General features: G+C 40.2%; 3 protein-coding genes and 1 pseudogene across 6 annotated transcripts; 1 reads left to right on the top strand and 3 right to left on the bottom strand.

Moving 5' to 3' along the window:
- Positions 1–43,089: 43,089 nt before the first annotated feature.
- Positions 43,090–44,464, bottom strand: LOC118836466 (annotated as a pseudogene).
- A 5,521-nt stretch (positions 44,465–49,985) lies between these two features.
- On the top strand, positions 49,986–52,772 carry GUCA2B (guanylate cyclase activator 2B). Its single transcript, XM_036746834.1, has 3 exons — positions 49,986–50,143; positions 51,559–51,745; positions 52,584–52,772. Exons 1-3 carry the CDS (start codon positions 50,063–50,065, stop codon positions 52,643–52,645), a joined length of 330 nt encoding a protein of 109 aa, XP_036602729.1. The 5' UTR covers positions 49,986–50,062; the 3' UTR covers positions 52,646–52,772.
- A 16,626-nt stretch (positions 52,773–69,398) lies between these two features.
- Positions 69,399–74,375, bottom strand: GUCA2A (guanylate cyclase activator 2A). The gene is made up of 3 exons (XM_036743166.1): positions 74,304–74,375; positions 70,642–70,822; positions 69,399–69,463 (listed from the first exon to the last, which is right to left on the bottom strand). Exons 1-3 carry the CDS (start codon positions 74,373–74,375, stop codon positions 69,399–69,401), a joined length of 318 nt encoding a protein of 105 aa, XP_036599061.1.
- A 23,074-nt stretch (positions 74,376–97,449) lies between these two features.
- On the bottom strand, positions 97,450–255,895 carry FOXJ3 (forkhead box J3). Of its 4 annotated transcripts, none has more exons than XM_036744997.1 (13): positions 255,601–255,895; positions 224,163–224,223; positions 199,314–199,638; positions 167,559–167,633; positions 146,940–147,023; positions 135,661–135,762; positions 126,408–126,536; positions 124,863–125,037; positions 121,105–121,521; positions 108,663–108,764; positions 108,075–108,266; positions 102,340–102,447; positions 97,450–100,300 (listed from the first exon to the last, which is right to left on the bottom strand). In XM_036744997.1, exons 2-13 carry the CDS (start codon positions 224,204–224,206, stop codon positions 100,185–100,187), a joined length of 1,869 nt encoding a protein of 622 aa, XP_036600892.1. In that variant the 5' UTR covers positions 224,207–224,223; positions 255,601–255,895; the 3' UTR covers positions 97,450–100,184. The 4 variants fall into 4 exon arrangements, with proteins under 4 accessions (XP_036600892.1, XP_036600893.1, XP_036600894.1 ...); XM_036744998.1 differs by having other exon boundaries at positions 199,314–199,750; positions 255,601–255,781; XM_036744999.1 differs by lacking the exon at positions 135,661–135,762 and having other exon boundaries at positions 255,601–255,845.
- Positions 255,896–288,358: the final 32,463 nt, after the last annotated feature.

Genomic DNA, 288,358 nt, shown 5'->3' with positions numbered 1-288,358 from the left:
ATGGAAGATATGGTCAAGGTCAAATCAAAAGCTTCTCCTCCCCACCTTCCAAGTGGTTTCTTCTCAACGGGCTTCTCTAGAAATCTATGCTTGCTCCAATTTTTGAAAATTAATCCCCTCCCATCATGCTTTTTAGTTTATAGTTGATCCTTAGGATGTGGCCAAGTTCCCTCAGGCTATCTGAACACAGTTCTCATGTAGTTTCATTCTATCAAATTAGTCTAAGGTCTATAGGTGATAGGTTGACTAAGAACTCTTGTTCTACAAGTATCAAAGCTAAAATGAATTAGTTTTAACCTCAGCCTTACTTAAATAGTTCAAGGACCTCTGATTTTGCTGGGATTCCTTCCACCAATGTTGATCTCAACCCCTAGGAGAAGCATTTGTGGCCTTTTTGGGCTAGATGATATCTAAGGTCAAAATCTATAATCATTTATGTTTTGGAAGATGGCCTTCAAGAACAGCTGTGGCCAAAAACTCCAACACCCTGAAGTCAGCACATTGATGAGCCTGTCTGAACTTATCTAGATTGGTCCTCTGATGACAGACATCAGCAGTGCCATTTTTGAGGGCTTTTCAGCTTCATGAGATTCCATTTACTCTTCTCTGGCAGTCACTCACTTCTAGGCTGTAATGAAGCATTTTAAAAGGCTTATAAAGAAGGGGGTCTCCTACTTTTGTGGGGATCTAAGGATTGTGAGATGTCTTAAAAGGCGAGGAGGGCTTTGGGGTGGCTCCCAAGCGATGGATCTGCCCTTTTGTTTTGGAAGCATGAGCCCCGGCACTGCCAGGATGTGGACAGAACTTGGAGCCATGACTAGAAGTTGCAAAGTAACAAATTTAGGATTATGGTTCCCCAGTTGGAAGGGACCTCAAAGGCCACCTAGTCCAACTTTGTCACTTTAACAGAGCCTAGGATGATAGATCAAGAGGGCATCTCCCAGGCTATCTGTTCCAATGCTTTCATTTTTACAGACGAGGAAACTGAGGAACAAGGATATTAAAGTGACCCACCCAAGGTCACCCAGGCAGTAAGCTTCAGAGATGGGATTGGAACCCAGTTCATTTGAATCCAGAAGCAGGGCTCTTTCTACTACACCACATTGCTTCCTTTGACTTGAGATAAGGAAAAACTTGCCAATGATCAGAGCTGTCCCAAACTGGAATCGTGGGATGAGATGCTTCAGAAAGTAGGGAGTTCCTCTTCAGTGGAAGTCTTCAAGCAAAAGCTGATTAATGACTTGTTGAGTGTTTTGTAGAAGGGAACCCTTAACATATCTGAGTTGAACCCAATGGCCTCTTAGATCGCTTCTCATTCTGAGATTCTAAGATTTTAAATGCCTTCAGCCCTGAACCGAGAATTCCATCAGCTTCTGAGTGATAATGAAAAGCCTCCAGATGTCACGTGATCAAGTCAACAAACATTTCTTAAGAACTTACTATGTGCCAAGCACTGTGCTAAGCTCTAGAAATACAATATAAGCAAAAGGAAAGACAGTCCCTGCCCTCAAGGAAGTTACATTCTAATGGGAGAAGAAGCTGTAACTAGGTTGGGGACCGGGAGATAGGTAACCTGCATGGGTCAAGATAGAAAGATGGACGACCGTAGATCGCAGCCTGGTGAGAAATGAAGATGTGACTAGCCTGGGCACCCTCTCTAAATGGAAATACTAGAAGAAGCCAAACAATCAGAGGGAGGGGTTGTGGGGGCTGAGGGTACTCCTGAAGAGTGAGCTCCAGGGCTGAAATGATCTTCCAAGATGAAGAGTTTTCTGGGGCATGATAGCATAGTCCAGGGGACCACTTGGTAAGATGCCTCAGTTGCAATTGGAGATTCAGAGCAGGGAGCAGATGAGAGAGAATTCACACATCCCCTCACTCCTACTCCTACCCCATCCCAAACAACTTGATATCCAAAAGAAGCCACCCACCAGACTTGCGCGCTGCCTCTTTAGCTGTACAAATCTTTTAAAAGTCATTAAAATTCACCATGCTTCAGTCTCTCCATCTGTAAGGTGAAGGTAATGTTTATTCCACATGCCTTACATAGGTGTTATGAAGCTTAAGCAATTAATGTTCGCCATGTACTTTGTATCCTGCTGATAAAAGTGACATGAGATCTAATGCTTCATGAGCATCTTTGAATCATGAAAAAAGATTTCCCTGTGACACAGAAACACCAGTAAAAGAGAACGGACCCTGAATTTGGAGGCAGAGGACTTGGGTTCAAATCTCAGTTCTGCCATCAACTTCTATGTTTCTTGAGCCATGTGATTTCACCTTCTGCTTTGGGCCTCAGTTTCCATACCAGTAAAATGAGTTTTGAGGAGATGACTGCTAAGGTAAGTTTAAATAATTGCTCCTATGAATACACAGATTTTTTTTCTTTTGCCTAAATACACAATGAATACTTATACAGGGATGTGCCAGACCCATCATGGGAGAGCTGATTGTTAAATTTTCGGTGTGAGCATTTACACCTTGGAAATCAGCAAATGAGGGGCAGCTAGGTGGCATAGCGGATAGGGCAATGGCCCTGGAGTCAAGGGTCCCCATCTGGCGTGCTCCTCCTAATACCTATCACCTCACTAGTATGAATTCACTTTTACCAAAAACAACAACAAAAGAGAACAAAGTATTTGCCAAGAAGGCATAGCAAGAACAGAAATTACAAAAATATTCCCCAAATAGGAGCGCACTCTCATTGTGCATACTCAAGATCCCTGGGGAAGAGTGGACTTAAAAGAGCAAAGATCGCCATCTTAAAGGCACCCATCGAGGGCACTCCTTTAGCTGAGAGATGCCTGGTAACTCTTGGCCCAGGGAATCCTTTTCTCCAACAGGGCATTCCTATGACGTTTGCTTCAGGGCATAGCATCAAGGCAGACACAAGATGTTCATGGATACATGGTGTTGGGGGGGGGGGGCAGGAGGAGAGATAGATTGCTGATCCCCCTCCCCCATCTGGCAGCTCTTCCTCCCTTGGAATCCACCAAGCAAGAACTAGACACAGGGGTGGGAAACCTTCAGCCTCCAGGCCACATGAGGCCTTCTAGATCCTCGGATGCGGCCCTTTGACTGAGTCCAAATTTCACGGAACGAATCCTTTTGTTAAGGGGATTTGTCCTGTGAAGTTTGGATTCAGTCAAAGGGCTGCACTTGGGAACCTAGAGGGCCACTTGTGGTCTCGAGGCCGCAGGTTCCCCACCCCTGTAAGATCATCTGCTAAAACCTTTCCTGTATATACAGATTCAGGCCAGCTAAGCCTTTCCCATCTCATCAGACCTCAGCCAACCTTTTTGCTCCTTTACAGTACCAGCCCCTTAGTGGCTCAGGCCTGGAAGGAGGCTCATTAAGCCTCTGTGTATTGGCCTGAAGCCAGGAAGGGAATATCACACATGCTTCACATAACCCACTGGGATGGGTAAATCCATGCATGCTCTAGGGGCTCAGCCCTCATTGACCAGTTCCTGCATTACAGCAGGAACATTCACAACAGTGAGATGGCTGATCTAATGGAACGTTGAAATCTTGCCAAAGGGTTCTTAAAAGACATAGTTTTGTCTGTCGGCTTCCCCTTGTCCTCATGATTATTTTATTCCCTTTAAAGAAATCTAATGGTTTAATCAGCATAACTTCACCTAGAAACCATGTTGTTCCCCTCCCTCCTCCCCCAGTTGGATGTTCATGTGTTCGTGTTCAATGACTCCAACTTAATCTAATTGGATGGATTGAAGAGGGGGGGAGGGAGCAGTCAATCTCAGTTCTCCCAGTAGGATACCTTTGCAGAGCACTCTTTGTTGCTATTATCAAGGCCTTGAAAAAGTGCTAATAACAAAGCAACTCAGATAAATGTGAAGGCAAAGAGACCATGGCATGGCTTCTGGGCCTTCTGTGCTTTCTAAGAACTGTGAAGCTCTCCAAAACAGTCATGATGTTTAGGGCTTTACCCATCATCTTACAGGGTCCTTTCCCCTTCTTTGTTCGAAGGCAGCTAGGTGGCACGATGGATAGAGTGCTGAGCCTGGAGTCAGGAAGATCTGAGTTCAAATCCAGCCTCAGACATTTACTAGCTGTGTGACCCTGGGCAAGTGGTTTAACCTCTGTTTGCCTCAGTTTCCTTAACTGTAAAAATGGAGATCATAATAGCACCTCCCTTCTAGAGTTGTTGTGAGGATTAAATGAGATATTTGTAAAACACTTAGTACAATGGCTGGCACATAGTAGACACTTAACAATTGCTTGTTTTTAGTGCAGGTATTAAAGTGGATAGTGTACCAGGCCTGGAGTCAGGAAGACCTCTCGAGTACAAACTTGGCCTCAGATACCTACTAGCTCTGTGACTCTGGACAAGTCACTAATCCTATTTGCCTCAGTTTCTTCACCTGTAAAATGAGCTGGAGAAGGAAATGGCAAACCACTCCAGTATCTTTGCCAAGAAAACCCCAAATGGGATCACAAAGAATCAGACACAACTGAATAACAAAATTACTGGTTTCCTTTCTTCTTTTGTTAATGATGACACTAAACTCTTCTGAACAATAAAATGTAGGAAGGATCACGCGAGTGGACCTTAAAGCGAGAGATGAGATTCCTTTTGGTAAGGGGCAGAGCCATGTGTCTAGAAGGGAAAAAAAATATCCCAAACCACAATCATAGAAAAATGAACTCTGAGAAAAGAGAATTCAGAAGTCAACTCTGAAGGCTTAAGCATAAGGTGCTGCTATGGCTCCAAAGGTGCCCACCATCCAAATGGTGATATATGATACAATAGAAGGAGACTCAACCTAGAGTCATGGGACCTGAGTTCAAATCTCTATTCTGCCACTTACTATCTGTATGACTTGAGGCAAGTCAAAAATTCTCTGGGCTTCCATTTCCTAACCTTGATCTTGCCATGACCCACAAGTGCTCTTCCGTGCTTATGAACCCTAAAATTCTTTCATCTGATCATCAGCTTTAATCTTTCCATCCTTCCCTATGTTTTTTGAACCCTAGTTGGGTTCTTTGTCCTTACCAGGTCTTCCAGTGCCTCTAACCCTAAGTGCTTTCCCGGGCCACCAGCCCTGCCCTGACTACACTCTCTTCCGTTTCCAATCTCAGCCTCTAAGTGAGCCAGTTCAACTCTAAACTATCTTCTCCGCCTCCCAAAATGCCCCTCTCCCTCTTTTCTACTTGTCTATTATTGTCGAGGGCACCACCATCGTCCCAGTCACTCTAGGCCACTCAATTGAGTGTTGTGATGGTGGCTTTGACCCAGCTTTTGTTTCAGAATCTGATTGAGGCCTCTAGCCCTTCAGGCCTGTTTCCATCTTCCTTGTTACTAACCCCTGTTTGTGTACATACAGCTATGCCCACAAATCAGGAACTTCCCGGCTGTAGTCTCCTCCCACACACCCTAATACAGCCATCCTCCCTTTCCAAATTGAAAGACCATCCAGCAGTTACAAGGGACCCACTCATCCATAGCTGCTGTCAGAGCTGGAATGTGAGAGTAGGTGGGGCACGGATTCCATGGTTTTTCCCTTGAATTCCCACCAGACTCTCAGTTGCATGCCTTCTGGCCCAGGGATGCATCCATGCCTAGCTTGTCAATGAAATCAAGTAGCTCAGTTCTGTCTGCATGGGAAACCATGGGTCTGACCCAGCATTTGGCACAACTAAGGGAGAAACAGTCTGGTTTAATGGTTAGAAGGCCATCCTTGGAGCCAAGAAGCCCCGCCTCTGACATATACTACTTATATGAGCATGGATAAGCCAGTTTAACTGGCCAGTGCCCCAGTCAGCACTCAAAGACTGTTAGTTACAGAGCAGATGCAGACCTGCTTTGGTGAAGAAAATGTCCTATAATAATTGAAATCACAGGTCTTGATAAACAAACAAACAAAGGAATGAACGAACAAACAAAAAACCAAATAAATAAATGGTGTATAGGGTTTGCTAGGGCTCAATCATCAGACCCGGAGAGATGAATGTTCAAACATTGGCAGAGTTAGTCAGTCCAAGATGAAGCATCCCTCCCTGCTAGATCCCCCCTTCACTTCCCTTACATGCCCACATACAACTGTCAACAATACAGTTAATTCAGAACATCAGAGTGAACAGTAAGGTCAAATCCATGTCTAATATGGTCCAGGACAAGACATTTGCTGTTCTCGGGGATAAATCTGAAGAATATGGACCAGTCCTGAGCCATTCCCTGTTCCAAAGAGCATCAAGTTGTGAATTGATTTCAACCTGGAGAGAAGCCTCTAGCAGAGGAAAAAGCTTTCTCCTCAGCTTTCTTCCATTCAAATTTTTTGGTTGGTTTTTTTTTATCAATAACTTGGATCAAGGGAGAGGTGTCAGGCTTATCAAATCTGCAGGTGACACAGATTGAGAAGGACAGCTAATATACTGGATGACAGAACTGGGATCCAAAAATTGAGATCTAAAAAGATTTTGACAAGCGAGAATGATAAGCCTAATGAAAGATGAAGAAATAGAATAGGAATAAATAGAAAGCATGACTGCAACATGGAGCAGCTCTGGGCTTAGAGTCAAGATAGGAAGACCAGGACTCAAATCCCGTTTCTAATACTTATTTGCTACCCTGGATGTATTTTTTTAACCTCTGTGTACATCAGGTTACTCCCTAAGACTTATGTAAACTAAGTCATTGGTGGTTGATCTGAGTTGGTGGAGGGAGTTCCCACACTAGGAGAACCAACCTGGTCATTAATCCATTGGAAAGAAGGTAAAGGCTAGCATTTGGGTTAAAGAGCTGAACACCACAAGTGGGGAATGAGGCAGGTGTGGCTAGACAGCAGTTCACATGAAAAATACCTGGTATTTTCAGTGAAATGTAAGTTTGAGCCCAAAATGGCAATGCAATCTTGTGTTGTCTGTGATAGAAGGGGAGTATCCTGGAGCTCCTAACAAGAGAAGCAGTGCCAGTCATATTCTGGTTATTGTCTTTCCTTGGCTGATATATTAGGTGTTCAGTTTGGGCTAAAGGAGCATACTTATTGTTGATCCCCCTGCACTATATTCCTTTGCACAAGCTGCCCTCTATTCCTAGAATACACCATATCCTCACTGCCACCTCTTAGAATCCTTAACTTCCTTCAAGGCTGATTTCAAGTGCTGCTTCCTATATGAAGCCTTTCCTGGTCTCCCTAAAATAGCCCCCCTCAAAAACCCCAAATCTTTGTAGTTTCTTTGTATATGTAGTAGCCCCTGTGGGGCTACTTCTCAACTTCCACTTAATTGTTGGGCCAGGGTCCCAGAGCATAGCTGACTACTTCTCCCCAGTCACAGTTAAGAAATATCTGAAGCAGGATTTGGACTCAGGTCTTCCTGACTCCAGGGCAGCTAGGTGGTGCAATGGTTAGAGTGCTGGGCCTGGAGTCAGCAAGACTCATCTCCCTGAGTTCAAATCTGGCCTCAGACACTTACTTAGCTGTGTGACCCTGGGCAAGTCACTTAACCCTTTTTGCCTCAGTTTATTCATATTTCAAATGAGCTGGAGAAGGAAATGGCAAACTATACCAGTATCTTTGCCAAGAAAACCCCAAATGGGGCTATGAACAATCAGACACAATTGAAACAAATAACAACTTCCCGACTCCAAATTCAGTTCTCTATCCACTGTGCCACCTAGCTGCCTCAGTAAGATGTAAGAGCCCCAATCCAGTATGCACCTCATTTTCAATCAGAATTAGCTATTAGAAAGAGTATTTACTAAGCAGGTAGAACAATATTATAGAAACATTTCCCCAAACTGTGGGCACATTCTTTCCTTGTATAAATAAGTTCCCTGGGTTTAGTGAGCTCAAACTTAGAGGGCTCATGTGGCCAAAAGGTAAATTCACAAATTCTAAGTAACTGACAATCCTTTTTTACCATTTGTGGAGTCTGCATGAAACTTTCTTTAGGTAAAGTCCCTTGCTAAACTTAGAGCTAAGGGCTCCAAAGGTTTGGTGTCCTGGTAGAGTCCTGAATCTGCCTTTTCTGAGTGTGTCTGATTTGTCTTTGATGGGTCTTTTGCCTCCCAAAGCAGATGCTTCCATCAGCCTCTGCTATTCCAGAAATATCACTGCCAGCTCTGGTTGCCAATGGGACCTCTGATGGATCTCTGAAACTCACACAGTTGCTTGGAGTTGGGGAAATGGGAAAGGAGAAAGAGAAACTTTCTCCCTATTCCCAAGCACTTGGCTGGGACTTCTCCCCCACTAGGCTGGCCTTCACAAAAGTTGTCAGATTCAGCCAATTCAATCCTTCACTAAATGCTCTATGCTAGGCACTGTTCTACAAGGACGGGAAGGAAACTAGTCTCTGCTCTCAAGAAGCTTCCATTCTACCAAGAACAGAAGGCACTTCAGTGGCCATCTATATTACAGCACTGAGATTCCAGTCTCTGACAGTGACAAATAATCTTAATGCTGTCATATTGAACAGTCTAAGGAATGCAAGAGTGGCCTTTACAATCTTTTGCCCAAAACTTCTTTCCTCTGGGCTCGTGTCTTCTTGCCCCGCCCCCAAATCTCTGGCCTTTGCCCAACTCAGCCTCCAACTGTACTAGAGGGAAGGAGAATGATAGGTCAGCTTAATGGATTTCTTTCTTTTTAATTTTATCATTTACTTAGACATCAACAAACATGAACATCTCAACCCAAAAAGAAGCTAAAAAGAGAATTATTATATGAAATCATGAGCTTCTGTCACATAGAGTTTTTTAAAGTGTATATTAAATTTAACACAGCAGTAACAAAACTGCCCTGATTGTCTGCATCCTCTTCTGCTCTCTGTGTTTTCGTTTTTATTCTCTCTTCTTCTTTTCATTGTTTTTTGGTGTTACTACTACTAATTACCACTACTATCCACCAATCCCCACCACACCCTGTCCAATAAAAAAAAACTCTCCATTATAACAAATAACTACAGCCATGCACAGCTAACTAACACATTAGCCACGTCTGAAAAGGTAGATTTTATTCTGGACCTCTAGTCCACCACTTCTTGCAAGAGGCAGGAAGTTTGCTTTATCATCAGGTTTCTGGAGTTATGATCAGTCATGGCATTAATCAGAGGTTCTAACGTCTTCCAAAACTGTTTTCCTTTCATTATAGTGGTAAGTAGTTCTCCTGATTCTGACCATTCAACTCCGCCATCAATTCTTAGAAATTTTCTCAAGTTTCTCTGAATCCTTCATATTTGGTCTTTCTTGTGGCATGGTTAATGTACCATTATAGGCATATACCACCATCTGGTTTTGTGGTGTTTTTAAAGTTTCTTTTTTTTAATTTTTAATTTCAGTTCCAAATTTTCTCCCTCCTTCCACTCCTTCCCCCACCCACTGAGAAAGCAAGAAGTATGATCACCATTATGAATACATATGAAGTCATGTAAAACATATTTCCATTTTGGTCACGTCGGAAAAAAAAACAAGAAAAATTAAAAAGTAAAAAAGAATATGCTTCAATCTGCACTCAGAGCTTATCAGTTCTCCTTCTGAAAGTGGATAGCATTTTTTGTCATGAGTCCTTTGGTATTATCTTGGACCATTGTTTTGATCAGAGTAGCTAAGTCTTTTGACATTGATCATCATTACAATATTACTGTTACACAACATTGTGTTGTGAACAATGTTCTCCTGGCTCTGCTCACTTCACTTTCCATCAGTTCATACAAGTCTTCTCAGGATTTTTCTGAAACCACCCCCTTTATCACTTCTAACAGCACAATAGGATTCCATTACATTCACATACCACAATTTGTTCAGCCATTCCGCAATTGAGGGGCATCCCCTCAATTTTCAATTCTTTGCCACCACAAAAAGAGCTGCTAGAAATTTTTTGTACATTTGGATCCTTTTCCCTTTTCTTTGGGATCTTTGTAATATATGCCTAATAGCATATGTGCCGCTATTTGTGCTCCTGGTGGTAGAATTATGGAGTCAATGGTTACATGCAGTTTAGTGACTTTAGGGATATAATTCCAAACTGTTTTCCAGAATGGTTAGACAAATTCACAGCTCCAGCAATGCATCCATGTGCCTCTCCTCTAATAGCTCCCCCACTAATATTTGCCATTTTCCTTTTCTATCATCTTTGCCAATTTGCTGAGTGTATAGTGAAACTTCAGGGTTAATTTAATTTTCATTTCTCCAATTATTAGTGATTTGGAGTATTTTTTATATTGTTGGTTGTAGCTTGCATTTCTTCCCTTAAGAACTACCTATTCATAGCCTTTGGTCACTTATCTATTGGGGAAAAACTCTTATTCTTATCTTTTTTCAAGTTTTAAGCCTTAAAACAATGGTAGTTAAAACTGCATATTTGAACACCAATATTCCATGTGTGTGTGTGTGTGTGTGTGTGTGTGTGTGTGTGTGTACACACATATATGTAAAATCCATTCCCTGTATAACTGCACAAAGACTTTTGGGACAACACATGTATCTTGGATATCAGATCTTCATCAGACAAAGTTGCTGAAAAGGATCCCCACCCCCACACACAATTAACTTTCCTTTTAATTCTAACTCCACCCACTCCCCCAAGTCATGATGGTAATATTTCTTCTCTAATTTGTTTTGTTTTGTTTTGGAGAGGGGAAGGCAGGGCAATTGGGGTTAAGTGACTTGCCCAAGGTCAATAAGTGTGTCAAGTGTCTGAGGCTGGATTTGAACTCAGGTCCTCCTGACTCCAGGGCTGGTGCTCTACTCACTGTGCAACCTAGCTGCCCCTCTTCTCTAATTTGTTTACATTTACATTATATCCATTTGGAGTTTATTGTGGTATAGGGTGCAAGACATCGCTATAAATCTAATTTCTGCCAAACTTCTTTCTAGGTTTCTGAATGGTTTTTGTCAAATAGAGAATTTTTACCCCAGTAGTTAGTTGGTGTTCTTGAGGTTTATAGACCACTGTGCTACTCTGTACTGTTGCCTCTAGATCTTGTTTTCCTCATCTGTTATCAGGCTCATTTCTTCAGGGAGATGACACACTCACAGTGAACGCCAACATACCCTCGCATACTCACAAGTGGAGAGGAAATAATTACAGTGAATTCTGCTTACAATTTAGCTTCAGGATTTGGAAAGGATAATCCTGAAATAAAGAGATGGGAGGATTTCTTTCACAGACTCCTGAATGGTTCCTTAGCTCCTATTTGGAATCGAACGGTTTAAGTCTGATTGGCTTTCTGGAGGAGCTAGACATAAAGCTATCCCCCCAGACAGAGTCATCAAGTGCCCCAGTGATCCCCAACTACAAGCTTGAACATATAAATGGAAGTTTGGGCCTGGCCACGAATCCTGAAAATGCTAGTGTAGGGTATCTGTATCCTCTCCCAAATTAATGAGAATGTGCCCTGTTCAGTGAGTCAGGCCCTTCCCCACCCAAGACTAACCAGGGAGGGTTTGTCATGCTCTTAGTGCCCTGTTGCCCTGGAGAAGGCAGAGGACACCACCACTGGGCATATTCAGATCTAGGGACAGACCACTGGTCACACAAAGAGGCAGTGCAATGTAGCCTATGCACTCAATTCCATTCAACAAACATTATCAGGTGCTGTATTCAAGTCCTGGTGCTAAGTAACCAAGGTATAAGGACACATACAGTCCCTGCCCTTAAGGAGCTTACTTTTTAATGGGGTGGGGGGAGATGATTACACATATACAGATAAGGAAATGCAAAATATACACAAATAAACACAACTCAATTTGAGGGGATGAAGAGTCATCAACTTAATTTGAGGGAACAAAGAGTAAACGCTGAGGAAATCAGAAAGGTCTTTTGTAACAAGCAGCACTTGAGCCAAGTCTTGAAGAGAGCTAGAGGTACCAAAGGGTGGAGAAGAGGAGGGAGAGTATCCCAGTCATGGTGGACAGCCTGTGCAAAGGCATGGAGGTAGGAAATGGAACGTCTAAACAGGGAACTGGTTGTTGTCCTTTGTTCTTGAAGAGGACCAAATTGACATCACTATTTTGGGGTCAGGGTACAGTGTGTCAGACTGTGGCTGATAAGACCAATATGAGTCCAGAAAGTTCTACCACAGGTCAGGCACAAATAGTGCATATGCACATTTGGAGTGGAGGTATCTATACATCTGGTCTCACGCATCTCATGCACGGGGCGGGGGGGGGGGGGGGGGGGGGGGGAGGGGGGAGGGTAATACTTTAACTGCCTGGAAATACTGGCATTCAAAGTCAAGTCAACAAGCATTTATCAAGCTTTTGCTATTTGTCAGGCACTGGGGATACAAAGGCTTAGAGATACAAAGAAAAGCAAAAACATGGTCTTTGTTGTCATGATGGAAATTAAGGTAAACTGAAGCACAAAGTTCTAAGCACATTCCACTTAGTGGTAAGGCTAGCAGTTATCAACAAAAAAAAAGGTCTTTCAGCTCCTCAGTTAAGCCAAAAGACCTTGAATGAAGGCAAACAGATCATTTTTACAGACAAAAGGAGCAGCATCCAAAAACTGTTAGGCAGCATCATAGATGGGCGCCTCATAGATGTGGGAGACAATATGATCGGCTGGAAATTTGAAATGCAGGGCTAGTCACCACCCCTCCTTCTATTTTGTTGTCCACCCACAAGGTTAGTTAGTGGTACATGGATATCAAACCAGACTATCTTGAATGACCTAGGGCAGCTAGGTGACACAGCAGATAAGTCAGGAAGACCCATCTTTCTTAGTACAAATCTGGCCTCAGACACTTACTACCCGTGTGACCCTGGGCAAGTCACTTAACTCTGTTTCAGTTTCCTCATCTGCAAAATGACCTGGAGAAGGACATGGCAAACCACTCCAGTATCTCTGCCAAGAAAACCCCAAATGGGGTCAGAAAGAGTTGGACACGACTGAAACAACAACATAACAACATAACAACAAGAAAATCTTGAAGGATAGCCAGTGGGGCAGAGATAACAGACCAGACTCCCTGCATCCACCTTCATCCTTCAAGGATAATGGATTTTCTTGCCACAAGAACAGAACAGTGATTAGCAGGAAAACAGCATTTACACTTAACTCAGAGACAATGAAATGTGACAGGGTAATTACACAAAATGTCTGTAGTGATAGAAAACGAAATCGATTACAGGATAAAATCAATCTGATTTTTCCAATTTTCATTGCCCTCAAGGAGCTCCCATTCTGAGGGAGGAGACAACACCCCAGACAACACAAAGGGTCACTTGGAGGTAAATCTCAGAGGCAAGGCACTAGCGATGGTGGGGTGGGGATTGGGAAGTCTCTTGCAGGAGGTGGGAGTCTAGCCCTTCGCAATTTAACTTTAGCTTAACAGTGGAATTTGTGTTTTATCCTAAAATAGTAATATTAGTAAGCCATTGATGTCAGTTTGATAGCTATGGGTGCTAGATTAAAGAGGCAAGAGACTAGATGCAAGGACACCAAATCATAGGCTATTGCAGTAATCCAGGGAAGAGATGAAGAGAAGCTGGATGAGTATGGTGGCTATGCAAGTAGAGAGAAGGCAATGAATGATCAAAGGATATATAGAGGTATATGAAAAAATGCTCCAAGTCACTAACAGTGAATTAAAGCAACTCTGAGTTTTTACCTTCCACCCATCAATTGGCAAAGTTAACTAAAAAAAAAGAAAATTACAAATGTTGGAGGAGCTATGGCAAAATAGGTACTTTGAGGCACTATTGGTGGAGCTATGAATTGGTCCAGCCATTCTGGAAAGCAATTCAAAACTATGTCTTAAAAGTTACTAAACTGTGCATACCCTTTTGACCAGTGATACCATTACTAGGTTTATATCCCCAAAGAAATTGAAGAAAGAAGAAAAGATCCTCTCTATGTGTATAAAAATGTTAATAACAGCTCATGTGGTGGCAAAGGACCAGAAATTGAGAGGGTACTCATTAGCCGAGGTTATTACGGTGTGTGAATGTGATGGGATGTGATGGAATACTGTTGTGTTATAAGAAATAATGAGCAGGTTGGTTTCAGAAAAACCTGGAAAGATTTGTATAAACTAATGCTCAGTGAAGTGAGAACATTGTTCACAATAACAGCAACATTGTTCGATGACCAAGTTTGATAGACTTAGTTTTTCTCAGCAATACAATGGACACATTTCCATATTTTGGCCAATGTGGGAATCTGTTGCATTTGACTTTACTTATTTGTTACAAGGCCTTTTTTCCAGGGAAGATTAAAGAGAGAGAAAAAAACATTTGACCATTAATAATTTAGATTAAAAACATACAAAGGAAGAAGATAATGAATATAAGAGACGTCGTGGAGGTAGAATCAAGGAGACTTGGAAACTGATTGGATTTGGGTGAAGAGGGAAAGTAAAGGACCCCAGGTTGTTATCCTGGGTAATGGGGAGCATAGTGATGTTCTCATTGGAAATGGGAAAATTAAGATGAGAGGTGAATTTGGGAATAATGAATTCAGTTTTTGAATTCATTTGAATTCAGAGTTTGAAATATCTGTGAAGCATGATGGAGGAAATGTCCAATGAGCAGGTGTGGAGTTCAAATCAGAGATGAGTGCTGGGTATATGGATTCGGGACTCATCTGCATATGCATTAACTTCTTAATCTGAAGCATTTTAAGTACTTGTTATGTGCAAAGCAGTGGGGGATACAAATAGAAAAGTAAGCCAGCCCCTGCTCCAAGGGACTCACATTCTAATAGAGGCAAACATCACATATGGGAGGTTTCAGCTGTGAGTCAGAAGGAAAGGTCCCATGGTTCTTAGGGTACTGTTGCAAAGCATATGGTAATGCCGCTTCTTTAACATCATTTCCTCTGATAAAGTCATGCCAGTTTCCAATGTCGAACCATTTGACAGCACCAAGGACTTTGGAGGTGAGAAATTTCTTTTCTATCTTCGGTAGCTATGGTCAAAGCACTGCCAGAAATTGGCTAGGCTGTCTCTCCATGGGGATTGTCTCGGAGGCACTGTTATTCCCAAGCTCTTGTGTTCAAGGTCCTGGGCTATCTCCATCAGATTCTGAGAGGTGGTGGTGGTGGTTTGATCTGCCTGGCACACGCTGCCTTCCATTTTTCCCTCCAAGTCTCTTACTTTGGCAAGGCTGACTTGTTTGTCTAAAGATGATACTGAAAACCATGGGAGTTGGTGAGACCACCAAGAGAGAGAAGAGGGAAGGGCCCAGCCCTGAGCCCTAGGGATCACCTATCCTGGGGGGTGGGATGTGGATGATGAGCCAACAAAGACAACTAAGAAGCGGCAGGCAGGTAGAATGGAATCAAGGGAAAGCAGTGTGACAAAAACTTAAGAGAGGAGATACTATTTGGAAGAAAATGTGGTCAACAGTATCAAACACTGTAGCGGGGACTGGGGAAAGGTCATTTAACATATCACTAAGGAAATCAGTAGAGACCTTGGAGAAAGCAGTTTCAGAGGAGTGGTGGTTTCAGTAGCCAGGTCCCTTCTAAGGTTTCTGGGATTTTAAAATCGTATTTTTTTTCTTTTAGGCAGTCAGGTTAAGTGACTTGGCAAGGGACACCCAGTTAGTAAGTTTCTGAGGCTAGACTTGAACTCAAGTCCACTTGACTCAAGGGCTGGCACTCTATTCACTGTGCCACCCAGCTGCTGCACTTTGAAATCTTCTTAGCCTAGTCACCCAGGAACATGAGGTCAGAATCATTGTCAGCCAGCTCTGGATTCTGTCTTTCATGAGGATACCAGGAGTCAATTTGGGGTTGAGGGATGAAAGAGAGGAAGCATTGCCTGGTTGGAGGACTGGTCTTAGAGTCAAGAAGTACTGAACTCATGTCCTGTCTCTGACATATATTAGCTGTGTGACCAAAAGCAGATCATATAACTTCTCAATACCCTGGGTAGCTTTCTAAGACTCTAAATTACAGACACTTATTTTGCATCCCATGAGGAATCCCGTGATATGGTGGAAGCTCCCTGCAAGAATGAAATCAAGGTCTGGACTTATAATAAAATGGTCTTGGAAACATAGAATCATGGAATACTGGAAGTAGGTGGGGCCTCAGAGACCATGAGCCCGATTTTACGGAAGGGAAAAATGAGTCCTGAGGAGAGAGAAACAAGTGACTTGCTCAAAGTCCACTGCCAAGCTATTGCTCATCATTCCTATTCACCTGCAGCTTCCTTTAACTCCCCTACTTTGGAGTTGTGTAGCTAAAACACTTAGAAGCCAAAGTCCCAGATCTTGAAATTTCTTCTGTACAGCTTCACAATATTACATTGGCCCAAAGTCTTCACGTCCAAATCTGAACTCATCACCTTTCAAAACTTCTTTATTCCTGTTTTGGGTACCACCATTTTCACCTCCTAGGCCCCAGATTTTGCCTTCTCCTTCTCCCTCACCTCCTACATCCAATTAGTAAGTACTGTCAATTCTATCTCCAAAATATCCCTCACAGAAAAGATGTGGCTCCTTTTTTCCTTTACAGAGGCGAGAGACTATGGGTGTGAAACACTGCATATACTGTCAGACTTGGCTCGTGTCTTATTTAGTTTTGATGAAATCTTATGTTTTTTTATTATTTGTTCTTTGTTACACAGGATGGCTTTCTGGGGAGGAGAGCAAGGAGGGACATATTTGGAAATAGGAGTGAGTAAAAAAAAAAAAAACCCAGAAGATGGTGGCTGAAAAGCAGGGACTTGTGTGAGCTCCCCACCAGGTCCCTCCAAAAATCTATAAAAAATGGCTCTGAAAAAATTCTAGAACTGCAGAAACCACAAAATAGCAGAGGGAAGCAGGGATCTATCCCAGGACAGCCTGGACAGTTGCTGGATGAGGTCTATCGGCACGGAGCAGAGGGGAGTGGAGCTCAGCGTGGGGGGGGGGCAGGACCAACCAGACCAGCAGCAGGCTGGAATAGGCCCTAGCACCCTGAATCAGTGAACTGTGGCAGTTACTCTTAACCCACAAACACCAAAGACAACAGGGAAGGTTAGTGGGAAAAGCTGCGGGGGACAGAGTTTCCTCGGTTCAGCCACTGCCCCAGGGGCAGCGGGGGATGTGCAGCTACAGAACTGCCTACTTCCAGCCCCAGGCCCACCTGGTGGGAGGAATTAAGTGGCAGATCAGAGCAGGAGTGCAGAGCCTGCTTAAGATTTGCGTCAGGTCCGGGTTGGTGGTTCTTGAGGAAGGAAGAGTGCCGGTGTGGCAGAGCTGGCTGTATAGAAATAGCTCTGAAATCAACAGTGAATCCCCTCAAGCTTGGAACAAAGTACTCTTTGCTCTACAAGCAGTCATACCCCACCAAAAACTCAAGGATCAAGTAAGTTGGCTGGGAACATGGCCAGGCAGCAAAAACATACTCAGATTCAGTCTCAGACTTTAGAATCTTACTTTGGTGACAAAGAAGACCAAAACATACAGCCAGAAGAAGTCAGCAAAGTCAAACAGCCTACAACAAAAGCCTCCAAGAAAAACATGAACTGGTCTCAGGCCATGGAAGAGCTCAAAAAGGATTTGGAAAAGCAAGTTAGGAAGTAGAGGAAAAATTGAGAAGAGAAATGAGAAGGATGCGAGAAAACCATGAAAAACAAGTCAATGACTTGCTAAAGGAGACCCCCCAAAATACTGAAAAAAATACTGAAGAAAACAACACCTTAAAAAATAGACGAACACAAATGGCAAAAGAGCTCCAAAAAGCCAATGAGGAGAAGAATGCCTTGAAAGGCAGAATTAGCCAAATGGAAAAGGAGGTCCAAAAGACCACTGAAGAAAATACTACCTTAAAAATGAGATTGGAACAAGTGGAAGCTAGTGACTTTATGAGAAATCAAGATATTATAAAACAGAACCAAAGGAATGAAAAAGTGGAAGACAATGTGAAATATCTCATTGGAAAAACCACTGACCTGGAAAATAGATCCAGGAGAGATAATTTAAAAATTATTGGACTACCTGAAAGCCATGATCAAAAAAAGAGCCTAGATATCATCTTTCAAGAAATTATCAAGGAGAACTGCCCTGATATCCTAGAGCCAGAGGGTAAAATAGAAATTGAAGGAATCCACAGATCGCCTCCTCAAATAGATCCCAAAAAGAAAACTCCTAGGAACATTGTCGCCAAATTCTGGAGCTCCCAGGTCAAGGAGAAAATACTGCAAGCAGTCAGAAAGAAACAATTTGAGTATTGTGGAAAAACAACCAGGATAACAATGGATTTGGCAGCTTCCACATTAAGGGAATGAAGGGCTTGGAATACAATATTCCGGAGGTCAACGGAGCTAGGATTAAAACCTAGAATCACCTACCCAGCAAAACCGAGTATCATGCTCCAAGGCAAAATGTGGACTTTCAATAAAATAGAGGACTTTCAAGCTTTCTCAGTGAAAAGACCAGAGCTGAATAGAAAATTTGACTTTCAAACACAAGAATCAAGAGAAGCATGAAAAGGTAAACAAGAAAGAGAAATCATAAGGGACTTACTAAAGTTGAACTGTTTTGTTTACATTCCTACATGGAAAGATGATCTGTATGATTCATGAGACCTCATTATCATAGTAGCTGAAAGGAATATGCATGTATATACATATGTGTGTATACATATATATACATACGTGCGTGTCTATGTATGTATATATGTAGGTGTGTATATATACATGTGTGTATGTGTGTATACACACACACACAGAGGGCACAGGGTGAGTTGAATATGAATGGATGATATCTAAAAAAATAAAATCAAATTAAGGGATAAGAGAGGAATATATTGAGAGAGGGAGAAAGGGAGAGATAGAATGGGGTAAATTATCTCACATAAAAGTGGCAAGAAAAAGCAGTTTTGTAGGAAGAGAAGAGAAGGCAGGTGAGGGGGAATGAGTGAATCTTGCTCTCATCAGATTTGACCTGAGGAGAGAATACCATACACAATCAACTGTGTATCTTACCCCACAGGAAAGAAGGAGGAAGAAGATAAAAAAGGGGGGAGATAGAAGGGAGGGCAGATGGGGGGAGGAGGTAATCAAAAACAAACACTTTTGAAAAGGGACAGGGTCAAAGGAGAGAATTCAATAAAGGGGGATAGGTTAGGAAGGAGCAAAACATAGTTAATCTTTCACAACACGAGTATACTGGAAGGGTTTTACATAATGATACGCATGTGGCCTATGCTGAATTGCTTGCTTTCTTAGGGAGGGTGGGCAGGGAGGGAAGAGGCGAGAGAATTTGGAACTCAAAGTTTTAAAAACAGATGTTCAAAAACAACAACAAAGAAAAAAGTTTGTGCATGTAACTAGGAAATAAGATACACCAGAAATGGGGCGTAGAAATTTATCTTGCCCTACAAGAGAAGAAGGGAAAGGGGGATGGAAGGGGAGTGGGGTGACAGATGGGAGGGCTTGACTGGGGAATGATGCAACCAGAATATACGCCATCTTGGAGTGGGCGGGAGGGTAGAAAGGGGGAGAAAATTTGTAATTCAAACTCTTGTGAAAATCAATGCTGAAAACTAAATATATTAAACAAATTTTAAAAAAAAACCCCAAAGAATAGTAATAAAAAGCAATGGCCAAAGTTGTCCTTGAAGAGCAGAGGTGGGACTTGGGGTATGACACACTGTATATACTGTCACACTTGGCTGATCAGTTTTGCAAACTACATTTTTTTTCTTTATTCTTTATTCTCTGATACAAAGGATGGCTAGTTGAAGAGTGGGGGTAGGGATGGTAAGGGATATATTTAAAAATCAATTTGATGAGAAAATAGAAGATTTCAACACATTTAAAATTTTCTCATCTAGGGGGCAGAGCCAAGATGGAGGCTGAAAAGCAGGGACTAGTGTGAGCTCCCCGCCGAGTCCTTCCAAAAACCTATAAAAAATGGCTCTGAACCAATTCTAGAACTGCAGAACCCACAAAATAGCAGAGGGAAGCAGGGCTCCAGCCCAGGACATCCTGGATGGTCTCTGGGTGAGGTCTATCCCACACGGAGCTGGGAGCAGAGCAGAGCCCAGCGTGGGGAGCGCGGACCAACTAGACCAGGAGCCGGGCACAGCATGCCCTAGCGCCCTGAATCAGTGAGTTGCAGCAGTTACCAGACTTCTCAACCCACAAACACCAAAGACAACAGAGAAGGTTAGTGGGAAAAACTGCGGGAGTGGAAGGAGTTTGTGTTTGGCTACTGCCTCAGGGGCAGCAGAGAAGCAGCAGCTACAGAACTACGGCTGCAGTTGCTTCCGGCCCCAGGCCCACCTGGTGGGAGGAATTAAGTGGTGGATCAGAGCAGGAGTGCAGAGCCTGCTAAAGATCTAAGTCCAGTCCGGGTTGGGGGTTCTTGGGGAAGGAGGAGAGCTGGTGTGGCAGAGCTGGCGCATCGCGCCCCCCCCAAGCATGGAACATAGAACTCTTTACTCTACAAGCAGTCGTACCCTGCTGAAAAACTCAAGGGTCAAGATAATTGGTTGGGAATATGGCCAGGCAGTGAAAACACACCCAGATTCAGTCTCAGACTTTGGAATCTTACTTTGGTGACAAAGAAGACCAAAACATACAGCCAGAAGAAGTCAACAAAGTCAAACAGCCTACAACAAAAGCCTCCAAGAAAAACATGAACTGGTCTCAGGCCATGGAAGAGCTCAAAAAGGATTTGGAAAAGCAAGTTAGAGAAGTAGAGGAAAAATTGGGAAGAGAAATGAGAAGGATGCGAGAAAACCATGAAAAACAAGTCAATGACTTGCTAAAGGAGACCCAAAAAAATACGGAAAAATACACTGAAGAAAACAACACCTTAAAAAAATAGACTAACTCAAGTGGCAAAAGAGCTCCAAAAAGCCAATGAGGAGAGGAATGCCTTGAAAGGCAGAATTACCCGAATGGAGAAGGAGGTCCAACGGACCACTGAAGAAAATACTACCTTAAAAATTGGATTGGAGCAAGTGGAAGCTAGTGACTTTATGAGAAATCAAGATATTATAAAACAGAACCAAAGGAATGAAAAAATGGAAGACAATGTGAAATATCTCATTGGAAAAACCACTGACCTGGAAAATAGATCCAGGAGAGATAATTTAAAAATTGTTTGACTGCCTGAAAGCCATGATCAGAAAAAGAGCCTAGACACCATCTTTCAAGAAATTATCAAGGAGAACTGCCCTGATATTCTAGAGCCACAGGGCAAAATAGAAATTGAAGGAATCCACCAATCGCCTCCTCAGATAGATCCCAGAAAGAAATCTCCTGGGAATATTGTCATCAAATTCCAGAGCTCCCAGGTCAAGGAGAAAATACTGCAAGAAGCCAGAAAGAAACAATTTGAGTATTGTGGAAACATAATCAGAATAACCCAAGATCTAGCAGCTTCTACATTAAGAGATCGAAGGGCTTGGAATACGACATTCCAGAGGTCAATGGAGCTAGGATTAAAACCAAGAATCACCTACCCAGTAACACTGAGTATCATGCTCCAAGGCAAAATATTGACTTTCAATAAAATAGAGGACTTTCAAGCTTTCTCAGTGAAAAGACCAGAGCTGAATAGAAAATTTGACTTTCATACACAAGAATCAAGAGAAGCATGAGAAGGTAATCAAGAAAAAGAACAAGAAAAAGAAATTGCAAGGGAGTTACTAAAGTTGAACTGTTTTGTTTACATTCCTACATGGAAAGATGACATGTATGATTCATGAGACCTCAGTATTGGGGTGGCTGAAGGGAATATGCATATATATATATATATGTTTCTGTATATATATGTATATGTGAGTGTGTATGTATGTATATATGTATGTGTATATATATAGAGAGAGAGAGCAGGCACAGGGGGCGTTGAAGATGAAGGGAAGATATCTAAAAGAAATAAAATTAAGGGATGAGAGAGGAATATATTGGGAGAGGGAGATAGGGAGAGATAGAAGGAGGTGAATTATCTTGCATAAAAGTGGCAAGAAGAGGCGGTTCTGTAGGAAGGGAAGGGAGGTCAGGTGAGGGGGAGTGAGTGAATCTTGCTCTGGACCAGTTTGACCTGGGGAGGGAATACCATACATACTCAATTGGGTAACTTACCCCTCGGGGAAAAAAGGAGGAAGAAGAAGATACAAAGAGGGGGGGGATGATGGAAGGGAGGGCAGATGGGGGTGGAGGTGGTCAAGAACAGGCACTTTCCAGGGGGGACAGGGCCAGGGGAGAAAATTCAATGAAGGGGGATGGGTTGGGAAGGAGCAAGACATAGTTGGTCTTTCACAGCATGAGTGTTGTGGAGGGGTTGTGCATGATGATGTGCATGTGGCCTATGTTGAGTTCTTGACTTCTTGGGGAGGGTGGGTGGGAAGGGAGGAGGGGAGAGAATTTGGAACTCAGAGTTTTGAAAACAGATGTTCAAAAACAAAAAAGAAAAGGTTTTTGCATGCAACTAGAAAATAAGATACACAGGCAATGGGGCATAGAAGTTTATCTTGCCCTACAAGAAATGAAGGGAAAAGGGGATGGGAGGGGAGTGGGGTGACAGAAGGGAGGGCTGACTGGGGAACAGGACAACCAGAATATACGCCATCTTGGAGTGAGGGGGGTAGAAATGGGGAGAAGATTTGTAATTCAAACTCTTGTGAAAGTCAATGCTCAGAACTAAATATATTAAATAAAAAAAATTTTAAAAAAATTTTCTCATCTATCATGGTTACCTTTCCAGTCTGCTTTTCCATTCAAGTGCTGTACATTCTAGTCCAACCAGAACTGAGATCGGCATTCAATCTCCCAGCTCCCTGTTCATGCACAGGTTGTCCCGCAGGCATCTGCTTCTGAATCTCTCTTAAGCGTTCTTCAGTCTTCGATTTAACTCATCCATTCCAGTATTGTATTCCTCAATAGAATGTATGCTCTTTGAGGGCAGGATTGGCTTCACTTTTGTCTTTGTGCCACCAGGTCTTCACACGCAGTAGATACCTGATAAATGAGTTGAATTGACTTCCGAACAGGTTTTGGACTTGCTGCAAATTGCAGGAGTGACCACAGCTGGGCAAACACCAGTAGCCCTGACTTCCATGGGTCCCTTTCATAAGATTGGATGGGAAAACCTCTCCTTCCCCTCCCTCTGCTTCTGCGGATTTTTCTTCCCACTTGAGAGAGAGAGAGAGGAATTCCCCTGTTTGTCTAGATGCTGCTGAGCCCACTTGGGCCTGGGATGCCCCCCTGAGCTCCTCCTCTTGCCCCAGTCCTGGAAGAAGCAGGGTCTTCAGCTGGGCTGGGAAGCGAAATGCCCTCTGGTTACCTCCTCCTGGAGGAAGCTGAGGGATTGAAGAGCTCAGAGGGTCAGCCCAGGCCTATGTGATGCAAATGAATGTGACCTCAGTCTGCTTCTGTCTGGCCCCAGCAGGCCTGGCTCTTCCAGGCCTCACCTGGGAGAATAGAAACTACAAAGCAGACTAAGAACAGACTGAGGCTAGTTAGAGACCAGGGTTACCCCTGGGGAGGACAGGAAGCTGCAGGCAAGGAAAAGACCAGGAGAGAGGGCCTGAAGCCTAGAGACAGCCCACAGCTGAGCTGCATTTACAACCAAAGAGTACTAACTGTGAGACTTCTTGAAGCTGGAACTTGAAGGTTATTTGTACCCTAGCAACCCAGGGACTTGGAGCGTGTGTGTGTGTGTGTGTGTGTGTGTGTGTGTGTGTGTGTGTGTGTAAGAGAGAGAGACAGACACACAGACTGAGTCAGAGAGACGGAGGGGGAGGGAGAGAGAGAGACAGAGAAAGAGAGGGACTCCATTGATCACCCTACCCCATTTAAACTTAATTATCTTTGTTATGTAAGAACACTTCTTTACTGATTCAATAAATCATACCTTGGTGTGAAGGCCTATCTGCCTCCTTGAATCTATCAAAGGCAATATTAGATAAGGGACTTGGTCATGACCTGAGGAACTTAGATGAAATGAAACGCTATCTGAAAGATTCTAAGGGTCTGGCAGCAAAGAGGAAAAAATTGAGACCTCCAAAACTGAGCTGGAAAGAGCTGACAGCCCAGGGGCAACCAGTAGAAAGAGAAAGAAAGTAGGCCTGAGCTGTGGCAGAGAAAGGAGAAAGATCAAGGAAACCATCAACCTTACAGGCATTTCAGGGCAAAAGACCCAGGCTGACTCTACCAGTTGCATCCATCTACTTAAAGAGACTGAAAAAAGTTCCAAGAAAATGTCTCTTTCCTCCATCCCCACCCCCACCTCCTGGTGCCTATCAATAGACACAATAAGAAAATTGCCGTTTTACCTAATGCTTCCAGTAACCTGAATTTTGTCTCAACCACAAAGAGGATGGGGGTTAGATATAATTAGGGAGAAATATTAATTAAGGCAAAGATCCAAATGTTAACATTTTTCCTACTTTGGGGGGAGGAGGGGGCAGACCCACTATGATTGTCTTCCAAACTTTTGTCTAAAAAAACTTCCCAAAGCAGTGGAAGAGGGAACTACTAGGATCTGAGAGGGCATTATATTGCCTCTAGGCTTCAAACGAGCTAATTATTTTCACAGGAAGCTATGTGTACACGCTTTGGAAACAGGAGGGCACGAAGAAATCTCTTTCCATTCTGCCATGGGCTAGGAGATAAAATAGAGAGATCCAAGTCTGGAGCAGCTGCTGGGAGCAGTAGAAAGAGGAGGAGGATGACTAATTAAGCCCTTGGGATTGAGGGTGGGGATAGGGGTCAGGGTGGAGATGTCACCCCTGGGTCACTTCTGAATCTTCAGATCTGTCCCATCCTCCTGTTCTTAGAGGCAGTGCTCCTGGAGGGAAGCCTTAAATAATAAAGGGAGAGGACTACTTACCTGTTGTTGTTGTGTCATTTCAGTCGTGTCCAACTCTCCACAACCCCATTTGGGGTTTTCTTGGCAAAGATACTGGAGCGGTTTGCCATTTCCTTCTCTGGCTCATTTTACAGACGAGGAAACTGAGGCAGACACTGCTTACCTACGTCCTTTCTAAGCTGCTATCTCTCACCAAGAGTTCCCTTCACAAGCTGGCCCCTCACACTTTTCCCCACTCCCATCACACTGGCTTCTATGCTATCCCTCACACGAGACCTTCAATCTCCCAGTTCACTGCCTTTCCACTGACTGACTGTCTCCCACACCTGCGTATTCTCCCTCCTCATCTCCACCACTGGCTTCCCCTGAGTCCCTTCAAGGCTCGGATCAAATCCTACCTCCTGCAAGAAGCCTTCCCCTGTCTCTCCCTGTTTTCTATTACTCGTGCCTTCTTGTTGAGATTACCTTCCATTTCCACTGTATGTATCTTGTCTATACATAGTTGCTTGCATATTGTCCCCTCAGTTAAACTGCAAGCCCCTTGAGGGCAGGGACTGTTTTTGCCTTTCTTTGCATCTCCAGCTCATAGCACAGTGCCTGGCGCATATTAGATGCTTAATAAGTGCTTGTTGACTGACTGGCTGTTCTCCTCCTCCTCCCCTTGATTCACTTCTAAAGACACCTCTACCACTCTCTTCTCCAGCTCCTCCTCTTCGCCTCCCCATGATGTCAGCTATCTAATGGCTTCAGTACTGGAAGGGCCGATGCATGAAAGGAGAATGAGGCTCATTGAATCTGCATGGCCTCAGGAGGCAGGACTAGGGGCATTGAGCAGAAGAACCACATCTACAGCATTGCATTCTGGGCATCATATTTGAGGAAGGACCTCGATTAGCTGGAGAGTATCTAGAAGAGGCAACCAGGGTAGACAAAGGATCAAAGGCCTAGACTTGGAAGGAACCATCAGAGGCCATCAAGCCAACCCCTCCATTTTACGGATGACAAAACTAAGGCCCAGAGAAGTTAAGCGATTTGCCCAAGTTTGTACCAACAGTTAAGTGACATAAGTGAGATTTGAACCAAGGTCCTCTAATTCCAAATCCACTATTCTTTGGGGGTTCAGTCTTCAAATTATCTTATTCTTGCTTCTCCATTAGAATATAAGCTCTTCCAGGGCAAAGGCTGTTTTGTTTTCATAACCCCATCATTTAGCACAGCGCCTGGCACATTGCAGGTGCTTAATAAATGTCTGTTTACCATGTATTGAGTATTTGATCATTCACAGAGTGCTGTAATTGGTTCTAGGAGAGATGCCAATGAGATCAGACAGGTACCACCCCTCTCAGGATAACAATATTAATAATCCTCTAATGGTAGGAAACTCTGAGTCCATGGAAGATACTAGGGCAGGTAATGGGGTGGGGCTTGTGTCTGAGGATGGGAGATCTTGTGGTACTCTTCATTTCATTACACCATTTCCACCCATTTCATCTGCCCATGGGCTTGTGGATGGTGAGGAAGTTAATTGGCAGGTCTAGTCCTGCCTGCACTCTTCCCTATTGGTCACCAGGGGGCAGACATGGTTCACTAAATCACCGTCTTCCCTTACTGGCCTCTCTCGAACTGTCTTCTAAAACACAAATTTTTGTTTTTGTTTTTGTTTTTCAGTTTGAGGGCCAATGAGAAATCTTTTGGATTCTAGTTTCCATAAGTATAAACCGAATATATTTTCTTCTGGGGCATGGACTCTTCTCAATGAATACAGTCAAATCAGTCACTTTCCACAGTGATCTTAATCAATAACAAAGCATTTATATAACTTGAAGAACTAAAGTTTTCACCGCATCATAGCAGCTGCCCAATTGACCCAATCAGCTTCATAAGTACTAGCCCTGCAATCTAAAAATGTAAGCTAGAGTCCCCATGACCTTTACTGGCTCTATGTCTGCAAGACCTCTAGGGAGGCTTTACCATGCCCACCTCCATCTCAAATATCCTCCCTTCTTCTTGCCTGTTGCACTGTCACCCTGAGAGCCTTCTGTTCTGGGGCCCTCCTCTCCCCTGTGGTGACTCTCTCCCTGAGACAGTCAAGAAGGGCACCATCTATGTTTCTCCTCACATACACCAGGACCCTCTCCAAAATCTTCCTCCTTCTCTTGGCCAGTCACATGGCCTTTCACCCTCCTTTCCAGCATCCCTTTCTGTGTTGCCTTCCCTTATTAAAAATGTAAGCTCTTGGACAACAGGAACTCTCTTGCTTGCTTGTACTGGCATCCTGAGGTCTTGGCCCACAGTAAGTGCTTAATAAATGCTCTAACTAGCTGTCTATCTTCTTTCTCTCTCTCTCTCTCTCTCTCTCTCTCTCTCTCTCTCTCTCTCTCTATATATATATATATATATATATATATATATATATATATATATATATATATATATACATACATACATATGTATGGATACCTCTCTTTAAATATATCATCTATCTACCTCTCTATCTTTCTGTCTATCTCACTGTCTCTCCCTCTGACTATATCATCTCTCTAGCTCTCAATCATCTATCTGTCTGTCTGCTAATCTATCTATCATCTCTATCTGTCTGCCTGTTATCTCTATCATTTCTCTCTGTTTATATGGATATCTGCCTATCTATCTTTCATGGGGTTTTGTGTGCCTCCCAAAAACTTCTGCAAATCATAGAATCTTTTCATCTCAGAACTGGAAGGAATCTTAAAATACCTCTAGTACTTGAGAAGAATCTTCTTAATTGCTGGTGTCAAACTCAAATAGATATGGGGATCCCTGCAGGCCACTTACGTACTGTTTTTAAATGTAGTATTATCTATGTTTTATTGTATATTCATTTATTTTGTTACATATTTCCCAATCACAATTTAATCTGGTTTGGGCCAAGTCAGGAGTGTTGTGGGGCTGCATGCTGCCCACAGGTTTGACACCCCTGCCCTATTCATTATCAATCATTGGTCAGTCAGCTTTCAACTAAAGACATCCAGTGATGGGGACTGTACTACCCTCCAGTACAGCCCTATTCCAGTTTGCAATAGCTCTGATAGTTTAGAAGATTTTTCCCTTACAGAATTGAAATCTTTGTGACTTCAATTCATTGCTGCTACTCATCTGCCCTATGGAAGCGAACGGAGGAGTTGAATCTCTATTCTCCAAAAGAACAATTCGAATACTTCAAGTCAGCTACTGGATCCCCATTCCTAGACTCCTCTTCTCCAGGCTAAACCTTCCCAATTTCTCCAATTGATCCTTAAAAGTCATAAACTAGAATCACTTCCCCATCCTAGTCACCCTTTTGTTGATGTGCTTTCTAAAATGCAGACCCAGTTCTCCAGATTAAATCCACCCATGATAAAGGACAGAGGAACTGTCATCTCCCTTGTTCTGAACATTGTGGCTATATCGAGGCCACCTGAGATCGAATTAGCTTTGGGGACTGCCTATTACACTGTTTTCAAGTTACCTGGTATCCCCAGCCGCAGGAAACCCCCCTTTAGGAATGTGAGCCAGAGGCAAGCTCAGTTGTGTCCAGAATTCAGACAAGCTGTATAGACATCCCTAGATCAAGGATTGGTTATTCAGATTCCAATTGAATTCAGTTCATCATTGGTTACTCTGCTACTGATGCTGAGTCTGTAACTTTGATGCCGTGAGTTTGAACTGGATCAATGAATAAGCATTATTTAAGCACCTACTATATGCCAACAACTAGCTAGTGTTGATGACATGAAGATGAAAAATGAAACTACTTTTGTTCTCAAAGAGCTCCTAGTCTATCACATGTTGGCTAGGAGGTAGGGGTGGGATTAAATTATGGACACCAGTGCTCCTGGGAGACATTTAGGGCTGGTTCAGTTGCTTAATTAAGTATCCTTGATTTACGTTGTTATCCTGTTTTAATGAAATAATTTTTATTGATGATTTCATGTGCCAAATCTGGAAGAGATTACACTGGATGGGGGCTTGAGCTAGAGGTGTGAATCCCTGTTAAGTCAGAATGGTGCCCTGAATCTAGGAAGTAGCAAGGGGTCCTGGAGTCATGGTGGGGGAAGGTCTCTGTAGGTGGGCTTGTGCTACAAAAATAATTATGAAGTATTCCCCTACATCCATCAAATTAGTAAACATAATTTAAAGCAAGACTCAAAGTAGTTGTGCCTTTGGGGAAACAGAAAAATTGAGGAAGTAGGAATTGGTAATAATTGTTTTGGAAAGAAACCTGAAAATATATGAGATGTAAAGTCCCCTTTCTGACCCAGTGACCCTGCTACTAGGACTATATCATAAGGATGTTATTAGCAATGTCAGGGCCCCCACCCCAAGACCACTTTTCTCTTTGGTCTTCTCTTTTCTTATTATTAGGTGACAACTTGTGTTCTAGAGCTAAGGCCCAGCACGCAAGCTGTGCCCTGAGCTTGGCATAACAACAATCCTTTTCGCTCACTCTCTGGATGAACTGACTGCCTTTGAGCTTGGACAAGCAGCAGCAGGAACCAAAATCCAGTCATGAAGCCCTGCTGTGAATAGACTTTTTGTTACCAGGCAAACTTGTCTCATTGTTGCTATTATACCTCATAAACCTCAGGTTCTTTGTCTAGCTACAACTATATGTTTCAAAGCTTAGCCTCACTTCTTGGGTCTCCTTGGTCCTAGAGCAGACCTTTGCATGTGTATAGAGTTTCACTCCTCCAATGGAATAAAGATGGTTTTTTTTGTCTATGACCTCTGTGAGCTCTTAGGCTATTTCATTTTATTTTTCAGAGTTAACAGTTGGTATATAGCTTTCAGGAGCTCTTTGGTATTTTCGGAGTTAACAGTTGATTATAACCTCTTTGGTCATTTTTTTAGGGTTGACAGCAAGGAATAAAAAGAATCTTCTACACACAAATATTCACAGCTATTCTATTTATAATAGCAAAATGCTAGAAATAACCCATATGCCCAATGGCTCAATAACCTGTAATATATCCATGTAATGGAGCATTACTATGTCATGAGAAATGACAACTATGAAGAATACTAAGAAATATGGAAAAACTTAAATGAAGTGAGGCAGAGCAAAGAAAGCAGAATCAACTGTAGCAAAATTAAACGAATAATACCTATAGTTACAAAGTCTGGTGAAGTAAATAGAAGAGAGAACAAAGGTGACACAGGAGGAAACAAGATATTGTTATTATAATCAATTCATAGCAGTTAAAATGCATACTTCTAATTTAATTTTTCTTCAATTAACAAGCATTTATTTTCATTCCCTCTCACCTGCTGCCCCCAATTAAAAAGAAAAACCTAACCTTTCATCAAATAATTAAATGAACTCCTCAGCCATATCCAAACATGTATGTCTTACTCTGTAGCGTGAGTCCATCACCGCTCTGTCAGGAGGCAGATGGCATGCTTCATTTCTAGGCCTCCCTCTGGAATAGTGGTTAGGCACAGTGTTGATCAGAGTTCCTGAGTCTTACGAAGTTGTCTGTCTTTTTAGAGATGCTGTTATTATTCCATAAATTATCCTGCCGGTTCTGCTTACCTCACTCTGTATCAGTCCATACAAATCTTCCCAGGTTTCTCTGGAGTCATCCCTTTCATCATTCCTTATGACACAATAGTATTGTATTATATTGATATCTCATAATTTGTTCAGCCATTCCCCAATTGATGAGCATCCCCTTAACTACCAGTTCTTTCCACCACAACAGAGCCATGAATATTTTTGTGCCTTTAGTCCTTTTCCTCTTTCTTTGATCTTTTTAGGGTATGAGCCTACTAGGGATATCATTAGGTCAGAGGGTATGTCCATTTCAGTAACTTTTTTAAAAAAATAATATTTTGGAGTTTATAGAAACAAGAGCAAAGATATGGGGTGGAGTGTGTGCCAGGCATGGAGAACGGCCTGTGCAAATTCTCTGAGGCAAGATGTGTCAGAGGGATATTGGGGAACAACTAGGAAGTCAGCATGACTGCAACCTAATAATAATAGTAGTAGTGATAACAGCTACAATAATAATAACGGGCAACATTTTGGTAGCATTTAAAAGCTTACAAAAGCATACGCTGTATCACAACAACTCTATGAAGTAATTTATTAATTATTAATATGAATTATTATCAATAATTTTATTTAATATTAATACAAATTATTTATTAATTTACTTAATGTTAATTATTAATATGAATTATTAATTTTATTTATTTAATGATAGTTAAATAATTGTTAATTATTAATGTCCCCACTTAACAGGTGAAGAAATTGAGAGGTGAAGCGACTAGTGGCCGCATTAGTAAGAATGAGTCAGGACCTCAAATCCAGGTCTCTCCTGGTTCCAAGTCTAGCACACAGTCCATAACAATAAGCTACGTGAAGAAAGAACAAGCCTGTGAAATCAGACTGGTTCAGAGTATTGTACTCTAGGGAGCCCTGGGCCATCCATCGCCAACCGTCTTGACTTAGGTCTTGCCATTAGACTCTGACGACTCTGGGGTGGGCGGGGGAAGAGTTCGGCTGATGACTGCACAGCTTGGCCTCCTCGCTCAAATCCAATTCATTCGCAAGTCAAGACATGGCCCTCCTGATGTCATTGGTCCTTTTGGAGAAGGAAGGATCAACAGCAACAACATTCCTGGGGAGCCCCTGAAGGTTTTTAAAGACAATGACACGGTCATACCTGGTACCTTAAGAAGATGACTTTGACAGCTGTGTGGAGGGTGAATGAAAGAGGAGTGAAGAGAGACCTGGGGCTGTTTAGCAGGTGTTGACGCAGTAGAACATAAGCCCCTTGAAATCAGCAACTATTTCTCTTTTGTGTCTTAAGTAGACGTTTAATACCTGCTTGTTGGATGAAATTGAACCTCACCAGGCCATTCTCTCTCAGACAGCTCCATTGACCACTCTGTTCTGCCTCTGCACGTGATCCAAGGAGATCATAATTATAAGGCACTTAGCACAGTACCTAGCACATAGTAGGTGCTATATAAATGCTAGCTATCATTATCAATGTTACCATTTTTCCCTGTGAATTCTCCATAGCAAAGCATGGTGCTGCAGAAAATATCCCTGCTTTAAACCCCAGCCCTAAATGCACTGCTCCTGTGGAACATTTTATACCATTTTATATCATTTTTAATTTCAACCAGACCCAGAGCCTGAATTAATGAGTAACTGGAAGAAGATCCAGGACCTGGGCTTCTTTGTTCTCTCTAAAAGTTTGCTCAGGAAATACCCTTACCACTGTCAACAAGGCCAGATTAGACTGACCTAAGGACATTCTTACCCCTGTTAGGCATTAAAGGATGAGACCCTAACCCCAAGAGAGACTACCTTGCTTAATATTCTACGAGTATATACTATGTTATGGAATGTTAATGAGACACAGAGACGTTGGGCTGTAGTTTTAACTGACCTTTGTCAACATTCTTTACAATCCTATTCCATTAAGGGAAATTCTTGTCTTGCGGTTAAACAAACATGGGGATCATCAAATTGAGTAACATGCTGAATTGTGATTGTTCTAAAAAATATAAAACCTGTTCATGTTTCTGTACAAGTCAGTCAGACTCTGTCTGGCTCAATCCATGATCATGTCTGTCTGCTATGTTTAAAGGGAATGAATGGATAAATAATCAATATGAATTTTTCTAGCACCTAGTTCTGTTGTTTCCTTCAATCAAATTTTCAGGTTTTATACTCCCTACCTGTGCAGCCTTGGACAAATGACTCTGCTGTCTGTGTGTCAACTTCCTCATTTGTAAAACGAAGGGATCATCAACCAGGCAATCAATGTTTTCTTCTGGCCATAAATCTATGGTGATGACGAAGAAAAGACTTGTGATAAAGTCAACCTTCAGAACTCAGCACCAGCTCCTGGAAGGAGCCCAGTCCCCTATTGTGGTGCAGCTGTGGTCACCAGAAGCTCTTTGAAGGGTTGGATCCCAGGGTGAGAGCAGAACCCCTGGTACCAGTCAGACCACTCAAATTGAGAGCAGCCTGGCACCCTGAGCCTGGCTGATCACATTGGCATTTTTTCCTGTTACTTTTACTTCAGGATACAGTATGCCTTCAAACAGTAAAACCTGCCCCAGGGGGCCCGACCCACATTCTATACCTAGAGAATTTCATGGCAGTCCAGCTGCAGGTAGAAAGAATTGAACCTATTTGGAAATGTCAGCTTTATAGCTCAAAGGAAACATCTTAAAACTCTCACTCCCATAAATGAGTGGGGTCCTCCTGAGCAAGATTAGGGTACTGCTCCCCTTCAGGATTCTAGGGGTATCCCTGAGGGCCAGTGGAGAGTGAGTTTTTCTAATCACCCAAGGTTCCCATTCTGCTGTGTTCTCCCCAATGTTAACTGCCAATGATTAGTGTCCCAGGATCACTGGACCAATTAACGTCCATTAGCTTTTACAAAGGGATGTTTACCAAGAAGATAGATCAAAACTGTAAGTGCAAAGCATTTCTCCCAAAATGTAGGGGCACATCCTCCGACAGCCTCAAGATGTGGGTTGTGACCCTGGAGTCCTGACCCACAATTTAAGAAGCGGGGAAGGGGTCTCCAATGGAAAAAGTTTAAGAAGCCTTGCAGTCCTATACCATCTCATTTTCTAGAAAAAGTGGACTCAACTTTAAAGCAATTGAGAAAAAGCATCCACCCCAGCAAGTTCATTTTGGAATGTGGCACAGCCAGAGGATGAGTTCATGCAATTCCTCAGTTCATTTTTATGGTTGCTCACCAAACTCAGCGGTCTACAAAATATGGTGAGAATTCCAGTTCCTGGACCTCTGGTGGCTTGCTCTCCCAATCTTCAAAAGTTCATAAGGTTGCCACCTATTCTGATGTTCCTTTACTAAGAGAACTAATGAACAGGGACAAAAGCAGGAACGGGGCCATACATACCCTTCTGGACCCAAAAGAGGCTCAAGATTCTCATTCAATCATAGCCTGGAGGAAAGTGGGACAAATCGCCCAGTCAGCAAGTATTCCTTAAGCACACCACTCTCCTGCTGAATAAATTCCCCTATCTCTCTGCTACCTCTCAGGTCAAACTTTTTTATCTGGCATTTAAAACCTGTCACAACTTGTCTCCAACTAACCTTTCCAGTCTGATTACACATCACTCCTGTTCACACACTCAAAGGTCCAGCCAAACTGCCTTTCTGCTGTTCCTCACACCCAGTGCTCCATCTCCTGCCTCCGTGACTTTGCAAAGGTCATTCCCCAGGTCTGGAATTCGCTCCCTCTTCACTTCCAACTTTTAGAATTCTTGTTTTCCGCCCCCCCCAAACTCAGTTCAAGCACCTCTTTAAACATCAGACTTTCCTTGGTACTCCCCAACTACTAGTGTCTTTCCACCCCAAAATTATTTTGCATTTTTTGTGTTTTGTATAAACTTACATAGGTACATGTTGTCTTCTCTGATAGAATGTAACCTCCTTGAAGAGAAAGACTGTTTCTCGTCTTTATATCACCAGCACCTGACACACAGTAAGCACTTAATAAATGCCTCTTGATTGAGTTATTGGCCTTGGAACTCAAAACCATCTGTCTTTACCAATGGAGATAGACCTAGGAGGCAGCAGTGGCTTAAGTAGTACCATTGATAGCAGCGTTCTTGGAGAAACAGAGGCCATTTTTACCCCAAGAAGTGTTAGGTGGCTCCTCTGGGGCCATCCAGAAAGACCATTCCTGTGTCCTTCACCTCACCAACAGCTCCAAGGAAGATACATGGTGGGAGCTGAGGGGTGAGTAAGAAACAATTTCTTAACCCTTAGAGCTGACCAACCAAATGTTCAATGTGCTGCCTCTGGTTGGAGACAGTAAGTTCTCCCTCCCTAGAGGTTTTCAAGAAGAGGAAAGATGACCAACTGTCAGAATTGTGGTAGGAGAGATCCCTGGTCAGGTATGAGGGGTACAAGATGGCTTGTGTGGTCCAGTCCAATGCTGAGATTCCATAATATAAGGGAGTGCAGGAAGGCAGCAGCAATATACAGTCAGTCACTCTAAAGAGAGGGTGCCTTCAGCCAGCACATACAACCTGGGAGAAGCACCACTAGCCTTTAGAAACTATTCTTATCCCAAGGTCCTGGAGCACAGATTCCCTAGATTTCCCCAGCATCCCCATTCCTTAATCTTCTTCCTCCCCTAGGCTTCCCACTCCCCAAATTTCCCTAATCCAGTAGTGTTGACATTCCCCAAACCTCCCCAGAGTCCTCTGGGCCTCCCAAACCAGCCTTCTCTCTCCACACTCCCCAGGCTCCCAATGCTCTCTGCTCTTCAAGCATTTCCAACTTTCCCATTCTCTTCTCCAATAACTGTATATATAATTATTATCATGGGGTGAGTGTAATGTTGTCTCAGGGTACCAATACATGCAGGTGGGAATCTTTTCTGGAGACAGGGTATACCTTACCTTCCTATCCTCTAGCAATTTATAGAATTAAATTATATAGAATTAAGAATATTTCTTAATCTGGGGTCTGTGAACTTTTTTTAAGTTTCAGTAGAATTGATTTCCTTCATAATCCTATGTATTTTTATCCATTTAAAAACATTATTCCTATAAAGAGAACATAGGCTTCATCAAAGGAATCCAAGATACAAAAAGTAAGGAAGCCCTGTTATAGATCAGCTGCTTCCAAATGCTACCCTGGGCTAGGAGAGGAGAACCTGCATCCTCGAGGTCACATGTGTTCCTCTAGGTCCTCAAGTGTGGCCCTTTGATGGAATCCAAACTTCACAGAACAAATCCCTTAGGTTCCCCACCCCTGGGCCATGGCACCTCCCTCCTGGGCCCTTGTGGCGGGGAGTGGGGGGGGGACGACAAAGCCCACATTTTCTGGGGAACAGTTGGGCCTGGGGCAGAACTGAAGGCCTGGCTGCCACAGCTTGCCTTCTCTACCAAATGAATTTGCTTCTGCTGCAGTTCTGGCTGGTTCTGGCTCTGCTCTCCATGTCCTGCCCTTACCCCCTACCCAAGGGCCTAACTCCTCCAGATGTTATCAAAATGACAGTGAATGGATGGATGCCAACAGGATCCTTGGACCCCTACTGCCTGGGGGGGAGGGGCTGGCCTGGACCCCCTGCCAGATATCCCTGAAGTGATGCCCTGAGCAGGGTTCAACTGTGGACCCAAGAAAGAACCACAATCAACCAGCTGGGAGGGAAGGGAAGAGGGCAGGAGGGGTAGAGCCATTAGGAAGAGAGGAGAGCAAAGGCTTGGTGCTGATCGCATACTAAGGCTGACTGTGTATTGACAAACAGTCTGCTATATGGTTCAGCTCATCTTAATGGCTAATTTGGAGGGGGTCCTAGTTAATTGAATAATGTTGGTTATAGCCTAGACAGCAAAGTTCAGAGAAAGTGAAAAAGAATTCAGTCCCAGCCTCTCAGGCTGACAGCTTGGTCTTGGTCTTGAGGGAAAGAGCCCTGAATTTGGAGTCAAGAGGCCCCAGTTCAAGTCCACAGCCCTGCTGCATGACTTGCTATGCAGCCTTGGAGAAGCACTTTCCCTTCTCTGAACCTGCTTCTTTCCCTGTGAAACCAGAGGATGGGAGCTGGCGGTCTCCAAGGGTCCTCCCAGCTCAGAGTCCACGCAGATTCTATCTGCTTGATTGAAAACACATGGTTGTTCGTGGGGGGCCACCCTCCTCTGATCCCTCAATCAACAAGCATTACTGGATGCCTGTGGGGTGCTAGATGCTGGGGATGGAAGACACAAGTGAAGCAGATCCTGCCCAACGGGAGCTTATTTACATTCGCCTAGGGGAAACAAGATGTTCATGGATGAGCAGCCGGTGAAAGAAAGAGTAAAGAGAAAACAATTGGGTGGGGAGAATTAAGTGAACCAAGCCAGGGATGGAATGTGGGGGGTGGGGCAGGAGGAGCAGGAGGAGGAAGGAGGCTAGAAGAAGACCGTAGAAAGTAAAGCTTGAGCAGGACTTTGAAGGTGAAGAGGAGTCGTGAGAAGGCCAAAGTAAGGAGGGAACACACTCCTTGTTGGTGTATGTGACATGAGTATGGGGTACAGATCCTGCAAAAGTCCTAACCAACTGGAATAGCCTAAAGCGGGCATTTAGTGGAGCGAGAGGGAAGAAGAACAAGCATTTATAAAGCCCCTACTGTATACCAACTGGGCACTATGCTGAGCACTTTACAAAATAGTATTTTCTTTGATCTTCACACCAACCCTGGGAGATAGGGGCTATTATCATTATTCCCATTTTGCAAGGGAGGCAATTGAGGCAAATAGAAATCAAGTGATTTACATGCATTTATAATCTATCCTTCTGACTAATGATACTGGGGCACTAATGGCTGTTAACATTGGGGAAAACACACTGGAATGGGGGCTCAAGGGTCGCACAGCTGGAAAGTATTTGAGGCCAAATTTAAACTCAGATCTCCCTGACTCCAGGCCCAGGGCTCTATCCACTCTCCTTTAAGAGAGAAGGTATCTGCTGTCCGATGACCAGCCCAGCTAATAGCAGAGAGTCCCTCATCACCAAGTTGTCCACAGTGAAATTACTTTTTCAGCCCAAGCAACCCTGGAGCACCATCCCCAAGTTGATATCTTTACCGCCAACAAATGTTTTTGTGCAGGCCCTCCCTGTGATAGGAATAGAGAGGGGACTATTGGTACTAGTGACAGGAGCTCCCCAAACAGATCCTTGATGGATTGAAGAAATGCTTGCTTTGGGGGTAATATGGGCCTCAGCTTTCTCATCTGTCAAGTAAAGAGGCCTCCACTCATCCCTAAGGTCCCTCTTTCAGGTCTGATATTTTGTGAATGAGTCTATTATTTTAGTGGCTAAACATCTGGATGATGATGATACTAGAATGCACCTACCTACCCGTGCCCTGCCCTCTTCTCTTTCTGTCCTCTTCCTACCTGTCAAGGCCCAGTCCAAATTCTACCTCTTCTGGGGAAGCCTTCCCTGACTACCCTGGCCCTTGCCCCAGCTCTCACTGACTTACTTCCCCTCAACTCATAAAGTAATTTATTACCCTTCCCATTCATTTGATGTGTCCCCTCCCAGATAGTGAGCACTTGGGGAAAGGGACCAGCTCTTAATCATGAAGTGGGAGTTCTTCACATCTAGCCCAATCTAGACTCTAGCATGCTACATCGACACCCTCCCAAACATCTTCATGCTGTATCACCACATATGCCCTCCTCCCATACCACCACCATTTCCTATCTTTAGTTCTGGAGAAAGTAACCAAGTCAATTCTATCATCCCCAGAAAGACTTGCCAGAAAGAATTGCCCAAAGGCTTCATTCACTATCCTTGTAATTCCCTAGATCAAAACACTCTTCCCTGGGCACCACTCCCCAATATTTCTTGTGTTCCTCTATTAGACTCTAAGCTCCTTCAGGGCAAGGATAATCATGCTTTTTGTACTTATATACCTAGTGCTTAGCACAGTTTCTAATTATTTAATAAATACTTAAATGAATTTTCATTCATCAGCTGGTTGCTTGTACAGTGTCTTTTGCCTAAGAGGTGCTCATTTAAAAGCTGATTCACCAATTAATTGTTTTTTTTTTTAATGTAAACTTTGAAACATGCAGGTACTTAAAGTAATAAGGATCCTTGTCTTAACCTTTAATTTCACTAATGAATAAGGTTCCTAGAGGTGAGGCTAGCTACTTCTCCCCTTCAGAGTTCTTAGGGTACCCCTGTGGGATTAGGGTATCTTTCTATGCCTTTGGCTTGAGCCCCCATACCAATGTGTTTTCCCAAATGTTAACTGCCAGTGATTCATGCCCCAGTATCATTTAACCCATTAACATCAGTTAACCTTCAAGGGGATGTTGGCTGAGAAAATATAGCAAAAATAGGGCTGGTCAGAATACTGGAGGGAATACTGGTACTCCCTCTTTCCTGGTACATCTGGAAAGGTTTAAACCTCAGAATGGGGAGGTAGTGAACAGACTTCCCTTTACTAGAGGTCTTCGAGCAAAAATTGAATTGGGCATTGGTATTTGTGTCTCCAGTACCTAGCACAGTGCTTGGTATTTAGTAAGTGCTTAATAGACGCTTGTTGAAGGAACACTAATATGCTGTAGAGACATGAATTTGTCTTGTCATTCTGGAAAACAATTTGGAACTCTGACTCCCCCTCCCCCCCAAAAAAAACTAAACTGTGCGTGCCCTTTGACCTATAAATGCATTTCTATGTCACCACTAGGCCCATATCCCAAAGAGATCAAAGAAAGAAGAAAAGAACCCATATGCACAAAAATATTCATAGAAATGCTCTTTTCATAGTAGCCCAAAATTGGAAACTAAGAGGCTGTCCTATAATTAGGGAATGGTTAAACAAATTATGGTATGAGAATCTAATGAAATATTAGTGCCATAAGAAACCATGAAATGGACAGGCTTAGGAGAAGCTGACAAGAATTCTATGAACTGATGCAGATCAAAGTAAGCAGAGGCAGGAGAACAATTCATACAATTGCCACAATATTATAGAGAAAAACAACTTTGAAAGACTTGAGAACTCTGGTCAGTGTAATGATAGACTTTAAGATTAGAAGACTGAGAATGAAACAGACCAGTCGCTTCTTACCAGAGAGGTGATGAACTTGGAAAGCAAAGAAAGACATAAATTTGGGGGCATGGCCAATTTCAGAATTTGTTTTTCCTGGATCATGCAAGTTTATGATGAGAATCTTGTTTTTCAGAACATTTCTTTTAATGGTGATTTTTAATAGAGGTGGGATAGATTATAAGAGCATGTAAAAATAAATAAATTTAGGTCTTTAAAAAAGCTACAACAATATATAAAAATGACCGAGGGGGTGACCTCTCTTGGTCATCAGGCTGAAAAAATGGGGAAAAATGCTTGTATGATTGATTGTTGCAGTGGGAGTTCTTTGTCAGCTGCAGCTTGGACTAGGTGACTGTTGTGGTCACTTCATATCTGAAATTCACATACCACACACACACAGATACATCCTGCCATTTTTCAAGGGAAGAAACTGAGGCCAAAGAGAGGAAGAGGCCTGCCTAAGAACTTAAAGGTAGCATGACTGGACTGAAAAGAATCCAGGCTTTCTTACACTATACATAACTACCAGGAAAACAGCCAGTTTGCTAGTGGAGGCACAGCCACCATCTAAGAAGTTATATTCCCAGGTTCTGAAGTCAGTGGTAACTATATCCAAGAAGGTAAGGTTAGTGTGGCCTCAGGGAAGGACAGGTGGGAAGCCCCAAACTGGAGAGAGGGGAATTGGTAAGGTCTAGCCTGGGTGCATACACTGACACTGACTCCCAGTCACACAACAGTGACATCATCAAAAGCATTATCCTATGTAAAATTAGAGGTGTGTACAGAGAGATTAGGTTTTAAAAAGGTTAGGGCTGGGGAGCGTTCCATCATGGGTAAATAACAGAGTTACTTCCCTCAATAAAAGTCAGATATATGATGGACTGAGAAGATATGATAGGGCCCAGCTCCAGCTGAGGACAAGTTTAGTTTGACAGATAGTGGGGCAGTTCCCAGGAGAGATACAGAAAGAGATTAGAAGACAGGTTTGCATGATGAACTGGGGCCATGCTGGGGCTCCCTGTTGGGGAAGTCACATTGCAGCCCAGGTGAAGGAAGGACACGTGGCTGGGGAGACACATGATTGGAGAGATGCTGTCATCTCCCAGTACACAGACCCAGGGGACCGAAGTCTACACTGTGTTGATCTTGCTGAAACTGGCAAGAATCAAAATGAGGAAGCAAGGGCAAAGCTGGGGGAGTAGGTAGTTTCTGTCCACCCCACCACCGCCCCAGGCCTTAATCTCCCTAACCCAATGGGAGATTCCTTTTGGGGGCATAGTCATGAACGGACTAGAGGACAGGGACGTTGGGCTCTAACTCTGCCCCCAGTTCAGTATGCCCTTTGGAAAACCAGTTTATATTCTCCAGCCACAGTTCCCCCATCTGTAAGATTGGGAGGTTGTCAGGAGAGCAGTTTATACAACAGCAACAACATTGTAAAGAAAGAAAACTACTTGGAAAGATTTTAGAAGAGGAAAAGTGGAAATAAGTCTGCATCACCCCCCCCACTGCACCCCCCCCCCAAGAAAAAGAGAGAATGGAAGGAATCACAAACAAGCAGGATAGCTCTGAAAGCTACATGTTGAACCTAACGTACACTCGAAGAGAAAAGCAAGGTCTGCATAATAGATGAGCGGTTTCATATACAATCCTCTCCTATTTAAATTGTATGCAGAAATGCCTATTTCATTTGGTGTTTATTAAGTCAAGAATGGTTTGGTTTGTTTTTTTTTTAAACAAAACCATTGTATTTCTACTAGTAGGTACAGATGATTTTGTAATATGGATGGATATTATGAATGGCAAATAATACAAATATACTTTATTGGGGGGAACGTTTACATAAGTAAGGGGACACTTTGGAAACAGTTTTGCTTCACCATGTTTCTGAACAAAACAATTCCACTTTAAGCACAAATATCCTCCTCTTCAATGTATATTTGGAGATAGGAAGATAGCACTTGGTTAAAAAAAAATAACCTCCTGTTAAGGCCTGGTCACCTAAGTGTAAATAATGAAGAATGAAGTCAATATATAGTTCTGATAGTAGCTATAGCAAATCTGGGGTATCTCTGTGTTTTGAGAGCTATGGAACACATACAGACTCCTGGACGAGGCCATCTCCAGTTGTCCTGATCCATATCTGGCCACTGGACCCAGATGGCTCTGGAGGAGAAAGTGAGGCTGGTGACCTTGCACAGCCCTGCCTCACTGTAATCCTATTAACTTTCGTGTCACGGCATCATCTTCCTGATGTCACGGTCCTCTTCAAAAACGAAGGACAAACAACAACCCCTTATGGAAGAGCTGCTGCTCACTCAAGTTCTTGGTAGGCAGGACTGAAGAAAAATGTCAAATAAGTTTTACAAACCATTTAGAGTGACTCACCATAGCTCCCTTTAAGTACATTAAGAAACAGGTAACAATAGAAAGACACTGCTTGGAAGTCATTCTCTCTTTGGTGCAAATCTTTTTAGTTTTTATCTGTGATTTATGCACTTGTCTGGTTCGAAACCTTTACAATACAAACTCTAGTAACCTGCTACAAAGCATTATGTCATAGTATGCCTATTATTTCTTAGGTATCTGCATTTTTCAAGTTTTAATATTTATTCTTCGACATCCAGACTGTGTCAGCAGTTCTTGAATATAAAAATATATAAATGCGGTTTAACTATATTCTAAAAATACAGATGCCTATGACAACCATGTTACTGGGGGAAGGGAGTTTTCAGAAAAGGGAGAAAGCAAACAAATTCACTTGGAGGGAATGTGGTTCAAGTCTTTGGATTAAAAAATAAAAAACTGGTGCAGCTAGGTGGCACAGTGAGTAGAGCACTAGCCCTGGAGTCAGGAGGACATGAGTTCAAATGTGACCTCAGACACTTGATATACTTACTAGCTGTGTGACCTTGAGCAAGTCATTTAACCCCAATTGCCCTGCCTTCCCCCTTCAAAAAAAATAAAAATAAAAAATAACACAAAAATCCCAAATATTACCCAGAGAAGCTGGTCATCATGGAATTTCCAGAAAACCCCCCTTTTCCATCAAAGGGTCCTTAAAAAACCCATTCCAAACATTTAAAAATTTATAGAGACCAGAATGCCATTAAGCGGCAATCAGCATTCAGAAGAGGAAGGATATCTGTAGATCTATCTTGAAGTATAGGATCTTCAGCTATTGGTTGACTAGTAAAAACCACGGGTGTACCAGAAGTGCTATTAAGGGTAAGGGTGGGAGAGTATTGAAAACATTACCTGCCTATTTGTGAGAGGGCTTTCATGTCTAGGAAATTTCCTAAACAGTACATAAATTCCAGGACATATCTCTTTCTTTTTTCAATGTTAAAAATAACTGAATTAAAAAAAAATCCTACAAGTAGATACAGTCACAAAAGGAAGTTATATGGCAAGGACCCTACACACACACACACACACACACATGCACGCACGCACACATGCACACACACACAAAAAACATCAAGACAATGCTACTGGTTCAATAGTATTCGACGAGGCTAGAAAACCTATTAACCTTGAAAGCCCTAGAAAAATACCACACTTGTTTATAAACCACCTATTTTTAAGACTTTGAACCTAACCTCTCCTCTCCTCTCCTCTCTTCTCCTCCCTCCTCCCTCCTCCTCCTCCTCCTCCCTCTTCTTCCTCCTCCTCCTCCTCCTCTTCCTCCTCCTCCTCCTCCTCCTCCTCCTCCTCCTTCTTCTTCTTCTTCTTCTTCTCCTTCTTCTTCTTCTTCTTCATCTTCTTGTTATATTTAGAGAATTTCCACATCCAGCCTTAAGCATTTTGCACTTCTTTGCCAATCTGGTAGCTGACTATTCTTGTTCCAGTCGATTATGGTGCAGGTGACTGGAAGCGGCTGGCGCAAGGCCTTGAATGTGGTGTCTAACATGGTCTGATAGTTCTCACTAATCTGATACTCATTTTTGACATGTTTTATGATTTTAATAAATTCCTTGGCCATTTGTACACCATCAGTAACAGTTATTGAATCCTGTACATCTTTGTGACTAACCGTCTGAACACTGTCATCTTTACAGCAATAGACCTGAATCTTTAGCTCTCCAACCATCTGAGCCATAGGTGGTGTTACAGTGAACTTCCACTCTGATCTCTAACGATGACTTCAGACATTTTTACGCTAAAATTGGTGGCTCTCGATACAGGTAATAACAATCTTCTGCCCATCTATAATTTTAGCATAAACTGTACAGAAGCTGTCGAAATATTTATCTTTCACATAGGCCCTTAGCACACTGTCACAGATTTTCTCCATGATTTCAGAGCTCCACCCATGTCCTCAGGTTGGGGGTCACTCGCTTCTTTCTGCAAGTGATCAAACTCAAAGGAAACTTTATTTCTTGGCTCTAAAAATCTGCCACTACCCAGGTAACCATGTTCTGTAATTAAGACCGGATCAGCATATCCTTCTATGTTCACTGGAGTGAACTGATCCACGTTATACTGGGCAAATGCATGAACTGCCCCTTCCTTGAGAAGTTTGTCATTGTTAAGTAGTAATCAAGCATCATTAAACACTTCATTAAATCCTTGATGAACTTGGAAGCTATCCGTACTTTGCCTCATCCAACACCAATCCTTAAGGTCGGCCATCTTGGGCTGCTCTAAAAATGTTTGTTTGTTTTTTGTTTTTAATGAAAAAAATAGAAGGGTTGGATTCAATGATCCTTATGGTGTTTTCCAGGTCTGACATTCTACAAAAGAATCTTTAACTCAAGTATATAGCCAGTTTCCAAAGGGAGCTGACAGTCCAGAGGAGATCTTAGGTTTGGGCAGTAATGTTTCAGAAAAAAAGTTAAAACTATGAGCAAAAGATGAAAATCTGTGGAGAAGCAAATTTGGGCTCAATATAAGGAAATACGCTCTACTAATCAGAGCACTCAAAAAAAGAAACAGGCTTCCTCAGGAGCCTGTCGTCCCAACACTTCTACAGATGTCGGATGCTCAATTCCAAGGATTTTGTAGCGAGGATTCCTCCTTCTGTATTGGCTGGGCGAAATGATTGCTGAATTGCCTTCCAATTAATTCAGAGATTCTGGGATCGTAGCAATCCAGACATCTGTTAGAGCTCTCACTCTCTCTGTCAAGAGCCTAGCAGCCGGTGAAGTCTTGATTTACCTTTGACGTTCATTTCATTCTTCAAAAGCTTAAGTGAGAAAGCCAACTTCTATTCCAGGTGACCAGGTTCTCTGGGTCTGGAGTCAGAAGACCTGTGATTCAAAGCTCACCTCTGACACCACCTGTGTGACCTTGGGCACAAGTCACCTCATGTTCTTGGGCCTCAGTTTCCTCAATTGTAAAATGGGTGGGAGGGAGGAAGAGGTTGGTCTAGATGACTTCTGAGTCTCTTCCAGGTTTAGACTGATGATCGATCTGAGATCTTGTGACATATATATGCACATGTATGTTACATGTATGTACATGCACATGGGCACATGTGTGTACATACACACATTTATACATTGTACATGTTATCTATCTATCCATCCATCCATCCGTCTGTCCATCCATCCATCTGTCTATCTAATTTATTTAATAGGAGCCCCAGACTTTGGGAGACTGAATTTCAAAGAGTTTAGAGAAAAGTTAGGTAGGATCTCTCTGTCTCAAATTCTGCAGGGGACAGTGTTAGCAGTCAAAGAAGCAGAGGAGCTGAACTGTGAAAACAGGAAAGCATTCTGCCACTGAGGGTCCTAACAAGGGTATCAGCCTCTCTGTCACTCTGAGTCTGCCCTAAAAAGAGAAAGAGAGCCCAGGCTTTGGGGCTGGTGTTCCTAAAAACGGTCCTTAGGCTACAGCTAAAAAGATGGTTGTGTTGGAAGAAAGAAAGAGGCAAAGGGCTGATATGTCAAGCTGGAATCCCTTTGGAGAGGATGATTTCTCTCAGCTAACAGGAGAGGAACTATTCAGCAGAGAATTTCCTTCTAAGATCAAGCAAGCGCCTCTGAAGGCTTATTTTGCTTCACAATAGATAAGCACTCTAGGTGTGTAGCAGGGTCAAGGACTATACAATTGGGGACCACGCAATCTGTTGGTAGTGGATGGAACTCATTCAGTTGGAGGCCAATGTTCAATGGCAGACTCCATAGTAAAAACACAGCTTAGGTCTGTGATGATTTAGACATTCAGTCTTTTGAAAGGAAGCATATTAGCACATTAATAGCACATTGGGACATTAGTGAGGCATACCAGGTAACCTGTGGCCCACATTTCAGGTAGGGTTTCTTTGGTCATCTAGCCAGGCAGGGTTCATGATCTTTGGGTCAATAGAAGAATGGAAATGAAGAGCAAGATACAACTAGACCAAGAGAAGTGGGCTGGAGAGTCATTCTCCTAGAGCAGTGGTCTCTAAACTTTTTTAATTGTGAACCCCATTAATTTTTTTGAATACTCTTTTAAATGCACATGTATGCATATTTTAACTGATTTATAAATTATTGAATGTATATAGACAAAAGAGAAAATTTTAAAGCATGAGATGAAATGGTATTTGACCTTCACAATAACTGGTGAGGTAGGTACTATGATTATTTTACAGATAAGGGAACTGAGGCTGTGAGAGGTTAAGTATTAAGTAAGTAATTTACACTGTAATGACCAATAATATAGATAGAAGTCCATTTGGCAGCTGAGTGAAGGATGGGTCACGGGGAGAGACTTGAGGCAGAGAGACTCATTAGGAGCCTGCTGCCACAGTTCATGTGAGAAGTGATGGGCATCTGAATAAGGGTGATGGCTGGTAATTGGAGAGAAGATATGTGGGGTGAGGGGAAGTAAGGAATGGGGAATGACACCTGAGGAATGAAGGATAGTGGCACTCTTGACCAAAAATATGGAAGATCAGGAAGGGGGAGGATTTGGCAGGAAAGGAAGCATAATGAGTTCTGCAGTGAAAATAGAAACCCATCTATGCCTACTCATTATGCTCGACTCACTCTCCCACTGCAAACAAAAAAGGGAGAGAGGGCTAGGAATACGGAGCCTGACAAGAGACATGTGCCACCACCAGAGGGGATCTGGGAGAGACAAGATCTGGGTAGTTTAGGGAGAATGTTGCCTGCACAGCTGCTGGTGAGAATGCCCAGTTAGCAGTTAGCTTAGTGGGGTCTCTGTGTCCAGAAGAAAAAAGGGAGGGATTAGAAGCTCATACAGCCATAAAAGGCTAGTGGCTGCAGTGGCAGGGAATGGTGTGAGGACAATAATGGCTGAAGGGAGGGTTGGGATATGCTGGAAACAAGATGCCCAATTGGCCTTTGTGGAGAAGGTAGAATGCTATCCATATTACCACTCTCTAGTTGCTTACGGCTTAGCATCCTGCTGTGGACCCTTGGGGTATGAAGTTCCCACTCTGGAGCCAAATGCCTTTAAGGGATGGCCATACTGTTCCTACTTGGGGCCATGTTTGGATGCCAAAGTTTTGGTCCAGTGTTACAGGCAATACCAGGGCAACTTGCATCCTACCAACATCATACCACTAGTCCTAGATGAAGAGTTGCCTAGCACCCCTATCCACAAACATGTCTCATGGAGAGTTCTTGGGTGGGAGAGTAAGAAGTTTTTGAAGGACATGACCATTCCAGGGAAAGAGACTATAAGACTAAGAGAAAATAAGGTAAAGTATACCCCACTGGGAAGAACCCTGAAAGGCCAATGAAATAGCAGGAAATGTTGGGATAGCCTTTCATGGAAAGGACAAACAGGGAGATTTATTAAAAGAGACTATAGAGAGCGCTGGTCACAACTGAATGTCATGTGACCCTAGAAGATCAGGAAGGGCCTGGTCATGGTGCTTTGGTGGGTGAAGAAGTATGACTTAGTGGATAGGTCACCAGATTGAGAGTCAGGAAGACCTAGATTCCAGTCTTGCTTCCAACAATTAGTAGTTATTCAACCCCTCACCCTAGGTGATTCACTGAAACTCTGTGCCTAATTTTCTACATCTGTATGATGAAGAGGCTGAACTTGATAGTTTATGATCCCATGATCCTTCCTTCCAACATAATCATCTCCACAGCTACAGCATAAGAGCTTATGCAAGGAACACCAGCCCAAAGGTCTGGGCTCTCCTTGCCTACAAGCAGCCTCAAAATTCCATTTGCATCCACATCAGTCTTTTCAAACAGCTCTCTTTGTCTTCCCTGTCAGAACAATCAAGGTTTGTGGTATCAGAATTCCATTCTGGAGAACTTCTCATGCCTCTTGGCCTGGCTTCCAAGTCCAAGAGTCAAGCAAGTTGAGCTGGGAAGGGAGCAGCTGCTGCCAATCACCCGAAGGAGGGAACCAGTCTTTCTTTTTTAATATCAATAGGGGCAGTTGGGTGGCACAGTGAATAGAGCTCTAGGCCTGGTGCCAGGAAGACTTTTCTTCCTGAGTTAAAATCTATGTGACTCTGAACAAGTCACTTAACTCAGTTTACCTCAATTCTTCATCTATAAAAATGAGCTAGAGAAGGAAATGGGAAACTCCTCTGGTATCTCTGCCAAGAAAATCCAAATGGGGTCACACAGAGTTGGACATGACTGAAATGACCAACCAATAAACAACTACCAATGTTGTAGTATGACTATGAGTCATGGAACATAGGAAGGTGCATGGTGGGTGGGAACAAGCTGAAGCTTATAACAAATAAGGAACTATGAGGAAGAATTGGAGGAAAGGATATCATCAGGGAAGTAGCCAAGGTTAACAAGAAACAGGACAGTTCCATGAGGAGAACAAGGGATTACCAGTGGCCAACCTATGTGGTGTGCTGATGGCCCACAGGATGGGTGGGCATGCCTATATAGCCAGTCTTATCAATGGAAGGAACATCCACAGTGATTACATGGATCACAGATCCATGTAAATATCTGAGTCATCAATGAATCTGATAAATATGCCTTCTCTGTCTTTATCCTAGTCACTGATTATTTTTTTAAAAATCAATGTTTATATAGGATTTACAAGGTTGTGAATGTTTTCCATTAATTCTCTCCTTTGATCCTCACAGTAAGCCTAGGAGGTAGGCACTGTGGTATTGTCCCCATTTTACAGATGAGAAAACCAAGGTTTAGAGGAGTGGAGTCACTTTCCAATTGCACCACAGCTTATAAAAATGAAGAGGTCTTCCTGATTCAGTTCCATTACCAGTCCGCCTACTAGACCGTATAGCCAACACAGAACCAAGGATCCCTTCACCTAAGACCTTCCTCCCAGTGGACATAAGTGACTACTCTTTGGGTCTGGTCATTTGCCCAGTTCTAAATTCACTTACCTGGGCCATCTAGCACACATCTCCCAATCAACTCTGGGAATAGGCAAATCTTGTGCCAATTTTCAAAAAAGGAGAAGCAGCTTAGTTCTATTAAGTTAAGGCCAAATTCTAGACTGCATCATTAAAAGAATAATGATGAGCAATCACTACAAGCCAGTATGGGTTCATCAAGAAAAAATTAGCACAGATTAACCTCATTTCCTTTTCAGGCAACATGGTCTAGCTGAGAAAGAAAGGGACAGATTCAAGAGCCAAAATTGGAGGGATTACCTGGCTGCCACATTGCTTTAAAACTAAAAAGAATGACTGAAGACATTAAGAGATTTAAGGGAGTGAGGAAATGGGTTTTAAAGAGCTCAGGATAGATGGCCTCAATCTTGAAATAATTTGCTGGAAGTAAAAGGGATACATGGGTCTGGAGACAAGAAAAAAGAGAAGTTTCAGAATATACCCTATTGGGCATGAGGGTCCATAAGAGATAAATGAAAGGATAGCCATGTCATAGAAATGGTCTAGTTGAATTCAACTACCATAATCAACAAGGTTTTGTTATCTTCTCTAGCAATATTTGGCCATCTAGGAATAGGAGCAGAGAAGGTAGGTGGTGGGGATAACCCAAGCTAGAGTATTAGGATGGTGATAATTCTAGAAGGTCAAGGGGGCAAGCATGGGGGTTATTAAATCATTAAAAATGGCTAACTATAGAATCAAGGCCAAGTAGAATTGGATACTATACTGGATGCTAGAAATCAAAATGAGTTTGTAAAGAACAAGTTTGGGCTATCCACCTCCAGAGAGAGAACTGATGAACTCCAAGTGCAAATTGAAGTATAATTTTCTAACTCTTTTTTTTTTGCAATATGGCTAATATGGAAATATGTTATGTATGACTTCACATGTGTATATTGCTTGCCTGGGTCAGGGAGGGGATGGGAGAGGGGGAGAGGGAGAGAGAGAGAGAATTTGGAACTTAAAATTTAAAAAGAAAAGAATGCTAAAAATAAATAATAAATTTTAATTTAAAAAATTTAATGAGATTAATATAAAAAGAAAGAACAAGTTTGGGAGAAATCTGAAAGTGACTACATTTGGTTTATAAAATAGATCCCTATAATCATTTAGGTGAGAAATGCCAAGACAAGGCATCTATAGACCCAGTGGGGACAATTCACATTAAGGTTGGTGGGGGGCAGTATTACAGGAAGCAAGGTAGAAAGTGAAGGCACTGAAACTAACCCTTGTCTTCATCCTGCTCCCCCTTGGGAACCCAGGTCTGTGTCTGGCCCAGAGCCAGCCTGGATGAACCCTGCCTCCCACCCCCTGGCACCGCCCCCCACAAGGACACTTAGTTCCCTCTCTGACAGGAGGGTTAATAAGTGACCAAGAAGCCATCACCAAGACTTAAAAGGCACTGGAGAGAGGTCAGGGTGGAAGCCGGGGAGCTGAGAGAAAGGAGGAAGACCAGAGGAAAGGACCATGAAGCTCCTGGCACTCCCCGTGGCTGTTGCTGCCATGGTCTTGATGCTGGCACAGAACACCCAGTCAGTCCTCATCAAGGTGAGAGATTTTGGTGCCTGGCTCCAGCCCTGCTCCCATCCTCAGGCTCTTTGGGGAGCGGGGGGGGGGGAGGTGGATAACCATCATGTATCATCCCTACTGAGAGAAGAGAGCAGGGTTCCGAGCAGGGAGGAGAGAAGAGGGGAAGGGAGTTTTCCATGGAAAGGAAGGATCCTGGACAGTGGCGTAGAGGATGGAAAGAGGTAAGAAGAGAACCTTGGAGACACAAGAGTGGTCAGACTCCCCTTGTACCTGTACCCTGGGGAAGGCCAGAGCTCACCTGTGCTCCAGCACAGTCCGTCCCAGTGTGTGAGCTGACCCGCCTGGTGGTGTGGGGAGCTCCAGCACACTTGGCCTTCTGCCCTAAGTCCATTCGCAGGACAGGCTTGGGCTCTTCTTTTTCTGATAAACAAGGAGGGGAGGAGCCGGAGGGGAGGGGCCAACACAACCCGGATCTGGCCACACTAAATGTCCTTCCTCCGAGGTCCGGTGACTCCAAGGCTTTGCTGCTTAGGAGACTCATGCCGATAGATTCCCCCACCCCAATGTCCTCACACATTCATCTTGGGCCTCCTCCCTGATTCTTCTGAGGCAGTTAGGTGGCACAGTGGTGCCTGACTTGGAGTCAGGAGGTCCTGTGTTCAAATCCTCCCTCAGACTCTGTGACCCTAAGAGTCACGTTGTCTCAGTCTGTTTCCTCATCTATAAAGTTGGAGCAATAATCATAGGTTATAACAAGGTTTGGCAAACCTTGACGTCCTCATTATTTTCCAGGTCAGGTGCCCATGGGGAAGAGGGGAGGAAGGATGGGTTTGGAGGCAATGGTATTGGAAGGGAGGGAGTATTTCCCAGGAAGGTCTGTCCCTCCCTAGATGCTGAGTGTGGGGGGCTAGATCCCTCATTCAAGAGTAAGAATCCTCTAACCCCCTAAAAGATCCCTGGGGGAGGGGGGCGGGACATGAGCCATAGGATTTTAGATTTAGGGCTGAAAGGCAAGTAAGAGGCTGAATCTAATCCCTCTCATTTGGTGTACGAGGAAGCTGAGTCCAAGGGTTGTTACATGACTTTCCCAGGGTTACATGGCTACTATGTGGAGTTTGAACCAAGCTCTTCCTGAATCCAAGCTCAGTGCCCTAACCAGCACACCACCCCATCCTTCCTGGGGAAAGAGGACAGGCTCTCCCCATCCCTGAATCTGCTGGCCTGATCTCGTCCTGAACTGCCCTGAACTTCCCAGGGTTCCAGGTGTCCTGGTTCTTCCTTCTAAGAGCATGCTGAGAATGTGTCCCTTGGCTAGGAACATCTATAGTGCCCAGGCTTCCATTCCCTGCTTCCCAATCCTGCCCCCAGAGCACCCCATTGGGCAGAGGTCTGGAAACTGGAGGGGATCTGACCCTTCCTTTCTCTGTCCTCAGTATGAGGGCCTCCAGGTGAAGCTGGAGTCTGTGAAGAAGCTGGATGAACTGTTGGAGCAGCCTGGCGATCCTAGTCCCCAAATGAGAATGGAAGATCCCCTCTCTCTGTGCAGCAACCCACAATTGCCCTCGGATCTCCAACCTGTCTGTAAGACTCCCAATGCTGCCGACACCTTCAAAGCCCTGAGTATGTGCCCTCCCCACCCCACGTACACCAAAATGCTTCCCCTGGGCGGCTGAGCCTGGCAAATGAGCCCCCTTCACCCCATTTATTTCTACTCATCTCATTATTTACCCCTCTGCATAATGATAAAGGACTGTTCAAATACTGTCTCCTACCTGTGTGGCCTTGGGCAAGTCATAGCACTTCTCTTGCCTCAGTTTCCCCATCCGTATGATCTCTTAGTATCCTGTGCCTCTCCACCCCTACTCTTCTGTTGTCCTCAACTCCCTGCTTAGCTCTCCCCACATTTCCTCTTTAATTGTCTCCTCTTACCACCCCAAACTCACTGTTATCCCCCTCCTGTCCTCTCACCTCTTCATGCTTCCTCACTCTTCTCCGTCTCTCCTCATCTTCCAGGACCTCACCTCACCTCTCCATAGCTCACTCCTCCTTATCTCCCTCCTCCACACACCCCCAACTCAGAGCTCCTCATCATCTTCAGCTTACTCCTTCTCCTGCCTTGAGGGAGCATTGTGTGGTGTATAGAATGTTGGGCTTGGAATTAAGGAAGACCTGAGTTCAAATCTCATACCTGCACCTTACTAGCAATGTGACCTTAAGCAAGTCACTTAACTTATAAAATCTTAGCTCCCTCATCCGTAAAATAATAGTTTTCAAGACTCCTTTTGGCTCAATCTGTTACTCTCACCTTCATTTCAACCCTTCTCATCACCCTTCTAGGCTTCATTTCATCCCAATCTCTTTGCTCCTTTTAGCAAAAGCCTATGTCAGCCAGCTTTCCCTGCCCAGGTCCAGCCAGACTTCGGTGCCCTTGACCTTCAACTTTGTGTTCCCTCTCCAGGAAGCATCGCCCAAGACGACTGTGAACTCTGTGTAAATGTGGCATGCACGGGCTGCTACTGAGACAGCATCGAGGACCCAACCCGCCCCAGTTCTGCCTTATCCCCATCTTGACCTCCCTCCCTGTCCCTGTTGTGCCGAAAAAAAGCGAGCGAGACCTGGATATAAATTTGGATGTGGATTTATTCAAGCGCACAACTGTTCCGAGTAATTACTCAAATCGAACAGCCCCGAGTTAGGGTTAGAGTACTTAAAGGGAAAGAACACAATTTGATTTCCATGGAGAAGGGAACACAAACAGTGGGGTCCGTGGAGATGGGAGTAAAAATAGTGGGGTGAGCTGGGGCAAGATGGAGAAACTGGAGGGGAGCAGGGCATAACACCCCCACCCCCACACACATAAAGGTGCAAAAGTATAGAGATGGAAACCTCCCTGATGCTGAGCCAGCCCCTGGGCCCACTTCAAGGGGAAAGGGAAGAGCCTTGGATTCCTTCCATCTCTGTTATATCTGATGAGGGAGAGGCCTCTCTCCAGAAGTGATGCCTGAGGGCCCTAACAATGGCTGTCTGGCCTGGGAGTAGTGCTAGCTGAGCCAAGCTGTGGAGGGGTGCTAAACTGCCATCCAACCCCCAACAACCACCAGGAGTCCTCATTCCACTCTGGAGGCAACGCCTGGAGAGAGACACGGGTGGCAAGGTTCAAGCCCAGGCTCCATGTGGGCCAGCACAGTCCCCCTCTCCCCCCATTCCCATACCACCATAGCCCGGAGGAAGGAATATCCTTATGGTGATAGAAGGGCCTTCATCTCCATCACCACCATCACCATGGCCAGAAGCAGCAGCCTTATGTCATTCGGAGCTGGACCTTGAACAAAGACATTTAAGCAGTCACAACTCCTGCCCTTGATGAGTTCTTCCCGTCCAATCTGAGGCAGACTTCCTGTTGTGTGCCAACCTTCTGGGGCCACACTAGCCAGTGAATAAAGAATTTATAAATACGCTGAGAAAAGAGGAAGTCTTTTCCATTGCTGGGGGATTAGGGAGCAGGGAGACCATGGAGCTCTGTGGAAGCCGAAGGCCCAAGAGCATCTCTTGGTTTGATGAAGGAAGCACTAAACCTTCACTAGTCGATTAGGATTAGAGGGGTTAGAACAGAGGGAGCATTTCCTGTTCTCTTCCAATTAGTCCAAGAAGCCATAATGGACTGCCCATTACACTAATGACTAATGACTTTGCTAATGGCTAAGAAGTTTTCCCTTTATACTAAGCCAAAATCTGCCTTTCTGAAACTCCTAAGCACGGCTCTCGGGGGGGGCCTGGAAGAGCTAGCTGATGATGGGAAGAATAATTTATGGGCTGGAGGAGAGGACGTTTCATTCATTCATATATATGTATTTCTTCCTTCATTTGCTCAACAAGTACCTAAAAACTATCCACCCGTGGGGCTGTATAATTTCCACCTGCCCCTGTATGTGGCAGGCAAGTTTGCAAAATAAGTGAAGGTGGTCCTCAACAATGCCCCCATCTCACTTTTCATTCCCCCACCCTTACCCCTGACAGCCTGGATCCCCCACCCCTACCAGTACAATACCTCTGCACTATCCCATAACTCCACTTTGGGTGGCTAGTCCTGAGTGCCACACTTCTCCTTCCTTTCTCCCAGCACCTCCTCCCATGGCCTTAATTTTAACATTGGCATTCAATGCCTTCATCCAAAATTTCCTTGAGGAGAGGGACTCTCACATCATATCATCTGGGGGGCGCGGATATGCTCCTGCATAAAGGCTACCCTTCACTAGGCACAGGGTCCCTAGTAAAGGCTGACACAAGACTAGGAGCAGGCAGGTTGCTGGAAAAGGGGAATAAGTATAACTGCTGTGGTTCAGTTGTGTCCAGCTCTACATGACCCCCATGGACTTTGTCCATGGGGTTTTCTTGGCCAAGATACTGGAGTAGTTTGCCATTTCCCAACCTACCTCATTTTACAAATAAGGAAACTGAGGCAAGCGGGGTTAAGTGACTTGCCCAGGGTCACACAGCTAGTAAGTGTCTAAGGCCAGATTTGAGTGGTTCTCCTGACTCCAGGCTCTAGCCGCTGTGCCACTTAGCCGCCCATAATAATAACACAAGGTGGCATTTACATGGCACTTTAAGGTTTGTAAAGCACTTTCCATACGTTATCTCATTCGATCCTAATAACAACCCAGTCAGGTGAGTGCTGTAATCATCCCCATTGGACTCAGTGTTTCTCAACTGCAGCTGACCTTTCCCCTAAAACCCGCCCCTCCTCCTAACTTCCTAATTTCTACTAACAGCACCGCTGCCCTTCTCAGACTCACTATAGAATCTTGGAGCCAGAAGGGTCCTCACATGGCATCTAACTCAACCTGCACCTGGGCAGGAATCATCTTTGCAACATTCCCAACAAGTGGTCAACCAGTCTTCTCTTAAAGACCTATAGTGATGATTGCCTCACTACCTTCTGGGACAGTCGATTTCACTTTGAGATAGTTATCATAACACAAAGTCTAAATCTACCGCTTTGAAACGTCTGCTATTGCTCTTAGCTCTTCCTTCTAGGGAAAAATAAAGCACGGAATCCCTCTTCCATAAGACAGCTTCAAATCCTTAAATACAGTTGCCATCATGTCTGCTCTAAGCCTTCTCTTGTCTCCCTTTTAAATATTTTTATGTATCTTTCTTGTCACCTTCGTTTCCAAAAATATTCCTCCCTCTCCCCTACCCAGCAACTCATTCCTCTCCTAGCTTATGCTCTGGCGCAAATATGCTAACTCCCACTTGCACTGACCAATTGGGCACCAGAGTATGGCTACCAAATCCCCTCAGGGATCAAGAGTGAGCACTGAAGTGTTGTGTTTTTGTAATTGTGTCGCCCACAAGCCCCCACTAATGTACTTGCCCTCATGACTACCGGTTAATATCAATTAGTCAGCCAGATTTAATTAGCTTTTAGAAAGATGCATTTACTAAGATGATATTGTAAGAAAATGTGATACAAAACGTTCCTCAACAGTCTGTGATACACTTTTCCATACATACATGCAGAGTCCAAGGAAAGTGAGCTTACACTTAGTGACCACATATGATAAAGGGTCACTCAGAGCTCTTGACGTTTTTTGTGAGAGTCCTCAACATCTTCCACTCAAGCACAGAGCCCTTTTTCTGCTTGGTTCTTTGCAGAGCTTTGGATCTGTGTTCAGCCTATCCTTGGCTCCCAATGAAGATATTGCTATCAGCTATTCCAAGAATCCGCCCTAACTCCTGGCTTGGCAAATGTGATTGCTGTTAGGATGCCTAAGGGAAGATGGAAAGCCCCACATTCTCTAGACTCCTTAAAGCTCCCAAGGTCCTCCTCTGACCTTGTGGGAAAGCCAAAGCTGAGCTACTCTCTCCTCTACCTCCCTGCCCCTAAAGTGGTTCCTTCTCAGGGATTTGGCTGGAATATTCTCCTCCTGTACCCCCAACTCATTCCAACTAGTTTACACAGTCCCAAGAGGACGTGACCAAGACCTTTGGCCAATCCAAACAGACCTCCTGAGAGCCCTAGCCTTGTTCATACCTAATGAACAGCCTAGATGTGTTCTTGACTGACAACTCTATCAGGACCAAGTGGGGTTGGGTATTTTAACCCTCTTCTTCTACTTGTGATTTTTTAAAAGAAGAAGAGAAAAGTAGTTCAGAAAAACTAGCCAATATACCAACCAAGTCTAACAGCATATACAGTATTCCATACCCATAGTTCGCCACCTCTGAAAAGAGGAGTATTTTCTTACCTCTTCTGCAATGAAGCAAGGTGGTTCCATTATCTCAACTCTTCACTCGGATGAAGCCCAGCCATTATATTTACACAACATTTTAGGTAATTATATTGTTGCCTGTACTTCGTTGTTGTCATTGTGTATATTTTGTGTTTCTGGTTGTACTTATGTCAGGCTGTATTAGTTCATACAAATCTTCCCATTGTGTTTTGTTGTTCTTCACATTCTTTGTTGCTTAGGCACATAAGTCCTAAGTTTAGCCACATACCAAGTAGCATATTTTCACATTCTATGATTTTGTGTGGCAAGATTGGGGAAAGTTGGGGCAGCTAGGTGGCGCAGTGAGTAGAGCACTGGACCTGGAGTCAGGAGGACCTGAGTTCAAATTTGACCTCAGATACTTGACACATGTACTAGCTGTGTGACCTTGGGCAAGTCACTTAACCTCAATTGCCCTGCCCTCCCCCCAAAAAAAGATTGGGGAAAGTAGGTGCCTAATGATAGCACTTCCCTCCTCCCTGCTCTCTTCACCAAAAAAGAAAAAGAAAAGAAGAAGAAAAGAACATTAAAGAATTATTTAAAAATACACAGAAGAGATAGACAATACTTCGATAAAGAGGAGACCAGCAGAGCAGTGTGTGTACTAATGTGTTAAATTGGACACTTGCCTTTAAAAAAATCGACTGTACATGATGAAGACTCATGGTTACATGCACAGTTCTCTTTCTTCTATTCTTCTTTGTATTTGGACATGTTCGGATTTGTCAGGTTCATAATTTTTAAAAATGGAAAATGACTAATAGGGAGTTAATATCCAAGATGAGCGATGAGTCAGGAAGAGAGTGCCAAGATTGTCTTGAGAGATTCAAGTCATCGGACCCAGATGGGCTGAATAAACCAGCAGATGTGTTTACTAAACTACCGTCAACGATCTTTGAGAGAACGTGGGCGTGAAGAGCACAAGATCAGAGAAGGGTAAATGGTGTCACTGTTTTCAAAGAAGGGAAAAGACCAGAGGTCATAGTCTGCCAGTCAGTGAGTTTCACATCGATTCCAGGGAAAAGTCCAGAAGGGACAATTAAAGAGATGGCTGGTGAACATCTACAAAGGGAAGCAATGATTACAAAGAGGCAGTTTCACTTCCTCAAGAACAGGTCATACCAGACTGACCACATTCCTTTTTCTGACAGATCACTAAACTAGTAGATAAAGGAAATCCTGTGGATAAAGTCTGCTTAACATTCTAGCAAAGCCATTGATAGAGTATCTCATAGTCGAGACAACTAGGTGGCGCAGTGGATAGAGCGCTAGACCTGGAATAGGAAAGATTTAATTCAAATCCAGCTTCTGATATTTACTAGCTGTGTGACCTAGGCAAGTCATATAATCTGTGCCTCAGTTTCTCCCTTATAAAATGTCAATAATAGTAGTATCTATCTCTCAGGTCACTGGGTTAAATGGGGTAATATTTATAAAGTACTTTGCAAACCTTAAGGTGCTATGGGAATGCTAGCTATTATACTATTCTTCTGGAGAAGCTGGAAAACCCCAAATGGGGTCACAAATGGTTGGAAATGACTGAACCACAGCAACAATCTCATATGAGGCAGTGATGTAATAATGCACTGGACAAAGTGAGCTAATGGAATCATGGCCTTCATTAAGAGAGGCATGGCTTCCAGGAATGAGGAGATGAAGATCCCCATGCATCCTGCCCTAGTCAGACACATTTTGAACATTGTCTGCAAATCTGAGCCAGGCAGTTTAAGAAGGATATTGATAAACTGGAGAGCAGTCCAAGGGAGGGGAACCAAGAAGGTGCAGGACCAAGGGTCCATCTCATCGGAGGATGGTTTGAAGGAAGCAGGCATGTTTAACTTATAGCAGAAAAGACTGGGTGTGTGAGGAAACATGGTAGCTGTCTTCAAATACTTGAAGGGCTATAAGTAGAGGAGGGAATTAGACTTGTTCTGTTTGGCTCCAGAGGTCAGAACAAGGTGCAATGGAAAGATGGGACAACATGTGATATAGCAAAAAGAATATTGGCTTTGGAGTCAGAAGTCCTGGATTCAAATTCTGCCTTTGACACTACCTGCATGACATAAGCCACTTAATCTCTCAGGGCCTTAGTTTTCTGATAGGAAAATGAAGGGATTGGATTTGATGCCTTTTAGCTTTAGGGCAGACTGAAATCAGTAACTGCTTTCCTCAGAAGCATGACACATTTCATACAAATGAAGTAGCATTCCCATAAAGGGTCCCTCTCTTCAGTATGTGTTGGACTAGATGACTATGGGGAATTCTGCGATTCAGTAAAACCTCCCTATGATTGGCTGGCCCTGAGATGGCAAGAGGGGAGAGACGTGGCTCGATAGCAGCATATCTGAAAAGAATCTTGGGGTTACAGTGGAGTACAAGCTCAGCATGAGTCAGCCATGCAATCTGGCAGCCAAGAGAGCTAGTGTAATCTTGGACTGGCTTAGGTGAGCTGGGAGATAAAGAGTCTCTCCGTACTCTGCTCCAGTCAGGGCCCAGCAGAAATGTTACACTCAGTCCTGGGCCCCAATTCTACTAAGGGCAATGATAAGCTGGAGAGGACCCAGAGAAGGGTGACCAGGGTGGTAAAGGCCTCAAAGTCATGCCTTATGAGGGTCAAGTGAAGAAAGTGCTGCCCTTTATCACTATCGTTATTAGCTAACACGAGAACAAGTCGGTACTTTAAGGTTTATAAAGCATTTTATGTATAGTATCTCCTTTGGTCCTCATAGTAACTCTGCAAGGTAGAGGTTATTATTTTCTTAAATTTTTTTTTTGAGCTGAGGACACTGAGGCTGAAAGAGGTTGACTTGCCTGAGGTCACCCAGCTAAGGAAGTGCCTGAGGCTAGATTTGAACTCAAGTCTTCCTGATAGCAGGGGCAGCTAGGTGGCACAGTGGATAGAGCAACAGGCCTATGTTGTGTGACCCTGAGGAAGTCACCTAATCATGTTTGCCTCAGTTTCCTCATCTGTAAAATGAGCTGGAGAAGGAAATGGCAAACCACTCCAGCATCTTTACCAAGAAAACCCCAAATGGGGTCATGAAGAGTCAGACACAACTGAAAATGACTGAACAGCAAGAGGGAGACAGCCAGATCCTTTCCCTTTTTTAGACAGCTAATTGCTGCCATGGATAGAGCTCTAGGCCTAGAGTCAGGAAGACCTGAGTTCAAATCCAGACATTTACTAGTTGTATGACCCCTGGGCAAGTCCCTTCACCCTATTTGCCTCAGTTTCCTCATCTGTAAAATGAGCTGGAGAAGGAAATGGCAAACTGCTCCAGTTTCTTTGCCAAGAAAACCCCAAACAGGGTCACAAAGGGTTGGATACAACCGTGACTGAACAACAACTTCCCAACCACAAGACCAGCACTCTATTTATTAAGCTAGTCAGCTGCCAGCAAAGAAAAGATTAGGGGTAGGGGGGAAGGAAGGGAGAAGAGGGAAGAAGCAAAGATAAGATGTGATGTCTGTCTTCAAGTGTCCCACTGTGTATGGGTAGAAGTTGTCAAGCAATTTTCAGTTTGATATAAGAAAAAAACTTCTTATACCAGCTAGGTGACACAGTGGCCAGAGAGCTGGACCTGGAATCAAGAAGACCCGAGAACAAATCCAGCCTTGAATACATGCTAGCTGTATGACCTTGGCCAAGTCACTTCACCTCTGCCTCAGTTTCCTCATCTGTAAAAATGGAGATAATAATAACACCTACCTCCCTGGGTTATTATGAGAATCAAATGAGATAGTATTTATATGGAGCTTTGCCAACTTTGAAGCACTACAGACATGCTAGCTTTTATTATTAGTAAAAATAGATCACGCTGCCTCGAGAGGTGGAGGTCCTCCCCCCATGAGAAGGCTTCATCCAGAGGCTGGGCGACGTTTTTTGCGGGCGTGAAGACAGAGGGGATTTCTGATCAGGTGTGGGTGAGGCCAGATGGTTCTTGTGGTTCCTTCTGGCTCTGACATTCCATGATGCTGCAAAGCATATGTAACAACATCTATTACAGAGAATGGAGGAGAAGTTCCGCAAACAACTTGACAAGATCCACCAACCGAACCAATGATGACATTTGTTGACTTGGATGAAGTAGCCACAAGATATGTCACAGCGAAATGAAACAAAAGAGGCCCGAGGTTAGAGACTACTCAGAGGCCTCACGCCTAGAGAGCACGAATACTTTCCCAGAGAAGAGTGGTGAAAGGTACTAAAAATGATCGCCAAATGATATTGCAAAGAAAAAAAAAGCAGAATTGACTCTATTTACATGCAAGAAATGGCCTATTTCTAATGTGGTCATCATATCAGGACCAGCAGTTCATGTACAATCAGACCATCACTATTTAGCTCAAAAGGCAAAATCAATGGCAAAGTAGGGGGAAAAAGGATAAAATTGAATTATGTAGGAAAACAGCTTAAGGACTCTGAACAATACAATGATAAACCAGAAGCCCAGAGAACTGAAGATGAAAAGTATCTGCCAGAATGGTGATGAGGTCAAAGAGACAGAACAAGACACATATCTTTTGGATGTGCCTCATATGTGGATTCATTTTGCTGAACTCTACATATTGGTCATGAGGTTTTTATTTTTCATTTTTAATTGTTCAATTATAGATAGCATTTGAAAAAAATTATAAAGGTTTAAAAAATGAATGAATGAAAAAGGATAAAGCCAAGAAGACACTGAAGGTGGTAACAACAGCATCAACCTGACCTATTCAAACAAGATTCTGACTGAAAAATGGGAAATAGAACAAAGGTAAATATTGACCACAATGATTTTGCTTGATTATTGCCACAGAACATTAGCCAGTGTGAAGCATTCACCACAACAAAGATGCCCAAAATGAAATTTTATAAATAAAAGAACCTCTAATAATAATTGTTTGTTTCCTCAAGTTTAAAAGAGTCCAGAAAACCTCCTCAGGCAACAAACACTTGTTCTCCTTGCCAAGAAAAGAGGCATCTTTAGCCAAGAATAACTCTCATTTTATAGGATAAATTCATTTGTAAAAGACTAAGGACAAGATGCTTTCAATGATCCCAAGTTGCTCTCTGTCTTTTTTTTTTTTGGTGGGGAGGATGCAATCAGGGTTGAGTGACTTGCCCAGGATCACACAGCTGGTAAACGTCTGAGGCTGGATTTGAATTCAGGTCTTCCTGACTTCACAGCCAGTGCTCTATCCATTGCACATTCCAGCTGCTCCTCTATCTTTTTACTACCTATATTATCCCAGCAAAAAGGCAACATGTCATAGTGGCCTCAGAGTTAGGGTGCCCCAAGTTCAAGTCCCTGGCTGTGTGACCTTCTCAGTGATCCAGGAAACTCTCCCAGCTATAGGATGTAAAGCAGGTGCTGATCAGCACTAGAGGAGCAGAAGTTCATCATGGAAAGACATTCCCCAAATTGATGAAATCCCAGTACCCATCCAAAAAAAAAAGAAAAAAGAAAAAGTTTTCCCCCATTCTCATCTTCCTTTCAGTTCCATATTTAAATGCCGTTGAGATGACTTTATTTAAATGGGTCTCTTACCAAACTTTGTTTAAACTGACTTTTTCCTCTATTGATTCTTGCTGTTTTATAGAGCAATGGAGCTCATAATCTTCCTTCTCTGTAAAATTGTACAGTTGTGTTTACATCCTCTATCTATGTCGCCTTTGGCTGCCACCTAGCCCTGCTTGGCAAGGAGATCCAGTGCTTGCTAATGGAGGAGGCTTCCTCCCTACTTGGTCTCCCTGCTCTCATGACTGATTTGCATCACTTCAACTTCTATGTAAAATTGCTATAATTGGTGTCAAAGTCCTTTTCTCTATCCATTTCCCATTTTCAGGTGTCAATAAGATATTTAAATAGGTCAAGTTGGAATTGTTTTAATTGCATTTTATTTTCATTCATTGTTGTTTTATTGTTCAGTATGCCACTGGCTTCCAGTTAATGGAATATCGGTCTCTGAAGAAACGAAATTAAGGATCTCCCAAAGAGTACTGTCGGTGTTCATGGAAGCCATGAGCAAGCTCCAACAATGTGTTGTTTAGTCGTTTTCAGCCACGTCTGAATTTTCGTGACTCCATTTTGGGTTTTCTTGGAAAAGATACTAGAGTAGTTTGCCATTTCCTTCTCCAGCTCATTTGACAGATGAGGAAACTAAGGCAACCAGGATTAAATGACTTACCCAGGGTCACATAGCTAGTAAATGTCTGAGACTGGATTTGGACTCAGGTCTACCTGATGCCAGGCCTGATACTCTATTCACTGTTCCACCTAGCTTTCCAGTGTACAGCACAGGTCAACACAAAGTCTATGAGGGAAAGAAATTTCTAATAAAGTAGGAGAGATTCTATGACAAGTAACACAAAGTAATTTCAAAAGGGAAAGAAAGTTCTAATATAATAGGAGAGATCAGAAAGGGCCTCCTGGAGGATGTAGCACCTGAGCTCTTGCTTTGAAGGAATCTGAGATTCTGTGAAGTGTCTTGAGGAATGGAAGGCTAGCTCCCAGTATGGGAAGGATGGTGCCAGTAGGGGAGTGATAGGAAATGAGACAGGCCAGGTAGGTGGGAGTCTTAAAACGCCCTTAGGCTGAGGATTTGGTATTTTAACCTGGGGGAAGGGGGTGTGAATTTCAATATGTATATATGTATGTATATCTTTTATGCCAATATAATTGGTTATCTTTGTAATCCTCTGTGTTTTATGTATTAGTAATTCCAAGAAGAGATACCAAGACTTTCCCAGAGTGCCCAAAGGGCTATACCACAGAAAAGGGTTAAGAACCCCTGGGCCAGAGGCACAGTAGAGCTGAATAGAGTATTAGAGGATTGTCTTTGCTCTGGTGTTTGGTTTTCTTCCCTTGAGACATGGGACAGGAGGACAATTTCCTAACACTGCTTCCACCTTTCTTTCTCTCTGTCCAGGAGGGAGCAGCCCCTCGGCTCTCTGATACTTCTCTTTCCCTCAGATGGAGGAGAGATTTGTTAGTCTTCTCATTCCCCTCATTTCCCTAGTATTGAGCAGAAGATTGGAGATTTGGCCCTGGCCTCCTTGTGTCCTTCCCCTCTATCTCTCTATCTCTCTGTCTCTGTCTCTCTATTTCTCTGTCTCTGTGTCTCTACAGTCTCTGTCTCTGTATCTGTCACTTACTGTCTCTGTCTCTATTTCTGTCTCTCTCTGTGTCTCTACAATTTCTCTTTCTGTCTCTTACTTGTCTCTGTCTCCCTATCTGTCTCTCTGATTATCTACATCTCTTTCTGTCTCTTTGTCCCTGTATCTGTCTCTCTGACTATCTCTGTCTCTGTCTCTCTCTTCCTGTCTATCTCTCTCTCTCTCTCTCCAGCTAGTAGCTAGGAAATTTCTGTAACCTTGCATCCTGGTATGTGTGCCCCATTGGGTTTAGGAGAGGTAATGCATCATAATTCTCTTTATAGTAATAATTGCATGCCTTATAAATTTAGGAATATTAATAAAGATTCTATTTTCATTACAATATGAGTCATTTTCTTAGTACATCCATTGTACCATTTTTTTTTGCTTAATACATACATTGCACTAATCACACATTCCTTGCTAAGTTGAGTTCCCCTATAGTTTCTATATTGATTGCGACTCTTCCTCAAACAAAATGAGGTCATTATTTTGTAGGGTTCTGCTTTGCTAACTTGCTTTAGCAAGAAATTGAATGATCTCAAGTGGTCCTGGCCCTCAGCAGATTTAGGGACACAGCAGACACAATCGCTGGGGGCAGTTAGGGATTTTGGCTCTATCAGCAGCCTACTTGACCCTTTACACTTCAGTGCAGTGACCTTCACAGAAGATGGGGCCCAAGGGGCATCACCCAGGAGAAGGGCCCTGTAACAAGAGTAAGGAATAATGGGTCCTGAGCTATTATCCCGAGAACCTCAAAGATACAGAGGAAAGCCTCTGTCCATTGTGTAGATCCCTTACAGAGAAGGTAAGGAAGAGCATGAACAAGAATTACGCAGGAGGAGAAGATGTGGGTGAGTTGTGAAAGAAATGATCCTCTCTAATATGAATAATTAATTATTGAATTAGGACCAGGATTTTTTTCCCTTCCTATTCCCTCATTCAGAAACCAGAAACCTGTAGGTTGTTCAGTCTCTGAAGGACATTGCTGGTGCATGAGATTGCACAAATCTTCGGGTACAAGCTTTTCGATTCTGGGTGGGAGACCCCACACAACTAGAGAATCTTCCACAGAATTTAATCTAAGGTGAATTCTGGCCCATTGTGTTCTACTCAGACTTGGGGGCTGGGAGGGCAGGGGGTGGGGTTAAATCCTTTGTCTAGATTGGCTGGGGCTAGGGCTGGTCTGACTTCTGATAGTCTCTCTTTGTCCAAGAGTGGCTTAATCAAAGTCACATCCCCCAGCACCCTATTAGAATAGGTCTACTTCTCATTATAATATTCATTCTCATTAATTGTTAACCAATCAGAGTTCGTTGCCACCTGTTGGGAACACCCACTCTTCCAAGGGCATGTAAGTATCAAGAAGCCGCTGTGATCTGTCTTTGGTTTAGGAGAGACAGCCAAATGACTCTTTTATTAATTATCACCTAGCAATAATTAATTAATGATTAATTACCCAGAAATTATGTCTTTTAAACTTTTTATACATCACAGTTGTGATCCACACTGATGAAGGCGTGAGAAATGATGGGAGCAGTTTTGTTTCCACAGAGTTGAAAGTACCTCCCCCTCCCTGCTTTAGATCAGAGACCAGGCTTCTGATTGGGGTAAAGGTTAGAGGCGGGTACACAAGCTGAAATGAGCCATTTGAGGAGGGCATGACGTAGGCAGTCGGGGGTTGCATCTGGCCAATCAAGAGCCAGGCGGGAGATTCAAATTAGGAGCCAATAAAAGGACTGGCATTTTTCTGAGTCCCTTGTACTTTCTCCTGTACTCTGTTCAGGGGACGTACCCATTTATTCAGGAGGAATACCTGTAAGATATGATTAAAACCTTCTTGGCCTTCCCAAGTATTGTTTATTCCCAGACAATGTAAGTATGTTTCTGACAAAGGGAATACCCATGATGAGATCAGGGATCCGCTAAAATAATTACGTAATAAGCAGACAACCTAGTACAATGGAGAGAGGACTGGAGATTCAGAGGTGGAAGGGAACTTATAGGCCATCTAATCCAACCCCTTCATTTTACAGACTAAGAAACTGAGGCACAAAGAGGGTACATAGGTTAAGTGCCAACATAGAGATTTGAATACAGGTCTTTCCAAGTATGAACCTAGACACTCTGAATCCAAGTCTTCAGTGCCAGACTTAGATTTCAGAGACCTGGATTTGAATCTCTGTGCTTTGCCATTGAAAGGTATGTGACCTTGGGTAAAGCGTTCACCCCACCAAGCTTCAGTTTAGTCACCTGTGAAGTGGAGATGATAATGTTTGTACTATCCACCTCCCCGGACCATTTTGAGGGTCAAATGCTTTAAAGCACCACATAGACGTCTGCCAACATTTTTTCTTGTTCTTGTGTGACCATAAGTCATTTTCCTTCTTTGAACCTCAGTTTATTCACACTTCACAGTGATACTTTATAAATAGGTAACTAGTATTATTATCTCACTTTTCTCATCTTTTTTGATTGGTCTCAAGAGACAAGTCAATAGGCTATTTTCTTTTTTATTGGATTTTTGCGGGCTATTGCATAGCTGGATAAAATAACTGCTTTTTTGTAAATTTTGTAATTGAATAAAAGCAATAGGATGTCAGCTCACACGCTGTAGGCAGACAGCTTTGGTAGCAGCCAGGACAACCAAGGTGACATGTCTCTCATCCTGTCCACCCACTTGGATTTGTCTCTATATATTGAAGGCTTTTCCTTCCATGCAGACTGGAGATTATGTGTGTTTGGTATGATGACATCTATTTAAAATGTCATTCTTAAGTTTTTATTAAACAATGTTTTGTCCAGATGATGGAGGGCAACATTGATTCTATGATAAAGGTCGAGGCTCCAGGACAGTTAACTGACTTTAGGATCTCTTGAGGTTTGTACTTCCAGCATGATGCCTTGTTGTCCTTTATACCATGACAGACAGTGAAGTTCTGGTATAGAATTCTAGCCGCCAGGTTATGTCTTGAAGAGTTCTTGTGGTTCAATTGTGTCTGACTTTTTGTGACCCCATTTGGGGTTTTCTTGGCAAAGATACTAGAGTGGTTTGCTATTTTCTTCTCCAGCTCATTTTAGAGCTAAGTGATGCCCCCAGGGTCATACAGCTAGTAAGTATCTAAGACCAGATTTGAACTTGGGAAGATGAGTCTTCATGACTCCAGGCCCTGTACTCTATCCCACTGTGCCACCTAGATACCCCTAGCAGGGTATTTGGTGGATGTTTTACAGCCTTTGGTGACCTATTGCATGGTTGCCATCCTCTCCTTACACAAACTGCTTTAATGAGAGCAAAGATGCTGAATTGTTACTGTGAGGATGGAACTGAAGAGCTGTGAAAAGGAGTTCTGTTCACTCCCTGGCAATGCCTGAGTGACTAAGGATGTTGATTTCAGTGACAGATGACCTGGGTTTAGAGCCCAGCTCTGCCAGCTTCTCTATCTGTGGACCCGTCAATTCTACAAAGGGTATGTGGGGGTAAAGCTGTCTTCTCATATTTCTTCTTTGGGATCATGCTTGTTCTTTGCAACCCTGAAAGGGAAATGGGAAACAAGCATTTCTAAGTGCTTTGCAAATATTCTCCCATTTGATCCTCCCAACAACTCTGGGAGGTAGGTGCCATGATTGTCTCCATTTTGCAGATAAAGAAACTGCAGCAGGCAGAGTATAATACCAACTTTCCCACAATCATGCCACTAGGATGTGTCTGCAGCTGGATTTGAACTCAAGTCTTGCTGACTCTAGGTGTAACACTATCCACTGCACTACCAGCATCCTCATACCTGCCAAACTCCTTTTCACTTATTTTTTGATGGTTGTTCTTTCCCTTGGCATCATTGTAGTCACTGTGGCTATTTTGTGTTTTCTTGGTTCTGCTGTCGTCACTCTGCATCAGTTCATATAAGTCTTTCCAGGAACAAGCATTTCTCGGGTAGCTATTATGTGACACAAGCCATGCTTGTAGGTGACATCTAAGGTCTCTTTCCCTCTAAATCTGTGAACTCAGGAAATTAAATGAGCAAAAAATATCTGGGAAAGTAAGTGGAGCTGTTAAAGACCTGAAGAAAACCTTGGGCTCAGGACTTACCAATCATCTCTGCCCTGTAAATTCTGAGAACCAGAGGTGTTCCTTAGCCAGGAAACAGGAAGACCATGTTGGTGGCCAAAGGAAATGAAGGCTGCAAGGCAGCAAAGGGGGGGGAATCTAATGGTGCAAGCCCTGGAGGCCAGGAGCCATTAGTGAGACAAGGTTCTCATGAAAGCCTCAGCGATCGCCTAGTTCAGATCCCACTCTGCCACTAACTAGCTATGTGAGTCTGGGCCAATTCCTCACCTTCTCTGGCCTCAGTTTCCTTATCTGGCAAATGACAGGGATTGGATTGAGCTTCTAAAGGCCCTTCCCACTCTTGCATTCTATGGATCAAAGAATTTCTTTCACAGGGCTCCAGGAAACCAAACTGGACAAAAGGAAATGGACCAAGGTCAAGGCTATGTCTTTCTTAGAGTCCTCCAAAAAGGCAAAGATAGGGATTGCCAAGACATCCTGAAACCCAAGCTTGAATCTTAGAGGCCAGAGAATGAAGCACCTGCTTTCTGAAGGAGGGCATCTGGGGAACAGGCAACTGCAAGAGAGGAGACTGCAGGGGACAGAGGGACTTGGGGGCTCACAGCAAGAAGCAGGCTCTGGAAGGGACAGAGGCCCAGCAGACAGAGGCCCAGCAGTGACCACCTGAGGCTCACTGCTCCCTGGGTGTCTCTGTTTAGGCTCCACACTGATTCAGACAACCAGTTTTATGTTCAGGGGTTTGATTGAAGTGGTTGGGCCACTCTGTGGCGTTTATCTTAGGCCTGTAGCAAGCAATGCTCTCTAAACATTATAGCCATGGGTATCATTTGTCAAAAGGAAAAAGATTTTCTCCCCTACTGGTCAGTGTAGAGGAGACACATGCTTGTATGTGAACATGGCATGGGCAACTGGCCCTTCTCTGGGACCCAATGAGAGCCACAGGGACCTGTACAGCCAGAGCTAGGAAATCCAGTGAGGGAAGTCAGGGCTGTCTGCAGCCATCACCTCTTCTGCCTGGGTGCGCCCTGGGTGTTAAGAGTTGGAACCAGGGTGAGGAGCTCCAGGGATTATGTTTCCTCCTGGCAGTGGAACTCTTCCTGCTCCACATCATGGTCTCCACTCCCCCAAAGCAACAGGACCACCTCAGCTTCCCCAACAATGCACAAGCCCACCTTTCTCTACCTCTGTAGCCCTTCCCCAAACTCTCCCAGGAGACTGGGAGGTTAAGTGTCATTGACAACATGGCGGGGGACTGAGCTCTTTGGGCAATCAGCCTTCCCTCAGCGAAACTGCACCAGGCTGGGTTACATCCAAAGGGCAGTGCCCTAATGCGTTTGCCCCAGGCACTAGAAATGCTCATTTCAGCTCCACTGGGAGTTTCTCCACAACACAAAACACTGAGGCCATATTAATGTAGAAGCTGGGTTTATTAACAAAGCAGATGAGTCAAGGTTCCAATCTGAGGCTCCAGGGTCTGGCCGTTTCTCCTACCCACTCCCCGTCCCACCCCCAACCCTGCCCTCTGCCTCAGCAGTGACACCTAAAGGTGGTGGTGAAGAGAATCTTGCCCTGGGCTGTGGGGAGGGGTCTCAGACTGTAGCAAGCACTTTCCGGCACCCAGGCTGGATGGCAGCTTAAGTTGAAGGTCACTGGCGGGGACGCGTGAGCCCGCCTCGCCACGACTCCTGAGGCGAACTGCGGACAAGGGTCAGACCTGGGGACCCAGAGAAGAACAGGAGGGGCAGAAGCAGCGCTGAAGGGGTGGGGAACGCAGCCGCAGCATCTCGGCTAACAGCCCGCACAGGCGGCGAAGGCACAGATCTCACAAGTGTGCGAGTCCACCGCTATGGCTCCTAAACGAATAAGGCAGAAACGGGACTTTGGTGGCCCCTCACAGCATCTTTTCCTGCCCCGTCCCCGTCGCCTCGCCCCCAAACACTTAACTCCCCCTTGCCCCCACAGCTACCCAGCCAAGAGGTCTGGCACCCATCTGCAGTCCAGCTCCAGCCAGGTGCTGGCTTGGATGGATTAAATGGGGGGAGAGGCACCTGAGCTTCCACTTAAAGCCTCTCCTTGCAAACCTGGCATCACAAGGCAGAACCCCTGAAAATATTATTAATAGGAGCAGAGTCACCCCTGAAACCTGACGAAGGAGAACTGAACTAGTCCCAAGGCCCACTGGTGAGAGGAGAAACATGCAAAAAGAGACCTTTAACACCAGGCCAATAACCGCCGGACCCTAGTTCCAAGTCTCACGAATCAAAGAAGTAACATCCCTAAAAGATGGCCAATCAAAACTGAGCTAGCCCCAAATCGGCCCCGCCCCCATGTATTGGCAACCAAAAATGGGCTCCTTAGCACTTAGTCAACAAGTGGCCTTGACTAGTTTGGCTTTTTCCCCTGAACTGAATGCTGTTTGTATGTTGGACTGGAGTAAGCTTGTCGGCCCCTTCACCTTGCTTCCCTTGCTTAAGCTGATGGAAAGAACCTGTGCTTTCCCGGCCAACCCCTTCACCTTGCTTAAGCAGATTGAAAGAACCTGTGCTTTCCCCTGCGTACCTCACACCCCCCCCCCGCAGAAGCTGGATGGTTAAAAGCAGCTCCCGTTGGAGCCAGAGGCTGCTACAGCTACAGTCACAGCTGAAGCAGGAGCTGCCAGTAGCAGAGCTGACCTACGGGAGGAAGCTGAACAAAGACTTCAGGCCAGTGGGTAATCTTTTTACCATAGAGGGGGAAACATGATTTTGCTTTATGCAATCATGCTTCTCTGTAGCCTCCTGGTTACTCTTTCAAGGCGTACTTATTGGGCCTGGAAGCTTTTGATCAATATATCAAAATGGGGTTGCTGGTTCATGGGTTGGTTACTGTGGAGCCTAAATATATGTTTTGATTCTTCTGCCTTCTACTTTGAGAGTTTCTTATATCCGGCGGTTCCGAACCTTTCAGACATGTTTATGATCCTCTTTGAGATTATAAACTCTGCCCTCCTAATACACCCCACCAAGCTGAGAAAAGGCAACTTGCTACTTACCGATCCTCTGGAAAGCCTGTGCAGCATCAGATCGGGTGCACATGGATTCCAAGTCCTTGGGAAAATCCGGGTGGTCGCACAAGTAGACCCCATAGCCCTGGGCCTTCTGGGTCTTCATCCCGCTCTCCTGCAGGTCCTTGAGTTTCTTCACAGACTCCAGGGGGTAGAAGAAGTCCCCGTCCTGAAGGGAAGCCCCAGAAGCATCCTCCAGCCCTGTTCTCCCAGCTGATTCTCTCCCCCGCCGCCCCCATCCCTATCCCTTCCCCGACTTGCTTCACCAGTCCATGACAGGCTCAGGGGCCTCACCCCAGGCAAGCCGCCAGCATCTGAAGGGAAGAAGGAAGCTACAGAACCTGAGCTTCTCCTCCCTGCCTGAAAGGCACCTCAGCTAGATCAAAGAATTTAGAATTGGTGGCGACCTTAGCCCCTCTCATCACAGATGTGAAAACTGAGCCCAAAGAAATTAAGTGACTTGAAAGTCACCCAGGTAGAAAGTAACATCGTAGTGGGGCAGCTAGGAGGCGCAGTGAGTAGAGCACCGGCCCTGGAGTCATGCGGACCTGAGTTCAAATTCGGTCTCAGACACTTGCCTCATGTACTAGCTGTGTGACCTTGGGCAAGTTACTTAACCCCAATTGCCCTGCCTCCCCCCCAAAAAGGAAAGAAAGTAGCATCGTCAGGATTTTCACGTAGCTCCTGGAATTCCAAATTCAGGGCTCTTTTCACTATGCTAGGCAGTTTCCTGGTGCAGGGGGAAGAACGCTCCCTGTATTCAGGCTCTCAGTACCAGGCTTAGACACCTGGGGCCTTCTTCAGTTGTCCTGATTGATATCTGGCCACTGGACCCAGATGGCTCCGGAGGAGAAAGTGAGGCTGGTGACCTTGCGCAGCCCTCCCTCACTTAAATCCAATTCACTTGCATGTCATGGCATCACCTGCCTGATGTCATGGTTCTCTGCCAGAATGAAGGACAAGTATTGGCAACCAGGCTTAGATGTTCCTGGTAATCTCAGGCAAGTCACTTCACTTATCTGGGCCTCATTTTCCCCATTTGTAAAATGAAGGGGTTGGACCAGATGACCTCCACGGTCATGTCTAAATTCCATGATTGAGTCAAAGCCCCATTCCGTATAACCTCCTTTGTAGTCTCTTTGGACACTTTCAGTGACAAAGCCCTCACTACCTCAGGAAGCGGCCCATTTTATCAATTTAATCTGTTAGAGTTCTGTCAGAGAGAGTAAATAAGGAGATAGCCTCTTACACCCAGGGTGAGGGGGAGGGGTCCACTTCCCACCTAACAGAGCTCAGCTCACAGCTGTGCAAACAGGTGCCCTGCCTGGCCCCAGCTTCAGTCCAGGGTCCTGCTGTTGTTTGTGAAGTAATAAAAAAAACCACCAGGAAGCAGTAATAGTGGAGTGAGACCACTGTCACTGTCAAACCCTACAGGCTGGTCCTGTCCTCGCTTCCCCTCTGCCCCCTCCACGTATATCCCCACACCCACCAACAATGGCAGGGTTCTGCTCCTAAACTTTCTTCTCTTCCAACTCACCCAGCCCAAGAACTTCCAACTTCTTTCGAGCCCCTAGGTCATGTTCACTAAATGAATTAATCCAGGCTGAGGTATTAATGGATAGAAGGTTCTCCCAGTCATAGGTTTACATGTTAAAAGGGGTCCAGGTCCCAAAGGTATAACCAGCCCCCTCCCCCAAAAAGGAAGACTAAAAATATGATGATGACATGATAATTAGTTTACAATTTAGTTGTATAAAATGTCAGACCTAATGCAATTTCTTCTATTGCCTGGCACATTAAGAGGTTGTATCACACAGTTGATGTGGGCCAGGGGCAGGACTTTACCTGAACCTCGGCTCTCTCTTCCCTCTTTTCCCCCTCTCCCTCCCCTTTCCCTCCTCCTTCCTTCCTCCAGTCCTCTAGATTCCAAGACCACATTGCCTCTCATAGTATATATTATATGTAATCCCATATATTTTACATAATTATAAATGTATTTAAATTATATAATTTAATATATATTAATTATACACAATATATTAGTAATATATAGTAATTTATATAATTTAAATTATATATGTATTGTCAAGATATCTGATATACGGCTATATAAATATCAGCTCTCATTATGTATTATTACTCACATCTTTTTTGAAGCATCTTAAAGTTTAAGGGAAAGAGATGTTGGGTCAGAGGAAGAGACCACCTAGACAGAATCAAAGGGCTAGCATGGATGTGCAAAGGTCCCCAGGTCTCCACTCCTCGCCACAATGCAGCCTACCAGTTGATTGTCCTGATTTTTCTGATCTGCAAAGGATGGGGTTCCCCAGCCTCTCTGGGGGCACTGTGGGAAAGTTCTCCCTTGTATCTATCTCCTGTCTCTCCTGCTTCATGCAGCTGTAGCTCTACCTCCTGCTCTGTTCCTGCCCCAGGACAGAACAGCTTCTCTCCAGGGATCTTTTCTCTCCCCTCTCCTTGCTGCCCTTCCTCCCCTTCCTCAATCAAAGTGGATGGTAAGGGGCAGCTAGGCAGCACAGTGAATAGAGCACCGGTCAGTCCTGGAGTCAGGAGGACCTAGGTTCAAATCCATCCTCAGACACACTTACTAGCTGTGTCACCTTGGGCAAGTCACTTAACCCCTATTACGTTGCCTTCCCCCCCACACACAAAAACAAAACAAAACAAAAACCAAAGTGGATGGTAAGCTCCAAGAGAGCAAAGCCTGTGCCCATCTCTTCTTCCATTTCTGGGGCTGAGCCCAGACTCCAGTCTTATCTCCAGGACTGAGTGTGGGGCACTGAACAGTTACTTGATTGAAATTTAATTGACTGGAATTACATGGAGGAAGCAATTGGCCAAAGGGGAAGTGGAATGAGAAGAGAAATAGATTCAGGCCATGACCCTGACTCTCCCAGATCAGGAAAGGGGTCTCTGGGAGAACAAATGACCCCCTCTAACCTGGGGGCTGAGATGACAAAGGTTTGGGAGACCTGGGCTAGAGATAAGTAGTGATTGCCTAATAGGATTCATACAAGGATTGGCTAAGGATTGGCTTAGAGAAGATGAGATGTGGTCAAGCAGCAGCCCGGGGTGCTAAGAGCATTGACTTGTGGTCATAGGCCTGGAGTCAAATCCTCCACCTGTGGGATCTTGGGCCTGTGTTTCCTCCCCTGTATCATGAGGGTATCTGACCAGATGGCTCCTGAGGTCCTTTCCAGCTCTAAATCTATGATCCCATCAGGACATAATAGCTGTCTTTGCTAGCTGAAGGGCTGTCGTGTGGTAGAGGCCCTGGGCTTATTGAATCACTGAATCTCAGAGCTCAGAGGGACCTCAGAGGTCATCTGGTTTTATCCATACGAAAAAGAAACACTTCTACAGCATTCATAAGAAGAGAGAGAACTGAACCAGACAAGGGCAGGACAGGGATTGTACAGAGACAGGTATCACCTCACCATAACAAATACCAGGACGTAGTGAGTTCCCCATTCCTGGAGGTATGTATGTAGTTATGTTGTAGAGGAGTCCCCTTCAGATGTCAGTTGGGCCAGATTCTGCCCTGACTACCCCTCCCCCAGGGTCCTTCCAGTTCAGAGATTTTAGGATTCTAGGACAGTGAAGAAGGTTGGGGCTGGGGAGAAGGGACTCACCTGGACTGTGACACTGCCAACCAGAGTGGCCAGACCACAGAGGCACAGAGCAGAGAGGAGGAGGATGTTCATGGTGGCTGAGGACTCTGCTGCTTCTGCTGTAGAGCCCAGCTAGCTAGCACCTTTCTAAAGGGTGCTGGGGTTACTGAGTAATCCTATGGTCTACGTCACTCACTTATCTATCACGACTGGACCTTATCTGATAAGAGTTGACTGAGATAAAGTGAATGGCTGATAGGAGACAGGAAGACCTAGGCCCCAGCACCAAACCCAAGTACCCTCTTTCTCCAGAAGCCTCCAGAATCTGCTCCTAACAAGACTGGGAAGTCATCTTCCCACAGATTGACGGTCTCCAAACTCTTTTAATTGTATACCCCCTCAACAAATAAATAAATAAGCATGTGCCTCCAACATGTATATATTTGTTTATTTTAAGTATATGATGTATACTAATGATTATATACATTGTAAGACATATATGTAGAAAATAGAAATTTAGTAGGACAAAACGAAATATTTGCTCCAGGGGGTGATAGGTTGCCCTGGAGTTTACTGAGGAAAAGAGCAACATTGTTAGACTTGTGCTTTATTTTGATAGCTGTATAGAGGAGATCTTGGAGAGGGTAGAGACTGGAGGCAGAGAGACCAATTGAGGCTATTGAAATAGTCCAGGACAGAGATAATAAAGACTTGCGCTAATATCTGTCACCTCTCCACTTCCAGACCACTCATTCCTCACATGGTTTTCCACTTTCATCTTTTTGCTCAAGGTATCCTTCACCTGGAATAAATTCCCTTGTTCTTTTTTGTTGAAACCGTATCTGCCAATCAGCTTAAATGCCACCTCCCCCATGAAGCCTTTCCTGAACTCCCAGGCCACAATGGATCTCTCTTGTCTCTGAACTTCTACAGCATTTTATTCATTGCTTGTCTTTGTGCACTCTGCCTTATGGTATAATTAATAAGCAGCGCTGAACTCCCCCAATCCTCACACACTAGTGGGTTAAGTCCCCAAAGTGAAACTGCTGTATTGGGCTCTATAGGTAACGTGAGAGTCTGGACTGACCCCACTGATGTGTTTCCCATTAAAAGTCATGACAGTAGACACAATTGGATTTCAGCAAAGGCATTCACTCAGGTGGCATAGTAGTCACAAAACATTCCCCTATAAACTTGAGGCACACTCACCCACACAGAAGGTATTCATGAGAAGAGTGGCCTCAAACGTAGAATGGGATGGTAGTGAGGTATACTTATGGGACACCCATGTAGCAAAGGCAAGTCACAATCCTTGGTAGCCTGGGGACTAGAAGTCCTCTCTCTTTCTTTAGAGTCTTCCTGTAGCTGCCCTTTGGTAGAGGGTCTCTGGTGGGAAGGTTGCTCAGCTGGGTTCCTCAGTTCTGCTCCTCTCTGCAGTTCACCTTTTGATTGCCAGGGTGGGCTTCTGGAAACTTCTTCCCTTGGGTAACTGTGTCTGTATCTGTGTCTACAATGTGCATGTCTCTATTCCCCACTGGATTCAGTGGCTCCTGTTGGCTCCCCTTTTAAAGCTACATGGCCTTTGGGGATCAGGGGCATATAAGAGAAATTCTCTCCTCTTTACACATGCCCTGGAATGCATGAGATTCCCTCCAGGCCTCTGTAGAGCTACAAAGCAGAGCTGTCCCAGAGAGCAACAGGTGGGAAAGATGGGGAGGGGAGGAGAAAGGCAGGCTTAGCCTCCCAGAGGTTGGGGTGAATTGACCTGGTGATTGAGTAGGTAATACAGGGGTTTCAGGAAAATGAGAAGCCTTACTGATAAGGGATCTTCAAAGCCACAGCCAAAGAGCACCTGTTTCCTCCTCCCACCCCACCTCCTCCTCCTAGCCAGGTCCTCAGCCTCCCTCTCCTCCATCCCTCTCACCCTCATCCTCAGATCACACCAGATTCATAGACCTTCCCTCCTTCCCCTACCTCACTGCTACCCTGACCTCTTCAATCCTAGTGATGGTGAGGTACAGCTGTCGCTGGGGACAGGAGAGAAAGCAGTCGGTGTGTAGCAATTTGCCCAGGGAGATTGTGGGGAAGATAGAAAGGCCCTTTCCCTAGTTTGTACTAAATGTCAGTATTTTCAATTTCTGTTAGTCAGTCAACAGAGATTTATTAAGAGCTTACTCTCTGCCAGGCGCTGTGTAAGCACTGAGGGTAAAAAAAGGCAAAAGAAAGTCCCTGCCCTTGAGGAGCTCACACTCTAATATGGAAAGAAGCAAATAATTGGGTTGTTGCTGCTCAGTCTTGTCTGACTCTTTTTGATGCCATTGGGGGTTTTCTTGGCAGAGATACTGGAGTGGTTTGCCATTTCCTTCTCTAGCTCATTTTACAGATGAGGAAACGGTGGCAAACAGGGCTAAGTGGCTTGGCCAAGGTCACACAGCCAGCAAGTGTCTGAGATTGGATTTGAACTCAGACCTTCCTGACCCGTGTTCTATCCCCTGTACTACCTAGCTGTCTAAATTCACTAAGTACATACAAGCTATGTAGAGAGCAATGGAAAGCTATCTGAGAGGAGAAGGGACTAGCAACTGAGGGAAGCAGGAACAGCCTCCTACCAAAGGTGGGATTTCAGCTGTCTTAAAGGAAGACAGGGAAACTAATAAAAATAACAATAGTAATAATAAAAGCTAATCCATACCCATAGTGCTTTACGTTTCATAATGTTTTCATAAACCTCACTTGAACCTCTCAATAACCCTGTTATAAATAAGCAAGCTGAGGCTTAGAGAAGTTTCAGGTGACTTGCCCAGGGTCACACAGCCAGTATGTGAGTGGGCAGAGAATTCCAGCCATGGAGAGCACAGCAGATGCAAAGATGCAGAGAGTTTGTGTTTGAGGAACAGCAAGAAGACTGGGTCAGACTGGCTCATAGGTATGCAGAGGAAAGTGAAGTGTGAAAATACTGGCATGAGAGGAAGGGGCCAGGTCATGAAGGGCTTTGAATGCCAAAGAAGACTTTATCTTTGATCCTTGGAGTAGTAGGATGGCTTTGGAGTTCATTGAGCAAAAGGACGACATGATCAGATCTTTCCTTTAGAAAAATCTCCTGATGCCAGCTGAGAAGAAGAAAGTTTCCAGACCAGAGTCTTAATGGACACCCACAATTTGGCCATGAGACATCTCTAATGATGCAGTAAAGGACACTGAAAAGGAACATTGGACAGGTGGGCAAAGCATCAGAAGGCAGGTGGTTCTCCCTGTCTGCAGTTAGCATAGCTACTCCTCTAATTCTTCCAGGGCCCTCTAAATTTAGCTATGCCTGGGATGAAGCCCCAGTAGCCATGGCTTGATTACTGACTCTGGCTAAAAGGTTTCCTTACAACCCCCAAGAACTCTAATGCCAGGATTGTTCTTGTGACCTGGGATCTTTGGCCTCTCCTTGAGAAGAGACTCCAGAACCTCATTCACAGCTGATCAGTCTGGAAACAAATCCAGACTCTGAAGAATCTGAACTAGGAGAAGGAAAGGAGTCAAGGAGTCTTGCAATACCCATTAGAGACACCAGCCTCTGCTTCTTTGAAGCTGAAGACAAAACAGTGCTTTGGATAAGGATGAAACCTTCTACAGTGAACTCACCCATCAAGAGAGGTTTGGATCTGAGATGGGAAGGAGGCAGAGATTAACCAACCGTGTTCCCTTCTTGAATGAACTTAAAAGGCAAACTCAACCAACCGGAGATGCACACACACAGATTTTTGGATTTGCAACTAGTACAACTAATTTTCAAATGAATTTGTATTTATCTATCCCAATAGCATCTACGTGTATTTGTAAAGCAAGAGGACATAGAAGTGTTGGATGGTATTTCCTCATTCTACAGAAGGTATGCTTGCACTGAATTTCTTGCATTTATTTCTTGCACTGAATGGTGATACATGTAGGCTGATGAATTTGATTTCCACTCTTGGCAACATTCTGGACCACATTCTGGACCACATTATTAAGGGGATGGTTTATGGATCCTTAGAAACAAAAGTGGCAATCATTCAAATTCATCATGGACTTCTCAAAAACCAAGCTATGCCAGGTTAACCTCATGTCCTTGATGGACAAGGTTGCCAAACAGGTAAATCGAGGAAATACAGCTGATGTAGTATACTGGGATTTGAGCAAGGCATATGAGAAAACCTCTCATAATATTCTTGTGAACTAGGTGGAAAGATTAAATTGTCCGGACAAGTGTATTTGGAGCTGGTTGAATGATCAACCCAAAGGGAGATGATCGATGCTAACCTGAAAATGCTCTACAGCTCTAGAGAACTGTCCTTGGTCCTGTTCTGTACATTTTTATTTCTGCTTAGGGTTCCACCTGATAGGTAACCCTACAAGCTCAGATTCAAATTGTAAAGGATTCTTAATTGTAATTTACCTATCTGGCTCACTCGCTCCCACCCAGTTAGGAAATTGTGAATTTGTGAAGTTAATTTAGGCCCACATATTCGGTTCTTCATTATGCTAACAGACCTAGGCAAAGAACAACTTTGAAACAATAAAACATTTAATTGGACAGAATTGAAATGTAAAGCAACAGAAAAGAATCTCAGTCCTGTTTCCAAACAAGATTTCCTTTCCCTGCCCCGCCCCCAGTGGTTTAGGATAAGAAATCCTCCAAAACACTTGAAGCTTTCCTCTTTCTCTGCAAGGCGGTTGAAGTACTCCATGTGGATAGCATTGGTGCTATCAAAACTTCTCCTGGCAGTCAGAACCTACAAAATGCTCCTTGTAGCTTGCTGTTCCTTGGGGCTTGTGCAGCCCTTCACTTGAATTGTTCCTGGCTGCAATTTTCATTTGCCAGCTTTCCGTAGCCAGGATCTCCTTTCTTTGCTCTTGTCAAGGCCAAACTCACTGTTTTGAATCTCACAAAGCTGCTGCTACTCTTGCTACTACTCATTCTTAGAAACCTCCCTTACTCCACATAGGTAAGGACCTCGATTTTCTCTGTCTCATTCCTCAATGTTCCCACTGTTGGTTTTCAAACAAGCTTGGTTTAATGGAAAGAGTGCTGAATTGGGAGTCAGAAAAAGATGGGTTCAAATCCTGCCTCAGACACATACTAGTGATGAAACCCAAGGCAAATCACGTAACCTCTCCAAGTCTCGGTTTCCTCACCTGAAAAGGGAGATAGCAATGTGTGATCTCACAAGGTTTATTCTGAAAATCAGTGGAACGATGTGCATAAATTGTTTTACAAAGCATGGGGTGTGTGTGTGTGTGTGTGTGTGTGTGTGTGTGTGTGTGTGTGTGTGTAGGGGGCTGAGCCTGTGGGCTGATGATCTTTCCAGCAGGATGGGGTGAGGGAGATGACATTTGGAAAGCTGCCTCTTTTCATCTGTGGGAAAGAGGAAGTGGCCCCTCAGGCTTGGGTCCCCACCCTGCACAGTGACGTCTGCTTGGCTCCTGAGTGCACCCTGGGAATGGGAATCAATTCCCTTTCCCTCACCCCTCTCCTTCTACCTAGGGCATCCCCCCTCCACCACCTCCCAGGATGGGACTGGAGCCAAGATTGGAAAGTTTGATATCAGGACCAAGACGGGGTCATTTTGTTTTGTTTTTTCTCTCTATAGAGGAATCAGATGCCTTCTTTTGTGCTCTTTCTCTGCCATCTCCATTCTCCCTATGGGGATAGCACACGAGCAAATGTTCTAACCCAGCAAAAACTCTAAAAATTGATAATGCTGGGACCAGGCCAGAGTGGGGAGTGTTGCAGCCTCTTTTCAGCCCTGGGTGGCTGCTCTTCCTCAGGCTCAGGAAAGCCCTTTGCAAATTTGCTGCGCAGCAAAATTTACCCACCTCCTAATCTGTGCTGTCCTGATCTAGCCCCCTACACCCAGTTACTCCCTCTTCTGGCATTGTGGTCCAAGGGGAAAAAGTTCTGGAATTGGAGGATTTGTGTATAAACTCTGTCTCTGCTGTTTCCTAGCTAGATGACCTCAGGCAAAGCCTTAACCTCCCAGAGTCTCAGTTTCATCATCTGTAAAAAGAGAATGTTGGATTAAATGGCCTCTGTGGTCCTTTTCCACTCTAGTGTTATGATCATATGATCCCTCTTCCCCAACTCTCTCTCTCTCTCTCTCTCTCTCTCTCTCTCTCTCTCTCTCTCTCTCTCTCTCTCTCTCTCTCTCTCTCTCTCTCTCTCTCTCTCTCTCTCTCTCTCTCTCTTTCTCTTCTTTCCTTGCTTTCCAACTCTCTGGGGCCTTTTCCCCTCTTGTTCTTGTTCCTTCTTTCCTCCTCTCTCCTTTTCCTCTCAGTTTGTTTCTTCTTTCTCTTTTTTTCTCTATCCCTCCTTTTCTATTCTTCTATGATATAATAGCCAGAGAGCTAGACTGAGTCAGGAAGACCTGAGTTTGAGTCCTACCCATTTCAGATTCTTGCTTGCTTTGTGACCCTGGGTGAATCACTGAATCTCTCTGAGCTTGCTTCCTACCCTCATCTGTAAAATGAAGATGATAAGAACACTGAACTCATGGGATTATGAAGGATGCACAAGATAACATGTGTAAAAATAAATAAATATGAATACAAAAATGTGTGTAAAATAAAATAAATATAAATAAATTATCTCTTCTTTCTGTACAATATCATGGAATATGTCCCTCCCCCACTTCTTACTTCTCTGAGACTACAGAAGGCTCCTCGCTAGCCTTTAGTATCTCCTTCCTTTCTGTACACTCTGCCTGATTAATTTTTTTTTAAAAATTTAGTAGATTTTATTGATATCTTTTATTTTTCTATTTCCTGTATTTCTCCTTTCACAGAGCCATTGCTTATAATGAAGTTTGTTATTTAGGAAGAGGAATAAAAGCCACAATTCGGGGGGAGGACCAATCAATACACCCCTGTAAGAGATCTATGAAGCCAAGAATCAGATAAGTCCAATCCACCTTTGCCCCGCAACCCCAAGAATCTCCTCCCACCCTCAGCTCACAGCAGCGGCTCAGGGAAGCTGGGTTGATGGAATACAGATCCTTTAGTGGCTGGATTTGTTTCCAAACTGACCAGCTGTGGATAAGGTTCTGGAGTCTCTTCTCAAGGAGAGGCCAAAGATCCCAGGTCACAAGAACAATCCTGGCACTAGATTCTTGGGGGTTGTAAGGAAACCTTTTAGCCAGAGTCAGTACCCAAGGCATAGCTACTGGGGCTTCATCTCAGGCATAGCTAAATTTAGAGGGCCCTGGAAGAATTAGAGGAGTAGCTATGCTAACTGCGGACAGGGAGGACCACCTGCCTTCTGATTCTCTGACCACCTGTCCAATGTTCCTTTTCAGTGTCCTTTTCTGCATCATTAGAGATGTCTCATGGCCAAATTGTGGGTGTCCATTAAGACTCTGGCCAGGACCCTTTCTTTTCTCTCTGCTCTCACCCATGGAGATCTCATCAGCTCCAACAGATTCAATTTGGAGCTTTTTGCAGATCTATGCATCCAGCCCTAACCTCTCTCCTGAGCTCTAAGCCTACATCACCAACTACCTGATGCATAGCCCCAACTGGATGGTCCATAGACATCTCAGACTCAACATCTTTCCCCTCAAAATCTCTTCTCTTCCGTTTCCTTCATTCACTATATCCAATCAACTGCCAAATCTTGTAGAATCTCCCTCCCTTACAATATCTATTTTCTCCATTCACAACAACATCCTTCTTCATTCACACAACAACCACCCTAGTTCAGGCCCTCATCACCTCTCACCTGGCCTATTGAGATAGCCGTCACATTAAAGATGCATTACTCTGTGGTTTACCATGGCTTCCTAAAACCCAAGGGTACTTCTCATCTTTGTGTTGTCTCTCCTTATGAGAATGTGAGCTCCTTGAGAGAAGAGACTGCTGGATTCTGAAGATCACTTGGCAAGATAAAGACACTGAGATCCTTTTGTGAACTGAACTGCCAAGCATTCAAACACTACAGAGCGTGCAGCTTCAATTGTCTGTCCACATTGTTCTAATGCCAAAACTAAGTTTGACTGTTTTATAGAGAATTCACACAAGGCGAGCACTCACACTGAGATCAGAAGAAGTGATACAATGACACTTTCAAGGTCTCTCTGAAGAACTTTTGAATCAATTGTGAGACCTGGGAGATACTGGCACAGAACTGCCCTGTGCCCTCATCAGTGAAGGCACTGTGCTCTATGAGCAAAGCAGAATTACAGTAGCTTAAAAGAAACATGAGATGCACCAATTTAGAGATATCTCCACTCCAAATGTTGACATGGACTATTTGTGGCTGACCTGTGGCAGAGACTTTTGAACTTATATTGGTCTGATCAGCCACAATCGGACACGCTGTCTCCAATAGAATGACATCATTTTGGTCCTCTTCAAGAGAAAAGGACAATAACCAACCAACCAAGTAGGTGGTTAATAATACTTTTTCATTGACTCATTCATCCATCAATCAACCAATCAATCTTTCACAACCCTTCTATGGTCACAACCCTTGGCACTATCCATCTGGAGTATTTCACCAGCCTTCTAATTAGACTCCCTGATTCCAGCCTCTCTCCTCTCCAATCCATTTTCCTCAAAATAATCTTAAGCACAAGTCTGACCATGCCACTCCCCTGCTCAAGGAACTTCAATGACTCTCTCCTGATTCTAGGACAAAATGCAAGCTACTCAGTTTTACAGTTGAAGCCTTTCATAACCAGGGTCTGACCTGCCTTAGTAGACTTACTTCCCCATACTCTGCTGGAATTTCCCACCTCCATGCCTTTGCACAGGCTATCCTCTATATCCGGAATGCCCTCCCTCAGTGCCCTCCTCAATCCACCTTTTAGGATCTCCAGCTACATTTTAAGGCAATTTTCTTTGGCCATTCTTTCCTTATACCCAAAGAAGCTTCTGCTCTCTTTTTTCAAGTTATCATACGTGTACTTCTCTGTGCACATGCTTTCTCCTACTGGGAATATAAGGTCTTTGAAGGCAGGGATAGTTTCCTTTTTATCTTTATATTCCTACTCCCTAGCATAGTACCTGGCACATAGTAGGTGCTTAATAAATGTTTGTTGGATTGAAAGCTGTTTTTAGCACCAGAGGTCTCAGGTCTCACCAAATTTAGACTTGTAAGCAACTCCAGTGACTATTTAATCCAATCCATACAAGCAACGTGAAGCAGACTTCAGGGGGAAGAAACTCCCAGGGCCTGGGTACCTGAGGAAATGTGCCTGGGGGCCAAAGCTGGGACAGGTTAACGTGTTATGGTTTCTTTGTTTACCAGAGCCATCCCTACATTAAACTATGGGCTGGGTCCAGGGGAAGGGGGAGAAAATGGGCAAGATCATGATTGCCATCTGCTCTCCTTATCTCTCAATGCCACCCCTCTCCCAGAGCCAGCACTAAAGACTAGGAGTGCAGAAAGCCTCACCCTCCTCCCTCAGAATAAAATCATCTCTCAGCTGCCAATGCCTGAAATTATCTCCCTTCCCTACTCCACCCCTTAGATGTTCACTCCATTGGGCTGAATAACACCATCCTTCATAATTTCTCTTCAATGATATAAATCCCTTTGGGAAGGGGGATGGGTTCAACATCCCATTTTTTCCCCTTTAACACTGAGAATGAATTTGCCAAGCACTTTCCTCTCCCAAGAGAGAGAGCTCAGGGGCAACAGAAGCACTTGGAACTTGGGGATAGGACCAGGACTGAGAAGGAAGAGGGGAAAGACAAAAGGTGGACATTGAAGACAAACTTCTTATGTATATTTGCATGCACACACATGCACATACAGACACACACACAGTACCTATGGTCATGTGGAGAGAGAATGAAAGGTAGAGTTCAGGGAGCATTGACCTGGGAGGCTGGAGCAGCAGGTTCCAGGTCCAGAAATAACTAGAATACCAGGCAGTGAGCATCACATGGATGACTAGGATGGTCATGAAGGCTCCCCAGAAGAGGTAGGATTCAAGGCAGACCTCCAAAGGATGGCAAAGAGGGTATTCATGGCTGGGGACCTCAGGGACCAGGTTTCAAAAACAGGAAACTGAAAGGCAGGATCAGGGTTGGTGAGGGGCCCAGATGAGCTGGAGTTGAAGGCGGCTTTGGCATGAGAATAGCGGGAAAGAAGGCTGGTGAGGGCACTCACGGGGATAGTCAGATGGTGAGGAATCAAGAAAGCCCTTCAGATGATTGTTCAAAAGCACTTTTCAAAGAATTCTTACACTGTTTGTTCTGATGACAACACCCTCATTGCACAGGAAACACCTTATCAGAGCTGGGCTCTAATCCCAGTTCTGCCACTGGCTTCCTATGTGTGCCTGGGTATTGTGCTCTTTGGGTATCAGTTCTGTCTTCTAAGAATTGATGGTCTCTGATGTCCATGCCTGATCTGATTTTTCAAGTTCTAAGTTCCCAGGCCTGATGTTCTGTGTTCACTAAATTAGACCCTCAAGGTTGGAAAGGGTCCCACAGGCTATCTAGGCCAACCTATACCTGACCCAGAACCCACCTCTATCACATTCCCCATGTGTGACCTTTGAGCCTCTGCATGAAGACCTTCAATGAGAGGGAACCTGCTGTCTCCCAAGGCTGTTCATCCCACTTTTGAAAAGCTGTGGTTGTTAGGAAGGTTTTCCTGATATCAAACCTAAAGGCAAGGCAACAAACATTTATTAAGTGCATACTATGTAACAGGCTCTGTGCTAAGCCTGGAAATACAAATACAAGCAAGAGAGAAAGACAGTTCCTGCCCACAAGGGGGTAGGAAGGTAGCCATGTGGGGACATGGTGGCAAAGTAGAAACCGAGTCAGAGGTCAAATGGAAGGAGAATGAAGCGTAGATTGCTTTAAAATGGAGATACTGGGAGGATTCACCCAATTAGAAGCAGTGGCCAGAGGGGTGGAGTGGCCTTTCAGGATGAGAAGTCCAGGGTTGGAGAGTGCTATGGCATGACAGAGGAAGCCCAGAGAAGGAGGAGTGGAGCCTAGAGAAGGAATGAAGGCCTAAACTTATCTCTTGTCAACTTTCAGCCATTGCTTTTGGTCTTGTTTTCTGGGACAGAGCAAAACAATCTAATGTCTCTTCCTTGTGTACCCTCTCCCTGATATTATCTCTCTTTAGATGGTCAGTCTAGGTGGATGCCACTCCAAATCTGAGAAACAGACATTCTTCTTTTTTAAATAGCATTTTAGTATTTTTCCCAACTGCACATCAAGACAATTTTTACAAAATTTTGAGTTCCAAATTTTTCTCCCTTCCTCCCTCTCCACTCTTCCAAAAATGGTAGGCAATTTGACATAGGTTATACATGTGCTATTATGTAAAACATATTTTCATATTAGTCACAGTTGTGAAAGAAGAAACAGATGAAAATTTTAAAAAAAACCATGAAAAAGAATAAAGTGAAAACATATATACTTTGATCTGCATTCAGAGTCCGTCAGTTGTTTGTCTGGATGTGGATAGCATCTTCCTTCGAGTCCTTTGTGCTTGTCTTAGATCGCTGTGTTGCTGAGAAGAGTTGAAACATTCATAGTCGATCATCACACAATGTTGCTGATACTGTGTACAATGTTTTCCTCGTTCTGCTCATTTCACTTTGCATCAGTTTGTATAAATCCAGGTTTTTCTGAAATCCGCCTATTCATCATTTCTTATTGCACAATAGTATTCTATTACATTCATATACCTCAGCTTGTTCAGCTATTCCACAATTGATAGGCATCCCCTCATTTTCCAATATTTTGCCACCACAAAAAGAGCTGCTATAAATATTTTTGCACATATATGTCCTTTTCCCTTTTTTATGATCTCTTTGGGATACAGACCTAGTAGTGGTATTGATGGATCAAAGGGTATACACAGTTTGGTTGCCCCTTGGCATACTTCCAAATTGCACTTCTTCATATGCCTAAAGATAACTTTGGCTTCTTCATCTGAAAACTGTTTGTTCATTCCCTTTCACCACTTATCAATTGGAGGATGGCTTGTATTCTTATAAATTTGACTTAGTTCTCTTTATTTTTGAGAAATGAGGCCTTTATCAGAGACACTTGCTGTAAAGATTATTTCCCAACCTCCTGCTTTCCCTCTAATCTTGACTGCATTGGTTTTGTTTGTGCAAAAGCTTTTTAATTTAATATAATCAAAATTATCTATTTTATATTTTGTAATTGCTCTCTATCTCTTGTTGGTAACTCACTTAACTTCTCCTTTAAGAATATGGATATGCACCAGTTGGTGCATATATGTTTAATATTGATATTGCTTCATTATCTATGGTACCTTTTAGCAAGATGTAGTTTTCCTCCTTGTCTCTTTTAATTAGGTCTATTTTTGCTTTTACTTTGAGATCAAGATTGCTACCCTTGCTTTTTTTTTTTAAACTTCAGCTGAAGCATAATAGATTCTGCTCCAGTCCCTTAACTTCACTCTGTCTGTGTGTCTCTCTGCTTCAAGTGTATTTCCTGTAAACAACATACTGTGGGATTCTGGTTTTTGATCCACTCTGCTATCCATTTCCATTTTATGGGAGAGTTCATCCCATTCACATTCACAGTTATGATCACTAACTGTGTATTCTCCTCCATTCTATTTTTCCTCCTGTTTGTTTGCTCTCTCTTTTCACCCTTTCCCTCTTCACCAGTGTTTTGCTTGTCTAACATCTCCCCCAATCTACCCTCCCTTCTCTCAGTTTGCCCCTCCCTTTACTTAATTTCTTCCCTTCCTACTTCCCTGTAGGGCAAAATAATTTCTATATTCAACTGATTGTGTGTATTATTCCATCTTTGAGCCAATACTGATGAGAGTAAGGTTCAAGAGATGCCCATCACCCACCCTCCCATCTTCTCAACTGCAACAGGTCTTCTGCACCTCTTCATGTGAAATAATTTACCACATTCTACCTCTCCCTTCCTTCTGCACCCAGTGTTCTCCTCTTTCTCATCCCTTAATTTTTTTTGTCATTCCCTCAAATTTACCTTATATTCATATCATCTATCAATGTATATTCCTTCTATCACTGAATTAGACCCTCAAGGTTGGAAAGGGTCCCACAGCCTATCTAGGCCAACCTATACCTGACCCAGAACCCAACTCTATCGCATTCCCCATGTGTGACCTATTCCTTCTATCCCCCCAAAGTGATACATTTTTAAAGTTACAAGTATTATCTTCCCATGTAGAGATGTAAACAGTTTAGCTCTATTGAATCCCTTATGTTTTCTTTTCCCTTTTTACCTGCTTATGCTTCTCTTGGGCCTTGATATTGGAGATCAAAGTTTTGGTTTAATTTTGGTCTTCTCTTTATGAAAGCTTAAAATCCTTCCATTTCATTGAATGACCATTTTCCCCTTTGATGTATTATGCTTAATTCTTCAGAGAAAGTGATTCTTGGTTGTAGCCCTAGCTCCTTTGCCTTCCAGAATATCATGTTCCATAACCTCCAATCTTTTGCAGCTGCTAAGTCCTGGTTGTGGCTCCCTGATATTTGAATTGTTTCTTTCTGGCCCCTTGCAGTACTTTTTCCTTGACCTGATAGTTTTGAAATTTGTCTACAATGTACCTTGGAGTTTTAATTCTGGGATCTCTTTTCTGAGGTGAACGGTGGATTCTTTCAATGCCTATTTTGCCCTCTGGCTCCAGGATATCAGAGCAGTTTTCCTAGATAATTTCTTGAAAGATGCTGTCCAGATCCTCCTCTTGATTATGGTTTTCAGGTAGTCCAGTGATTCTGGCATTCTCTCTTCTGGATCTAGTTTTCAGGTCAGTTGTTTTTCCCATGAGGTATTTTATATTTTCTTCTATTTTTTCACTCTTTTGAATTTGTTTGATTGATTCTTGATGTCTCATAGAGTCATTAGCTTCCACTTGCCCAATTCTAACTTTTAAGGCATTGTTTTCCTCAGTTAGCTTTTATACTTTCTTTTCTATTTGGCCAATTGTACTTTTTAAGCAGATGTTTTCTTTTTCCAAGCTGTTGACTCTTTCTTGCATAATTTTCCTTCATTACTCTCATTTCTTTTCCCAACTTTTCTTCTAACTCTCTTATAGGATTTTTAATCTCCTTTTTGAGCTCTTCCATAAGTTCTTTCTAGGCTGAAGACCACTTTTCATTTTTCTTTGGGGTTTTGCCTGTAGGTGTTTTGCCATTGTTGTCCTCTTTTGAGTTTGGGTCTTGATCTTCCCTGTCACCATAATAACTTTCTATGGTCAGATTCTTTCTTTTATTGATGTTGTTTTTTGCTCATCTTTTTTAACTTTTTCATTTTTTTAAATTTGAGCTCTGCTCCCAGGGTGGAAGGGGCGCTGTCTCAAGCTTCTTGTGCCAGAGGCTGCAGGCCCCGGCTACTTACCTGGTGCTGCACTGATGTTGCCCTGAGGCCCACAGGTGAATCTTGTGCCTGGTGCTGCACTGAGGGGATGAGGAGGGGGATGGCTGGAGCATCTGGAGGCCATATGAGTCTTACACCTTATCTGATGCTGAGCCAGGGTCCTAGTGGTGGTGCCTGGCACATGCTCAGGCAAGTGGGGTGTTTCTGCATTTTCCCAGGGCTATACTGTGGGGCAGGGCTTGTGTTGGTGTTTACCTGTTTGCCACCTGTTTGTCTCAGGCTAAACTGAAGCAATGAAGGGTCTGGCCACTGGAGGTTGCCTATTTGCCCAAGGCTACGCTGAAGTGTGTGGTGGTTCTCAGAGCTGGAGTCTGCCCATTCCCCTGGCTATGTTAAGGCACATGGGGGTCCTGGTGTTGGCATTTGCCTGCTCCACGGTACTGGAGCTCAGGATCTCCTGCTGGTTTGCCGAGATGGGGCTTGCTGCTGACTTGCTGAGAGCTTCCCATTCTGGACTGTGCTCCCCTTATACTCAAGTGAGATAGTTCTTTCCTGCTGATCTTACAAGTTTCTTGGGCTCAAAGATTGTTTCATCCCATCTTTTTGCTGGTTCTGCTATTCCAGGATTTGTTTTGGGGTGCTTTTGTGGTTGAACATTCTTCATTAATTTTTGCCCTTTGCAGTTAGGCCAAGCCCTTGGAGCAGTTAGTTTTCTTCCAGTAGGCTCTGCAATATTTTGGGGCTTGATGCAACCAGCATGATGTCATCCCCAAAGAGGAGCCTCTGAAGGACCTCACCATCCATAGAGAATCCCTCTTCAATTTAGACCCTGTTCTGGATCTCATATTTACTGGGGGAAAGAATTCTCACGATCTGTCCATCCCCACAGGCTATCATTCTTTATCTCTCCTATTTATGGCTATTAGAAGGTTGCTTACAATAGATGTCTCCATTTCCTTTCTTCTTAACCCTTTGCAGTCTGGCATTTGACCTCATCATTCCCCTGAAACTGCTATCTTCAAAGTTACCAGTGCTCTCTTAATTGCCAAATCAGTCATCCTTCTCGACCTCTCTGCAGCCCTGGACACTGCTGATGTCCCTCTTCTCCTTGATACCTTCTTCTCTCCATGACACTCCTCTATCCTGGTTCTCTTCTTGTCTGACCTCTCCTTCTCTGTCTCTTTCACTGGATTATCATCCACCTCATGCTCACTAATAGCGGGAATCCCCAAGTCTCTGTCCCAAGCCTTCTCTTCTTCTTCTATGATATTTCATTTGATCTCATCAGCTCCCTATTTGCCTAGACAGCCCTAACCTCTCTTCTGACCTCTAGACTTACATTTCCTACTGCCTTTTAGACACCTTGAACTTGATGTTCCATAGATATTTTAAACTCAACACATCCAAAATTGGACTCGTCTTCCCCCCAAACCCTCTCTTCTTCCTAACCTCCATTACTCTCAAGGGTACCATCATCCTCCCAATCCCCCAGGCTTGCAACCTAGATTATCATGCTCAACTCCTCACTCTCTCTCACCCCTTCATACCAATCAGCTGTCAAGTTTTGTCATTTCTACCTTTGTAAATCTCTAGTATATGCCCCTTTTCTCTTCTTTTGACACTGTCACTACTTAGGTGCTCACTCTTGGATTGTTACTGTAGTCTGCTAGTTGGTTTCTCTGCCTCAAGTCTCCCCCCTCTCCAAACCATACACCACTCAATTGTCAAAGTAACCTTCCTAAAATGTAAATCTCACCATATTATGCTTCCCCACCCCACCCCATACACACCCATTAAATAAACTCTAGTGGCTCTCTATGGCCTTCTGGATCAAATATAAAATCTCTGGCTTTTAAAGCCCTTCATGATAACCTGGCCCCTTCTGGCCTTTCCAGTCTTCTTATACCTTACTCCCCTCCACTTGTCTGTGATTTGGTGACACTGGTCTCCTTGTTGTCCCTGTTCGTGACACTCTATCTCCTCACTTGGGTGTATTTTCACTAGCTCTCCCCCAAGCCTGGAACAATCTCCTTCCTCATCCTGATGAGCCTCCTAGCTTCCCGGGCTTCAAGTGTCAGCTACCTTCTTCAAGAAGCCTTTCCCTTCCTCCTTAATCTTAGTGCCACACTTTGAGATTAGCCCCAATTTACCCTGTATACATCTTGGTTGCACATAGTTTTTTACATTCTCTTTTTATATTCTCATTCTAGTCCCCTGAGGGCTTTTTGTCTTTCTTTATATCCCCAGCACTTAGTGCATAATAGGTACTTAATAAAACGAGTTGACTTATCTCCACTGTCTTTTTTTTGGTGAACTTCACCTTGGGTGAACATCCACTTCCCTGTTTCATGCTTTGCCTGATACAATTTATGATTATAAGGTGATCAAATGAAAGTTATCTTTGTTGTGTTATCTTTCAAGGGCTATAAAGTAATTTTGATACATGGGACACTCCTCCATTGAAAGAGAACCTTGAATGTGACACTTTGCTCCTAACACATTACGTTTGTTTTTTTTTTTTAAATAATCAAGACATAAGCACAGTGGGCTTTCTCTACATATTTTTAATCAGTTGTGTGATTGTAAAGATGTAGTCTGCTGTGGAATCCCTTGAAAAATCCTGCCTGTTCCCTACTAATACCTTTATCAAGGATGCTCCTGATGACTGTACAGAACATTTTCATAAAAAATTTTATATAGATGGGAAAGTAGGCCTATAGGCCAATAGTTTTTAATGTTTTCTCAGTTGGCTCTTTTTTGGTATTAATGAAGTCTGAGATTTTTTTTTCTCAAACCTTTGGTACATTCCCTTCCCTCAAATAAGCTTGTGAATTAATACCTCAATGGTCTCAGATTGGCCATTTCCTCCTAGAAACTTCATTTTAAAATTTAAAAAAAGGGGAGGGACCTCAGGTTAGGCATGTTCACTTCTTCATTTCTTCTTGGGATCCAGACTTCTTTAGCTTACCTCTGTGTGGGCACTCCCTTCTTTCCCCTTATACTTCCTCTACCTCAAGCCCCTTTCCTTTTGTATGTTATCTTCCCCATTTAGACTGCAAACTCTTTGAAGGAAGAGACATTTTTCTTCTTTTATTTGTATCCCAAGTACTTAGAACCTTTTCTGGCCTGTAGTTAAGTGCTTAATCAATTCAATTACATATCTTTGCAAGGCAAAGGACTACGTGTCAAGTGTCTCAGGCCAATTTGAACTCAGGTCCTTCTGACTCCAGGGCTGCTGCTCTATCCACTGTGCCACCTAGTTGCCCCTTAATCAATTACTTCTTGACTTGACTTGGATGACTTGGGAGATTTTGAGTCAGGAAGACCTGAATTCAAATACAACCTCAGACACTTACCAGCTGTGTGACCCTAGGCAAGTCACTTAACCTCTCTTGCTTGAGTTCCTCATTTCTAAAATGGGAACATTGGGTTGGATGGCTTTTATGGTCCCTTCAAGCGTTAAATCTATGAGCTTACTACTCTTCTCTGTGTGTGATCCAGCTTCTATGTTCTCTTTAGTGGCATTTCTAGCTCCCCTTTAGTCACATCTGGAACTGTGATGTCAGAGTCCAAGTGTGATGGCTTCACTGTCCTTGATGATAGATTGTTATAAAAAAAATCTTTGCAGATCTTTTCGATATTTCTTCCACTTGCTATCCTCCTATTTTCATTTTTCAATACCTTCATGCCTGGTTTTCTTAACTGAGTCTTTCATCAAGTTTTCTTTAGGTTGTTTTTTTTCTTCTACTGCTTGTTTTATGAGGTATTACTGCTTAAAATCTTCCATCATACTTCTCTGAAATTGTTTATGTTTTATATCAGCATGGTCTTTGGCTGCCATCTCTCTCTACTTGGCAGGTTGTTTACTGATGAAGGAAATTTTTAGCCTATTTCAGTCTCCATGTTATGTCATTTGATCTATTTGGGATATATATATATACACACACACACACACACACACATACATATATACACACACATATACATATATATGTATATGTAAAATTATAATTTGTGTCCAGTACCATTTGTCTAGTGATCATATTTCACTATCCATAACTTTAAATAAATCATTTCAGTTCCATAACACATCTTTTTGTCTTTGTAATATTTTTGTCTAGCTTTTTAATAATTCAGATCATTTAAGACTATACAGAAACAGCTGGTGCAAGGCTAATAACACATTATCTTCCTGTCTGTTAAAATGTAATTTATTTCACTTTTATTATGCTATTCAGCTAAGTGGTGCAGTAGATAGAATGCCAGGCCTGGGGTCAGAAAGACCTGAGTTCAAATCTAGCATCAGACACTAGCTGTGTGATCTTGAGCAAGTGACTCCTCTGACTCAGTTTCCTCATCTGTAAAATGTGTTCCTGTGAGGATCAGAAGAGATAATTGTGAAGTGCTTAGCACAGTGCCTGGCACATAGTGCTATATTATTATTATCATTATTATTCGTATTAGGCATGTGTTGTGCCTACCAATTCATTTTTCAGAGTATTCATGGTGTAGAATTTAGAGGTTTCTGTGTAATCTACAAGTCTTTGACCTCTCTCATTCCTTCTTCTTGACCTAACGTTTCTGATATATTTCTCATCATCCTTACTTGTTCCCATCTTTCCACTGAAATCTGTAAGTATCAAAGTATGTTAGTTTGATTATGGAGGTTGAGTTTTTCTCGGTATTTCTCTGTCTCTGCAATGGATTTTAATGTGTAAGCTACAATTGTTTTCATGATAAAAAAACAAATACTTTTGAGTCCCACAATTCAAGGTGACCAACTGTTCAGTGAAATGCTGTTTCTAATCGCCTTTGGGAATGTGATAAAAACCAACACTGCCAACTTTTCTTTGCCTTTCCTGGGAGCTATCCTTCTGTTTAGGGACAACTCCCTTCTTGTGGCTTTATTTATAGTGAAAATGAACGAGATAATTCAGCTCTTCCTTGTCAGTCACATTTCAAGTATCAACAGGCACGTTAAAGTTTACTGACGGTCTAAAAACAATTAGAAACTGGCCGGAGGCAGAGAGCCCAGTTGATGTTATTACGATTCTTTAGATGAGAAGTAATGAGAACCTGAATTAGGGTGGTGGTGTTAGGACTGAAGATGAGAGGACCAATGCAAGAGACATCGTGGAGGGAGAAATGACAAAGTTAATCAATTAATTGGATGTGGGGAGGTGAAGAAGAGGCAAAGATGAGGCCAAGGTTTCCAACCTGGGTGACTAGATGATGGTGCCCTCAAAAGAAATAGGGAAGTCAGGAGGGAATGCAGGCTGAGTGGTTCATTTTGCATCTATTCTCCCTTTATATAGGTAATGCTGTTTTACTTGTTAGAATCTAAAGTCCTTGGGGGCAAGCATTGCTGCTCACTAGGCTTCCATCTTCAGTACCTAGGACAGTGGTAGCATCCAAAGCTAGGCAATGAACCTGTGATGTCACTAATATAGGGAAATTTCAGGTGAGGAAACTCCCTCTACCAGCTGAGGTTGTCCCCTCCTCTGCAACAGGAGAGTTGACTGGAGCATTGAAAGGTTAAATGATTTTCCCAACAGCCAGTATGTGTCAGAGGCAGGACTAAGCCCCAGATCTTCTTAGATGAAACCAGCTTTTTATCCACTATACCAGAAATGTCAAATTCCCGAACAGCAACCACATGAAAATCTAATTAGGAAATGTTTAACAAAATCAATACAAATGCAATAATACAGATAACGATAAATGTGTGGTTTTCCAAGTCAATTTGTGGTCCAGGGATTCATTTCTATTTGAGTTTGTCACCACAGCGGCCCTATTACATACAGTGGATGCTTTTTAAATGCTTGTTGGTTGGTTGGGAACAAACAATTCAATTTTAGATATGTTGAGTTTGAGGAGCTCCTGAGATATCTATCTGGATGAAGATGTACTGACAGCAGTTGGAAATGTGGGTTTGTGGTGGGCAGACAAGAAGGTGGAAGTAGAGTTTGGGGAAGATGTATATTTGGGAGACATCTGCACAGAGATATTAATGCCACGGGAAAGGATAAGGTGGTCAAAGGAATGTAGTAATAGATGATCTGAGGATAAAGCCTAGGAGGACAGAGTTGGGAGGAGAATAAGAGCCAGCAAGAGATGAAGAAGGGTCAGAGGAAAGAGGAGAAGCAGGAAGGGGGAAATGTGGAGCCTTAATACAAGCCACTTCCACATCTTTAAAAAAAAGCCCAAACAACTTAAAGTCTGTTCCCACATTTTCTGAGACTTGCTTGAGATCAAGAGCAGGGACTTACTTAGACCCCAGGAGTCTCTGAGGCACCTGTCAATTTTTTATATGGAAGATTCTTCATTCACCAGCCCTAAGATGAATTAGATTTGGTGTCTAAAGATCAGGGTTTCAGTTCCAGCTCTGACTTCTCCTCTCTGCACCTGAGTTTCTTCACCTATAAAATGACTGCATTGGGTCAAATGATCTCTAAGACCTTTCCCATGTCTAAAGGGAAGACAAAACATGTGCAAGCTCTAGACGGATTCATGGACTTTAAAAGGTTTGCGGCCTTTCCTGGATTGTTGGGTCTCTGTTGGGTTCTCAAGTCCTCCTGGAAAATGTGGAGAAGGGCTCAGTGTGACGCCATCAAAGAAAGAATGACCTTGAGATAGAAATCCTGCTTCTACTCAAAATCCCAGGGGTAGAGGGGCCCCTACAGGGATTTTGTCTAATACATTTTATCTCCTCTAACACAGCAGAATGCTCTGTACATTTATGAAATACATATTGAATGAAGAGGGGGTAGACTCAGAATCAGAGAATGTCAGAGCTAGAAGGGACTCCATTTACAGATGGGGAAATGGGGAGGCCAGGAGAAGTCAAAGATCTTGCTCAAGGTCACACGGTCAATAAACAGAATTAGGATTTGAAATCTAGTCCTTTCACTCCAACTTTAGGGGTCTTTTCATGACATTATATCCTGGGAGTTCTTGGAGGTTTCTGGGAGACTGGCCCATTCACTCCATTCACAGATCCTTGGGGGCTAAGACGCAAGGTTAACAAGGAAACCAGTCTGATCCACCGCCCTAAGCTCTACAGGAGGAAGGCATATAGCTGTTTGTTTGATGCCCTCTGCTGACCAGGAGGGGCCACCACAGGCTCTTACACGTGACCAGAACCTGTCCACATTTTGCTAAGTTCCAACAAATACTTCTGGGGCCCCTTTCCTTTAGCGGCTAATTTAGTAGACTCCCAAACTCCACTAGGGCAAGGTCGCATCCAAACTTTACAACTAGCTAGAACAGCGGCTTCAGCTACTCAGCACACAGTATAATATGGATGAGCTCAAAAAGTTATTGTCCCATGATGCCTCTCTGCTCCATAAATCCTTTCTAGTTCTCCTAAAGCCTACCCAGGCTAAGAGGGGAACCATAGAAAGAAACCAATGCCAGCTGTTATAAAATCTGTCATGACTTCAGCAGCTTTTCTCCCTTTGCCCATATTCAAGGCCGCCTCCTCCATGAAGCCCTCCCTGACCCCCACTCCACCTCTCCCCCTTTCTCACATTATTACATGTTATGTATGTACACGTTTTAGTTCTTGATAGAACTTAAGGAGAGGAACTGTTCACCTTCACTTCCCCTATAGTGCCAAGCATAGGACCCTGTATTTAGACATTTAGTAAATAGTTGAACAGACAAACGAATTCACTGCTCTTTTTAGAAATGGCACTGCATTGGCAGTCCAGTCAGAAGGCATGAATTCTTGTCTCGATTTTGCCGGTAAGGAATTTCATTTGTGATCTTGGGAAAGTCGTATCACTTTAGTTTTCCCATCTCTAAAATGAGGGAATTGGATTAGTTGAAGGCTAACACACTCCTTCCAGTACTATGTCATGTGATCCCTTCCCATTTTCCAGTACAAAGACCTACTCTTGTTTCTAAGCCACAGGCATGTAGGAAGTCTACATGAACAAGAAGTCATCCCTGAGACTTCTCTGGAGCCATTCTTGCTATGTGTAAGTCTGTAAAAATGATGATTACTGAAAAATCAGTAAATTCTGAGACCTAAGTAAACTGTTTTAGAGAAGAGCCACTTTACTCACCTGGAATACTTTACCTAAAACCTGTGCACCCTCTAAGAGCCACTGCTTCCCTCTCTGACCACTTACTGCTTTGTTGGTGCTTAATCAAACACTGTCTTTTTACATTTCTCATATTTTATTATGACTTGAGTCTCCATGGATGAAAGAGGTAACCTTGGGGAACACAAATTCTGGAAGGTCCTATCAAATCGGAATGGCTTGGAATGTAGGTTGTGTGTCTTACAGTCTGAGAACCAGTCAAGGAAAGTTTGGAAGAGCCCACTGCAACAGGGTTATTAGACACAAGTTAACAATTTTTTTTTTTTGGTCAGAGCAGTTCATTAAATAGAATGGAATGCCCATAATAATTAAATCAGTTTTTCTACTCATGGGTCCATGTCCTATATTCCTGACTGGACTCGAGCTCTGTGAGGAGGGTGGATCTCTTATGGTCTTATTCCCCTTTGTATCACTAATGCCCAGCAAAGGTGCACATTGGGCTCTCCAGAAGTGTTTGTTGATCTGAGTTTTATCCTCGGTGAATGGCAAAGCTCTAAGAAGGGCCTCTTCTTTTCTTTCTGAAAAGGCCCAGCTAAGGTAGGCCTTCAAGAAGAAAATTCTCACTCTGAACAACAGAACATGGGACACTGACAAACACTTAGAAAACATTCAGATTATAAGGTACTGGCATGTTTTAATAGACTGTTTACGTGTTTCTGTATCTATTCTGAAGACATGTTTTTAGATCTGTTCCCTCAATTACAGCAAACTTATAAAAATCAATTTAAAAAAAATGGAGTTAACATAATATCTTTATTTTAAGTGCCATTCATGCATATCAGGTCTGGCAGCAACAATCCTAATGACACTTGGAATATGTTCTACAGCACTAAACTGTTACAAAGAATCCGTGCCGTTCATCATAGAGGCAAAGTAGTAAACCGTGCAATAACAAAACGGTAGAAACATTAAAACACTGACTGTAGAACAGCAGTACAGATAAAAGGTTGTGATGCACAAAAAGCCAATGCATTTTCATCACATATATACAATATAGATATGTACACATCACCCTCTGAATGAACAATATCAAAATACTCTATTCCATTGGAAATAATCCCCAGGTCGATTCCCTCCCACCCTAGAAGGACATGAGAGACAAATATTTACAGGAAAGCACATTGACACATTGACATTCAAAAAACCAGGCCACAAATGCCAGTTGCACTGTTCTCCTGGACAGGCTGCCCCACTGTGAGTTTTGCACATTTATTAATGTTTCTAAAGTGTATGGTCAATTTAAGCACAAGGCATAACTTCTGAATTTGTAATTGTCAAATGCAGCAACCACCCAGAGCATATTGGGATAAAGACCCAGGTCCAGGCACAAAGGGATGGTTTTCTATTGAAAAAACTTATCCGTGTTTCTGAACCACAAGATGGCAGAAAGGGAGTTAAAAGATAGTACTGAGACTTCACCTCAGGATCCATTCTTGCTAATTCTACATTCACATAAAAATATTGATAGTTGTGAATCAGCAGATTATTACCAAATTGGAAATTAACCTCGCACAATTTGCAAAATTTCAGTCAGTGGTTAGCTAGAGTACACATTTCTAACTAAATCCCTCTGTGTAAAACTGCATTCAAATATCTAAAATGCTTTTAAAGTGCATATTGCCACTTAATAATCTAAACAGACTGGAAGTTGCTACCAACAGTTAAATGTTTAACCTGGCCTTGAACAAACGATCTAAACCTATCTTCTATGGGCTATTACTATCCAATATTTTTACCTCTGCACTTTCTAAGAAGGGATCTCTACGATCTTTGCCACTAGGGAAGAGGATCTAGGTAACTGGGTTACATTAAGATGCTCCCTCCTCTCCGTCACTAGCTCAATGAGCAGTCTCCCTGTGCTTCATTTAAGATAATGTTCCACTGTCTCTGCATTGAAAAGAACAAAGATATGCGTTTTTTTTTTTCTAGTTAAGAAATTCTGCTGCCCACTACAGAATGACCATTCCTCTCGACTGCAATGGTTAGGGGGAAACTCCATTGTGAACAGATCTTCTATAGAACAGTTGGTAGACAGGAATTCATTCATTCCTTGATTGTAAAGAGAGGAATTCTGGCAAACTCCTTTCCCCACTGAAAATTTTAAATGTTTCAATTTTCAAAATTGGTTTCCTCTAGTTTTATTATAAAACTAAGAAAATAAGTATACTTTTATGAACTATGAAATAAAAAAAAAACTTGAAAATGTCCAATTCCAAGGAATTGTCTAATGGTCTGCTAACTTCAAATTTGTCACATGAGAGGAACTCTATGATTTTCCCAAAGTTTCAGTGTGATTTTAAGAGAAACTGACAGAGTTTAACTTCTTCAACTTTCTAAGTTCTAGAAGGAATTTAGTTACCCAAATGAACTCTGAACTGACTACTAACAGATCTTTTGCTACCTATCAAGTTTCATACACCCACAGCAGAGAAATGGTGACTATTCCCAGAACATCCAGAATGAGTAACTACACAGAAGACAATTTAGGTTCTTTTGGTTCATCCACAATTACTCAGGACTATAACCATGTTTTACTTTAACTTTTCTATTTCTCCATAATGAGCCCAACTGGAGCTGAACTTTCACAGAAGGTAGTAGTAATAAATATTAAAATAAAACTTTATCATAATAAATACATTAGGAAGTGAAAGTATAAGCATTAACTGCTTTAAAGCATCAGGCTGTGCTCAATTTCTACCTGGTCAAATGAATTTTATAGTCATTACAGAGGATTTTAAAAATGAACATAAAGGCCATTGACAATGTATGCTAAGAAAATGACAAAATTTCAAAAACTTAAATGACTTTGGTCTGTTTTTTCTTCAGCTACTTATGAAAAACTTGCCACTTTGGGTTTGTAAAACAACCTTTCAAACCATGGGTTCTGAATTCCTTTGCTTGCTGGGCAGAAGTCAAATGCACATGTACTATTTGGCCTACAGAATGGTGAAGGGGGGACTAAAGGAAACTGGGCTTAGAAAAGTTAATTTCTTATTAATTACCTACACAAAAGAAAACCTTACAGAAAGAGCCTAATAAGGTAGAAAAACTCACAGTAACTTTTCTTAAGACATTCTAACCCAATTAAGAAAAAGTTTAATTTTCTTACTTTTATACATATATTTACACATATGTATCTATAAACTGCTTGCAGCAAAAGAGGCTCTGTCTAGAAATCAGTCTGGCACTTGTGGTCAACATCAAACCAACACAAGCTAAAAGCTGTCCAAATCACATGACAGTAATGAGCTACGGCAGCTGGCAGGGAGACGGACATGGAGTACTTGTTTGGGTCAAATAAAAGCCATAAGTTATCCTGCTAAATATTTTTGATTGTCTTCAAAGTAAATTTAGATAGCATCTTTATAGTGATTATAATCTTCACCTTGTCATTAAGTGAATTCAGATTCACCTTTTTATTTTAAACTGTATGGAAAACAAGGTCAGAGTTCTTATGCCCTCCAAAGCCCTACACAATGGAATCCCAATCAAAGTCATCCTGAATGTCATCTGGAGGCAGAGGGCGGCGCATCTGGAAGGCTGAAGAAGGCATCATATGCTGCTGGCTCATTGCTCCATGATGTCCTGTAAAAAAATGGAAAATTTAGGCCATTTTTTTTCACAGAGATCAGGAATAATGCAATAAACACATCATTCTACTTTCAGAGAGCACAGGGCATCAGTCAGTGAGCTGAATTCTGGTGGTATAGGAAAGACTTGGGCAAATGAATCTGAAATGTGAGCAGGGCAGGGCTTTGCTAGATTACCAGAAAAGGGGATGCATGTACAGAGAAAGTCAGTGGTGTGCTAGGAAACCTCTGACTCCTTCCCCAAAAGACTGTTACTCCTACTAAGCCCTTCCCTCATGACTCTGAAATTCTGTGGCTAGAATCTTAAATCTGTTACTTAGTATTTGTATGGCCTTGAGGAAGTCACTTAAATCTCTTTGGGCTTTGGCTTTCTGATCTGTAAGAGAACTGGACTCCAGCAGACAGTTTCTAAGGTCTCCTCCAATGCTAAATCCTATGATTCTATGATCTTGGTGAATCCTTCCCACTCTGTCCCTCATACAAAAGCCCACTGTAGCTATAAACCAGGGGCGCGCGCGCGTGTGTGTGTGTGTACACAAAGCCCTTGCTCTTCATTATCATGGACAGATATAAACTTTATATATATATATATAACTTTAAAAAATTAAAGTTCCTCTACCCCAGGCCTGCCAAACTGGCATAATTTCTCTATACCTTATAGACTCCAACCACAATGACTCCAGGCACAGTGAGAAACACATAAGACTGAGGCAAAATTAAGAGGCCAGAAAGCCTTCATTTAAACCATCTCTTACCCACTCTATTTTATTGATGAGACTGTGATTTGACATAGTCAAAGCCTTGCTAACACCCAAAAACCCCCCTCAATTTCCTCTCTCTTTCTCCAAGCCTCTTCTGTTAAGACATTATTAATCTGCAACAACTTGTTGCTCAGAGAGAACGATGTAACTATCTAAGAAGAAGAAGAAGCTCCCTTCAAGGAAATTATCTTTTGTCTTTTACTCAGACTGTAGTTCCCTATCCTGCTGGTGATATTCTAAACCAGGGGTGGGGAACCTGTGGCCTCGAGGCCACATGTGGCCCCGAGGCCACATGTGGCCCTCTAAGTCCTTGAGTGAGGCCCTTTGAATCCAAACTTCACAGAGCAAAGCCCCCTAAGAAAAGGATTTGTTCTATAAAACTTGAACTCAGTCAAAAAGTCAAAAGACTGTACCCAAGGACCTGGAGGGCCACATGTGGCCTCAAGGCCACAGGTTCCCCACCCCTGTTCTAAACTTTTAACATTCTATGATATAAGTAACAATGAGGAGGAAGTGCCTCCCCAACCACTTGCACCTCTATGGCTCAAACTGTACTACTGGAATCAAAGAATTTCAAGACATGGAAGGTACCTTAGGGGCACTTAATCCAACCTGCTAGTAGGCAGAAACGATCCCCTCCACCTATCTCTACCAAGTGGCCACCCAAGCTCTACATGAACACCCCTAGAGATGGGACGCTCTCTGCCTCCAGACACAGCCCATCCTGCTTTTGGATAGCTCACTGTTAGTTTCTTCCTCCTATCAAGTGTAAACTTGCATCTCTGAAGCCAAGCAAAACCAGATCAATGTTCTCACAAGCCAGCCAATCAGATGATCAAAGACAGCGATCGATTCTCCCCTAAGACACCTCCTCTAATCTCTGGTTACTTTAACCAAACAGCCTTTGGCGAGATTTAAAGAGCTTTTCTCACCATCCTAGTCACCATCAGCACAGCTACCACCAACTCCACCTCTCTCTCGCCATCCCCACACACACATGACGCATGTCAGTGTCTTTCCAAAAACACAGTGCCAAGAACTGAACGATTATTTGGCCACATTTCTCCAGGTATTATGACTTGGAGAATTTCCAAGTGCTAGATGGCAAAATCAAGTCGAGACCCTGAGACTCCTTATCTTCTCCCAGGATTCCTAAGTGTACAGACTCTAGCGTGTAGTAAAGGGGATTCAGTAACATGCTCTGAACATAGATTATGTACATCATACCTACCACACACCTGCCCACCCCAAGAGGGAAGCTAAACTGAATTACCTGCAATTGTTGATCCTGGAGTGCTAAGTGATTGTGGGATGTGAGGATAACCAGGGGGAGGCATCACTGAAGGAGGGAGGTTTTGCCTGGAGTCTATGTACAAGTTTCCTATGGATAATAAAGAGGAAACAGGAAAACATAAATATAAATGTAAAGTTTAAAAACAACACTAAAATATCACAATGACTTTAGTCAGTATATAACAGTACAGATCAATACTACTTACATTTATTTAAGGTTTCCTTCACTTCAATCAAATAACCAATTAAGCATTTATTAAGAGCACTTATTACAGAGATTATGTTTGGTCCTGGGAATATAAAGTCCTTGCCATCAAGGAGCTTACATTGTATTTGGAAAGACACATGTAGATAAATAAAATATACAAAATAATGGGGAGAAGGCACTAGCAGTTAGTCAGATTGGAAAGACTTCATGTAGAAGCAGCCCTTAAGCTGAGTCATGAAAGAAACTAGAAATTCTCAGAGGAAGACGTGAGGAAATACAATCTAAGTATGAGGGATAGCCAGTGAAAAGGTACAAAAAAGGTTGGAATGGCTGGATTATAGCGTGTGTGAAGGGAAGTAATGAGTAATAAGGCTGGAAAGGTAAGTATGGGGTCAATAAAAAGCTTTTAATGTCTAAGAGAAGAGTTTGTATTTTATCATAGAGGTGATAAGGAGCTACTGGGGTTTATTAGTAGGTTAGTGACATAGTCAAGTCTGCGCTTCAGGAAAAATTAATTTGGCAGATGTATGAAGGCCTGACTGGAATGAGAAGAGACTTGAAGCTGAAATGAGGGAATCTGGCAAATTAGTGGATATGAGGCATGAGGAATAGTGAGGAGTGATGGATGATACAGCTTCAGAACCTGGGAAACTGAAAGGACAGTGGTGGTCTTACAGGAAAAGGGATGTTTGGCAGTGGGGCAAGCTTAGGAAGAGAGATGAGTTCTGTTTTGATCATATTGAGATGTGTATGGGAATTCCAGTAGGAAATGTCTAACAGGCAGCTGGTGATCTGGGAGTGGAGTTTAGGAAAGAAACTAAAGAGATAGATAGATAGATAGATAGATAGATAGACAGACAGATAGACAGATAAACAGAGACAGACAGATAGATTTGGGAGTCATCTACATGGAGATAGTAACTGAACCTATAGGAGCTGAGCGGTCACAAGTGAGAGTGCTGAAAGAAAAGAGGGCCTAGAACAAGTCTTAGGGTGCACTCATAATTAGGGAACATGGCATGAATGATGATCTAACAAATGAGACCCAAAAAAAGTAGTCAGGTAGGGAAAACAAGAGAAAGTTGTGTTAGAAATACCCTGAGAAGAAAAAGCATCTATGAAAAAAAGTAGTTAAGTTTCAAAGGCTGCAGATAGGTCAAGAAGGAGAAGTGAGGACAGGCCATTTGAATGCAGCAATGAAGAGATCACTGGTAACCATGGAAACAGCACATTCATTTGAGTAATGAGGCTGAAAGCCAGAATGTGAAAGGTTAAGGGGAGAAAAGGACATAGATAAGAATGGCCAACTTTTTCCCAGGAGTTTGGCTGAGAAAGGGAGGAGAGATGGTTTGAGGGGAAAAATAGGGTCTAGTTTGTTTTGTTTTTTAAAAAGCATGGGAGCAACCTGTAGTTTTTGTAGGTATTAGGGATGAAACTGTAGCCAGAATGGACTTTGTTTTCTTTGAATGACTCAGCTTGCCTCGTTGAGCTTCCCTGGATGCTAGGGCTTGCTCTTCCGGGGCAGGAGGCCCAGCGACCATGCCAGGGATCGGAGAGCTTCCTGTGTGATGAGTCGTGGGGCTGGCTGAGGGGAGGTGTGTTAACGTGGTCTACGTTAGGGGGAGGGGCCAAGTCAAGAACCAATCGGCCCTGGTCGTTCAGGCGGCGCTTGATGATGTCAAAAACTCTATAAGAGGGGAGAGGACAGCTTGAAGATCCTCCTTTCCTTTTCCGGTTGGAGCCAGAGATGCCTACAGCTGAAGCTGAGCTGCCGGTAGCAGAGCTGACTGGAGGCTAGTGCGTAATCTTCTTACCATAGAGGGGAAGCATGTATACGATTTTGCCTTATACCATCTCGCTTCTCTGTGGCCTCCTGGTTACCCTTGTAAGGCGGACTTATTGGGAGAAGCTTTTGATGAAAATATCAAAATGGGGACGCTGGTTTGTGGGCTTGTTATTGTGGAGTGTAAATACATGCTTTAGTTCTCCTGCCTTCTGCCTAGAGAATTCCTTATATCCTGCGGTTCCGGACCTTTTAGGCACATATGGGATTCTCTTTGAAATCATAAATTCTGCCTTCCTGATATAGAAACTAGTAGATGGGGAGAGACTGACAATTAGGAGGAGGGAGATGGCTGTCAGGGTTGACTTCTCAGAACACAGGAGGGGATTGCAACAAGAGTATAGGTAGAATCACTGGTCTCATTGAGAAGGGTCATTTCATCATCAAAGAACAAGAAAAGTAGATGATGTCAAAAGTCATAAGATGCAAAAAAAAATGAGAAGAGAGAGGTCACTTAAATTGCAGGAAAGCTTAAAAAATAAAAATTTTAAAAAGATGCAGAATGGGCTTGTATTATCAGTAGAAGGAAGACCAAGCTACAAGTCAGAACTGGTTTGTAACCCTGCCTATGACCTCAGGAAAGTCAATACACCTTTCATTACTTCAGTTTCCTTACCTATGAGTGTGGCATAGTAGAAACAGCCACTGATAAAGAATTATCACCATTTTATAGGAAAGTTTCACTGATATAAATCAACTGCCATAATGAAGAAACCAAAACAGCAAAGAAACTTAGTCAACAAATACTTGTGGAAGTCAACACTATATAAATAACTTTAATAACACAAAAGTCTGGTGTGCTCCCTCAATCATATCTTCTACATTAGGAAATTCTCACACTATTTCCTAGCTGGGTGACCCTGGGCCAGTCACGTCACCTAGGCAACTAAGTACATTCTAGGCAACTCTCTCAGATTAGCTTCAGAACAGGTGCTGATCTGCACAGAGAGCTCCTCATTAGATGTTTCTCCCTATACTTCCTATTCTTTGGTGTCAAGAGTCTTGGCAGGATTCAAGGGGTAAAATGGGAGCAGAGTCCAAAGTGGAGAGAATTTCGGTAAGATAAGAGGGCAAAACATGTAGGCACAGAAGGTATCTAATTGAAACAGGAAGAAATGAGGCACCTAGGGTGGCACAGTGCATAAAGCACTGGATTTAAGGGTCACGAAGATCTAGGTTCAAATTCAATTGTAGACACATAAATAGCTATGTCACCCTGGGCAAGTCACTTAACTTCTCTCAGCCTATTTCCTCATCTGGAAAATAAGCATAGTATTAGGCTCCTCTCAGGGTTATCATGAGAATAAATTAAGATATTTGTAAAGTGTTTTACAAACCTTAAAGTGCTATATAAAGTGCTATTATTATCATTAACTTAAAATAGGAGGAGGAGAGATAAATCACCTTTAGAAATTAACACTAATACCTAGGAATCACACAGTGCCTTAAGTTTTACAGTGCCTGATTCCATTTTGGAGAACCTACAGTTGAAGTGTTAACCGGTGATGTGACAGTGGTAAATACCATCTTGTACACTGTTGCACTCAGACTGCTTGTGAAGGAGAGATGGTCTTGTTTTCCTTCTAACAGTGATAAAGAAATCACAGAATGCTTGAGCTGACGAAAACCTTACAGATCCTGTACTGTAACCCCTATTTTATGGAGAAATAAGGAACTGAGGCTATGCAAGATGAAGTGGCTTATCCATAATGTCAAGAAATAGCAGGGCCAAGACTTATTACCAAGTTTCCAGCCTCCTGCTCCATCCAATGCTCTTTCTACTATGTCACGTTGCAGCACAAGATTGAGAAGCTGCAGGTGACAGGTGGCACAGGAAACTAAGCAGAGATATGTGGAGATGTGGAGGCACACACAGAACTGGCAGATATAAAGGCAAGGGTGACTTGGCAGGACTTTGGGGAAGACCCAAAGATAACGAGAAGAGAAGTGGGCCAAAAATGACTCAAATGGATTCATCAGGAAGGATAATGATGAAAAAAGTAAAACTACCATGGCATGACAGTCAAGGGAGTTCCCACTTTAAGGACCTCACAAAATGAACCACTGAATCCAGAGAAATGAAGTCTAAGAAAAGGCTACCAAGTTAACATGTGGTCACACTTTTGCTGGGCTGGTTTAAAAATACCTTCATCGTAGTTTCACAAATCCCTTCACCTGTTCTCTCCCCAGGAATTGTCAATCACAACTTCTAATCCTCTTTCCCCTGTGCCCATCCAACTTCTCCCATGTAATGCCAGGAGTTACCAAAGGGCTCCCATTCTCAACATCCCTTCAGCCAAAGTATGAACAGGCAACGGATCGAGAAGGCAAACTTTTTTATGCAAAGCTGAAAGCAGTTTCTTTAAGGAAAGTGAGATGGCATGCAAGACAGGATGAGGGAATGTGTTTTTCATTCTTTTTAAAGACAAAGACATAAAAAAAAAAAGCTGACCAGTAGGAAAGAGAGAACAAAGAGGATAAAATGGAAAGGAGGCTTGTATTTCTCCTTTTTAAGAATCTAGGGGAAGAACTGCAAAACATTCAGTAGTAAGAAAGAGCAGCCAGTTTCAAGGGAAAAAAAGATCATGAGAAATAAAGAGCTTAATAAAGGCTATGAGTTGGATTTTCAATGAGGCAAGAGTACTCTGAATGGAAGAGGCACAATTTCAGGGTACTGTATACTATACTGGAAGCAGACTCATGAAAACTTTTTCAAGAAAGAGATATGTTAACAAATTAGAGGTTCCTAGAAGAAAGAATAAGAAAAGTGAAATAGAACAAAATAGTGGTCAAAAGCTCATTACAAAAGTTAGATTACTTATTTTCACTAACAGGGACAAGTGAGCAAGTTAGAAATGACCATAGTGTTAGGAAATGCAAGAAATTAAGATTCAGAAGGAAAGAACATACAAGTTCAAACTTCTACAATGTTGCAAATGGTGAAGTACAAAAAGCAGAAAAGAAAATGAGGCTATCAGGAAGAACTAAATTTTAAAGGAAAAAAAACCAGATTAACACTTAGATTTTGCTAATTAGGTTCAGAAAAATATATTTTAGTGTCAGGAGCAAAATAGTTTTAGTCAGTTTTAGATTTTTATTGCCCCTCACTTCCAAGTAAATGACTGTAATATTTTTCCCTCCCTTCTTATATATCACAGGTTCACAGACTTGGAGGTAAGAAGGGACCTTCGAGTTCAATGAGTCCAACAGCTGAACAACCCAGGTCCTGTTCATGTAAGACGTTAAATCTAGCTTTCTTTCCACTGCCCCATATCAAAATATGATTGCTACTTTTATTCTAAGTTAATAATTCCAAACAAATTAAAGTGAAAAAAATTTCACAATTTTAAGTTAATACCAAAATATAAAAAATAACTAGTATATCACATCCTGTTGGTACTTAAATACTTGCTGATAGTTTTTAACTAATATAAAAATAATAAAATGTGAAGGGAAAAAAGTTAAAAGATAAAAAGCAATTATAAAAGTCTTTTTACAAAAAGGTTTATGATCAACTAAGATGAAGACATATTCTGTATTTAATGATTTGAACAGAGGGTTTAAATGATTCAAAATTTGAACATTAGCTCTTAGACACTAAATTTTCAATATAAAAAGAGGAAAAAATAAAAGACAAGGAAATTGCTACACAGAAATTCCATACCTGTTCCAATGTGTTGGGAAGGTTTTGTTGGGTGCATGGCATTGTGACAAACACTTTGCTGAACATTACTCTGTGAATGGATAAGACCAGTTTGGGTAAAGAACTGATTAAGAGAAGAGCAGAGATCTGCAAACTGGACCTGATCTAAAGACCAGTTCTTGAGATCAGCCTGTCTCATACTCTCCATCAAACCTGTGGGAGGAAAATTAAAAGAAATATTTAACACAGCCTTGCAGACAATGGGGAAATCTAAGAAACGGCTAAGAGCTTTTTCAGCCTAGAAACTTCTTACTGGCCTTTCCTAGGGCTGCTGCAATGGATTCTTGAAGCAATTCTAAGAATAAAATATAGTATTTGTACTATTCCTCAGATTTTCAAAAGTCTGTCCTTGATCCATCTGATCTGGCCCAATTTTTTGCAGGCTGTGAGCCCATACCAATTTTACATGGCCCTTGCTAAGTGTCCATTTTCAAGCACAGAAGAATGTCACATGCTACTGGATGTGTATTTCTAGTAGCTAAAGAAAATGAAATATACCAAAAATGTCAGAACAATATGTCTTTATGTTAAAATATAGCCACAACTAACCTTGGAACTGTGAAAGATCCACGTCTGACCAATTAACACTGCTGGCGATTCGACAGCTTTCTTTCAGCATATCCAGTGTTGCATACCAATCAGTAGAAACACCTGAAAGAGTAATTCATAATTCTGTAAATCTGAGATAAAATGTTTAAAACTCAGAATTGGCAAAGACAAGATGCAATACTGCTATGTGCAGTCAGTGGTTTTGGAAGCCCTGGGATCCCAGTGATCCTCAGGTACTGTCAGCTTCTTACATTATTTAACCAGCATCTCTTAAATTAAGGTCCCAACTGTGCCTCTTTGGATTTCCTTCCCAACCGAGGGGCTTCAGGGCCTTTTCTTAAGCTATTTTTCAGGTCCTGTCTTCTTAACATAATTTCCCATAAGTAAATTCTCGGTTTTCAGAGTCCTTTTACAAATTACCAGTTACTTCTCATAGCAGCTTGCTTAGTCCTATCTTATAGATGGGATAAGTAGGGCTGAAGGAGGCTGTGCTACCAGAGCTAAAATAAAGACTCTTAAATTCTTAAAAGTTTATTATCTTTCAGCATTTATTCAACAAACACCTGAATGTCAGTTGTGTGCAAAGCACTGCAGTAGATACAATATGAATAAAGTACAGTTCTTGCCTGTGGGTGCTTGGAATCTAGAAACTTCTTGGCCCATGCTTGCCTTCACATATAGAATATTGATACAAGTTGTAAGTTGTTTGCAAATGTATTTTGATTGTCCTAATCACCACAGGGCCTGCCTGAATATAGTGGTGAGTACAACCTATAAATAACATTCTATTTTATTTCTAACAAAAATTGGGTAAAAAGAGAATGTATTTAAATTTCACCAGTGAGGATGAAAGTTAAGTGGCTGAAAAAAGTTACTGACTGAAACATCTCTCTCTAGGAGGCTGTAAATTGCTTTTACTAAACAAACCAAAGGTTGTTAATCTGGGGTTCACGAGCTTGTTTTTAAAATGTTTTAGTTGTATTTACACTTGCATTTACCATTAACTGTGTTAACAGTTAACAGCCTCTCTTGCTGCTTGGAGCACTAAACACTGTGCATTTTCACTGACTCTCCCATGCCTGGAGTACTATGCCTCCTCATCTTGTCTTCAAGTTTCCTTCAAGCCTCAGTCAAAATCGCACCTTCCCCAAGAAACCTTTCCAAGTCTCCCTTAATGCTTGTGACTCCCTCTGAGATGATCTCCAACATATCCTGTACATAAATCTGTTTGCACATAATTGTTAGAGGGTTCCTTAGGAACAGAAAGCTTTTTTTGCCTCTCTTTGTCTCCCATCACTTAATGTAGTGTCTGACACATATTAAGGTGCTTAATAAATGCCTGTTAATCTGGCTGTATTTCCAATATTATGTATTTTATGTTATGCATTTAAAAATATTATTCTGAAAAGAGGGTCCACAGGCATCACCAAACAGCCAAAGGGATCCAGGACACAACAAAGGTTACTCTAGACATATTTAAGGCTCTCTCTGGAATACTCTAAGAAAAGGACAGGGCAGGAACTGCAACACAAAATTACCTTTTTTATAAAATCTAACTAGAGTGGATAAAAGCAATACTTTTTCAAATTAGAATAATTTTGTATTATTTTTTATACATTATGTATTATACTGTATATAATATACATTATATATTTATTTTACATTTATATTTTAATCATTTTATCATAATTTAAATCATTTTTTCTCATGTGAATTGTTTTTGTTATTGCTTTACAATTTAAAAAATTAATTATGAGAAGTTAGTTTTAAGAGATGTTAAAACTCAAGTTTTAAATAGTGATGTAGTAGGAAAAGCATGGACTTGGAAGCTCAAGTCCAGCCCTGCCACTTAGCAGCTCTGTGGCCCTGGCTAAGTCCCTTCCCCTCTCTGGGCTTGTCAAATGAGGGGAGTGGACTAGATGATCCATAAAGTCTTCTTTATGTCTAAACATTCTGAGATTCTAGGAAAAACGTCATCATGAAATAAACATCATAATTTCAAACCACTTCGCATTGGAGACAATATAACTTCATAGGTATCAAAATTCAGAAACTTAGCAACAGGGTCACCTGGGCCTATGCACCATTTGAGACCTATTTTTTGTCAGCAGTCTTTCAGGTATGATGCTTTATCACTGAAAGTCTTACCTATGGTCATCTAACAATAATCCCAACAAAACACCAACATTTGAAAATTCACAGACTTTTTATAAACAAAAATTATATTGTTGGAAGAAAAATCAGTGTATACAAACACTGCTTTTGGTTTACCCTACTGGCAAAAAATGTTCACAAATTTCTAGGTTGTTCTATTGGAATAATAGTCACTGCTATTTCTGTAGTACTTTAAGGTTTATAATCTTGTGAGGTAGCTAGGGATACTTCACTTCTTAATGACAGCACAAATATATACATCAATTACCTTTGGTCAACAAAGTTTGTCTGTAATTGCTGCAAAATTATTCTGAAAAATAGATTAAATCACTATTTTAAAATGTAGGGTTAAAAATGTGATCCACATCTCTCTGACCTATAAAGAATATGTATTAATGTTCTATTGAATGACAAATATGGAACCCTTTGTAGGAAAAAAATTATTAAATACAATCTGTCTAGCCATTTAAATCCAAACTACCTTGGCTGCTAATCTCACAGCAAAATTGGAAAAGTGCAAGAAATTCTAGAACAGGTACTTGTGACTGTATCATTTCATTCAGACAAAAAGTCTGTGGTTTTGGCATTTTGTATTGTTTTTAATTTTCTAGAGGTCAAATTAAAACTGAAAGTGGATTTATACGAAACAGGAGAAAAGGTTTTATTTCTTAAAAGGGGAAAACAACCTTTTGTTTATAAAATGACATTTATATCACACATTAAGGAAACATTTTACATAAATTATCTCTTTCGAGCCCAAGAACACTACTATGACAAAAGGCAGTATATCTCCATTTTGCAGAAAAGAAAACTAAGGCTCAGAGAAGTTTCTGACTCCAGTTTCAGCCCTTATCCAAAGAAGCACAATGCTTCTCATTTTCTGAAGCAAAGGTCATTATCACAGAAAAATGAAGGCTTAAAAACCTAGGAAGTGATCAAAGCCATGACTTACTGCAGCTCTAGAGGAGTAACAATAAAACACAGTACTCATCATCACCTGGCAGACAGGTGGGGGACTTGCATATAAACATACATTTTCTGACATGGGCAATGTATAAACTTGTTTTGCTTGACCACGCTGATCAATTACAAGGATTTTCCCCCTTCGATAGGGAAGTAGGAGGAGATGAGAGGGACTATCAATAATGATGCCCCAAAAATGCAAACCAAGAAAATGTCAATGAAGCACTGTTAAAAAATGCACAGAAGAGAAGAAAACAAGGTTCAGAAAGAGACATAAACACAGGCTGCTTTAATCGATTAATAGTAGCAGCTAGTGCTTTAAAATGTGCAAATTATTTACAAATATTAATTCATTTGGTCCCCACAAGAATCCTGAGGGCCAGTGCTATTATTATAATGCTCATTTTATAAATGAGAAAACTGAGGCAGAGACTGGTAGTGATATGCCATGGTCGCACAGTTAGTTAAATGTGTGAGGTCACACTTGAAGCCAGGTCTTACTGACTCTAGACCCAGCGCTCCAGTACACCACCGCTCTCTCAGCTGCCTTTATCTAGCTGCCTAACTTTGAAACTGTTAAATTTTTATAAAATTCAAGCTGTATATAATCGAGATCCATTCTTCATATACAATCCTTTTTTTCCTGTTTCTGTGGTATGAAAATGTTCATGTTTGTTGATGTTTTTTAAATTCAAAATAAAAAAAAAAGGAAGGCTACTTTTCCTAAAGATTAAGACCATATGAGGAAAAACATGAATAAACTTCAATGGACAACTTCCTTACTGTTACTATGCTAGTAAAGCCTGGCATATTTCTGTTTAATAAGAGGAATGAAAGGTAGTATCCTCTGGTGACTTGCTACCCTCACCCACAAAAGTCAGGTATGCCATGAGAAAGCCAGGAAGAGCTTTTGGCAAAGAGAAAAAATCTAAGATCTAGGGCATGAAGGGACCCTAGAGGTTGCCTAGTCCAACCTTTTTATTTTATAGGTGAGGAAACTGAACATGAGAGAGGTCAAATGATTTACTCAAAGTCACACTGGTAGTAAGTGGAAGAGGAGGATTTGAACTCAAGTCCTGTGACTCCAAGTTCAGCACTCTTTCCATTGTAAACTTTTGCCTAATAAACCTCAGGTTTCTGGCAGCAGAAAAAATGAAGGGTTGGGAATACAGAAGGGTCACCTCTACACCTTCATACCTACCCCATCTCTGCAACCCCAGCCAACCTGACCCTGAGCATGGGTGCACCTTATCCAAAATATCGTTAGTCTTCCTGTGGTCACTGTGGCATTCTAACTTTCCTGTAGCTCAGTGCCAAAAGCCCTGTACATGTTTCCATGTGATATTACCTAAGGTAATAGCTCAGTTATCAGTTAAGGCCTTCTAAGAAATTAGCTAAGAATAAGAGAGGCCCATAACATAGAGGTAGAGTGAGAAACATGCCAGGAGAGAAGGGGGAGAGGGGTGCTAATGGAGAGAGCAGGTCAGCAAAGATCAACTATTCACAATTTTGCCTAGGACTGTGCCACTGAAAACCACATCTGACATACAAGGCACACAGGAAAATAACAGAAATATGTAAGACCCAAAGTTATTTTACAACGGATGTGGTCAAAGGATAGGAACAAACATTTCTCAAAGATCTGCATATGAAGACTTCTCCAAATCATTAACAAAAGAAATACAAATCAAAACAAGTCAGAGGTCCTGTCCAGCAAACTGGTAAAGAGGTCAAAAGATAAGAACCATCCATGCTGGAGGTGTTGTGGAAAGATCAGGCACACTAATGGAAAGCAATTTGAAATTATGTTAAGAAAACAAAAGGACAGTGCCTGGAACTGTGATGTCCTTAAAGTGGAGAGGGAAAACATTCTCCAACACTTTTGAGATTACCTAGGGTACTGAGCAGGCCAGTCACTTACCCAGAGTCACAGTGTGTATGAGAGGCAGCTTAAATTCAGGTCTTCCTGGCCCTGAGGTCATCTCTCTAACCACTACTCCACAATGCCTCTCTAACAGAGTGACTAAAATGCCTACACCCTTTAACCCAGAGATCCTGTTGTTGTTGTTGATTATATGCCTCAAGAAGGTCAATGTTAAAAAGAAAAGTCCCACCAACACCAAAATATTCATAGCAACACTTTGGGGGGCAGGAGGTACGAGGGGGGGGGGCATGCACAGTGTAGCAGAGATATGGAAACAAAGCAGAGGCCCAAACATTGGGAAAGGGCAAAGTAAACTGGGGTACAAGAATGCAATGAAACAGTTATGTCCGGTGAGATATAAGGAGCAAAAGTGAAGTCAGCCAATATACAGAAAAACAATACACATAATGACCATAACAATTTAAATGGAAATAATAACAACAGATCCAAACTAAATGCTGGGAAATGATAATGACCAAGCTAAACCTCAAAGAAGAGGTGTAAGAATGTGCCTCCCTCAATTCTTTGCAGAGATGAGGGACTGTGAGTGTTGAACAGAATGCTGGACAATTTTGTGGAACATTTTTCCCTTCTTCTCTGGGAAGGAAAGGAATATGTTGGAAAATGTAGGTGATACAAAAACAAAAGACAGGTTTCCTGACAACAGAGTAGCCTGAATGAGAGCTAGGCCACCCACCACCCACCACCCACAAGCCTACTCCAGCAAAACCTTGCCTTATTGAGCAGACAAATAATGATCAATAAATCCAATGAGAAACTACAATAAGTGACATAATCCACCTCCGAACAGCACCAGAGGTCCATAAGAAACTTGAGGACAAAAGGAAAGGGATCCTGGCCCCTCAAACAAAAGCAAGCACCAGCAAGAGCAGAGAAAGGCCTGCAGCAAATGCAGAGGGCTGTCCTGAGAGAGGCCCAAGGTCTCCAGTAACAATCTCACCTATCTTGGGTGAGTCCTGGGCAACAGCACTCACTGCAGAACAGCCAGGGACTCTAAGATACAACATGCTATCTTGAAATCTAGCACTATGCACCTCAAACATTCAGGGGCGGCCAATAAGTTGAGGCCAGCACAAGTATCTAGAGAACTAAAAGCCATGCCAAGCAGGATCTACCATTCCACCCAAAAGGGCAGCAGGGAGCAGAGGCTGGCCCTGGCAGAAAGCTACAATTCAAAAACTAAAGTTAACAGATGAATAAATCAAAGAAAACACCAGCTTCAAAAATTACTGTGAATCTAATTCCTTAACTCTTCAATCACGGCCCAGAAACCTCCATCTCGAATAATCACTTTGGCAATGGAATTCACAACTTAGATGTAAGTTTTGACCCAGGCAGCCTCCTTCTGACTGGATCACTCCTCACAGAACCTCCACTTAAGAAGAGAGCCAGCCATCTCTTCACTTCCCAGTAGGCTGTACACCTCCAGATTTCTCCATTATGTCCCTGAGCTGATTACCTTCTTTACCTTCTCCCCTTTCAGCTTATTTTTATATGTTGCCTTCCCCATTAGAATGTAAGTTCCTTAAGGGGAGGGGCCAACTTTCTTTTTGGTTGTAGTTTCTGGCACTTTATAAATGCTTGTTGACTAACAACTGCAAGCAGGCTCAAAAAAAAAAAAAAAGACCATCAGGCATTCATATACCTAATATAAATGAAGCATAGCTTAAAATAATTGACATGAATAAGAAATTTGGAAAGTGGTAAACCTTACATAAGAAATGGAATCCAAAAATGTAACAAAACATAAGAAATCTGCTTTCAGAAACAATTGACTTAGAAAAGAGGTGGAGAGAGAATTCAAGAATCATTGGACTCCTTGAAAATCATGAGGGGGAAGGACAGAGCCAAGATGGTGGAGAAAAGGCAGGGACTTGCCTGAGCTCTCCCCAAAATCCCTCCAAAAATCTTTAAATAATGCCTCCAAACAAATTCTAGAGCAGCAGAACCCACAAAAGGATAGGGTGAAATAATTTTCTGGCTCAAGACAACTTAAAAAGTTGGCAAGAAAAGTCTGTTGCACAAGGGTAAAAGGTGAGCTCAGTCTGAGCCAGAGCAGGCCGCACATCAGCAAACCAGCAATGGACTCTTAGCCCATAGTCGGGGGAAGGGGGGAGGGCGGCGCCAAGCGGGAAGTCAGAGAGCTGGTCAGAAGGTCCCTTTGCTGGCATTGGGGACAAGACTCTGTTGCTTTGCTCATACTTGGATCTGGGTAATAGTCTTGGGTCTCAGTCCCACAGCAAGAAGGCACACTAATACTGGAGCTCGCAGCTGAAGAACAGGGACCTTGGTCACAGTTCCAGCACAAAAAAAGAGTGTTTGTGGTCACTCACAGACCAGAGCACAGGCCAAGAGAGTAGTAAACACACCTCTCTCTAGATCGTACCACTTTGGAAGAACCGAAAACTTACATGTCCCCAGAATTATCTCTGAAAACAGTTGCACAAAAAATCTGAAGTTTGGGACTGTGCCCCACTCTACTCTGGAAGCAGAGCCTCACTTTAGCACAGAGTTAAAAAGAAATAGGCTGCGAAAATGAGCAAATAGCAGAATAAGATCTTGATTACAGAAAGTTACTATGGTAACAGGAAAGATCAAAACACACACTCAGAAGAAGACAACAAAGTCAAAACTGCAATACCCAAAGCCTCAAAGAAAAATATGAATTGGTCTCAAGCCATGGAAGAGCTCAAAAAGGATTTTAAAAACCAAGTAAGAGAGGTAGAGGAAAAATTAGGAAGAGAAATGAGAGTGATGCAAGAAAACCATGAAAAAAGAGTCATCGGCTTGGTAAACCCAATGAAGAACAAAACACCTTAAAAAGAGGAGCTGGCTAAATGGAAAAAAGATGTAAAAAAATCACTTAACCAGATAATTTTTTAAAAATTAGAACTGGGCAAGTGGAAGCTAATTATTCCATGAGACTTCAAGAAGCAATGAAACAAAACCAAAAGAATGAAAAAATAAAAGTGTGAAATATATCATTGGAAAAATAACTGACGTGGAAAACAGATCCAGGAAAGATAATTTAAGAATTACTGATCTACCTGAAAGCCATGATCAAAAAAGAGCGTAGACATCCTCTTTCAAGAAATAATCATGGAAAACTGCCCTGATATTCTAGAACCAGAAGGTAAAATAGAAATTGACAGAATCCACTCCTGTTACTGTTATTGGTTGTTCTCCTGGTTTCCATTTTATTCTACCAGTTCATATAAGTCTTCCTAGTTTTTTTCTGAGGCCAGCCCTTTATCACCTCCTGAAAGAGAAAATGAAAACTCCCAGGAGTTAGCCAAATTCCAAAGCTCCCAAGTAAAGGAGAAAATATTGCAAGCAACCAGAAAGAAACAACTCAAATATCATGGATTCACAGTCGGAATAACGCAAGATTTAGTAGTTTCTACATTAGAGGATTGGAAGGCTTGGAGTATGACATTCCATAGGGCAAAAGAGCTAGGATTACAACCAACAATCACCTACCCAGCAAAATTGAGTATAATCCTCCAGGGGAAAATGATACCTTTAACTCTTAAAAACTTTCTCATTATTAAGGCACTTAGAAAGAGTATGCACAGACAAAGGGCACGAGTATGAATTGAACATGATGGGACGATTATCTAAAAAAATAAAATTAATGGGTGAGAAAGAGGAATGCACTGGGAGAAGGAAAATGAGAGAGTTAGAATGGGGTAAACTATCTGACAGTGTAAAGAGCCTTTACACTGGAGGGGAAGATGGTGGAGGTTGGCAGGGCAAGGGTGTATGTGAGTTTTACTCTCATTAGAAGTGGTTTAAAGTGAGAATAACATACACACTCAGTTGGGTATAGAAATCTTATTCCTACAGGAAAGTAGGAGAGGAAGGGCATGGAAGTTGTGGTTGGGAGGAATGACAGAAAGAAGGGCAGAGTCGGGGAGGTGAAAGTCAGAAACAAAACATTTTTGAGAATGGGCAGGGAGAAATGCAGAAAGAGGAAGATAAATGGGGGGAAAAAGTGAAACCACTGCAACAAATGCATAGTTAAGCAAAATAAATTCTGGCCTAGGTCATATCCAAGAAGTCTATTTCTCATTCTCCATGCTAAGTTCATCACCTCTCTGGTGGGTAGCATGCTTCATCACTGGTCCTCTGAAACTGTGGTTGGCCACTGCACTGATCAGAATTCTTATGACTTTCAAAGTTGTCTTTATAATGCTGTTGTTATTGTATTGGTTGTTCTCCTGGTTTTCATTTTATTCTATCGATTCATATAAGTCTTCCCAGTTTTTTCTGAGACCAGTCCTTTATCAATTCTTACCACACAGTAGTATTCATTTACATTCACATACCATAATTTCTTCAGCTACTCCCCAACTGATAGGCACTCCCCTATTTTCCAATTCTTTGCCATCACAAAACAGCTGTTACATTATTTTTTTTGAAACCATAAAGGTCTTCTTCCTCTTTCTTTGACTTCTTTGGGTCAAAGGGCATGCACAGTTTACTAACTTTTAGCTTTCTAGACTGGCTGTATGATTTGACAGCTCTAAAAACTGTGCATAATTATGCTTATTTTTCCATAACTCCTCCAAGGTTTGTTATTTTCCTTATCAGCTTTGCCAATCTGATGAACATGAGGAGGAACCTCAGAGCTGCTTTAATTTGCATTTCTTTAATGATTAGTCACTAGGAACTTTTTTCAACTGATATTTTGGATTTCTTCCCTTAAGAATTGCCTGTATATATTCTATGTCCCTTTGGTAAAGGGTTCTTATTCATATATATTTGAATCAGTTTCTTATGTATTTTGGAAATAAAACCAAAATCAGACAAAACTTGCTGCAATGATTTCCCTCCCGGTTACCTGTTTCCCTTTCTGCACTGGTGTGTGTGTGTGTGTGTGTACATTTTTAAAAAATTTACATAATCAAAACTGTTCATTTTATCTTCTGTGATGCTCGCTATACCTTGTTTGGTCATGAACTTGTCCTCTATCCACAGATGTAAAAGACATTTTTTCCCCTTGCTCCTCTAATTTGGTTATAAGATTACCCTATATGTCTAAGACATATTTGGAGCTTATGTTGGTATATGATGTGAGATGTTGGGTGTCTACCTAGTTTTTAGACCTGGCAGATTTTACTAAAAACCAGAGGCAATACTGGAATAAGATATTCCAAAAGGAAAAAGATAGAGGCTTACAATCAAGAATAACTTATCCTGCAAAGCTGAGCATTGTCCTAAAGGGGGAAAAATGAATCTTTTATAAGAGAAACCTAGAAAGATAAATTTATCTGAGCAATTAGAAGGAGTTTCATAATGGTGTAATGCTCATTAATTGGAGAAGAAATGTGTCCCTTCAAAATCTGAATGTCTTCAAAGGGTACTGAAGAAGTAAGTAAGAAACAGAGAGGCTGGGGTTGGACTGATCCTGTTCTAAGGATTTGAAGAAACAAAAAAAAAAAAAAAAGGAGGTAGAATTTGCTAATTCTCATAAGTAGGGTGAGAAGAAAATATGAACATGTAGGAAGGGTTGGAATGAGTGGGCATCAAATGAACCTCACTCATAGGAAATGAACAAAAGAGTTTTGTACATGCAACCCTCCCTCCAACAGTTTACTGTAGAAATACGTTAAATTTAACTGGGAAATAATGGGGGAGGGTGAACAAGAAGAACAGTGATGCCAGTGAGGAGTTAGTCTCAAGCAAAACAAAACCTCACAACCTTTCTGATCCTCAAGAAGGAGACTAAAAGGGAGAAAAGAACAAGAATTTAAAGGGGTGCCTCTTAGACAAACTGGAGAACAGCTGAACAAATTGTGGTTTAAGAATGTAACAGAATATTATTGTGTCATCAGAAATGATGAATGAGGTGATTTCAGAGAATCCTTAACCCTGAAGCCCCCTCCTCTGATTGGTGAGTACCTCCCTGAAAATTCCATTTGACGAAGTGCTCAGCCAAGCAATTCTCACTTATCTCCTGTATCTACCCTGACTCTCCAAACTTTTCTACTTTGCCTCTATGTATGGCCAGCCCCCAACCTCTCTGCAGCTCCCTTTTATGTGGTATCTTCCATCACTGGAATACCAGCTTCTTGAGAAGAGGGACTATCTTTCCTTTTGCTTGTATTTGTATTCCTGGCACATAGAAAGCACTTAATGAATAAATGCTTTCATCTATCTTGATGAAGAGTAAAGTGAACAGTAGTAGAAAAACTCATACAAGGATAACAACACTGTAAAGAAAAAATTTTGAAAGACTTAAGGACACTGATCAAAGCTCTAATTGTAATCATCATCATCATCATCATCTAGAATTTACAAGAACACTTTAAGGTTTGCAAAGTTCTTTATAAATATTACTTCAATTGAATAACCATGTCTACTGAGAATCTATGATAACACATTACCCTCCTCTTAACAGAGAAGTGATGGATACAAGGTGTAGAGATACATTTGTTTCACTTGATTCTACTTGTTACAAGTGCCACTCCCTTTATTTCTCTTGGCAAACTGGGGGTGGTAGAAAGAAGAGGAATAGTGATGACAAAAAAAAAAGGAAATCATAACATTTTTAAAAAATGCACAGAAGATAACAGAAAGAAGTTTAAGAAAGAAGCACACAAAAGCAGGAAAGCTTGGAGTGTAATGTATAAATTTATTACATATTTTTTCAAATCTAGCAAGGTTTTAAATGGAGACTGACAGTTTCATATAGAACCTTCTTTGTGTTCTACATGAATAGGAACATTCTTTATTAGTGTTTAAGTTTAGAGTAAAAACATAAAATTTAAAAACAAAAGATAACTACAATCATTTTAAGGAGAAGAGTGGGAAATGGAAAAAGCAATCAATGTTTGCGCATTGTAAGATTGCCAATATCTGGTTTAAAAGAAGGATCTCAAAGATCCAGCATATCACTGGATCAAAGGCTATTTTCTTTGTGGCTCTATATACCTTCCAAATGCACACAGGAGGAAATGTATCAAGAGTATCAGGACAATCCAAAAGCTTTGACACAAAAAACCTGCAATGGTTACTGAATACCCAATCTAAATATAAATCAAAATGGATTTTTAAATAGAGGCTCCATTCTGAATGCACTAAACTGTAGAATTATGAAGAGTAAAAGAAAAAAGGAGGGAAGGGGGCTAAATAGATGACCTCTAAGGTCCTTTCTAGTTGTAAAGCTATAATGCTACGATCCTTCCCAAGAACAAAGTTTTGGTTATAAATGTCACATGATTTCCATTACATGTGTGGTTACCCATCCTTTCATGGCTTTAAATACCTCAGAACCAACCCACTCACCCCCATCCTCAAATATGCAGAACTATGAATAGCTAGGAATTGCTTCTGATATATAATTAACTAAACACAAGTTAGAAGATGAGAACTTACCAGAATTACAGGATACCTGCTGTGGGGGTGGATGTGTCTGATGTGCTAACGACTGATGCTGATGATTCGGATGATGCTGTATGTGTTGATGTGGAGACGGATGCTGGGGGTGTGGAGACTGCAGCTGGCTGTGTTGTTGTGGGTGTGGTGCTGGATGCTGAGGACGTTGTGGATGCTGTGATAAACCATGCGGTCGATGGGGAGGATGTGGAGATGGTTGTGTGTGCATCTGGGGGTGAGACAAAGAAACTTGTGCCACGGAATTATTGGCAGTAGTGGCAAGACTACTGCTGTGGCTGTTCGATAAGCTGCTTTGGCCACTATGTTGATGAGAGCTCACGGTATTGCTGGGAGAGTGCTGATAGGAACATGAAGTGTGGGGTGGCTGGGATGATTCAGAAGGGATGCTCATCAAACCTAAAAATAGTAAACAGAAAGAAATATTTTTTGGTCATGTTTTTGTAAAGAATATTTCTTTAAAATTTACCCAACAGAAACACATTCTCTCATTCTCTCTCTGCTCCCCCCCCCCGCCCCCCGGATCATATATCTCTGGACATGGGCTTAACCATCTCTTTTCAGGAAGACTTTCTGGAGGCATAGAAAAACTCAGCTTTAGCAGCAATGGGCAAGAAGAGCAGTAGATGCAATTCTTCCCCATAACCAACAGGGAGGAATCAAGATTTCTGAAACACTGGAATTAGTACATTTATGTGTCATGTAGCTTCATCTCATTGCACAAGGTTTAGGGACATGTACTACAAACCTCATTTTCCATGCTTTAAATAAAATTTTAGGTTTAAGAAGTACTGAGATTATCCTGGGTCAGTTCATCTTGACCAGGAGTTCCATGAGGACATATGACTATTAATGTATGTGTATGTGTTTGGGGTAGGGAAAGGAAGAACTGGAGTTCACTGTGTCTCCTAGATCAGCCTCTGAGTTAAAATTTACTCTTGGAGAGACACTTTTCTTCTTTTTTTAAAGTATTTTTCCAATTGCACAGTAAAAACAATTTTTTAACATTTGTTTTTATAAAAATTTTGAGTTCCAAATTTTCTCCCTCCTTCTCCTCCCCCCTCCTTAAGAGGAGAAAGACTTTTCGAATGAGGAATAATATCTAAGGAACATTCTGCCACATTCTGGGAGTCAGTCAGCTATTATGTTGCATTAATCTTTGGGGGTGGGGGGTATAGGGGGCAATCAGAGTTAAGTGCCCTGCCCAGGTTTGAATTCAGGTCCTCCTGACTCCAGGGCTGGTACTCTATCCACTACGCCACCTACTTGCCCCTCGCATTAATCTTTAACACACTGAAGACCAAGCATTTGTTAGTCTGTGCTTATTTATCTACTCAAAATATGCATTCTAACTTCCCAACTTCTTATCTTCTCTCTTTGCAAAAAAGCATGTTCTTGGCTTTTTTCACTTTCCCATCTGTAGTCAGTTCCCTGAAATAAATACCTTTTAAAATAAGCTACTCTTCTTTCTTCCTAAGCTTCAAATTCACTGAGAAACAGGCACCATGCAAAGGTACTAGAGGCCGGCTTCATTCATAAGCCAAGGCAAGAATGTTCCTTCAGCGGACATTAGAGGATGATTAAAAACACCTAGTGTTCACGTTATTTTTCATCTGCCAACCCGGCTTCCATTACTTACTTTGCCACATTCTCTTTTTGAGCAAGATGCTTCAGGGTTTTAATATTCTTGTTTCTCCATTTTTTTCTTACCTCTTTCATGATAACACACATATTGTGCTCATGTGCTCCCTCTCAAATTTTCATGTTACTAGTTAAGCTAGAAGCCAACTTCTGCTTACCAACTTAACCACCTATTCTGGCAAAATCCATGTCATTCCATGAAGCCCCTCCTCAATCACAACATCCGTAAGACCAAGTAAAAGTACAAGCAAAGCCACATCAACTCTTATGCTTTGTCTCATTATGCCGCTGACGTGCACGCAACTGTCTAAAGTACCTGGTGTCAGGAGAAACATATTTGGTTTACAGAAAGAACGACCATTTTAAAAATCATCATCACCCCAACATCTGGCTCTGTATAACAAGGCTATTTCCACATCCCGGCAGATGGCCCATGGCAACATTATTTTACGGATCTAGATACAAGGTATTCATTTAAATGGAAAAAGATTGTGCAATGGCCCAGGTTTCTTCTGGAGTCAAGATACTTGGTGAAGATACTGTTGCCATGATTTGTAGTATTTGTCATAATATTTGCCAGTATATGAATGCAATATAAAATATTAAAACCGGTGGTTTTGGCAAAAGACTGCATTGGTACTCGATAAAAGTCAGAACTGATTCTTGAAATCAGAGAGTTGACATTAAAAGTGAACATCAAAGTGACTCATAAAGGAGGGGAAAGAGACAGGTGATCACAATTCAAGAGCTAGATGGCCTCACTTTACAGATGAAGAAACAGAGGCCCAGGGAGGTTCAGTGAAATCATTTGTTGGTGATAAAATCAGAGTGTCAGAACTAGAAGAGACCTCAGAGATCTAGTCTAACTTCCTTACTGTGTAAGTAAGGAAGCTCAAGGACAGAGAGGAGAAAAAGGACTGACCCTAGGTCACATAGCTCCTTAAGAGGCAGGGTCTAACTTCGAATGCCAGTCATATGATTTCTGATCCAGTACTCTTTTCATTACACCACACCGAAATCATTGTACATCCTTCAGTTATTGGCACTGCTGTTATTTTAAGAGCAATTTACTTAAATTACCTAAGGAATCTACATATTTTAAACCAGGGCTGTCCAAAATGCAGCCGCATGCCCACAGTGCAATTTATGAGGCCTGCCTACAAGCAAAGAAATTTATATAAATGCTTTAGTAAACAAAGCTCTCACTAATATGGCAAAATCAAAATATACTGTCTATTATTTCAATAAAAACCTAAGGTTGGACAGTGCTGTTTTAAACCACCTACTACCCAAAGGAACACCAAATATAATACAGCAGCTCAAAAAGGCATCTTTTCCTATACGCATACAAGCTAATTTAAACTTATGCCTTGAACTTGAATTTTAACCCCTGAAATCAGCCACTGAAGCAATGCAACTTCATTTATCAACATATTATCAGCTCTCAATCTTTGCCACTGACATGAGTGTAGAAAATTGTAAATAATGCAAGGAGCTAAGCTGAAGTATAAAGGGATACTCTGCAAAGTAACTTCATCAGGGTTATAGAATAGTATTAATTATCTCATTTGATTTTATACCATTCTGCAAAAGCTATACTGGATCTGCACATGATTCACAATGCTAGACACAATTCAACTGACATGACAGAGATCATACTGCATGTGTACAATCTTCAAGGAAAAGGTGCTGATGATAAAGCAAGGATTAGAACTCCATATGATACTTCTTTTAAAGCAAAGCTATGTTATGACCAGAAGCTGGCTTACTTCTATTGCACATTGAGCTACAATAATACTATACTTACTGGAATCAATGGTGATGCAGGCAGAGCCCTGAGCTGGATACTATCAGATTCTTAGGAGCCCTAGCATGCAAATCTCTCTCTCTCTCTCTCTCTCTCTCTCTCTCTCTCTCTCTCTCTCTCTCTCTCTCTCTCTCTCTCACACACACACACACACACACACACACACACACACACACAAGAAGAATGTCCCAATACACCCTGTTCCTTAACTACAGACAAACAACAACTTTGATGAATGGGAAAAGATACCAAATATCCTGGGAAAAGATTTCTTAAAATGCAAAAAACTCACCTTGTTGGCTAAGTGACTGCTCAAAAACTGATTTATAAAGGCTTCGAAATGAGGCACTAAGATCTTCAAAATTATATTCTGAGAAAAGTAGTTGTTTGTCTCGTTCTGGGATGCTGTACTGTGGCTGCTGCTGAGGAGTTAGTGATTGAGAGACTGGTTCTGGATGGTTTGTCACCTAATGTTAAAAGAAAATACTACTGATTCTAGGCTCTACATTTGAGTTTATTCATTAAAAAAAAAAAACTACAAACAGTGGTTCACATGCTAAGAGAATATAATCCAAAGTGGGAAAAAAACACCCTCCCTGAGTTGGCTGTCATATGATATCCTTATCATTGGAACCATCCTCCTTATTTCTGGCTTGGGCACCAAACATGAGGCACAAGCTGGATGTCATTAATCACCACTAACCCCAGAATCAGCACACATTCAATAATAGCAAGTATCTCCCACTCCCACATGCCAAAAGGGATTAGAACCCTGATGTATTGCTTTTTAAACATGACTGGGTCCTGTCCTATTAATTACAGCAGCCAATTATACCAAAGTCCTTTCTTCTATTCAATAATGGCATTGTCTCTTATTTTTTCCACTGCTGTTACCCTACCTTTGCTAAAATTAAGAAATATTTTTATATGAGGTAGGATTTGCAGTGTCAGATTTCTATCTTAATATCTAATTTATGGCTTCATTCAATCCAACTGCCCAAGCACTTACAGGATGTATGACACTACTCTATGGGGAGGGTGAAAACTATAAAATACTGCTTCTTGGTGAGCAGGAATGAAAACTGTTGCACTACTGGACAACTTGGAAATTTTGTGACACTGATTTCTAGTGCAACCACTGCCTTAAATCACAATGAACCTTTATTTGTCTCCCTCTCAACTTCTGGGAGACAGAAGGAAATACTAAGAAGAAAAAGAAGGGAGTAAAAACAAGGTAACTAGGTACAAACTCAAAGAGAAATAAAAGGAAATAAAAGGAAAATGGAAGGGATCAATGCCTTAAATCCTTAAAATTTAAAATAATGATCCTCTATCACAAAGCAATAAAGAATACTAGTTTTCAAAAAAAAGAATTACCTATTTTTATTTAAAGAGTCTGAATTAAGAAATGCAAACTGCCAGATGCTTAAATGCAGTTTAACATTATAGAGTATCAAAAATCAATAGAAAAAATATTTAGGTTAAAAGTTACAGTTCTGATTTATTACGAGGCCCATTACTTTTAAAGCTGCTGAAACTGAAACTAAGAACAAGAGGGCTCAGTCAGGACTTGAAAATGATCTATATTCAGGGCAATACGCTCTGAGTTACTTGAGCACAACCATTTTAAAAATCAAGTTACAAATAACCTTCTAAGTATGCATTGGGATCACCATCTAGGTAGGAAGTCGTTTCCCAAAGCCTATTTATAACCTGCTAATTGTGTATCTCTATGTTTAAAGCTGCCCCTCTTCACATTTAGTCTGCATCTTCCACTGAGTTTAGTTCTAAGCTCTAATTGTGAATTCAAATATAAAGAGCATTTTAATAAGCTTACTGGTGTATAGCTGTGCACACTTCCAACACTGTTCAAATTAACAGATGCCAAACTCTGGTCCGAGAGACTGTTGTTAAGGCTACTGCGTGGACTGTCACTGCCATCCTGATCAGGATTATATAATGTTACCTAGAATGCAAAAGAAACAAATATTTGAACAAAGATCGGTTAAAATTGCATGTACTACTTTATATACACCAAGGTACTCTAAGACAGAGTATCTACATGCACAACTACCAAAATCAATGTAATTATTTAATAAGGTTAGCTTTCAAAAATAGGTCTGGGTTACAAAGAATTTTTTTTTTTTAACAAATGCTATTTATAGCTTACTCTGCTAAAGAATAGGTTTTGGCTCTGATGCAAACAACAGGCACCAGAGGAGTTAAACTAGACAAATGCAAGCTAACAAACAAGTCCTCTCTTGCTGCATTGCATATACTACTATTGAAGGGGAAAGAACACCAGGCCCAGAGTCAGGAAGACCTGAATTCAAACTTGGCCTCATCACACTTACTAGCTGTGTGACCTGGGCAAGTCACTTAACCCTGTTTGCCTCAGTTTCTTCATGTGCAAAACAAGCTGGAAAAGGAAATGGCAAATCACTCCAGTACCTTTGCCAAGTAAACCACTAATGGGGTCACAAAACGTTGGACACAACTGAATAACAACCCAACAATAACAACTTTCCAAGATGGCCCAACAAAACGAGGCCAACCTTATATCACCAAGAAAGTACTTCAAATAAGCTTTCCTGTTAGGTCCTTTCCCTAATTCTAAGTCTTCCACCTATAATTTTATACCTGCCAATCAACTTTCCAGTGTTTCCCAAATAAATGACAGCAATGTCCTAATGTACAAGATTTATTAGATGAGTTAGTCAATATTTACTGAGCATCTACTGGCATTCCTGTTGGCATTCAGAGAGGAACAGGATACATAATTCTGGGAACACAAGTACAATTTGTTGGGAAAATATGATCTTCATTCTCCATTAATACAGCAACATTCTGGTTTACACACCAAGTTTCCTTGAGTAGGTTAGGAATAGTTGGTTGGTCAGGGAAAAATCACACCTGACCCCAGAGCTTCTGGAACAGTCAAGCTAACTATCTGTTCTGGAGCACAGAGAGTTCCCCCAGATAAACTGAAGACTAATCTCGACAGACTGGAATGGCAGGCTAAAACTAACAAGATATAACTTATCAGGAATAAATGAAAAGTCCTCTACTTTGGTTCAAGATAACAAATACATGAGCCTACTACGTAACAAACTCTTTTAATAGCACTGCTAATGAAAAAGTCTTAGAAGTTTTAATTAACTACTCAAGGATTCAGCAATGTGAAGATGATGCCAAAAAAGTTAATGTAACCCAAAGATGTGCTAAGAGGATACATAGTAAGAGAAGGATATATAGTATCCAGAACAAAACTGCTAGTCTCTTTATTCTTTCTGTTAGCACTGGGCAGATCACATTGAAAAACTGAGTCCTGGGGCAACTAGGTGGCACAATGGATAGAGCACTAACCCTGAAGTCAGGAGGACCTGAGATCAAATCTGGACTCAAGACACTTATTAACTGTGTGACCCTAGGCAAGTCACTTAACCCTGACTGCCTAAAAACAACAAAAAACAGAATCAATGACAAACTAGAGAATAGTGAGAGGACTTAAAATGATGCCATATAAGGATTAGCTGGTAGCAAAAGGAAATATTTATATATAGAAAAGGAAGGACCTGATCACTGTAGTCAAATATCTGACAGACTGTCTTCTGCAAATGAACTAAATTTAGTATATGTGGCTAAAGGAGACAGAATTAAGATGAAAGAGCAGACATTATAGCAAAACAAATTTTAGCTTACAAATTCTAACAAACAGAACAGTCTTGAAATGGAATGCACCACCTTAATAAAAGAGTGAATTCCCTATTACTGGTACTCTTCAAATAGAGGATGGAAAGGTGACAGGTTAAACTCAATGACCTGTAAATCTTCTTTCAATTCCAAAGATTCCATGATTCACTTTAAAACTATATGAAATGGGTTAAAAAAAATGTAGAAAAAATAAATCAATGAACTGAATCAATAAGCAATAATAAGAAATCAAATTCAAAAGTCCAGTGTTCAGTAAACTCAACAACAAACACTACTTGGGAAAGGACCCCCCTATTTTAAAAGAACTGTTGGAAAAACTGGAAAGACGTCTGGAAGAAAATAGGTTTTAACCAACATTTTATACTATATCACAAAAATATCCAAAGGGATCATTTGTGAGCTAAACATTAAAAAAAAAACCAATCCACTTTTTAACCAATACATCTAAGATAAAGGAAATGAACAAATGGGTAAAAATTTATCAGTATTTATCTTTTACCACAGTCACATTCCTATCCAAGATGTATGTAGGTAATTAACAAAAACATTTGAGACTAAGAGTCATTCTCCAAAATTGTCTTCAAAAGAAGAATCACCAACTATTAGCAACCATACATGAAAGATAGCTCTGATCACTAATTATAAAAAGAAACCACAATTTTTAAAACTCAGGCTTTATTTCATACCTAGAAAATTGGATATGATAAAAAAAACAAAGAATCATTGTTGGCAAGGTTAAAGGGATAAAGTACACTAATACACTAGTGGTGGAATAAGAATTATTCCAACTATTCTGGAAAACAATTTGGAATTACGTGAGGAAATATCACTAAATTGTTGATACCCTTTGACGCAGAGATCACACCACTGGACATATATTCCTCAAAAAGGTTAAAGAAAGTTTCCACAAAAACCAATACATTTATCGTATCCCTTTTTGGTAGCAAAAAATTGGAAACAAAATGGGTGCTCCCAGATGGGAGAACAGCTCAACAAATTGAGATGTACAAATAAAACAGAATAAATTTTACTCCATAACAAATGACAAATATGAGGAATTTATATAAACACAGCCAGAAATGGAAAAACATGAAAGGAACATGGTAGAGATTTGGAGCCAGATGACCTAGGTTCAAATCCTGCCTCTGGTGCTTTTCATCTGTAACTACGTAATGAGGAGAACATAAAAGAGACACATTTTACAATCATGGGATTAGGATATTAGGTATCTGATATCAGGGAAGTCATTAAACCTCCCTGAGTCTGTTTCCTCATCTATAAAATGAGGGGTTTGAACTTACTGCCTTCTAAGGTCCCTTTCTAGATCTATAAGATTATACATATTAATTATGATAAGATAAACAAGAACACTAAGATGAAACTGAACACTCTGTGATGTAATGAATGATCTTGGCCCCAAAGGAGGTGAGGAGATGTATCCTCCTTTCATTATGGGAAAGTGAGGGTTCACAGGTAAAGAATGAAACTATCTATCAGATGTAGTTGTTAACACTGTTTTTCTTTGTTACTGGGGGGTTGAAGTGAGAGGAAGAACGTCTAGAAATGACTGGTAATGTTTTTTAAAAGGCATCAAAAAAACTTTTACAAAGGACTATAAAATTCAGTCACATTATCCATTGTTATAAGCCAAAAAAGTAACAATGACTCCAGGAGCAGAGGGCACAGCAAGTTAAGGGTAGGAAAACCCCACTGTTGTTCTTACTAAATAAGGTCCCTTCCCCATACTTAGTTGAGACTTTGGAGTGAAAACGTGAAAGCCAAAGAATCACTAATAATATGAAATTTTTGATGTAGGAAAACAGTAGTTTATATAAAAATCATGAACAGTTCAAGACAAGTACTTTATGTCAGCAGATAAGCTCACCAGGACTGCCAATGCAGAACTGCATCTTGAAGGGAAGGACGGCAAGGAGACAGTGAAATTATTTCTTTTTAAAACAAGGATGGAGGTGACCTACCTGACTGGAATGATATCATGCCCCAATCCTAACAAAATACCCACAAGAGAGAGTTTGCATAGGGAACTAGGTCTTATGTATATACTTGCCTAAAGGTTGAAGCCCTATCACCTCAGATTCCACTGAAGCTGGGAGCCCTTTTAAGTGCTAGAAAGTTTATAGTGCTGGTACCTAAAAAAAATACACAAGGAAGAAAACTACAAGAAAAAATTAGGAAGCAAATAAAGTAAACTTTCAAAAGATAGCTGGTCTAGATTCTGTGCAGAGCAGAAACAGAACTGAAGTACAGAATGAAGTATGTTTTCAGATACGACCAATGCTTCGATTATTCTGTGTGACTATATTTCTACATTACGAGAGAGCTTCTAATGGGGCAAAGTAGAGGAATGGGTTAATTGGTAATGATAGAGAGGCAAAAAAAAAAAAAGTACATCAATAAAACATGGGCAAAAAAATAAAACTAAAAGATGCTCAAAATGGGATATAAATAGGAATGTTACTATACTGTTAAATTTAACATATACTTTTAAAAATAAACTGTAACAGGTTACAGTTTCATATTTGTTTTTGTTCTTTTCTATGCAGAAATGTTTGTTTGTTGATGATTGTTAAGTTCCAATTTAAAAAAATTAAATGATAAACACTTCTTGTAAGCACGGGGACAAATTTTATGATCCAGAGTTTCTCTGAATAACTACAATGCCATAACACAGCATGCAATTAATACATTACAAATATGTTATCTCAATTTTGCTAGCCACTCAACTCACCACAATTTTTCTACATCTATCCATATTCTCTACTTACTTATGCTCTCTTTTCCAATATCACAGAACACTGTACTAATCACAATACCATGCACGACATAAAATAAACAGAAGGCTAATTCCTGCCTTCAAGGATGATATATCCTTGAGAATGGGTTTGAGAGTGGAGAAAACATATTCATGAAATAATATGGGAAATATTACAGAGTACCACCACTGTTTCTCATTCCATTTGTGGAGATACACAGGTGCTTCCTAAACAGAACAGCAAGAAGACCAGTTTGACTGAATCATACTGTATGGTAAAGAGAAGAATGTATATTAAGGCTGAAAGGGTTAGATGGGGCCATGTTGTGAAGGAATTTAAATTCCAAACAGAGCAGTTTCTATTTGACATTAGAACTTAAAGGAAGACACTGGAGTTTATTGCCTAGGGTAGTGAAACTGTCACATCCATGCTTTAGAAAAAATCATTTTAGTGACTATGTGAAAAGTAGACTGAAGAGGCAAAAAGACAAATTAGGATGTGACTGCAATAGCCCACATGAGAGGTGATGGGAGCCTAAAACAAGATGACTATGTGAACAGAAAGGAAGTGAATGAGATACTGTAGCAGTACAGATGTCATTACTTCACAAATGACAGAATATCAGGTGAAGCAGAAAAGAGAATAGCCCCTAGTTGCAAATCTGTTTGAGTGAAAAGATCGTGGTGCCCTTTAACAGAAATAAGGAAGTTTAGAGGAGAGGTTAATTTTAGGGGAAATATTTAATGAGATCTATTTTACACTTGAATTTAAATTGGACTTTTGGTATCAAGTCTGCAATGTCCAACAGAAGAGACTAGGGTTCAAAAATAGATTTAGAAGTCTTGCATCAAGGTGGTCTTTAATGAGACAGACAAAAAGACAGAAGTCTCATCACAAAATCTGGCTTACCAAAAGCTGAGTGGAAAGTTGGTTGTGGGGAAGTGCTTCCACTTCACATAATGTGGAGAGAACTTTTTAAAGAAGTTTGACATACAAAAGAAAGAGAAAGATGGAATGATATTCAAACAGTGTGGAGCAACTAAAGGTGGAATAGTGTGGAACAGCAGAAAGCTTTTTATGCATTTGAGAAAGTTGAGAATATTTGCAAGAAATTTGGCAGGAGAAAAGAAAAGGCGGAAGATGCATAAAAAAGGGATGATTGCTGAAAAAAGGTCCCCAGGGAGGTAAAGCAGAATGGGATCAAGGGCATTCGTAGTTTTAGGAAGGAGTAGAGATGGCTTTTCCTCTGACAGAAGAAAAGGAGAACAGGAATGACACTGCTGAGATGTTCTGAGAAAGTCTGAGAGGCAGGGGTACGGTTAGGAGCTTAAGGAAACAAGAAACACTTTGGAATTGTCACTAGGTAGACAAAGGCACAAACATAAAAACAGTCTCAAACCAAGAGGCCACAGAAAAAATAAACTCTTTGGGAGATTGTTATTGAGGGGATTACTATTTAGATATGTGTTTAACTAGATGACCTTTGAGGTCCTTTCTAAACAAGGTTCTTAGTTTGCAGTCCACTAAAATAAATGGAATGCATTTTGTGGATTCTGAATCAAATTTGACAATTTTGTGCTTTGTCAACACACAAGTTACAAGACTTGATATCAACATATCAAAGGATTAAAATAAATTGAGTTGTCAGTAAGCATTTAGTTTATTGAGGTACAAACCACAGTGGTAGTTTGTGACTGCTTTCAAGACCAGCAAAGGAATCAACAATTTGGTCTCTAAATCTCTCTGCTTGCTATCAAAGGGAAATTTAAAGAAAATGACAGCAAAACTTCTATCACAAGATCCAGAAACTTTCCAAAAATCTCTTCAAAGAAGAGATTTAACTTTATTACCCTGATGATTTCACTAATATTCTGGCTAGATACAAGATGAGGAGTTATGAAGTTTGCAGATAAGGCCCTGATATTATACAATATCATATTAAATAAAATTACTCTGTTGCTGTGCCTATTGACATATACTTCAACAGCGGTTGAGATACGAACAATGTTGCCGTTTCTTTTTTTTTTTTTTAAATATAGCCTTTAGTCAAGAATGTGACCCCCTACTATGGCATTATTTCTAGGCAAAATTTAGGTCTGATTGTCATTATTAGGAGAGAAAGCATGGAATTGGGCAAAGAATGTTAAGAGTTGGGGTAAGCAAAGATAGGTTCAAATATTAGCCCTGCAACTTACTAGCTATGTGACTTTGGGCAAATCACTCTATTTCTCTGGGCCTTTCTATTACCACATCTGTAAAATGTAGATATTCACTGTACTACCTAATTTATAGGGTTGTTGTGAGGAACAAATAAAATAGTGTAAAACTCTCTATAAACAGTAAAGTGTTATACAAACCTAAGCTGATATTATCTATATATCATTTCTATATATAGCACCTTACCATTGGTATGGAACTATAAAAGTAAGTATATATGTATATAATCCTTGTTTGAATGAATTTACTGCTAGAGATTAAAAGCTGCTCTCTGAGACCTCAAACCAGCATATACTTCACACAAATTTGCACAGCTCTACTGCTGCTGATAGTAGTTGCCAGTGCATACAGAAAATTCTGTTTTTCTCTCACAGAAATCGTAGATGTTTTAAACACTGTATTAAATACATACTGACTCAAATGGGGGCTCTCTAACATCTGGCAAAAACTGAACTGTACTAAAAAGCTGGTTTCCCCACAGTCATTATATTCACAAAGGTTCTCTTCAATATGAATTCTGAGTATCCTAAGTGATGGCCTATTGCCAATGGCTATCCTATTCTCAACCTCATCCCAAGAAACATTAAATCAACTTAAAAGCCACCTTCTGCATGAAGTCTTCCTTCCCCAAGTTACTCTGTATCTGTTTTACATGTGTTCAATATATACCTAGCCATGTTCATATCCCCAGCAGCACTCCTTGAGTACAAGGACTGTTTCTCTTGGTCTTTCTATCCTCAATGCCTAACAGAGTTCCTGAACACAGCAAATGCATAACAACTGCTTGCTAATTAACTGACCAAATGAATTAAGAACTTACCCATTTTTCCCCTGCCACAGTAGTGCTGATATTCAATTTGTGACCATAGTAACTGAAAGGCCCACCAAGAATACAAGCCAGTATACCCAAGCTGGCTAAAGAGAACTCCTCTACTCCAGGCATGTGTAATTCAAATGCCAGGCAAAGCAAAAGGCAGCACTCATGAATCTGTTCTGGATTTTAAATCAGGGCTTTGAGTACAAGCAAAGGGATCCTGAATACAGGACACATGGAAACCTGCATTTTAGAGTATATCTAAGAGTCTTCTATTGAAACTTCTGGCCTTGTATCACAATGAAAGTATAATAGGCCACTGGGTAGCCACTAGTGGACACCCAGTATCATCACCATGTGGCTATGTATATACATGTTATGTGGGTACACACAAATATGGGAAGAGATCAGAGCTCCTTCTAAGATGCTGCTTAAAGTAGTAATAATAGCTATTTACATATTATGTTAGGTGAATAGATACTATCATCCACATTTAGGAGGTTAGAAAACTGAGGCTTACGGACAAAAGATTTGTCAACAGGTCAAAGGGCTAGGTTATGGAGCTGAATTTGACCAAGGTTTTCTAACTCCAAATCCAGCACTCTTCACAACTCCAGACCTTTAATATTTTTGTTACACAAAATATTACTTGAAATAAGTAGATCAATTTGTCTTAACTCTTCTTTTCTTTTTTTTTTTTGCCATAGAAAGATATGGTAAAAACCTGTTATACAAATATCAATATCTTAGAAATCTCTGTTATGCCTTCCAAATAATTACAAATAAGGAAAGAGAAAAGCAGAAAAAGGTTTAAATGGGGACCAGCCTCATTCCTAGGAATTAGCCAGGCATTTCTCCCTTCCCTCCCATTACCCTTACTAAATAGTCTTCTTCTCCATAGTATCCAAAGGGAAGCAAACTATAAGACCACAAAAATATCAGTTATGGGATTATCTTTCCCCCCCAAAAGGAACCCTCAAGGAAAAAAAAGAACCAATTAGCAGAGGATAAATAATACCAGAAATTTCAATAAATCACTATATATTAACATGGATTATGAGAATCCTTTTCTATGAAGCCCTCTTCTATAATTCAAGAATTTTATTTCATCAGTGAGGGTACGTCCTCCACTAACATTTCATCAATTTCTCTTATAACTTAGTAAGAGACTTCCAGAATTGCTGTGGCCAGAAAATTCATCAATTTATGATCAACCTTAGTGACAAATTTCTCCATTATTAGCTGGTTGGTCTTCAGTTGATAGGCATTCTATTAATCACTGAGACCATTCTTAATTACGTATTTCTATCTTGCAAGAACAACAAAATTGGTACTCTGCTGGCAAAACTTTCAAGAACCCACAGTTACTTCTACTCATCAGGGCAGTTCTTCTATAGAGGGACTAGTTCACAAACTAAACAGTTCTTAATATCCCTATTGTAGTGCCAGGTTTAAGAGACACAAGTTTGCGCTACTGTCAAATTTAGTCATACAGAACATTTTAAAAGTATGATAAAGGGAAGCTAAATGAATTATGCAATAATATATTGACATAAAAAAAAAGAAATTACTTTGTTAGTCACAGTGTTGATTGCGAGAGTTGGAGAGGCACTTCCCGAAATAATACACTCCATTCCCAAAGAATCTGAATCTATGCTATATGGAGTTGAGGCCTAAAATGCAAAAACAAAACAAATAATTAGCAGCTTATAACCTGAAACAAAGTTAATACAAATTTAGAGGATTTCACTAAGTCCTCCAGTTCCCAATGCTGTACATTCTTTCTATCACTGGTAAGAAAGAGCTTAAGTATCCAATGGAGCCTAATTCATTGAGAGCTACCTTAACATTCTTTAGCTTAAGCTATCACCCACCATCTATGAACCTGAAAATAGATTGTGGTTCGCGCTGATATTAAAAGCAGACAACTTTTATGTACTTTACATATCATCTTGAGTGCTGCACAAGCACACACACGCACGCACGCGCGCGTGCGTGTGTGTGTGTTTGTGTGTGGTTTTCTTCCCATGGGCCTCAAAACAACGACATTCTGGTTGTACTACAGAAAGACATATCAGAAAACTTGGGTTTTCTACCAGCTGGGGTAGCATTTGTTCTGTTAAATTTGGTTCAATATAGCAAACATCTATTAAGCGGCTTTACTATGTAGAGGGCTGTTGTTTGGATGAAATACACTTGTTTCTGAAAACCTACAATATAAAAAGGTGTTGTGCAAATGCAACTACTTTAAGATCAAAGGATTTCAGAATTGTAAAGAACCCTAGAGGTAAGAAAGGTCAAACTATTGATTTTATAGAAGAGGAAACTCAGGACCAGAGGGATTAAGTAACTTGCCTAAGGCCACAGTTTCCAAGCAACAAGGTAAAAGTCAAGCTTGGATCTTTTAATTTCAAATCTAATCCTCTTTAAGAACCAAATCAAAAGGAAAATGGGATAGCTTATTTTAAAGTGTCTTCATACAAACAAACATAAAGGAGCAGTGGAATTATACTAATATATAAAGGGGCATTAGTATTATTAAGAGAGCAGCTATGTGGTACAGTGGATAGAGCGCTGGGCTTGGAATCAGGGGGACCCATTTTCATGAGTTCAAATCTAACCTTACTCTTATTAGCTGTGTGACCCTAGAGAAGTCATTTAACCTGTTTGCCTCAGTTTCCTCAACTATAAAATGAGATGGAAAAGGAAATGGCAAACCACTCTAATATCTTTGTCAAGAAAACTCCAAATGGGGTCATAAAGAGTTGGACATGACTGAAACAAATGAATAACAACAGTATTATTTAGAGATGATTTTATTTTGTAAAGCTTTGTGGTGGCTCTTACAAAGGTGACAGAGTAAGTGAAATATAAATTAGGGTAGTGTAAGTTATCCAACTTCCAAATATAGATGCCAGGTAGATTTTTCAGCTACCAAAGAAAGAAAAATAAAGAGGAAAAAGAAAAGCACCATATTGATATAGGCCCCTTGTTTCCAATTCTGTGTTAACGCTCAGATTAGATACATGCAACAAGAATCTGGAAGGCTCTTCCAAAAGGAGGTCCAAAGAGAAAGAAAGCTAAGCTTACTTGGTACATTGGGTCATATACACAAACTTTGCCTTTCCACTAAAATCCTCTTCCAGGGCCTCTCAGTGGCATGGAAGCAACCTGGGTTTTTTAAGATTATGCTAGCAGACTACCACCTCTGGCAGTTCCTATTAAGGAATCAGAAAGAATGCCCTTGGGAAGACTAGTGATATTCCTATTGTCTGAGTACCAGTCTTGCTATGTTTGCGGAGGGTGATCACCACAACATTAGTCAATAGTGAAAATCAGAGCAACTTCATGAAATGCCATCCACTAAGACAAGGAAGGCCTATGATCCTCATTGGAACAGAGAATCCATATATCAACAAGATCATTAATCTTCTGGAACTGAAGTATTACAATTCCAAAACAGAAAACACCATATATCAACAAGATCATTAATCTTCTGGAACTGAAGTATTACAATTCCAAAACAGAAAACACCTTTCCAGTATAGGATAAAATGATGAGGAAAATACAGGGTGCCATGCCACCTGGAGTAACAAAGGTTTGACTGACCTTGGTATAAAAATAAACACAGCAGCAGACCTTCACATAGGGCTTTATGGTTTACCAAGTGTTTTAAATGTTATTTCTCATTTGACTGTATATACAGTAGGTACTTAATAAGCATTTATCGAGTTGGTAAATCTCAGAATGATTAAATCCTTTGGTCACCATATAAGCAGACTAACTTCTATCAGTATAAAAAATGAGAAGTTTCCTCATTATGGAGGAACAAGGAAGTGAGAGAAGGTCAGAATAGAATGGGGTATTTTCCACAGTCAGGATATCGGGTGCTGGGGAAGAGAAGAAATAAGAGGAAGGCTAGCTATAAAGATAAAATTCTGCTTTGGTTTATGATTTTGTGTAAGACTTTGATGACAATAGGACGCTATGATAATCACCTAAATATACCTTAATTTTCCCTAACTCGACCTAATTTCTCAATCTAGGCTAGCCTACTCCAGTTTATCCATGTAATTCATACCTAACTTGGGGAGAGAAGGAAATAAAAATCTAAATTCTTTAGCCTCACATTCAAAGCTATCTATAATCTGGTTCCAAACTACTTTTCCAGACTTCTAATACTATTCCCCTTCCTGTGGCCTAATGCTCCATACCCATAGAACTCCTCACATATTCTTCCAAACTGGTCTACTCATTATCCCTGAAATATAGACATTATTACATTTAGATTTACATTATTTACATTATAATTTACATTATTACATTATTACAACATATAGACAATATTACATTTCACACAAACAGAGAGCACTAAGGCTTTACAAAGCATCTATACTGTTCCTTGCTCTTAGACTGTCCTTCCTTCTTGTCTCCTCTCCTTGGTAATCTTCACCAGCTGAAATCCTATCAGAAGGTGAAAGCATCTCAGGGAGTTCCAGGGGTCTCCAGATCACATTTTGAGAATCACTGAACTAGCTGTTATCATCCCATCCTGACTCTGAGATGCCTACTTAACATCAAGTCTGAGAGGTCCAAATGGTGATACAAGACTGAAACTTAGGAGAGGTTAGGGATAGATACATGTATCTGAGAATTATCTGCATAGATATGATACTTGAACCCATGAAAGTTAATGAAATCACCAAATGAGATAGTACAAAGGAGAAGAAAGATGAATACCAAAGACAGTGCCTTCGGGAACACCCCCTTGGTTGGTAGGCTTAACATATAAGAAGATCCAAAAAATGAGACAGGTGACTATGGAACCAAGGGAGAGCAGTGTCACAAATACCTAGAAAAGAGCTTCTAGGAGGAGAAGGTGACTGACAGTGACAAAAGCTGAAGAGAGGTTAAGAAGGATAAAGATTGAGAAAAGGATATATCTGGCAATTAAGACATCATTGGTAACTTTGGAAAGGGAGAAGGCAGTTTCTGTTGAAAGATAAGATCATTAGCCAGACTATGGAGGATTTAGAAGAGACTGAAAGGAAAGGAAATGGAGACCCCCAAGTGTAAATGGCTTTCTTCAGAGGTTTAGCCAAGGAGAGGAAAAGTGCAAGATAACAGCTAGAGGAGATGATTCACCAGCGGTCAAGATACTGAAAAAAGGAGAGTGTAGCCAGTACAGGGATGAATGTCTAGGAAAGAACTGAGGGATAGAGGTCATAGTAAGAACAAAGAAAAGGGTTAAAGGTGGTAAGCCACAGGAAAAGATGAAATGATAAAAGGGGAACATATGGGTGCAAGATCAAAGGTATGACCTTTGTGTGTAGCTGAGGTGGAGTGGAGGTGTAGATCATGAAATCTGAGCAGATTAAATAAATTCAATGTATTAAGTGCTTGCTAATGTAGTTATGGGAGCATCAATGTATTTTGAAATTCCCTATTATGAGGCAGGAATTTGGGTTGGAAAGAAAGACTAGGAGCCAGGTAATTAACTCCTTCATTGAGGAAGGAAGGAGAAAACAGAGGATGTCAATAGATAACAGCCTCCAGGATCTGAGTTGAATGATGAATTTGGACATCTTAAATCTAAAAGGAGGAAAGGATGCTGAGTGTTGTTGGTACAGGAAGAGATTAGAACTGGCAATGGGGAACACCATGGTCAATGAGTAAAGGAACATAAGTAGAAGTACAACCACTATTGCAAAGAGTGGCCAGGGATGCAGTAGCATGTGGAAGGAGTCAGGTCTCAGTGAATACCAGAAGATGGACAAAGAAAGGAAACATTTCACTATAAAAGAAAGGTTGTGAATTATGGAGGAGACATTCCAGAGAGCATAGTGGAAGGGGTGAGGAGACATGGAATTGGGGGTTGGGGGGAGAGATGAATTGCAATTCTTACAACTGATCCTTTTATAGACTGATCTCTGGTCTCTACCCTCCTACACCACCACCCCTCACTCCCTACTACATCATGGCCACCTGCCTCTTAATATGCTTCAGTTTGTCAATATCTTCCCTACAACGTGACCTCCAATCTGATCAGACAATATTTAAACCAAAGCTATGTGAAAATATCCAACAACTTCACATGTAGTTGAGAAACTCAGTTTGCTAGATGTGATATCAATGTCAGGGCCTTAGAGGACCAGAAAGTAGGAAAAAAAATGGCAGTCAAGCCTCAAACTTACTCCACTATGTAAAGAGACACAGGGAGAAGAGAGGGTATTCTAAGGGTCCAGAGCAGAGTCTATGCATAACTCCATAGATGTGACAGGGAATCCCCAGCTTTATACTGTGAGAATTCAGCACTAAAAGTATGGAACTACTCTCCCAAAATACAATAATCTGTAATTTCAATCTTTCAAGCTGCTATCAAGAGACTTTTCATCAAGGAGGGAAGTTATTCCTTGATCCACAGAATTACAAAATCATCTAATAAGGTGACTGGTTAAGGACTTTGTGCATCCCTGGCTATGGGCAGTAACACCCCCTACAATTACAATAAGCTCTAAGGCAGAGATCAAATTAATTTTAAAAGCAAGGACCTTATTTTCTCCTTTCTTATCAGGATAATATAGAGCCTCTATACACAGTAAGTATATACTTAGTGCTACTAATAAAATGACTTACTGGTATTGTCCATAGTGACAGTGTGAATATCTAGTGGAACCACAACACAAAATAATTTCCTTTGATGCTTTAAACTAGCCATTATAATCCTTTTTGTTCAATCACTCAACAGACATTTATTAAGCACCTACTATTACCAGGCACTACGGCAGGGTATCAATATACCACTCCAGCTGTCCATCAGTTTGGTTTTCATTCTCTGACAGTTCCACATCCTTTGTCATTGATAACATACTTCACAGTCTTACATCTATCATGCATCTTTTCCATTGTCCCTCAAGATGTTTGTAATTTGACGTCTTCTGAAATGGCTACATTCTGTGGTTCAAAGGCTTTTTCATCATCACTTACATTAAAGGTAGGTTTTGCATTCTGCAATCACTGAAAGCACTACACAATTTCTAAAATTCTGCCCAATCTCTTCAGTCTATCAAATTATCAGCATAACTCATTACTTTAACAACAACAACAACAAACTTGTAGAACATCACATTCAGCCTCATATAATCTCAGTAATACCTGTTTTTCATAGACTTTTTCTTTCCAATGTACACGATTAGTCCTATCTCTTTTTATCACTATGGATTTCAATGAGGAGATTTCATGGTGTTTTGGGATCTGATGCAATTAAAATGTCACCCGCAAACAGGAACATTTGGAGAAGTTGGATTTCCATAAGAATTCTTATTTCTTTCAGACCTTTTGCAGGACATTTTCCACAATACTGGGGAAAGTCACAAATCTGGCCACGGCAAAGTGCTAGGTAAAAAATATTCAGGAAGATAGAATACAAAAACCTCAGTCTGGCATTTAAATGACCAAATATGGTTCTCATCTACTTTTCTAGTTTTACTTCACCTTATTCTCCTTCACTCCCTCTCCAAAGTGGCCCCCACACTTCCATGCCTGGGATGTACTTCCTTGTTACTCCACCTGACAGGATTTGTGACTTCTTTCCAAAGACAGCACAGGTACCAACCTATACAACATTCTTCCTGATTCCCCCATTTATTTGCATATAATCCCCCCCATATACTTTGTATTTACTTCTGTACATGTCACATACCTCACTTACCTCCCCCACAACATGTAGAATTAAGTTCTTTGAAGGCAGAAATGGTTCTACTTTTACCTTTTTATCCAGACTGCCTTGGGAAACAGCAGGCATTTAATGTTTGTTAATTGAAATAGTAATCACAGCAAGATCTTAAACTTTGTTCAGTAAATAGTCTTCCAATTGTAAAGATGTGGTTCACTGCTGAAAATCATCTGCAAAAGTCTGTATATTCCTTTTTCTTTTTTTTATTGAGGAGGTCTTTAATGCCACGAATGTATAGACTCTTTTCATAAAATTTTTATAAAGCTGAGAAAGTAAGGGATATGGACCTTCCACCATCACAAATGGTAAACATACCATTTGTAATTTTTGTTCTTTCCGATTTTCTTCTCCAATTTTGAGCTATACTGAGAACAAATTACTGAGTTAAAATTTTGCTATCTCCAGTGTGGATTTCTTGTATGTATTCTTGGTCAGGTATAGCCATTCTCTGTAACTTCATCTTAAGTGCTATTACCACCTCTTCATAAAGTACCTTAAGTTCAGAGATGGTAAGAGTTCAAACCTGGTGAATGGTTCCACTATCACTGCCAACGAGTAAAGAGAGATCCCTGTAAAAATATCAACAGATGCGCAGGTTCTCTCTGGAGAACAACATAAAAGGAATTGGTTTCATTATCCTCTCGAAAGTAACAAGGGACAATTTCAGGGGACCTGGTGGATCAATTAATCAGTAGGCACATATTAGCATGTACTAGGTGCCAAGCATACAAAAAGGCAAAAGGAGGTCACAATCTAGCAGGGGAGATAACATACATGTCGGAGGGTATAGGTTATGAAGGGCTTTGAATGCCAAATAAAGGATTTTTGACTATGCCTAGCAAGGTTCATGATGGACGTAAAAGTAAAGAGATGAACATTATGAAGATAATCGCATCTCACAAAACAAAATCAGTTGAGGAAGATAAAGAAGTAGAAAATTTCTATGAGGACTTGATGAAAGTCTCTGAATTCAGTCCACATATCTTTTAAAATTCAATAACTTCAACAAGAAGTAGGGGAAAATGTCAAAAATTACTGATATCCACACCCCTGTGTTCCCTCTTTAGACTACACATTATATACTGGAATAGTACTTTGGAGTCTTTGATCTAATCTAAATGAGAAACCCTTCAGTTTTTCTTTAACAATCAATTCCAAAACAATGTTTTACAAGAAATCTTTTTATACCACTCTTATCAAAGGTCAAACCAAATTATGAACAGAGGTGCTTCATCAGCTTGAAATAAGTCTTAGACCAAAAGTTGTGACTACTGTTCTGAGTAATGAATCAAAATTATTAACTACACTTTGTAACAATGGGACTACTATAAATTGTTACTACAAACTGTGAGTAGACATGGCTTTGGTGAGAAATTTTGACGGAGATCTGTTCCTTTGTTTTTTCAAAGGAGAGATCTTTACAATTTAATTAATAAATTTGCCTCTGGAAGATCTGAAACTAAAACACAGCATAAGGATTATTTTAACACTACTTTGAAAAATAAAATCTAGGATCAAGGAATGAAAAGTGTTGTGAATATGTTCTTCAAAAAGAGAGTCAGAAGATGTTAGATATGAAAAACAACAAATGAAATTTTTGCAGAATGAAAACTGACTACACCTTAATAGTAACTGGTTATAAAGGTAATATTTATGTAAGGATTAGCTATCAGAGTAAAAAATGGATACTCATTGGATGGCTGGCACAAACTAGAAAAGTCAAAAAAAAAGATAGATTGGAAGATTTTCTGAGCAAAGGCATCAGTTCCAATTAGAACAGTTTAAACCAACTATTGATTTTGATAGATGAAAAATAGATAAAACTGAAAGCAATAACTTTATTATGACTTTTTTTAGAAAAGTTCAACCAATACAAAACAACTTGACACAACAAAAACCTTAGAAGATCACTGAAACCACTGCAGCCAACAAATGTTTAATCTCTTTGTTAAGCAGACACATGGTACCCAGAAGTGACAGATTCAGAGTATTAGCTTGTTTGCAAAATACAACAAAGGAAAAAAGATGAAAAATTATGAGCATTTTTTAAAAAATGCACACATATATACAAAACTGAGGAGAAAATGAGGTTTTAGAAAGTTTGACCTGAGAGCCAAGTATATGTAGATTGATTATAGAGCACTTGTGGATAAAACCAGAAGGCAGACAAATAAATGCAATGTGTTACATTACTTATGACTTTAATACTTAAAGTACCAATGATTCTATCAATGAAGGCACTCCCTCCACCGACAAAAATCACAACTGCTCTTTAACAAACAGGCTTTTCATAAGCTACTTTGGGTGAAAAGAATTTTATCACCTAGGTCAACTTTTTGATGGTGATAAAGTATTTATTACATTTTTTAAATCAATTTTTTTCTGGGGGAGAAAGAAAGCTAAAAGTATAGCTACCAAATATAGTCTTTCCTCAACAGACAGAAAGGGGGAAACCTCTGAAAAGTGTGGAAAGTAAAATTTTGCATACTGATTCCTGTTTTCTTACTGATTTCCATTGGAAATCAGTAATATTCCCACAAGGAAAACATGTACATGGTATCATACAAAGAGAAACTGTGCTACAAACATAATAAGCAGAGAACTCATGATCAAAGAGGTATAAAGTTTTCAATCAGTATCAGCCAGAATTGGAAAAAAAGAAAAGGTCTAAGAACTACAAAGAGAAAAAGGGTGAAAGAAAGGTACAAAAAACAATGACCCACAAGAGGGACATTACTTCCAAGAAGCACAGTGATGCTTTGGGTCCTGAATTGATTTGAGTTTTCCCCTGACCACGACCCAATTTAAAATTTGCAAAATCTAATCCATTTGCATTCAAATAATAATACTAGCATTTATGTAGCACTTTCAGATTTGCAAAGCACTTAACAAATATTGTGTCATTTTATTCTCACGACAATTCCATGAGATAGGCACCATTATCCTCATTTTAAAGAACAAGAAACTGAGGCAGACAAAGGTGAAGTTACTTGCCCAGGGTTACACAGCCACTAAGTATCTGAGGCTGAATTTGAACTTAAGTCTTCCTGATTCCAGATCCAATATTTTATCCATTGAACCACCTAGCTTCATCAGTAATAAATTACAAATATCATGAAAAAACAAATGCTATTTCACGGTTTTTAATTAATTCAAAATTTCACACATTGACTTTTAAAAAATAATAATGCGTAATTGTAATATTCAGAGCTAATGCATTTCTGGGACAATTTGGTCAAAATCTGTTGTCTCAGCTACTAAATTCTAAATCTAGAGCACATATACATCTTTACCATGCCATGCCTGAGTATAATCAACCAATCAGATGGTACTATGTAAGCTACCTGGTTGTCAGAGCAGAAGTGCAAATGATAATACAAGATAATTGGATATAGGTAGGAAGGAGATAGATTTTAACTTCTTACATCTCTAAAACTATGGTAAAACCAGAAATTACTGGGTTTGTTGCCTCAAAGCTGTTATACTTCAGGGCTCTGATTCACAGAATCAAAGAATGACACAATCAGAAAAAGCCCTTAATCCAGTTTCCCCCTATTACAAAGAAACCCAACACCGGAGATGTGAAAGTATCATCCCCAAGGTAATGCACAGGAGTAAACAGCAGAGCCAAGGTTTGAACCCTGGCCTTCTGGTTCTAAGCCTGCTACGTCTTCACCTGGTGAGGCGCCATTTCATCTCCTACCCATCTTAGTTTAGGTCCTGATGCTATAGGTAAGAGCGTTTTTCGATTAGGAACAGACAACAGCTATCCATCTGTCAAACAGCTTCCCCTGGCCTGATTCTTGCAAGGACTTTCCAAGGAGATTAAAAAATAAGGAAGGGTTTGCCTTCTTCCTCATAGGAGCTACTTATTATACTATACTATACAGTACAGGACCTACTAGACTCTGCTTCCCAACCACAACTCCAGCAGTCCATTCACTGCACCACCTAGCTGGAGAAACCAAAGCCTAAATTTTAAGTTAAGAGACTTGACCAGTGTTATGATGATACTGACATGGATAAGAATTAGGCTCAGCAAAGGGACTAACAGGCAGTGTTGGCACTAAGGTATTAAAAGTTTAATATATTAAGGAAAAACAAGCTGTAAGTAATAGAGGTTCATGGTATCATTTATGTCCTCTCTCTGCATTCTCTGTAATATATAATTATTTATGTTTGTCAAATTCATCATTTTCAGAAAGACAAAGGGGAAAAATACTATTTTCAAATCTTAAGGAGCTTACCATAAATGACAATTTCCAAGTGAAAAGAAGTACTCTGTTAGTAGACTAGCCTCGGACCAAGAATAGTGTTGCAGAATAGAATACCTTCATTCCTGACACTTTCCTTCTCCAAATCAGAGACCTCAGTATACTTATTTTGGGGGAATTTAATGAATTTCTGGTTGGGATAATGGAAGCATATGGAAGGTAAGGAATGCTGAAGAGTAAAAGAAAACAGCTATAAAAACCTTAAATGTAGCTTGCTTCTCCTAACATATCAACAAATGAAAAGTTCTATAAAAGCATACAACTAGGAATTTTGTTATACAATGTGATAGTAACATGATTAGGGGCTAGAGAAAGGATTTCTTGGGAAATCTGAACTGTTTACTATAGAGAATTTGCAGTAACCAGATAAACAAAAGGAAGTAACTTTATTATACAAAATCTGTTGTCTTAAATTGTGAAGCAATAAAAAGTAAAAATATTCATTATACCAGGAGTCAGAAGTTCTAGGGGCTAGTCTCACCCCTCCCTGACTAACTGTGGTGACTAAGACAAACTACTTATCAACTTCTGTTTCAGTTGCTTAATATGCAAAATAGGGATAATCTCGGCCTAACTTCCTAATGTGGTGATTGCGAGGATCAAATGAAATGATGGTTATGAAGTAATTTGGAAAGTATAAACTGCTACACAAAAGGAAAAAGAACAATACTTAGGATAGGAGAATTCAATGTTAGAAGGAACCTCAGGGTCTAAACCCCTCAATTTTACAGATTGTATGATACTATTTTGCCTTCTGTAAATTCACATTTATGAAAGCTAAAAAATTATGTTTTAACCTACATGAAAATATGCATAGTAAGCCTAAGACAAAGAGCTTTACCCGTTCTACAGATCTTGCCCTCTTCTTTGGCCGTGAAGGCAGTGTGTCTTCCTTGGGATTGTTGTCTATCGCCCAATAAGAACCCTAGAAGACAAGAAAAAATATATAAGATTAACATTTCATTAAAGCAAAGATATGTTAAGACTAGAAGACTAGACTTTTATAATAAGTACAAAAATTGCACTAAAATTAAGTTTTTCCCTTATCTATCTTAAAAAAGTACATTTGTCTTTCCAACAAGTTTCTCATATTTTATTTTCACTGATCAAGGAATAATTAAGCAACACAGCCAGATAAATCTGGATACAAGTTTCATATATTGTCTTTTTTTGCCATTAGCAAACAGAGAACCTTCTATAAATCTTTCCTCCTATTAATCACCAGACCACAGAAAGAGGCTGCACTCAAGCAAAAAAACCTGTTACCCATTGGGTCCTGACCCAAACATGCCCTAGACTCAGGAAGACCATTAGAACCTAGGAAGAGATATAATAAAGTCTTTGCCAAACCTATCTGTACTCCCTGAACTTTGACTATCACAGGCTCAATGCCTCTTGCTCCCCTAATCTTTCTATCTTATAGCACCAGTGCTCTGCATATGACCTGCCATCCTAATTATTTCCCATGTTCTCATCCCTGTTCAGTTCAGTCTGACACCTCCTTGGTTCCTAGTGCACTCTGGGCAATTGCCCAGAGAAACTACCCTTTAGGAACTCTACCATTAAAGTCCTCTTTCTGACTTAATCTCTTCCACTTCCATAAGTGAAACCTAACTATCTCCTGAGGACAACATAGCCTTCAACAACTTCTCCAATCTTAACCCCAACCCAACTGACAAGGTCACTGCTACTCCAATGCTGGTTCCTAACCTCTTGTCCTTCTACCTCTTCCTCTGCCTCATTCCTAAATCTGTTCTTGGTCCACATTGCAACCTCAGTCCCTCCACCTCTCTCTGCTCTCCTAGTTCATCATGTCTGTTTTAGCCTCAATTACTTCCCTACACAATCTTTACCCAAATAATGACCAATTCAACTATTTACTTATTCCCTTCTCATCAACCTTTGAAGCCTTTACTCCATTATCACTCACAGTTCGCCAAAACCCCAAGAATTGGTTACACTTATCATTCACTTTTTCTGTTCCTACTGCCCAGATGCTGAATTATAATGAATAAAATCACACAAATGAGACAGCTTCCCCCATCATAGTCACATTCCTGTCAGTGGTTGCTAGACATAGGAACAAACAGTGTCTTCCTTAAAATCATAAATCCATTGGTCTGCAAATGAACTTTGGCTCCTGGAAAAATTCTAAAACAGATCGGTGCAAAGATCATTCTTTGCTGAAACTGTTTTCTCCAAAGTTAACATTGCCCTTTTCTCCCCTTGGACTTAAAAAGCTCTGTTATTCTGAATTAGTTTTCCAAAGTCAAGTCAACAAAACAAGCACCTACTATGAACTAGGCACTATGCTAACTGCTGGGGATATAAAGAAAGGAAAAAGACAGTCCTTGTTCTCAAGGAGCCCACGGTCTAATGGAGGATAGAACATGTAAACAATTATGTACGAACAAGATATAGGCAGGATAAACAAGAGATAATTGACAGAAGGAAGGCACTAGAATTAAGGCAAATAAGGAAATCTTCTTGTATAAAGTGGGATTTTAGCTGAGGCCTGAAGGAAGCCAGAGAAGCCAGGAAGTAGAGATGGGGAGGGAGAGAATTCCAGGCATGTGGAACAGCCAATGAAAACACTTGGAGTGAGGAGATGGAGTATCCTGTGTGAGGAACATCAAAGAGGCCGGTGTCAACGGATCTCAAAGCGAAATGGGAGAAAGAGAGGGGAACAAGCAAAGTACAAGACTGACAAGGTAGGAGGAGAACAAGTTATGAAAGACTTTGAATAAGTAACAGAAGATTTTATATTCAATTTTGGATAGGGATCCACTGGAATTTATTGAGTAGGGGGATGATGACACGGTAAGACCTGGGCTCTAGGGAGATTCACTATTCTACTTTCACTGGGAGCTATTTCAAATGTTATGTGTCTCTCCCTTAAACTTCACCCAAAACATCGAGGTCGTTTGCCAAGAGCTCTCTTCTCCCCTCCTCATGTTAAATTACTTAGACATCTTACCTGAACATCTCTTTCATTCCTCTCTCTGATAAAGAGATGGCCCTTCTTTTTGCCAAGGCAAACCCCTCTATCTTTGATCCTATCTTCTCCAGCAGATACAACTATCATCACATTCACTCTGTCAATCTCACTCTACACATTGGTTCTTTCCCTGTTGACACGTTCATATCTCCCATAACCTTAAATAAACCCTCACTTGATGCCATCATCACCCTAACTATCTTCTTACACCTCTCCTTCTCTTTGTGGCTAAAGTCCTTAAGAAAACCATCTATAATTAGTTCCTCCACTTTCTTTCCTCTCATTATCTTCTAAACCTTGTGGCCTCTGACCTCATCGATCAATGGACACTGCCCTCTCCACACATAGCAATGATCTCAATTTCCAAACTAGGGACATTTTTTCCCAATCTTCATCCTTCTTGACTTCTTTGCCGTCTTTGACACAGCTGATCACTCTCTCCTCCTAGGTATACTTTCTTTAGGTTTCTATAACATTGTTCTCTCTTGGTTCTCCTCTTACCTATCTGATCATTCCTTAGTTTTCTTTGCTGGTTCTTTATTCATATCATGCTTGCTTTCTGCAAGATATCCTAAAGCTTTGTCCTGGGCCCTCTTCTCTTTTAAATCTAGATCTCATTTTGTGATCTCATAAGCTGCTATGGATTCGATTATTTCCCTCTCCTCCCCCTCCCCACTGCTGAGCTACAATCCATTCATCTCCAACTGCTTCTTGGCCATCTCGAACTAGACGTCTTAGAGGCATTTCAAACTCAATGTGCCCAAAATTATAGACTAATTTCCCTAATGAATATTGATGCAAAAATTTTAAATAAAATATTAGCAAAAAGATTGCAGCAACTTATCACGAGAATAATACACTAAGACCAGGTAGGATTTATTCCAAGAATGCAAGGCTGGTTCAATATTATGCAAACTATTGGCATAATTGATCATATCAACAACAAAACTAGCAGAAACCATATGATTATCTCAATAGATGCAGAAAAAGCTTTTGTCAAAATACAACACCCATTCCTATTAAAAAGACTAGAAAGCATAGGAATAAACAGAGTCTTCCTTAAAATCATAAACACCATCTACCTAAAACCATCAGCAAGCATTATATATATTTAAATAAATATATTTAATTTTACTTGTCTAATTGTGGGCTCTCCATAGTGGGTGTAACCCAGTGTGCTAAGGAACTTCCTTTACTTCTCTGATCTTTCATGGATACCAATGAAATACATATACCACCAACTGCTTTCCCTTACTCTCACTGTGTAACCAACCCATGTTTGTTTTGTTTTTTTCCTAGTGAAACATCACTGTGATGACAGACTGTCTGCACAGTTTTTCAATTATAATAGGGTTTAGCCTGCTCCCACTAACCATGACCCTTTATGGGACTCTCAGCTTTAATTCTTTTGGAGACTGTAGTGGTATTTCTACACACAGTCATATTTACTGCCCATAGATAGGCCTTTCTTTCAAGAAGAACTTGGGAGTCATTAAATTTAAGCATTAGGTAATAAATTTCATGGGCAGCCAGGTAGCAGTGGATAGAGCATTGACAGGTCCCCAGACCCAATATAGCCACTACCTCTAGCTAGTCACTGCCTCTAGCTAGTCCCTGCCCCCAGCTAGCCACTGCCCCCAGATCCAATTCATATATTTGAACAGGTGTGTTCTTGTACTCAACCACAATCACATCATCCATTTAGCCCAAGACAGGACTACAATACCTATCTATCCATCTTGACCAGGCAGGACCACAACAGCTAGCCAATCAGATAGCAGCACAACCAGGATGTTTGACCACCAAACCATATAAGGGACCCTTCCCCTATTATGTAATCGCTTAACAAACCCTTCCTGCCTTTTTAATATTCATAATTTCTGTTGTGCAATCAGCATCAATACACTATAAATTTGCCTGTATTGTTTTAGTAAGCTGCTGGTTCCTCTTGGAACCTAGTCTGCTTCTGAGGGGCGTCAATCTTCAATAAATGCCAATACTTGGATTAGAGATGGTTTGACTCTGAATTTTTTTTTTTTGAGACAACCGCACAACACACTATGAAACCACAACAAGGAGATCTTTGGACACTGAAGCCAGGTTGGAACAGGGGCACACTGCATGTGAGCACATCTCTCCAGCACCCAGAGAGGGGTTGTGTACTAGGACAATAGAAGATCTCAGACCTATATGGGTACTTCGAAACCTACACCAGGATACTGTGACAGGAAGAGATACCAAATGGCAGCTTTGTCATCTACTACCCAGTTCCAGGTCACAAATCTAGGGCAGAATGAGAAAGGCAGCTTGTTTAGAGTAGGGAGGCTCTAGGTAGCTCCGAACGAGCAAGTTCTGAAGCTAGTAGCAGCAGCATTGGTATGGCTCAGATCTGATGCATAAAAGCAGAGTCTCACATCCAACAACAAGCACATCCTGCAAAGGAATAATCAGGGCAAGACCTGACAAAAGAGGAGTCTACAATTTTGCTGTTCTGAGCCAACAAAGCTTTCCTACTGGCTGACAGGCACAGAATCCAGCAGCATTCTTCACTTGCTCAAACAAAAACCCATGTCAGGAACTTGCTGAGATCAGACCAGGGAGGTACTTAGCAATCAGAATTTGCCCTGGCTCAGACCACTACGGGAACACAAAGTTTGCAGATCCCCAGCCAGTCCCTGAGATCTTGTAATAACACAACACTTAATACCCCAGGAAAGTAGCGACAGGACCAGCCCAAACATTCTCTCCAGAAGTGGCTGCTAACATCAAGTCTAAAGTCTCCAGGAAGTAGACTGGAAGAATGGGCAAACCAAAAAAGAATCCAACCATAATGACCTATTATAGTAGGAGGGATGCTCAGAATATTAACACAGAAGAGAATGACTCTAAAATATCTACAAGCTTTCCCTCAGAGGAAAATACATTTTGTTGACAAACTCAATTAGAATTCCTGGAAGAGATGAAGTATTTTTAAAAAAGAATTTAAAATGTGTTTTTTAAATAAACAGAATGAAAGCACTTGAGGAAAAACTGTAAAAGAAATGAAAGCTATGGGAGAAAAAATTATAAAAGGCATTAATAGCTTAGCACAATTAGTACAAAACCCTGCCCAAGAAAAAAACTCCCTGAAAATTAGAATGGGAAAAAGAAAAGCCAATGACTCTATGGGACAACAAGGAATATTAAAACAAAATCAAAAGGGGGAAAAATAGCAGAAAATGCAAGGGATCAACTGCTCCAGGGATGAGGAGTATCACACTTCACTGCATGAAAAATATGGAGATTCTTTAATTTAGAATACTTATATATTTTAGTATCCTTTTTTTTTTTTGGTCAGAGAAGGGAAGCAATACAGCATCAAGAAGAAACCAAAGAATTATTTTTAGAAAGAGGAGCTGGAAAGTCAGAAAAGTCTGTACTGGCAGTTGGCCATAATTTTTAAAAAAGGGCTCCAAATATTTCTCTGTCTGCTTCTTGATTTTTCAGATGTATGTGAACATGTAATGTAAGCAAACTAGTTTAGTACAAACATGGGTGATGACCATTAACAGTTCTTTTTTTCTTCCTTCTTCCACTTAGGAGAAGCTTCCACTAAGACCTGTAAATTTGTCACAATTCTAATTTCTTTGAATTTTAAAATAGTGGATTTGACTTGTATAGTCCAACAACGTTTGATGATTTTTCAAAAATGGAATGCAAAATTAATTCTAATTTTCCAAATAAACAAAATGCGTGACTCCTACTTTTCGAAGAAAATTATCATTTTCTTATAATCATTTTTCAAAAGCAGAAAAACTTGAGACAAATCTTCATTTTCTATGATAATAAAAAGCAGTAGCAATGTGATGACATGTAATCAAAAATATATTAGAACTTGAGTATTTGATGCTTACAATGAATTGTGAATTTATCCGACATCTATAATTTCATAGCATTTTAAACTAAATAATGAAGTCACCTGACAAAGAATTTTTTAGACAGAACCAATAAGTCACTTGATTTCCACATCTAGTTAGTTCTCTTCATTCAACAACTTGGTTTTTAATTTTTGGAATGGTCAGAGGACTACTGCTAAGATTTAGAAAAGATCTTCCCTTTCAGTACCTGTCAGGCTCTAAGTTATAGGAGAAAAAAACCAGATAATTTCGACAAATGACTTAGAGTAAGCAAAACAGTTATTGGTGTCAATGAAGACATGAAAATGAGATGTAATAGTATCAATGACTGGCCCTTGAACAAGCCCCAATATGAATTAAGCTGATTATTAATATGTTTTCACTCAACAGAAAATAGCCTCTGTCAATATTAGCTCTCTGTCCTCATTGATCCAGACTTGTTTAGAAAAACCCACAAAATTAAGCACAGAAATGTCTCCTATACTGCTCTGATTTGAGGTGTTCATCTAGGCCAGTGAACAATGCAGGGGAAGTACAGAAAATTGCATGATCAAAAACAACCGTAAGTAGAGCACTGGCCCTGGAGTCAGGAAGACCTGAATTCAAATCCAACCCCAGACACTTGACACATTTCCTACCTGTGTGACCTTGGGCAAGTCACTTAACCCCAACTGCCCTGCCTTCCTCCCTCCCAAAAAAGAAACAATATCTGTTTCAATTGTGTAAGTGGCAAATAAATGATTTTTTTTTTTTGGAGCAGCAGTTCAACTTCAGTAAGTCAAGCAAAAAAGATGATTACAAGTTTAAATTAGTCTTTGGGTTAGCCTGACAAAGGTATAAGTATATCCTCCATACTGATAATCTCCCAAATTTAGTGACTGTCAATCAGAAAAGAAACATTCAAAAATTGACCATCCTTGAGTACACATCATGAAATAAATAATAGTATGAGCAGTCATAGTGACAAGGCAGTCAAACGGCAGCTCTTAATTTCTAACTACCTTTTGTTCATACAGAATAGCTCCTTGTACTTGTTGACTCCTCCATCAAATACATTTACATTTACCAGTGATAGAATATACCCACCAACCCAAGAACAGGCTCTAGCTTAGGATTCACCACTTGGCCACTACTGGACCAAAAATAAAGAGACAATATAATATTCATTAAACACCTACTATGTGCCAGGCACTATGCTAAGCAACTGGGATACAAGTAAGAAAAAGAGTCTCTGTGCTCAAGGAATTTACAATCTAACAGGAGAAAATATACTCACATGAAGCTGAAAAGGGTTGGGGACAGAAAGGAGGGGAGGGCATTCAAATCGGGGGCTTCAAAAATCTTTTATTTAATGCAATTTTATTGCCTTATGATTGGTAAAGGATGCATTTAATATTTTTTTTTATTTTCTGCACTTGTTCTTCAGGTTTTTATGCCCTAATGCATGATCAATATTTGTGAAGGTACAATGTACAGCTGAGAAATAGGTTTATTTTCTATTCTGATTCAAAATTCTCTAGAGGTCTATCACATCTCATGTTTCTACAATTCTACTCAGGTCCTTTGTTTCTTTTTGATTTTTTGATTTATCTAGGACCAAGAGAGATAAATTAAAATCTCCCACTATTAAAGTTTTATTTTCTCTTTCTACCTGCAACTCATTTAACTTTTCCTTTAAAAAGTTAAATGCTATGTCATTTGGTGCACACATGTTTAGTATTGATGTAAATTCATTGTTTATGGTACCATTTAGCAAAATGTATTTTCCCTGTTTATGATTTTTAATTAGACCTATTTTTGCCTTTTTTTTTTTTTGGTCTGAGATCATGATAACTTATCCCTTTTTTTTTTTTTAATTTTTTTTAACTCTGTGTATATCTTTTTGTTTCAAAGGTATTTCTTAGTTTCTAATCCATTCTACTATCCTCTTGTTTTATGGGTAGGGTCAACCCATTCCCATTCACAGTTATGACTGCTAATTGTATATTTCCTTTTAAACTATTATACTTTTCCTTTTTCTCCCCCCCAGAGATTCTAAGAGTTTGAGATTGGGAGGGAAAGCATTCCAGGCATAGGGACGATCCAGTACAAAGGCACAGAAATAAGGAGGTAGGACTATCACTTGTGACATTAAATCTTGCCTACTGGTATCAAATTCAAATAGAAACATTATCTGTATTGTAATGTATTTTTATTTATTTTGTTAAACATTTTCCAATTACTTTTAATCTAGCTCAGGCCTCAACTGATAGCTCTAGTCTTGCCTATTGATGAAAACAAAATCTCAGAAAGACTGAGGCACACATCCCTATACTCAAGAACAAGTCTTGGGGAAATAGTAAGAACATATATGTGCAAGCACTAGTAAAATAAAGAGACTGAAAAGATCATTTTCACTGTCAAACACTGATTCGTTCATTCAACAAGTATCTGCTGAGCATCTCCTAATGGACAAGACAATGTGCCTGGATTTTAAAGGCTCTAGAGATAAAAAGAAACAAGAAATTTGGCCTCTATCCTCAAATACAGCATAGACACACAAAGTCAGCAACAAAACTTAAGGGCCAGAAGAGTATCACAGACAATAAGAATTCATGTAATAACTCTTAGTAAAGTGCTAAGCAGCAACAACCAATTCTCTTCCCATAATAATGTATAGAGAGAAAACCCAACAGCTCAAATAAACATAATTGAGAAGTATTCTGATGCTAGTAGAGGACAGAAAATATTCCAACATCAAGCAGAAACGATTTTTTAATTATTCTCACCACTGCTATTCTCTGGAAGTACAGTTAACAGAGTAGATGGTAGTAAGAAAACTGCAATGCTAGTGACAAATTAGGCAGTCATTTGCCTATAGGCATCAGTAAATATCTTGATAGTGAATATAAACAGGCCTAATTTGATGCAGCAATTGCCTAAATTACCACATAACACATCTACTACTATTAACTCAAACTTATATACCTGTAAGATTAAGTATTTTCCCCATAAGAACTCTGTTAAGTAGATTTTACAAATATACAAATGCCATTCCCATTTTACAGATGCAGAAACAAGTAAATAGCTTGTACATGGGCACACACACCTTGTATTTGCATCTCCTAGTGATTCCCCTTACATTATTATTCTCTCCATCCTCAAATTATCTTGTACTTACTTGTTTATTTACGTTCTATTACCCCAGTAATAGAACAGTAACAGAAGGCAGGTGCTTGTTTGTTTGTCTGTTTGTTTGAGGGGGATGTAAGCAGTCGTGTATCCCCAGTGCTTTTCACATTGTAGGCATCTGATAAATGCCAGTTGAAATTAGTATTTGAACCTAGGTCTCCTTGACTGCAGGTCTAGTTCTCTTTCTACTATACCATATTGTTTGTCATTAAAGGAGTTACCTCCCATGGACACTAATGAGTAGGGTACTGCAGTATTATGAATGTAAGTACAGCAGTACGGTATAGAAGCTAAAACTGGGAAGAAATGGCAACTGAATAACAAATTATGATATACCTAGAGGGCCTAACTTAGAAGGTGAGCCTACAACAACCAAGTCATATGGGATACCAACCACTCCAACAAGAGTTATATAGCTAGAGGCAATTTCTTGCCTAAAGGCTTTATTAAGTGGAACTGTCAATGTATAATCTGGGTCACTCTATACTCCAATATTTCACCTCCCTCAAGCACGCTCACCTCCCTTCAAAACTCAATCATCACTAATATAATTGCAACCACTGTATACTGAGCAACGTATTAGGTGTGTGGCAAGAGTATTTCTGGTTCAGGTCTCTTGATGTCACTGTGATGACAGACTGCGATGGAAAGGAAATTCTGGCTCAGAGTTCTTGCCATCACTATTTTGAGCTTCCAGACACCATTCTCCTCTTGAAGGTCACAACATCTGTAAAATCAAGGCTGGGAAAGAAGCCATAACTCCTGCTTTGACCAACTGTTACTTGTTCTCAGACATGTATACTCTTATCTTTCCATTCTGAACAAATAAAATTCCACTTTTCTATACTCTTTATATATCCACATTCTATATAAGACTGCTGAAGCTCATACCCTAACGTCTATTGAGGCAAATGCACGTAAATAAAATATGCAGATAACAATCTCTGCATGTTAATTATTGGCAACAGTACCTAATTAGTGGACCCACAAATAATTTTTATCACAGGGGTCATATACAAATTACTCACTCAATGCATAAAATCATAAAATTTTTGGCTGGAAGGGACCTTACAGATTTAGTATAATTCTCTCATTTTACAGATGAGAAAACCAAGGTCCAGAGAAAGTAAATGACCTTGTCAGAGATCACACTGGTCACCAAGTAGCAAAACAATTATTTTCCTCCAAGTCCTTTTTACTCAAAATCCATTGTTCTTTCCACTGGCCACAGTTGCCTCTATCTGAAGTTTTAACTTCAGAATATTATCTTCAACTTTAAATATAAACAACAGAAAACAGAAACAAGTTGCTATGATTATCACAAAATAAGAATTTATATAAAGGCATCAGAGTGCATATCGGAAGATGGGGGTGGGGGGGTGGATCATGGGGATGGCAGAAACATCAGAAGGCATGGATTTCAGTCCTGGTCTCATTAGTTGTGCATCCCTTAATAAATCATTTAACGATTCTGAACCTCAAGCTCATCTCCTGTAAAATGGCATTAATAATGCTTGTCTTCTACCCCTTATAGGGTTGTTGTGAGTAAAGTGCTCTATAAGCTATAAATTAGCCTATAAAGACAAGATATCCTTATTGTTCTGCTTTCATTTTGGCCAGGCCTGGAAATTCACTGACATGAGGAGCTCTCAGTAAAGAAAAGGAAACTCACTTTTGTTCTCAGAGGCTATGCCAGTGGAGAGCTCACAAGGATGATTTTTCCAAGCTAGAAATGCTTTGTATTATGGGCCTGATGAAGGACTGTATCTTTTTCGTGGTGGCCACCTACCCATGATCAAAAGGAATTATCACAAATGAATTTGGTTTCAATATGATTTTGTCTTCATTTAAAGCAAATCTCAAAGAATCTTGTTTGACTTTTAAAGACCTTCACAAAGTGGTCCCTTTCTTCCTTTCCAGTCTTGTAATTTAGTTCACTCCACTCTCAACACACTCTATAACCTAGTGACTTCCTTTGGCCTCCCTGCAGTAGAGTTAGCAAAAGACACTCCATCTCCCTACATTGCATTTTCACTGGCTATCTCCAGTGCCTGAAATTCTCTTCCCCCCTCATTTCTTCTGGCTTCCTTCAAAATCTCACCTAAAATCCTACCTTCCTCAAGAAGTCTTTCCTGGTACTCCTTAATCTTTAATCTTTATACCTTCTTCTGAAATTATCTTTAATTTATCCAGGATATCTTGTTAAGACAGAGCTGTTTGCAGAGTATCTTTCCCCCTAAGATTTTGAGTTCCTTGAAGAGCAGAGACTGTTTCAGACTTTCTTAGTATTCCCAGCACTTAGCAGTGTCTTAGAGATACCAGACATTTAACAATAATTATTGATTTTAACCATCAAATTTAGAAAGAGGTTACAGGGGGAAGCTAGGTGGCGCAGTGAGTAGAGCACTGGCCCTGGAGTCAGGAGTTCAAATCCAGCCTCAGACACTTGACACACTTACTAGCTATGTGACCCTGGGCAAGTCACTTAACCCCAATTGCCTTGCCTTCCCCCCTCCAAAAAACAAAACAAAACAAAAAAGAAGGAGGGTACAGTCAGTATATATGGAGGGAGTAATTACACTGATGAAACATTTATGTAAAATAAAACTAAGGAAAATGAAGATAAAGAATGGTATTCAAAATTATTAAATGCAATGAAATCATAGATTCTTACTGAAGTAAACCAAAAAATAAGACTAAGGGAAAAAGAGGAATATGAATTACACCCAAAATTAAGGATAAAAACTAATTTAGAAAAAAAGATCTGCAGTATTCTGCTACATAAATTTATCCCGCCCCCCCAACTTAACATTTTTCTGTTTTAAGGAAATTAATGACATTATCATTTTTGGTATATAAAGATACAAGTACCACAGGAACAAATGATTGAATTTACAATAAGACTAAGGTGACCATTAAACAATTGAACGCTATAGCTTGGCCATTCCAAATGATTTTTAAAACATTGAAAATACCATCAAGAAATGGATATTTTAAATTTTCACAGTTTAATACTTCCTTGTGTTAAAAAGTATTTTATATAGCCTATGCCAATCAAGTTTCACCAATAGAATGAGCCTTTGGGAATTAGGCTAGCAACCTGAGCAATATTTACAAAAACTAGCAGACAATCATTGCATACTCAAGATTTAAATGGGTAGATACAGACATTTACAATACTACAACTCTTTTGCCTAATAAGTTCCAAGTCACTGAAATGAGAACTACTAAGACCAAAGACTAATACAGAATGTATACAAGAAATGATAAATGGTATACACATGATGCTAAAGATTAAGACAGATGCTCTGTAACATGAGAGAAATGAGCAATATTGCAAAAATTACTGCCATAATAAAATGGTAGAAGAGAGTAGATTGAAGACTTTCCAAGTGTGAAACTAACAGGAATGAACAACTGGTACAAGATAGCTGTGAAACAGTTTGAACAAAGAACTGAGGGCTACACCTAGGTGTTTGCCAAAAAAGATGTTGCATTCCCCCAAAACTGAGAAAGCTTAGCTAGCTCGAAAAGAAACAAATTACAACAAGGATCTAAACTAAACTGTATCAAGTTGTACTACTTAAGTTGAATATTGTACCTAGAAACTGGCTTCCTATACAGACAACGAATGAAAATTACTGGGGACATATAATATTTGGATAGGGTTTCACTTTATGACAACAATGGTCATGCACCTGTAATTCGGTGACACTAGACTGACTCACAACATCTGATCTTGAACAAATGAAACCAGACTAAGCTGGTTTTGCTATCTTTAGTTTGTTCTATCAGCTGAGTTCAATGATTTTGGTTTGATTGTCCTCCTCTGTGGTTTAAAGAATGGATATTACTTCAAAGAAACATGCAAAAGTTGAAGCTCTTAAAGAACAAACTTCAATGACTGTTAGAGATAGCAGGGTTGGGGAAATTCAAGGATCATCTAATCTCACAATGAAGTAAGATCAGTCATACCAATGAACAAAATAAAGTGCAGTCGAAAACAAATAAAAACACAGGGACTGGCAAACTATTGCTCAAGAAACAAAGACCTTCAGAAGGGAATAGCAAAGATTATAATTCATTCCACTACAGTGTAGCATAGGCTTCTTTAAGGAGGAAGAACAGCAAGATGACAAGTTTAAAAAAAAAAAAAACAAGCCCAGCAATTACCTGTCATGAAGAGGGGGAAAAACACTTGTTATGGGCAAGACAATATAAAAAGTAGTTCAAGTACTGATGACTGAGAAAGGGTAATATTAATTGATGAAATTCATTATTTCATTCAAATCTACATACCAAAGCTGTTGTCAGATTTAGACTACAGTCTCGCCTAGACCTGGGAAATTTTACCAGACTGTAAAACATCCTCCTCTCAAAAAAAGAAATTATAGAAATTTTTGGGCCTGGAAATCTTCTTCCCATTGAAAGAAGGATGATCTCTGATAATTATATTAATGTGCTGAAAAGAACTGTTCCAAAACTAGAAAAATTCCTAAATGGAAATTTACAACAGTCCTTCACCATGCCACATGTCATGAAAGATTAAGAAATTTATCCAATATTTAGAGAGAAATATGATCCAGTGGTCTGGAAATGTGCTTAAAGCCCAATGAAAATAATGAATTATAATCAAGGCTATACTGGAAAGTCATATTATTCACCAAAAATATGCTTAATATCCAAGGTGCTAAAAAGTATAATTTCATGATGAAGAATTAAAGAATGTGTCAAAAACTCATGAACTCATGTCAAAAAAATGCTAACCATGTAAAACAAGTGACTGCCACAAAAGCAATACACGACATGTTTCAAAATTTTTTTAAGATGTAAAAAGTTGTAAGATTTACTGTAGGAGTAAAAAAACTTAGTAATTTTGCCATTTCACAAGTAATTTGCACAGTAGGTAGAATGTACCTCTCCAAACTTCCTCACACTCATCATGACTACAGGGAAAGACTATAGAATAGGACTGTGATATATGGCTGCTTCTTTGGGATTACAGGCTTTAAAAAAGAAAAAAAATGGTTAAATTCCCTTTGTTTGGTGGAGGAGGCAAAAGTAATCAGAAGCAGGTAAGGGGAACCTTCAATTTGATAACTGCAAAAATTACTGTCATAATAAAAAGGTAGGCCAGAGTAGATTTGAAGGATTTTCAGGTATGGAAAAAAGGGGAATAAGTAATTGCTAAAGGGTAAACTGTACTTGGCTTTGTCATAACTAAAAGTGCCTTTCACAAGGTCAAGTCAACAACAGTCATTTATTAAACATTTAACTATGTGCCACACACTGTGCTAAGCACTGAGAATACAAAAAAAAAGGGCAAAAAACTGTCCCTTACATCAAGGAGATCACAATCTAAGCTACAAGCAACTTGGTGTGCACTCAAGTTATATACACAACAAATTAGAGGTAATCTCAGAAGAAAGGCACTAGTATTAAAGTAGACCTTAAAATCCAAAAATATGGGATTGTACTTGAAACTTGAAGGTAGGTATTTTAACTAATGTTTACTGAAAAGGTTGACCAGCTCAACTAATTAGAATATGGTATTAATGAAAAAAAGATCATGAGATTGACCCCATACAGGCCAATAGTTTCCTTTTGTCCCTAACAACCTGGCTACACTACTTTGGGCCTTCTCTAATTTCTCCAACAGTCCCCAAGAAGCTAACTATTGGGAAAACCTCCTCACCCTGCAAGATCCCATCAGCCTTGGGGCTGAGTCCCCTGATTGGACAGTGGAGCCATGAATTCGACAACCACCATCTAAGGAGGGAGCTCAGCTCAGGACTTCTCCTCAGTTCTCACCTGGCTGCACTGTTTTGTGATTTCTCTCACTTTTCTACCATGCCCCAATATTAGATACCTTCCCTGGCTACCTCCCCACCCCAAACCCACCTCCTTTTAGCTTCCTTTTGTGCACAGTCTTCCCCCATTAGATTGCAAGCTTCTTCAGGGTACAGACTGTTTGTATTTTGTTTGTTTTTTGGAATCGCCAGCACTCAGTGCCTGCACATAAAAGGCACTTAATAAATGTTCATTGACTGACTGACTGAGGTGCACAGCTCCCGACACTAGCCTAACACCACATCAATGCATACTTACTGATCACAAGTGAGACTAGGCAAGACACTGTATTCACCAGTAACAGAAAAACAAGTCAATTGATGGTCAATCAGTAGTATCACTCCTGTAAATAAAGGCCAGCACATTATAACTGGGTTTCAAATACAATATTCTAAAATTCTGTATAAACTAATCTGCATTTGCTTATCAAGTTAGGCTGAGTTTAACTTTCAAAGAACTTTCACTGGTCTCTTATTACCTCTAGAATAATATATAAACTCAGCTTGGCATTTAAAGCCTTTCAAAGTCTGGCTCTAGTCTACATTTCTGGCCTTATTTCACATCACTTCACTTCATACACTCTTATGTTCCAGACAAATCAGCCTACTTGCTACTCCTAGAACTTAGCATTCAATCTCCTTTTCCTTCATGATTTCTCCCACACCTGGAATGAACGTTTTCCTGACCACCCACACCCCAGAACCCCTAGACTCCTTCAAGACTAAACTCAGATGCCACCTCCTATAAGAAAGCCTTTCTCTAATCCTGCTATTTGTCAGCGCTCTCCCCCTCCTCTAAATAGTACGTGTAAATTTATCTGTCTAAATGTTATATGGTGGGGAAGAGATGAGAAGGCCAAAATGGCAGAGTGGCAGGAAATAGTATGGTAAGCTCTCCAACCACAAACTCCTCCAAAAAGATCTAGAAAATGCAACAGAAAAAAAATGTACCAGACTGAATCCTGATGGGAAAACTAAAACAGGTCAATGAGTCCTTTGTCTGGTCCAGGCTGGTATAGGAAGACAGACAGGGAGGTCCTTGGGCACTGCAGACAAGTGTCTACCAAAGGCACACCATACAGGGAGTACTCAAAAGCCCAGAAAAAGGCCATTCAAAGGGCAAGAGGAGGTTCCCAGACTCATAGTGGGGTACCACCAGACCTATACCAAGGTACTGTGATAGGTGAAGGTGTGAACTAACAGCTTTGTCATCCACTACCCAATTCTAAGTCACAGATCCTGGGTGGAGTAAGGAAATCTATGCCCAATGGTGGCAGTGGTGACATTCTTGGGTAGAAAGATCCTGTTCAGCATACAAAGAAAAGAGGAAATTCGCAAGCAAGCAGTAGCTGTCTGGCTCAACCATCAAGCTCAAAGTAGGGCCTTACTTTCAGCATCTAGCCTAGCTTGCAGAGGAATAGCCAAGGCAGGAATCCCAAACCAAATGCAGAAGCTTAAAATTCATTCACTTTGAATCAACAGAGCTTCCTCCAGCTGGCTGAGAGGGGCAGAGTCCAGCAGCAATACACCATTTCTCAGACCTCAATCCAGGTAAGGAACTTGCAGAGATCAAACCAGAGGGGCAGCAATTAGACTTTGCTCTGGCTCAGACCACTGTGGAAAACACTGAAAGCTTGTAGGTCCCTCAGATTGTCCCTCAGATCCTGAAATACCACAAAAGTCTTGTTCTAATCCCACCATCCACAAGGCATCTTTCCAAGTCCCCTGCACTGCTAGTGCCACCCAATTTACACTGATCATCTTACATGCATATACATACAGTTGTTTGCATGGTATTTCCCCCATTAGAATGTGAGGTCCTCAAGGACAAGGACCAAGTTTTTGCCTTTCTTGGTGTCCTCAATGCTTAGGACAGTAACTGGCACATAATAAGCACTAAATAAATGCTTATTGCTGCTGCTGCTATCATCAAGACTTAGTTGTTTTCCTTGACAATAACCTCAAGGTAGTAGAACTACAGAATTTTGAAGCTAGAATAGTGACATACATTAGGACAGGGAGGTGATTAGGGCAGCTAAGGGCAAAGTCATTTTCTCAGCATCCCTAAAGGTAACAGAACCATAGATGCTGATCTAGAAAGATTTAGAGAATGTCCTCATTTTATAGATAAGGAGAGTACTGTTCAGTTCAGACAGGCAGTCAACCAAGAAAAACATATCATGTTTTTAAAAAGTCAGGGTATCCCATATGGAACTGTTTGCTTTCCCAAATTATTTCCTTAATCCTGAACTGCCAGCTACACTTCATATCTCTGTATCGATAGTTTTAAGGTCTAACTTCCTTGACCCTAATTCTTAAGAGCCACTTTAAACATGAAGAATTAATGCAATAAAAAGGAAAAGGTTACGTGTATGATGCTGGTTTTACTACAAACTAATGGAATCCATTTTGGAGAATAATTTCACAATGGACAACAAAAGTTACAAAATTAAATATGCCCTGTGAGCAAATAATCCCAATACTGGGAAAATACCCCAACGATGAAATTAAAAAGAAAAAAGTATGATTAATACAAAGATATTTATAGTTACATTATAATAATCAGCAAAATAAATAAACAACCTAAATGTGGAGAATGGCTAAACTAGGAAATGCTATATACCCACCATTAAAAACAACAGGTACAATATAAAGAAATAAACTCTTGTGAAAATCAATACTGAAAACTAAAAATATTAAGTAAAATTTAAAAAAACTAAAAAAATATATAAAGAAATATGAAGAAGGAGGAGGAAACTAACAGAGACTAGTAGTCTTAGAGTTATACTGGGATATCACTATTTATACATATGGTGTACTTAAGAGCAAGGAAGGAGGCAGCAAGAGAAAAAAATCAAACTCCTAGTTAGAGAAGAAAAGAAATGGAGAAATCAGAACATAGATTAGGAACTTTCAGAATTTTTTTTAAAGGCAATAAACTGAAAGAAAGGAACAACAGAGATGAAAGCTAAAGAGAAAAAGGAAAAGGAGTAGAGGGCCACAAATACTAATTTTGGAGACTAGGCAAGAAAGAAGAGACAACAATATAGCAACACTACATAATGAAGAGGTATGGGGAATTTTGACAAAGGGAGCCTTAGGTCTTTAACAACCTTAAAACCTGGGCAAAAAAGTCTTTTACAATATCAGGGGTGTTAAAAGAAATTGAACCAACAAACGACACCTAGCTACATGAGATGGTTTCAAATGTCACTAACAGACTTCAAATCCCTAATGGACTCTTGGTTCCCTAAAGTTAGATGCAAGTTCCTTGATGGCAAAGTATGGTTTCATGTTGTAATTGTATCCCCAGCATCAGTACAAGTGATTTGCACCTACTAGCACTTTAACAATGTTTGACCTTTCCATGCATAGGCTGCATTACTCCTTCCACCTCTCCCATCTGTAACTGTTCTAAGGCACAGCCACTAGAAACAGGTTGTACAGTAAGGGCCTCACCACTACTGGGCCAATTACCATGCAGTAATGGAGAACAGTCAAACTGCCCAACAGTACACTTGCATACCCCTCAGAGTCATCCTGTGAATTGAGATGAGACCAGTGAGAACCAGCAGTAGTGACTGAGTGAGTTTAGAGATGGATCTTGGTCTTGGCTTTGCCACTAACTTAGTTATAAGACTTCAGACAGGCAATTTCCCTTTGCTGGGTCTCACTGGTTTCATCTGTACAATGTGACTGGACTAGACCTCAAGCAGATAAAGAAGGCAGTCCTTGCCTTCATGAGGCCTACATTTATTTCATCAGAGGAGATAACATGTATAAATGTAAGGGTTACGCAAACTATATACAAGTCAATACAAGGCAATTTTGTGAAGAAGACCAACGGGGCAGGGCAGGAGTGGTGCACAGTGTCAGTGCAAAGGTGTTTGAGGATGAGAAACGGAGAGCCCTGTGTGAGAAACAGAGAGTCGAAGGATGCTTAGCTGACAACAGAATGCAGGAATAGCAACAAAGCTGGACGCGGTTGAGGCAGATGGGGAAAGGCTTTAAAATGTCCAAAAAAAAAAGTTTATATTTGATCCTACAGTCATTACGGAATGTTTGGAATAGCGACATAGTTTAGACTTGTCTGCACTTCAGTAAAATCCCTTTAACAGACTTGCAGAAGACAAATTAGAGAGAGGTAAGGCAGGGGATTCAACTGGTAGGTTTTTCTCCCTCCCCCCAGACAATCAAGGTTAAGTGACTTGCCCAGGGTCACACAGCTAGTAAGTGTCAGGTGTCTGAGGCTGAACTTGAACTCAGGTCCTCCTGACTCTAGGGCTGGTGATTATCTACTATGCCATCTAGCTGCCCCAGCTAGTAGGTTTTTCAAATAATCTAGGCAAGAGATAATGAGAGTTACTAAACCAACATTCTCTACAAGACATTAGTGCTACCTCCCCTTAAACCTAATGAGTACCAACTAGTGTAGGGAAGTCTTCATCTGATACATAACACACGGAAATCAGGAACACTAAAATTCAATCGGCTGTTCAGACTAACCTGGGAATCTACTATTTGTAAATGTCCACCAAAAAACAAACATCAGGATCCTGTGTTTTAAAGAGAACAGATAACTTCAGATTTCAAGTTCAAAAATCATAGTTTCATATTACAGTTTAAAGAAAATTTTCTTTTACCCAAAATAAAACTCAAAACAATTTAGGGTAGAGAAAGAATGGTAAGAGTCAAAAAGAGGGAACAGAACTATACGGAATACAGATACAGTAGAAGCTGTTTATGCTGTGAATTTTAGCCTTCTGTTTCCTAATAAGGAATTTTTGGTGTTTCACATAGAAAAAAATATAACCAAATTCTATTTTATAAGGACATTAACAAAACAGATTATCTCTCAGGTCAAGAACACAAGACAAAAAAACCAACAGTAGTACAATGGCCAGTCACTATACTGAATCACTCCTCTTCTGCAACATGCCACTACTTATACCCTTCAGAAAGGAGTCTTCCTTCAGCCTCTTAGGGTTTTCTCTTAAACACAAAAGGAAGACGGTCTGTGAGGTACAGCTCTGACTTTTGGTAATTCAGCTCAATAGTCCTACCAATGACATAAGCTAGTCCCCCATTGTCTTAGAGCTCTAATATTTAATTGTGCTATTTTTATCAATTTCACATTTAATTTTTAATTTTCAAATTTGCATTTGAACAACTTTCTAAGTGACCATTAAGAATTTCTAATTCTTTTTTTAAATAACTGCCAATTTATAATTTTGGACCATTCTTCTAATTGGGAAGTCAGTATTACAAATACAGGCACATACCGTATCTTTATAGATTTTAGATGTTAGATTTTTATCAGCTATATTTACCACAAATATTCCTTTCCCAAACTCTTCCTTTAATTTTGCTTTTTTATCCCATGGGTATTTTTGCAAGGTTGTTGACATTTAAATTACATAATCTTATCTCTTCAATGACTTCCTTAACCTTTCTGTTATGACGTGTGTATCACTTGTACTGGGTAGGCATTAAAAACATAACTTAAGGACTCAACCTACTTAAATTAATAATAATTAATAACCTACCTTTCCAGGGTCATCCTTGGATCGAGGCACTTTAAGAAAACACTTGTTCAGAGACAGGTTGTGTCTTATGGAATTCTGAAATTGAAAGGGAAAGAGGGATCAATCAAAGGGTTAAATGAACTTTTCTTTTTAAAAAATCCTTAAAGTAGACAAATTTCAACATAAAACATTAATATGTGATTAAAGATTATCTCTAAAAACGAAAACATAAGTATCATTATGATTAGCAACTATGAATGACTTATTCTCTGCAATACGATTCAAGACACCTCCAAAGGACACATGATGGAAAATATCCACTTCCAGAGAAAGAATTAATGGGAGTCTGAATGCAGATCAAAGTATAATAATTTTCACTTTATTTTTTCATGGTTTTGTTCTCTGTGTTTTCTTTCAAAACATGACTAAATGGAAATATGTTTTGGCATGACTGCACATGTATAACCTATATCAAATTGATTACTGTCTCTTAAAAATTTTTACATGCAACTGGGAAAAAATATTATTTTTTAAAAAATGAAAGCATAAAATTTAAATCAAGCACTCAACTTTGTTGCCTCTATTAACACAAAATTCCTAAGGATAGTCCCAGGGACAAAGATGATTTGAATACTTCTCCTTTACCCAAAGAATAATCCAACTATGAATTGCTAAAACCTCAATAACAAATATAATCCCCTCCTTTCTATCACTGGGAAAGTCTTCATTACCAAAAGAGGTGATAAAATTTAGTTTCCCCCAACAAAGACTAAAGAGGACACACTGCACCATGACTGCCGAAGAAACAGGATTTGCCAAGTTACAGTAACATGCTTAACTGAGACCAAAACAACACAATCCCAATGTAATCTATGAAAAAATTAACTGGTCAGTTCAAATTATTCAACAGGTTATTTTTAAAAATATTTTAAGTGCCTACTATATGCAAAGCACTGTGCTAGGAAAGAAGGAAACAGATAGATATGATGCAGACCCTGACGAGGAGTTTACACTCTAACGAGAAACATGACATTTACACAAATAATTTATTTACAAGTAAAAGAAGAAAGCAGAAATATAAGCAAATTGGTATCTGAGTGGGAGTCAGGAAAAGAGTAAGACTTTAAAGACAAATGAAGAGCCCATTCTAGGTATGAGGAACAGTACAAGAAAAGATAAGAGAATGGGGATGAAAAAGATAAAAATGGAGACAAAAAATTGCCATACATCTGGGCTGCAATGAAGAGTAACAAAAGAATAAAGAATATGGCTTGAAATAAAGACATAAAAGGAGACTGGACTGAGGTTGTGGAAGGCCTAAGATACCAAGACAAGTTATAACTTATTACATATGTGATGGGGAATCAAACAGGGTTTATGAACAAGAGATGTCTTAATCACAGCAATATATAAAGATTATTACTAGGGCAAAAGATAAAGGCAAGATAGTAATTATTATTAATTTTTTTAAAGTAAGTTATTAAAATAGCCAAGAAGAGAAGAACCCAAACTAGGTAGTTGCATCGAGAATTACTGAGGCAGACTCAACAGAGTATGTGAGAAAAAAAAAGAATTAAAGAGGTTCTTTGGCTTTCAATTCCTCTCTATTTTCTCCCATTTCAAATGGTCTCATCCCTCCTCTGTACCTTCTTTTTAACAAGTACATAAGGAAACTAGAGAAGAGAGGGAGGGAATTAGCATTTGTATAGCTCCTACTACATGCTAGACATTGTGCTACATACTTTATAATTATTACCTCATTTGATCCTCATAACAAACGTGGTGCTCTTATTATCCCTGTTTGACAGTTGAGGAAACTGAGGCAAACAGAGGTTAAATAGCTTGTCTAGAGTCACAGAGCTAGTAAGTGGCTGAGGCTATACCTGAACTCAGGTCTTCCTGATTGCAGGCACTACCCTACCCACCATGCCAGCTACCTGCCTTCTGGAGACTGACCAGTGCAATGTGGTGTACCCCATCATCTGGACACTATAATAAAATACCCATGAGCTCAACATCATTCACATTACCTCAAACTACCCTGAGATTTGGGTAAAGAACCTTCTTCCCTGAGGAGGTTTGTCCCTCCCCATCCAATACTTCCCTCTCCACTACTCACCCTGCCAACCTTCTAATAAGCCTTTTTTGGAACAGGTAAATCAACCTGACTTATATTCTGTGACTTCTACTCTGCATAAAATACATTGAGTAACAGAAAGAGGAAGAAGAGTTAGCAATGGTAGGCAACTTTTTCAAGGAGTTTGGCTGAGAAAGGGAGGAAAAGATGTAGGATGGAGGATGACAATTTGAGGGAAGATATGGTTTGGTGACTTTTTTTTCCTAAAGTTGGGGGAAATTTGGACATATTTGAAGGTATCAGAAAAGGAACGAGTTGATAAGGGAAAGCTGAAAATTAAAAAAAGAAAGATGGTTAAGGATGTAATTTGATGGGAGAAGACAGGAAGAGATGAGCAAGTAAACATATAGAGAAGATGAATGTCAAGGAGAAGAAAGAGCCTTTTAAAAAGAGAGCTTTTATCATATACTGAGGGAAACAAGGAGAAAGTAGAAAATGATGCCAAAGAGTTTTGAGATGAAGAGAATGGGAGAAAGGGAATTTCATATCAAATGACCTAAATCTTCTCAGTAAAATAAAAGGTAAAGTTCCCAGCTGAGAAGAGAAGAGAAAGTATGGAACAGCTTCTATGGGAAATAAGATAGGGAATCAATTAGAGGGAAATAAAAGTATTGCCCTGCTGCAGTGCAAGCCCACCTGAGGTTGAATAACACGTAATAATGTACCCAAGTTAATATGGTCATGGGGTTTCCTCCAGCTTAATTCAGATGGTGGGGACAATCCAGGGCTGAGTTTTGATAAGAGAAGAGTGGCAGCAAGACAAAGAGACAAGGGATTCAAGAAGAGAGGAAAGTGTAGAACTGAAACAGCTAACTATTTTGGTTAAGGTTAGAGAGGGAGGAAAATGAAATCAGAGACGGGGTAATGGCTGAAGAAGGGAAAAGTAACAAGCTTTTATTAAGTACCTAACATGTTCCAGGCATTGTGCTACATGCTTTGCAGATATTTCCTTTGATCAGAGACAAAATACTTAGAAGTGGAGGAAACAGATCTCAATGAGGGTAAAGAAGAGGAATGAGAGTTGAAGCACAGGGAGAGAAAGAATGATAAAAGGATATGGTCAGATAGGGGAATATCTGAGTTCCTAATTAGGTAAGTGAACACTTGTGGGTAATGGCAAGATCTAGTGCGCAATCATCCCTATGTATGAATGAGGTGAAGTGAAGAATAGATTATATAAAATGTAAGGATGCTGCAGAAATGAGAGGTTAGCAAGCTTGAGGGAGCATCAGCATGGATATTAGACTCCATAGTAAAATAAAAGAGGAAAATGATGAGCTAGAAACTGAACTCCACGAGAAAAGAAAGAGAATGACCTGGGAGTTGATATACTATACCTATTATAATTTTATTTGAAAGGAAAATGTTAATTGTGTGAATGTCAAAAGAGGAAAAGCTACTGAAAATCTTACTGAGGTAAAGGTCTGGGAAAGACAATGAGGATCAAGGAGTATTTCAACAAGCAAAAGCTGGAGGGCAGTAAGTTAGTAATGGAAAATGAAAGCTGATGATGTAGTCTTTAGACTGTAGCTAGGTCTTAGTGACAGCTAACAAATGGAAAGAATGCAACAGAAAAAGGAAGGTCCTATTTAGCATGTACCTAACAGAAATTCGTGGATTCATATACATAAACTTTTTGTTCTTTGTATGCTAAAATGTTTGTTTTTGATGACTCTAAGTTTATGAGAAAAGACTTAAAAACCAGTAACAACAGTGATTACATGACCAACTACTGATTAGGGATGTTATAGATGTTCCTGCTACAGTACCAGTCATATTAAATGACCTCTAAGATCCCACAATTACACATTTAATCACAACTATTCCTCTAACAGTGCCATGTGGGATCATGTTCATGGTGTAGTATTTTTAACTTGCTTCCCCTACTGTAATCAGAGCTGATTGAGAATTCTTAGAACAGTTCTTTAAAAGATGACCAGGAACTCTAAAATACAAGACAAACTTATTGAAAAAATGTTCAGAAGTTTATGATCAATATAAATTTCAATATCATTAAAACTCACTATATAGTCATACTTAACAAATAAAACAAGAGAATCAAGGAAAAAACTCACTTCACAAGCTCATTTATTTAAGAGTACAAGTGGCAACTTGTTGGGTTTTTGACTGGACCAATGTCCTTTCCTCAGTACTTACACTTCTTGACCTAACTGAAGCTTTTGACATTGTCCATCTCCTAGACTCTGTCCTGCAGTGGAGCAGACAGTGAGAAGTCTAGAGATGTGCCTTAGGAAAAATATTTTTACTTCTATGTAGAGGGATGGAAAAGAAAGTGAATGAAAGAAGGAAAATTAGTTCAGTTATGAGGCCTGTATGGTAGGGGCTCTGTGAATAGAGAGAAGGGGAGAGATGTAAGAGACATTGTTTAGGCAGAATTAAAAAGACTTACCAAATGATTGGATATGAGATGTAAGGAAGAGATAAGAATGACTCCAAGGTTAGTTATAACCCTAAGGGACTAGAGAATGGGTATCCTCCTAAAAAAAGGGAAGTTCAGAGGAAATGAGGCTATATAGGAGAAGATGCTGTTTTATTTAGGGCATGCTGAATTTTAGGTATGTGACATGTAGCTGGAACTGATAAACAGGAACAAGATTAGATCTGAGTATATGGATCTGGGAATTATTTGTGAAGAGAAAAATAAAATTCTGGGAACAAATGATCTCACCAAAAAAGAATGCAGGAAGAAAAGGATAAAGGGTCTAAATCAGAGCCTGAAGAGATAACCATATTTAGGGGGTGGGACAAGATGGGACAGGATGATAATTCACCAAAATAGATCAGCTAGTTGAACCTGGAGTGAGGAAACTCTGAATTCAAATACAGCCTCAGACACTTACTAGCTGTGTTACCCGAGGTAAGTCACTTTAATTCCCATACGCCTCAATTTCCTCAACTATAAAAAGGAAATAATAATAATAACCAACCTTCCAGGGTTGTTATGAAGATCAACTGAGATCATATTTGTAAGGTTTTTAACACAATGCCTGGAATATAACAGGCACTTAACAAATTGCTTTTAATCTCCTCTATTCTTCTCTTCAAAAAGACTGAGAAAGAACAATCAGGAGGAGAACCAATAGAGAATATGTAGCATCACATAAGCCAAAGGAGGAAAATCTATCTAGTATCTCTCAAGGAGTTAATCATCTGGCTCAAAGTTATTCTCTACATAACTCTGCTCTCAGACTTGTTGTCTTTTCAAATAATTAAGTACTTGCTATTGTTGTCCAGTCATTTTAGTGACCCCCATTTTGGGTTTTCTTTGCAAAGGTACTGGAGTGCTTTGCCTTTTCCTTCTCCAGCCCATTTTACAGATGAGGACACTGAGGTAAACAGGGTTAAATGACTTGCCCAGGGTCACACAGATAGTAACTATCTGAGACTAGATGTGAACTCAGGTCTTTCTAACTCCAGGCCAGTGTTCTACCTACTGTGCCACCTAGCTAACGTTTATACAGAGTTTCAGAGTTTGAAAAACATTTTACATACATCATCTTATTTGATCCTTACAGCAAGCTTGTGAGAGATAGGTACTATTACTATTTAGTATTTACATTCATTCTATGCTAGGAGGGCAGGGACCTACTGTACAGTCTACGAGCTCCAGAGTGAAATGGGTTTTTTGAGTTTTGATTGAAGGGGCCACCTCTTGATTAACTTCTTAAAGAGGCCTCTTCATTGAATGGTTGCTACCTCACTCAAAGTGAGAACCTGAAAAGACCTTAACCTAAAAGGACCAGGGTCTCCCAATGCATCCTGGGCCATCTCCAACCATCCTGGTGAATATCAGGCCACTGGACCCAGATGGCTCTGGAAGAGAAAGTGAGGCTGGTGACCCTGAACAGCACCTCCCTCACTCAAATCAAAGTCAACTGCAAGTCACGTCATCATTTCCCTGATGTCATGGTCCTCTCTGAGAACAAAAGACAAACACAACAACAAGGTACTATTCTTATTCCCCTTTTCCAGATGAGGAAACTGAAGCTCTGGGTGATTAAGGGACTTGCCCAAGACCACACAGCAAATCCATTCAGAGGTTACTAGATAACATAGATCTTTCTGACTCTAAGTTCAGCATTCTTTCCACTACACCATACTACCTTGAACATCCTGGCCTGGTTCATTAAAGCTCCTGAACTCCCATGGCTTTCCTCTTTAGCCTAATTCAGTGATCCACAAGGACAGAGCCTGTGTCTCACCATTACCCACAACTGGGTTACATTCAGGATTCAGGATTCTGAATCACTGTTCTCTACTCCTCAATCTCCACCAAAAGCAACCCTTCTATTTCTGCTTTTGAGTCTATCTCCTCTTCTTGTTTATAACTTTACCCCCTTGATCATCTTTTTCCTTCTGTCCTTTGCTATCTCCTTCCTGCTTATATGCTTGTTTGGTCCCTTCTTCCCTACAGACTAACATGCCAACATCTCCTGCCATAATGAAAAACTTCCATGACCTTGCCATTCCCTTAAGTTATCCTATATCTCTCTTTTATGTAGCCAAACTCCTAGAAAAGTCAGTCTTGTTCTCCATTTTGCTCACTTCCCACTCAATTCTCAACCCCTTTCAATCTGACTTCCAACTCTACCACACCAGAATCTACTCTCTCCCGCCAAAGTTACCAATGATTTCAAACTACTAAATCCAATGTCCTTTTCTCAGCACTTATACTTCTTGACCTAATTGAAGCTTAACATTATCCATCAACCCTTCCTCCTGGAGACTTTGTCCTGCGTTCATTTCTATGACACTATACTCACTTGCCTGTCTGATTAGTCCTTCACTAGATCACATGTATTCCTCTCCAACTGAGAGCCTATCTCCCTAAGGTTCTGTCCTGGGACCATTTCTCTATTTATATCCTCTCTCTTGATGACATCATCAGCTTCCATGGACTTAATTATCATCTCTATGCAGGTGACTTCCAAATCTAAATATCCAAAGCTAATCTCCAGCCTGAAATCACCTACTTCCTGCTAGACATCATCACCTAGACGTAATGCTGGTATTACCAACAACTGTCCAAAATGGAACTCTTTATGATCCTTTCCCCCAAACCTGGCTCACCTCCAAACTTTACTACTTCTCTTAATAGCACTTCTCTTTTTCATTCATCCTTCTAGTCATCCAAATTAGTAACTTTAGGATCGTTCTTAATTCTCTCTCTCTCTCTCTCTCTCTCTCACTCTTCCCTTTCTCGTTCCTCCTTCCTCTCTCCTGTCTCCCTCCCTCCTTTTCTCTTTCTTATCTCCTTCTCTCCCTCTCTTATCTCCTTGTCTCTCATTCCCTCTCTCCACCATATCCAAACAGCTGTTAGGTTGTATTGATTCTACCTCCAAAATATTTCTTGCATCTACTTCTTTATCTTCACTCAGTCACCATTCTAGTTTGGCCTCCACATCTCTTACCTGGACTACTGCAATAGCTTCCTAATTGGTATCCCTGCTTCCAGTCTCTCCCCTCTCCATCCACACAGCTGCCAAAACAATCTTCCTAAAGCACAGGTCCGACCATGTCTCTCTCCTCTGCTCAAAAATCTTCAGTGGCTCCCTATTGCCTCTAGAATAAAATACAAACTCCTCAGCTTGACATTTAAAGCCTTGTACAATCTGGTTTCAACTTACCTTTCAAGATTGTTATTTTACTCCCCTCTGCATAGTCTATATTCCATTCAAACTGGCTTACCAACTGTTCCCAGAACTAAGAATTCTGTAACTGTCATCCTACATCAAAAATACTATTCCTCCTCATCTCTGCCTCTGAGCATCATTCACTTATTTCAGGGTTCAACATCTAGCTCCTATGGATCTTTGCAGATCTATAGGAAACTTTTTTGGTCTTGGTAGTTAGTATTCTCATCTTCCTGAAATTATTTTATATTTATTTATCTGTATACATGTTCTATCTCCCTATATAATGCAGACTCTTTCAGGGCAGTGGCTTTTAAAGACTTTCATATGTCTAGGTTTTTGTTTGGTTTGGTTCAGGGGTTGGGGAGGCAAGGGAATGGAAGGGAGGCAAGGGAATGGAAGGGGGGCGGAGGGGGCTGGGCACTGCAATATAAGGATGTCCAGACTTCTCAGTTCATCCATGTCAACGGCTCTCAGTAGAGAAATCTTCCAATAATGGGCACCAGCAACTCATCTATAGTAATTGGTCTCTCTCACAGTCCTATTGTGTTCAACACTAGGAAGCTAAGTGACTTGCTCATGGTCAAAGAGCTCGCAGGTGTCAAGAGGCTGGGCTTGAATTCAGGTCTTCCTGATTTAAATACTAGCTCTTTATCCACTACACTTGGCTGTCCCCTTTGTTTTGCATATAACAGATGTTTAATAAATGTTTGCTGCATTTACTTGATTGAAGTAGTCAGCGGTATCAAAGTTTCAGAAAGATCTCCCTATTAACTGGTTCCCTCCCTACTGCTTGGAAACATGACCAAGTCTTCTCTATCCTAAAACACAAAAAACAAACCAAAAATCAGGCAAACAAATAAATTTGCCAAAACCTTCATTCAATCTTGTAATCCCCAAAGGTATTGTCCTATATCTCTCCTCTCATTATCAGCCAAACTGTGGAAGAAAGACATTTATCTACTTTAGGGGCCACCACTTCCTTTCCTCTCACTACTCGACACTTTGTAATCTACCTTCTGACTTCATCAATCAGGTGAAACTCCAAAGTTACCAATGCTGTCTAAAGTGCCAAATATGATTGTCTTTTCTCAGTCCTAACACTTCTTGATCTAACTGCTACATTTGACACTGTTACATTTGACCCACTCTCCCTTAATACTGTCTCCTCTTGGGGTCACCATCCTCTTCTAGTTTGCCTCCTACCTATCTTACCTACTCCTTCACTACCTCCTTTGCTGGCTCAGCACCCACACCACGATTCTAATTGTGGGTGTGTCCTAAAGTCTGGTCCTGGGTCTTGCTCTCTTCTTCATTCTCTGCTTGGTAACTACATTGGTTCCAATGGGTTTGACTGACATATCTATGAAGACAACTCCCAGATTCCTATATCTGATCCCAGGTCTCTCCCTTGAGCTTCAATCTCAGATCACCAAATGCTTACTGGACGTTTGAGATGAATGTCCAGGAGACATCTTAAACTCAGCATGCTTTTAAAAACTGTGGCCAGAATGGCCTTTGTTTTCTTTGAGTGACTCAACTTACCTCATTGAGCCTCAAGGGGTGCTGGGGCTTGCTCTTCCAGGGGCAGGAAGCCCAGCAACCATGCCAGGAAGCAGAGAACTTCCTGTGTGATGAGTCATGGGGCTGGCTGAGGGGAGGTGTTAACTCCAGAGCCACGCCCTATTGGGTGTTAACCTGGTCTACTCTAGGGAGAGGGGCCAACTCAAGAACCAATTGGCCCTGGACATTCAGGCGGCGCTTGAGGATATTGAAAACTCTGTAAGAGGGGAGAGGACAGCTTGAAGACCCCTTTTTCCTTTTCCGGTTGGAGCCAGAGACGCCTACAGCCGAAGCTGAGCTGCCCGTAGCAGAGCTGATCCATGTGGAGCGAGGAGTGCCGAACAAGGACTGGAGGCCAGTGGGTAATCTTACCGTAGAGGGGAAGCATGTACACGATTTTGCCTTATACCATCTCGCTTCTCTGTGGTCTCCTGGTTACTCTTGTGAGGTGGACTTATTGGGCCTGGAAGCTTTTGATCAAAATATCAAAATGGGGATGCTGGTTTGTGGGCCTGTTACTGTGGAGTGTAAATACATGCTTTAGTTCTCCTGCTTTCTGCCTAGGAAATTCCTTGTATCCTGCGGTTCCGAACCTTTCAGGCACATATGAGATTCTCTTTGAAATCATAAATTCTGCCTTCCTAATACAAAAACTTAACTCTTTATCCTTCCCCCAAACCCTCTCCTCTTCCAAATGTCCTTATTTCTATCAAAGGCACCGCCATCTTTCCACTATCTCAGATTTATAATCTCCACATTATCCCAGATTCCTCATTCTCACTCTCTCCACAGAGCCTATCATTTGCAAATCTTACTGTTTCTACTTTCACAACCTCTTTCATCAGCCTTTCTTCTCCACTCAAAGAGCTCCCACCTCAGATTAGGCCCTCATCATCTCTTCCCTAGATGACTCCAACAGCTTCCAATTGGTCTGCCTGCCTGAAGTCTCCTATTACTCCAGTCCTTACACACTGTTGCCAAAGTAATTTCCTTAAAAATCTAACCATGTCATTTCCCTATTCAATCTGGTGGTTTCCTATTGCCTCTAGGATCAAATATAAACTCCTCTCTTTAGCTTTTCTTTGGATATTACTCCCCCCTCTCACACTCTGCAATCCAACCAAACCAGCTTTCTCTCTCTATTGTTCACATATGATCCTCCCTATGTTGGGCCCCCATGTTTCTGTATCTGTCATCCTCCATGCCTGTAAAGCACTTCCCCCTTATCTACAAATCACTTCTCTCACTTCTGTTAAGACGCAGCTCAGATAGCATCTTCTGCACGAAGACTGTTCTGATTTGTCTGCTAGTATGTTCCCTCCAATTTTAACAACTTTGTGTTTATTAATTATATATTGACTCTGTATAATTTGTATGTGTACTTATTGTCTCCCCTGCTGGAATAGACACTTACTATGAATAAGGGCTGCTGCATTCTTTTCACTTGCGGACCCACTTGTGGACTGAGCCTGGCATGTAGCGCTCAGTAAAACATGTGCTGATTGACTAATTGATGGGACCCAGTGATAGAAAAGAGGAGGCACCAAACATAGACAGCTCAGAGACTCCGGCAATGGGAAGGAAGAAGGGAAGCTTTAGGACAATGGACAAGTAATGGGTTTTTGTAAGGATGAGAGGTTCGTTTAGAAGCAGTGGTGCCAGACTAGTATATATGACGGAAGATGAGAAAGATTTAAAAGAGGATAAGAAATCATGTAGAACAGGGCTATCAAACATGAATCCTATAACACTACCTAGTGTCTGCCCAAAACAGATCAATAAAATATAAGTGGAAAAGATTTAACAAAATAAAAAAAATATATAATAAAGCATAGAGAACAATACATTTTAAAATTCAAGTCACTATGTGGCCTGCATGGATCCTTATATACAGATTAGCAGACTTATTTCCATTCGAGTTTGACACCAGTGATAGAGAAAAGTGCTTAAGTGAAAAATGGGGGTGGTCTCCATTTTCTAAGTAAAGTAGGAGGCTGGGTAAATACAGGAGTCTAGAAGGAGGAGAGTCTGGAATGCCACACTGAGGAATGAGTCGCTCAAGGAAGAATAAAAAACTGTCATACAGCAATGACAGCCAAACTGAGATGAAAAAGAGTAGTGGACCCAGTAATAACAAGCACCATTGAAGTAGGAATGGAGAAAGAAGGACCTAATCTGCTTTGGGAATACAGGAAGGGATAGAATTGACGGCACAAATAGAAGTGGCCTGAACAAGGAGAAAATAAACACCATTTCCTCCTCAGATACTCCAAATTAAGACAGTTAAATATGGAGAGGTTTTGATAGGGGAAGCTGATGATGGAGCCCACAACAGATGACCATGATTAGTTTGTTAGCCAATTTTTTGGCCTTTCTGATAAAGGAGGTGGAAGAGTTAAAAGCAGGGTTTCTGACAATACTAATGGTGACCATAAGGGGAAAAAAGTTCATGACCAAACAAAGATAGAGAGGTTCCCAAGAGTAAAAGTGGTAATTGACTACATTGCATAAACAAAACCAATTCAACTAAAATTAGAAGTAAAGCAGGAAACAGGTTGAGGGTGGGAATCTTTGCAGTAAATTTCTCTGATGAAAGTTTCACTTTCTAACATATGCAGGAAACTAAGACAAATTTGTAAGAATAAGATCCACTCTCCAATTGGTAAATGATCAAAGGATATGAATAGGCAGTTTTCAGAGAAAGAAATTAAAGTGATTGTATGAGGTAGTGAGAGAATAAAGTATGAAGACTTCACAGGGAACATGTATATGTGTATTTATATCTAAAATGTTTGAGAATCAATATTTAGAGAAAAGGGAAATGGGACAAATTTGAGTCTGTGGGAATCTGATTATCTAGCTTTTAGGAATGTCTTTCTCCCCCCCTTTAGATTTATAGATGTCACGTTAGCTGTGAATGGAATACAAGATTGTGAAAGCTTCCCTATGAATAACTCAGGCAAGGTAATATTCAAATAGAGATAGCACAAATTTAGTTAGGATGTGAAGAACCTCACCAGGCCTAAGTTTCATTTTCCTGTAAATCACATGATTTCGGGGAAACCAGATGATATTCCCCTCTCCCCCTCCCCTAGCCTACTTATAAACTGCCATCTTAGCATTAAAGTTTCCCTATAAGGTAATTCTGTAGTTTCTGTGTTTGTATTGGGTAAAAACTTATTCCTGGTTAGATTGTGAGGTCATTTGTCCCCGCAAATGGAGACGGGGGTCCAGCCTCTGGGGTGAGATTTCTTAGAATTGTTTCTACAAGGGTATATATCTCCCTGCTTGTCTTCTCCCTCTAGCCTCTCTTCACTGCTATCTCCGCCCTGGGAGTGAGAGATGCCCAATTCTCGGGACACTTGATCAAATAAAGCTTTTGTTTTTTTTTTTTCTGGCCTTGAGAAACCAAGACACCTCTGTTTTTTTTTTACTTGAGTCAGTGGTCTTTTGACCCACACGTGATGAATAGCCATAAGTAAAAAGGCTTTAAATCACTAATAATTAGAGAAATGCAAATTAAACTACTGCATACCCATAAGATTAGCTAAGGTGACAAAAAAGGAAAAGTACATGCTAGGGGATATGGGAAAACAGGTAAACTGACGCACTGTTCATAAGACTATGAACTAGTCAATCATTCTAGAAAGCAATCTGGAACTCCTCCCAAGTGCATAACCCTGTGATAGATACCGATACTAGGTCAATTCCACAAAGAGATCAAAGAAAGAGGAAAAGGACCCACATGTGCAAAAATATTTATGGCAACTCTTTTTGTAGCAACAAAGAACCCAAACTAGGAACTGCCAATCAATTGGACAATGGCTGAACAAGTTATGATATATGCATGTGATGGGATACTTTTGTGCTATAATAAGATGATGGAGATGTTACAGAAAACTTAGGGAGACTTGCAAGAACTGGTACAAAATGAAGCGAGGAGGATAATTTATACACTTAACTGCAATATTATGATAATCAACTGTGAAAGACAGTAACTGATTCAATGACCCACCACAACTCCAAAGGATTCACGATAAAACATACCATCCACTTTTTGATGGACTCAGAGTGAATACTGTAAGTATATTTTCTATTCTTTTTCTTGCCCTTTTTCATGGAGCTGACAGTGTGGAAATTTGTTTTACATGACTATATATATTTGTAATGGATTTTGTTTTTCTTGCCTTCTCAATGGATAGGGGAAGGTTGGGGCGGGGGGAGAATTGGGAACTGAAAATAAAATAATTTTTTTAAATGGCCACCCTAAGTCATGTAGTAAAGCTCTTATTCAATTCTAGGTTAAAGACTATCATCTGAGGCTCTCAAGAATGCAATTACTTGTTAGTCTGAGTTACTTTATGAACTTAAAAATAATAAAACAACGTCCCTTCAAAGAGGCCAGCAAGTGAAAAATGTTGGAAGGGACGTAGGAAAATAGGGACACTAATGCACTACTGATGGAGCTGTAAACTGATCCAAACGTTCTACTGAATAATTTGGAAAAGGTCTATAAAACTGTGCCATACCCTTTGACCCAGCAACATCACTACTAGATCTGTATCCCAAAGAGCTCAAAGAAAAAGGAAAAGTAACCACAAAAACATTTATGGTTGAACAAGTTATAATAGATGAATGTGATGGAATACTATAGTGCTGTAAGAAATGATGAGCAATCCACAGTTTAAGAAACGCTGAAGGGGTCACAAGCAGAAAAAGTTTAAGAAGCCCTGAAGATGCTCTCAGAAAAACCTGGAAAGACTTAAATGAACTGACGCAAAGTGAGATGAGTAGAATTAGGAGAACATTATATACATTAACAACAATACTGTATGATGACCAACTGTGAATGACTTAACTATTCTCAGTAATAACAGTGATTCAAGACAATTCCAAAGGACTTATGATGAGAAATGCTATCCACCTCCAGTGAAAGAACTGATGGAGGCTAAATGCAGACTGAAACATACTTTTTAACTTTATTTTTCTTGGGGTTTTTTTGTCTGCATTTTCTTTTGCAACCTAACTAATATGAAAATGTTTTGCACAACTGCATGCAAATAATTTATATCAAATTGCTTGCATTCTCCAGGGGGGAAGGAAGGAAGAGAGGGAGAGAATCTGGAACTCATTTTTTTTAATGCTACAATTTTTTTTAAATAAAATAAAAAATTAAATGTTAAAAAAAAGAGTATTGCACAAGTTGGCCTTTCCATTCACTTAAACATTATCTTTCTCCCATGCCCTATTCTGATCCGACAGGTTCAATTCTAAAAACACTTACTGAACAAGGTCTTCTGATAGGTTTTACTATAGCTTATTCTTAAGTACCTGGTATGCCAAAAACACATACAACTTGCTGCTGACAAGGCTCCATTCTTGGCTCCAAGTAGCTCCCAACCACCATAATTTTTCAACCTATGACTAACCTGAGAATCGGTCTCTCTAAATTTGGCTAGGCTGACCCTCAGGTGACATATATGCAATCCGTAACCAGGCATTTTTTTTTTCCCAGCTTAGGACCTGTAAGGGCTCATGCTCTAACAAAGCCCTCCAAAAATACTACACTATAAGAAGGCATCAAAAAGGGAATAACTTAACTCCTTTTAAAATATAACATGCAGAACTATACACAATAATCCAGATGTGGTTTAACCAAGGCACAATAATGCAAGACTATCACCTACACATCCCCCATTTTTAATAATATATTTAAACATTATTGTGGTCTAAAAGTGAATCAGCTTTCTTGGCCATCTAATCATATTACTTACCTACACTGACCATTCAGGCTATTAAAATCCTCAGGTCCTTTATACATAACCTGCTGCTAGCCATGTCACTTCTACCCTGCACTTAAATATGGATTTTTAAAAATGTAAGTCTATTATATGAACTGATGCTGAGTGAAGTGAGCAGAACCAGGAGAGCATCGTACACAGTAACAGCTACAATGTGTGATGACTGATTTTGATAGACTTAGTTCTCCTCAGCGATGCAAGGACCTAAAACAATTCCAAAGGACTCATGATGGAAATTGCAATCCACATCCAGAGAAAGAAAGAACTATGGAGTCTGCATGCAGAGTGAAGCAGACTATTTTCTTTTTTTGTTGTTTGTTTTTTTCTTTCTCATGGTCTCTCTCATTTGTTATAATTCTTCTATACAACATGACTAATGTGAAAATGTTTAATAGGAATGCATGTGTAGAGCCTATATCAGATTGCAGGCCATCTTGGGGAGGGAGGGGAGAGGAAGGGGAAGAAAATTTAAAACTTATGGAAGTGAATGTTGAAAACTAAAAGAAAGTAATAAAAAATAAAATAAAAATATAAAAATAAAAATGTAAGTTTAGGACTTTACACTTGAACCCTAAGAAAGAAGTATGGGACAGAGCAAAGCATTTTCACCAGGTTTCAAATCACATCTCTCGTATTTACTACCTATGTGACCTTGGGCTAGTCTCTTAAGCTCCAAAGACTTCTACTTTCTCATCTGTAAAACCAAGGGGTTGGAGCAGGTGACCTCTGAGGTCCCTTCTAGCATGAGTTCCTAAAGTAGGAGATACACCCCCCTGGGGCGGGGGGGTGCTTGAACAGTTGGTACCACTCCCCGCCCCCCCCCCCCCCCCCCCGTGGTGGTGGTAGTAGCCTCAGGTACAACTGGAGGTGGGTGTTGAATAAAAATAAGGGTGAACCAAACCTAACCCTAGAGGGGCACTGAGTAATTTTTTAAAAAGGGAATGGTCGGCCAAATAACTTTGGGAACCTCTAGAACTATGAGCCTATTAAATTTGAGCTTGTTAATTTCAGCCCACCCCTGCTGCCACCAGAAACCTGTCTGGATCCAAACTCATTATCATTTAACAGATTCTCTCTCTATTACACCTTTCCACTACTAATATGCATGACACAGTCAAAACAAAATATTAATTAAGCATTTATACTATATGCCAAGCACTGTGCAAGCCACCTAAGTACACCTTCACTGAAGTCACTGACAAAAATCTGAACACAACAGGACCACAGAGTCCTGAAGTTAGTTTTTCTACTACCAAAACAATTTACTATTCAAAATTCTTGTGTCCAAGTCCCTTAATCACTTCTAAAGGCATTCTGTCACCCACACCCCTCTCTATCCTATTTTCAAGGAAATTTGTCAAATGCCTCACTGGAATTCAGATATATTGTGTCAACAGCATTCTACTAACCCTGTGTAATAAAAGGAAATTAGTTTAGTGTGCTATTACTGTTTCTTATTCAACTTAGGCTGGTCTTTACTCATCATCACTTCCATTTAAGTACTCACATTTCATATATTTAATACAAAGTTCTAGATTTAACAGGAAAGCTCACTAAAGTTTTAAAGCATCTACCTTCTTGCTTGTCTTTGGTAAGATTTTCCTACTTCTATCCCCAGAACACCTCTCCAATTCATTAGAATTCCTTAAAGATCACCAACAATGTCTATAATCCTATCTGCAATATTTCAAAACCCGTTAATACAATTTATTTGTGCCAAAAGATATGAATTCATTGAAGGCACCTAGGAACTTTCCAACCATCTCTGCATTTATCTTGGGTTTTAGCTACAAACTATTTTAACTATATCCTTCCCAGGCTGAAGGTCCAACTCCTTCATAAGGAGAAAAGCAAAATAATACATCCATCCTATAGTACCTACTACCTATAATTGTAACTGCTGTCTCAACTACTCTCCAAAGATTCTATGCCTCCTTTGGTCTTTCTCTTGTTGGAATATAATTTTAAAAGTTTTTTTGTTCTATAGCATGAATCACAAGGTCAGAGGATAGTAAGATTTTCAGACATGGTTTTTTTAAATGATATTTTACTTTTCTCCCAATTGCATGTAAAAACAATTAACATTTGTTTTTTAAAATTTTGAATTCCAGATTCTCTCTCTCCTTCATTCCCTTCTTTTTCCCCTCCCCTCCCTGAGAGGGTAAGCAGTATGATACAGGTTATAAATATGCAATCATGCAAAGCCTATTTCTATATTTGTCATGATATGAAAGAACAGACAAAAAAAACCCCAAAAGTGAAAAATATTATGCTTCAATCTGCATTCAGATCCCATCAGTTCTTTCTCCGGAGGTGAACAGAATTTTTCATTGTGAGTCAAGACACCATTCTTAAAGGCCTTCACACTTTTGTATTATTTCCTACCTAACTGCAAGTATCTTCTAAATATCCTTTTTAAAATCTGAGGCATTAATAAGATTCCCATGAATCCACTCATTAAAAGTGTGCCTTTGAATGCACCCTCCACGTCCTTCTTTACCTTCCTTACTGAAATCAACTTTGAAATTTCACCTCTAAAGTTCAAGTTACAAGGCATTACAAACTGTTAGAAGATATGGTCATCCTATTCCAAAATTCTAGTCATTTCTACTTTTCTACTTCAACAATGTTTCTAAATGTTCAGAATGAAGTCTGGAATAATAGTTCCTTTGCCAATTCCTCAACCTTTTAAAAGATGAAATTATTTGGAAAGCAAGTCAATAATTTTGCTTTCAACATCTTTAATACGAACTTATAATACAGTAACTTGAGGTAGCTAGATGGCACAATGAACTGAGTGCTAAACTTGGGAGTCAAGACGACCAAAACTTGGGAATCAATTGTTGACCCTATTTTGGCCCAATTACTTACGGGAGTAATAATAGCACCTACTTCACAGTGTCATTTTGAAAATCAAATATGATAACACATATAAAGCACTTTGCAAACCCTAAAGCACTATATGATGCTTATTAATATTATTGAGTTTTTTTGTTGTTCAATCATGTTCAGTCATTTTCAGTTGTGTCTGACTCTTTGTGACCCCATTTGGGGTTTTCTTGCCAAAGATACTGGAGTAGTTTGCCATTTCCTTCAGATTACATTTTACAAAGTAAGCTGATGCAAACAAGGTTAAGTGACTTGCCCAGTAAGTATCTGAGGCCAAATTTAAACCCAGAAAGATGAGTCCTCCTGACTCTAGGCCCAGGACTCTGATTCATTGCACCACCTAACCTGTAATATATTCCCACCACAAGAGTACTTATTTCTTTCCCCATTACTCTTAACTTTCTCTACTTCGTTTTCCTGAGGTTTGTGAATTTCTAGTTACACAAATATCTTTTGACCCAAAACAATTACTTTACAACAATCTATTTTCTTTGTATTGGTTGTGAGACATAGGAGCCTATGTGCACCAGTTCTACTGTTCTTTCCAGTCACTGCTCTACCTCTGAACTACATCTGATCAGCAATATGTTCCAGACTATCAGAGCCACTGACTCTGATGAAGTCTAGTATGGTGGAGGAAACTGGGGGTGGGGAAAGGGGAAAGAAGAAGGGGAAGAGCTCTCATAGCTTCCACCAGGTAGGTTATCAGACTCTACATTTTAGGGAAGGACCTCAGCCAGCCAACCTTCATCCCCTCCTGAAACTGCTTCTCCTTTGCCAGACTTTCAATACAATGCCCCCCACACCCCAGCTTTTCAGCTTTTTCTGTACTGTCTTGCTCCTTTAGAAGGTAAACTCTTTGACAGCAAGGATTATCTTTGTTTTTGCTTATATTTTTGTATGCCCAGTACTTAGCACAGCACCCAGCATATAGTAAGCATTAAATAGTGCTTAATGTTTATAAACTGCCTGCCTGACTTTTCTCCCTCATCTACAATTTTAATTTTTGAGTCCTCTCACATCTGCCAATCTTCCTGCCTTTTGTCAAATGTTCTCCTTCCACAGCAAATAACATCAACTTAATACATATTCTCTGACATCATCTAGCTATTAACTTCCCATATTCTACTTTCTCTTCTAAGGTACTTACCTTCAATCCTAGCAAAAATGAAATTGCTATCTATACTCCCTGTATCCTCCAGTTCCAGAGATAATTCCAGCTTCCTTCTGGAAGCACGATTTGTTCCCACACAGATTAACAGTAGTGAATTATCTGGGGGGCACTGCTATTCCCAGGGGTAAGGATCCTAGGCTGTTTCCATCAACCTGAGACGAAGGGATGGCAATCTTTTGACCAGCCTGGCACATGCAGCTTCTTATCTTTACCTCAAACAAAGTTGTTGAATGATGGTACCTAAGTCAAGTTCTGGAAGTGGCAGTGAGGAGTGAAGCATATGTCAACTCCTTACCCTGGTGTGTCAAGTAGCACGAAAGAAAACTCTATTACTGAAGAGTATGGCTGAGGATACAGCACCTTCTACAGGGAGCCAGGCTGACATGAGCAAAAGTTTCCATGTTCCCAAAGGATTTGCTATTAACCCTTTTTCTTCTCACCACCTTGGAGGGAATGATTCCCAAATCTGCACCTGAAAGTAAGACCTCTCTTCTAAGCTCCAAAACTGCATCTCCAAATATACTTGGACAGATGTGGGTGGAGTGGGTAGAGGAGGAGAGTAGGATGATGTGCAAGGAGCAAGGAAGTAGAAAGACAGAAGGTTGTGGTTAGGGAGTGAAATTTTAAAGTTCTAAACCTTGAAGGTATAAATTTGGTAGATGACAGAGATCTAAGACATGTCCGTCCCGGCATACAGTTGAAGCGGAGTGAAAGATTAAAGGAATTCAGAAGACTAAGTACTAAGTGGCTAAGTTGTTAAGTTGTCAATATGAATGTTTAAGTCCCAAAGGATGATGGTAAGGGAATGGATCAATAAAAACACTGTGATCCAGGTCATAGGTGTCAAATATGTTGCCTGCAGTCCAAAACACTATCAAGCACAGCACAAAACAGATTAAAATGTAACTGGGAAATATTTAACAAAATAAATAAAAAGTGGATAACATTACATTTTAAAATTAAGTCAATATGTAACCTGCATGGATTCTTATGTATGGTTTAGTTGCCCCCATTTCTAATTAATACCACTGATTCAAGTAATAAAGTTTCTAATTGAGTTTGACAGGTTAAAAGTCACTGGGGGAATTGTAACATTCATGTAGAAGTCAAAAGGTAACAGCAACAAGGATATGAAAAGGATAGCATAAACATACTGCACAGACCTCAAAAGAAGAAACATTTGAAGACAGAAGAATGATCTGGAAAAGGCAGAATGGTGACTAAGAAAAATGTTCACCTTACTCCTATGGATTAGGGAGAATGGCAGTAATAGGCTCTAGTAGAGAAAATTGTAAGTGATGTAGTGCTTCATTTAAAGGAAGGAGAAGGAATAGTGTTGAAAAGTTCTATAATATAGACAAATTGGTTGAAAATATAGTGTGATCCCAAATGACACAAAGGAATGATAAATCAGGTAGGAATGAGCACAGTTAAGAAAAACAACAATCATAACCAAGATGAGGGCTCAGAAAAAGGTAGTATGGGCATACTGTTCATATCTACCCTGTGAGACTGTATAATTGGGATTAGGGAATCCACACTAGAAGAAGTTGATTAATATAGCATGTTCCTTTGGCAAAAATTTAACCAACAGTTCCTTCCTGATATTATAATATAGGATGTGAAATGTTGTTCCGAGGTATTTTAGAGTACTTTGTAGCTGCCTAATGGAAGGAGAAGAAGAGGAAGAGGATGAAGAAGTTATCTTTGCCATTTGGAGAGAAAGGCTAGAGATGAAGGGCAAACGAATTAACCCAAAGGGAAGATTAGGTCATTATCAGCAAGGCTACAGACTCCAAAATCCAAGATGTTGTGATATTAGCAGTGGATCAGTTGCCAATTAAAAGTTTAAAGCCAAGCCAATCTAGTAAATTTTAGAGAGCTGAGCTTCAGGGAATACAACAATTTAATTAATGCTTAATTTGAACTCAAGCTGCTACCCAAAAGCTTATATCTTATTATTCCAGAAGCATCTGTGTTCCACTCTGGCTGACAATGACATCTTACATGACTGCACACTGCTCTTGCACATACACAATTACCTCCTAATTTAGTCACTCTGGCTCAGTATAGTCTCCACAAGGTATTACTTCCAAATGTGTGGATGCTGCCTCCTATTCATGGTGTTTCTATGTGGGAGAGCTGAGCAAGTGACTGATCTAATGTGGGGTCTCCATGAGAAATAATAACTACCATTTGATACTTCAATCGAATTAAAATATAATCTATGTGAGTATACTCTCTACTGGTATAAATTGCACTCCATCCATGCCTTCTCATACTAAGATAATCTTGTCTCTTTTTCAGAAAAATCCTACAAAGCAGATGTAATGAATGCACTGGAAACCATCCACAGGTTTCTTGAAACTTTGTGGAAACTACTGAAGCACTCAGTTGTCCAGCTGTTATTCCCTGATTTCACTACAAGACTGTCCTACACCTTTCACTGATGAGATGTCTTTTACAATTCTTCCTTTGAACAAGTCATTACTTGTAAAACAATGAGTATTTATACCCATGAAATGTCTTTCCATTATCTTTTAAAGAATCTACAACTTCTGGTTCTTATGAGATCATGGTATTTCATGATTTACAAGCATATAGAAAATACAGTAAAGGATCGGTATTAAATACAATTAGTAATAACCCCCCTGCCAAATCCTTAATTGCTCCAAAGCAAACAGAAACAACTTTTAGCATTATCTGAGAAGCACAACAGGAAAAAATCCTAAGCTCCCTCAACTCCTCCCTTACAGTATTTCTTGGATCTTTTAGTAGCTTAAAGTTAAATTCTACACCCTCCAAGAGAAACTTTCAGAAAAGGCCTACTTAAAAATAAAACCATTAACAAACATCTTATTTTTAATTTCCATGTAGTCTTCTTACATAGACCCTTTTACCCCTGCAATGTTTGTAGAATATATGAGAGCATTCAAAATTTATCTTCTAATAAGTTTAAGTACCACACACATCCTGAACCCCAAAGTATTTAAAAACTAATTTTCTGTTTATGACACAACATTACGGTCTTGACAGAGGATGGGAAATCCTTAGCCTTTTTTTTCCTTCATTTATTTAAAAGATGGAATGGACCTCAGTAACCATTTAGTTCAACCAAAACCTGAAAAAGAATACTTCCAATGCGAGGAAACAAACTACCTCCTCAGGCAACTGAACAACTCATACTATTACAATGTTTACTTTCATTAAGAATAATTACTTCCTTGGGTCTAGCAGCTTGCTCATCTGTAAAAAAAATACAGGGGTTGGACTAGATAAGCCTCCATAGCCTAACTCTAGGATCATGAATGAATAAATGTGCAATTACTAGGCACCATATAGAAAACACTATATTAATCACAGGAGATACAAAGAGAAAGGCTCTTAAGGAGCTCACATTCTAATAGGAGAGACACACAAAAGATTTTTGCTACAAGTCAAATGGAAAAGCCCCATGATCATTAGGGTGCGGAGCAAAGCTGAGGTAAATGCATCATATCCAATGTCATTTCCACTGAAAAACCACAGCAGTTTCTGATCTTGAGCCACATAATTTTGAAATTATGAAATGAAAACTTTCTTTTCAGCACTTGGGGCTACTGCACCCTCAGAAGCAGTTGCCAGGCACATCTCCACCAAAGCTGCTTCCTGGGATGATGGCTGTGAGAGCCAGGTTGGAAACATGACTGGTGGTGTGAAGATTGCTACTATTCTTACCTGCCAACTGGTGGCAGTTGCTTGAGCAGTTGGTGTTAGTGATAAGAGCAGAGTAGGCTTTTTTTTTTTTTTTGCACAGTAACAACGCCCCTCAATGACAGCTTCAGGTACTGGAATGGAGGCAGGACCAAAAGCCTAGGAGGCACTGCTACACCCAAGGCTCTTGGGCTCCGGATGCAAAGCTATCTCCCATCAAGGTCTGAAGGGAAATAATGGCTGAGGTGGTGGCAATGGTCTGACCTGCTTGGCACATGCCACCTCTTCTATCTCCTTCAGAGTGCCTTGCTGTTTTAGATAGGCTGGCTTATCTGCCTCCCTACAACTTCTGTCTAACTCTGTTATAATCTGTGCTTCAAATACTTTAGGAAGGCTACCATTTTCCCCTTACACCTCTCTAAGAAAAATTTGCCCTGGCATGATATCAAAGTTCTTCATAATTATGGTCTCCTCTCCTCCCAACATTTTTCAGCACCCAAACTGCTGAACATTGAAGGAAGAAGTCACACAATAGTGTTGCAAAGGCCCACCACAAATTCCTATTATTCAATCTCAACTGAATCCTCATTGTTGTGCAGCAAAACTTAAGTCTTTCTTAACTGGTTCTAGGCTCACCTATTCCTCTCAGCACCTGTTCCAAATCATTTCTCTCTTCAAGCCCCAACCCTTTCCACACAAACTTTTCTCTCAGATCTCCCCCCACCTACTACTTTCCTGAGAAAAAAGGTCAAACATCACAAACATCTCTTCTCACAGACTACTACCTTCAACATCTCCTACTTTACTATTTCTGATGAAAAGGTGACTTTTCTAATTGCCAAGGTCAACCCTTGATCCACCACATATCCTTGAGCCTTCTTCTGTCTCTCTGTGTCTATATTTTCACTCACCTATAAGCATGCCTAATCAATCTATTAACTACTGGGAGGCAGCACAGATAGGGCTAGATGGGCAGACTTCCAATCAAGATCTGGGTTTGAATATCTCCTCAAAGACATAGTAGCTGTGTGATCCTGGTCAATTCATTTAACCTCTTTCAGCATCTATTTCCTCCTCTATAAAGGGGAGATAAATGTAACAACTACCTCACAGGACTATGAGACAGAACATATGAGATTATATATAGATGTAGATAAAATCATATACCTCTATGTCTATATCTACTATCTAGATCTATAGCTATATCTCTATCTCATCTTACAAACCTGAAAGTTCTAGATATAAATGTGAGTTAATCTCCTTCCATGGTCAAATTCCTAGAAGGAATTGTCTACACTCAGCGCTTCCACTATCCTATCACCTACTCATGTCTCAATCTTTTAAAATCTAGTTTCAAATCCTACCACTCAACTGCAACTGCTTTCTCCAAAGTTACCAACAATCCCTTAACTAGAAATATGAAGGCAGTTTCTTGGTCTTCACCCAGGCTCATAATCTTGTTATCATCCTCAGTTCCTCAATGTTTCTCATCCCATATAGCCAATCTGTTAACAAGCTCTGTCATTTCTCCCTTCACAATATCTCCCTCTTTTCACTCACACAACTATTACCTTGGTGACACTTCTAGCCTTAACCACATAAACAGCCTTCTGGTTGGTCATTTTGCATCAAGTCTCTCACAAATCTACCTGAAGCAGAACTCTGACCATGCCACCCTACCCTCCCACTCAATGAACTCTAGTTAATGGCTTCCTTATTACTTCTAAGTTCAAATATAAAATTCTCTATTTGGACTTTAAAGCCATTTACAACTTGTTCCCCCCCAACCTTTCCTCTCTTCTTACACCTTCCTCCCCTGCACGGACATATTCTAAAAGTCAGCAAAATGGGCCTCTTTCTGCTCCTCAAACACTGTTTCCTCCATTTTCCATTTCCTGACTCCATGCCTTCACACTTCCTATCCCTCATGCCTGGAATGTTCTCTCTTCCTTACCTTATTCTCTCAGCTTCCAAGGTTTCCTTCAAGATTCAATTCAAATCCCACCCTTTCCAACAGGCTTTTCCTTGTCCCCTGCTAGTACTTTCCTTCCAATATGATCTATTTATCCTATATGTATCTTCTCTGTGCATATTTGTTTGTATGTTGTCTCCCCCACTAGAATATGAGCTCCTTAAAGGCAGGAACAATGGTTTGTTTTGTTTTTTTTTTAAATTTTTGTATCCCCAGCATTTAGCACAGTGTCTAAAGCATAGCAGGCACTTAATATTTATTAGCTGACTGATGTTAATTCTCTGTTCAAAATCTATTAATGACTCTACATTGTCAGAGGATAAAATACGAATGTCTTGGCCTAACATTTAAGGCTTTCTACAGCCTGGCTATAACCTACCACATCTGTCTGATTTCTTATTACTTCCTTTCATGAATTCCATTGCCCCAGTCAAACTAATCTACTCCTCTTCCCTAACATCAACATGCTACCCCTGTCAGTTTTTTTCATAAACTATCCCCTATACTTGGGATATTGGTATCCTCCCCACCCTCTTTTCTCATCCTCACATAAAAGAATCCTTGTTTTCCTTCAAGGCTCAGCTTAAGTGCCTCATTTGCCATGAAGGCTATCTTTATCCTATCAGCTGTAAGTGCTCCCTACTGCCTTAATCTTCCTTGCACTACATTTATATACAAATTACATTCCTCAGTAGAAGGTAAACTCCTAAGAGGAAGGACTGTCATTTGTGACTTTATCCCCAAACCCTAGCTCAATGCCCACATAGGAGGCACTTAATGTTTGTTAAATTTAATTCCATAATGCCAGTACTTCTTCTTGCACCAAAGTCTTTCCTAAGGAATATTTTTATATACATAGGAACAGAACTCAGAGTAACCACTGCAAATGAGACAAAAAATGCCACACACACAAAAAAAGCCAAATGAAATGGAAAGGCATTTATAAAGCAATCGATACATACAAACCACTTGGCTAAGCACTAGGAATACAACCTGAAATGCAAAACACTACCAAGAAGCTCAAATTCTAATGGGTGAGACATGTAAGGAGGAAAAACAACCTACATAAACAACCCTACATAAAGATATCGAGACAAGAGAAGGACTATCATCTATATGGAATGGCAAGAAAGCCATTTAGGCTTGAGTCTAGGGTACATCAGGAGGAATAATGTATAATCAAACTAAAAAGACAAGTTAGGTCTAAATTGTGAAGCACTTGAAACGCTAAACAGAAATGTTTATTTTATCTAAAAGAAACAAGAAGTCATTGAAGCTTTTTGAGCAGAGTGATATAACCACACTATGCTTATGTTTTATGAATATGAATTTAGCAGCTACACAGAGATGAAAGGAGAGAAGAGTAGATTTAGGGAAATAAATTAGGAAGAAAAATGGTGTTCTGAGATATGCAGGGAAAACAAGGAAGAAGGGTGCCATTGCTAAATATCTAATGCTACTCTTCTCTTCCTCTAAGTTCCTGGGTGGCTTTTTATCTATTATGGTACTTCATCTGTGACTAACAGAACCTCAGAGATAAAAGCTCAGATGTCACTTAAATCCAATATTTACTGGCAAAAGAATCCCTTCTCTATCTTACTCAACAAAACCTCATCCAGCCATTTGCTTGAAGACCTTCAGGGAAAGAATCCATACCACCACCTGAGGCAACCCAGTCATGCTTTTGGATAGTTCCGATCATCAGGAAGGTTTTCCTTTTATCAAACCTAAATCTACTTTGCAATCTCCATTCATTTGTTCCTAATTCCTCCACTGGAGCTAAGCAAAGCAATTCTAACTCCTCTTCTATATAATAGCCCTTCAAACATATGAACACAAGTATTGTATTCTTTCCTTAGGACTTAGACTAAATATCCTCCATTATTTCAATCAATACTCATGACATGAACTCAAGGCCCTTTACCATGCTGGCTGCCCTCCTATCGACATTCCCTTGCTTCTCAATTGTCTTTCTAAAATGTGATAACAAGAATTGTACACAAAACTCCTAGTGACAGACACTCTGCTTTTCTTAGGGCACTCTAGAATTGCATCAATTTTGCTGGATGCCATCACATACTGCTGGCTCACACAGAGCTTTTGAAATCTGCTAAAACTCCTAGATCTTTTTCAAACTCTAATTTAGTGATGCTTCCTCGACTTGGAAGATGGTTTCTAAGCCAAACATAAGATTTTACACTTAATCCTATTAAATTTCAGTTCATTATACTTGGTCCACTGTTCTAGTTTGTTAAGATCTTTTTTGAATCTTGACTCTTTTCACCTAGTGTGTTAGTGAGTAATCCCTCTGAGATTTGTGTCATTTGAAAGCTTGATAAACATGCCATCTATAACTTTATCTAAATTGTTGATAAAAATGTTAAATATTCAAGCACAAATCCCTGGCCTATTCCACTGAAGACCTCTTCCAAAAATGATACAGAACCACTAACAATTATTTTGCAGGACTACCTGGTGATTCAATGAGTGAATCCACCAAACTATAATATCATCCAAACCATATATCTCCATCTTTTTTCACAAGAATAGCAAGCAAGACTCTGGGACGCACTTTGCTAGAGTCTAGGAAAACTATCTCTAAAATTTCTCTAACATCTAGAAACTTATTTTAAAAAAGGAAATGAAGTTCATCTGACATGATATGCATATGAAGTATCCATTACTGCCTCTTTGTGATCACACCTTCCTTCTCCTAGATATTCATTAACTATGCCTTTAACAAAATATGCTAGAGTCTTGTCAGGAATAAATGTCTAACTCAGTGGATAGTCTTTGAATTGAAGAGGAATAGGTATGCAAAATAGCTTGCTTAATAAATATTTATTGAAGAATACTATTATGCTGTAAGGAATGATGAAAGGCATAGTTTCAGAGAAACACAGGAAGAATATATGAACTGATGGAAAGCAAAATAAGTAGAAGCAGGAAAATACTTGTAATATAGTATCAACACTAAAAATGAACAATTTTAAAAGGCTTAATACATCTGATTATACAATAATCAACCATGAATTCCGGAGAACTGTGAAGCATGCTACCCCACCTTCTGACAGAGCGGTAATGGACTAAATATGCAGAATGAGACATTTTCTTCCAATGGGAGAATAAGGAGAGTACACGCTTGTTCACTGAAAAAATAATAATAAATAACTATTAAAATTAACTACTTGGTGACAGAACATAAACTACTTGGTGACAGAATATTAAGTTAAAAACCTTCTTCTCTAGCATCTAACAGAATTACTCCCAATGGCTTCCTTTATAGAGGGTAGAAACTGGACTCAGCTCATTCCATTATGCCTCTGCTGCTCTGCCTGCTTTCAACTCCATGGAACAAGAACCTCCTGGATTCCCCTCCTTTTGTGTACTGTGTCACCCTTCAGATTCTAAGTTCCTTGAGGGACTGTATTTCTTTTTATTAAATGTATCCCCAGCACTTACCATAGTGCCTGGCACACAAGAGGTACTTATAAATATTTACTAGATTGTATTGGATAATCTGGTTATTTTTTCAGAGACATTGATTATTTCATGGGCAGAAAATAGATACACTATCTCATATAAGGTCTGTTATAAAAAATATCCAATTCAGTAACATTCATAAAGAATTTACTATGTCTAAAAAAAAAAACCTAGCATATACAAGGCACTGTGCTAGCTACTGGTAACATTAAGAAAAATGAAGCACTACCTCCCAAGAGGGAGGTAGAAAGAGACAGCAAAGTACTATAAAGTTAACATAGGTGTTTTTTTGGAATGTGAATTTCTTTCAGAACTCTTTATGTAAAGCAGAGTTTCAGTAATGCAAATTTACATAAAGCAAGAACTACCTGTACCACAAAAGATAAGAGAGGACAGTTTCCGATTTGTGGAGGTGGTGGTACATTGCACAAGATTAAGTAAGATAAAGACTACTCAGAAAAGGGTCACCAAAAACAGAAGTTAAGACAATGCTTCTCAAAGGGTGTGATGTGGGAGACAAATGTACTACAAAACTGGATATTATATTACTGCAGATAAGTTCATGCCCTCCTCAAAAATACTACAGGACTTCAAACACACATACTGATAATCCCTCAAACACACTAACCTCCACAGTTCCTTAAATTACACATTTCCAATGACCTACTCCACCAATTTGTCTCAACCACACAAAGATAGGCATATCCTGGATCTTGGCTTGATCCAGAATGTACCACTTTCATGTTCATGAACTCTAAAATTCCCTTATCTAATCATAACCTATTGTCATCCCACCTCTCCCTGCCTTGCTATGCCAAACACTTTTCTTTGTCCCCACCATGACCTCCAATCCCTCAACTCCTCGCCCTTCCACTGGTCAGACTCCCTCCCTTTCCCATCCTGATTTCTTGGTAACTTAATGAATGAAAAATTGTTTCATATAAATCTGACTTAACTAGCATATGTAATATGTTAAGTACAATATTCATATTCAAGTAAAACTTGTCTATACTAACCTCAAAACTTGTAGATATTAAACTCACAGAGAACTCAACAAAAATGGCTGGTCTTATTGAAGGGAAACCATATATGTATAAATCTCTTAATCATTCTATGTTGCTACAAACATCAAAACAAAGAGTTGCTGTGCTATAAGCAAAGAACTTCTGAGAATCACCAAGTTAAGAAATCACTGGTCAGAACACACTAGATAAAGAACCAGAAACAAAAAAAATTAAACGACATTATGTTTTATGTTATGAAAAATATAAATTAGTCTTGTGTTATAAGAATTGCTGGAAAACCAGAATGCCATCTGGCAGAAATTAGTTTTAAGCTAACACCTTACAAAATATGCCACAGTAAGTTCAAAATGGATATATGACCTAAATATTAAAGACTATACCATTAGAAAAAACTAGAAGATAACCAGATCAGGTATAAAGTTCAAAGAGATGGCGTAACCAAACAAATGACAGAGGCAATTATATTAGATAAAATGAATTTTAATTACATAAAATTAGAAAGCTTATACACAAACAAAATGAAGGCAACTAGGAGAAGGGAAGCTACTGAGTGGGAAAAAAGGTCTTATATCAAAATATCTCTGAGAAAGTGCTGCTATTCAAGATATATAAGAAATTAACATAAATATTTAAGAAAAAGAAGCAATCCCCAAGAGATAAGTAGTAAAAGAATATAATAAGCAGCTCTCAAAAGAACTGCAAAGTATTAAAAAACTACATGGAAGATTGTTCCAAATCACTAATGGTAAAAGAAATGCAATCAAAACAATCCTGAGATTTTGCCTCACACCCAGTAAACTGGCAAAGATGACTGAAGATAGGAATAATTAATGCTGACAGGATTACAGAAAGACAAGCACACTAATCAACTGTTGGTGGAGCTGTGAATTAATCCAACCAATCTTTAAAGAAATTAGGAATTACAATAATATAGTGGTCCATGCCCTTTGACCCAAAGATTCCATTGATGGACACACATTCTATGGATATATAAGATAGAAAAATCCCACATACACCAAAGTATTAATAGCAGCAATTTGGGGTTTTTAAGGTGTTTTTTTTTTTGGTGACAGCTAAGTAGTAGAAACAAAGTAGATGCCTATGGATGGGAAAATGGCTAAACAAACTGTGGAACGAAATAGGATATTACTGAACTATATGAAAAAATATGAAAAATACAAAGAAACATGAGATACGAATTGTTGGAAAGTGAGGTAAACAGAGCCAGAAAAAAACAATATGACAACAATGTAAATGGAAAGAAAAACATGAAAACATGATCACATGAATACCATGTGATCGTAATGACTGACTAGGCTTGACCCTAGAAAAGGGCTGAGAAAATGTATCTCCCTCCCTTCTTTGTCGAGCTGTGGAACATTTTATTTACTGTCAAATGAAGTCGTGCCACTTGTTTTTGTTGAAATGCTTTTCCCCCTGTCTTCTTTTATTCTTTCTTACAAGGACTGGATTCCTAGGTGGGGGAAGGGAGGCATATATTTGGAAATAAAAGGGATGTAAAAACAAAAGTTATCGATAAAGACTTTAAAAACAAAAAGAACTAATTGGTAATCTTTGAGATTTGCAAGGAGTTGAAAATTGTGTATGGGGAGATGTGTAAGAAGTGGAGGCAGCAAGTAAAAATAACTTTCTAAGAATTTATCCATGAAAGGATAGAAAACAGCTTGAGGGGATGAGGCAAGAGCAAGTGAAGGTCCTTCTTGATGGTATTTTCAAAAAATGGATAGGAGAGATCTGGTCACATTTGTAAGCAGAAGTAAAGAAGCCAGGAGACAGATTTTAAGATTTTAATTAAAGATTAAATCAAAGTGAGATTTAATTTTAAAGATTAAAGTAAGAGAGAAGGTATGATTTATGTGGAAGCTCCTAATAAAGTCAAAAGAGACTAGGTTCATGGGCATAAGAGACGGTTAACTAATGAAAGAACCAATTTTTTACTTTTCCTCAGAAACTATCTCTGCAAACAAAATTTCACTTCAATTATGGTCTATGCAGGGCTGGTAATAACATTAGAATTAAATACAATGAGTTTTTTACCTATACAACCTTAATGTAAATTCACCTGTAATGTTTCTTAGGTGGCTACTGTAAGTGGATACTACAGGTATCTCGGCTATTACTCAGGCTATGCTGTATTTATCCTGAAAGAACTATTTTTGTATTTTGTTATAAACTGTTAGCCACTCAAATACCAAGACAGTTTACTCTATTCTTTTGTATCTTTAAAATGACCTCATGAACAAAATATATTCTAATTTATTCTAGTAAAAAAAAAAATTGAACTGGAACTTTAGAAAATCAATGTCACATTTTATTATTCATTATAAAAGAAGAGCAAAAATGTTAAAAGATAAATGATCTTACCTTCCAACCACTGCCAGCTTCTCTATAATATGGGAAGTTATCACAAATCCACTGATAAATCTCACTGAGAGTCATTTTCTTTTTGGGTGAGCTATTAATGGCAAATGTAATGAGGCTGGCATAACTATATGGTGGTTTCCCGTCTTTGTGCTGCTGAACTTCCTCCTGGTCCAATGTTGTATTTGGGTCCAGAAGTGCATTCTTCTTTGAAATACCTGTTCCATGTACATTTTGTGTAGCATCAGATTTTTGGATGGCTGCCCTCATGGTGAGCTGTGGTAACCAGTCCATAGATGTGAGGCTGCTCTCCAGTTCAGATGTCATCCTGAAGGCAAATAGACTCCTTAGTCAATATCAAGGAAAGAACCCCTGCTTCTCAAAAAATCCAATATTCACAAATCTAGGAGTTCCAAAGTGAGGGAAAGCCTGAGTTAAATCTGGAGGAAAAAGATTGAGTATGTTAATGACCAAACCAAATATTTAAGGGCTCAACATTTCCAATCTTTTTTTTTCTCTTAATTTTTTCCTCTCCAAAATACAAGAACAAATATTCTTTTGAAATGTGATAGTACAATACATAAGGTGATTTTACAATGCCAGATTGGTGGCCTTTGCCTTTAAATAGGATGGTCACTACAGTCCCTCAATCTGAAAAGCCTCTTCAACATTCACTTTATATCAAGTCCCTCAAATTCTTTTAAAAGCCTGTATACCACACATTTGCCCTGTGGCACTGCTTTTCAAATACTTTTGGTGATGATAACTAACAGAACTTTGGTGATGACAGACTAACAAAAATTACAAGTCACAATGGAGGTAAGAGACAGAGCAAGGTAAAGACAGAAAGAAGAAAGAGTAGTAGTGAGGAAGACATACAAGAAATTATAAGAATGGGAAGTAGACCCTGTAGGAGGGAGGGAGAGCAAGCAGTTTGGACAAGAAAAGCAAGGAAGCCAGCTAGCCTTGGCATTGGGCAGAAAGGAATTATGCAGATAGTAAAACACTTGTACATAAGACAAGGGAAAAAAAGAGACAGTAATTCCTTCCTCTCCTCACTCCCACAAAAGGAAAGAGAGAGGGGGGAAAACAAGCCACAGAAGAACTGAACTGAGAGAGGGTAGCAGAAACCAAGTCATGAACAGATAGCAAGAAAAACAGGATTTAAAGGCTGGGATACACCAAGCCACAATTGGTCAAATTTTCAGTCATCTGGGCTCTGTAATATAGTTCACTAGTTTTCAAATTCATATATTTGCGTCACGGAAGGAGGATGAAGAAAGATAATAAAAATCTGCTCAGTTAACACTGATGTATAAAAGGCTGAAAGATTCTCTAGGAAGAACTAGGAACAAAGCCAGGATAACTATACCTGTCCTTATACTAGGATGCCTTAGGACTAAAATGCTACAGCTCTAGGATTAAGTCTTTCAATCCTAAAATCAAAACTGCAGAAGTAGTCGGTTAGCAAAAAAAAAAAAAAAAATTAAGAGATAAGGAAATCTAATCCAAAATTGTCACTTTTGGTGCCAGAAAAGGAACACAGACAAGAAGAAAACAGGAACAGTGGATATGAGTAGTTTTTCAGACATATTAAGAAGTAACATGATACAAGAAACAAACACTGGCTTTGGCATGAGAACACCTGGGCTCAAATTCTGACTGTCAATTAGTATCTGTTTGACCTTAAGCAAGTCACTTACCCTCTCAAAGTTCCAGTTCAGTTCCCTCACCTACAACGTGAAGAGGTTCGTTTAGATGTACTTCAATTGTCCCTACTAATTCTATGTTCCTATGATCTAAATCAAAAGTACTAAAGGGAAGAGGGGAGAGCCAATAAGGGCAGGCAAAGTAAAAAAGATTATACCAAGGAAGACTAACCATAGCCCTTTAGCTACAACCATTTAAATAAATACAAAATATACTGGCACTAAAGAAAAGAAAGACAAGGAAAAACAGCTGAAATAGATCAAGTATACAAAAGGGAGATCTGCAACAAAGGCACATAATTTTGAAGATATTGTTAAGGAATTAGTTTTCAAGATATTTGAAAAAAGGGAGAATAGCACATTTCAAACATAATTACCAAAAAAAGGCAAATGAAAAAATATAAACCTACCAGCTACTAATGCCTATTTTTCCATCTAAATAATTTTAGGAGAATAATCTACACATGAACCGAGGGCATCCTTAACAAAGAGAATGAAATAGATAGGCTTTTGCAAATCAGAGATGACAGAAGACCATATATTTAGTCACACAACTGCCTAAAACGTATAGAGAATACAACTGTTGAGTATAAAAAAGCATTCAGTTAAGAGTAAAGTTTTGTCTTAAAGACACTCCCTCACTATAGTGTCTCCCAAGCATGTCAAAACCATTCAAGATGCCTTAAAAGACGTAACAAAGACAACTTTATTCAATAACCCCTTGACTATTAATATTGTATACAGCATAAAAAAGAAATGTAGGCTTGGCAAAGATGTCTACCACTGTTACAGAAAATACAAACGAAAAAAGGACTTCCCAATAAACCAAGAGGCCCTCCCAATGCTCTGTTTGCAGTCAATAATGTGCCAATTTCATCAAGTCTTAAAAGACTATAGGTTCTCTTAAATGAAACACAGAATCTATCAATAAAAAGTTTGGCCTATATTTCCACATGGGAAAAACAAGTGGATAAAGATGGCCTATTGTCCAGACTAAGGTGTACTCATATACAAATAACTCATAAAGCTGGTCTATACCTCTATCTCTATATCTATCTCTACATCAGCCAGACACTATAAACGCACCACAAGATGAGCAGGCCCAGAATCTAGCAAAATGAAAGTAGGCCATATAGCTTTGAGATACTGCAGACGATGCTTTTGATGATCCCACCTGAAACAAAATATTTTCAACACCAATATACAAGTCATGAAATACTAGTCTCCAAAGACTTAAACAGAGACTATGGAATGGAGAACCCATATATGCTACTGATATCCATTGCAATGTCATGAAGAAAAGTAGAAGATCCCCAGCATGTTGAATGGACCTCCTATGGACAATTTACAGAACATAGGTGAGAGATATACAAGATGAAAAGGCAGAGATGAACTACAATCTGCACCTCTAGACTGAACCCACAATGATGGCATCACATTATCAAAATAAAATATATTCCTGAAGTGAAAATGAATGACTCTAGGTTCTCACAGATTGTGCAGACAGAAGGCAAGCTCTAACAGGTCTGACTGAACTGGAAAAATGGTAACAGACAATGCATTTGTTGTTCAAAGGTGAGCCTAAGTTCAGAAAGGTGAATACGATGACAACCAGGTGGGTTTTGTTTTGGTTTGTTTTGTTTGGGGGGGGAGGGCGGGACAGGAAGGGGATGATTTTCAACTCATTGAGAACATCTACTTAATTGCGGAGGGGAAAAGGTCTGTATCACTGAAGGGAGTCCCAACACTCAAGAAAACTAAATAAAATTTTTAACCTATCTTGTAAAATTTATGCATAGGTTTTGCAAGAAAGAGAGATATGATTAAGAAATAATTATTTACCATTAATGGTGGCAGAGAAGCAAAGACTTGGGAACTCCCATTTTCATGACATGTTCATTTTAATTGGGGAAGAAGAGATATGTGATGGGGTGGGGGGTGGGGTATATAACACCAAATGATAGTAGGAAGTACAGAAATCTTACATCTTGCAAGGTATCAAGTGGGGAAGATTTTTAGAAAAGAAAAATCCTATTTAAACATACAAGAAGTCATTGGTAACTTTAAAAAAGCTTTCCAGTGAACTATGAGAACTGTAAGAAAGATCACACGGTGAATAAACACGAGTAAAGTAAGCTCCTAACTTGAGGAAATAATGTCAAATGCCAGGACTCATCACTGCATCTCACTGCAATAACATTTCTCTCTCTTTCCCCTCTAATCCATCCAACATACTGGTGCCATAAAAACTTTATGTAAACAATGCTTGAATCAGGACATTTCTTTGATCAAAAACATCCAATGGCTCCTCATTTGCTAAACCAAAGTTCCTCCAATATCCCAACTATTCCAGTCCTTACCATTTCAAAAACCCCTTCCCCTTAATTCCTATGGCTATCATTTACCATAATACTACATACACAAATTCATATAACTTGTATCAATTCATCAATCAACAAGCATTTTTTTAAGCATGTCACGAGAACTGTGGGGCAGCCGGGTAGACTATGTGGATAAAGTGCCAGGCCTAGAGTCAGGATGATTCATCTTCCTGAGTTCAAATTTGGCCTCAGATACCAGCTGTGTAACCCTGGACAAGTCACTTTAACCCTGTTTGCCTCAGTTTCCTCACCTGTAAAATGAGCTGGAGAAGGAAATGCAAACCCCTTTATTGTCAGAGAGTCAAACAATGAAAAATTCATGATACAAAGACAAAAATGAAATGATCCCGGCCTTTAAAACAAATGGTACAGAAGGATGTGCCCAAGAGGGAGAGAATATATACACAAAGTAAGAATATACAAAATAACAAGATAATGGTGGGGGCAGGGGAGCGCCTAGCAGCTGGGTGGATCAGGAAAGATCTCAAAAAAAGTATCATTTGAGCTAAACTTTGAGGGAAGCTAGAGATTCTCAGAGATAAAAATAAATTGGGAAAACATTACTAGGCATAGGAAAGATAAGTGTACAAAGGCAGGGAACCTGGAGATGAAATATCACGTGTAAGCCAGTGTAGCTGAAAGATAAAATGAAGATAAGTAACATGCAAAAACGTGGCTAGGAAGATAAATTAGAGTCACACTGTGAAGGGCTTTAAATATCAAGAAGAGGTATTAATATTTAAGCCTAGAGAAAACAGGGGGCCACTGACGTTTATGAAGCAAAAGAGTAGCATAGTAAGACCTGTTCCTTAGGAATCACTTCAGCAGCTGCGGGGGGAAGACAGAGAGGCGAGACTCAAAGGGAGAGACAATGACAAGGCTACTACAACAATCCAGGACAACTTGAATGACTATAGTAGCTCTAAGAATAGAAACATGCAAGGGACAGACTAGAGAAGTGTGGAGGTGGATTCAAAATGTCTCAGAAAATAAGCTGCTATCTGATGTGAGAAAGGATAGTGGTGATCTCAACAAAAAAAGGGAGGTTCTGAAGGGTAAGAATGGGGAGAGAAATAGTTGTTTTAGCTATGCTAACTTTTGAGACGTTTACAGCACTTGTAGTTCAAAGTGTCCAACAGACAGTGATTTCTTGGAGCTCAGCAGAGACTAGGGCTAGATACAGAGATCACTACGTCCTAAAACTAAAGACGATCATTGTTCTAATTGTTCCTTAAGTCTTATTTCCCCAACTAGATTTCCGTTCCCTAAGAGCAGAGATGCCTTGTGGTTCTTTAGTATCCCCCAAAGTGCCAAGCATAGTGCTCAAATATAAATACTGACTCATTCACAAATAATGTAAATGTAATGAACCACCACTACAAAACAACTAAAACTGAAAGGTGAAAAATTATAGAGAACAAAATTGGCCCCAAAGAAGAGATCAGAGAAGATACATCCTTCTGCTCCTTTGCTGAGATAGGGATCCACAGGTGTGGAACATTGCAGAGAATGTCAGATTTTTTTTTTAATTTTTTTTTTTTTTGCTATAAGTGACAACTCTAGGAGGCAGATATAGATACAGGGAAAACATGGGTGATATATAAAAAAATCAACAAAATTTATTTTTAAATGAGAATATATTGTACATTTTAAATTTTTAAGGATGTAAACAGTTGTAAGGCTAATTGCATTTACCAGTAAATTTAATTATTTTGTGTTATCCCAGCTAACTTGCACTCTACCATACTAGAGTTAAAAAACTCTGCAAAATTCTGTTGGAGAATAAAGGTATCGTTGAGTGAATACTCAAAATTTCACAGTCTTCAGCTGTGGAATTTCCAGTAAGTTGATTTAATAATATTATCATTAAGATAAATGGTTATAGATTTAAAAAAAATGTCTCTCTTACTAATTTTTCTTTATTCTTTCAATGAAGATCACCATTTCAACAAAATCACCATCTCAGCAGATACTTTGTGGGGCAGTAAGGTTTTGTGCAGAGAACACCAGACCAAAGGGCCTCAGTAGGTCCTGGCTTTGTTATCCAACATGACCTCCTTTTCTGGTAAAATACAGATGATAGTAATGCCTCCCAGGATTCATCTAGAATGTACTCTGTAAACTTTAATTCACTATAAAAATTATCTGTGATTAATATCACTATTGTAGAAATGTTAATTATCATTATTAATTTAGAAACAAGAAATTTTGAACATGAAAATCTTCTTCTCAGCAAGATTAATTGGTTATATTTTCCTCAAAAGAAAAATTACTAAAATCAAAGTACAACTCATAGAGAACACTTTCTTACTTTTAATCCAGTTTCAGCAAAACTATATATATTGGCCAGTTCCAACTTACAAAGAAATTGTCTCAAAAGTTCATTTATCAGTCAGTTATTTGAAATTTGTTAGGTATTTTCCTACAGAACTAATATTGTAAATTGGTAGTTTAACCCCAAAATGTAGCTCAACTATAATACATTCTACTAGTTTGAAATTTCAGTCTTGGGAGTAGGCAGCCATGTGGTAAAGCAAAAGGAGAAAACTTCTAAGTTTATCTTTTTTACCTTCCATCTTCCCTCCCCCAACAAGTGACCTCAAGATCCCCTAAAGTGCCCCTGTGCAATAACCTTTTTGGAGGGTTCCACTTTCCAAAAATACTTACCACCTATCTCTTTGCTCATAATTTTCATTTCCTCAATCTTATTGGCCTCAACTACACATTAGAGAAAGCAATCTGATTCACCTTATCCACATTTATCTGCCTCCTTAACCCTCCCCGTAAGTGCTAAGAGTTTTAAAAGAGAATCATTAGGATCTTTTCACAAAAAGATGTGAAATTTTCAGGTAGTGTTGAGAGAAGATACTTTTGAGGAGAGGGAAGTGATTCACCAAAAAGTAGGTCAATCAACATTCCTTGAGTTTCTCTTCCCTCCTTCATTGCTTCTCCCCTACCAAGTCTCCCCCAAATGTTTCTGATTTTCACACCTTCTTGAAACTACTCACTCAGGAGGAGAGAGGAGGAAAGTAGTGAATTGGCAAAAGAAAGTTAAGTGCTCAGATGATCATAAGTGAAGGGCTGTCTCCATCATAAGACAGCTGAAAAGGACCTCCATGACTTTGCTCACACTGTTTCTAATCTCTGTAATGACTTCTTTCCCATTCCTCACATCATTCTCTGGAAAGGCAAATTAGGAAAGGAGTGACTGATTTAGAAGACCTGGAACTCTGTGCCTCAGGCACTTGCTAGCTGAGTAAGTGGACACTGAACAAGTCACTTAATCTCACCAACCTGGGTTTTCTCATCTGTAAAATGGAGATAATAAAACTTAAAGCATTTACTTCGTAGGGGTGTTGTAAAAGCAAACGCTAATATAAATGCCAGGTATTATCATCATCTCCACTTCTTGAAATCCTACTCATCCTCCACGGGCCCACTAAAATTCTAACATCTTCATTTTTAATATGCTAAGTATCATATTTACTTTGTGCCTGCCCAATCTCCACAACTAGATCACAAAATATTTAAGGATTCCACCTGGTCTTATTTATCTTTATACTCCCCACTCCCATCCCTATCCCTAGCACAACGCCTTATGCAAAGCAGAAATTTAATAAACATTTGTTGAATTAAACTGAAATAAAACTGAATCTACAGCACACATTATTAATAAGTTTGACAAGCTCCTATCAATTCTGAATTTAAAATTAAGAGTCAATGGCTTTTAACCAATTTCAAGAAACCTAGGGGAAAAAAGAATAAATCTAAGAATCAGAGACTCAACACATAGACTTTTTCTGGATATTGGATTGCAAATAAGATAAAAGGGGCCATGGCTAATGAGCCAAAAGGAAAGTTCTAGTACCTTTTCAGTTAAAGCTTGAGATATATGGCATATGAAAATATGAAAATAGACACACAAGAAAATAGAAAATCACAGAATGAGTGCTGGAAGGGATCTTGGAGGCCAGCTAGTCCAATTTCCTTATTTTACAGATGAGGAGACACAGAGGAGACTGAGGCCCAGAGAAGTTAAATGATTTGCCCAAAGTCACAAGGCTATAACTGAAGAGGTATCTGAACCCAAGTCTCTTGATTCCAGAATCAGGGTTTTTTCCACTATGCCATTCCCTGTCCAGTCCTGTCCTGTTCCAGTGTGACACTTCCTCCACATCTTCTTCCCTTCATAGTATTTCCCTACCTTCAATGTTCAGGTATAGCCTTTTCCACAAAGCTTTCCCTGTTTCCTCATGCACCCCAACCTAATTTAAAGTGTTCTCTTCTTCCCCAAATTTTCCAACGACATTACATCTTTATTTCTCCATTGACCCCATCAGACCTTACCTTGTATCCCCTCTAGTAGAATGTCAGCTCCTGCAGGGATTGAGTCAAATTTTAACTTTGTGACTTCAGCCTTGCCCACAGCAGGCACTTAATAAACACATATTGAATTGAAGCCTCCTAAATTCTACCCTCTAATCTCAGATTATGAACACTCTGGTTATGCAACTGTAATCAACCTTTCCTGTGAAACAAAAAAAGCCTATACATTTTCTGTCACCTACTAGAAGGGCACTTTCGCTACACTTCTAACAGAGTCTCATCTAACTAATCTCAGATCTCATCTAACTGATATAATTAATAAATGTTTACCTGCTGTCTTTTATTTCAACTGTCTCTTGTAATTCTCTTGTGATTTCCTGAGTTTATCCCCACAAGTTGGTACCAGTCTTGGTATCCTGTAAAGGTATCCTTGTCACCTTCCTTCACATGCATTTTTGGGTTGTTTTGCCCTCCTTTCCTTTCTCCTGATTTTAAACAGCATCATCCTGTGGTCACTTTAACCCATATCTGTAATGAACTTAAAATGTTATAGGTAAACTGTTTTAAAAAATACAAAAACCCACATATTAGCTGCAAATATACAAAACAGACACATTAGGGAGGCAAACAACATCAAAGCAATGTAAAAAAACTACAGATTTAAAACCAGACTTTGGCTAAATCACATTTAATTTATGCCCATTGCTACAGCTATATAATGAGATGGCAATACTTGCTCTACCTACCTGACAAAATTGTTAGAAGGAAACCTGATTTGTAAAAGAGTTTCAATATTCACATTACAAAAGAATCTTTAGCAAAAGACTAGGTTTACAATTCCTTTGAAAAGTCATTTCATATGGTTCTGGATCATTAGAAAAGGGTAGGCTCTTCACAGTGATCTACATCACCCCCAAAAGAAAATTCAGGAAGGTGAACCTTCTTGGAAATTATAATCTAAGTCAGGGCTGTCCAAAATGCAGGCCTGTGGGCAGCCTGCCTACAAGCATAGAAATTGATAAATGCTTTAGTAAACGAAGCCCAGCTGCAGCAGAGCTCTCACTAAAACAGCAAATCAAAATATATTGTCTATTGTTTCAATAAAAACCTAAGGCTGGACAGCCCTGATCTAACTAAGTCAATGGGAATGAATCTTAGACTGAATTTTCAGGAATGTAACCATTATAGTAAGAGACGTTTTGGTGACTTTTTTTACAACCATTGGGCAAACTCTTTGATGGAGTACAAACTGAGGTTGTTCAGGACAAAGCCAAAAAAAATTTATGTGATAAAATATATTACCATTAAACTAACAAATAAATATAAAGAGACCTGGAAAATGTACAAAAATAAGGCAAAGAGAAAAAAAAAAGCTACTTTTTGCCATGCCACGTGAGATAACCACTCTTGCCCTACCCTCCCAATCCTGGAAAGAGCCCTATGGCTCCATTGGCTATCCTGTGAACTTTACCCTTCCCTGGCTGATGTGGGGCTTGGGTACCTGTGCTTGGACCCAATTCCAAAATCACATTTCTTCCTGTGAGAGATGGGTAAAAGTTAGGGAAAATTAGGTTTCCACAGAAGATTTAACTGAGTTCCACAGAATAATTAAGTGCCAGTGGAAACAGAGAGTAAAGATTAACCAAGATGAGAGGCCTCAACCAATCCAACTCAACCTTGTGATTTTGGTAGATGCCTCAGACCCAGGATGTAGGGGAACAGGTCAGATAATGGTCAGGGTTGAAGAGAGGACTGAGTCAAATGGCTACCATGCATGCTTAATTGGCTAATTGAATATCACCTTACATACCCATAGGAAGGAGTTTTCCACCATTTTTGAACATGGGAAGTATGACGGGGGGGGGGGGGGGGGGGGGGGCGCAACATGCTTGTACATGACAAGGAGAGAACACACCAGGCACAGTACTAGGAAGACTGTGACTTGGGAAGGAGTAGACCAATCAGTCCCTACAGGCAGGAATTACTCTGGGCAAGAATTCGCATAATTAACATTATAAAACTAAGCTCATTCTGGTGAGGGGCACTTCCTCTTCCCAAAAAGAGTGAAGTCAGCTCCTGACCAGGGACATTTCCAACTCCTCTGGATTCTCCCAAAATAAAATTGATCTTGATATCTGAATTTTAGTGTCAAGTGTATTTCTAACATCCCTAACCTCGAAGCACTGTCTCAGGCAGTTTCTCTCCAGCCCAAGGACAGCATGCCCTAGCAAAATATTTCTCTCTCTTCCTAATACAGTAGCCAGCTGTACCTACAGAATTTATTAGTTTGAACTGGCTATGTACTAGCTGAACTGGCTGTGTACTGGCCCAAAGAGATATTCACTACTCCCTGAACTATCATACCTCTCCTGGACTCCTCACTATGTATATCTTAGACTCAGATATATGTATACTCCCTTACGTTTATCTTATCTTACAAGACATTGATGGGGGCAGCCTGGGAATTTCTCAGTCAGTGTGTCCTGTCCCATGTCTCCCCCAAGCCCTCCAGGCTACTTCCTAGGGAACTCTGGGTAAAACTCCTGGGCAGTAGATAATAAATGTGAATGTTCCTTTAAGAACTACTCCCTAATCCCACCCTGAATCACCTCATTAGCATATTTAACACATGTTTTACTATAGTTTAACTTACATAAACTTTACCTGTATCCCCTTTAGATTGTAGATTCCCTAAAAACTCTTCCCCGCTGAAAAGCGTAACAATAAATCTTTGCCACCTTGACTTCAAGAATGCTTGAGTCCGAGAATTCATCCCAGATGACCCTGAAAAGTCCAGTCTTGGGGTTCCTGTATCTCTCCAACCCTCATCATGGTCATCACTCTCCTACATACATTGTTTCCCCCATTACAGCATAATTCCCTTAAGGGTAAGGAACTTTTAATTTTTGTCTCAGTATTCCCAGAATTTAGCAGTTTTGGTATAGAGTTAATTGCTTAAAAAATGTTTTTTTCTTTCATTCATCCATTCATTCAAAGAGAAGAATGGAGTACACAATGGTGGGTGGTTGTTGTCCTTCATTCTTGAAGGTCCAATGACATGGTACAGTATGTCCACATGCGGCTGATCAGACCAATGTAGCTTGGAATGCTCTACCACAGGCAGGGCACAAATAATCCATATGAACATTTGGGGTGGATTCTCTAAATTTGTGCATCTTGAGTTTCTTCTGAGCTACTTCAATTCTGCTTTGCTCACAGAACACAGCACCTTCTCTGATGAAGGCACGCCATGCTGGTAGGTCCTGTGCCAGTATCTCCCATATCATGCAATCAATTCCAAAGTTCTTCAGAGACCTTGAGGGTGTCTTTGTATGAATTCTTCTGACCACCATGCAAGCACTTGCCTCACATGAGTTCTCCAAACAGTTTTTTAGGCAACAGTATGTTTGGCATTAGAACAATGTGAGGAGCCCATCAGTTTCATTCTCTGAAGTAGAGTTTGAATGCTTGGCAGTTTAGTTCAAGAAAAGACGCTCAATGTCTAGTACCTTATCCTGCCAGGTGATCTTTAGAGTCTTTCTAAGACAATCTACATGGAAATGATTCTGTTTCTTGGCATGGTGTTGGTACTGTCCAGGTTTCACAGGCATACGACAAGGAGGTCAGCACCACAGCTCTGTAGACCTTCAGTTTGGTAGTCAGTCTAATACCTCTTCTCTCCCACACTTTCCTTCTGGGCCTCCCAAACACGGAGATAGCTCTAGAAATGAGTGCATCAACCTCATTATCAATGCGTACATCCCTAGAAAGTATACTGCCAAGGTAAGTGAACTTATCCACACAATTCAAAACTTCCACATTTGCTGTCACTGACGTTTCTACTGCTTGCGGATGGCGTAGTGCTGGCTGGTGAAGCATCTGTGTTTCTTGTTGTTAGTTGTTAGGCCAAAATTAGCACAAGCAGTAGACAACTGATCCATACTTTGTTGTATCTCAGCTTCAGAGGCTGCATTGAGTACACAGTCATCTTCAAACAAAAAATCGTGTACCAACTCTCCTCTCCACTTTAGTCTTGGCTCATAGCCTTTTCAAGTTAAATACTTTACCATGAGTGGAGCAGCTGACCCTGAGCTGACCTCACTGAAAGCATCTGACAACATAGCTGAAAACATCTAAAAAGCTTGGGAACAGGCACACAGCCTTGTTTCACTCCATTAGTGACTGGGAAAGCACAAAAGCATCATCCATTATCCAGAACCCAGGCAAGCATCTTGTCATGAAATTAATGTACAATACTGAAGAACTTCTCCAGGCAACCAAATCTTGACATAATTTTCCATAAGCCCTCACGATTGACAGTATCCTTGATTAGATCAACAAATGTTGTGTACAGACCTCTATTCTACTCCTGGAATTTTCCTGGAGTTGCTGGGCAGCAAACACCCTATCAACTATTTCTCTGCTCTTTCTGAAGCCACTCTGGCTCTCAGGTAGATGACCATCTTCCAGGTGAAGTATCAGCCTATTAAGGAGGACTCTGGCAAGAATCTTGCCATCAATGACTAAGAGAAAGACTCCACTCTGTGACTGTCACAGGACAATCTACTTCCTCTACCTTTACAGAAATGGACAATGGAGCCATCCTTGAATTCCTGAGGGATAATCTCCTCTTGTCATATAACCTAGAAAATGTCAGTCAGCTTTTGTATGAGCACCAATTTTCGCCTTGGATTGTTATTATCAGTGAGCCAAGAATCCTGCATCTCTCTAAGCTTTATTTGTTCTTTACTTCTGATGGAGTTAAATGCTGCTTCTTAAAGATGGATGAACTATCCTGCTAGTAAACCCTGTGGAGTTCTTGTTTTTCATTTAGCAGCTTCTGAATTTCCCCATCATTTTCATCAAACCCATCTTGATATTTGCAAGTGTTCTGACCCAGAAGAGTAAATGCAGTGCTGTACAACAAATCTCTGAAAGCTGCCCACTCCTTTTCTGCTCCACTGTTGCCAACTATGTGTTGGCTCTCTACCACGTGTTTCCCTCTAAGTTAGCGAGGAACTGTTTCCACTCAGAGAAACTCTCTAATCTGTTGACATTAAGTCTTCTGGCAGTCATCTTGCCTAGGACCCACTGCTTTTGTTGAATGTAGTAAGTCCAGTCCAGCACTCTGCGCCACATGTTGCCTTTGCCACTCTCACATCGTGTCTGTCTCTTGTCCTTACAATCACATAGGTCTATTAAATGCCAATGTTTGCTGCAAGGGTGCATACACAAAATTTGATTGCATTTAGGTAAAATGGAAAACAGTGTTGGTAATGAGGCCATAAGATGCACAAGTCTTCAATAGTAAGTGATCACTGGTGTTGCTGTTTCCAACTCCATTCCTCCCAAAGACTCCATGCCATGTCTGGTAGTCTGAGCCTACTCTAGCATTAAAGTCACCCAAAATTTTAGGCTTGTCTTCTCTTGGCACAATGATAACGAGAGTCTCCAGGTCTTAATAAACTTTTTCTTTTGATCGCATCAGGGTTTGTCCTGGTGGGTGCACAGGCACTGATGATAGTAGCATGGCATTTTCCTGCAAGTGGCAATCGCATTGTCATGAGCCTGTCATTCACTCCTTTTGGCAGGCATACAAGCTTGCTAACTAGTGTAGTTTTGACTGCAAAACCTATATACCAGCTTCACGGCACTCCCCTTCATTGTGGCCACATTTAGAAAAACATGTATCCAGCTCTGACTTCGGTAAGCTGGCCTTCATTTGTCAGTCTTGTTTCACTCAGGGCTACTATTTGGATGCAATACCTGATGAGTTATCTTGTAACAACTCAGGTCTACTAGATTCTGTGTTGTCTCTAAATGTGTGTTCCATGTACAAATGGTCAGTGGAATCATCTTTGCAGAAGGTTTTGTAAATTTTTTTGTGTTTCAACTGCAGGATAGGATCCCCACCCACTGTGGTAAACAGGCCAGGGTTAGGTAAGCAGACAATTTTTAGGGCACCTCTTCTAGCCACTTCCTAACATTAGGAGGTGAGCAATGTGGTGCTTAAAAGGCTGCTCAGACAGCCAGAAGGCTGCCGAAGTCCACTGTGGCTTCCAATAAGAAGACAACCCTATGTCCTAGGTCACCTGTTTGCAGTGTTGTGGCTATCCCCACCTGCTACTTCGTCACTTGCCTATTGCCAAAGGACTCTGAGATAGGTAAAAATGGTAAAATGCATAAAATACATATAAGTGAGGCAGAGTTGCATGAAGTCGCTGGCCTCATTCTCTCTTCCAGAGTCATCACAGTCCAGTGGCAGGACAGAGTCAAGATGACTGGTGATGGCTCAAGATGCAGATGGGTGTGGCTGCTGCGCATGATACCATTTCTTAGAGCCACAAGTGAGAGTTAGGTGATCAGGTAGAGAAAGCAGCCCTTTCTGAAAAGGCTTGGTGGCCCTCACACCTGGGGTACTGGTCTTCCCTGAACATACTCTACACCCTATTCAAACAGAAGAATGGAGTATACACTAATGCTGACTTATAAAAAAAAAAAGTTAATGAGAATTTCTAGTAAAAAAATTGAAGGATTTGGGGGAGTGGGGGAGAAGAAAGTGACTAAAAATGTTCATATCATTTGAGCCAGAGATTCCACTGTTGAGTATATGTGCCAATCAATCAACCAGTAAATATTAAGCATACAAAGACAAAAATATAATAGCCCCTTCCTTCAAGGAGGTTATATTCTTTTTGGAGAGATAATTTGTTTACCAAGGGCAATGGATTCAAATACTTATTTTGTCATTTATTACCTAAGTGTCTTGGACAAGTTATCTCATCTCAGTGAACTTCAGTTTCTTTATCTGCAAAACAAGGAGATTTAACTAAATGGCCTCTAAGGTTCTTTCCAGCTCTGAATCTATGATGCTGTGACTATACAATTCTAATGCTATCGCTGTAGGCTTTTAGCCTGATTTATCTTCTCACTTGAGTCAAAGGTTTATAATAACTTTCTATTCCTATGTCAATCTTATCCTCTTCCCCCTTTCTACTTAATAACCATATATTTCCTCTTTCCAGGATATGATGTGTTGCACAGGGGAAGGGAGAAGAGTTGTATGTATTATAAGCACATATCTATCCTTAATATATCAAGCAGCACTAAGTTTTCCCTTTCTCTGTTTATTCAACAGCTGATATTGCCCAAATAATGTCTGATCTCCAAGCTCTTCATTAAGAGGAACTAATAAAACAACCGAGGTTAGCTCATGCCTAAGCAGTTCCTTAATGAGGTCCAAAAACATGACCAAACTAAACAGACTAAGTCCTGTTTCTGTAGCTCTCTTCTGCTGGCAATGCATATAGTACTATACAAAAAGCAGCCTGTAAACATTCAATAAATATTTTAGCATTAAAATGGAAGGGGGCAGCTAGGTGGCGCAGTTGAGTAGAGCACCGGCCCCAGGGGTTAGGAGGACCTGAGTTCAAATTCAGCCTCAGACACTTGACAGATGTACTAGTTGTATGACCTTAGGCCAGTCACTTAACCCCAATTGTCCTGCCTTCCCCCTCCAAAAAAAAAATGGAGCAGGAATATGGTATTCCACACCCATAGACAAAGAAATTCCAGTAAGACTCTCATGTTAAGTGAGGGTTACAATTTGAAATCCTAAGCCCTAAGAGATATTTGAAGAAATTTAAATGAGAGACAGAGGAGAGGAAGGATAAATAGAATGAGGTGAAAAAAGAGAAAAAGGTCTCAAGCAGGATCAAACTCCTCCCTGAGCCCTCCAAAATTCTTCTCACAAGTCCTAGCTTACTTATATTATCTTTGGCAAATTGCTTATCATGGCTGAGCCAGTTTCATCTCTAATATAGGGCTAATGACCAAGATGAAGTCTAAGACTTCTTCCAGCTTTAACATGCTATAATTCTACTTTCCAGGCATGTTACTTTTTCTCTCAAGCCAAAGCACAACCCATTTCTTATTCTTCCTGTCTTTGTGCACTACACCAGGCACAGCTTTTAGCTTTGACTCCAGTTACTGTACAAGTTTGCCAAATTATGCTTTTTATTTCCAACTTTCCCCAAGAAAGATTTGCAATGACAACATAACAAACTGTTGGCAATTCAGATATCTATCACAATAGCATATTTTCTTTATAACAGGGGAAGGCTGAATTTTGCTTCACTTCTAGCTGATTTGTACTTGTAAAATCTTCACATTAATTTGATGGACCAGCCAAGTACCCAATAAATTATGATAGGGACTAAAAATTTTATACTTTATTTTGAAAGTTCTCTAACAAAATATCTGAGTATGAATGGATGAAAAGACAAGCACTATGTGAAGCACTGGGGACACCAATAATAAATTCAACCAGCCCCTACCATCTTGGAGCTCATATTCTAATAGGAGACAAAATAAATAAGGAAGTGGAAGCCAGACAGAAATGTTTTCATCTGGAAAGTCACAGGGATGGTAAATGGAGCAATAGGGTAACTGACACATGAGTTCTAGAAACAATGTTAATACACAAGAGGTGAAATGGGGAAGAGATAGAGGTGCATCATAGCAGAGCACAGGGCAAGAAGATGGCAGGAGTAAAGCATGGTCAAGCCTGGGAAAGATTAAATAAAAAGGGATCTCGCTAATCAGGAAAGCACAATCCTAGAGCAAGAGGCATACTGAATAGCCATGCCTCCATTAAATATATATATTCAAGTTATACTTCTAAAGATCTAGTATTTCAGTAGTGCAAGTCTAAATGGTCTACTTAAGTTATTGTGGCCAAAATTAAAATGTAAAAAATTCATCATCTGCTGACCAATTGTTGGGCAATAAAGTCACTTCAAATTTAACTGGGCTGGTCTGATGACCAATGCTATCTGTGCTGTCTATAAGCAAAGCCTTTCCATCCTAGGAGGACCATCCAGAACTTGTTTTCCAATAATACAATCTTTGAGATCCCAAGATCACCATGCCACATTGAGGTATAGAAGGAAGACTTTAATGGAAAGTTGATTTGTTCTTCAAGGCAAATTAAGGAATTTTATCTCATTCTTATGCACCGATAAACTAACATTCAGCTAGAATTATTTTAGCACCCTAATTTAAGGAAAAAGCTGAAAAATTCACAACAAAGCAAACTGATAACAGAAATTAAGTCAGAAAAAGTAATATCCAGGGTGTCTTTGGGTCAGTATACATTAAGCCCAATCTCAGCATCTGCACCTATGGCACTCCACAATGACAAATGATGTTCAGAATGACGTTTCTCAGAACAATTCAAATCCTAAAGAAGATTATACTATGTTCAGGTCATTCTGCAAACAAAGATGGGAAATTTCAATATATTTTATAATGTATTAAGAATCTTTACAAAGATTCAGAAAGATTTTTGGTTATGGTAACCATAAGTTAAATAAAAACTATAGTTGCCCAGGATATCTCATTTCCTAATGTTTCAATCAGATCAAGGTTTCTAATATATTTTTAAAATTTTAAAAATAATTTTTGTTGATGGCAATGACAACAAAATAAATTTAATATCCTAGTATATAAGCTGCTTCTGTCCACTATCTGGGTTCATGAATCACAGCCAGTCTCAAATGCATTTTGTTAGCAATCTCTTTTACTCCTCCCTTCCCTCTCCCCCCTTCCCCACCAGGGCCAGCCAAAGGGCTAAGCAACTAACAGCCATTCCTGAGAGCCTAAGAAACAAGCTAGGAGAAAAAGGATGTAAGTTAAGTTGGGAGTCAATGACTGTTAAATGTGTCTTTCCATTAACCATCTCAAACTAGCCTCTGTTTCCCCAGGACCCAATGCTACTGACAAATAGCAGATAAAACATTGTGTTCTACCACTAAAAACATCCCCAGTTGTGTTTTTTTTTGAGGGGGGGGGCAGAATCTATACCTGTAATTTCAGGAACTACTGCTATGCAAACTCCCACCACCAATGTAGATGTGCAGTTGTACATCTAGTACAATTAATCTGTAACTTAGTCTTAAAGAGATGCTCAAGAACAAGAGGCTGACTGTCTCAGGTCACAAAAGGAGTATGTTTAGAGCAGGACGTGAACTTATGTCTTCCTGACTCCAAGACCATTCCTCTATCCACTATGATTCTTTCTCATACTACTCTATCATTCATTTACATATAAATGCATTCATATCAATATATCCAAAAACATTTAAATGGCATGAACAAAAATAGAAACACAAATAATTAAAAGAATTGGAAAACTTCAACTAAACTAATAAATAAAAATGAAAACAAATGGCAGTACCCATTAAAGGAGAATGAAGGAAAAAAAATTTTAAGATGTTGGGGCTGTACACAGAAATAAGTATAATCATATACTAGTGACAATGAAACTTGGAAATCTTTTGGGAAGTAATTTGGCCACATGCAATACAAGCCATAAAAATAGTGATAGTATTTTACTCAGTAATCCCTCCACTGGAAATATATCCCCTGGAACCGATAAGAAAAAAAGGCCTAACTGTAAAATGTTTCCAGGTTTACTATATTTCTAAAGACTGGAAAGAGCCCAAATGCCCTTTGGAGAAGGGCTAAGCAAACTGCACACATTAATGCAATGGAGATTTATATTGTTATAAAGTGTGACAAATACATGAAGTAGCCTTCAAACTGCTAGTGTCCTCCCTTCTTAAACTATCTTTTATTTTGTTGTTGCTGTTGGTGCGTCATTTTCAGTCATGTCCAACTCTTTATGACCACTTTTCGAGTTTTCTTGGCAAACATACTAGAATGGTTAGCCATTTCCTTCTCTAGCTTGTTTTACAGATGAAGAAACTAGAGCAAGCAAGGTTAAGTGATCTGCCCAGGGACACACAACCAGTAAGTGTCTGAGGCCAGATCTGAATTCACAAACATGAGTCTTCCTGATTCCAGGCCTGGCACTCTATCTACTACACGACCTAACTGCTCCTAACCTTGTATTTATTTTAATCCTCTTTAAATTTATTTTGCACATATTTAAATATGTACTTGTATTCCCATTATAGTGTAAATTCTTTGTCAAAAAGAACTATTTTATTCATTGTATTTGTATCCTCAGGTCCTAACACAAGGACTGGTACATAGGTGCTTAATAAATGCTTGTTGACTGACTGATATGTAGAAATGAGTCAGCAGCTACTGAAAAGAGTGGACCTCTCAAAGCCAGGAAGACCATGGGGTTCAATTCCCACTTCTAATAAATACTGGCTGTGTGAACCTAACCAAGTCCTTTAACCTCTCAGTACTCTATGAAGTTCTCTTTTCAAGAATACTTCAAGGATTCTTTAAGACTGTTAAGTTGCATAGAAAGTGCCAACTTGCAGTGGTAGAAGGAGTTTCCTCACTGAAGAGTCCCTTACACTAATGAAATCACAGATCCAGCCCCTATTCCTACATGGAAATAGGTAATGATTTATGTGAACCTGGCAATGAATGAACGTAGATGTTTTTCTACCACCACAACTACCACCACAAAAAAATCAGAACTCGGAATAATGTATATACATGGGTTACTACCATAAACATATTTATTTAACCATACTACAAAACTTTAAAAGAACTATGATTTCAACCATACAGGTGCTTTCAACAGATGGGCTTTGTAAACTGCTGTGCCCAAAACTTTTCATCATCCATTGGCCAACCTACCGATAATAAGCTTTGTTGAAAATAGCTAGGCTGGTCTTCAGATGACAGAAAGCTGTGACAGGGTTCTTGTACTTGAAGCCCTTCTGGCACTGTAGGACTTGCCAAAGTTTGTCAATGACCCAAAACCTTACACCATAATGAAGCACTGTAGTAAGACTGTAATGGAGGACAGAAGAACACTATAGAGATGGTTACTATTCTGCTGTTGATGTTTCTTTTTTAAGTAAAGTTAAAGCTAATAAATAATTAAAATGAAGAACCCACTTCTAACTTTTTGGAAGTAACAGATCTATCAATTTCAAGGCTACATCTGGAGACGAGGCTCCTTTGTGGTAAGGCTGGCACTGACAAGACGGTCTACATCGAATAGTATTATTCCTCTAATTAATCAAATTTAGCAAACAAAGGGTAACCAAAATTGCTAAAGGTATTCAAATGAGAAATGTGTGAGAACAGATGGACAGGTCAAATAGTCCACCGGTAACTCTCAAGATGGACAGCTAGATAGCACAGTGGATAGAGTGTCAGCCCTGGAGTCAGGAGGACTTGAGTTCAAATGCAGCCTCAGACACTAACTGGCTGTGTGACCCTGGGCAAGTCATTTAACCCTGCCTGCCTCAGTTCCTCATCTGTAAAATGAGTTGGAGAAGGAAATGGCAAACCACTCCAGTATCTTTACCAAGAAAACTTCAAATGGGTCACGGAGAGTTGGTCACAACTGAAAAGACTCAACAACCACAACAACAATAACTCCCAAGACGTTAAAATAGAAGACCTCCAAGGCACTGGGTAGATCTTCTATGGAGGATTATTGAAAGACACTGCCAAAAGGGGAAAAAACAATATACACGCTTTTATTATGTACCTACTTAACATAGGTACTGTGGCAGGTCCTAGATTACGAAGAAAAGGAAAGTCTTTGCCTTTACCTGCATTCTATCAGAGAAGACAGGATATACACATATACATACATACAAAATATAAAGTGTTGGAGGCAGGGAAACAGCAATAGCAGCTAGGGAGATCAGAAAAAAGTTTCATGTAGAAGGTGGTGCTTGAGTTGAATTCTGATGAAAATAAGGATTCCAAGAGCAGGAAAAAAGTGTATTATAGGCATGGGGGACTACCACGCCAGTGAATGAAAACAAGAGATAGGGTATTGTGTGAAGAATAGCAAGAAGGGTAGTTTGGTTGAACTACAGTGGCCAAGAAAAGTATACTAAGAAACAGAGAGTACAAGAACATATACTGGGCCTAAGTTATGAAGAGCTTTAGAAACCAACCTTTGGAATCTATATTGTATCCTAGAAGAAATAAGGAGCTATTCCTTTAAAAATCACTCCGAATAAGAAGGTATGAGGGGAGTAGGGGGACTGAAGGGAAGACCATCTATATCAGCTAAGGGAATGTGCACATCAATGAACTCCCAGACTGAAAGTCTCAAAGTATCTAAAACTCATCAAAAGGGGAAGTCAATGTATAGAAAGGTAGGTTACACTGTTTACTGGCTTGTCGAATTATTTTTATTAGGTACATATACAAAAATACTGCATTTGGACATTAGTCTTAAGTTTTTCAAAATGTGCTGGTGATTATTCAACATCATACAAGTATTCAAAACTTACCACAAATGAGTACCAAAAGGATACCATTCCCTGTTAAGCATATGTGACACATTACATTAGATTTTTTTTTTTTTACCAAAATGAATTTGTTCTCTCTACGTGAACAAACTATCCCTAACTGTGCAAACTTGAGCAATCACTGCCCCTCCTCTCTGGTTATCAATTTTCTCTTCTGTATAATAAGTGTATTGGGAGTAGATGACCTCTAAGCTTTCAAACAACTATTCATTCCTTTAAAAAGAGCACCAAAATACTTAAGTTTTTTTTCAAATGGCATGAAATTATCCCACCCAAAAGTAATAAAAATGAGCCAATATCCAATACCATTTGAAGGAAGTAAAGGCTTTACCAAATATTGAGGAAAATGGGGTTTAATTCACTGGCCAATCCTTCTCCCCTGCCAGCTCGCATGCTATCTTTACTGCATGTAGCCTCTACTTTCTCCTATATGTAACCCATATAATCACTCCCTCTGCCAACTCTCACGTTTACCTTACCAACTTGTCATTCCCTGAGTCTTATGCTTGACTTCTCTGGCACTAAAACTTACAGTTTACTGGTTATCTTTTGCATAAAGGGTATGTGTGTGTATTTCTGCATGTGTTTGTGTGAGCAAACCATATACACACACAGACATCATAAATGCATTTCAAGTTACTTCAAGTATTCTAACTTTACTTTCATATGTCTATTTGGCTATGTCTTATCAGGAGGTTTGAAAATAGAAACTATATTACTCCCTTTCCCTAAATTACTCTTCTCTTTACTTCAAGCCCTTTGTTCTTGTCCTCAACCCACTTCTGGCTTGTATTCTGAAGAATCAAAAGGAAGTATATCAATGGTCTGGAAACATGATAACATGAGACAGAAATATTTATCAAATTCGAGAAATGAATCTTTGGGATTCATGGCTTTTCAGTTTATGAATTAAATGCTAAATTTGGGATTAACTCAGAAGAGTTTTAGAATCAAATATTACATAAAAAAAGTTATAATACAGTAAGTAAATGGCAAAAAGAATCTATCTCATGATCATGTGATCTGAGTACTTTTTCTCTGTAAGTGCAAAAAGGTGACTAGAACAAAGGCTCACTTGCAACCCTTTCTAAAAATGATTCTATGAGGGCAAATAATTACATGAATACTAATAGTAATCAAAGTCATACAAGCTTGAATTTAGGATACCTTATCAAAAATGTTCAAATAAAATGGATGAAATCTCTGCTAATGAGCTTAATATCTAGCTTTCCCCCTCATTTTTCTTACACTTACACACATACACACACACACACACACACACTCTCTCTCTCTCTCTCTCTCTCTCTCTCTCTCTCTCTCTCTTCTCTTCTCTTCTCTTCAGTGTTTAGAAAGAAGACTTAGCCAGTGGGGGACCTAAGATTTTAAGATATCCTGTCATTGATATGCTAACTGAGATGGTAATTCAAAATACTTAAGAAAACATTAACTATTCAGGTTGCATCAATATTGCAGGTCATACTGCAACTAATAGCTTTGGTTATTCCCCAAAACAACTTCAGAGCAAAGAACGACAAAATGATATTATGTTCCTTGGCCTTTAAGATACTTTATATACACAAGGTCTTTTTTCAGTGCTATACTAGTATTTATTGCTTTACATATATACAGAAAGGAGTCTAGATAAGAGTAAAAGAAAAAGATGTAATTAGCTCTTAGTACCCCTAACTACAGGCTGTGCAACCTTGAGCCATTCACTTCCTCTGTAGGCCTCAATTTCCTTATCTATACTTTGAAGGAACTAGTCTCAATTGGTCTTTTACATTCCTTTCAAACTCTAATAATCTATGACTTTCTATACTGAACATAAAGTGACTGTCCTCATTACATTGTGGGCTCCTTGAAAGCAGAGACTATCTTTTTTTGCCTCTTTTTATATCCTCAGTTCTCAAGCACAGTTTCTAGTATGTAGTAAATGCTTAATAAATGTTTACTGCCTGATTGACTTCACAACGATTTCCATTATAAAATTAGAAATGCATTTCCTCAGCAAGAAGTTTCACAAGGGACTTAAAAGTAAGAAACCTCATGCCAAAAACAGAAGGAAAAAAAAGGACAAAATGGTGATCAGTCTCTAACCATGTTGGCTGTAACAATATGCCAACATTATGCCTGCCTAGAATTACAGTCAACTCCAAGTCTTCCCTTCTCAAGTTTAACCAACCCTGATTCCTTCAACTGATGCCTTTATGGTATGTTCTCCAGTCATGTCATTATCCTAGTTACATTCTTAACTCTAAATGAATTCTAGCTTGTCCATGTCTATCCTAAAATGCAGTGCTAAGAAATGAACACAATACACTGAATTTCACCTTTATAGTAATTTTTCTTAATGCCTCCAGGAACTTAATCCCTTCCTCCATTGCCTACCTGTGGGTATCTACAGTGCCTAATAAAGCAGGTTGCAATATCACATGTGATCAGTAGGTGTCACCATCTGGCATGATGTAGTCTAATTAAAATTTCCCTATGTTAAAAGTTACTAGTTTCATAAAAATTCATTCCCTACTTGATTTATTTTGAAAGCTGGAGATGTTAAAACTGAACTTAGTTCAGAACTCAGGATGTCTGTACATTGAGACTACACTGCCCTAAAAAGAAGCAAATTTAAACTTAACACCTCTCTGTGATGGCTTAATAACCAGAGGCAGCTAGGTGACAGTTTTTAGATAAAGCACTGGACCCAGTGTCCAGAAAACCTAAATTTAAAACTGGCCTCAGACATTTATGAGCTGTTTCACCCATGGCAAGTCACTTCACCTGTCTGCCTAAGTTTCCTACTCTGTAAAATAGGAATAACAATAAATAACATCTACCTGCCAGAGTTGTGTGGATAAAATGAGATAATTTTTATAAAGTGCTTTGTACATCCTGAAGCACTATATGACTGCTATCTATTAATACTACTAACATACTACATTAAAAATCCAAATTAAATTTATGTATTTTCTAGTCTAAAACTGTGTAAAGGTTTGAAGTAAAAAATTTTAAGTAAAAAAGAATGACATTTGCTAAAAAAAAAAATAAGGATTAAATTTTGAACAAGGAAATTTTCACTAAATTGAATCCCATTAAAACAAAATCTGTATATAAAACACTCCCAAATAGTACTTTAAGCTCTATTTAATACCATAATCTGAAAATTATACTCACCTTGATGAAGTTACAAATGGACAGGATTGTCCATACAAACCCATCTGGCCACAAAGAGAAACTAGGAGGGAGAAAGTGAAGAACATTGTTATTAATGAGTGCTCTAAAGTAAATGTCATCACAAATCAAATTACCTAACTAAAACATTCATTCTTTAAAGCAGTATTATAACTCTATAAAAATACCCTTTAGATTAGGGACACACCCAAATGAATCAGAAATGATAGATAACAGTAAATAGGACCTCTGAAGTCTAAAAAAGAAACATGCTACAAAACGCAGGAAACATAAGCAGGATAGAACACGTGTGGTTGGTCCAAAAGAAACAAGGTCCTGGGAAGGTTAAAAACTAGCCGTGTTCCCTTGTTAAAGATACAGCAAAATTGAGAAAGAGGTTGATTAAATCCCATACAGCCAGTTCACGGACTAGGTCAAAGAGCCGAGATACAGAAGGGATTAACTGCTCTTACCCTAGTGTCAATGTTCTTGTTGGTATGATAAACCAAAAGAAGAATCCTCTTGACTGCAATTCTCTCCATCCGAAGAAAAACTGACCGAAAACAGCTTGAATAACTGCTTAAGAAGAACAGTCAGTTCCATTATGCTATCACTGACAAATTCTCTCAAGGCACCCTCCAAAATGAGTCAACCTCAATGTGTACTCCACTGAATATTAATTCAATTGGAGATTTATACCTGTTTTCAAAATGTAACTAGGCAGCCACACAATCTGGTACCAACAGCATCGTGTGGAATATTTAACTATTTTGTATTTATTTTATTTTCTTTGCATATATTCTGTATATACTCAAATCTTTGTTTTTCCCATTAAAATATAAAATCTTTGAGAATGAGGAATTTGTTTTATTAGTAAGAGAAATTGTTTTATTTATAATATTTGTATCGTCAGCACTTAGTACAGGGCCTAGAACACAGCAGACACTTAATTAATGGTTGTTCACGGACTATCAATTTGGCAACTGCATGGAAAACAGATAGAAAGGAAGAGACTAGAAGAAGCAAGAGAACCAATTAGAAGGTCACTGCCTCTAATGAGAATTCCTCAACCCAAAGGATTAAGACAAGCCTTAAGTAAGGTTTCTGTAGATTTAGTATTGTAAGAGATTAGAGATATCTATTAGCCTCTTTTACATACATGAACACTCATAAATGAAAGCAAAGGAGGCCCAGAGAGGCCAAGTTACTTGCTCAAGATAATTTCTTCTTAAACCCTTGAGATGGTTGTAATGATGATTTGAGAGTCACCTGCTTACTGGAAGCAGTAGAAATCATGTGAAGAGATTAACCAAGGAGAGAAAACATGAGGGAGAACAATATAAGATCTAGAAGCAAATTCTGTAGAACTGTAGCAAATAAGAGATAAGGAAAACTACTGCCTCCCACCTTCCAACACCCTCCACCCCCCACCAAATCCCAGAAATTAAAAAAAAAAAATACTAACAAAACCTAGAGCTAAAAGAAGCCAAAGTAACAGACAAGGAAGAAGCTATCAATGGCAGGAGCACAACTTGAATGCAAAATGAGAAGAGGTTTTCTGACTCATTAGCAGCATTAGAAAGGGCAGTTTTTACTGAATGGTGAGGACAGAAGTAAAACTGTAAAGGAGGAAGTAGAGTGGCGAATAAATGGAGGAAGCAGCTGCAATTTAGAAGTTTAGACAGTGAAAAGTATGAATGACATACTGGTTAAAAGAAAAGACAAAGTCAGGTTAAGACTTTTCTCCCAATGGAGTAATCATGAGATTTCCTCTTTTATAAAATGAAAAGTTGAATTATATGAACTCTAAGACGCCTTCTAACTCTCACATTTTAAAGGATCTAGAAAAGTGAGAGAAAGGACTTGCAGAAAGGGAGAAAGACATGAAAAAAACAGCACTGCCTCTAAAGCTCACTCCCTTCTCTTCAATCCTCTCTAGTGCCCAGAAATCATCTTTAGATAAAACCCCAAAAGAAATAGGACCCAAAGTCTAACAGACGGAGCTGATATCTTATCACACAAAAACAGCTTCGATTTGTTTCCCTAGTGGAGCCACATACCCCACAATCTAAAATAGGAAAGGGAAGGAATGAGTAATGTTCTCCTCACACAGTAGCTGCTAGAGTAGTGTTCTCCAAATTTCTGCCGAGTAATATGCCATTATTAATCTGGTAAAGGTTTCTGACAGCCTTCATTATTCCCCAGAAACCCTTAACCATACGCTTCTATGCATGAGGCACATTTGACATTTTTGGCCCATAAAACAATTTCATATACCCAGATATGGCCCTTGGGAACATTCTAACAAAAATTACATTGTCTACCAATCATTCTCCTGTTCTCTAGCCTAGAGGAGAACAAACCAAGTGAATAAAGACTGCCTACTGTCCAGGCTAGACACTAAAGCTAGACAATGAAGCTGGTCCTCTAACTGAACAGAAGGAAAAAGTCTGAATGGACTGCCTTTGGCAAATTACAATGCTTTTCATGATGCTGAGCATCTCTGTATCAAAGGTTCGTATTTTTGACAAGTTTTCTACTGCAATTAACAATCACAACAGTATGTATGAATGGGAGGAATCCATCTATAAAACATATCAGAAAGCACAATACAACAATATGTTGTTTATGAGAAACACATTCAGGAGATGAAAATAAACGGTTGGATGGAGAAAATTAATGTGCTTCTAGTTAACTCAAAATAGAAAGGGTAGCAATCATCATCTCAAACAAGTTAAGAGTAAAAATAGACATGATTAAAAGAGATAAAGAGCAAAACTATATATACATATATATATATATATATATATACACACACACACACTCTGAATGGCATAGCATGTAAATACTTAAAGGAAGAGTTCTGATTTACAGGAAGAACTAACATCATAAAATTACAAGTTGAGAATTTCAATGTATCCCTCTCAGACTCAGTCAAATCTAACCAAAAGAGAAACAGGAAAAATAAGGACATGAAAATTATGACAATTATGAAAAGAAAATAGAAAAGCGTACACACATTTCTCAGCTGTATTAGGCATCTTTGCCAAAAATCCCTGATATCATGTAGGGCATAAAAATTTCACAAACAAATGCAGGAAAACAAATATTAAACACATCCTTTACTAACTATAATGCAATAAAAATTACATTCAATAAAGGACCTTTGAAGGAAGAGCTAAAAATTAAATGAAGACTAAATAACTTAATCCCAAAGGATCTGTGGGTCAAAGAACAAATCACAGAAAAAACAGAAAATAAAGTAACATCATAATGTGAGAACATACTAAGAAATTATTCCACATATGAAAATGCCAATGGAAAAATACACCAAAACTTTTGGAATAAAGGCAAACCAATTCTGGAGGGAAATCCTATATCTCTAAACAATTTCATTAAAAACTAAAAAAGAAAGAAAAAGTACAGATTAGTCAATTGGATGTGCAATTTAAAAAACCAGGAAACTATATGATAGACATTAGGTGTTATATAATGGTATATCTTACACCATTTATTTGATCATAATCTTTTATAACTATCTTTCCCTCAGTCTTACTACCTTCTAATCCTATTCTTCATTCATCCTCACCATGACCTCCAGTCTTTCCACCCTTCAGTTCTTTCTCAGGCTATCACCCCTGTACCAGCAATATTCTCATCCCTTCCCTATCAATCCCCCTTGGTGAATTCAATGAAATCCTCTACACTTTCCCCCTTCCCTACCACTAGACATGCCCTGTCAAACCACAACTCTGGACTACTCTCACAATTCACTGTCTTCGCTACTACTCACATACCTGCTAAACAAAGCTGAGGAAAATCATGAAACCATGTTGACTGGGTTCAACATAAATTTATGTTAAATAATCTCACCTGGACCTTCACTGAAGATAGGCAATCCTTTTACACTTCCCCAATAAATTCAATATCCCACTCATCACAGCACCTATTCCAAACCTTCTCATCCCTCTTCAAACTTCCCCCAGAATCCTGTCACTCGACCCTCTTGGCTAAAGACTTTGACTCATCCTTCACAGAAAAAACTGAGACCATCACCATAAGCTCCCTCTTCTCCTCTCACCTCACATTTCTCAGACACCTTCCCCACTATTTCTTTCTTCACTCCTATCTCACAGGAAGAGATGGTTCCTCTCCTTCCCAAGACAAACTCTACTACATGCTTAATCCCATTCTCTCCTGTCTACCATAGCACACTTCTCCCTCTATCATCTCTATTCTCTCTCTCTCTCTCTCTCTATATATATATATATACACACACACACATATATACACACACACACACACACACACACACACATATATATATATATATATATATATATATATATATATATATATATATATATATATATCCTCCCCTCCATGGCTAAAGTCCTTAAGAAAGCCATCTACATTAGGTACCTCCAGATCCTGTCTTATAATTTGCTTCTAATCCCTCTGGCTGTAATCCAGCTTCTGACACCATCATTCAACTGAAACTGCTCTCTCCAAGATTACTAATGATCTCTTAATTCCCAAATCTAATGGCCTTTTCTCAATCTTCATCCTTCTTGTCCTCTCTGGTGGCTCTGACAATGTAAATCACCTACTCTTTGATATTCTCTCCTCTCTAATTTTTTATGATACTGCAATCACCTGAGTCTTCTCCTATCTGTCGGACCACTCCTCAGTTGCATTACTGGATTTCCTTCCAGGTCACATCTACTAACTCTCTTATGAATTGTTCGTGGGAGGGTGTCTCTCAATACTCTATCCTAAGCCATTTTCTCCTATACTTTCTCTATTGATGATCTCATCAACACCTAGGGGTTCCATTTTCGTATCTATGATTCCCAGATTTCTATATCCAGACATAATTTTTTAGATCTAATCTCACATCACCTTGGAAATTTTGAACTTAATGTTCTTAGACATTAAATTCAACATGTCCAGTTTAATAAATGCAAAATGTAAAAATATCAGGGGATATTTATTCAATAAAAGATTGTTGGTAATATTAGAAAATATGGCCGAAAAAGGAAGTTTGGATCTGCAACTCAGACTATATATAACAATAAACTCTAATTATATAAATAAGGCATGTTTTTTTTAATTAAGAATTAATAAAACATATTTTGACTGTAGAAAGTAGAAGTTATTAAATAAACCAAAGAAACTTACAGACAAAATGGACAAATTTGATAATATACAGAAAGATTCCGTAGAACAAAAACAATATAATCAAAACAAATTTTTAATTTTTAACAGACTGAGTGGAGAAAGGGGGCAGTCTTTATATATCTAAGAGGGAATACTGTTCAATCTTCCACCAATTTTCTCCATAAAATTTCACCAACATTTACCTTACAAACTAGTATTCCCCTTTTCCAGCGATGCGTCTCCACTTAGCAAGTAGTGTTTGCAGATTGAGGTTAGTTATTTCTAGGTTCTCTTGATGTTATTGTGACAAGTGATTCAGACTAGTTAAATTTCATTAGAAAATGGGGGTGCTGTTTTGATGACTATTCTTTTTATGTTTCCCTTTTTTGGCATCAACAGCTTGCTTAAGTATGTCACCCTGGAACTGTCTATATCGTTTTGCCATTTTTACTTTAATTTGCTATTCGTTTTTGTTTTTATAGTCCACGATCAGACTACATAAATAGCTAATTTGGAAATGGCCCAAATTTTTCTTGTCTCTAAAAGAGTCGTTGTGGCTACTTGGTGTTTACTATATCCAGCCAATGCAAAAAGTTGTTCACAAAGTCCTATTCAGATATTTCAAAATACCATAAAGGTGACCCTTTGGTCCTCTAAGGCTATGTCAACATAGAATGCAACAGATTCTATCATGTTAGAAAATGGGGTTCTAGGAGCAGATGTCTTCTTTCCAAGGAGCAATTTATATGCTAAGTCCAAAAAGGCTCATCACCAATCCTTCTGTCATGGCAAGCCATGAAACAAAAATATAGAAAAGAACTCAGATCTCTATGGGACTTTCATTTTCTGTAGTAATAACAACAAAATGGAAGAAACGTAGATAGGGTGATAAGAATAACACAGATTTTAGATGATCAGTAAGCAGTAATTTATCTGATGATACTCTAAAGATCTTTATCTAGTGCAGGCCAGCACAACTTACTGCCACTTATGCCCCCTGGGCCACTTGCAGCATGCCAAAGGATTTCTGGTGGCCTGTGAAAATATTGAGGAAAACATCCTTTGTATGTAGTGGAAATCCTTTGGGTGCTGCAGCCCCCGCAAGTTGTGCAGGCCTGATCTAGCGAATATCCAACAAGTGGGCAAGATAATAGGGAAACTGGGTATCAGTCTTGACAGTCTCATCATAAACAAGACACTAAATTAAAGGATGGCAAACAAGCTCTTCTGGGTAAAGGAGGCTTGGTTACCTCTTAATGCAGTGCTCCTGATAAGCACCAACAAATAAGATCACCACAAAGGCAAACGAAACCTACACAATAATAACATCAACTGGCAAAGAAGGAGGAGGTGGAGAAATTCTGCCAAGAATACCAGGTAGATTTCTTCAAACACTGGAAAACATGATACAGAAAAGAGTAAGAGATCAGAAAGGCCAAAGAATTATAGAAACCTAATGTCTAGATATCATATGGTCTTCGGGGAAAAAAAAGAGTTAGGGAGTTTATATTAAAAAATATTTTGTGGACTTCCAGAGCTTCACTTGAACTCTCCCAACTTCCCCTCCAAATGCCCTTTAAATAACTCCTCAAAATGAATTCTGGAGCAATAGGAACAAAAGGACTAAGTGAAACAGTTTCCCAGCCCAAGACAACTTAGAAGGTCAACAAGAAAAGATCTATCTCACTGAGGTAAAAGTGGAGCACAATCTAGCACTGGCAGCCTAGACAAGCCAGCAGCAGGCTGCACCCCAAAAAACCAGTGCAGGCCTCAGGGGCAAAACCGAATCAGCAGCAACGATCTGTTGACACTGGGTGCAGGACTCTGCTACACTACCCATGGATGTGGATCACAAGACTAGCACACTAGAGCATGCAGCCACAGGGGAAGCACAGTTCTTGGTCAAAGGTATAAGGCAGAAAAGAGTGCTTGTGGTCACTCATAGACCAAAGCACAGTCCAGGAAAGCAGCGATCACACCTCCTTAGATCATACCACTATAGGAAAACCTGAAAACTTACAGATCCACAAAATTAGCTCTGAAAACAGTAGCACAAAAAACCTGAAGCTTGGGACAGTGCCTCCTCCACCTCAGGCAGAGAGCTCAACTCTAACATAAAGTAGAAATCGTCCAGGAAAATAAGAAAAAAAAAACCTGACCACAGAAAAGTATTATGATGACAAAGATCAAAACACAAACTCAGAAGAGGAAAACAATATCAAAATGGCTATGTGCAAAGCCTCACAGAAAAATGTGAACCGGTGTCAGGCCCAAAAAGAACTCTTGGAAGTACTCAAAGTGATTTTAAAAATCAAATAAGAAATGTAGAAGAAAAATTGAGAAAAGAAATTAAAGTCAATAGCTTGCTCAAGGAAGCACAAAAACTGGAAAAAGAAGTACAATTTAATGAAGAAAGCAACTCCTTAAAAAGCAGAATTATCCAAATGGAAAAGGAAGTAGTACTAAAGCTCACTTCATTCCTTAAAAATTTGAATTGGACAAGTGGAATCTAATGACTTCATGAGACATCAAGAAACAATCAAAATAAAATGAATGAAAAAATAGAAGAAAATAGGAAATATCTCATTGGAGGGGGAAAAAAAACAGCTGACCTGGAAAACAGATCCAGGAGAGATGATCTAAGAATTATTGAACTACCTAAAAGCCATGACCAAAAAACGACACGACATCACATTTCAAGAAATTATTAGAGAAAACTGCCCTGATATCCTAAAACCAGCAGGTCCAATAGAAATTGAAAAAAACCTTCCAATCACCTGAAAGAGATCCCAAAATGAAAATTCCTAGAAATATTAATGTCAAATTCCAGAGCTCCCAGGTCAAGGAGAAAACACTGCAAAAAGCCAGAAAGAAACCAGAAATTCAGGTATCATTAGGATTACACAGGATTTAGCATCTTCTACATAAAAGAATCAGACGGCCTGGAATACGATATTCCAGAAGGCAAAGGAGCTAGGATTACAACCAAGAATCACCTACCCAGCAAAATCACCTACCCAGTAAAACAGAGTATAATCCTTCAAAGGAAAAAATTGACCTTTAATGAAATAAAGGACTTTCAAGCATTCCTGATGAAAAGACCAGAGCTGAAACAGAAAATCTGATTTTCAAATAGAAAACTCAACAGAAGCATAAAAGGTAAACAGAAAAGAAAAAATATGAGATTCAATAAGGTTAAACATTCTTACATGGGAATATAATACTTGTAACCCTTAACAGCTTTATCATTATTAGAGCAGTTAAAAGTAGCATACATGGGGCAGCTAGGCGGCGCAGTGAGTAGAGCACCGGCCCTGGAGTCAGCAGAATCTGAGTTTAAATCTGGCCTCAGACACTTGATACACTTACTAGCTGTGTGACCTTGGGTAAGTCACTTAACCCCAATTGCCCCACCTTCCCCCTTGCAAAAAAAACAAAATAAATAAAAAAGGAGTATACATAGAGGGCTCAGGTATGAATTGAATATGATGGGATGATATTAAAAAATTAAAAGGTGAGAAAGAGGGATGCACTGGGAGAAAGAGGAAGGGAAAGGAAAAGGTGGAAAGGGGTAAACTATCTCACATAAATGAGGCACAAAAGAACTAATGCTGTTGTTCCTCCTTTTGAAGAGGACCAATGACATCACAGGGTGATGTTCTGACTTGCACATGAACTGGATTTAAGTGAGGCAGAGTTGCACAAACATCAGCCTCACTCTTTCTCCCAGAATCACTGAAGTCTAGTGGCAAGACAAAAGTCAAGATGGCCAGCCATGGCCCAAGACACTGACCTTAGCAACTTTGATGTTTCAAACTCTAAACACTCCACAGTGCCCGCTTCAGCTGCCTTCATGGCCCTTGGAACAAAATGTTTTCGTCTGTTCACTCCACTAGGGAAGTCTTCACAGGCTTGGGGCAGACATCCCCCTAACTCGTCAACCAGTCTGAGGCCTGTTAATTATCCCCAACCTGGTTTAGCCCATCTGCTGAGACAGTTTTACTGGGAGATGGCTGCTGCGCATGCTACGCTACAGGTGAGTTACAGGACAAGTGAACACCGAAGGTGGATGTAGAGTCCTGAAAAAGGCACCAAAGGTGCTAGTCATCCTTGAACATCCCATATACCCCTTTAAAAAGGAAACTCCTAGACAACCCAGGAGGGGTGGGGAGAGCTATTACAGTGGAGGGCAAGATGAGAGGGTAGGGCAGCAGACAATACTTGAACCTTACTCTCATTGGAATTAGCTCAAAAGAGAATAATATACACTGTAAGTTGGGTATAGAAATCTATAGATCTATAGGGAAGTAGGAGGGGAAGGGAATAAAAATAAAAGAAGGGGAGAGGTGACATGAGGGAGGGTAAGTTGGGGGAAGCTGTGGTCAGAAGCAAAACTCTTGTGAGAAGGAACAAGGTGAAAGGAGAGAGAAGGATAAAAAGGGGAAAAATGGAGAGGGGAGAGAAGAGGAGATATTCAATAAGGTTAAACATTCTTACCTGGGAATATAATACTTGTGTTAACTCTTAGCAACTTTATCGCCATTGGGGCAGTTAGGAAGGGAGAAGAAGGGAGGGATGGCAGGGGAAGGAAGGACTTCATTCTCGAAAAGGACCGTGACATCAAGGATGCGATGCCATGACATACAAGTGAATTGGATTTAAGTGAGGGAGGGCTGTGCAAAACCACTAACCTCACTTTCTCCTCCAGAACCATCTGGGTCCAGCAGCAATACATGGATCAGGATGACTGAAGTTATGATCAAACAAAAGACAGAATGCATTGCAAGACGTAAAATGGATAATTGATTATATTAAATTTAAAAGGTTTTGCACAAATAAAACCAATACAACCAAGATCAGAAGGAAAACAAACCTGGGGGACAATTTTTTTACAGCAAGTATCTCTGATAAAGGTCTGGTTTCTCAAACATATAGAGAACTGAGTCAAATTTATCAGAATACAAGTCATCCCCCAAATGACAAATGGTCAAAAGATATGAACAGGCAGTTTTCTGATGAAGAAATCAAAACTACAGTCATATGAAAAAATGCTCTAAATCACTATTGATTAATCAGAGAACTACAAATTAAAACAACTCCAAGGTAACCACCTCACACCTATCAGATTGGCTAATATGACAGAAAAGTAATATGATAAATGTTGGAGAAGATGTGGGAAAACTGGAACACTAATGCATTGCTGGTAGAGTTATGAACTGATCTAACCATTCTGGAGAACAATTTGGAACTATGCGCAAAGGGCAATAAAACTATACATACCCTTTAACCCAGCAATACCACTACTTTTTTTATAAAAGGGAAAAAGACCTATTTGTACAAAAATATTTGTAGTAGCTCTCTTTATAGCGGCAAAGGATGGGAAACTGAGAGGATGTCCATCAACTGGGGAATGGCTGAACAAATCGCAGTATGTGATTATGATGGCATACTACTGTGCTATAAGAAACGACAAGCAGGATGGTTTCAGAAAAACCTGGAAAGACTTGGATAAAATGATGCAAAGTGAAGTGAGCAGAACCAGGAGAATATTGTACACAGTAACATAAATATGATGATGACCAACTGTGAATAACTTAACAATTCTCAATATCATATGATAATGATTGTACATGTATAGCCTATATCATATTGCAAGCCACCTTGGGGAGGGGGAAAACTTTAGTACTCAAAATCTTATAAAAGTGTAGGCTGAAAACTAAAAATAAATAAATTGTCATACAATGATTAATTGGGAATGACTTAGCTATTCTCAGAAATACAACAATCTAAGGTACTTTCAAAGTACTCACAATGAAACAATGTTATTCACCTCCAGAGAAAGAAAGAAGTGACGAAATCTTGGTACAGATGGAAGCATACCTTTTTTTTTTAACTTTACTTTTCTTGGGGTTCTTTTTTTTGGGGGGGGAGTCAGTTTTCTTTCACAACATGACTAATAAGGAAATGTTTTATACGACTGCACATATATAACCTATATCAAACTGCTTCTCAATAAAGAGGGAGAATAGAAAGGGTGGAAGAGAATTTGGCAATCAAAAATTTTTTTAAATGAATGTTAAAAATTGTTTTTATATGTAATTGGGGAAAAAATAGAAAAAATTCACAGAATTTCACCTGCTTCCTAGATCTAGGTTCAACTCAAGTCAAAAACCTAATATGTGTTATATATTGTGGCAGTGGTGTCAAATTCAAATAAAGACAGTGCCATCAAACAGCTTAAGTATCCCTTTAGGCTACATAATGACTTAGTTTTAAAATGCAGTATTATCTATGTCTTATTATATTTTTATTTAATTTGCTAAGTACTTTACAATTACAGTTTAATCTGGTTCAAACAGCACTCAAGAAACTGTGGGCCTCAGGAGTGCTGTGGACCTCATGTAACACCTCTATAGGAGCTACAAAGTTTACATGGTTCCCAGCCCTCATAAAACTCAGAGTCCACTGGAAGTAAAGAAACAACTAAGATTAACTGTACTATTTTTGTTTTGAGGGTAAAAGGTAGGACAAAGTACTAGACTTGTGATTTCACTGGATGGGGTACTCCTAATGAGGAAACTCCTACCAATGCAGATCAGCACTTGTTTTAAAATTTATTATCTTTAAAGTGCTGTGCTATATTCCAATTCTGCCTATGTTGCTAACTGAATATTCCTATACAAGTTTTCGGTTTCCCCATGTATCAAATACAGACAACAATATCTGTCCTAAAATTAAATGAGCAAATATATAAGACAATGCTTTGAAAAGTATAAAGTGTTATTTGAATAGTACAGTCACATTATTACTAAAATAGAAGCCTTTCCAAATCACAGACACTATGTATAGCTACCCTTCATGTTCAAGAATAATGCTGCTGATGGTGATTTTTTGACAAGTTAGACAATGGGATCTTAGGTTATAATTAACAGAAGCATAGTGTCCAGAACAAAAATTTGCTGTACTCTACCCTGGGTCAGACCAAATGTGAACATTACATCCAATTCTGGGTGCCATAGTTTAAGGAAACTGACAAAATAGAATGCATTCAAAGAATAATGTCTAGGATGGTGAAATCAGAGAAAGAACTTGGTTATAAAGAAAATATTATTACAGAATTAAACAAGTGAGGAGGAAGCCTCATCTAGTAATGGTGAAAGATATATGATAGCTGCTTTAAATTTTAAAAAACTGTTTTTATGGAAGAGTGATTAGACTTGTTTTCTTTGACCCCAGAAGACAAAACTGGAAATAACGGGTAAAAGTTGCAGTCAGATCTTTGGTACAAAGTAAGATCCAAAAGTAGAATACATTGCCCTAGGAGATAGTTTCCTCATCATGGATGGCTTCAAACAGAGGCTAAGTGACCACCTATGGAATTGTTATAAAGAGGATTCATGGTCAGGGCTAGAAGTATATTCAGGTGCTAAATTCAACTAGAGTAGTGGTCTCCAAATCTTTTTGATCATGCTAAGGAGATGGCCCAGGAGATCTTCACCAGTTGTTTTGTTGTTCATTCATTTCAGTAGTGTTCAACTCTGTGACCCCACTTGGGGTTTTCTTGGCAAAGATAGTGGAGTGGTTTGCCATTTCCTTCTCCAGTTCATTTTACAGATGAGGAACTGAGGCAAACTGAGTTAAGTGACTTGCCCAGGGTCACCCAGCCAGTAAGTGAGGCCAAATTTGAACTCAGAGAGATGAGTCTTTCTGACTCTAGGCCTGGCACTCTATCCACTGCACCACCTACCTACCTGCCCATCTTTGCCAAGAAAACACTAAACGGGGTTACAAAGCATCAGATGTGACTGAAAAAAACAACTAAACAACACAACCCCTTTAATTTTTTTTTCACTAAACATTCTCAATAAATTTATTCATAAAGTATACATATGTACATGGTTCTAGAATCAGCTTATTTCAATACCTGTATCTGAATGGCTTGTCACAAGTGGAAAAACATTCCTTTACCAAGATACATATCTACAAAAGGAATATGTGCATTTTTTACTGTGCTACTTAGTAAATCATGATACGCATTTATCAATCCCATCCACCAATTATACAAATATTTTTGTTGAAATTGAAGTAGTAAGTTTCCATCTTCTCCAATGTTAATTAATTGTTCATGCAAACTAATCCAAAGGTTATCACATTTTTATATTTTTAACCAATAGGTTCAAAAACCATTAAAATTCTTTGTTTGAAAAAAATGTTACCAGGTTATAAAATTCTGTTTCCAAGTTTTTTAAATGAGCAGATGAGTTTTTAAAGGTGATATACTTCCACTGTTTTTAGTATCAAAATCACATGACAGAAAAAATTCCAAACATCGCTTTTTAAAATATTCTTGACATCAGTTTCTTTTGCAGTTACTTTCTCATTGTTAAAAAACCCTCCTTTGTGTGAAATTCTAGATATAAAAAACATAAATATGTAATATTTAATAAATAAAAATATTTAACACGTAACACCAAAACCAACCCCAGGACAATTCTCTAACGAATTGCTAACTATTAACAACCCAATAAAAGAAAGCTCCAAATTACTAACAAATGCAAATCAAATCAACTCTGAGGTTTCACCTTATAATCAGCAAATTGTCAAAGATGACAAAAATGACCCAAAAATGGAACTAGTCAATACTGGAGGTGTTGTATAAAGACCAGAGGTCAAAAATATAAAAGTATCATATACACCAAAATTGTATAGCAGTTATGTTTTTATACGGTGATATAGGGAGAAAAAGATGTTGTGAATAGGAGTTCAAGTATTATCACAATTGGAGAGGCAAAAAAAAAAAAACCCAAAAACCCAAAAGCTATTGTCAACAACCCTAACAAGAGTCAAAGGCTGACCTGCAGGCAATGGACAAATGCAGAGAATGTACAGGAATCTAGACTAGCTTGTCAGCTGGCTCATTATAATGCAGTGGTAAGGCTGTGCTTCTATACAGCAGAAAAGCCAGGTAAGAAGACCTTTATGGTAGAGCAGACTGGCTATTGGGAGTCTGATTATCCATATCACTTTCCCAGTACTATGTATGGTCCGCACCTAGTATCAGGATAGACTATCAGCCTCTAGAGATCTTAAGAAAAGAAATATAGCAAAGCATTGGACAGTGACAACTCTGTATTCCAAGATCAATGCTAGCTCCATTCTTAATACTTTCTATGTTCTACATCATTCTCTTGGTTATGTCTGTGTCAAAGATTCCTGGAAGTCAGATTAAACAAGAAAATTATCCCTCTACAACACGTTGATATTCATTATTGAAAAGAAGAGAACTAAATATTAATTTATTAAAATCTCTTTTTATGTCTATGTAGATGCTTTAAAATTTGTCTAAGCATCATGTAAGTTGTATCACATATCTAATATTTTAATTTCCCTTTCCTTGTATTTGTTTCAACAAATCAAATCTAGATACTGCTTAAAGATATGGGTCAAAGTGCCACACAGACATTTTGATAAGTCAAGTTATTTAAGGATTTATTATCTGCTGCCAGGCACTATGGTAAGCACTAGGAATAAAAGGCCAAAACAATCTATCCTCAAGGAAACTGTCATTTAATGGTACAGACAACAACAAAAACAACTATGTGTAGTCTCAGAGGAAAGGTACTAACATTCAGGAGAAAAAGGCTTCTTGCAGAAGGTGGAATTTTGACTGAGACTTGAGAGAAGCCAGGAGGCAAAGTTGGGAAAAGAGAGAATTCCAGGCATCAGAAAGAGCCAAAGAAAATGCAAGAAATTAATGGCCATATAGACAAATACTATAAATCACTAATAATTAAAGAAATGCAAATCAAAACAACTCTAGGAATAACTTCATATGTAACAGGTTTGGCTAAGGTGACAAAAAAGGAATATAATAAATGCTGAAGAGGCTATGGGAAAACAGATACACTAAAGTATTATTGATGGAGCTGTGGGCAAGTATAAGGATTCTGGAAAGCAATTTGTAATTATTTCACAAAAACTATTAAACTGTGCCTATCCTTTGACCTGGAAGTTCCTCTACTAGATCCATACCCCAAAGAAATGAAAGAGAAAAACAACTCACATGTACGAGAATATTTTTTTTTGTTTTGTTTTTTTGTTTTTGGAGGAGGGAAGGCAGGGCAATTGGGGTTAAGTGACTTGCCCAAGGTCACACAGCTAGTAAGAGTGTCAAGTGTCTGAGGATGGATTTGAACTCAGGTCCTCCTGACTCCAGAGCCAGTGCTCTACTCACTGCGCCACCTAGCTGCCCCTCTGGTTATTTTTTTTTTGCATGTACGAGAATATTTATGGCAGTTCTATTTGTGGTGGCAAATAACTGGAAACTGAGGGGATGCCTATAAAGTGGAGACTAACTAAACAAGTGATGGTATATGAATGCAATAGAATAAGACTGTGCTTTAAGAACTGAAGAGAGGAATGGTTTCAGAAAAACCTGGGAAAGCTTATATGGACTGATGCAAAATGAAGTGAGCAGAATGAGAACAATTTAGGTAATATAAAAACAATATTAATAACAACTGTTTCATGCTTACTGTGTGCCAGATACTGCACTGAAGGCTTTACAATTATCATGTCATTTGATACTCACGACAACCCTGGGGGACACGTGCTATTATTATCCCCATTTTACAGTTAAGGAAAGTGAGGCAAACAGAGGTTAAGTGACTTGCCCAAGGTCACACTGCTAATCCGTGTCTAAGGTCACCTATGAACTCAGGTCTTCCTGACTCCAGGGCCCCAAACAACCTTGAAAGACTTGAAGATTTCTGGTCAAAGCAATGACCAACAACGATTCCAAAGGATTCATGATGAAACATGCTATCAATCTCCACAGAGACATCTAATAGACTCAGAGTGCAGATTGAAGCATATCTCTTTTTTTTGTTTGGTTTTGTTTTTTGGACATAGCTAATATGGGAGTTTGTTCTATATGACTATACATAACTGAAATGAGTTTTGTTTTTTTTCTTTTCTTGCTTCCTCAATGGGTGAGAGAATATAAGGGAAGGAAAGAATTCAGAACAGAAAACAAAACTGAATTTTAAAAAATGCATGGCATTAGGAGATAGAGTGTCTTGAGCGAGATAAAACAAGGATGCTAGAGTCACTAGATCATAGGATGTGAGGAGGAGAGTGAGCTAAGAATACTGGAAAGGTAAGAAGAGGCCAGGGCAGTTGGGCGGCACAGTAGAGTGCCAGGTCTGGAGTCAGGAAGATTCATCTTCCTGAATACAAATCTACCTCAGGACTCAAGATACTTACTAGCTGTGTGATCCTGGGCAAATCATTTAACCCTGTTTGCCTCAGTTTCCTCATTTTTAAAAGTAGAAAAGGAAATGGTAAACCACTCCAGTATCTTTGCCAATACAACCCCAAACAGAGTCACAAAGAGTCAGATGTGACTGAATATGATTGAACAACAAGAAGAGACCTGGTCATAGAAGTTTTAAGAGCCAAAGGATGTTAAATAGAAAGAAATATAAAGCCTCTGGAGTTTACTGAATACGGGAGCAACATGGTTAGATCCATATTTTAGGAAGATCACTTTGATAGCTGAAAGAGGGATCAACAGGAATGGGGAGAGATTTGAGGCAGAAAGGACAAGCAAAAGATTATTGTAATAGTTCAGGCATGAGGCGATGGGGGCCTGCACCAGTATGATGACAGTGTCAAAGAAAACAGGAGGAGTAAAGGGAAGATTTTGTGAAAGTTGAATCAACAGGACTTGTAGCTGATTGGATTGGGGTAGGAGTGAGAGAGAATAAGGATCTAAGAATGACAACTAGGTTGACCTAATGACTGAGTGACTTAAAGGATGGTAGTGCCCTCAACAGTAATAGAAAAGTTAGGAAGATGGAAGGGTTTGGGAGGAAACAATGAAACAGTTTGGGGCATACTGAATTTAAGATGTCTATAAGATATCCAATTCAATATGTCTAATAGGCAGTTGGAAAAGACTACAAGTCAGGGGAGAAGTTGCACCCGAATAAACAGAACTCAGAATCGTTCATGGGAGCTGATCAAATGAAATGGTATATGGGGGAAAGAGGATCTGTAACTAATCACTGGGGAAAAGCCACCTTTTAGCTGGAACAGCTTGGAGCAAGATCCACCAAAGGAGACTGAGGAAAGATCGAACATACAGGAGGAGAACCAAGAGAGAACAGTATCACAAAAACCTAGAGAGAAAGGAATATCAAGCAGGAGAGGGTGATCAAGAATGGAGCTCAAGAAGGATAAGGACTGAGAAAAAGGCCATTAGACTTGGCCACAAAGAGAGAATTAGTAACTTTGGAGAGAGCACTTTCAGTTGAATGATTAAGTCAAAAGGCAGACTTGCAGACAGTTAAGAGACTCATAGTAAAGGAAGTAGTAGATCAATTATAGTCAATTATATAGCCAACTAACAATAAAATAAACATTAAGTAATTATTATGTGCCAGGCCTGTGCTAAGCACTGGAGATATAAAAAAGACAAAAGACAGTCCCGGCCCTCAAGTATCTCATAGTCTAATGGGGTAGTTAATAAATATGTACAAACAAGCCACATACAGGATAAAGAGGAAATAATTAAAAGAGGGAAGACTCTAAAAAGGCTTCCAGTAGAAGATGGGACTTCAGTTGGGACTTGAAGGAAGTCAGGAAAGCCAAGAGTTGGAAATGAGGAAGGAGAGTTGTTTCAGGCATGGAGAAACAGAAAGATAAATGCCCAGAGCCAAGAGATAGAATGTCCAGTGTCACTGGAGTAAGAGTACATAGTGAGAAGTAAGGTGCAAGACTAGAAAGGTGAGGAGAGGGGAGGTGGGTTGTGAAAGGCTTTGAACACTAAACACAAGATTTTGCATTTGACCATGAGAGTTGACAGGGAACTAATGGAATTTGTTGAGGAGAGAAGTGGCATGACTGGACCTACACTTTCCAGGTCAATGGAGGATATATATGAGTGGAGAGAAACTTGAGGCAGGCAGAACCACCGGCAGGCTACTGCAAAACATCAAGTATGAGGTGATGAGGCCTAGACCAGAGTAGTGTAAATATCAGATTAGAGAAGGGGGCCATATTCAATAAATGTTGCAAAGGTAAAATCAATAGGCCTCAACAACAGAATGGACTGGGGGGAAGTGCTTAGAAACAGTGAAAAATCTAATTCTGTTTTAGCCACCGAGAGAGAGATAGAATGATAGCTAATGGGGATGGAAAGATAGATCAAGTGAGGTATTTCTGAGAATGAGAGAGATGCAGGCATGTTTGTAGGCAGTAGGGAAGTAGCCAGTAAGAAAGGAAGATAAGTGAGAGAGTAGAGATGAAAGAGACAGCAACCTGAGGGAGAAGATGTGATAGAATGGAATTTCTTGGACAGGTAGAGGGATTTGCCTTGGCAAGGAGAAAGGCCACCTTTCATGTGATACAGAGCTGAAAGAGGCAATAGTGGTAGAAGGCAAAGTGATATGAGATGAGGTGAGGAGAGAAGAGAAAAATCTAGGTGAATAGTCTCAATTTTTCTCAGCTGAGAGGGGAGAAGAAGGAAGATCTTTGGAGGTTTGAGGGAGGATAAAAAGGTCCGGCAAAGCCACCATGTTGAGAAGGACAACTCAGGAGGTGTGTAAGCATTGCCTTGCTCTAGTGACAGCCCAGTTGACATTTTGTAATATAAAGTTGTAGTAGACCCAGTTAGCAGAATTTTTTTTATTTTCTCCAGCTCTGTTGAGCAGCAGTTGAATAGGACAGAAGGTAATACAGGTAATCCAATGCTCAGATTTGATAGGGCAAGATCAGCAACAGGATAATGAAGGGGGCAAAGGACTTGAGAAGAGGATAGTATAGAGTTAAACTGTTTCACCAAGGTGTCACAATGGGGAAAGGAGAAAATAAGCAGCTCATAAGGTGATAGTCTAGTAAAGAACTGAGGAGTGGAAGGCCTGAAGGTCACAGGGAGGATAAAAAATATGGTTTGGATTTATAAGGCAAAAAGAAAGGTGAAATGACAAAATATTATGATCAGATAAAGGAATTTCAGAGTTCATAAACATGGAAGAAAACTTGTAGGTCATGGTAACATCAAGGGCATAACCATCCCTTATTTATAGTTGAGTTGGGATAGAGGGAAAAGATATAGTAAATGAATAAACTGGGGAACAGGTAGGCTTGAAGTTTGTTTGAGGGAGTAGCAATATGTATGTTGAAGTCCCCTAGTATGAGGACAGAAAACTTTTCTATCCACTTTATATGAAATTATAGGCATTCAAGGGAATATAATTGAGCTCTACAATTTTCATTTTGACAAAGTAACGATGAGGTAGGTGAAGGCTGCCAATATTTTTCTAAGAGTGGTTTGATGTATATATTATTGCATTAGACTGTGGCCCATGAGAAAATGTTGGCATATGCAATATTGCAGGTGTGAGGAAAGATTTAAGCATTTTTGTCTATATTTATAACACCTTTCAAACACTGAGTGAATCCCTTTATCCTTATTTTTTACATAACTTGTATTTGGCTTACCTGTGAACCTGTTGTATCCCCCCACTGACATGTAAACAGACACTGTCACTTTTGCATTTACTCCCCTAGTACCTATCTAGCACATCATAGGTAAGTCATGCTTACTAAGTGACTAGAAGTCATTGAGAAAGAATCTAGAAATTTATGGTAACTTTCTATGAAATCTCTGAAAAGAAGATAGGTGGCAACAAGGGCAGCATGGCACAGTAGAAAGAAGCCTCGATTTAGAACCAGGTGACCAGGATGTAATTCCTGTATCTATTACTTAACACCTATGTAACTTTGGGAGGCAGGCCTTAAAGAGAAAGATATTCCACCGTAAGCAGGCCCCACAAATAGTGGGATAATCCAGAGTGAGAAGGTCCCAGGTACTGAGGGCAGTTCCAGAATTAGACAGCAGTAGGGGCATGATTTTGATGTCCAGAAGGTATAATATCAATTAAGGTGGGACTTTCTGTTTTAAAATGATTGTCTTTGATTGAGCCTTACTAGGTGCAAAGTCCCAGGCCCAAACCCCTATCTACTAGGTGCTTGAGCCTATGTGGGCATAAAGCCCTCAGGGTCCTAAGGGGAGTTGCTAAGATCAGAGCCAATAGTAAGAGCCTAAGTTCTGGTAGCTCAGATGACGTTTGATGATGGCTAAAGAGGACATAAAAAAGCTAGAACAGAGCTATTTGCAAGGGCTCTCACTCTTGGCTGAGTGCTGACGTGGAGACTCTGGGCAGCTGTAGTTAAGAGCCCCCCAGACTGTAAACCTGGATGCTTGGACTTTGTTAAACCCTGGTAACTATGCATAGAGATTTGAATCACACGATGTCTGTCTGTTGATGTTTGTAATTTGTTTGTGTTTGCTCTGAAGTTCAGGGTGCTGGCTTTTTCCCCTGAACTAAGTGAATGATATTTGTATGTTCAATTAAATTGAGATTGTTAACCCCTTAACGTTGCTTTCCTTAGTAAAGCAAACCAAAAGAACCTGTGCTGGTAGCATTCTTGTTGTTGGGCTTGTGTTGGTTTTTCACCCCCACAGCAGCTGCCAGCTGGATTGCTGCTACAGAAGGTCAAGAACAGGGCCAGAAGAGGAAACACAAAAGAGGAGCCAATCCTTGCTCTCAAAGAGCTCCCATTTTAATAGAGAAGACAACACAGATTACAGCTGCAAGACACAAGGAAGTTTCCCATGGTCCTCTGGATGCAGTGGAAAGGCAGACAATAACGCCTCTGCTTTAAAGTTATTTCTACCGATAAAAACCTATCTATTGATGATTCTGAACCATTAGTTAATGTCAAACCTTTGGTGATAATGAAGTGGATTATAGGCCTGGGGAAGAATGAAGACAGAGAATGTTATATATGAGACAGCCCAAAGGGCCAGTCTACGGAGGCCAGTAATGTACATAACAAGGCTGGGCCAGATTGTGAAGAGCTTTATAAACAGAGGAGTTCATATAGTAGGTCTAAAGTGCGGCCCTCTGGTTGCATGCACAGTGTGATTTATGTGGCCCACCTACAAGCACAGAAATTTACATAAATGCTTTAGTAAAAGAAGCCAAGCTACTGTAGAGCTCTCACTAAAATGGCAAATCAAAATATATCGTCTATTGTTTCAATAAAAACCTATGGTTGGACAGCCCTGTAGTAGTCATAGTCAAAACTAAGCTTAAAGAAAATCACTTTAGCAACTGTGCAGAGGACAGATTGGGGAGAGGTTTAGAGCAAGGAGACCCATTAGGAAGCTGTTATAATAATCCAGGCCAAAAGTGATGAGGGCTTGAACTAGGATGGTGGTCCCGTGAGTGGAGAGGAGAACGACATGAGAGATGTTATGGAGTAAACTGGAGTAAAAATAACAAGATCTGGCAACTGACTGGATATGTGAAGTGAAGGAGGATGAAGAGTGAAGGATAACATTTTAATAGTGAAACTCGGTGACCAGAAGATGATGTCTTCAATAGAAATAGTCAAGTTCAGAAGAGGAGTGGAAGATAATAAAAAGGCTGAAACCAGTAACTGAATTCAGCTACCTAGGCATCATACTTTTCAAAATTGCACCAATCACACTGAAAAAAAAAAGCCAACCAAGGGTGTCCAGTACATGCTTTGTAATGGTGCCTACAAGGGAGGGGCAGCAGTTCTTAACAAATAGGAAAATCAGGAAAGTCTTCTTAAAGGGAATTAGAGACTCCAAGAAGTGAAGGTGAGGATGGAGAGTAGCCATGGAGAATAGCCCATGTAAAGGCAGTAAGGCAGGTCTTGCTGAGAGAAATTCTCCAGACAACCCACAACCAGTACTAATTTCCCAATCCCTTACTATATCCTATACTGGCCCTTTGAAAAAATCTGCTTCACTCCACCGTTGAGAACTAACTCAAAAATAACATATCACTTCAGACATATCCAACCTCACACATAAAGCTGCTTTGGAAATTCTAGTGCATAGTTCGCAGCCAACCAAATTTACTCAGTAACTACTAGGACAATTCTTCTGATGGGTTAAAGGATTAAAAAATATAATTATTACTAAATATGGTCCTGCATACAATACTGTATTTATTATTGTAGTACCAAGTTATCTGTACAAAGGATTTCATTATATTTTAGTTTCTTGAAGAAACTACAAAGAAAATCTACTTCCCCAGCCTATGGCAGCATGGCACAGTAAACAAAGAACCAGCCTGTTAGTCAGGAAGATGTAGGTTCAGATCATCTCTGGAACATACATTGAGTGACCATGGGCAAGTCACTTGATACCTTTCAATACCTCCAGTCAACTCTCTAAATTGTACATAAGTTATAGATCTACATCCCTATACTAATGAAAGCACAAATCTGGACAAAAACAAACCCAAAAAACGGGCACCATATAATATCCCTGAAAGAAACATTTGCAGTTAAAAACTCTTGTCACTTCAACTGAAAGAGCTGCCTAAGGTACCAAGAAAGATACCTTAAAATAGGTAGAATCCTATTTTACAGAATATGATTAAAATATAACTAGGCTATTTCTATATCTCAACAGATGGTTCCCAATAATAGTGCTTTGCTGATCTATTAAACCAAAAATTCTCTATAGCAGGTGCCTTCATCAATCTCCTCAGGAATCAATCTCTATAACAAAAACATTGAGCTGTGGTTCTTATGATTTGCAGCATAGCTTTATAAATGCAATTAAAATATTCTCAAAATCTGACATTTTGTAAAATGTCTATAGTAGTGGTTTTTAGGCATTAAAGAATGACAATAAGTGATGGACTTACACAAATGCAGAGAGCCTAAATGAATAGCAATGGGGGCAGTCGCAACATAGTACAGAAAAATAAAAGCGGGCCAGGTTCTGGGCCAGGGTCTCTGAATAGTGAAAGGGTGAAGAACTGTGTATAACAAACCAAACTATAAAGATGCATGAAAATAGAGCAGGTTCTGAGTTGGGGGTCTGTTAAAAGGAACAAAAATTAAAAATAAACAAGTACCTGGAAAACAAATCTGGGACATTATAGCAAGAAAAAGCAATTTAAATATTTATTTTAGTCCTGAACACTCCTCTGCTCCAAAATCTTCAATTTTCCCCACTAAAGGATAAAATATGAACTCCTCCTTAGTCTGGTATTTAGGATTTTCCATGATCTGGTTCCAACCTATCTTTCCACTCTTATTTCACACACTACTCCCCCTTCACACACTCTATATTATATTCTTATAAATTACAATTCATATTTATATTGTGGCTTATGGTTTAATCAAGGACTTTACCAATAGTACAATTATTATTCCTACTTTTATAGGTGTGGAAAGAGATCATTAAGAGAATTGTTCAAGGGTCATAGAACTAGTGACAGTCAAGATATGAATTTAAGCCTATTGCCTCTAAGTCTACCACTCTTCCCATCAGATTGCTTCTCTAACTAGAAGACTACTCACCATCCACTAATCTTGTGCTGTGCTCTCTCCTCGCTCTATGCTTTCACTCAAGCCCAGAATTCACTCTGTCCACACTTCTACCTGCTGCATTTCTCTTCCATCAATATGCAGCTGGGATGCTATCTCCTTCCTACATGAAGCCTTTTAAGGATCAAGGGATACAGAGGTGGAGGAAAAGAAACTTAAATCCCATCTCATACAACTCTCTCACTTTACAGAGGAAATTCAACTCAAAAAAATTAAGCGACTGTCCAACCAGCAAATGGTGTTAAGTAGCAGAGCTGGGATAAGAACAGAGATGGTCAGACACGGATGCTTTCCAAGGCATTAGTCTTCCTCTTCACTCATCCTGCTTCTTTCTGATCCTCCCTTTCCTCAAATAAATCGATCTCTCTCCTGGAATTTTCATGTGACACTCTGTCTTGATCTCTCCTTTGCCCTTATCACCTTCTATCTTAGGATAATATAGTTGAACTAGAAGAGGTCTTAGGGCTCAATGAGTCCAGCCCTGTCATTTTACAGATAAGGAAACTCAATCCCAGAGAGGTAAAGCGATTGTTCTGTAACACAGGTAATTAATGGCAAGGATGCAATTCAAACCTGGGTCACTCATTCCATTGCACCTTGTATCAGACTTGTGTAGACATATACAATATCCTCCCCTTTTAGATTATAAGCTTGAGAGGTCCTTTTCCTGTTTTTCTTTGTCTTCCTAGCACCTAGATAAACTGTTATGGATGAGGTGGGGATATACATAGTTTAATATCAGAGCTCACTATGCAAATGAAATTACAAGTCTGAAAAAAAAATTCTTTGCACCTAGTAAGCATTTAATATTTATCACTCAACTGAATTTAAAATAAATCTAAACAAAGCCATTTTAACACACTATTAAATTGACCAAAATGAGACTTCTTCCTATGGGCCAACTACACTGCCATTGGTACTACTACTCACTCCCACCCACCTCTTGCTCTGAGAAGTTATCAAATCAACTCTAACAAACGTTTCGATGGACAGATTTTATTTCTTTCCTCACAATCCCTTTGACTTCCCAGGTCAAAATACTTTTCCCTGGCCATCACTCACCTAAATGTAAATGTGCCACTCTTAGAATCTAAGTTCCTCGAGGGCAGGAGTTCACTTTATCTATATCTAAAGACTTAGCAAACTGCCCGGAACATTCATTCAAGTGACTGAATCCACAAATCATACAAAATAAGCAGTTTACCTAATAATGGCACCTCTATGTGAAATACTATTTTAAATGTATATTACTAATATACCAATTATTTATGTTGCTTTTCTATATAAACTTCATTAACTCAGTCCTCACCTTGAGCTTCGGTCTCACATCATTAACTGTCTACTAGACATTTCAAATTATATGTCCCGGACACATCTTAAACTCAACTTGCCCCCAAACAAATCATTATCTTTTCCCCCAAACCCTCCCTTCTTCCAAACTTCCCCATTTCTGTGGAAGGAACCACCATCCTTCCTGTGTCTTGATACTTCCTGAATTCCTCATTTCTCCACACCCCACATCAATTGCCAAATGCTGTCATTTCTACCTCTAGGATCAAATACAAACTCCTTTGTTTTGCTTTTAAAAGCCTAAACAGCCTGGGCTGCAATCTATCTTGCAAGGTTTCCTGGACATTACTGCCCCCTCCCACACTTGGAGCTCCTGTTAAACTGGGCTTCTCTCATTCCTCCCTCAACACTCCATCTTCTATGTACCTTTACAATGGCCATTCACATGCCCAAAATGCTTCCCTCTTAATTGCACCTAGCTCAAGTACTGTCTTCTTCAAGAAGGCTCTCCTGATCCTTCAACTGCGTATGCCCTCCTCCACATATTATCTTGTATATATTTTGTATATATTTGTATTTATTCACTTTATACTCATGCTGTATATATTTGTAGAACTACTTATCTCCCTCAGTAGAATGTAAGCTCAGAGCATGGGGGGATTGCTTCATTGTTTTTACTTTTAACTACCGTGGGCAGCTAAGTGGCACCTAAGTGGCACCGTAGGTAGAGAAATGGCAATGAAGTCTAGAAGACCTGAGATCAAATGTGGCCACAGACACTTCTCAGGCATGTCATCCCGGGGAAGTCACTTCACCTCTGTCTGCCTCAATTTCCTCATCTAGAACGGAGATAATAATAGTACCTACTTCCCAGGGTTGTTGTGAAGATCGAATGAGGTAACAGAATGCTGTTATTATTATCCCGGCCTCTCCAGCCACCTAGCACAATGCCTGTCACGTAATAGGCACTTAATAAAGACTTGATTGGTTGTTTGACTAATACCCCACTGTGAGGGGAGAAGAGACATGAAGCTGACTTGTCGAAGGTATTAGGAAGCAAATACCAATCTTTCATCTCAGGCCTACCCACTGAAAATCAATAGTTCCCCAAAACATAATTATAGAACTTCCTTTTCCTTCTGTTTTCTATGAGTCATACAAAGGGCCTCAAAGTTAGAAACATACTTTGGGAATTAAGAGTTGAGAAAAGGATTAGGCGAGTACAGTAAGGAATAAATAAGGAAACCATGGTTTGAAAGTAAAGGACAAGTAAAAAGTATATTTGGTCAAGGGTACAAAAAGACTTGTGAAAATGCAGTTTTGCAAGAAAGAAAATATGGGTTATCAAGCATGATGTTAAGATAAACTGGAATATTAGAAAGGTGCTTGCAATTCAGACAAATTTATCATTGGATAGGAGTTGAGAACTCAGAGTGAGGAAGCTATTAAGAGAAAAAAAATTAAGAATTACCACATAAGGCCAGGTTGCTACAGATCCTTCAAACAAATCTGGTTTATGAACTTGACAAATGGATATTGCCATCTGCCTTCTTCCTATGTGCTATCTCCCCTAATTAGAATATATGTCTCCTGAGATCAGGGAGGGAACAAGCACCTACTATGTACCAGGTACTGTGCTAACAAAACCCTTTACAAATATTATTACCTCAGCTTAAAAAGATTTGTAAAGACAGAATCTGTCTTGCTTTTATGCTGTATCCCAGGGATTAGCATAGGGTATCTTCTTGATTATTATCCTTCTAAACCTCCACAACCCAAATAGTGCCATCTATCATCTACCTTTTTTTCTAGAAATTCTCCCTATCTTTTGTATCTGTGACACATCCACTAGTTCTCTTAGACTCCTCCATCTTCCCTCTATCCTTTAGCCTACTGTGTCTCCAAAACAGAGAGCGGTGAGCAAGGTGAGCAGCAGGACACAACACGCAGGGGAGGGCCTGATGAGACACTTTAATAAAAAGACTTTATAAATGTGGGTGCTTAAGGCCAGAAAATTCTGCTCTCCATGACACATAGGCTCTTATTCTGTGTTAAGTTGTACATGGCTCAAAGCCTTGTAAAGGAGTACCAACTTTCAAACTCTACTTAAGAAGCACAAATACCTCCCCTAAACTCAGGTACCTAGGTTCTGTTCCAGACCTTTCTTTCCTCAGTTTACACTTGATCCTTCCCTAGACTAATCCATTACCACCACTTTCAGTATTGCAGATGGCTCTTAAAACTACATAGAAGTTCTCCCTAACCCTTCTCCCTCTCTCTATTCCTCCATTCTGAATGTTCCAGATACACAAACCTGATCAGAATTGACTCTTAATTATCTGTACAATAGAAGGAGCAGCGAGTATTACCATTGAATTTGAAAGAGATAATCCAAAATTAGTTTTTGTTCCATTTTAGTGTATGATACACTGACACATTTCCTCTCAACAAAATTCCTTTCCTAATATTTTCTTTAGTTTAGTATGAAAATTGATCATAAATAGGTTCACAGACTCAAAAGCAGAAAGAACTTTATAGGCCATCTTGTACAACTTCTTTTGGGAGATGAGGAACTAAGGCCAAGAGAAGTGATTTGCCAAGGGTCACACAAGAAGTAAGTAGTCATCTGTATTTCCAGAGCACAAAGCAAAAGGAGTTGAGGCTAAAACTGTCAGGAATATGCCTAGTAACAGGTTAAAGCTGGGATGACATTTAAAAATTGATTATAAAAAGTGTTGACCTTTGCAATATCTCTGGCCCCCTCCTCTCGGCTAACAGTCACCACTCCTGTGCACACCCTCAACACCTCACTCCTTGATTACTACAATAGCAAGCTGGTGGATCTGCCTCCCTCAAGTCTCTCCCCACGCCAATCCATTCTCTATTCTGCCACCAAAGTGATCTTCCTAGCACAGGTCTGATCATGTCAGTACTCAATATACTCCAGGGGCTACCTATCACTTCCAAATATAAATACAGAATGCTCTATTTGGCATTTAAATTCCTTCATAACCTAGCCCCCTCCTACCTCTCTAGTCTTCTTATACCTTACTCTCAACCATGTATACACTCTTTGATCCAGTGACACTGGCCTCCTGGCTGTTTCATGAATAAGACACTCCCTATCTCTTGGCTCCAGGAATTTTCTCTGGAATTTCCCCATGCCTGGAAAGCTTTCTCTCCTCTGCTCCCTGGCTTCGTTTTAGGTCCCAACAAAATCCCGATGTGAATTGTCTTTCTCATTAGATTGTAAGCTCCTAGAGGGCAGGAATTGTCCTTTGCCTCTTTTTGATCCCTAGCACTTAGCACAGAGCCTGGTCCCAGTTGTCCTGATCTATATCTGGACACTGGACCCAGATAGCTCCAGAGGTGAAAGTGAGGCTGTTGACTTTGTACAGCCCTCTCTCACTTAAATCCAGTTCACTTGCATGTCATGGCATCACATTCCTGGTATCACAGTCCTCTTCAAGAATGAAGGGCAAACAGCAGCAACAGTGCCTGGCCCTTAGTAGGAGCTAATCATTTATTGATTAACCACGTCAAAAAAAAAAATTGATGACTCCACCCCAACAGTGAAACCTTCATAATCTAGCCACTGTCATCAATGGCAGAATCACATGCCCTACAAATCACAGAATTTGAAGGGACTTTTAACAACTATCTAATCCAATCCATAAACAAAAGAAATTCGCACTATAAGATACGCACCAGCTGGTCATCCAGGCTCTACTAAAAGACCTTCAAAAAAGGGGATCCCACTACCTCTTAAGCTCATTCTACTCTTAAAGAGCTCTGCTAGCAATTTTTTTCCTGACAGCTAAGCCTAAATTTGCCTGGGTTTTTAATTTTTTTGTTTCTTTACTTTGCCTTACATTTCCAACTCATCACCAAATCCAGTCAATTCTTTTACCACATCTCACAGCGGCAACTCTCCTTAAACCTTCATAATTACTATCCTTGTCTGTTTCAATTCACAAGTGAACTATTTCATCAAATCCAAGTATACATGGCTACTAGAAAAATCTCCTATGTATGCACAATTTTCATCCTGTTATTGTCCTCCCCTGCATTAGAACCAACAGTGGCTCCCCGTTATTGAATTTATCAAAATCAAACTTGAGCAAAGGATTCCAATCCAACCTCCTACCTATATCACCAAATTCATTTTTCATATTCATCAATAGGCTTTCTGTTCCAGCCAAGCAAATATGCTTGGAATTTCCTGCCTGTCGTTTGCTCATTCTCACCTCCTTACCCTCAAACATGCCATTCCCTTCTTGAAAATGCCTTCTTTTCCCCTGCCAATCCACATCCCTCCTCTCTATAATTCACCTACACTTTTACTATCCTCATATCATTTTATCCTACTGGCCAAGTGCTTACAAGCCAAACAAGGAAGATGCATAAAAATGAAGGCCTGAGTTGGAATTTGTTACCTAAGAAAATTATTTCTAAAAACTAGGTACTCATATTTTTTTTACATTTGCTTAGATGTTGCGTGGATCTTGTTTTAGGTGTGCGCCTGTTCTGCCCCACCAAATGGATGTTATTTTCTTGTTATTTCTCTACAAAATTCATAATTAGTTCTCAAACTCTGATTTAATAAAACTAAGCAAGTCTCAGTGAATCATTCCCTATTTTCATGAAAAAGCAAAACAAATACAACTTCTAACCACTGAAAGGAGCAGGCATGGAAAGAAAATCCTAACAATTATATTAACAGCTCTCTTTCCAAAAACAAGAATGGATTACTACTCCAAAGACATAAGTACACAACAAAAAAAAATTTTTTAAATGAACATTTATAAAATAATGGTAATGGCCATCTGGGTAAAAAAAGATATATAAACAAGCAAGGCCTGAGAGAAGAAAAGCAGTTGTACTATTCTTTTTATGATTAAAAGTGTAAACCTACCCAGTAGGTACATGACTCTGGGAACCAAACTGAGGAACTGGGCTAAAAAAGAAATAAGAAAATAACACTCCCCCCAAGGCCTGAAAAATAAGACAACTAATTCACTGCAACGGTGCAAATTATAATACTACTACTACCAAAAAATAGAAATCCTCAGAACCCTGAAAGAAATAGAAGAAATAACCACTTCCAATATGCTGCATAATCAGAAAAAGGGAAAAACATCCTTTTCCTTCCCAAGTATCTAAGAATCTAGGAGAGATGAAAAAAGATCTTCTTCCACTCCACTTTAACCTGGTTGCTGTCAAAAATGTAATCTGAGACCATGAACCAAAGCAAAATTAAGTGGCTCACAGAGTTCAAATGTGATCCTAACAAACCTATGAAGCCAAACCATCCAATGTATACATACATAGTCCAATACCAACAGGAAAGTAGACTGGACATAAAGATGCTCAGGAGACAGAAAAGTTTTTTTCAGCTTCCATGAAAGTGGTTGACTGAGGCTACTAATACCTGACCAAAGTATAACTAAGCATATAATAATACCTCTACAGCATGCAAACATATAATTCCTCTACAGAAGAAATACGTTAACTTACCAAAAAAATAGCAAAAACAACAATTTATATCTCACAAGGTAGCTCAACTTTCAATTTATGTCAACATCCACCTAGGAACAAAATAATTGTAAGATAGGACGAGAAACCTTCCCCAAATACAAAAAAACAGCACGGATGATTGAAAAATTCTACAGAAGGGTAACAATATCCAAACCAAGTTAAAAAAGAGCAGCAGAAAAAAAGAGCAGTGAGGAGAAATGGGGGCGGGGGGGAAGTGTCAAGAATAGGAATGCCCTTCTTAGTGTCCCCAGACACCCCCCTCCTTGAAAAGGTGAAACCTGACTAATCTCTTCCTCCTCTCACCTGGCAATAACTCAAAAGCTTCAAGGGTCTCCTCATCTCCACTAAAGCCACCGAGCCCCAACCATCAATCCCACCCAGGACCCTCATCCCTCCAAGGCATAAGAAGAAAAAAAAAAGGGGGGGGGGATTGGACGGAGGAACAGGGGCACACCACGTGGGCAGGATGCAAACACATCCAGTACAGAAACACGTCTGCACTGAGCAGCTGCCGGCCGGGGTTGGCCCGATCACCAGCAAAGGACACGGGGACAGACAGGATGGGTGGGAGGCCGGCCGATCTGGCCATCCCGAGAAAGGGCAGCAGCGCAGGAGGTGTGAAGTCCTCCCGAAAAGCCGCATCCTGCCGAGGATCTATCCTCCCAGGACACAGGAGGCTCCCCAGAGAGGGGGCGGGGGAGGCTGAGGGGGGCGCGGCGCCCCGCGGCGCAGGGGCCCGGCGGGGGAGGGGCGCGCGGCACCCTCTGAGGGGCAGCAGCAGCTGAGGGGGGGAGGGGGAAGAGAGCATGGGGAGGGGGAGGGGCGGCCGCTGCCCTCGAGCCTTCGCAGGCCCGCCCGCCCGGCTCTGCCCTCCCCACCGCCCCCTCGGCGGCCAGCGAGCGGGCAGCGGGCACCCCACACCCGGCCGGACTCGGCCACGGCCCCGGCCCCGGCAATGCCCCGGCCCCGCCTCCCCGCTCCGGCCGTCCAAGGGGCTTGTCCTCACCTCAGGCTTCGGAGGCCGGGGCGGCCCAACCGAGCCCCCGGCCCGCTCCGTGCGTATCCGTCCCCCAGGAAATGCCTCAACGGCGGCTGATGTGAGCGAGCGGCCAAGGCACCGAGCAGCGCCCACGGTGGCGGCGACAGCGACGGCTACGACGGCGGCGGCGGCGGCAGCAGCGGGAGCAGCCAACATCCGGGGCCGCGCACCCGGAACTACTTCCCTCCTCCCGGCCCCCCCTCCCCTTCCCCCTCTTCCCACTACCCACTCCCGCGGGCGGCGGCGGCGACGTCGCTGCGCCTCCGTCCTGGCGTCAGCACCGCCTCTTCCCGCGTTCCGGTCCTCTTGAGCGCAGCACGAAGATGGAGCCCCGAGATCCCTCCGCTGGGAGAAATAGTGCCCCGGGCCCCCGCTAGTCGGCTCTCTGCCGCTTTGCCCTTGGACGCGGCTGGCGGGCGGCTCCCGAGCCGCGTCCTTGCCTTTCAGCGCGCAGCCTGACGACCCCTAGTGGCAGGGAGGGGAGAGGAAGTCTGGGGTCCGGGAGAGCCAAGCTTGCGAGCCGATGCGGGCATCGGAGGCAAGGCGTCACTGCCCCCCCGAAGAGCCTTGTCCTCGTGGGATTTAGGGTGGAAAATGGGCTTAGGGACCATCTGACCCACATGTTCCGTCCTTCATTTAACAGACGGGGAAACTGAGGCTTAGGAAGCTCGAGGGACTTTGCAGAGGTCACACAAGTCAACAAGCAAGCTGTAGTGGGAATTGAAGGCGATCGACTTAGTGTCCTCCCTTCCTTGGCTTTGTGCGGGATGTCCTCCTATTTCTGGAGTGCCCTTCCTCCGGGCTCCCCTGGACCCCTTCAACTCCGCTTAAATTCCACATTCTGCAGGAGACCTCTTTCCCCCCTTTTCTTCACCCCTAGTTCCTTGGCTCTGGGACTGCCAAGGTATTCATCTGGTTTGTATCTAGTCCTTTGCAGGCTATCTCTCCTCATTATGATGGAAGCTTGAGGCAGGGACCTGTTTGTTTTGGGGGGGAGGTTCCCCTTTTCTTTGCCTTCTTTGTGGCTCCCCAGTACTCAGCACAGTAAGTGCTATATAAATGTTTAGCTATTATTTTATTTATTTGAAAATGTTTGTTGACCGATTAACTGATGCACAGGCAGGATCTGCACCCTGGGCATAGGCTAAAGATTGATAAAGCTGTAAGAGCCCTTGAAATCGTATAATCCTGCCCCTAGGTTTTGCTAAGTAGAAAACTGAAGTCCGAAAAAGGAATTGCCCGAAGTCACACAGGCAGGAGGAAGTAGCTGAGCCAGAATTCTAAACCAGGTGCTCTAAGCCCAAATCCATTCATTGCTCAGCTGGCCTGAACTGATTTGAAGCAGAGAAATTCTGGTAGCTCAGAGGCAATCAACCGATCAGTTAGCAAGTGTTTATTAAGCAACCAGCAAGTGCTAGGCATTGTACTAGTTGGGGTTCTAAAAAAGTCTCCAGGCTAGGGCTCAAAAGCCCAGGGAACCCTGATGATGGTTAGGATAGCAGAAGGAAGGTGTATGTATTCAGGGGTGGGGAAACTGCCTTAGCCAGGTCCCATGTGGCCCTCTAGGTCCTCAAGTGCGGCCCTTTGACGTCAAACGTTGAAGTTTCGGTCAAAGGGCCATCCTTGAGGACCTAGAAAGGCCACTTGTGGCCTCGAGGCCTCAGGTTCCCCACTGCTGGTATAGGTAGGTGTTGGGGGAGAGGGATCCATGGAGTCCCCAGCTTTAACAGCCTTTGGGCTCTTCTCCACACACAACTGAACAGCCAGGTGAGCAGCCTAGTTAAAATGAAAAGGACTGGATTTAACAACAGGAAGACCTAGGTTCAAATCCCTCCTTTGCCACTTGGAGCAACTTACCTAAATTTTCGAGGTCCCAGTTTCTGTGTTTGAATATGGAATAGAGGTTGGACTAATGGACCTGAACTCCCTTCCAACTCTAAATCTGTGTCTTTGCACTGCTAATAATAATATCCCTCCCTGACTCCCTCCTATCTACTAATTCAGCAAAGGCTTATTTAGTGTCTGCTGTGTAAGTGCCCTCAGCCAGTGGATGCTTTTAGTAAGGGGAGGATAGCCACATACCCACAAATTCACTAATGCAAAATGCGACATTACTAATGGGCCGATGAACTTTAAGGTAATAGATTTTAGGACTGGGGGGGAGAGAGGGGGGAACATTAGCATGCTATCATCTCTCCAACTAGACCATCAGGTCCTTATGTATTTATGTATTACCTTACAACACTTAGCATAATACGGTATATGCCTTGTAAGTGGTCAGCACGTATCTATTGGATTAAAAATTAACTTGACCATCCTGTATTGTTTACTGCTCTTGGTTTGTTAGTCATCTTCCACAAAGGTGAGGCCCCTTATCTTTTGTATTGACCATGGTCTATCACAGAGTAAAGAACTTATTTCAGTAGGAGGAGCTTCTCTCTCTCTGCACGCTCACCGAGGGACTGATCAGCTGAATGAGGAAAACAAAAAAAGAGAGTAAGATGGCTCTATGAACAGAGACTTTATACGTGTAGTCCTCCGTGTCTGGAACAGATCTCCTTGTTTCCCTGGGCCTCAGAACCCCTAGCTTCCTTAAGGCACAGCTCAGATGCCACCTCCTATGCCAGGCTTTTTATGATCCCTGGAGTAATTTAAGATCCTCGAACTCCAACCCCCTAAGAAGTTTCTCTTTTCCTCTTTCCCCCCCAAACCTGATTCCCCGGTAGAGCAGCCCCCATAGGAAATAACATCCCTATCAGGAAAAAGAAGAGCTCCCCATGTTTTGGGCTGAGATTGTCCTGCATCCAACACATGGGAAATAGATATGATATGATGCAAAGTGCACTGTAATACAAATCCGAAAACTGAGGTCATGGTCAAGGTCACTCGTAGTAAATGAGTGATAAACTCTCTGATCCACAGTTTCCTCATCTGTAATGGCTGGACTGGGTCGCTAAGTGCCCTTCCAACTCTAACATTCCATGTTACATTTTAGCAACCACAAAAGAAACTTTTGACTGACTGCTTCCCATTCAAATTATCTTCCATCATTTTGCTCCCCACTATTGCCATGCTTATAAAGAGCAGTCTGCATTATTTTGTCCTTGACCCCTTGCAATATGACTTCACAGAATTTATGGTTTGGAAGAGTGGCCACCGAAGTCCAACCCATACTCAAAAAGAAATTCCTTCTACACCCTACCTGATCGTATAACCTTTGCTTGAAGATCTCAAATGAAGAGGAAAGCACTACATTCTGAGGCAATCCACTCCATTTTTGTGCAACTCTTAATTGTCAGGAAGTTTTCCCCTGCATCAAACCTAAATTTGTCATTGTGCAGTTTCCATCTATTCAAACAATGAACATTTATTAAACACTTACTATCTACTGCCTCATTGTAGGTCCCTACCGTGCTAAGTGCTGGAGACAAAAAAAAAAAAAAGAGGCAAAAGACAGTCCTTGCCCTCAAGGAATTTGCAGTCTAATGGGGGAGACAACATGTAATAAATATATGCAAAACAAGCTATGTACAGGATAAATAGTTCTCTCTTCTGGGGCCAAGGAAAACAAGGCTGGTCCCTGTTCAAATACTTAAAGATTGCCACAGAAACCTCCTCCACACTTCAGCTCTGTGGCCCCTTCCTCTGATTGTCTGGTTCCTCCTAGAATCTTCATTTTGAAGAAAGTGTCCAGGCCTACCATGTCTTCATTCTTTTCTAGGCTGTACTCCTGACTCTCTGGACCAGGGATGCGGAATCTGCTCTTGACTTTCTCTACCATGCCACAGAAGCCTCCTCACCCTGGAAGCTACATTTCACCTTGTACCTTCTTCCTCTGACTGTCTAGAACATGCAGGCCAGCCATGTCTTCATTTCTCTCCAGGATCCACTTCTGATTCTCTGGACTTTCTCTACCACGCACCTGTGCAAGGATCTTCTCTCCCTCAACCCCTCTCCTGGTTTGTCAGCTCCTTTTTATGTGTTGTCTTTTCTTATTAGCTTGGCAGAGACTGTCTCTCTTTCTGCTTGTACTTGTATTCCCAGAGCTTAGCACAGTGCCTGGCACATAATAAGTGCTTTAATAAATGCTACTTGGTGACAAACTGACTTGAGAATTGCTGTCATGTTCTCACCAAGTTTCTTCAGGTTAGACATCCCTGGTTTCTCCAACTGATGATTATATAATATCAACTCAAAGACCTATCACTCTCCTTTCTCTGGACCATGTACATCCTGAAATGTGTTATTCCCTGGCAGTCAACTACTAAACTTGGTTTCTCCAAGGTCACCATTTGCTTTATTGGGAAATCCAGTGGTTTTTCATCTTCCTTGACCTATTTCTAGCATCTGATATTGTAAATCACTGCTTCCTTCTTGATTCTCTCCCCTTCCTTAGCTTCCTTGACATTGCTCTTTCCTACTTCTCTCATTTTTCTTTAGTAATCTTCACCTATCCCTCTTTCTCCACCAGTCCTAAAGGTGGGCATGCCCCACCCCAAGGCTCTGTACGTAGCTGGCTCTCTCTGCTGTCTTCCCTAACAATCTTACCCACTTTATTTATTTTTAAGACTTTTTTCTTTTTAAAACTTATTTATAGACAACCCCCAATTGGAATCTATATATCCCAGTTCTCTCTTCTGCACTAAAATCTCTAATCACCAATTGCTTATTTAGATTCCCCGCCGGCATCTCAAAATCAACGTCTGAAACAATAAATTCATCATCATCTTCCCCAAGGTCTGCATGATCCCTACCTTCTGTGTTTCTATTAATTGCAATTCCACCCTCCCAGTTAGCCATGCCTGAAACATCAATTCATTTCAATTCAACAAGCATTTTAAAAGTATTTTCTTTGTGCCAGGCACTTCGGTAGATACCAACGATAGAAAGGTGGTAATGAAAAGTTCCTGTGCTCCAGGACCTTGCATTCTGCTAGATGGATGCAAATTGTATACAAACATATACAAGGCAGTTGGAGAAGAGATAAATAGGTGGATCAGGAAAGGCTTTCTATAAAAGGTAGAGCCTAAGTTGAGCTTTGAAGGAAACCAAGGATTCTTAGAGGTAGAAAGTGCATTTGGGGATGGAGACAGCTTGTGCAAAGGCATTAAGGCAGAAGAGGCAATGCTAAGTTCAAGACAAAGCAATGTCATTCTGGCTGGAATTTAGAGTGTATGAAAGGAGTGATGTGAAATACATCTAGAAAAAGTAAGCTAAAGGCTGATTGTGAAGAGCAACTAAGAGATTACTGGTAACCTTTGAGGAAGCAGTTTCAGTTGAGTACTGAGGTCAGAAACAAGACAGCAAGGTTTTGTGAAGTGAATGAGAGGGGAGAAAGTAGAGGCCCAGACCAGGCAGCTCTTTCTAAGAGTTTGCCTGTGAAAGAGAAGAAGACTGAAATTTTGAGGCACAGCAGGATAAAGTTTTTTTTAAAGGATAGGCAGATTTGTAGACAGTAGGGAAGGAACCAGTGGACAGGGAGAGATTGATGAGAAAATGGAGGGATTGGGAAATGGGCAGATTACCGAAATGGCAAGCTGCCAGAGAAGTTGGTAGGGAAGGGGATAGCACCAAGAGCATAAATAGGATTGGCTTTGGGGAGTAGAAAAGCCAACTCTTCATTAAATATTGAAGCAATTAAGAAGAGAATGGGAGATAATGCTAAGGGAATTTTGAAGTAAAGAATAAGTAAAAAGAGGAATCTCCCTCAGGATTGCCTCTGTTTTTCTTAGTAAGATAGGAGATATGGTCCTCTGTTAGGGATGAGTGGAGCTTGAAAGAAGAAGAGGAAGTTTAGAACAATTGCTGAGGGGAGTGTGATAGGAAAAAAAATAAGAGGATGGCTTGTAACAGCAGTCAAGGCTCAGGTGCCATTGGATAATTTAAGTTCGGGGCACATTGCTGACCACTTGTCTGATCCAGTTCAATAACAAAGATGAGGTACTGGGCAATCCTATGCTCACCTAAGGAGTTCTGCTCTCCACCCATCACCAGACGCCAAGCTCTTTCTGTTTGTCAGAGAGCTGGCTACCTCTCTATACCCTTACTCCACACCTTTCATAGATAAATGTCCCTCTTCTTGGTTTATGGGTATAGTCAATGTTGATGTATCTAATTAGTCTCTTGTCTGAGCCCTTAAGTGCTGGAATACTATACTCTGTTTCCTTAATGCTAAGCGCCAGTAGACTCCAGTCTTGAGGTAATGGTGTCTACCAAAGGAGCATAAATTAGTTGCATAAGATTCTTTCTATATATCCATAGAAGTCAAAAAAGAAAAGAAAAGATGTTAAAATGACCACCACACAAATTACACACCCAAGTCCTCTCCTCTTAGTCCTAGGCAGCCCATCCAAATGCATGTCTCACACTCATGGCTTCCAGGAACATAATTCAAATGCTTAGAATTAAATTTCCATCTGCCTTTCTCTGCTGGAGAGAGGAAGAACCATTAACGACACAAGTGAGTTGGGCTGCCCAGATTCTCTCTGTCCTCACTAGTGCCACAGATCATCTGTTCTGTTCTCATTTGCACTCCAAGTACAGTGGAGATGGGTTCTCTCAAACTATGACTAATCCATATCTCCCAGGCCTATCCAGTGACCAGGAAAAAGGGGCCTAGGTGTTCCATCAGCATTGCACCATATTCCCTTCATTATATTCTTGCTCTTTTTCCTCCAGAGTTTCAGTGCTAATCATGTCCACCACTTTCATTCCAAGTTCTTTTTGTAACTTCCACTGCCAGGTACATTTACATTCAGAAGCTTTATGGGCAAGGCTAGCTCTAAGACTTGGGGTCTTCAGTTTTTCTCCCCTACCCCTCTGCTTTCTCCATTAGAGCAGAGTGAAGAGGTTATGATAACATAAATTTATAGTGTATTCAGCCAGCATAGTTGGACAACCTCCTCTTCCAGAGGTGTTCAGCAACATATAAATAGTAGTAGAAAAGGCAGGTGCTAGAGGTAGCCCATGGTTGGGGTTTGGTAAGGCATGAGTAGTGGTAGAACAGGAAATCACTCATTTCAGGAGTAAAGGACAGTATAGCATTGACCTAGTTAGATATAATGTCAAGGGAAGTGGTAACATGCTGGGAAGGGAGAGAAGGGTAGGGGCACAGGATAGATTTAGGAGAATTAAGGCAGAGGAATGAATAGAAGGATAGGTAGTTGTGATCAAAGAGAGAAACTCCTCAGGGTGCAGTAAATAGGGCTCTCGGACTAGAGTCAGGAAGACCTCAGTTCCAATACAATCTCAGATGCTTACTAGCTGTGTGACCTTAGGCAAGTCCCTTAAACCTCTTTACCTCAGTTTCCACAACTGCAAAATATAATCAAAAATAGCACCTATCTCCCCAGGTTGTTGTGAGGATCAAATGAAATAATATTTGTAAAGTCCTTAACACTGTGCTTGGTCCATAGTATGTGCTTAATAAGTACCTGTTTCTTTCCTTCCTTCCTCCTATCTGTAGAAGAGAGCAAAACTAACAAGGTGACTTGGGGTCAAATTCATGGCCTTGGCCTCAATTCTGTGCTCTCATTAGTCACATGCATACTTAAAAATATAATGATACAGAGGCAGTTAGCTATATGATCATTGACAAATTCATAGATTAAATACAGTGTTTACCTTATATATAAGCAAAGATGCTGATGTAACTAGCTGCTACTAGGAAGAATGAGTAAGAAGATATTCAAATGATAGGACCAGGGGAAAAAATCACCTTCTCTTAGTGTGTTGGCAAAGACTTTGGGTGGAAAGGAGCCCAGTGACTTAGGGGGAAAAATGCTCCAGCAGTGCCAAACAACTTGAAGAGGCTTAAAACAAGGATTCAGGATGGGATAAAGGGGCTGTTGACTAAATGGGTCTCAAAGTGCTGAGCAAGTATGGAGCTTCCAGTAAAGACTCATCAGTGATTGGGAGACAAAGATGCAGAACTCAGGATGGAGAGCTGGGGAAGGGGCTTTAGAGGTCTACTAGTCCAATTTTCTTATTCTACCAATGAAGAACCAGGTTCAAAGAGGATTCCAATGATCACACTATAGAAAATATCATTGCTGAGCCCTAAGAGACAAACCCAGAAGTCAGGCAGGGAATGGTAACTGTCTAGTTCAATGATTCTCAAACTATGGTCCAGAGACCCCTGGGACTCACTGAGATAATTTCAGGATATCCTCAAGGTCAAAACTATTTTCATAATAATACTAATCTGTTCTCATTTTTCATATGGTAAATATTAATAGCTTTAACCCACATAAACGAAAGGTCTTTGAAGCGTTCTCAGTTTTTAAGAATGTAAAGAAGTCTTGAGATTAAAAAGTTTGAGAACCCCTGGTCTGGTCTTGGGCAAGATGAGTGAGGTGATCAGCCCCTTCCTCCTGTGAGAGCTGTTTAATAGCAAAATACTTTGCTCACCCTGATGCGCTTGGTTCCACATTTATTTAATGGTATCCCCAAGGGTACATGCTCCATAGTCAACGAGTCCTTGCAAGGATAAGAGGCAGCTGCTTTTGATCTCCTCCACTCCCCAATAATAATTGGGGGTCAACTGAGTTTGCCACATCTACAAGGTCTGGGACCAACACATGGCCTCATGTCTATGAACAAAGGTAGCATGGGTCAAACTGGCCACTTCTGTTATTTACACTCTGTTCAGGGTGATATCCCTCCATCAAAGTCCCTGCTTTGGACTTTTCTGCATTTTCATTGGTAATGACTGTTGCTTTAAAGTTTTATAGCCTTACTTATGGAATGGTTCCTTGGCACCTAGACAAGGTATTGTGACCTTGGCAAAACTTCTTATCTTATATAGAATTGGCCCTTTCAGAAATGTCAGACAGATGAATGTTTTACAGATAGATTCCACCTACAAATGTTTATTTTACAGGGTCGGGGGGATGGGGATGATGATGTAAATTTCCCAAATGGATATTTTGCCTTTGTGGTTAGGCCAAACACAGCAAAGCTTTCTTAAATTGCAGGGTAGAGTGGAGTATATTTACAAGCAGGTATTTGTAGGAATCCCAAAAAGAGTTTCTTCCAGCCAGTTCAACGTAACAAGCCCTTATCAAATGCCTGTCATTGTGCTAGAGATACAAAGACAAGGATGATAATAGTCCCTACCCTCAAGGAGCTTACTTACATCCTACGAGAAGAGCTCCCATTCTGGAACAGGATCACCAGTAATCTCTTCAAACCTTCTGTGACACAAGTCTAATCTAACCTTTGGAGCTTTAATTCACCATTCCAACAGTGGGGTTCAACAGTAGCTTTCCTTCCCACTAATTCAAAGTTCTCCTGATTCTGTTTCCAGAAACATTCAAGACTCTATGAGGTACCACATTAAGCGTACAATGTTTCCCTTGGCAAAATATGCAAACCTCATAGCAGTCACACACTTGCTGATGAGCATTTTCTCAGCTTGTTGAGGACTAAATATTCCGGGGGTTGACTCCCCATTTTCCTTCTATATATGTATGACTTCTTCCCGTAAGCAACACAGGAGATAGAAGTCTATTTTTCAGTATATATGGAGTAAAGGGACCCTTCCTGACATTTTGGAATGGAGAATGAAGATTTCTAGCTATAGGACTAGGCAGAGGAGGGCTTCTGAGAATTTAGAAAAGATAAGTGAAAAGAAGTGATAAAATATAGCCTAGTGAGTATCTTTAATTTTTTTCCAAATAACCCAAGTATTTTATAGTTCAGTGGGACAGTGGGAATGGGAATCATGGTAGCAAGGAACAGTGGCAAAAATGCATGAGATTATTCTTGCCAACAATCAGTCAATAAGCATTTATTAAGCACCAGGCATTGTCCTAAACTCTAGAGATACAAAGGAAGGCAAAAATCCCTGCTCTCGAGAAACTCACAGCAGCGCTGAGGATTCACTTGAGGAGAGTGATCCTGCTTATATCAGGATAGGAAAGAAAAAGTATTTTCATATGATTTAGGAAAGAGGAGAAAGAAACTGGGGCAATAAAATGGTGGTAAGGAGAGGAATTTTCCTATCTTGAGAGTGAAAGCTATAATAGTGTTGGCGGGGCCCCTTAGAGGATGGGAAACACAGCTTCAATGAAACAGCAACTTTAATAAAGTAGAAAAATATAACATAAGGCACAAAATCATCATCTTTTCCCTAGGTTGCCAAAAAAAACTCAGCAAGAAGATATAGAAAAAAATTCCATCAGAATATCTTTACAGAAATAATGGCAGACCTAAATAATTGGACACTTTGATTGATAATAGTTGAACCATGCCACTATAATAAAATGACAAAAATAAATCAATTTACTTTCTTTGTGTTATGCTAATCAAGCTACCAAAGGTTTATTTTACAGAACTGGAAAATTAGAACAAATTTCATGTGATGGGATCAAAGGTGGATGTGTTCAAGCAACCCCATGAATTCATCTGGGGGTCTTGGGTCTAAAGAGTGGAGCTGGCTGGTAGGAAGGGAAGCATCTGCCTCAGAGAAGACAGTTTAATGGTACCATGAAGGCGAAAGTTAAACTCATGCAAGCAGAAAGGCTGGAGGCCTAGGACTAAGCCCTAATGAAGAGACCACCAGAGGTCTTGGTGAAGTAACAGGCAAATCTGTTTCTAGCTATGGAACTAGGTAGAGAGAGTGCTCTCTGTTCTGTGTTAATTTGAGTTCCAAAAATCAGTTGCAAAAGTGCAGGATAGGGAAGGCGTGGCTAAACAAAATTATGGAGAAAAGACCTGAGGGTTTTAGTAGAATTTCAGTTCAATGTCAGTCAATAGCATAACATGATAGCTGTGCTAATATGACTTTGGGCTACATTAAGAGAATCATAGAGTCTAGAATAAGGGTGATACATTGCATAGAATGCTGGGCTTGGATTCAGGAAGACCTGGGCTCAAATCCTTCCTCCAACACTTAATAGCTATGTTACCCTAGGCAAGTCACTTAACTACCTTCTCCCTCAATGTCCTTATCTAGACACTAGCACCTACCTTCTAGGGTTGTTGTGAGGACCAAATGTGATAATACTTGTAAGGCACTTAGCACAGTGCCTGGCACATAGTAGGTGCTTAATAAATTCTTCCTTCTTTTCTTCCTATGAAATCCTTCCTTCCTTCCTTCCTTCCTTCCTTCCTTCCTTCCTTTCTTCTGTTCATATAATGCTCTAAGCTTTGCCAAGCACTTTGCATAAATTGTCCCATTTGATCCTTGCAACCACCCTCTGTAACTGGTGATATTTTTATCCCAATTTTATAGATGTGGAAACTGAAGCTCAGGGAGCTTAATTGACTTGCCCAGTATCATACAACTAATAAGTGGCTTAGGCAGAATTTGAACCCAGGGCTTTTTGGCTTCTTCCATTATGGTGTGTATCCCTGTGTGGGAAGGACAGGAAGGAAGCTGGAACACATCTGGAGGAAAACAACCAGGATTGGAAGGGTAGTAGAAGTAATGGCATAGAAAGATTGGTTGCAGAGAATGGAGATGATTAGACTGCAGAAGAAAACTCTTAGCAGGGATGATATCTGCCTTTTAGTATTTGTACAGATGTCTTGTGAAAAATAAATCAGACTCATTCTGTTTAGCTCCAGAGGGCAGAACTTAGATCAATAAGTGAAAATTGTAGAAAAATAGGTTTCAGCTCAATACAAAGAAAATTATTAGAACTGTTTAAAAGTAAAACAGGAATAGTGAGTTTCCCATCACTCAAGGTGTTTAACATGAGACTATTATAGAGAGCATTCCTGTTCAGGCAGAAATTGGACTAGGTAATCTCTAAGGTTCTTTCTGCCTCTAGATCTACAATCTTGTGGCTGAAATTTTAAAATATTCAGAAGAGGTGATTGAAGAAAATCCTGAAGAATAATTGTAATGACCAGTATTGTCAAAGGCAGGAAAATGATGCTCCCAGAGGTTTATGATCACATTCGTTGGTTCCGTTCCTAGTTTAATTTTACCATTCATATTGGCATAGTGGTTAATTCAGGCTGTAACGGATTTGCTGTTGTTGTTGCCAAAGGCATCTAAATGGCACAGTGCTGGCATTAGATAGACCTGAGTTCAAATCCAGCCTCAAATACTTACTAGCTGTGTGACCCTGGGCAAGTGACTTAACCTCTGCCTCAGTTTCCTTAGCTATAAAATTGGGATAATAATAGCACCCACCTCCCAGGGTTGCTGTGAGGACCAAATGAGATCATATTTGTAGAGGATTTAGCACAGTACCTGGCATGTAGTAAAGCACTTAATAAATGTTTGTTTGTTTCCTTCATTCCTGAATAAGCATTTATTACTGACTGTGCCATTGTCACTTCTTGTGATGTACAACTGCGATGACCCAAACTTTGTGACCCTGTTCAATCACTTAACCTTTCTGAGCTTCAATTTCCTCCTCTTCAAAATGGGTAAAATGATTGATACAGCACATACCTCAGAGGGCTTTGTGAAGTCTCAAAGGAAGTAATGGAAAGTGCTTCACAGGCTTTAAAACAGGACAAAAAGGCTGGTCCTTATCCTTAAGATAGCAGAACACAAGCTTCACCACATCGTGTCTCTTGTCACAGGATTTCTCAATATCTGATGTAGATTTCTCATGTAAATATCCAGGGTAAATAATTGGAAAGGGACTCTTGTTGATCCAAAAGGGGGACTCGTAACCAAATAAAAGTAGTTTCATTGTCCCGGAGCAAAATCCAAGAAGTCCCCAAATGAAGAAAACTTACTGAAATTACTTGTATCCATTTTTCCAAATGAAAGTGAAAGATTCTGATCCTGATAAGACTCAGGCAACTGATCTCGAAGTTTGTGGTGTGTCAATTGAGGGGCAGAATGAATCATAGCGTTTAAGAGTAGGTGAATGAATGAACAGATGAATGAATGAAGTCTTTATTAAGGGCATATTATGTGTAAGGCATTTAAACCCTAGGAATACAAATAGAAAAGTCAGACAGTCCCTGCTCGTGAGAAATTCACATCTGAATGGGGAGATAGCACACGTGGAAAGTTTGAGCTACAAGTCAGATGGAAAAGCCCTATTGTTCTTAGGGATGCAGCAACAAAGCAAGATGCCTCTTCTTTAATGTCATTTCCACTGATTAAATCATATCAGTTTCTGATGTTGAACTCTTTGAGAGTACCAAAGATTTTGCTGGCAAGAATAAATGCTTTCTTGGCTTCAGGGTCACCTTCCTCCAAATATCCCCGCTACAACATACCTCACAAGTGGTCAGCCATTCTTTGTGTGAAGACTTCCAGTGAGATTGAAACCACTACGTCCTGAGGCAGCTGCTTCTATTTTTGAATGGCCTTGATTGTTAGGAAGTATTTCCTGACGTTGTCTAAATATCTGCCCATTGCTCCTAGTTTTGCCTCCTTGGTACGAGGTAGAACAGGCCTAATCTTGCATGCATGTGACAGCCCTTCAAATAATTAAAGACAGCTATCATGCCTCTCTTTAAGTCTCCTTTTCTTTAAGCTGCTGAACAACGCAGCATGGTATGTAGCCTGCAGATTAAATGTAGTCATATTAGCACCATTAGCATCATCTATTCAATCAAGCAGATATCTATAGGTGCCTACCACATGCCTGACACTGTACCAAGCACCATGAGAGTTACAAAAGAGATATAAGTGGCCCCTGCCCTCTGGCAGGAAAGATTGGACTTAAACATATCAAATAATTGGAGAAAAACATGAATTGAATATAATCAAGTGATGAAATACATGATATCAACAGTGCTACAGGTGCTCCACTTTGTTGGGTGGAGGGCAGAGGGAATCAATATTGGCAGGAGTTACTGAGGAAGCCTCCATTAAGCAATGGCATTGTCCCAAATCAAAGAAGAAATTATAGCCAATACAAAAGCTTTATCAATAAGAAAAGGGTGCACAAACACCCTCTACTGGGATCTATGTTACAATGACATTAAGATCTTGTTGCCATGGCAACTGGTCATTGGACCAATGCAACAATCAGTTGTTATGGCAACAAGACTGAAACTGTACTCCCACCAGTCACCTGTTCAGAATCTTTGCATCCCTCAGGTCACCTCATGGCCTCCCTCCAGGGCTCTTTCCTGTTATTTTCTGATGTCCTTCTATCCCCAGATGCCGACTAAGTGAAACTGAGAGGGTTGTAATATCTCAGAAAGGGGTGATAAGTAACTGATTGACGGTGATAATAGCTTATATTTATTTGTAGAGCAATTTACAAGTTTCAAAATGCTTTCGCATATGTTGTTATCTCATATGATCTTCCAAACAACCTTGTGAGGTAGGTAAGATAAGTATTATTAGGGTGCCAAGTCATATTGTTGAATCATAAACTTGTAGTCCATTAGCCTGCTGTTGGGGGAGGAGAATAAGTTCTGTACAGACAACCAGGCCAAAGGTAATTGATTACTTCATGGGTAATTGATTACTTTCCCTCTTGGACCTCACCTAGCACTTTGTACCTCTCTGATGCACTTATCTGGTAATGTTGTGGATTAAAGCTATCTGTGATTGTGTCTTATCCTATGACTTCCATGAGGGCCGGGATGGTATCTTATCTAAATTTGAAATTCCCCCAGTGCCGAGGACCCTGCTCTGCATGTAGCAGGTATTTAATAAGTATTTGTTGAATGGGTGAATGAGGGAATGAATGAATGAATGAAGCCCCAAGTCTTTCCTGTATGAACTACTATCCAAGCAAACAAATTAACAAATGTTTGCTAAGTGTTTACTATATGCCTGGCACTGTACTAAACACTGGGGATACACAGAGAGTCAAAAGGAACTCACAGTACAATTTGGAGACAACACATAAAAAAACTATGTACAAACAAGATATACACACCATGTCTAACCATGTCTTCTCCAGCCTGTACTTTTGTAGTTAAGTTTTTGTCCTAAGACACATGACTTTACATATCATAGAATTACAATCGAGAGCTAGAAAGGAGCTCAGATGACATTTAGTACAATACTCTCAATTTATGGATGAGGAAACTGAGGCTCATGGAGATTAAGCAACTTGCTCAGGGTCACACAGAGGTAGGATTTGAACCCAGACCTTTTTACACCTAAGACAATGCTTTTTTTTTACTGAACCATCACAATTAAACTTGATTTTATCTAGACTGTTTTGGGTTCCTGACTCCTTTCACCCAACGCATTATCTATCTCTCTCAGCTTGCCTTATCCCTAAAACTTGATAAACACCCATTAACATCTTCCATCAAGTCATTGATGGTGTTGATCAGAGCAGGACCAAGGACAGAACATTGCCATTTCTCTTCAGACTTTCCTCTAGATCCACATCAATCATTTAACCATCATTCTTCTGATTTAGTCAGTTATCTATTTCTGAATCCATCTAACTAGACTATGATGCATCTCTGCATTTTGTCGATATTTTAGTATCATCATCATCATCATCATCACCACAACTGCCATCATCTTCACCAGCAATATTAACTGGAATCTATAACATACAGTCTCTATTAGATGTTATTAGATGCTCAGAAGGTAACAAAAATCAGTACCTCCTAAAAGGATTCATTTGACTTCAAGATTTTTTTAAAAGATAGTGGGCTATATTTGTAGGGCTACGACAATCTAATTGCCAACTAATGACAGTGTTATCTATCAACTTCTCTGGAATAAGGAAATGCCTGTGCATGGAATTTACTGCTATTGATTTTACTAGGTAAGACGTGACTCATCTTAACTAAAGCTTTATTCTGAGAACTTATTTAAATGGTGTAATAGCTCTGAAACAGTAATTTTATGTTGGCAAATCAATTGGAAATAGAATTTATTTGTAAGTATATTCCAAATGAGATCATGCTAAATATACTATCAAAATGATCTTTTTTCATAGCAATGGATAAGATTTGCAAAGAACCAAATTTAGGATTAATATAAGGAAAAGAATCCTAATAATTAGAGATATCAAAGAATGGAATACATTGCCTTGGGAGGTATCAGGTTCCTCCTCACTGTATGGCTATAAGCAAAAATTAGGTGATTACTTTCTGGGATGTTTTAGAGTGACGTTTTGTCAGAATATGGATAATATTAGTTGACCTCTGATCCCTTTCAATTCTAAGATTCTTTGTTGCTGTGATAATCATTACTCTCTACTCTTTTTGTTCGATAGCCAGATATTTCATCTAGTTATAGGGTTTGATTTTGCTCTCAATCCAAATGTTGAATTGAGCTAGAAATTTGCTCCTCTGTCGTCTTTTTCTGCCAAACCCTTTTTCTCTACCCTCACCCTATAGGCAGTCTGCATCTCCACTTTAGGATACATTCCTTCTGTGTCTTTTCTCTACAGCTTGAACATGTTTCACCTTACTTGGAATTCATAGGCTCATAGATTTAAAGTCGGAGTGGATTTTAGAGGCTATGTAATCCAGTGTCGTCATATTGTGGCCAAGGAAATGGTAGGCTCAAGAGGTTGAAACTTATCCAAGGTCCAATAAGTAGTAAGTAGCAGAACCAATATTTTAAGTGACATTTTGATCCTATATCCAATGCTCTTTCCATTTTATTATAAGCCTCTGATTCCAAATTCAATATTCTTTTCACTGTACCATGAAATAAGAGAAAACAATCTGTATCTTTCTTTTTTAAGCAGTTAATTTATTTATTTTTAGTTTTCAACATTCACTTCCATAAGTTTTAAATTATCTCCCCCCTCACCAAGACGGCATGAAATCTGATATAGGCTCTACATATACATTCCTATTAAACATATTTTCAAATGCTTTCAAAGAGGATGAATGTGGCATCAAGGTCAGCTACTGCATTAATGGTGAATTCTTCAACTTGAAAAGGCTACAAGCCAAGACCAAAGTGGAGGGAGTGTTGGTGTATGATTTTCTGTTTGCAGATAATTGGAAGCTGAGATGCAATGAAGTATGAATCAATTCTCTGCTGCTTGTGCTAATTTTGGCCTAGCAATTAACACCAAGAAAACACAGGTACTCCATCAGCCACCACCACATCATCCATAGATGGAACCATCTGTTACAGCAAATGGAGAAGTTTTGAATGCTGTGGATAAGTTCATTTACCTTGATACTGTACTTTCCAGGGATGTACACATTGGTAATGAAGTTGACGGGGGGAAGAGCCAAGATGGCGGCTGGAAATCAGGGACTAGCATGAGCTCCCCGCCAAGTCCCTCCAAAAACCTATAAAAAATGGCTCTGAACTAATTTTAGAAAACAGCGGAGGGAAGCAGGGCTCCAGTCCAGGACAGCCTGGATGGTCTCTGGGTGAGGTCTATCCTGCAAGGAGCTGGGAGCAGAGGGGAGCAGAGGGGAGCCGAGCCCAGCCGAGCCCAGCATGAGCGGCACGGACCAACCAGACCAGGAGCCAGGTGGATCGTGCCCTAGCGCCCTGAATCAGTGAGCTGCAGCAGTTACCAGACTTCTCAACCCACAAACACCAAAGACATCAGAGAAGGTTAGTGGGAAAAGCTGCAGGAGTGGAAGGAGTTCAAGGTTTGGCTGCAGGGGCAGCGGAGGTGGGGCAGCTACGGAAGTACAGCTGCAGTTGCTTCCAGCCCCAGGCCCACCTGGTGGGAGGAATTAAGTGGCGGATCAGAGCAGGAGTGAAGAGCCTGCTGAAGATCTAAGTGCAGTCCGGGTTGGGGGTTCTTGGGGAAGGAGGAGTGCTGGTGTGACAGAGCTGGCGCATCCCCCCCAAATGTGGAACACAGAACTCTTTAGTCTACAAACAGTCATACCCTGCTGAAAAAATCAAGGGTCAAGTTAGTTGGCTGGGAATATGGCCAGGCAGCAAAAACACACCCAGATTCAGTCTCAGACTTTGGATTCTTTCTTTGGTGACAAAGAAGACCAAAACATACAGACAGAAGAAGTTAACAAAGTCAAAGAGCCTACAACAAAACCTCCAAGAAAAACATGAACTGGTCTCAGGCCATGGAAGAGCTCAAAAAGGATTTGGAAAAGCAAGTTAGAGAAGTAGAGGAAAAATTGGGAAGAGAAATGAGAAGGGTAATGAAGTTGACACACATATCGCCAGAGCTAGCTCAGTGTTTGGGAGGCTCAGAGGAAAAGTATGGGAAAGAAGAGGTATTAGACTGATTACCAAACTGAAGGTCTACAGAACTGTAGTGCTGAACTCCTTGTTGTATGCCTGTGAAACCTTGACAGTCTACCAGCGCCATGCCAGGAAACTGAATCACTTCCATTTGAATTGTCTTAGGAAGATTCTGAAGATCACCTGGCAGGATAAGGCACCAGACACTGAGGTCCTTACTCCAACTAAACTGCCAAGCATTCAAACTCTGCTTCAGAAAGGGGAACTCCGATGGGCTGGCCACGTTCAAATGCAAAATGTACACTTGCCAAAAAGACTATTTTATGGAGAACTCACACAGGGCAAGCATTCACATGGTGATCAGAAGAAGCAATACAAGGACTCTCACAAGACCTCTCAAGAACTTTGGAATTGATTATGTGACATTAGAGACGCTGGCACAGGACTTCTCTGCATGGCATGTCCAAATCAGAGAAGGTGCTGTGCTTTATGAGCAAAGCAGAATTGAAGCAGCTCGAAGTAAATGCAGGATGCGCAAATTTAGAGTATCCACCCCAAATGTTCACACGGACTATTTGTACCCGACCTGTGGCAGAGCATTCTGTGGCCTGATCAGCCACAGTCCAACACATTAAATCTTGACTCAAGCGTAGTGATGTCATTTTGGTCCTCTTTGAGAACAAAGGACAATAACCATTTTCACATTAGTCATGTTTTATAGATGAATTAGAACAAATGGAACCATGAGAAAGAAAAATACAAAACAAAAAAAGAAAACAGTCTGCTTTTCTCTGAATTCAGACCCCATAGTTCTTTGTTTGGATGTGGATGGCATTTTCCATCATGAGTCTTTTGGAATTGTTTTAGGTCCTTGCACAAAGTCAGTCATTGAACACTGTGACAGTTGCTATGTACAATGTTCTCCTGGTTCTTCTCACTTCACTCAGCATCAGTTCATAAAAGTCTTTCCAGGTTTTTCTGAAGTCTGCCTGTTCATCATTTCTTATAGCACAATAGTATTCCATTATATTCATGTACCACAACTTGTTCAGCCATTCCCCAGTTGATGGGCATCCCCTCAATTTCCAGTTCTTGGCCACCACAAAAAGAGCTGCTATAAATATTTTTGTACATGTGGGTCCTTTTCCCATTTAATGATTTCTTGGAGATACAGACCTAGAAGTGGTATTGCTGGGTCAAAAAGTATGCACATTTTTATAGCCCTTTGGGCGTAATTCCAAATTGCTCTCCAGAATGGTTGGATCAATTCACAATTCCACCAACAATGAATTAGTGTTCCAATTTTCACACATCTTCTCCAAAATTTATAATTTTCCTGTTTTGTCATGCTAGCCAATCTGATAGGTGTGATGTAATACCTCAGAGTTACTTTGATTTGCATTTCTCTAATCAATAGTGATTTAGGGCATTTTTTTCATATGACTATGCATAGCTTTAATTTCTTCCTCTGAAAACTACCTGTTCATGTCCTTTCACCATTTATCAATTAGACAATTGTATCTTTCTTGATGATAAAGTAAGGCTTCTGAAACTCAAAGTTTTAAAAACAAATTTTGAAAATTGTTTTTACATGTAATTGGGGAAAAATAAAAAATGTAATACTAAAAAAAAGATAAGGCATCTGGGGAGGGTGCTCTGGCACCTCTATTTTATGTCCCTGCTTCCCTGGGAATACTGCGTGGTTCATGCTCAGAAACCAAATGCACCCAAGAAAGAATTTGAGCAGTGATATAAGTACCTCAATTATCCCATCTCTCCAGCTTATTTTCAGCTTTTCCTGATCTACCAGTTTCTTCTCTACTGAAGACACTTTCACTAGACCTTAACAACTTCTCAAGCTATTCTCTTTTCTTTTTCTGAACTGAACTTCTATAAAAAGCTATGTTCTACTTCCTCCCAGCTTACTCACCTCTCAAACTTTTGCATTCTGGCACCCAATCTCATCACTTAACTGAAACTGCTCCATCCAAAGTTATCAAGGATACTTTCATGGGTAAACCTTGTCAACTTCTTCTCAGACCTCATTCTTCTCAACCTCTGTTTCATTGGACACTGTTGAACATCTTTTCTTCCTGGAAACTGTTTTCTTTCTGGACTTTCGTGACATTACTGTCTTCTGTTTCCCCTCTTACCTGTCTAGCTGCTTTTTCTTATTTGTTTTGCTGGCTCATCATCTAGATTGTGCTCGCACCTCTGGATTATTGCAATAACTTGCTGGTTGGTCTCCCCGACACAAGTGTCTCCCAGTTCTAATCAATCCTGTACTCAGCTGTCAGAGTGGTTTTACTGAAGTGCAAATATGACCAGGTCACACACACACACACACACACACACACGTGCACACACACACACACCTTGCTATTCCTTGCCCAAACCACTCCAGGCATTTTCACTTGCTGTTCCCCATGCCTAGAATGCTTTCTTTCCTCATCAACATGTTCTGGATTCCCATGATTCCTTCAAGTCCCAGCTAAAATGTCATCTTCTTTAAGAAGCCTCTTCTGATTCTCCTTAATGACTTCTCTCTATTGATTATCTCCAATTTATCCTGTACATTTCTTGTTTGCACATAGCTATTTTCATGCTGTCTCCTCTTTTAGATTATGAGGTCCTTAAGAACAAGGACTACTTTTTTGCCTTTCTTTGTAGCCTCAGTGCTTAAAACAATGCCTGGCACAAAATTGGTGCTTAATAAATATTTGTTGACTTGTCTTCAAGAGAGGGAGGCAGGAGAAATGAGGAATATAAAGGAGCATGAGACTTGAGAAAAGATTTTCACATCATGGTGCCACATTGGAGTACGGGGGAAGTATTCTACTATTAATAAAAGACGGGGAACCACGTCAGAGTGAAATGAATGATTCTAGAGCCATAGAAGTGGGGAAACCACAGACAAAGATGAAGATACTGCCAGCACATAAAACTGTGCATGATATCAGAAAAAAAGGAGATAGGTTGCTGACAAAGAACTGACCCCCAAATGACCCCCCTCAATAATAACATACAAGTCACTAACATTCCCAATTGGAATTATGAAAATGTTTTTCAGGGAATATAGTGACTACAAGAAAGGAAGGGAAGAAGAGAACGGAACTCGATGGGATTGGTGGGTGATCATACCCTATTGCATTTTTAAGGGATACAGGATATTAGCTCCCTCTCTGTCTTATATGTGCTTTAGCAATAAATAAACTTTATATTCAGATATTATCAGTTTTTTTGCAAGTGTAAAAATGAGAGAAATCTAGAAATAAGTCTAATCCTTATTTTCCCAGATAAATTCTGAATGGAGACATGAGAAGCCCCCAAGATTGAAGTCAGGTTCGTAAATGTCCAGAGTGTCTGTTTTGGGTGATAGACTATGCTTTTTTCTTCATCCAGCTGATTAAAATGGGCAGTGGTTTTGCTTTGCTTTGAGTTTTTTTAAATTTGTTTAATATATTGAGTTTTCAGCATTGATTTTCACAAAAGTTTGAATTACAAATTTTTTTCCCATTTCTACCCTCCCCCCACTCCAAGATGGCATATATTCTGGTTGCCCCGTTCCCCAGTCAGCCCTCCCATCTGTCACCCCACTCCCCTCCCATCCCCCTTTTCCTTCTTATCTTGTAGGGCAAGATAAATTTCTATGCCCCATTGCCTGTGTATCTTACTTCCTAGTTGCATGCAAAAACTTTTTGTTGTTGTTGTTGTTTTTCAATGTCTATTTTTAAAACTTTGAGTTCCAAATTCTCTCGCCTCTTCCCTCCCCACCCACCCTCCCTAAGAAGGCAAGCAATTCGACATAGGCCACATGTGTATCATTATGTAAAACCCTTCCACAATACTCATGTTGTGAAAGATTAACTATGTTTACTCCTTCCTAACCTATCCCCCTTTATTGAATTTTCTCCTTTGACCCTGTCCCTTTTCAAAAATGTTTGTTTTTGATTACCTCCTCCCCCCATTTGCCCTCCCTTCTATCATCCCCCCTTTTTTATCTTCTTCCTCCTTCTTTCCTGTGGGGTAAGATACCCAATTGAGTATGTATGGTATTCCCTCCTTAGGTCAAATCCAATGAGAGCAAGATTTACTCATTCCCCCTCACCTACCCCCTCTTCCCTTCCTACAGAACCACTTTTTCTTGCCACTTTTATGCAAGATAATTTGCCCCACTCTATCTCTCCCTTTCTCCCTCTCTCAATATATTCCTCTCTTATCCCTTAATTTGATTTTATTTTTTTAGATATCATCCCTTCATATTCAACTCACCCTGTGCCCTTTGTGTGTGTGTGTGTGTGTGTATGTGTGTGTATATATATATATATATGTATGTATATATATATACAGATATACCTACACATATACATACATAGGCACACACATATGTATATATGTGTATACACACACACACACACACACATATATATATATACATATATATATATATATATGCATATTCCTTTCAGCTACTATGATATTGAGGTCTCACGAATCATACACATCATCTTTCTATGTAGGAATGTAAACAAAACAGTTCGACTTTAGGAAGTCCCTTATGATTTCTCTTTCTTGTTTACCTTTTCATGCTTCTCTTGATTCTTGTGTTTGAAAGTCAAATTTTCTATTCAGCTCTGGTCTTTTCATTGAGAAAACTTGAAAGTCCTCTATTTTATTGAAAATCCATATTTTGCCTTGGAGCATGATATTCAGTTTTGCTGGATAGGTGATTCTTGGTTTTAATCCTAGCTCCATTGACCTCCAGAATATCGTATTCTAAGCCCTTCGTTCCCTTAATGTGGAAGCTGCCAGATCCTGTATTATCCTGATTGTTTTTCCACAATGCTCAAATTGTTTCTTTCTGGCTGCTTGCAGTATTTTCTCCTTGACCTGGGAGCTCCAGAATTTGGCGACAATGTTCCTAGGAGTTTTCTTTTGGGGAACTTTTTCAGGATGCAATCGTTAGATTCTTTCAATTTCTATTTTACCCTCTGGCTCTAGAATATCAGGGCAATTCTCCTTGATAATTTCTTGAAAGATGATATCTAGGCTCTTTTTTTGATCATGGCTTTCAGGGAGTCCAATAACTTTTAAATTTTCTCTCCTGGATCTATTTTCTAGGTCAGTGGTTTTTCCAATGAGATATTTCACATTGTCTTCCATTTTTTCATTCCTTTGGTTCTGTTTTATAATATCTTGATTTCTCATCAAGTCACTAGCTTCCACTTGCTCCAATCTCATTTTTAAGGTAGTATTTTCTTCAGTGGTCTTTTGGACCTCCTTTTCCATTTGGCTAATCCTGCCTTTCAAGGCATTCTTCTCCTCATTGGCTTTTTGGAGCTCTTTTGCCATTTGAGTTAGTCTATTTTTTAAAGTGTTGTTTTCTTCAATATTTTTTTCAGTATTTTTTTGGGTCTCCTTTAGCAAGTCATTGACTTGTTTTTCATGGTTTTCTTGCATCATTCTCATTTCTCTTCCCAATTTTTCCTCTACTTCTCTAACTTGCTTTTCCAAATCCTTTTTGAGCTCTTCCATGGCCTTAGATGAGTTCATGTTTTTCTTGGAGGCTTTTGGTGTAGGTTCTTTGACTTTGTTGACTTCTTTAGGCTGTATGTTTTGGTCTTCTTTGTCACCAAAGAAAGATTCCAAAGTCTGAGAGTGAATCTGGGTTTGTTTTCGGTGCCTGGCCATGTTCCCAGCCAACTTACTTGACCCTTGAGTTTTTCATCAGGGTATGACTGTTTGTAGAGCAAAGAGTACTTTGTTCCAAGCTTGAGGGGATGCACTTTTGATTTCAGAGCTATTTCTATATAACCAGCTCTGCCACACCAGCACTCCTCCCTCCTCAAGAACCACCAACCCAGACCTGATGCAAATCTTCAGCAGGCTCTTCACTCCTGCTCTGATCCGTCACTTAATTCCTCCCACCATGTGGGCCTGGGGCTGGAAGTAACTGCAGCTGTAGTTCTGTAGCTGCACCTCCCCCACTGCCCCTGGGGCGGTGGCCAAACTGGGAACTCTGTCCCCTGAAGGTTTCCCCACTAACCTTCTGTGTTGTCTTTGGTGTTTGTGGGTTGAGAAGCCCGGTAACTACTAAAGCTCACTGATTCAGGGTGCTAGGGCCTGTTCTGCCCGGCTCCTGGTCTGGCTGGTCCTGCTGCCTCCCAAGCTGAGCTCCGCTCCCCTCTACTCCGTGCATGACAGAACTCATCCAGCGACCATCCAGGCTATCCTGGGCTGGATCCCTGCTTCCCTCTGCTATTTTGTGGGTTCTGCAGTTCTAGAATTTGTTCAGAGACATTTTTTATAGGTTTTTGGAGGGATGTGGTGGGGAGCTCACGCAAGTCCCTGCTTTCCAGCCACCATCTTGGCTCCACCCCCAGAAGTCCTGCTTTGAGTTTTTTGATAATTAAGGAAATATATTTAATTTTCTGGGTAATCTTCATCATATGATCTTAGGGTTTAGAGCTGGAAACAAAGTGTTCCAAGTGATACTTTTGCTCTTCATATTCTTCATATTCTCTTCATAGTCTTCATATTCTGAGATTTCCAATCAGATCCATAACTAGAAATTATAGCACCCTGAGCAAACATCGTGAAATATGAGAGGAGGAAGGGAATAAACATTTATATGGTGCCTACTATGTTTCAGACACTGTGCCCAGCACTTTTTTTTTACAAGTATCATCTCACTTTATCTTCACAACAATCTGCAAAGTGAGTGTGTTATTATCTCTATTTTACAGTTAAAGAAACTGAGGAATACAGAAATTAAGTAACTTGCCTAGGGTCACATATTTTGTAAGTTATCTGAAGTGAGACTTAAACTCTGGAATTCCTAACTTCAGGCCTAGAGCTCTAGCCACTGTACCACCAGTTGTCACATGACAGAAGAGAAGCTAAAATCAACCCCCCAAACACCTTTAAATAATGCCTTAAAACAAATTCTGGAGTGACAAAACCCACAAAGGGACAGAGTGAAACAATTTTCCAGCCCAAGACAACTTAGAAGGTTAGCAGGAAGGGTCTGCCATATCAGGGTGAGAGTGGAATGCAGTCCAGTGCAAGCCAAGCCAGTGTGGACTGGGCCCCAGCAAACCAGAAGCAGACCTTGGGAGTGACAATCAGCAGCAACAGTGGCTGCTTCTGGAGCTCTCAACCCACAGATGATAAGGCGGGGGGAGTGTCAAACAACTGGTCAGAAGGAGACTACAGGGGTCTCTTTGCTGGCACTGGGGGCAGGACTCTGTTGCTTTGTCCATACTCAGATCCAGGACACAATCCTGGATGGCAGTCCCAGGGCAAGGAACAGCACTAGAACACTAGAGCTTGTGACTGAGGCGGAGCAGGGACCCTTGTCACAGTTCCAAAGCAGAATAGAGTATTTGTGGTTGTTCAGAGACCAGAACACAGGCCAGGAGAATAGTAAATACACCTCTCCTTAAAAGAACTGAAAACTTACAGGTACCTAGAAATATCCCTGAGAACAACTACACAAAACCCCTGAAGCTTGGGACAGTATACCCTCTACCCTGGAAGCAGAGCCCCACTTTAGCAAAGAGTTAAAAGTCAAGAAATAGGCTGGAAAATGAGCAAACAACAGAAAAAAATCTGATTATAGAAAGTTACTATAGTGACAAGGAAGATAAAAACACAAACTTAGAAGAAGACAACAAAGTCAAAATTCCTACATCCAAAGCCTCAAAGAAAAATATGAATTGGCCCCAGACCATGTAAGAGCTCAAAAAAGATTTTAAAAATCAAGTAAGAGAGGTAGAGGGAAATTTGGGAAGAGAAATGACAGTGATGCAAGAAAATCATGAAAAAAACGTCAACAGCTTGGTTAAAGAGGCACAAAAAAAAATCTTGAAGAAAATAACACCTTAAAAAAAAGAATAGGCCAAATGGTAAAAGAGGAACAAAAATCCAATGAGGAAAAGAATGCCTTGAAAAGCAGAATTGGCCAAATGGAAAAAGAGGCACAAAAATTCACTGAAAAGAAGAGCTCCTTAAAAAGCAGAAATGGTCAAATGGAAAAAGAGGCACAAAAAAATCACTGAAGAACATAACTCCCTAAAAAGTAGAATTTTATCCAAATGGAAAAGAAGGCACAAAAGCTCACTGAAGGAAATAATTCCTTAAAAATTAGAACCAAGCAAGTGGAGGCTAATGATTCTATGAGATATCAAGAAATATGTAATATAAAAATAATAAAATAAAATAAAAAGAATAAAACAAATAGAAGACAATGTGAAATATCTCATTGGAAAAACAACTGTCTTGGGAAATAGATATAGGAGAGATAATTTAAAAATTATTGGGCTTCCTGAAAGCCATGATAAAAAAAGAGCCTAAACATCATCTTTCAAGAAATTATCAAGGAAAATTGCCCTGATAGTCTAGAACCAGAGGGTAAAATAGAAATCAAAGGAATCTACTCATCACCCCCTGAATGTGTTCCCCAAATGAAAATTCTCAGGAATATTATAGCCAAACTCCAGAGCTCCCAGGTCAAGGAGAAAATATGCAAACAGCCAGAAAGAAATTCAAGCATCATGGAGCTACAGTCAGGATAACACAAAGCAGCTTCTTCATTAAAGTATTGGAGGGCTTGGAATATGACATTCCAGCAGTCAAAGGAGCTAGGATTATAACCAGGAATCACCTACCCAGCAAAACTGCATATCATCCTTCAGGGGAAAATGGAAATTCAGTGAAAAAGAGGATTTTTAAGCATTCCTGATGAAAAGAGCAAAGCTGAATAAAAAATTTTACTTTAAAATACAAGACTCAAAAGAAGCATAAAAAAGGCAAACAGGATAAAGAAATCATAAGGGACTTAATAATGTTAGATGGTTTACATTCCTACATGGAAAGATAATACTTGTAACATAAGAACTTTCTCAGTTAGAAGGAGTATATAAAGACAAAGGGCACAGGTGTGAGTTGAATGTGATGTGATGATTATCTAAAAAAATAAAATTAATAGATGAGAAAGAGTAATGTACAGTGAGAAGGGGAAAGGGAGAAGTAGAATGGAGACAATTTAAGGATTATAAGACTATTAGAAGGATACCATAAGTCAAAAACCTGACCACTTTAATGCAAAAAATTATACAAGAAAACAGCTTAGAATTTTTGAACATAGAAAACTATTCATTAAAAGAATACATAGATTACCTCCAGAAAGAAACCCTATGCTGCAAACACCAAGACTTTTAGTGGTTAAATTAAACAATTCCATAGTCAAATAACAAATTCTTCAAGCAACCAGAAGAAAAACCCTCAAGTAGCACAAAGTGCTATTCTGCGTCCACCAGAAATTGTGAGGGGAGGTGGGAATAGAATAATGTGTTCTGAAGAGCAAAAGAGACCAATATGAAGCCCAAGGTGACCTACCCTGTAAATCTGAACCTGGCCATAAATGAAAAAAGTGGAAGTTCAGCAAAAAGAAACATTTGAAACATTCCTAGAAAGAAAACCAGACCTGGAGAAATTGTTTCTTAAACACTCCAGACAACAGAAATACAAAAAGGGTAAACAAAACAGAAACCAAGGACAACAACAAAGAGACCATTTAGAAATTTCTTTGTAAATGTACATGAGAAGACAGGACAAAAGCAAAAGTCAAATCAAAGTGGTGGTGGAGAAACAGACCTGGAATACTATGGATTAAACCTCACTACACCCCACCTACAGGTGAATAGATGTTTTGTAAAGAACTAAATTACAGAATGAGAAGGCACATAAAAGGAGGGAGAGGAGGAAGAAGATAGAGGAAAATGTGATATATCTTAATCAAGTGAAAAAAAATGAAGAGAAAAATAACTTCTATAGTCTCCCAGGAAGAAGAGAGCCTACAAAAGAATGGAAAAGGAGGCAAGTGGAAAGAGTGAAAAGGGGAGGAAAGTGGGGAAACCTTATTTCCATGGTGGGAAGGGCTACCTCTGATAAATGCTCCTATGGGAGAAAAAAGATATCCTATAAAGGGAGATAGAGATCTTTTAATGGGTATAATCTAAAGGAACTTGGTGCTTAAAGAGACTCCTCATCTTGCCTCAAGAGAAAGGGAATCAGAGCTCCCAGAGGCAACTGATACCCCAAAGAGTAAGAGGTTGTGGAACCAGGGAGAAGATTTCAAAATAAATAGGAAAAAATAACCAAGGAGAGAGCAAAGGTCAAGAATGAATCGCACAGTCAGGTATATAGGAAAATTCATGCCATGAGACAATATTTCCTTTATCACCTGTAGTAACTGGTGTTTCTAAGGATGAGCCACAGCAGGAAAAAAAAGTGGAGAACAGGGGGCTAGATCTACAAGGCAATAATATAGAAACTGCTTATAAGAAGGAACCCACATAGGTACCTTAGAGGCTTTAATTCCATGAAGAACACAGAAATTAAAGAAGTACCAAATAGATATAAGGGCTATGAGTCAAATAAAACTATAGCTAATGGTATGAGGAAAAGAACCAGTGGCACAAATTTAGTTGCAGGGTTGTAGTGGGGGTAAGGAGAAATTTCCGACCTTAGGATACAAGGTCTAGTGGGGGAAGAGACCATTGGATATCAAAATGTGGGAGGACAAGTTCCAGGTCTGTGGGGTTAACTCCAAGAGTTAGGGAAGTGATAAGGTTCTCCTGTATATTCCTCAATATTTAGCACAATCAAATGGTAAATGATACCACTGTGCTACTACCAACAGATGAAAGTAAAACCAAATGCCCAACTTACATATATTCCAGCATGATTTATTGAAGGACATGAATTATTGCAGAGATTACAGTAGGCTGAATCTAAGATAGATAGCAAATTCTTGGTGCTTGTGGTTCCCTTGGGTTCTTCCAGATGAAAAGCATGTTCCTCTGGACCTGTAATGTTTCTTCTTGTTTGGCACCAGCCTTCTTTGTGCCATTAGCATATATGAGAGTCATAGGATAAGTTCTTGATAACACTATGAACTGAAGCCTAATTGTTCCTGTTTATAAAATGAAAAAGCACAAATTCTGATCTCAATCTTAATCAATGAAGCCCCTCCCTCTTCATATGCTTTTGAGGATTTGTGAGAGCTAATTAGCCAGCTAGTGTAGCCTGAGCTTGTAGACATCCTGTCCATACTCATAATTATTCCTCTACCATTATTAACCTTAGGTATGGACAGAGTTTGTCCCATGGGGAAGCCTAAGATGGACTGGTTCCTGTAATTAACCTAAGGATGACAATGACATTAGGGAGTGACTATAATCTCAAGATGGACAGTTTGCTCAGCTTGAATACTAGTAAGTATTCTGAGAATGAACTTGACAGCCCTGTTTAGGAAAAGAGTCTTTCAAAATTTATGATGTACTTGCAGTTACAGTAGACAGTAAGTAATAGCAATAACACCAACAATAAGGCTTAATCCTTCATTTAGCTTTACTTCAACAGATAGAAATTAACATATCTATAACACTCAGATTGTAAGGTGGATCACAGAAGTCATAAAAATGGACTAGCGGATGAAGCAAAAAGCCGCCAAGGGTAAGGGAAGCTAGAGACCTCTAGCACACTGACTTCCATGTGTGTAAACTCCACAACAACATGAAATTCTTGCTACATCAGGGAAGGGAATAGAAGAAGGTCAGGGTGTGGAGGAGCTCACCAGGAGGCAGGATACAACGTTTGGGGCAGCTAGGTGGTTCAGTGGATAGAGCACTGGGCTTGGAATCAAGAAGACTTATCTTTGTGAGTTTGAATCTAGCCTTAGACACTTACTAGCTGTCACTCAATCTATATATCTCAGTTTCTTCATTTGTAAAATGAGCTAGAGAAAGAAATGGGAAATTACTCCAGTATCTTTGCCAAGAAAACCCAGAAGGGGTCACAAAGATACACAACTCAACAAAGCTTCCTATCTTAACTAATTGTTCTTGCTAACTAGGTTAGCAAGATTTCTACCTACCAAAGGAATAAGGAGCTGTCAGTGACCTTTAAATTTCAATGCTCTGGTGTGGGGAGGGGGAGAACCCAGTAACCTGACCTTAATTAGAGCCATGCTTCAAAATATTAGAAAACCTACTTAAATGTGCTCCTACTCATTTCTCAAACATATAGAGAACTGAATCAAATTTAAAAAATAAGAGCCATTCCTCAATTGATAAATGATCAAAAGATACAGTTTTCAGATGAAGTAATCAAAGCTATCTATAGCCATATAAAAAACATTCTAACTCATTGTTGATTGGAGAAATGCAAATTAAAACAATTCCATGGTACTACCTCATACCTATTAGATTGGCTAATAGGACAGAAAAGGTAAATGACAAGTGTTGAAGGGGATGTGGGAAAAATGAAGCATTGATGCATTATTGGTGGAGTTGTGAACTGATTCAAGTATTTGTAATAGCAATTTAGATTTGAAGATCTTTCCCACCCATTAATAGGCCATGTGACCTACTTACTGATACACCATTCTGTAGAGCAATTTGGAACTATGCCCAAAGGGCTATAACACCAGGCATATACTTTGAGTTAGCAATACCACTACTAGGTCTATATCCCAAAAGAGATAAAAAAACAAAAAGAAAAAGGACCTATATGTACAAAAATACTTATAGCAGCTCTTTTCTGGGGCTAAAGAATTTGAAACTGAAGGGATGCTTATGAATTTTTGAATGGCTGAACAAGTTGTGGTATGTGATTATAATGAAATACCATTGTACTATGAGAAATGATGGGCAGTATGCTCTCAGAAAAACCTGGAAAGACTTACATGGGCTGATGCAAAGTGAAATGTACTGTGTACAAAGTAACAGCAATATTGTAAAATGATGAATTGTGAATGACAGCTATTCTCAGCAATACAATGATCCAAGACAACTCTGAAGGACTTAAGATGAAAAATGCTATCCATCCCCAGAGAAAGAACTGTTGGTGTCTTAATACAGATTGAAGCATACTTCAACTTACTTTATTTTTCTTGAGTTTTTTTGTCTGTTTTCTTTCACAACATGACTATTATAAATATGTCTTGCATGACTACACATGTATAACCTATATTGAATTGCTTGCCTTCCTTCTCAATGGATGGGGTGGACAGAGAGGAAGGGAAAGAATTTGGAACTCAATGTTTTAAAAACAAATATTAAAAATTGTTTTTGCACGTAACTGGGGGAAAACAAAATACTAAATAAATACCAAAAAGTGTTCCTACATTGCGTCAATTTGAAATGCCACATATTAGGTTGTCCAATCCAGAGCTCTTCACAATTTGGCCCTTTCCATCTTTCCAGTCTCCTTACTTTATTCCCCTCCATACAATCTACAATCTAGCTATACTGCCGTATATACACCACACCCCATCTCTCAACTCCATACCTTTTCACTAGCTGTCCTCCATGCCTGGAATGATCTCCCTCCTCACCTCCACGTCCTAGCTTCCCTGGCTTCCTTCAAGACTCATCTCAAATGCCACCTTCTTCAGCATGCCTTTCCCAGTATATTCAACACCCCGTACCACCTCCCACTCTCAGTGCATTTCTTCAAAGATTACTTCCCATTCGTACTATATATCTCGTATGAATAATTTTTTTCACATGTTGTCTCCCCAATTAGAATATGAACTTCTTGAGGGCAGTGATTATGTTTTACCTTTCTTTGTATCCCCAATGCTTAGCACAGTTCCTGGCACATAATAAGTGATTATGAATGCTTACTAATTACTCAATAATACTTATTTTTTAATAAAGGCCTGTCAAATGTTCAAGATGGCTTTATAGATCATGTCATACTCCTAAGAACACTTTTCAATATTAAACCAATATTTGATTTGGAGAGCTATCTATTAACCCCCATTATTTAACTATACAGGATTTTACTTGAAGAACAAAGAAAAAGTTCCTTATTCAAAGCTGAACATACATCTTTGTTTATGACATGCAATAGGTTTTTTTTTTAAATTGGGAGATGGTGTGCTGTAATGGAAAGGGTTATGGCTAGCAAGGCAGCAACCTTGCTTCTTGTTTTGGCTTGATTCCTAAATATGCTATTTTGGATAAGTCCCTTCTCTCGGGTCCTCAGTTTCATCCTGTATGAAAGGAGAAGGTTGTATTAGATGACCTCTAGTTACCTTCTGCTTCTGACATTCAGTAATGCTATCACATTAGCTTTTAAAATAAGTAAAGTGTTAACTCATTTAGTTTGTGATTCATTAAGGCCTCTAGGTAATTATCTGCCATATTTAACACTCAGGTCATTTTTTTGCTACTTTTCAAAATGCTCTACATGGGGTAGATATTTAATGGTTGGTTGTCTAAGAGGACCAAAATGACATCACTATGCTAGAGTCTGTAGTTCAATGTGTCTGACTGTGGCTGATCAGACCAATATGAGTTTGGAATACTTTACCACAGATTGGGCATAATTAGTCTGTGTGAACATTTGGGAGGGATACTCTAAACTTGCTTACCCTGTGTTTCTCTTCAGCTACTTCAATTCTCCTTTACTCATAGAGCACAACACCTTCTTTGATGTGGGTATGCCATGTTGAGTGATCTTGAACCGGTGTCTCCCATGTCACACAAGAATGAATGAATGAATGTTTATGCTTGAACAATTTTTTTTCCATCTTGTATCTGTTATGGTTGCTTTTGGTCCTCAAATGCTATGCTTTGCACTTATTGCTATTGACTTTTATCCTGACCATTTCTCTAA

The sequence above is a fragment of the Trichosurus vulpecula genome, chromosome 2, assembly GCF_011100635.1.
Source record: "Trichosurus vulpecula isolate mTriVul1 chromosome 2, mTriVul1.pri, whole genome shotgun sequence".
Lineage (NCBI taxonomy): Eukaryota > Metazoa > Chordata > Mammalia > Diprotodontia > Phalangeridae > Trichosurus > Trichosurus vulpecula.
This window is presented reverse-complemented; position numbering and strand designations above follow the sequence as displayed.

Coding starts and splice junctions, on each gene's coding strand:
- FOXJ3 (XM_036744997.1), bottom strand. CDS start 224,206: ATGGGTTTGTATGGACAATCCTGTCCATTTGTAACTTCATCAAG. Junction 108,267..108,662: donor GGATCTTTCACAGTTCCAAG/GTTAGTTGTGGC, acceptor TTCCTCCCACAG/GTTTGATGGAGAGTATGAGA. Junction 102,448..108,074: donor TTCCCAACACATTGGAACAG/GTATGGAATTTC, acceptor TATTATCCATAG/GAAACTTGTACATAGACTCC.
- GUCA2B (XM_036746834.1), top strand. CDS start 50,063: ATGAAGCTCCTGGCACTCCCCGTGGCTGTTGCTGCCATGGTCTTGATG. Junction 50,144..51,558: donor CCCAGTCAGTCCTCATCAAG/GTGAGAGATTTT, acceptor CTCTGTCCTCAG/TATGAGGGCCTCCAGGTGAA. Junction 51,746..52,583: donor CGACACCTTCAAAGCCCTGA/GTATGTGCCCTC, acceptor TTCCCTCTCCAG/GAAGCATCGCCCAAGACGAC.
- GUCA2A (XM_036743166.1), bottom strand. CDS start 74,375: ATGAACATCCTCCTCCTCTCTGCTCTGTGCCTCTGTGGTCTGGCCACT. Junction 70,823..74,303: donor TTGGCAGTGTCACAGTCCAG/GTGAGTCCCTTC, acceptor GCTTCCCTTCAG/GACGGGGACTTCTTCTACCC. Junction 69,464..70,641: donor ACAGGCTTTCCAGAGGATCG/GTAAGTAGCAAG, acceptor TTATTCGTTTAG/GAGCCATAGCGGTGGACTCG.